Genomic DNA, 274,548 nt, shown 5'->3' on the forward strand with positions numbered 1-274,548 from the left:
GGAAGCCCCTTAATTTATTTTTTTTAATTTTTATTGAAGTATAGTTGTCTACAATGCTGTATTAGTTTCTGCTGTACAGCAAAGTGAGTCAGCTATACTTATACATATATCCCCTCTTTTTTGGATTTCCTTCCCATTTAGGTCACCACAGAGCACTGAGTAGAGTTGCTTGTGCTAGACAGTAGGTACTCATTAGTTATCTATTTTATACATTAAAGTAAGTTTTTATTACTTATCTTTTAACAACTTTGCCTCTTTCTTCTACTCTTCCAACATATAGATAAAAGCACGATCCCACCTACCGATCCAGCCCCCCTCTCAGGTGATGTCAGTGTCCCTGCTTCTTATTTCAGTGGGAGAATAGGAGTCATCAGAGGGGAACTTTCTTAGCTACCAGCATCTGCACTGCTCCCGCCCTGCTCCCGCTCTGCTCCCGCCCTGCTCCGGGCTGTGTCATCTCTTGCCTGGATGACTGCTGTAACCTCCTCACTGGTCTGCTGCATCCATTCTCATCTCCTACAGTAGCCAGAATGTCCTTCTAAGTTATAGCTCCGGTCCTGTAGTGCCCCAGCTCGAAACCATCCAAGGTTTCCCTTTAGCAGTTAGTGTAAAATCCAGAGACCCTCCCAAGGCCTACAAGGCCCTAAAACATTTTCCTGCCCCTGCCGCTTCTCCATTCTCTTTTCATTACAGTCTTTGTCAGCCGTCTCTCCCTCCCTCTCACCATAGCAGCTGTTCCAAACCTCCAGTTTGCAAGGTCCCACCCCATGAACCGGTTGTATTCACAGAGCTGACCTCACTTCCTGCTCTCCGCAAATTAGGTGGGAACCCCTTCAGCTTCTCCCCCGGTGCCCACCAGCCCCCATCCATTTGTCTGTATTCATACCCATCCTCATGTGGTCACATCTGCCTGGACCTCCTGAGAATCTATCTTGTGCCTGGCAGACAGCAGTGAGCTGCAGGCCTCTGTGAGAAGGGGACCAGGATCCCTCCTGCACTCCCACCACCCATTTTGCCATCACACGTAGACCCGTCACAGCCTCCTTAGGCTCATCACCTCCCACTGAGGGATCCGAGTCTCCCTAACTCAACCTTTCTGATTTTATCCATGTGTGCCTGGGTGGCTATGTTAGTCTGGGTCCTCTAAGAAGCAAATGCCAGTAGGACTAAATGTACAAGGATGGTATTAAGAGACACTCTTGAGAGAAAATAGGGAGCTGGGGAAAGCTGGAGGAGCCGGCAGATGCAATGCAGGGCTGACCCCAAGTGAAGAAAGGAAGGAGGGAAGATTGGGTGAAAGTATCTTGAGACTGCCATGTACCTGAGGAAGGCTCAGCACGGCCTTTGGGGAGTCCCTGTGTCCAGATAAACCATCCGAGCAGTCCCCCATCTCCCGGGAATGGGTTCCCTGGGAATCGTTTCCCTGCCATGCTCCATCTTGGCTGCAAGCAACCCATGGGAAGTGTGGCCGCTGTGCAAACGTGGCAGCGGATGTAGAGCATGATAGCTGGAGCAGTTGGCCAAATCTTAACCTTTCTAAAGCCCCTGGGTCCTGTTCAAGGTGCATTCAAACCTATAGTTTTCTCTAGACTCAAAAGAAGTGTTCATTTTCTTTTTGAAGACTGATGGCTCTCACCTCATCCCTCCAGCTGCCTCAAGGTTGTCGTTCTATCACTTTTCTCCTCTCCCATTCATTATCAAATTCGTCTTTCTAATGGTTCCGTCTCTCTAGCCTGTAACATTTGCAGATCTCTCTCATCTTAACGATTAAAAGAAAGAAAAAATAGCTCTCTGTCCCCCGCTCCCCCGATCCCTTCTGGTGACTCTTCTTTCCTCCTCCTTGTGCATCCAGTTTCCTTAGAATAGTAGATTTTGCCTCTGTCCTATGGCTGCACTCTTCTTGCTCCTGGATGGCCATATCCAAAGGACACATTTGGTTCTTTGGTGCACCCTGGTCCCTCCCTGGCCTTTTTCTCTCCTCATGCTCATGCTTTTGGTTGTCTTATTCATCCCTGTGACTTGCATCCCCAGCAGGATCCCTCCAGAGCTGCCCTCTTCACTGTTGGTTATCATGGAATAACCCACAGCATCTCCAGTTCAACTTGTCCTCAACTCAGTTTGTCATTTCCCCACCAATCAAACATTTTTCTCCTTCCGTTTCCTCGGATTGAGGGAGTGGCGCCATCACCTGGCCAACCCAAACTAAAACCCTGGGGCGGTACTGAGTATGGTTAAGAGCATAGCTCTTTAGGTCTGACTGTCCTTGGCTGTTCCACATACTAACCTGGTGACCTTGGCCAAGTAACAGCTTCCCTGGGTCTCAGTTTCCTCATCTGTATAATGAGTATAAAAATATACTCATGAGCTTCAATAGCTCATTATGAGACCCAAATGACATGGTGTATATGAAACACTTAGCATAGTGCCTGGCACGTACACCCTCAACAAACAGTAGCCGTAAGCATCGTCTTCGTCACCATCATCATCCCTATCCTAGACTTCTCCTTTCATCCCACTCCCAACAACAACACTCAGTCACCAAATCCAAACAACTCTACCTACGAAAACGCTCTCACATCCTTCCCCTCTTTCCTGCTCATCATCGATGTCAGTTCATCAAGGCAACCCTCCACTCCGTTCTCTGAGAGTATTTCAGCAGCCTCCTATTTTTATTTCTCTCTCAAATCCAACCTCCAGACAGCAGCCCAAGGTCTGACGGTGTCACCCCCTCCAGGGACTTCCGGTCCAGCCAGGCCTCAGCCAGGCTGACCCCCTGCAGTGGGCCCACAATCCTGGGGCTAGTCAGGCCCCGAAGGCCCTGCATATGCTGCTTGCTCTGCAGGAATCGCCTTTCCAGTCTCTGACCCACTAACCCTTGGTCCTCCTTTGAGACTCAGCTCAGGTGTCATCACTTCCTGAAAGCCCCTGGTGACCTCTCTGTCTCTCCCTCTCAGTGTTGAGTGAAGCGAGCCAGTTCTTGGCACCCATGTGCTGTCAGGTTTACCCACAGACTTGCCCTCCCCCACCCCAGCCCCTCCTTTGGCAGGTCTACTGTCAGCATTCACCCCTCACCAAGGGGCTTTACTTGTGACCTCTGGCTGTCAATCAACAGAGAACCCTCTACCGTGTGCCAAGCATGCTGAGCGCACAGTGGTAAATGTAATAGATGTGGTCCCTGCTCTTGTGGAATTTAAAGCCCAGCAAGGAAGACTGATAATAAACCAAAAAATTTAAAAATGATACAAGCTGAATTTCCAGAAGAGAGGTCTCTCTATCTTCAACCTCTCTCACTAGCATCCCTTCCTGCGAGGCCCACCTAACTGAGGGAATGGGGTCATGACTTCCCCGTGACCTCCCGTCCTCAAGGTTGGGCACTCTGTCTCCACGCCCAGGTGTGTGGCTGCATAAATGTAACTTAACTGTCAATTGCCTGCACGTCCCTAAACCTTCAGCCTTGTGGGTCATCCTTCTGTTTATATTCACATTAAATAACGCCCACACTTTAAGAAAATTCATCTCAGCAATCACTTTCTCCATCAGCCTTTGAACACTAAAAAAACACGAGCCTCCCAGATTCTGAGAGCAAACTTTCAAATCAATACAACTTCAACTGACAGATGAAAACTAGCTTCTTTGCCCTTTATCCTAGGGATCTGATAATATTCACTCCTCCAATCAAGCTTTCAAAAACCCTTTTCTCCCTCCTCTAGCAGAGGGTCAAAGACCATGGGGGCATAAATATGGCCGATCTTAAGGTTTATTCTGAATGAGCTAATCCACTCACATCCAGATTTTCCCTGATTTCTTAGACTCTATTAGGAAATTGTATAGGTCACTGTTTCTTTTTTTTTTTTCTTTTTTTAATTGAGATAAAATTCACATAACGTAAAATTTACCATTTTAGCTATTTTAAAGTATACAATTCAGCAGTATTTAGTACATTTACAGTGTTGTGCAACCATGACCTCTATCTAGTTCCAAAACATTTTCATAACCCCAAAATACAACCCTGTACCCATTAACAATCACTCTCCATTCCCCCTTCACACCGGCCCCTGGAAGCCACTGATCTACTTTCTACCTCTATGGATTTGCTTATTCTGGGTATATCATATAAATGGAATCATAAAATATATAGTCTTTTGTATCTGGCTTCTTTCACTTAATGTAATGTTTTCAAAGTTCATCCATGTTGTAACATATCGTTCCTTCCTATGGCTAAATAATATTCCATTGTATGGCTATACCACAACTATTTTAATTTGTTTTTCCACTTAGTGGACATTTGGATTGTTTCCACTTTTTGGCTATTTTGAATAATGCTGCTCTGAACATTCATGTACAAATTTTTGTGTAGACATACGTTTTCAATTCACTTGGGCATGTACCTAGGAGTGGAATTGTTGGGTCATATGGTAACTATATGTTTAACTTTCTGAGGAACTGCGGGACTGTTTTCTAAGGTCACTGATTCTTAAATGTAGTTGCACGTTGGAGTCACCTGGGCATCTTTTAAAATTACCGCTTCCTAGGTCCCATCCTCCGAGGTTCTGATGTAATCAACCTGCTTTGTGGCCTTTGCAGGGAGAGTTTCAAAGCTCCCCAGATGCTTCTCCTCAGCCCTGGTTGAGAACTTCCAGTATACAGACAAAGAGGACTCAGAGATGATGTCATTAATCAATAACTCCTGAATCTGCCGTCAGAAGTCAGTGTTTTCCCCTGCTTGATCATGAGAATTTTCTGAGGCGCTTCCTAAAAATACAGATTCATAGGCCCCTTCTCTGGAGATGGCTTAGAGAGTGGGCCTCAGGGGGATCCTGGGAATCTGAAGTTTCGACGCACATTTCAGGTCTACCTTATGATCTGGCAGGTTTTGGAAGCAATATCCTAGATCCTTGCTTCTCAAAGTGTAGGCCTCAGCCAGCCACATCAGCATCACCTGGAGCTTGTAAGAAATGCAAATTCTCATACAACTAAATCAGAATCTGCATTTTAGCAATTCCACGGTGATAATAAGCACATTCGTATCTTTCTTTTTTTTAAAGATTTTTTGATGTGGACCATTTTTAAAGTCTTTATTGAATTTGTTACACTATTGCTTCTGTTTTATGCTTTGGTTTTTTTGGCCACGAGGCATGTGGGATCTTAGCTCCCTGACCAAGGATCGAACCCTCACCCCCTGCATTGGAAGGTGAAGTCTCAACCACTGGACCACCAGGGAAGTCCCAAGCACATTCGTATCTTAAAAGCACCCTTAGACTCCTAAATCTCAAGCTGTATCGTCCCTGGGCAAGTGGTTCTCAAAGTGGACATGCATTACATCATCTTAAAGGCTCATTGAAGCACAGGTGGCTCTCGGAGCTTCTCATTTAGTAGGTCGAGGCATGGCCGGAGAATCTACACTTGTAACAGGTGATGCTGATGCACTTGGACTGGGGACCGCACTTTGAGAATCCCTGGTCTAAAGTCCAGACCAGGGTTTCTCAATCTCGGCACTGTTGACATTTGGGGCCAGATAATTCTTTATTATCTGTAGGGGGCTGCCCTGCGCATTGTAGGATGTTCAGCTGCTTCTCTGGCTTCTACCCACGAGATGCCAGTAGCACCCCCAAAATTGTGACAGCTAAAAATATCTCCAAGCATTGCCAAATATCCCCTAGTGGGGGTGGGTAACAAAATAGCCCCCAGTTGAGAACCACTGGTCAAGACCGTTCCTAAAAGGGAGGGTCTGTCACTCATCCCATTCCTGGAAGAGGAGAGTTGGCCCCTGGCTCAGGCAACCTCTCTCAGCCTCTTCTCCCACCCCCTCAGATCCTGGGGGGCATCTACAAAGGAGCCTGAGACGCCCTGGGGCAACATCTTTCACCCAGGATTTACTCACGGGGAAATGAGACCCTGGTCCCAGCTCCCTGGCAATTGTGGGGTACAAGAAAAACGTCTGAATCTCTGAACACCAGCTTTATAGTCCTGACAGGTAGCCCAGCCCCTGTCACCCTCCCTCCTCACCCATAACTCCTTCTGTGCAAGGTCTACTTTTGGCTACTCATTAAAACCATATTTTCCAATAAACTTTTTTTTTTCATTTTTTGGCCATGCCTTGCAGCACGCTGGATCTCAGTTCCCCGACCAGGGATCGAACCTGTGCCCCCTGCATTGGAAGCGCAGAGTCTTAACCACTGGACCACCAGGGAAGTCCCCTAAGAAACTTTAGAAGTGACTTCAGACAACTTGTATAAAGAACTGAATGCCAATTGGTCACCTGATGCTTTTAAAGCTACATCCTAGAAATCTGTGATTGATTCTTAATTCATCTGTATTGCTATATTTTCTTTATGTTCTTTGCAGAGGGCTGGGAATACTAAGGAAAAACAAATGATTTTTTAAAGGAGCTGCTTGGCTTTCCAATCTTCTTTGATGCTTGGCCACCTTTCAGATTGTTGGTGAATAGTGCCCTCTGCTGGAATGTCTTGGTTATTGCAATTGGCATTGTGTGCTGCTGGAATCCTGCCTGTCCAGAAATAATGTGTTTGGAAATTCCCCTCATGTCCTCCAATGTCAAGGCCAGGTGAAAAGAAGACATGTTTCCTGAATGTTCTTAAGCCCGCTTCGTGGAGTTGAGTGTCTCCACCTAGGGCAGTGGTTCAGGGTAAGTTCACACAGGCTCCTTCTGTCACTCCCCAGTTTGGCACTTGCCTTCCTAGAACAGAAGGTGAAACCAGAGCCCTTCCAGCTCTCCAACCTGCCTGCATGTGGAGGAGTGATGTGATGGGAAGGACACGTTTAGGGCCCCCAGGCTCCTGGCTTCACCTTCCACCTCTGCACATCCCTAGCTGTGGGGCCTTAAACATCTCTAACGCTTGGAGACCTCATTTCTCCATCTACCAAATGGTGGTTTCAGATTGTATTTCAAAGTGTTCTAGGAACCTCACAGGGACCTCACAGGCCAAAGGGGGTATGAGGAGTAGCCAGGAGGGCAATGACCAGCACCAGAGGAGTTCATTCCCCTTCTATCTGGTCTCATATGTTAGGTTTTAATATTTTGTGTTCTGCTAAAAAAAAAAAAAAAAAAGAACATATATAAAATATAATATATGTATATTATATATATATATGCCACATCTTCTTTTTTTAATATTTATTTATTTATTTGGCTGCGCCGGGTCTTAGTTGTGGCACGCGGGATCTTCAGTTGTGCATGTGGGACCTAGTTCCCTGACCAGCGATTGAACCCGGGCCCCCTGCTTTGGGAGCATGAAGTCTTAGCCACTGGACCACCAAGGAAGTCCCAATATGCCACATCTTCTTTATCCATTCATCTGTCAACAGACACTTAGGTTGTTTCCATGTCTTGGCTACTGTGAATAATTCAACAACAAACATGGGAGTGCAGATATCTCTTCGAGATAGTGACTTCATTTCTTTTGGACATACACCCAGAACAGGGATTGCTAGATCATATGGTAGTTCTATTTTTTATTTTTTGAAAAACCTTCATACTGTTTTCCATAGTGGCTGTACTAAGTTACATTTGCACCAACAGTGAACAAGGGTTCCCCTTTCTCCACATCCTCACCAACACGTTATCTTTTGGCTTTTTTTTTTTTTAACTTCTTTTTTTCACACACACACACACACACACACTGTATTTTATTTTTACAAGAGATAAATAAACTGACACCAAGCATTGTAAATGGATGACCACAACAAAAGCAACAATTGCAATTACCAAACACGAAACACACTCATACTATGTCATAATATTGACATTCAGTCCAGTAATCCTCCACTGTAACAGGTCCCTTACTTTGCAGTGAAAATTGATTTGTATATTTTTTGCCTCTAAGTCCTTGAGGGACTTATTTTATTTTATTTTATTTTTTATTCAAACAGAAAGTCACAAAAATTATAATCATCCTCATCAGTTCACTCAGTCCCATGTAATTAATTTTTTTTTCATCTTGATCTTTTGTTAGCACTTTTGTGAATTCATCAGTTTTCCATTAGAGTTCTGAAAATGCTTATTCATTCAGTTCAGCAGTATAGTCAGTTACCAGAAACCTGTACTTGTCAGAGTCTTTTCCATGAATTCCTTGAAGATGAAACCCTTTTATAGGAACATTTTGGCAAAAGCATCAGAGTACACCCAGAACTGTCTGTAAATGACAAAAGACTTAAAAATGACCATGGTTAAAGATTTGATGAAAGTTCATAATAATGCAATTGACAAGGAAATTTAGTTATTTCTGAGATACACATTTTAAAGTAATAACTAGAATTATGACTTATAACATTATACCAGAACATATAAGATTTTTAGAAATTTCATGTAATGTCTGAAACATTTATATTAACGTATTTCCATACAAATAACCCAAAGAAAGTTTAGTATTAGTTGTTTTTTTCTGTGTTTGTTTTTTTATACTGCAGGTTCTTATTAGTCATCAATTTTATAAACATCAGTGTATACATGTCAATCCCAATGGCCCAATTCAGCACACCACCATCCCCACCCCACCGCGGTTTTCCCCCCTTGGTGTCCATATGTTTGTTCTCTACATCTGTGTCTCAACTTCTGCCCTGCAAACCGGTTTATCTGTACCATTTTTCTAGGTTCCACATACATGTGTTAATATATGATATTTGTTTTTCTCTTTCTGACTTACTTCACTCTGTATGACAGTCTCTAGGTCCATCTACATCTCAACAAATGACTCAGTTTCGTTCCTTTTTATGGCTGAGTAATATTCCATTGTGTATATGTACCACAACTTCTTTATCCATTCGTCTGTCGATGGGCATTTAGGTTGCTTCCATGACCTGGCTATTGTAAACAGTGCTGCTATGAACATTGGGGTGCATGTGTCTTTTTGAATTATGGTTTTCTCTGGGTATATGCCCAGTAGTGGGATTGCTGGATCATATGGTAATTCTATTTTTAGTTTTTTAAGTGACCTCCATACTGTTCTCCATAGTGGCTGTATCAATTTACATTCCCACCAACAGTGCAAGAGGGTTCCCTTTTCTCCACACCCTCTCCAGCATTTGTTGTTTGTAGATTTTCTGATGATGCCCATTCTAACTGGTGTGGGGTGATACCTCATTGTAGTTTTGATTTGCATTTCTCTAATAATTTGTGATGTTGAGCAGCTTTTCATGTGCTTCGTGGCCATCTGTATGTCTTCTTTGGAGAAATGTCTATTTAGGTCTTCTACCCATTTTTGGATTGGGTTGTTTGTTTCTTTAATATTGAGCTACATGAGCTGTTTATATATTTTGGAGATAATCCTTTGTCCGTTGATTCGTTTGCAAATATTTTCTCCCATTCTGAGGGTTGTCTTTTCGTCTTGTTTATGGTTTCCTTTGCTGTGCAAAAGCTTTGAAGTTTCATTAGGTCCCATTTGTTTATTTTTGTTTTTATTTCCATTACTCTAGGAGGTGGATCAAAAAAGATCTTGCTGTGGTTCATGTCAAAGAGTGTTCTTCCTATGTTTTCCTCTAAGAGCTTTATAGTGTCCGGTCTTACATTTAGGTCTCTAATCCATTTTGAGTTTATTTTTGTGTATGGTGTTAGGGAGTGTTCTAATTTCATTCTTTTACATGTAGCTGTCCAGTTTTCCCAACACCACTTATTGAAGAGACTGTCTTTTCTCCATTGTATATCCTTGCCTCCTTTGTCATAGATCAGTTGACCATAGGTGCATGGGTTTATCTCTGGGCTTTCTATCTTGTTCCATTGATCTATGTTTCTGTTTTTGTGCCGGTACCATATTGTCTTGATTACTGTAGCTTTATAGTATAGTCTGAAGTCAGGGAGTCTGATTCCTCCAGCTCCGTTTTTTTCCCTCAAGACTGCTTTGGCTATTCGGGGTCTTTTGTGTCTCCATACAAATTTTAAGATGATTTGTTCTAGTTCCATGAAAAATGCCATTGGTAACTTGATAGGGGTTGCATTGAATCTGTAGATCGCTTTGGGTAGTAGAGTCATTTTCACAATGTTGATTCTCCCAGTCCAAGAACATGGTATATCTCTCCATCTGTTGGTATCATCTTTAATTTCTTTTATCAGTGTCTTATAGTTTTCTGCATACAGGTCTTTTGTCTCCCTAGGTAGGTTTATTCCTAGGTATTTTATTCTTTTTGTTGCAGTGGTAAATGGGAGTGTTTCCATAATTTTTCTTTCAGATTTTTCATCATTAGTGTATAGGAATGCAAGAGATTTCTGTGCATTAATTTTGTATCCTGCAACTTTACCCAATTCATTGATTAGCTCTAGTAGTATTCTGGTGGCATCTTTAGGACTCTTTATGTATAGTATCGTGTCATCTGCAAACAGTGACAGTTTTACTTCTTCTTTTCCAATTTGTATTCCTTTTATTTCTTTTTCTTCTCTGATTGCCGTGGCTAGGACTTCCAAAACTAGGTTGAATAATAGTGGCAAGAGTGGACATCCTTGTCTCATTCCTGATCTTAGAGGAAATGCTTTCAGTTTTTCACCATTGAGAATGATGTTTGCTCTGGGTTTGTCGTATATGGCCTTTATTATGTTGAGGTAGGTTCCCTCTATGCCCACTTTCTGGAGAGATTTTATCATAAATGGGTGTTGAATTTTGTCAAAAGCTTTTTCTGCATCTACTGAGATGATCATATGGTTTTTATTCTTCAGTTTGTTAATATGGTGTATCACATTGATTGATTTGCATATATTGAAGAATCCTTGCATCCCTGGGATAAATCCCACTTGATCATGGTGTATGATCCTTTGAATGTGTTGTTGCATTCTGTCTGCTAGTATTTTGTTGAGGATTTTTGCATCTATATTCATCAGTGATATTGGTCTGTAATTTTCTTTTTTTGTAGTGTCTTTGTCTGGTTTTGGTATCAGGGTGATGGTGGCCTCATAGAATGAGTTTGGGAGTGTTCCTTCCTCTGCAATTTTTTGGAAGAGTTGGAGAAGGATGGGTGTTAGCTCTTCTCTAAATGTTTGATAGAATTCACCTGTGAAGCCATCTGGTCCTGGACTTTTGTTTGTTGGAAGATTTTTAATCACAGTTTCAATTTCATTACTTGTGATTGGTCTGTTCATATTTTCTATTTCTTCCTGATTCAGTCTTGGAAGGTTATACCTTTCTAAGAATTTGTCCATTTCTTCCAGGTTGTCCATTTTATTGGCATAGAGTTGCTTGTAGTATTCTCTTAGAATGCTTTGTATTTCTGTGGTATCTGTTGTAACTTCTCCTTTTTCATTTCTAATTTTATTGATTTGAGTCCTCTCCCTCTTTTTCTTGATGAGTCTGGCTAATGGTTTATCAATTTTGTTTATCTTCTCAAAGAACCAGCTTTTAGTTTTATTGATCTTTGCTATTGTTTTCTTAGTTTCTATTTCATTTATTACTGCTCTGATCTTTATGATTTCTCTCCTTCTGCTAACTTTGGGTTTTGTTTCTTCTTCTTTCTCTAGTTCCTTTAGGTGTAAGGTTAGATTGTTTACTTGAGATTTTTCTTGTTTCTTGAGGTAGGCTTGTATAGCTATAAACTTCCCTCTTAGAACTGCTTTTGCTGCATCCCATAGGTTTTGGATCGTCGTGTTTTCATTGTCATTTGTCTCTAGGTATTTTTTGATTTCCTCTTTGACTCCGTCAGTGATCTCTTGGTTATTTAGTAACGTATTGTTTAGCCTCCATGTGTTTGTGTTTTTTACGTTTTTTCCCTGTAATTCATTTCTAATCTCATAGCGTTGTGGCCAGAAAAGATGCTTGATATGATTTCAATCTTCTTAAATTTACTGAGGCTTGATTTGTGACCCAAGATGTGATCTATCCTGGAGAATGTTCCATGCGCACTTGAGAAGAAAGTGTAATCTGCTGTTTTTGGATGGAGTGTCCTATAAATATCAATTAAATCTGTCTGGTCTATTGTGTCATTTAAAGCTTGTGTTTCCTTATTAATTTTCTGTTTGGATGATCTGTCCATTGGTGTAAGTGAGGTGTTAAAGTCCCCCACTATTATTGTGTTACTGTCGATTCCTCTTTTATAGCTGTTAGCAGTTGCCTTATGTATTGAGGTGCTCCTGTGTTGGGTGCATATATATTTATAATTGTTATATTTTCTTCTTGGATTGATCCCTTGATCATTATGTAGTGTCCTTCCTTGTCTCTTGTAACATTCTTTATTTTAAAGTCTATTTTATCTGATATGAGTATTGCTACTCCAGCTTTCTTTTGGTTTCCATTTGCATGGAATATCTTTTTCCTTCCCCTCACTTTCAGTCTGTATGTGTCCCTAGGTCTGAAGTGGGTCTCTTATAGACAGCATATATATGGGTCTTGTTTTTGTATCCATTCAGCAAGCCTGTGTCTTTTGGTTGGAGCATTTAATCCATTCACGTTTAAGGTAATTATCGATATGTATGTTCCTATGACCATTTTCTTAATTGTTTTGGGTTTGTTTTTGTAGATCCTTTTCTTCTCTTGTGTTTCCCACTTAGGGAAGTTCCTTTAGCATTTGTTGTAGAGCTGGTTTGGTGGTGCTGAATTCTCTTAGCTTTTGCTTGTCTGTAAAGCTTCTGATTTCTCCACGGAATCTGAATGAGATCCTTGCCGGGTAGAGTAATCTTGGTTGTAAGTTCTTCGCTTTCATCACTTTAAGTATATCATGCCACTCCCTTCTGGCTTGTAGAGTTTCTGCTGACAAATCAGCTGTTAACCTTATGGGAGTTCCCTTGTATGTTATTTTTCGTTTTTCCCTTCCTGCTTTCAATAATTTTTCTTTGTCTTTAATTTTTGCCAGTTTGATTACTATGTGTCTCAGTGTGTTTCTCCTTGGGTTTATCCTGTATGGAACTCTCTGCGCTTCCTGGACTTGGGTGGCTATTTCCTTTCCCATGTTAGGGAAGTTTTTGACTATAATCTATTCAAATATTTCCTCTGGTCCTTTCTCTCTCTCTTCTCCTTCTGGGACCCCTATAATGCGAATGTTGTTGCGTTTAATGTTGTCCCAGAGGTCTCTTAGGCTGTCTTCATTTCTTTTCATTCTTTTTTCTTTATTCTGTTCCGCAGAAGTGAATTCCACCATTCTGTCTTCCAGGTCACTTATCCGTTCTTCTACCCCAGTTATTCTGCTATTGATTCCTTCTAGTGTAGTTTTCATTTCAGTTATTGTATTGTTCATCTCTGTTTGTTTGTTCTTTAATTCTTCTAGGTCTTTGTTAAACATTTCTTGCATCTTCTCGATCTTTGCCTCCATTCTTTTTCCGCGGTCCTGGATCATCTTCACTATCATTATTCTGAATTCTTTTTCTGGAAGGTTGCCTATCTCCACTTCATTTAGTTGTTTTTCTGGGGTTTTTTCTTGTTCCTTCATCTGGTATATAGCCCTCTGCCTTTTCATCTTGTCTATCTTTCTGTGAATGTGGTTTTTGTTCCACAGGCTGCAGGATTGTAATTCTTCTTGTTTCTGCTGTCTGCCCTCTGGTGGATGAGGCTATCTAAGAGGCTTGTGTAAGTTTCCTGATGGGAGGGACTGGTGGTGGGTAGAGCTGACTGTTGCTCCGGTGGGCAGAGCTCAGTAAAACTTTAATCCGCTTGACTGTTGATGGGTGGGGCTGAGTTCCCTCTCTCTTGGTGGTTTTGCCTGAGGCAACCCAACACTAGAGCCTACCTGGGCTCTTTGGCGGGGCTAATGACAGACTCTGGGAGGGCTCATGCCAAGGAGTACTTCCCAGAACTTCTGCTGCCAGTGTCCTTGTCCCCACAGTGAGCCACAGCCCCCCCCCCCCGCCTCTGCAGGAGACCCTCCAACACAAGCAGGTAGGTCTGGTTCAGTCTCCCCTGGGGTCACTGCTCCTTCCCCTGGGTCCCGATGCCCACACTACTTCATGTGTGCCCTCCAAGAGTGGAGTCTCTGTTTCCCCCAGTCCTGTCGAAGTCCTGCAATCAATTCCCACTAGGCTTCAAAGTCTGATTCTCTAGGAATTCCTCCTCCCGTTGCCAGATCCCCAGGTTGGGAAGCCTGATGTGGGGCTCAGAACCTTCACTCCAGTGGGTGGACTTCTGTGGTATAAGTGTTCTCCGGTCTGTGAGTCACCCACCCAGCAGTTATGGGATTTGATTTTACTGTGATTGCACCCCTCCTACCGTCTCATTGTGGCTTCTCCTTTGTCTTTGGATGTGGGGTATCTTTTTTGGTGAGTTCCAGTGTCTTCCTGTCGATGATTGTCCAGCAGCTAGTTGTGATTCTGGTGTTCTCGCAAGAGGGAGTGAAAGCACGTCCTTATACTCCGCCATCTTGGTTCCTCCTCCTCTTTTGGCTTTTTGATAATAGTCATCCTAACATAATCAGAACAGCATGGCTTTTGTTAAAGAAAGGAGTCTCTCTGACCTAAAATCCAAGCCACCAGAGAAGAGACTTGAGGATATAGTAAAGTGGAATCTTTTCTTAAATATCGGGATTTTTCTGAATGCAAAAGTAATACAAACTCATGGGGGGCTGAGGGGAGGTGGATGAAAACACAGAAGACAAAAGTTTAAAAATCCCACCCTGCCATCATCCTTCCATCTTTTTCCTTTCTTTTGTTAAAAGAAAAGTCGTGTTTGTTTAATTATTTACTTTTCTTTTTATCTAAGTAATATTTATTTTGGCTATTATATTTATATTCTCTTAGATATTATATTTATATTTATATATTTCTAAGAGCTCCATATTCCAAAGGAGTAATTCTTCTTGGGATGTATGGTTTTCAACTGCCTACGTTCCTTTCCTCCTTTGCTTTTGCTGTTTCCATGCACAGAACTTATGCAAGTTTCTTTCTGATGATTTTTCACCTTTCAGTGGGGCTGGTTACTTGCTGAAGAATAGAGTGGGGATGAGTGAGGCTGAGCAGAGGGAGGGAGGAAATGGAGAGAAATGCTCTATCATTTTAGTCTATAAGGAGGTGTCTTGTAGCACTTAGGAATGCTTTGAAGCATACAACAGAAAATTCAAAAAATTAGTGTCAGACAGAATTTATTTCAAATAACAAGAAATCTAGGCATAAGTAACTGCTGGGATTTGCATAGTGGCCCAACCTGGCCAGGGCCACCATCTCTGCAATTCTCTTGACTTTTCCCTCATTGTCGAGGAACAATGAGGCTTCTCTGACTCCAGTCACCAACCTGAACTGAAGGTAGGAGGAAGGGATAGAGGAGTGGCACTAAATAGGTTTTTCTGTATTATCAAGAAAAGCAGAAGTTTTCCCAGAAGGCCCTAGCAGATTCTACTTCCGTATCATTGGCCAGAACCATGTCACATGGCCATATTTAGCAGCCAGGGAAGCAGGGAAAGCAAAGATTTAGTTTTCCTTTCCTCTGTAGTGGAGGTGGTAACAAAGAAAGAGTTTGGAACTGTCTACTGAGTTAGCCAAGTAACAGTGGTTTCAGAAACAGCCTCACAGACATAGAAAACAAACTAATGAATACCAAAGGGAAAATGGGTGGAGGAGGGATAAATTAGGAATTTGGGATTAACAAATTAACAGATACAATTAACAATTAACAATTAATTAACAATTAACAGATACACACTACTATATATAAAATAGATAAGTGAGGACCTACTGTATAGCACAGGGAACTATATTCAATATCTTGTAATAACCTATAATGGAAAAGAATCTGAAAAAGAATATATATATTATAAATAAATAGAATATATATATTCAGTTGTATATATATAACTGAATCACTTTGCTGTACACCTGAAACTAACACAACATTGTAAATCAACTATACTTCAATTTAAAGAAACCCAGTGGGGACTTCCCTGGCAGTCCAGTGGTTAAGACTCCACGCTTCCACTGCAGGGGGCGCAGGTTCAATCCCTGGTCGGGGAACTAAGATCTCATATGCTGCATGGCGCAGCCAAACAAACAAACAAACAGTGGTTTCCACACCTTTCCTTTGTCCTGGGACTAAGTCTCCTTTCATATTCCATTTTTCAACTGGGTGGTTGGCTCAGAGGTTGAGTCACTACTCCCTGTGCTATGGTCTGGAGATTACTGCCTCTTCTCAGAAGCTATACAAACTAGGTTACCAGCAACAAATTTGGCCTTCCAGTGTCACTTCTCCTTCAGCTCCATTTCCCCTGCCTTTCCAGTGTCCACCTGGCCTGTACAGGAAGTGTCCTGCTTCTTTCATGATTGACACCTGCTTCTGGATCTCACTGCTGCCATCCAGAGTCTCCCAGGTGGCCAAGTCACTCCCAAGGGGGTGCACAAGATGATCAAATGGGCTGAAGGAAGAAAATATGGAGCTTCAGTTGATCTTATTTTTATCTTGACAAAACAAAGAAGTTCATCTTTACTGACCTTGAATATACAGCCAAACAAGGGTACCCTTGTTTGGCTCGTGTGTCAGGTGGACATGTGGTACATATTCGGAAGACTGGAAGCTAAACACATAGAGAAGTTGACAGTGGCTCTCACACTCCTTCCTTCCCTCTCTGTGTTGCAGAGTAACGCAGTTTATGTGTGCCCAGTTTAGAGGATTAGCAACTATACTATCTAATTGTAAAACCTAGCCAACACAAAGTAAACAAGAAGTTTACAGAAATTCCTGCCAAAACAGAAACAAGACAAAACAAAACAAACAAACAAAAAACTATGGTGTTATGGAGTGGAAAACTGCACAACCTAAAAGTTGAGAATTATGTTTTATTCAGTGGACATGCTGAGGACTCAAGCCCAGGAGGCAGCCTTTCAGATCACTCTGAAGAGGTAAGGGAGGAGCCCAGGATATACAGGAGTTTTTACAACCAAAACCAGGTAGTCGGAACGTCAAAAGATTACTGTTAATTAAAGAAAAACCGGACATCTCAAGTTACTCAATTTAGCACTTTTCTATGTATGGGAAGATGCAAGAATCTGGGCTCATTGAAATCATTCCTTTGATATGCACCTCAGCTATCTGGGACCAGTATCCTGTTTTTCTCCATCCTGAATCCCCTCAGGGTGCACTGTTGGGGGTGGTTGCAGTGGCTGCATCCTTTGTTTGCTGATATGGCAGGAGACATTCGTTGTCCACAGCATAAAGACAATACTAAAGCAAGCACAAACAAAACACTAAGATCAAAATGGCAGACATAACACCTCTTTTACTATTAGAGATGAACTTTTCATCAGCCACGTTACAGAGTAAAAACTACAACAAGCTAATCAGATCTATGGAAAAAAAGCCAAATTTTATCCAAAAAAAAGTATTTGAGGCGTGGATTCTTATATGAGTAAAGATGTGCTGTTAATAAATAAAATTAAAATGATCTGGCTTTAAATATTCTTTAGTCCATTAAAATCTCATCAGTTTAAATTTTCTCCTTCAATCTGTTTTATCATTTATATAATTCATGAACATACCAATATTTGTATATAAATTACAGGGTTATGTGTTGGGGTGCATCTATTTTATTCTGATAGTGGTTTACAATCAAAAATGTTTGGAGAAGACTGCCCCTAGCAATGAACTTTCAGGTCTCTGACCTTCCTCAGATCGAGAGGGTTCTTGGTCATTAACTACACAACTCACTCAAGCTATTGTAACCAGAAAAGGAATTTATCAAAGGACATTAAGTGGCTCACAAAACCTTTAGGGGAGCCAGACAGCAAGTCAGGTTTGGAGGCTACACAGCCAGGAGCATTGCTTGTCTAGCCACACAGTGTGATTCACCCAGCAAAGACCTTTCTTCTTCTACAGTGAAGACCCTATGCCAGCTGGGACCTCAGTCACTGGGTCTGGATGCCCTGAAACTCCGCCACACCGCACCCAAGGCCAGACCCCTCCCCAGCCAACCTTCCAGAAAATGGAATCCACAAAGTGCCTGCCTCCTCCTGGCTCTCTTTCACATCAAAGAAAGTCTTATGCCCATTGCAGAGCCTAGATCACATTCTTTTTTGATGGTTGTTTTTGATGAGCTTTGAGGTGGGGAGTAGGAGGAGGAGGAAAAAAAAAATGCCTTTACTTTGCCAATTTTAAAAGTAATTTTCCAATTCGGGTAATTTAAACATGTAATTTAAAAGAAACATTTTCTTTCTCCTTTCTTGATCAATCTGTCTAGAAATCTGTGTTATTTTTTTTCCTTCAATTTGTTTATCAGTAACACTAGTTCATTTTTCTACTTACTAATATACTACTTTTATCCTTATTAATTCCTTACTTCTGCTTTTCTTGTGTATATTTTCTGTTTTCATAAGTTGAATGCTCAATTCATTTATTCTCACTCTAGTGTAAGAATTTGGTGCTAAGAATTTAACTCTTATGGAGGTTTTAAAATATAATGTTATTATTTTTTAAGTAGTATAATTTTAACTTTTATTTCTTCTTTGATCCAAGATATAATAAAATTGTTTTGTTTTCATTTCCAAGTTTTACAAGATTATTTCTTTGTTTAATCTTAGGTTATTACTTTCTGATTTTATTGCATCATGATAAGATGTAGTGTGACCTGTACATTTTCAGCTTTGAGGAATTAATTGAGGTTTTCTGTGTAGCCCAATATACAATTAATTTTTGTAGATGTTCCATAAACATTGGAAAAATTAGACCCAATAGGAGATTCTTTAATTTCTAGGTGGACCTTTAAAAATACTTTGCTATTAATTTCTAGTTTTATTCTATGTTATCAGAAAGTATTATTAGTAATTTTCTACTTTATGGAATTTAATATTTCCTTTATGACTTTATACATGATCCATTTTTGCTAATGATCTGTGTGTGCTTGAGAAGGTGTAATTCCTATAATCAGGGTGTGAAAGTTTTATATATGCATAAAGTCTACCTTATTGATTACATAGTTTGTCTTCATTATTCTTGCTTATTTTGACCATCTGACCTGTCTTGTACTTGTAGTGGTATGTTAAAGCCTCCTACTATTAGTGTTTTCCTATCTGTGTCTCCTTGCAACTACAGTATAGTTATAGGTGGTTGCTGCATTATTTGGTGCATACCTATCTATAATTGTTGTAGCTTAATTGTGAGTCATAGGTTTTAGCATCTTTATTTGTTATACTTAATGCTTTTTGACTTAAATACTGCTTTGACTGATATCAGGATTACAACTCCAGCTTTCTTTTCCTTTCCATTTACCTGGTATATTTTGCCTATTTCTTTATTTTTAACCGTTCTGAATGACTTTTCAGTGTCTCTTGTATACCTATCAGCTTTATGAGCCAACTTAAAAATCCTTTTCTTTTATTAGGTGAGTTCAGTCCACTCACTTTTATTGATATGACATATATGTTTGGCCTCAATTCTGCCTTATTATTTTATGTTATAATTACTATACATGTATATTTATTGTATTTCTTTCTCTATTGGATGTATTTTCTTTGTTCTAATTTTTAAATTTTCTTTTGATATTTAGAGAGGTTTACCAAGTCACAGAATATTTGTTTAGTTGTTACCCTTATATTTAGACCTTTTACAATAACCTTACTTTTTATTTTTAATATATGTTTTTACATTTTTTTAGTTTATAATAAATATATATTTTATTTTATATATTTTTATATATTGGGTTTGTCAGTTACGAAAAGTATCCAGTAACCCCCACCTGTTGCCCATACAACAATCCATGAACTTATTCTATCATCCCCAAGACATATTATTCTTCCACTCTTGCCCCCCCCCTTTTGTTTTAGTCTTACCGCTAAAGTTACATGTATTAAATGAATTTGAAGTGTGTAGTGTTCTCTGTCTTCTAGTATGCTAAAGGCACAGGTTAGTGGTGGTTTCACTTGTTTTTCTTGTCAATCTGTACAGTTTTTGGAGGAAGCATGGAAAGATATAAATTTAGGTGGCCACCATCATCCGGGGATACCTTGAAGTTCTCTTGAATTTTGAGAACCCAAAATAAAATTCCTCCTGTGAACACGTGCTCTTCTGACTCATGAGAACTTGACAAGCTTCCTTTCAAGTCACGGAATAGTTCTTCTTTATGTGCTCGTTCATTTAATCAGATTTGAATACTAAGAGTGTCATCCATGCCTTATGTTTGCCCCCAACATTCTTCTTAGATCACTCCATGCATGACTCAGGTGCTGATGGCATTCTGCCTTTATCTTAAGGTAAAGAACTTGTTACAGTTCAGTGATCAAGCCTCTCAAAGAGAAAAGGGAGGAAGCCAGGGCTGTGGGCCACGGTCTCTACATAGTTTTTTCTCTATGTCTGGTAAAGATTCTGTGCCATGAACCAGGCCCTCAAATGCCACTGATATTTATAGACAAGAAGATACTGAGTTGAGTGTTGCCTATCTGTCCTATTGCCCACTCTCAGTGTTCCCTCCCATCATAAAAAAACCCAAAAAACTAGGAATTCTTAGATTTAAAAATCCACAAGTTCAACTGCCTTCTTGGGAGGGGAATTATAAATTAATACTTGGCATTCTTCTTGATCATGTTCCAGCTCACTGTGACTTCCAGAAATTAATTTTCTGTCATGCGACTGTCCTCTTCTATAGAAAAGAAATAGGACATTTTTTAGTTTTTTTATTCCCTTGTTCATTTCCATTGGGATTGAGATAGAAGAAGTAGGTTGCCTTTACTCAAGTCACCATTTAACACTGAAATTTTATATAAAGATATTACACTTTTACAGTACCATGTAAATACAATGTTAAGAAAAAGTCCATAGTGTCATTCTTAATAGATGTTATCAGCTCATTAACTGCCCACGCTGTGTGCTGGACTCCAGAAATAAGACATGGGTCCTTGAGAAACTTGCAGTCTTGTGTGTCAGGAAAAGGATGGATACGTAAGATAAATAATAAATAAAATGCCTAGTACAGATACCAAATGCTATAGCCTTTGAGAGGAGTCTAAATCCTAGAGGGGAGTTTTGATGCAGGATATGAACAGAACTGGGCCCCAAAGGGAGGGAGCCCTTAACCAAAGGGAAGTTGGGAAAGGGGGGAAATGAACACAGATAGTACCTGGGGCATATGGTGTGGTCTGTGTGAGAGATAGTGATGCTTTCTTTTCATCGTTAGCTGATGCAAATTACCTTCTTTCTTTGATAGCCTGGAAGAAATTTTGGTCTTCCCAAAGCTGGGGGTACAGTTATTCATTCATCACCTCTAATTTTCTTTGCTTTCTCCTTGAATGAATGAAATACTGCATTCTGGTTTAGCCTTTATTAAAGAGGATAGTTATTTACCTCAGAAACTTTGGGCTTCTCTAAAGTATGGTTGGCTGATGAAATCTATTTTACATGTCTGAAGATAATTTCTCCATTTCTGTTTACCCATTTGTTTTCTTGACACCACCCATTCAGAAAATATTGGTATAGTACTGTCATGGTTAATTTTGTGTCAACTTGGCTGGGCCACAGTGTTCAAATATTTAGTCAAACATTATTCTGGATGTTTCCATGAAGGTGTATTTTGAATGAGATTAACATTTAAACTGGTGGACTTTGAGTAAAGCAGGTTACCACTCATAATGTGGATGGACCTCATTCAATCAGTTGAAAGCCTTATAGAACAAGGACTGACCACCCCTGAGAAAGAGGAAATTCTGCCAGCAGACTGCCTTTGGACTCAAATTGTAACTCTTCCCTGAGTCTCCAGCCTGCCAGCCTACCCCATCAGATACACACACACACACACACACACACACACACACTATTGGTTCTCTTTCTTTGGAGAACCCTAACTAAATACAAGTACCTAGGTAACTTCTTCATGAGAATGAATTTAAGAACAAGTATAATCACATCTAAGGCCTTTAGAAGGACATTCACAAAGAATAGACTGCAATACTCTGTAATGACCTATATGGGAATAGAATCTAAAAAAGTGGATATATGTATATGTATAACTGACTCACTTTGCTGTACAGCAGAAACTAACACAACATTGTAAATCAACTATACGCCAATAAAAAATTAATTAAAAAATAAAATAAAATATTATAAAATAAAATAGATAACCAACAAGGACCTACTGTATAGCACAGGGAACACTGCTCAATATTCTGTAGTAACCTAAATGGGAAAAGAATTTGAAAAAGAATGGATATATGTATATGTATAACTGAATCATTTTGCTGTACACCTGAAACTAACACAGCATTGTCAATCAACTATGCTCCAATATAAAATAAAATAAAATAAAAAAGAATAGACTGAAGCTACCAGATAAATGGTGGCAGATCTTTTAACCAGGGAAAAGTCCATTCTGTCAGTATGTGCACCCTAGAAAAAAGAAGGAAATACCAAGCAATAAATATTTCATGCCCTTAAATTTAGAGAACATGAAATGTATGAAAGAAAAGATTAAAAGATAATACAATAGACTAAGAAGAATAACAGGGAGATTTCAGAGAAAAGGAAAGAAATAGAGAACAAAAAGAAAAAAATGTCTGTATATAACTAGTTCATATATGAGAATAAAAATCAAGGAAGATAATGAATTACACAAAAAAATGTCTCACAGAAAGGGAAAAGGCAAAGAAATAAAACAATTAGAGGTAAAATGATGGATATGGAAGACATAGACAGGTAAATGATACTCCTAAATAAAGAATAAACAAATGTTAAAAAAAAAAAGTGTCCAAAATTAGAACAGATGAAAACACCCCTGAAATGAAGAAATAACTATATCTTCAAATTTAGTCAACTGAAGACAACAAAGTTGTGGAGGAAAATATGATACAGTATCATCAAAACTGAGACATAGCCTGGAGAAGTTTCTCAACTCTAAAGATAAAGAATACTATTAGCACACAGGCAAGTCACCTATATTGGGGAACAAACCCAGGCAGGGTTCTGATCATCTCTAGAAAGACAATGCCAGAAGACAGGAATGTAAGACAAGAATAAAAACTCCATGCTTCCACCTAACAGGATGCTACTATTTTTTGTACAACAAAGCTATCACACTCTTCCCAAAAAAGCAATACAGCCATCACTCTCTTCCCAAATAAGCAATATACAAAAACCTAACAGTTCCTATTTCCACCTCTGGGTGAGGCTAGTTTCTCTTCTAATTCAGTCAGAATCCCATGTGAACCATTTGGAACACAAAGACTAATATTAAGCCTTATATGAAATTGACCAGGGGAAAATGGGGAGGAAGAAATAATACATATACAGATATATATATATATGCATGTGTGTGTGTGTGTGTGTATATATATATATATATATATATATAGAGAGAGAGAGAGAGAGAGAGAGAGGGTGCAAGGAAAAATATACATGCTGATGCACCCCATTTCTGTAACTGGTACTCAAGCTGTAGTTGTTGTATCCAGCTTCTTGTCTCACTATACATTTTAGTCCCCTTTATCCTCAGCCAGTCTCTTGTCAGATCCAGATTCTTTGGGGTAACCCAAACCTTCATTCCTGAACCATCTGACCCCCAGTGGTCTTCATTTAGTTTACTATTAACTTTCTTTCTACTGGACGTGGGAGCACTAAGAGATGCCTTAAGAGAATCCACTGAGTTCCATTGTGTCTTAGCAACTCAATTCCCCAATATGATTGGGATCACCCCAGCCAATACAATGACCCCCTTCTTTGCCTGTTAATTGAGTGGCACATTAAAGTCCAAATTGGCCAATGGTAGTCTCAACTTATAACTCAAGGATGTTAATCAATTATGATCCCTAGTGGAAATATTCTTCTATTAGAAACTAAGACCTCTAAGCTAGCAGAAACCTATCATATTTGGAAGCAAAAATTTCGTGAGTGGGTTATTAGAAACATTCCCATTTCTACCCCTTGATTTCTAAACCTGAATATCCTGGCTATGGAAAAATTAGCACATATATTGATCACTGGTACAAGAAGAAAAGAAACATATTTTGTAGGATATACCCCAACCTTTCAGAGTTATTGTCTTCCACCTTACACGGTAGCTGTCTTCAGTAGGCCATGCTACTGTTCTCTCAGGCCAGCTGTTTCTGAGTGTTGGGGCACATGGTAAAGCCAGTGAATTACATGAGCATGAGCTTGTTGTGATTCTCATTTCACTGTGAAATGAGTTGTTTGGTCAGAAGTGATGTAAGAAACACTTTCCTGGTGAATAAAGCATTCCATAAGTCCAGGGAGGGTGGTACTATCAGAAGCACTGCAGATAGAAAAGGTAATCCATATCCATAAGTGATTATTCCAATGAGAACCAATTACTGCCTACTTCATATTATGGTATCATCATTGGCCTGTGCTGTTGGCAGGTTAGACATTCAGCTACATCATCCTGATGAGGAGGAGGTCTATGTGTTGGGCCCATTGCTGCCATCATGGCCACTTTGAATACGGAGCATTCAGCAAGCACTAAGGTAGCTGGGAAAAGAGGCTTGCTGACCTCCTCAGATCATGTCTTCTTATCTACTTAATTATTTTATGGTAGATGCCCTTTGGTGAGCACCCACATGGGACATAAATATCCTTACACTCTGTGCCCTTTCAAGGAGGTCCATCTTCATATCTCTTCCCTAGATCTCCTTTTCACTCCAATATTGTTCTTTCCAAGTCCCTGGCCAACTGGCCAACTCATAAACCTCTGCCAAGAGATAAGTATAGATTCTCACCTCTAGTTATTTCATGATGAATGAATTATCAGTGAAATGGACCACTTGAAGTTGTGGTAGGTGAGGGCATTTTTCTCCAATAATGTCTTTCAGGAATATTTCTAATTAAGGTTGGGCCTCGTTCCAATATGGTAACAATCAGCTGAAGCTTAGCATGACTGTCCCTTTTATAAGGGGCTCCCCAGTTTGCCACAGTCCTCACCACTTCTTATCTTGTACATAGTTTGTTTCAACCACTTACATTTCTTGCCTAGCCCAGTAGTCATTTGAGTATAGCCAGTCTATTGAGAAATCCACCTCTTATTTTTTTTAATTGAAGTATAGTTAATTTACAATGTTGTGTTAGTTTCAAGTGTACAGCAAAGTGATTCAGTTATATATATATATATATATTCTTTTTCAGATCCTTTTCCATTATAGTTTATTACAAGATATTGAGTATAGTTCTCTCTGCTATACAGTAGGTCCTTGTTGTTTACCTATTTTATGTATAGTAGTGTGTATATGTTAATCCCAAACTCTGAGATTTATCTCCCCCGCCCCACTATCCCCTTTGGTAGTCATAAATTTGTTTTCTATGTCTGTGAGTCTTTTTCTGTTTTGTTTATTTGTATCATTTTTTTTAGATTCCACATAGAAGTGATATGATAATTGTCTTTCTCTGTCTGACTTACTTCACTTGATATGATTATCTCTAGGTCCATCCATGCTGCTGCAAATGGCATTGTTTCATTCTTTTTTATGGCTGACTAGTATTCCATTGTGTGTGTGTGTGTGTGTGTGTGTGTGTGTGTGTGTGTGTTTATACCACGTCTTCTTTATCCATTCATCTGTTGATGGACATTTAGGTTGCTTCTGTATCTTGGCTATTGTAAATAGTACTGCTATGAAGGTTGGGGTGCATGTATCTTTTTGTATTAAGAGTTTTCTCCAGATATATGCCCAGGAGTGGGATTGCAGAATCATATGGTAACTCTATTTTTAATTTTTTAAGGAACCTCCATACTGTTCTCCATGGTGGCTGCACCAATTTACATTCCCACCAACAGTGTAGGAGGGTTCCTTTTTCTCCACACCCTCTCCAGCATTTATTATATGTAGAAGTTTTAATGATGGCCATTCTGACTGGTGTGAGGTGATATCTCACTGTAGTTTGATTTGCATTTCTTTAATAATTAGTGATATTGAGCATCTTTTCATGTGCCTGTTGGCCGCTGTATGTCTTCTTTGGAGACATGTTTATTTAGGTCTTCTGCCCATTTTTTGACTGGATTGTTTGTTTTTTTGATATTAGGCTGTATGAGCTATTTGTATATTTTAGAAATTAATCCCTAGTCAGTAGCATCATTTGCAAATATTTTCTCCCAGTCTGTAGGTTGTCTTTTCATTTTGTTTATGGTTTCCTTTGCTATGCAAAAGCTTTTCAGCTTAATTAGGTCCCATTTGTTTATTTTTGTGTTTATTTCCATTACTCTAAGAGACGGATCCAAAAAAATATTGCTGTGATTTATGTCAAAGAGTGTTCCGCCTATGTTTTCCTCTAGGAGTTTTAGAGTAGCCAGTCTTACCCTTAGATCTTTAATCCATTTTGAGTTTATTTTTGTGTATGGTGTTAGAGAATGTTCTAATTTCATTCTTTTACATGTGGCTGTCCAGTTTTCCTAACATCACTTATTGAAGAGACTGTCTCTTCTCCATTGTATATTCTTGCCTCCTTTGCCATAGATTAATTGATCATAAATGCGAGGGTTTATTTCTGGGCTTTCTACTCTGTTCCATTGATCTATATGTCAGTTTTTGTGCCAGTACCATACTGTTGTGATTACTGTAGCTTTGTAGTATAGTCTGAAGTCAGAGAGCATGATTCCTCCAGCTCCGTTCTTCTTTCTCAAGATTGTTGTGGCAATTCAGGGTCTTTTGTGTTTCCATACAAATTAAAAATTTTTTTTGTTCTAGTTCTGTGAAAAATGCTATTGGTAACTTGATAGGGATTGCATTGAATCTGTGGATTGCCTTGGGTAGTATGGTCATTTTTAACAATATTGATTCTTCCAATCCAAGAGCATGGTACATCTTTCCATCCATGTCTTCTTCAATTTCTTTCATCAGCATCTTATAGCTTTCAGAGCACAGGTCTTTTGCCTCCTTAGGTGGGTTTCTTCCTAGGTATTTAATTCTTTTTGATGTGATGGTAAATGGGGTTGTTTCCTTAATTTCTCTTTCTGATATTTCATTGTTAGTGTACAAATGCAACAGATTTCTGTATATTAATTTTGTATCCAGCAACTTTACTGATGAGCTCTAGTAGTTGTCTGGTAGTGTCTTTAGGATTTTTCTATGTATAGCATCATGTCATCTGCAAACAGTGACAGTTGTACTTCTTTTCCAATTTGGATTCCTTTTATTTTTTTTTCTTCTCTGATTGATGTGGCTAGGACTTCCAAAACTATGTTGAATAAAAGTGGCAAGAGTGGGCATCCTTGTCTTGTTCCTAATCTTAGAGGAAATGCTTTCAGCCTTTCACTATTGAGTATGATGGAAATCCAACTTATTTTATTCTTAACAACCATTTATAAAAAGTTTACTCTGTGCCATGTATGTTCCTAAGTGCTCTACGAATAGCAACTTGTTTAATCCTCAGAATAACCTTGTGAAATAGATACTCTCATCATCCCCATTTTACAGATGAGGTAACTGAGTCCCAGAGAAATTAAGTAACATGTCAAAGGTCATTCAGCTAATAAGAGGAACCAACAAGTCAGTGCAGGTAGTAGTCTGGCTCCAAAACCTGTTTTTAACCACCACTATGAAATAGTTTTATTTATTTTTTTCTTCTCTGGAGAAATCTTTTTCCTACTGCGGAGAGGGCTCTCTTAACCTCTCATACTAGTTCCCTAAATTCAGTTACCTTTTCTTTTTTTTTTTTTAAGATTCAGTCCAGTTGACTTTAAGGTATCAATTGCAAATGTGGTTTAAAGCTCCCTCTCCACTTCATCATCCTGACTAAAGTATAGAGTCATGTTGTAAAGTGTTGGTAGCAGGACAGATCTGTTCAACCCCCACCTCTTCCTGGTGACTTCTTCTCTCTCCAGGGCAGGAGGAGGATAGAAACCTGGGGTCCTCCATGTTACAAGCCTCTCTTAGCTCATTGTCTGTTGGTGTGGTGTGAACAATGGTGAGGGGTTAGCACTGGTGCCATTAGGAGACTTGGGCGCATCTTCTCCATGATTCCCCAGCTAGTGGTATCGTGTTGCATTCCTAGGATATCTGTACAATGTCATTCCCCCTTGTGGTGGCCCCTGAAAGACTAAGGCTCCCTATATCATCTGCTCTCCATGGCAACCTGTGTGACTATAAACAAAGAATATCATCTGCCATATCAGAAAACAAAGGATGTTGTGGCCATCAAGCCATCAGCCACTGCAGCCACCCACAACGGTGCACCCAGAGGGGATTCAGGATGGAGAAAAACAGGATCCTGGCCCTAGGTAGTTAAGGTGCATATCAAAGTAATGATTTCATTAAGCCCAGTCTCTTGCATCTTCCTGTACATAGAAAAGCGTTAAATTCATTAACTTGAGATATCTGGTTGTTCTTTAATTAGCAATAATCTTTTGATGCTTGATTACCTGATTTGTTTTGTTTTGTTTTGTTTTGTTTTTGCAAAAATTCCTATAGATCCTGGCTCCTCCCTTACCTCTTTGGAATAGTCCCTCAGAGCTGAGAGGCTGCATCCTGGTCTTAAATCCTCAGTAATGTCCCAGTATCCTGGTCTTAAATCCTCAGTAATGCCCCAAATAAAACATAATTCTCAACTTTTAGGTTGTGCTTTTTTTCAGTTGACAGGCCCTTGGAGTTCTGTGGGATCTCTCTTCCATATGTTTGGCTTCTGGGAAGTACGGGATGTGGTCCTGGCCCCTTGTCTGTCTTCTCCAGTGCTCTTTTCCCTTGCTCTGGTATCCCAGGGAAAGGTCAGCAAGTCAAGTGACTAAGCAAGAACACAGTCACAAATGGAAACCTCAGCCTCCCCATCTCACAGATTTTCCCAAATTCTACGAGTGATTCCCTTGGGGAATCCCTGACTTGGCTTTGAAGAGGTAAGTTGAGGAAAGAGTCTCTTCTCAAACACTGCACTGCCCTGCAGGGTGTTTTCCTCCCCTTCCCACCACTTTGTGGAGAGGAAATCTTGTGCACTGAGGTACAACAGCATCTCCCAACCTCTGCTCCCTGGAGCACCCATCCTATAAGATGTTCCAAGAATAAAGGATCCTGAGGGTGAATTCATTTGACATGAGCTACATACTTTGTCCCCTTTTGAAGATTAAAAATTTTGTTAGATTTGTCCCCCATTTATTAGATTCTCTAACGTATTAGAGGCTCTAAGAATCCCCACAGTAAAGATGGCTTAACTGTGCTTTAACTTAGCATTTGCCAAACTTATGTGACTATGTAATTCTTTTTGCCCTACACTTATTACTGTACCAGTCACAGATCCAGACAAGAGGAATCCTTGCCCTGGGCCCTGCATATCACAAACGTTGTTCAGGACCCAGAGAAAAGCTTCTCTGCATCACTTTCCCTGCATCCTCAAAACCAAAGATGACTGTGTCAAAACACAATGAAGGTTTGTGGGTGGCTCTGCTGCCAGTGTGAATGATCAACACCGGCTGGGATTCTGGAGAAGTTCTGAGTGGGAGAAGTGCTTAAGTAAGAGAAAGGAAAAATTAACATTAACATTAACATTCAGTGTAACATTGAATACATTTTTGCATAACAAAATATCTTCTCCAGGTAGGACTGAGTTTACTTGTTTTCCTTTCTTTGTATTCCAATTCATCATTCTGGTGTGAATTAGTAAGGTTTCAGCCAACAGTTGCACAGGGTGGAGAAGAATATGTTGCAATACTAAACAATTAAAACTAATTTTAGGGGACTTCCCTGGTGGTCCAGTGGTTAAGACTCCGAGCTTCCACTGCAGGTGGTGCAGGTTCAGTCCCTGGTTGGGGAACTAAGATCCCACATGCCACACGGCCAAAAAAAAAAAAAGACTAATTTTAAATGTGTATACATATATATATTCATATAGATATATCATATACTATACAATACTGATTCTTTACCTTGGCATAAAATGGACATTTTATGCTCAAATGGCAAATGCTTTTATTTCCATGAAAATATTTTATGAAGTTTAATTAAAGTTAAAATTAAAACATTTTGGTTTGGGGACTTCCCTGGTGGTACAGTGGTTAAGAATTCGCCTGCCAATGCAGGGGACATGGGTTGGATCCCTGGTCTGGGAAGATCCCACATGCTGTGGAGCAGCTAAGCCCTTGAGCCACAACTACTGATCCCACGTGCCACAACTACTGAAGGCCCAGTGTGCCTAGAGCCCGTGCTCCACAACAAGAGAAGCCAACGCAATGAGAAGCCCGCGCACCACAATGAAGAGTAGCCCCTCGCTCGCCGCAGCTAGAGAAAGCCTGCGCGCAGCAACGAAGACCCAACACAACCAAAGATAAATAAATAAAATAACATTTTGGTTTTATATAAATTATGTAAGTAATGTCAAAAATTGTTGAGGGCTATTTTTCCAAAGAATATATACAAATGGCCAACAGGTAGATGAAAAGGTGCTCAGTATCACTAATTATCAGGGAAATGTAAATCAAAACCACAGTGAGATATCACCTCACACCTGTGAGAATGGCTATTCTCAAAAAGACAAGAGACAACAAGTGTTGGCAAGGATGTGGGGAAAAGGGAAGCCTGTGCACTGTTGGTGGGAATGTAAATTGGTGCAGCCACTATGGAGAACAGTATGGAGGTTCCTCAAAAAAATTCAAAATAGAGTTACCATATGATCAGCAGTCCCATTTCTGGGTATTATATCTAAAGGAAATAAAGTCACTCTCTCATTTGTGAACTCATGTGTTCATTGCAGCATTATTCACTGTAGCCAAGATATGGAAACAACCTAAGTTCCCATCCATCAATGGATGAATGGATAAAGAAAATGTGGGGTGTGTGTGTGTGTGCGTGTGTGTGTGGTATCTTGTCGACTGAAAGAAAAATGCACAATGCAAGAGTTGTGAGTTAAACTTGCTGAGGACTAACTATAGCCTGGGAGATCTGAAGAGGGTTCTGAGAAACTGCTCTGAAGAGGTGGTAGAAGCCTAGTTTATATATGACTCTTTTTTTTTTTTTTTTTTTGCTGGGGGATACACGCAGTCAAGCATACATCTTTGTAAAAGCTTGCCACTAGTCACAAAGAACAGATATCACAAGTTAATGATTTTAGTGCTTTTCTATGTATGGGAAGATGCAAGAAGCTGGGTTCATTAAAATTCTTCCTGAGATACATCTTACTATCTAAGGGGCCTGCTTGTCCAAAACACAGAGCATCCTCTTATCGCCTTTAATTTCCTCTGTCTGAAGCACAGATTGCTTCATCCTGTCATCACCTTAATTTCTCTGTCTGAAGCACAGGGTGCACTGTCAGTCAGCGACTACAGTGGGTTAATCTTTGTAAAATTGGATGGTGGGCAAAACACTCAGCTCTTCTTTTTTGGGATCTTAGTTCCCCAACCAGGGATCAAACCCGTGGCCCCTGCAGTGGAAGCACAGAGTCCTAACCATTGGCCCGCCAGGGAATTCCCTGTTCTTCTTTTGTTTTATATATATATATATATATAAATGGAATATAATTCAGCCATAAAAAAGAAGGAAATTCTGCCATTTGCAACAACATGGATAAAACTTGAGGGTATTATACTAAGTGAAATGTCAGACAGAGAAAAACAAATACAGTTGACCCTTGAACAACATGGGTTTGAACGGCATGGGTCCACTTATAATCAGATTTTTTCCAATAGTAAATACTATGGTACTACACAATCAGAGGTTGGTTGAATCTGCAGATTTGGAACTGTGAATATGGAGGAACCACATATGCAGAGGGCCAGCTATGAGTTATATGCAGGTTTTCAACTGTGAGGAGAGTCAGCACCCCTAACTCCTATACTGTTCAAGGGTCAATTGTGCTGTCTGATCTCATATATGGAAACTAGAAAAACTGAACTTATGGAACAGAGAGTAGATTGGTGGTCACCAGGGTACCAGGAATGGATGATGGTGGTCAAAGGGTACAAACTTCCGGTTATAAGATGGGTAAGTTCTGGGGAATCTAATGCACAGCATGGTGACTATAATTAACAATACTGAATTATATACTTGAAAGTTGCCAAAAGAGTAAATCTTTTTTTGTTGTTACATTGGAGTATAGTTGCTTTACAATGTTGTGTTAGTTTCTGCTGTACAGCAAAGTCAATCAGTTATACATATACATATATTCCCTCTTTTTTGGATTTCCTTCCCATTTAGGTCACCACAGAGCATTGTGTAGAGTTCCCTGTGCTGTACAGTTGATTCTCATTAGTTATCTATTTTATACATAGTAGTGTATATATGTCAGTCCCAATCTCCCAATCCATCCCTCCCCCCTTGGTAACCATTCGTTTGTTCTCTATATGTGTCTCTATTTCTGCTTTGCAAATAAGTTCATCTATACCGTTTTTCTAGATTCCACATATATGCGTTAATAGAAATGGTAACTACATGAGGTGACGGTTGTGTTAACCAACATTATTGTGGTAAGCATTTTACTATATACATGTATATTAAATCATCACATTATGAACCTAAACGTACACAATGTTATCTCAGTAAAGCTGGAAAAAAACTGTCAAGGGTACTAACAGTTAAGAAGAGGGTGGATAGGGCTTCCCTGGTGGCGCAGTGGTTGAGAGTCTGCCTGCTAATGCAGGGGACACGGGTTCGAGCCCTGGTCTGGGAGGATCCCACATGCCGCGGAGCAACTAGGTCCGTGAGCCACAACTACGGAGCCTGCGCATCTGGAGCCTGTGCTCCGCAACAAGAGAGGCCACGATAGTGCGAGGCCCGCGCACCGCGATGAAGACTGGCCCCTGCTTGCCGCAACTAGAGAAAGCCCTAGCACAGAAACGAAGACCCAACATAGCAATCAATCAATCAATCAATTAAAAAAAAAAAGAAAGAAACGGGTGGATAAGCCAGAATTTTGGCCCTGGATATAGACGTATTCTTTGTGCCATATATGGCGTATTGTTCGAATTTAATATTAAAAGATGGGGCCTCATCTGTTCTGATAAGAGACATACTTGGGAACAGTTCAAAGGTTATGTATGATATTGTAGGAGATCAGAAGATCAGAATATGCCACCTCAAAATATGCCTCTTCGGCATAAGGATTATTTTGAGCTGAAGGCAATTAAGAAGGTGCAAATGAAAAAAAATGCTTTTTCCCTAAAAGCAGGTCATAAGTTTCCCTTCGTGAAGGTGTTCCCCCTCCCCTCTCCTATACCGGGAGGAAAACGATTCTTATTTCTGGAGACAGAAAGTCAGCACCAACATAGGTGCTGACAAACAAATCTTACTAAAATAACCATTATCTTCCATTAGTTTCCTCCCTTCCCATAATTCACCACCCATAGAAGCCCAAACCCCTTTTCCTTTGACTTGTCACGTCTCCACATTGATTGTTCTTTGTTAACATGGTATACAAGTTCCTGGGTCTAACTGCTTGTTCGGGGTCCTAACTGCTTTTCTATGAAGGCCTCCATGCATGTAAAGATTAAAATACTAACATCACATAAAATCTGTGTGCCTTTCCTTTTGTTAATCTGTCTTTGTCAGTTTAATTCTCAGGCCCCAGTGATAGAACTGAAAAAGATAGAGGAATAGTTTTTTTCCTCCCTTACAATTTTTCTAGGTCTGCCCAAAGATAGAACAATATTGATGAAAATATATATAAACTGTGACCTTACAACCATTCTAGGACACTAATTATATCCAGCTGAATGTTGTTAAGGCTATTAGACTTAATTTAGACAAGATATGAAATGCCCAAAAAGAGTTCAGTGAAATCACAAAAAATCCTCAAATGAAAAACAAATCATGGTATTTGTTGGAAAATTAAAATAATTTTGAATTTGCATTATCCAGTTATTTGGTATAAACTGTTGCTTGCTACTAAAAGTATTAGCAGAAGTTTATTTTTTAAAACTATTTCACTTTTAAAAGGATTAATTTTTTTAATTTTTGAGAACATGTTTTTCTAAATCAAAAGAAGCTACATATGAAATATGCAAAAAAAGTGATAGTCCAATAAAATAGTAGGATATCAGAACATGGAAACAGACAATTTGCTTGATTCTGAAGGAGAGGATTTACTTACAAATGATCCTAAAACTAATTCTGTGGAGACCCCTTTCTGGTCAAATTAAATCAAGAAGTAGTCTTCTTTTAAAGAGAAATTTGCACCAATCAAGCAAGATACTGCTATTTTGGTTTTCTATAGAATATTTCAACATTGAAAAATATTTGAAAATAACTGAATAAATACTGTATGTATACAGATATTCCTTTAGAAGATGATAAAAATCATAATAAATATTAACAGTATATGATGAAATTAAAATATTTTTATAATATATTCTGTAATAATCATTTTATATATGCAACCCCATTGTTGCATATCATGATATACATGATATATAAAATATGTAAAATTATTGTTTCTTTCCAAATGTAGGTATTGCTTTGAGAATATTGGCAATTATAGTTGTTACTGCCCCAGCAGAGCAACATTTCTCCAAATCGAAATAATTTAAAAAAAATTTTAAATCATCTAAGAACTACAGTGTTATATTACAGACATTAGTAATGTCTAATTTGACATCATTATCAATAAAATGCATATTATGGAAATCTTGATTTTGCTGAAATGAAGGCAGGAAAATAAATGTTATGGAGTAAATATAAAAACAATTGATTAACCATGTGTACCTTTAATTTATTACTCACCCAAACATCACTGGACCATCAACAGAACAGGCAGACATGCACGATAATAATTATATTCATCATCTTTGATTTTTGCCATGTTTCAATCACATAAAGATTATAGCTGCTTACACATTTTTCAGTTTTTATCATTTTGAAAGTATGCTTGCCAAAGTAAGAGGGCAGAACATATTTTATCTAACAGTATGTTAGCTTGACTTATAACTTCTAAATATTTTTGTATGATACATGGCCTCAATTTACACTATTGACCTGGGTCTCACAAATGTTAGGAAACCTGCTTGTGAATATCCTAAAAAAGCAGTATTTGTTTGGGAAAAGTTGATGTGTAGACACTGGAGGTCATAAGTACTATTTCTGATTTCCTTTCCATTTCACTTTGACTTACTGCCAACATCCTTTACTATTATTTTTCTTCCCATCAAAACTTACTTCCTCCACAGTAATTATTTCTACATATTGATTCATTGACTTTTCTCTGATATCATCCATTATTAGCTTAAAAGCCTTTGGTCCTATGGTGAATTCCTGGGCAAACAATTCTCTTAATTGAGTGCTCTGCATCATCAACCAAGATCCCATGGTTGTGGCATCTTTAAGCCACAAATGGCAGGTACGTGTTGTGTGTGCCATCATTTTTTATCTGGTACATATGGCAGACACTGCTAACTGAACACAGAATCTTTCCCACTGATCCTGGATGCAGTTTCAAAATACATTCTCCTACATGGTGTTCCAGGTAGCCATTATTAATAATTTGGAGTTGGCACAGTTAGTGAAATCTATTTGCCATCCCTGGCCTAAAGCTAGGTCAGACCTTGTGATAGGTGCTGGGCGTACAGAAGTAAATGAAATAGTCTCTCTCCTTGAGAAGTTCAAACTTTATTGGTAAGTGGTCCTTAATGATCTGGAAAGGATTCTGCATACTTTCTAAGAATTATCTCCCATTCCTGAAGTCACTTTGAAAGTCAGAAATCCCCTTCATCCTTTAGGGATTTGTCAAGGAAAGCAAACATCAGACATAAAAGCATGTACATGGAGTTGATTTCAGAATTTTTAAGCCATAGTCTACCAATATTCATTTTTAATTTGAAATAAACTTTATTCAAGTATAACAATTATAAAGATGTGAAAAAACATGCCTACCATGTGTACAGCGTGATTATCATAAAGTGAACACACCTGTGTAAACACCCCCCAGGTGGAAAAACAGAACATTACCAGCAAAAGTCCCCTGTGCCCATTCCCAATTATTATCTCCATCTTCCTTCCTAAAGATAACCACTATCCTGACTTCTAATACCATGGATAACTTTTGAACTTTTTGTGAATGGAATCTCATAGTACTTATTCTTTCATGTGCCTGGCTACTTTTGTTCAATATTATGTTTATAAGATTAATCCATATTATTACATGTGGTAGTATTTATGGTATTTATGGGTATTGCATCCCATAAATTATTCTATTATATGACTGTTCCATTATTTATCCATTCTAGTGTTGATGAACATCTGGATTTATTCCATGTTTTAACTATTATGAATAACACTTCTAAGAAAACCCTTGTACATGACTTTTGTTGTACTTATGTTCACATTTATATGCCTAAGGAGTGAATTGCTTTATATTAAACTTTAGTAAATATATTCAACTTCAGTAAAATAATGATAAATTATTTTCCAAATTGGTTATACCAACTTATACTTCTGCCAGCAGTGTTTGAGAGTTTCAATTACTTCACATTCTTGCCGACACATGGAATTGTTTGTGCTTTTAACTTTAGCCATTGTCTCAGGAAGATAGTGGTATTTCATTATTATTCTAATTTGCATTTCTCTGATACCTAATGATTTGAGAAGCTTTTCATTTTTTTTTTTTTCCATATGCCTGACATCTTTTGTGAAGTGCTTGTTCAAGTTTTTTAACCATCTTTCTTTTGGATTGTTGCTTTTTCTTATTGATCTGTAGGAGTTTTTTGTATTTTCTGAATATAAGCCCCTCGTTGATTATGTCTTGCAAATATTTTCTCACACTCTGTGTGGTTTGTCTTTTTACTCACTTCTTTAGTGTTGTCTTGGCTATTGTTACCTCCTTGCATTTTATACAAGTTTTAGAAGCAGCTTGTCAATTTTCACACACCCCCCACCCCCCCAAAAAATTGTTGGGATTTTAATTTGGTTTAATTAGGTTCCATACATCACCTTGGGAAGGAATAACACTTTTATGATATTGAGTCTTCCAATCTATGAAAATGGTATATCTCTTCATTTATTTAGTTCTTCTTTAAATTCCCTAAATAATATAGTTTCTGTGCAAAGTTCTAACAAATCTTTCATGAAATTTATTCCTAAGCAGTTGATGTTTTTGGTGCTATTGAAAATGATAGCATTTCTAAAATTTCATTTTCTAATTGTTTATTGCTGGTGTATAGAAATGCAATTGATCATTTTTCTATATTGACCTTTTGTTGGTGACATTGTTGAATTCACTTATTAATTCTAATAGTTTATCTATAGGTTCTTTTAGACTTAGTACATACATAATTATGTCATCTGCAAATAACAGTATATTTATTCTTTTCCAATCCTCATACTTTGTTTTTTTTTCTTTTTTTATAAATTTATTTTATTTATTTATTTTTGGCTGCATTGGGTCTTCGTTGCTGTGCGCAGGCTTTCTCTAGCTGCGGTGAGCAGGGGCTACTCTTCGTTGTGGTGTGCGGGCTTCTAATTGCGGTGGCTTCTCCTGTTGCGGAGCATGGGCTCTAGGCGCATGGGCTTCAGTAGTTGTGGCTTGCGGGCTCTAGAGCGCAGGATCAGTAGTTGTGGCTTGTGGGCTCTAGAGCGCAGGATCAGTAGTTGTGGCGCATGGGCTTAGTTGCTCCGCAGCATGTGGGATCTTCCCAGACCAGGGCTGGACCCTTGTCCCCTGCATTGGCAGGCGGATTCCTAGCCACTGCATCACCAGGGAAGTCCCTGTTTTTTCTCTTTACCTTAATTCATAAGCTAAAGAATCTAGTACAATCGTGAATAGAAGGTGTTATAGCAGATATCCTTGCCTTGTTCACAGTCATAGGGAAAATTTTCAATATTTCACCATTAAGTATGATGTTTGTTATAGATTTTTGTATATACCCTTTATTCTATTAAGAAAGTGCCTATCTATTCCTAGTTTGTTGTTGCTTAAAAAATATATGCTGAATTTTATCACTTTTCCTGAATTTCCTAAAAGGATCATGTGATTTTTCTCCTTTACTATATTAACGTTGTGAATGACATTGATTAATTTTCAATGTTAAACAACCTGCATTCTGGATTAGATTCAAATTTTTCATGATATATTATTCTTTTTATGTATACCAGGATTTGGTTTGCTGATATTTTGGTTGAGATTTTTTTATCTGTGTTGTGAGAGTGATTGGTATATAGTTTTCCTTTCTTGTGTTATATACTTGTCAGGTTTTGATATTAAGATTGTGCTGGACTCATAAAACAACTTTCCAGTCTTCTCTCTTTTTCTATTCTCTGAAAGACTTTCTGTGAATTGGCACCATTTCTTCCTAAAATGTTTGGTGTAATATACCAGTGAAGCCATCTGGGCCTGGAATTTTCTTTGGGGGCAGATTTCACTTACAGATGGAATTTCTTTCGGTAGTAGATTTAGGACTAGTCACATTTCTCTTTCTTCTTGTGTGAATTCTGGTAAGAAGTGTTTTCCTAGTATGTTGTCAGTTTCATCTAAATTTCCAAATGTAACAGCACGAAGTTGTCCGCAATGACTTTTTTATTATTTTAAATATCTGTAGAACTTGAAATGTCCCCCTTTTCATTTCTCATTTGTTATTTGTTCTTTCTCTATTTCTTTTGATCAGTCTTGACAGAGGCTTATCCATTTTATTAGTCCTTTAGAAAACCAGCTTTGTTTATCCTGTGATATATTTTTATGGTTTATTAATTTCTGCTTTTTGTTATTTCCTTCCTTCTCCTTTTTTGGGTTTACCTTTATGTTCTTTTCCTAAGTTGTTGAGACGAATGCTTGAGATCATTGCTTTTCATCCTTTTCCCCCTGATATATGCATTTAAGACTCTCTACACAGCTTTAACTTCATCTCACAAGTTTAGATACATTGTGTTTCCAATATTATTCACTTCAAAATATATTTTGATCTCCATTGTAATTTCTTGACTCATGGGTTATTGAAAATTAGACACTAAAAATATTGTTTCATCTCCAAATATTTTGGAATTTCCTAGTTTTCTTTTTGTTACTGACTTCACAGCTTAATTCCACTGTGGGCAGAGAACACACCATGCCTAATTTTATCCTTTGGAAGTTGTCGGGATTAACTCTAAGAACCAGCATATGGTAAGTTTTGGTAAATGTTCCATATATATTTGAAAATGTGTATTCTATAGATATTTGGTACTGTGTTCTAAATATATCAATAAGATTGTGTTTATTACTTACATTACTTAAATCACATACATTCTTTTTTTTTTAAACATCTTTATTGGAGTATAATTGCTTTACAATGGTGTGTTAGTTTCTGCTTTATAACATAGTGAATCAGCTATACATATACATATATCCCCATATCTCCTCCCTCTTGCATCTCCCTCCCACCCTCCGTATCCCACCCCTCTAGGTGGTCACAAAGCACCGAGCTGATCTCTCTGTGCTATGCGACTGCTTCCCACTAGCCATCTATTTTACATTTGGTAGTATATGTAAGTCCATGCCACTCTCTCACTTCATCCCAGCTTACCCTTCCCCCTCCCCATGTCCTCAAGTCCATTCTCTATGTCTGCATCTTTATTCCTGTCCTGCCCCTAGGTTCTTCAGAACTTTTTTTCTTTTTTCCATATATATGTGTTAGCATACGGTATTTGTTTTTCTCTTTCTGACTTACTTCACTTTGTATGACAGACTCTAGGTCCATCCACCTCACTACAAATAACTCAATTTCGTTTCTTTTTATGGCTGAGTAATATTCCATTGTATATATGTGCCACATCTTCTTTACCCATTCATCTGTCAATGGACACTTAAGTTGCTTCCATGCCCTGGCTATTGTAAATAGAGCTGCAATGAACATTGTGGTATATGACTCTTTTTGAATTATGGTTTTCTCAGGGTATATGCCCAGTAGTGGGATTGCTGGGTCATATGGTAGTTCTATTTTTAGCTTTTTAAGGAACCTCCATATTGTTCTCCATAGTGGCTGTATCAATTTACATTCCCACCAACAGTGCAAGAGGGTTCCCTTTTCTCCACACCCTCTCCAGCATTTATTGTTTGTAGATTTTTTGATAAATCACATACATTCTTATTCTTTTTTTTTTTTTTTTGTCCACTTCTTCTATCAGTTCCTAAGAGAACTTTGTTGAAATATCCTACCATAAATGTGGATTTGTCTCTTCTCCTTGTAGTTCTGTAAACTTTTTGCTTTATATATTTTGGGGCAATGTTATTAGTGTATACGTTAAGCTTTTGATTTTTTTCTGGTGAATTTACCATTTTATTTTTATGTAATGTCCCTTTATAGCAGCATTTCTCAACTGTGGTGCTATTGACATATTGGGCAGGAGAACTCTTTGTTGAGTGGGTATGGTGGTGCTGTCCTGTGCATGGTAGGATGTTTAGCAGTATCCTTGTTCTCTACCCACTAGATGCCAGTAGCATCCCGACCCTACCCATTACAATCAAAACTATATGAATAGGGACTTCCTTGGTGGTGCAGTGGTTAAGACTCCAAGCTCCCAATGCAGGGGGCCCAGGTTTAATCCCTGGTCAGGGAACTAGATCCCACATGCTGCAAGGAAGATCCTGCTCGCGGCAACGAAGATCCGGCGTGTAACAACTAAGACCCGGCACTGGGACTTCCCTGGTGGCTCAGTGGTTAAGAATCCACCTGCCAATGCAGGGGAAACAGGTTCGATCCCTGGTCCGGAAAGATCCCACATGCCACGGAGCAGCTAAGCCTGTGTGCCACAACTACTGAGCCCACACGCCACAACCAGTGAAGCCTGCCCGCTCTAGGGCCTGTGTGCCGCAACTACTGAGCCCGCGCACCTAGAGCCTGTGCTCCACAACAAGAGAAGCCACCCCGATGAGAAGCCCATTCACCAAAATGAAAAGTAGTCCCCACTTGCCACAACTAGAGAAAGCCCGCGGGCAGCAACAAAGACCCAATGCAGCCAAAAAAAAAAGACCCGGCACAGGCAAATAAATAAATATTTAAAAAAAAAAATGTCTAGACATTCCCAAATGTCCACTGGAGGGCAAAATCGCTCGTACTTGAGAGCCACTCATCTATAGTAATGCTTTGGGTTGTAAAGTCTATTTTGTCTGATGTTAGTAAAGCCATTTCTATTGATATTTGCAAGGGGTTTTTTGTTGTTGTTAAGCATTTTACTTTCAGTACTCTTACGGTACCTCTCTTGAAAGCATAACGCTGATGTCTTTTTAATCCAGTCTTACAATCTTTTAATTGTAATTGGAGTATTTGTTCCTTTTACCTTTAATGTGATCACTGATATTTTTGGGTTAAAATAATTATGAATATTTATCTCATATTTAATCCACTATTCTATGTCCTTTTTCTCTTCTTTCTTACCTTTTTGGGTTCTGTATTATTTTACTATTTTGTTATTGCACCCATTAGTTGAGAATTCTTTTATTATTCTTTTAGTTGTTATCCTACAGATCATGACATGAATCTTTAAATTATTAAAATTTAAAATGTTAGCGCTTTTCCCACTTTCTGTACTATCTTAGGATCTAGGGCCTTTTTATTCCATGCACCTCATCTCACTTTTTGTGAATTTTTATTTCTCCATATATATTACCCAAGTAATTCATCATGCAAAATACTTTTTAATCCATGGCTTGATAGCTTTAATCAGTTTTAGAAAATTCTTGGCCATCATGGCTTCAAATACTGCTTCTATCCCATTTTCTCTCTCTCTCCTCAACATCTGAGACTTCATATTAGACTTTCTCACCATATCTCATAGATAGAAAATACCTTAGAAATACTAACCAATAGAAAGCTGGTGTGGCTATACTACAGTCTTTTCTGTTTTTTCCTTCCTTTAGTCTCTCTGGGCTTAAGTCTGAATATCTTTCCTTTTGACCTATCTTCCAAATCACAAGCTCCCTTTAGCTGTATCTAATCTGCTAATTAAACCCTGTTTCAGTTATCTGTTGCTACATAACAACCCATCCCCAAATTGTGCAGCTTAAAACAATCATCACCATTTACTTGCACATAATTCTGCAATCTGAGCCAGGCTCAGTAAGGACTGCCTGTAGCTTAAGGGGGTTGGAGGACCCAAGATGGCTATACTCACATGTCTGGCACCTCAAGTAGGGGGATCAGAAGAGTTGGGGGTTGTCTAGGTGTCTCTCTCTCTCTCTATAGTCTTTCATTCTCCAGGGTCTGTCTCTCTCCACGTGCCCCTTCCCCTTCCATACCAGCAGGGTATTTGTAATTACAGTAACTCCCCTTCAAGTTCTGAAATTTCAAAGACGTTAACGTGCACCTGGTTCCAGCAAGGAACCAGAACCTGTGCCAGCAGCGTCAGGAGTGAGTGAAATTGCAGCTTGCCCTCTGTCTCCTATTGCTGATGATCCTTCAGCTCTACAATCTCCTACCTCCTCTACCTCCTCCAGTCAGTAACTCTTCTTGCCTGTTCACTCGATGCCAGCCCCTGGATGCCAGCTGTTGTACTGTACTACTGTACTTTTCAAGGTACTGTACTGTAAGAGTCAAAATGTTTTATTTTTTGTGCTTGTTTGTTTTTTATGTATTTTTTGTGTGAAAAGTATGATAAACCTATTCCAGTACAGTACTATAGAGCTGATTGTGTTAGCTGGGTACCTAGGCTAACTTTTTTGGACTTACGGACAGATTGGACTTCAAACGCGCTCTAGGAACAGAACTCGTTTGTATGTAGGGGACTTACTGTATTTACACGGTGGGCCAGGATTCCAAGAAGGCCTCACAATGGCTAGGACTAGAGCTAGCAATGCATCATTTCTCCCACATCCTTCACTCCACACAGCAGCCCTTCAGATGGTTGCCGTTAGATACACTGGCCTCTCGTAACTCCTGCAACACTACTTCATCTGACATGTTTTTGATTCCCTCACCATCCTCCTTGTTGTCCATGACTTCTAGTCCTAGAACAATGACTGACACACAGCAGTACTCGACAAATATTTGTTCAATAAGTCAATGAAGAAATGAATGCTAACTGTTGATCCAAGGCTCTCTTCAGCAGCATTTACACAAATATTGGAACAATACTAGCCAAAGTGGTAGCTAAATTTGCAAATTCTTCGTCTTTAATACTTTCTACATATTGAATCACCTCTTCTCCCAAATAGCTGATAACTCACTAAAATTCTCCAGTTTGTTTCTCAGCCTGAGACAGGACAGTGAAGGGAGAAGAATGAGAACAGTCTTAATAGAAACAGCCTTGGACTCTGAGTATCAGGGAGGAAAATTCCCAGGACCTAAACAATATCCCTTTCCTTCCCCAAAAAAGATCCAGGTGACTCAAGTATGTCTTCAGAGAACATTAACATGCATCTAGGGTCATTATTGGGGGGCTCTCTGTTTCTATACATTGTGGCCTGAGTACAGTTGCTGCTGTTACCCACCCTCCCTCCAGCAATGCTGACCCCAACCTTTGACCCCTACCCTGCCCCATCGTGGCCCATGCTGAGTTTATGATGCCTTTTGCCAACCTAGAACTTCCTGGTGCTCACACTGAGGTGGGAGTTCCCTCTCTCACCACAAGTAGTATATTACAGTTCTTCTATTTGACTGTCACAAAGGTGTCAATATCTTATGATCCTTTCTCTTTCAAAGAATATGAGACCAGTTCTTCTGGGACTGGGTCAAAGGACATTTGAGAGATAACCCTAGTGGCAAAAGTAATAGAAATGAACTCTGATGCAAAGTCCAGGGAGTGCCCTTCTGACATACCGAGTGTGTGTGTAACACCAAATTTTCCCAACTCCCTTTCCATAATTCTTTTCACCACACCATGTTAACAACAAAGACAACAATATAAACTAACATTTAATGAGTACTTAGTATGTGCCAGGCACTGTTCCGAGTGCTTTAGATATATCATCTCATATATAATTTTGGGTGGAGGAATAGATTGTAGGTAATTGAAGCATCGTGGAATGGGTGAATTGGGAGACAAGATTTGAAGGAACTGTTAAAAGAGTTTTATCAGGAAGCTGAGCCAAGATATGAAAGGGGAAGGTGAAAACAGAACAGGGTTGACAGCATGTGTGCACGTGTGAGTGAGGAGTGGCAAAAAATAGATCAGGTAGCCAAGGGCAGGGAGATGTAGTAGCCCATCTGGATTTGAGGATGCTGAAATCAGGTGATCAAAGGAAGTTGATATTATCACCATGTGTGAATGGAGATCCTTCCAATTTTCAAGTAAAATTAATGTATTCTATTTTGACATAGCAAATAGACCAGCTCTTGGGGCCACATTGATTAAAATAAAATACATCAGACTCTTTTAATGGTCTTAGTGGTATCTCTAAAGGGTTACTTATTATCTGTTAAATATTTGAATAGAGCATTGTTCTGGAATAGCCAGAGGAACAATCCTTTGCATAAAAGCGGAGGACCCAGTCTGAAAGCTCTGTCTGCAGTGAAAGCCACAGAGCAATGCTTCATCCCTGGCAAAACTGTGTTGACAAGGTGGTCTGCATCCAACCTGGCTGCAAAACAGATGGGCTCTTAGCCAAGCACATTAGGAGATTCCCGATGACCAGTCAGAGGGAGCCTGTAAGGGGATCCCATGTGCGTGTGTCATTAAGTGTGACTTGGTACGGCAGGAGAGGCAGGCAGAAAATGTGTGCTGAGCAGTCAGGCCGAGGCTCAATTAAAAACCTGAAACCAAAGCCTAGACTGGGAGAAATCTCCACATTATCGATATAACCAAACCCCCATCAAATGTCCCTTCTTTGGACTCTGTCTTCAACCACTCTGCTGGCTCCTTCTCCTAATAACAAACTCAAATTTCTCCAATCTTTAAAATCCAGCCAAATAATCACAACAGAACAACTCTCCCTGCATGCTTTTGGGCTATTCCTTCTCCATCGCTGGGAATGAGCTGTCTACACTTCCTGCCTCCACAGGTTCACCTTTCACTCCCATCTCAAGCCACTGCTCTCTGGTTTCTTCTCATCACCATTTCAGTGACACAGTTCCCAACAAGGACACCAAATACTTCTCAATCACCAGATTAAATGGAGCCATCGCCTCCTTTATCTTAACTTGACCTCCCTGTGGCATGTATCTGGACATCTCCCTCCTTCTGGAAATTCTTTAATTCTTTGGTTCCTACAGGACCACACTCCTCTTCTTCTTCTGCCTGACCCTTAAATGTTGGTGTTACCTGGCTCCATCCTCGCCACCGCTTTTTACGTTCTACACGGTCTCCTAGGAACCTCCCTCATGGTTTCAGCCACCACTTATCTACTGAAGTCACTCGAGTCTCTATGTTCTACCTTGACCACTTTCCCTACGCTGTGTATTCAGCTCTCCACTAAAGCATCTCTCTCTGGATACCCCAGGAAATCTCAACACACAAAACCACTCATGATCTCATCTCCAAATTGCCCATTCTTCATGGATTTCCTCATCTCAGTGAATGTCAAAACTAATCATCCCATTGCTTAAGCCAGAGACCAGGGAAGAGTTTTTGACTCCTCCTTCTTCCTTGCTACATACTGCCCAGTGAGTCAGCAAGGCCTGTCTCAGCCCTTGTCTTCTCTCTTCTGGAGAGAGCCCCCCACCTGCCAGCTGAGCTCCTGCCTCCAGACTCTCACCCTCAAATCCACCTCCACAGAGGCCCCCGGAGTAATCTGTCTAAACCCAAACTATGATCGTGCCCCTCCCCTATTTAAAGTCCTCCCATGGCTTCCAACTGACCAGCTTTCCCCTCTCATTTCTCTCTTCTCCTCTATCTCTAATCTGTGCCCAGAGGGAGGCGGGACCATGTGGGGAGAGCAGCCAACAGCTAGGGCTTTGGCAGCTGGTCAGAGGGATCTGGGTTTGGCATAAGAGGATATAGGAACCATTCACAGGTTCATGAGCAGGGCATGATGACATGATGACAGGTATGCATGGCAGTCCTAGAAGTGGGAGACACATTAGCAGGCTGCTATAGACTGAATGTTTGTATCCTCCCCAAATTCACGTTAAATCCTAATGACCAATGTATTTGGAAGTGGGACTTTTGGGAGGTGATTAGATCATGAGGATGGAGCCCTCATCAATGGGATTAGTGCTCTTATAAAAGAGATCCCAGAGAGCTGCCTCACTCTCCTCCCCTTTACCCCTTACCCCATGTAAGGACACAGAGAAAAGACTGTTTTCTGTGAACCAGGAAGCAGGCCCTCACCAGACAAATGAATTGCCTATGCCTTGATCTTGGACCTCCCGGTCTCAGAACTGTGAGAAATAAATTTCTGTTGTTTATAAGTCACCCAGTCTACAGTATTTACAGTATTTTGTTATAGCAGCCAGAAGAGACTACGATTTACACAGGCTCTTGCAACAGAGGCAAAAGGACCTAGACTAGTCTACAGTGAGAAAACAGGAAAAGGTGAACCTGTAGGACTGGTGAGGAAGGGTAAATATCTAAAAAGGAAAATCACCAGATGCAAGTAGTAAGGAAATGCATTAGTAGATAATGTTAAGCACTATTAAAGTAAACAATCCACAGGAAGTCTAGAGAATTTAAAGCCCCATTAAAGGAACACGAGCAGGGGTTAAAACACACGCACAATTCTACACAGCAAGTGAGGAAGGCAAATGCTGGGAGGAACTGTAGCTTCTATAAAAGGGGGAGAGGGCAAGAAAGCCTAGAAGAGGGAACAGACACAAACAAGGAGACAAGATGAGGACCACAGAAAGTCCGTTACGCTCAGGAACTGCGTCAGCTGACCTCTTAAAGATGAGCTTCAGGATGATGAGAGAGGCAGCATTCATTGGGCAGATTCAAAAAAACTTTGTCCAAAATGTTGCCAGGATTGGAAACGAGTGACCTGCCAGAATAAGTCCCTTTCACAAAACTACAGGCCTATAAGGCCCACGCATGGAAAAGCATAACCGCTTCCGGACTTTGGAGTTATGCAGATCCGTGTTCGAATCCCGACTGTCCCGCCTGGCAAATTAGATAACCTCCGGTGACTCCGGTTAGCTTGCCCTGGGTGGGTCACACCGCATTGTGAAGGGCAGGCCTAGGGTGAGACCCCAACAAGGTCGCTGACTCCAGAGCGGTGCTCTTTCCAGCAGCCTGATGCTCCGGGTAGCGGGTCCCCTCGCGCGGCCGGCCCCCGGCCTGGAGCGCCTTTGTGCCCCACTCACCCGAAAGCACTCGCAGAAGCGGCCCGCGGCGGGGAGCCGGGAGGGAGACCAGTCAGCGGGAGGTGGCCGTGGGACTGGGGGTGCCGGTGGGAGCGCCCCCGATGTGGCGCGGACGGGTGGGGAGGGGGCCGGCCAGGTGGTGATTGGCTGGGCTGCGGCTGGCAGCTCCGGGCCAAGAACAAAAGAGAGCGGGCGGCGGGCGGCCTCTGGAGTAGGCGCTCTCGTCCGCCCGGCGCGGGCTTCGGTGCTGGGGGAAGACGTACCCACCGCCCGCCCGCCGAGCCGCCGGGCTGGCGCGCTCGGTTTCTGCGCGAAAGCCGGCCGTGTACCTAGGAATTAACCGGCCGGCCCTGGAGGGGAGGGGTGGGGAGCGGGAAGTGGTGGTGGTGGGGGGGGGATGTTGAGCGCGCGCGAGAACAATAATAAGATCGTGTTTGCGGTCGCTGCCCGAGGAGGAATTCGGAGGAGGCGCGAGGCCCGGTGCTCGCGCCGCGCCCGGGAGCCCGGGAGCCCGGGAAAGAGGCCGCCGGCGGCGGCGGCGGCATGAGGCAGGCGACGCGGCGCCTGTGAGCAGCGCGCGGCGGCGGCGGGGAACCTCAGCGCGGGGAGAGCCGAGCGGCCGGGGGCTCCCCTCCCCCGCTGCCGGGCGGTGATTTGCCGGGCCTGCTGCGCCCCCCGCCCACCCCTCGCCCCAGCCGCCGCCTCGCCGCTTCCCTTCGTCGGAGCGGCCGCTCGTCCGCCCGCCCGCCCGGCTCGAGGCCCGCGGGGAGCGCGGCGCAGTCCGTTGGCCCGCGGGGGGGCGGCCTCCCGGCATCTTCGCGTCGCCCAAGGACGACCAGGAAGGGGAGCGGCCGGGATGGCGCGTCCGCGGCCCCGCGAGTACAAGGCGGGCGACCTGGTCTTCGCCAAGATGAAGGGCTACCCGCACTGGCCGGCCCGGGTGAGTACGGCGGCCGCGCGCGGGCCCGCCCGCCCACCATTTTCCCCTTCATGATGGCGCGCCCGCCCCCTTTCCCCATCGCCTCAGCCTGGAGCGCGGAGCCCGCCGCGAGCGGCCGACTGCGGCCGGGGCTGAGGGCGCGGGCGGCGCTGCGCCGGAGGCGAGGGTTCGGGGCCGCGCCCGCACCCCGCGAGGGCCGCCATCCTTCCGCCCACTTTCGAAGGCGGCTCCGGCCCCGGCAGGCCCGCCGCTGCCTTCCTCCCGGAAAGCCGGTAGTGACCGGGAGCCCGCGCCGCCGGGAAGCGGGCCTGGAGTGGAGCCATCGCTCCGGGCAGGGTCGTTGGTAGACACCGCGGTCCCGGGCGAACGTCGGGGCACGTAGGGGAGCGTAGTGCAAATGGCTGTCGGAGAGCCGGCGGGCGCCTGCGGCGCAAATCCTGGAAAGGGGTAGTGGTCATTCAGAGCTAGTAGGAGCCTCTTGGCAGTCATTCATCCGTCTCTCGTTGCATCCTTCGCCATCCAGACTTGTTGAGTTTTCCCTGAGCGCGATTCCGGGTGCCCCGCCTGCCCTATCCTTGTCCTGGGGTACGTGCATCCTTGGTGCCCATGGTTCTTTTAAACCGACACCAAATAGCCGGGAGCTTGCAGCTTGGCACTGGCTGGTGTGTCCTGTAAGCTCCTCGTGCCTTTTCACCTCCATGTTTGTTTTAGGTCAGATCCCAGACCTTATCCTCGGTCTCCCACAACAGTCCACAATAGCGCTCTCTTTCTGTGTAGCAGGGTTTTCGCTGGGCTCTTTCTCTAGAAAGCATCTGCGTGTAATACATAACATTAAATTTTATTAGGCCCTTTGCTAACATGTGTGCTTTGTGTCTTAAAATAAATCCCTTTTACTTTTATAACAGTTGGCAGTTAATTGCTTGAAATAAGAAACAGTGAAAAGGAGGGTCAAAGCATGTTGAAGATTATGTTAGTAAACTTGAGGAATAGAAGTAGACATGGGAAATAGTGGCATAAATATGAGCGCAGGCTCTAAAAATGTTGTATTATATGCAAGTGAAGGTACTGAGATTCCCCCCTCCCCCAAATACACCCATTCACAAAAGGAAGTGACATCATGGGTGGCCAGACTGAAATTTAGTGAAGTTGAAGTAATGGATGGACATAATCACTTTTTTTGTTTTTAGTTTGTCATGATTGTAAAATGGAAAGAACACTGGGTCAGGAATTGGGGGACCCTGGCATCTGGTCTGGGCTCTGTTATGGGCTAATCATATCGACTGTCTGAATATCCATTTCTGCAACTGTAAAATGATCATCTCTCGGATTCCTTCCAACACTAACAACCTCAGATTTCAAGGGGAAAAAACAGTCTTATTCAGATTCCGTGAGGCTGTGCAAATAACTTTTCTCCGCATCTGAACTGTAGGTTTTCCTTAAATAAGGCAAAGTTTTCATGGTGGAATAATGGGTTATTTTTCCTACTACAGTGCCATAATGCTTTGGGGCAAGATTTGGTACTTTAGGAGTCCTTTAGGGAACCCCTTGAATATATTCGTTAAGTAAGAAATAAACAGCTATAGGGCACATATGTTTATACATAGTCAAAAGTGAATTAAAAGTTATCATCACTAGTTGGTCATTTTCTTGTAACACAATGGCTTTCTTTAATCTTACCTTTGAAAAATATCTCCTGAGAGTCAAAAAGAAAATAGACTTAAAATTTCATTAACATGTTGCTTGCATATGTTGGCCACCTGTAGTAATTTTGAAACAAAAAAGTGCTGCAGAAGTAGTCATAGTTGTATATTTAATTGTACATAAAATTCCTAGGAGTTATAATTCCCAACCAAGGCAAAATGGAAAATAAAATGAGGAAATAAAATCAATTACATTGTTAGATAAGATACAGTAAATACAGGGGAAAAAATGTGTGTCTGTTCACATTTAACGTGAGCTCCTCAAGGGAAGGACCTAAGTCTCTAATTTTTTAAAAATATTTTATAGTGAGTGACATGTAATTTCCAAAGAAAGGTAAAGGTTAGAAAAAGAAGAAAGAGATATTTGAGTCCCTACTCTTTGTTACAGTTGAATGTGTCAGTGTTCTCATTTTATTTGCATCCCAATTCTGTGAGATAGTATCCCCACTTTACACCTAGCTATAGCTTTGTAGATGATGATATTATCAAGTATGGGGGGGAAAATCCTACTTATTTAAATTTCAAATATTATCCCTTGATATGAAGGCCAGCCATGTTGGGATTCTATCAATATATGGCCACAAGGAATGAAACATAGGAGGGAGAACATGGGGGAAACATTTCTTCAGGCTATGGGGAGGAGCTTTCTGATGGTCAGAGCTGGTCCACGTGGCGTGGAGAAGTGACTTCTCTGCTGTAAAGACATTTGTTTTGGTCCTAGGAATCCCCTTGTGAGGAATGTGAGCCTAGAGAATTCAGACATCTAGTAAATTTGATCAGGTTGGTTTCAGCTTTTGGCTGAGCTTCACACTCTGTGCCCAGGGTGTGTTCTGTAGTCTAAGTTTCAGTTTACTACTCTGTAAAATAGGGATAATTCTCACCTCACAGATTTAGTGTATGTAAAAGCACTAAGCAGCAGTACTTGAATGTTCCTATCTTTTTTGCTTTTTGAATTTCTAATTTTTCCCCTGTATCACTACACTATTTAAAATTTTCAGCTCTTAAGTAGATTTGTTATTTGTCTAACATTTTATCATGAAAAATTTCAAACATACAGAGAATTTTAAAAATTGTATCGTGAACAGCCATATATCTACCACCTAGATTCTGCACTTAACATTTTGCTATACTTGCTGTATCACCTATTTGTTCACATAGCCATCCCTCTATCCATACAGCAGTCCATCTTTTTTTAATGCATTTCAAAGTAAGTTGCAGATAATTTACTCCTAGACACTCCAGAATGTATTTCATTAACTAGAGGTCAATATTTTTAATAGATTCTTTTTTTTCCCTTTGAGGTAAAATTTACATAGACTGAAACACACTTACCTTAAATGTACCATTCAGTGAGTTGACAAATGTATACACTGGTGTAATGCAAGCCCCTACTGGGACAGAACAGTACCAGTACCCAAGAAAGTTCCCTTATGCCTCTTCCCAGTTGATTGTTGTCCTCCTCCCTTTTCAGATGTATTATTTTAACATTAAGTAGCAGCTGGCTGTTTCTAATGGAGTATACTTGCTGTATATGACTTTAAAAATTAGAAGTTCATTTATGCCTAAGGATTAACTAGCTTAATACTAAAAAATACTTATGCTAAAACGAGAGTCTCTGAAGCCTTTTTTTTTTTAATTTTTAAAAAATATTTTATTTATTTTTTATTTTTGTCCGCGTAGGGTCTTAGTTGGGGCATGCAGGATCTTTCACTGCGGCATGCGGGCTTCTCTCTAGTTCTTCTCTCCAGTTGAGGCGTGCAGGCCTAGTTGCCCCATGGCATGTGGGATCTTAGTTCCCTGACCAGGGATCGAACCCGAGTCCCCTACATTGGAAGGCGGATTCTTTACCACTGAACCACCAGGGAAGTCCCTCTGAAGGCTTTTGATTGTGTACCTTGTTGGTAAAAAAAAAAAAAAATAGAGCATGCATCTCTACTATGTGTAAATTTACTTTAAAATTACATGTACATGTACTTTGTACTATTATACATATTATAAGATACATACGAAAAAACAAATATGATGATATAGATGATATTTTATGTTTTAAAATTCTTATTGGCAAAATGTCATTAATAGTACTAGATTAAGTTTATATTTTAAAAAGTACTAATTTTTGGAATATTTTTGCCTCCTTGTGAGATCTGACTAGATTGTCACAGTTTTTATCTTCTAAAGAGATATTATAGAATAGAACTGTCAGCTTGGCCATTTCCTTGTTTGCTTGTGCTTACATTATTAGTGTCATCTTTGTAGGACTCCTTTAGCCACTTGTTCATTTAGCGAGAATTCTGTTAGAAGTAGATGTTCCATAATTCTACTCAACCAGGCACACGCAAATGGCAATAAGTCACAGTATGCCTAAAGTGAATAAATATAACTATCTAAATAAGCAAACTAGGGTTAATTGATGTATTGGATATTAGTAAAATTTACTTTTTAGGTGAAAGAATAAGAAACTAAGATAGAAGTTGTACTATTTTCTTCTCAGACCCCCTAAAATCATCTTGTGTATCCCCTGAGGTGTGAGCACTCTGCTTATGTTACCCCTGCTCTAAAAAATGGAAAAACAAAAAACAATACAAAAACCAGGAAGTCTTAAAGCTCTTGTGTTTCAATTAAAGGGCTTTTTAAAATTTAACTTTATATGAGAACTCTCAAACATCGTTAATAGGAGAGTAAGTTGATATAAGCACTTTAGAAAACTGGCCTGATCTACTGTAGTTAAACACACGCCTGCCTTGTGATTTGGCAGTCTGTTCTAGGCATATACCCAAGAGAAATGGGTGTTTATGTCCACCAAAAGACTTGTACAGTAATGCTTGTACATGGCAGCTTTATCCATAATAGCAGAAGACTGAAAACAACCCAGATGTCCATCAACACGAGAACGGATAAGCAAATTTGTAGTATGTTTGTATAGTGGAGTACTACCCAGCAATAAAAAGGGGCAGACTACTGATGCCCACAAAAATATGGATGAATCTCAGAAATATAAGGTTGAGTGAAAAAAGCCAGACGCAAGACAGTACCTTCTGTATGATCCCATGATGTTCAAAAACAGGCAAAGCTGATCAATGGTGATCAGTTTGTGGTAGGTGGAGGTGGTGGTGGGGTTACTGACTGGTAGGAGGCACTGGAAATGTTCTGTATCTTGATCTGGGTTTGTACGTATGTAAAAATTTATCAAGCTTGCACATGGGGATTTATGCACTATTATGTATATAATGCCTCAATTTGTGTATATAATGCCTCAATTTTAAAAACACACTTTGTATGAGGTGGGGAAAAAGAATCTAATACTCCAAGCTTCTTCATGGATTGAATTTCACCATTTTTAGCTTTCAGTGAGAAATTTTTTCCTTTAGGGCTTCAGTCCTACAAAGTTGCATCTTCCTATTCCCTTTGACTATTTTAGAAGCTTCATTTACTACTTCACAGCTTTCTCTTGAGGCTTCTTTGTAGTTCTGGATTCTGCCTCTGTCTTTTGCTTAACTCTGCTAGAGTCTTTCTGTTCCTTTCATGCTAAATCATTCATTGCTCATCATATTTTTGATCTAGCTCTCCACCTCTCACTTGTTAAAACTTAAGAATAAAGCATTTGACTTACCCCTCTATGACAGTTCAAAGAACTGAACTCTTATTGAACTTTTATTGAGTACCTACTGTATGTAAGGCACTGTACTAGGTATATTTTTTTGTTTTTCTACCAACAGATTAAACTTGCAGCAATTTAAAAACATTGTAATTGAATAATTAAAGTGTTTCCCTATCCTCTTATTAATGTAAATACTGGTTGGGAATCCTCAGTTTCTGATCCATAGCACTTTTCATTTTTTTTTTTGGCCTTGACAGTAAACTGCTAGACTGTGAACTTTTATTTCTAGAGACCAGGCTACATATTTTCAGAGAATCAGTTGACACTTAAATTCTTTTCAATCTCGACATAAAGTAAGATGTTTATAATCTTTATTACTTTTTCCTGAGTCCACAGAAGTCCATCGTTGGTTCATTCCTCAGGTAGAGTGGCACAGGCTCACTCAGCCTTTCCCCAAGAGACTATATTCACATTGCCAGTTTGAGACTGGCAAACTGTCTCATTTTCTTCAGCTTAACCCTGGGAGCAAACAGGCAACTTAAACTCTCAATAACAACATTTACATTTTCCGTCAGCCAGGTGAATCTGTATATCTGGCATATCCTCTTTGGAATGCCCTAATGACTACTTGTTGCCCCATGACTTGAAGAATATTAATTCTCTTAATTCCACTATATGAGATTGTGTTTGATTCTTTTGGAAAATGACTGATGGTTTAAAATGATATATGACTTTGTTGAAAATGTCTGTTAGCATTAGAAAAACATTATAGACTAATAAGTATAGTAGAGGAAGAGCCCAAATATTCCTGTTTATTAGAGAAATATCTTCTATTGCAGAAGAGTCTCCAGATGTCTGATCAAAATATAGTCCACTTAATACGGTTGTTAGCCCACTGCAAAAAGATTTCTTAATCATTTCAAGCAGTACTGAAAGCATGGTCTGTGGACTGTTTGTTACCTGTCAGTGACAAGATAGATACAGAAATTGAGAGCAAGAGTTTAGAAACTTTTTTAGCAATTTGATAGAGTAACTTTTTGTTTGTGAATCTGATTTAAAATTGAGGTTTGTATTTGTATGCCTTTTAATTTTAATTTTCTAGTAATCCATCTTTAATGTATTTTATTAAAATGTCTGTAACTGATTAGAATTTTTTTAAATTTCTCCTTCACCACAGAATAGAAGTACTGACTATAGAGGACCCTTAACAGTCAATAATGTTCCTTGCACTGAAAACAATTTACTCATACTGTTAACTATTTAAACTATCCTTATTTAAAAGAGAGAATGGACTGACCTTCATGTTATATATTAATTTCACCTGTGTAACAGAGTTACAGTTATTACACAAGTAATAATGTTCACTGTAGAAAGATTAACATCCCTAGACATACTTACAAGCATCATGAATATGTACCTATATGTGTAAGTACATAATTTTTGTAATATATACAGTTTTGCAACCTTTTTTCCCCACTAAACACTGTATCTTTAGAAGACTTTCAATGGCAATGAATATGTTTTTATAACATTATTTGTAATAGCCATCTGGTAATTTATAGCATGGACCTATTTTTATAAATTATAACTACTTGCTATTATAAGACACTTATTTTATTTCCAGTTTTATACTATAAAAGAATACTCTGAGAAACATTCTTTTGGCTTAATTGTTATTTCCTTAGGACAAGTCTCTGGAAATTATATTTCTGAGTCAAGGGGCATGTGCATGTTTTAAAGGTTTGTATTACAAAGATTTCACTATCTTACCCACTACCAGAATAAGAGAATACTTTTTTCACATATTCATTAAAAGTAGATGATTCAGAATTTTAAAAATCTTTCTCAATTTAATAAGCACAAATATTTAATTGAATTAATTTCTTTGGTTGCAAGTTAGGCAGAATATATGTATCATATATGACATTCTATCAATAATGTATATGTGTCTTGATTATCAAGTTAGAATGAGTATATATAATAACACTACTATGAGGTAGATATCCCCATAAGAGAACCAAGACTTAGCTTAAGAAATTCACCTAAAGACAACTTAATTAAGTGTCTTAATCCCAGACTATTAAGAATGCCACAAGAACATAAGAAATGTGATATCAGATTAGGTAAAGGACTAAAGAAGCATTTGGCGGTATGTAAAAAGACCATACATATATGTGTGTTTGTAGGGCTCACAAGTTTCTGTGAAGCTGGAAATCTTCAGTCAGAGAACATTTACTATTGTAACATTTATTATATTATCTTTAGTCTATATCTCTTTGAAAGCCCTTTGACACAAGGCAATATAAAAATAAATATTAGTTGTGCATTTAAAGAAAGCAGAGACCCATTAAAATCAATTCTGAATGAGTAGCATGATGTTGACTTAGTGTAAGTTCTAAAACCTTTATGTGTGAGAGAACACATCTACTTTGAACATCAGGTAGGGTAGTTATGAGAGTTACTGGTTCAGTAGAGCCTAGAAGCTAAATCATAAGAACTACTACTAATAGCCTGTGTAACTTCTTGCCAGTTTACTGCATTCCCAATCTCTGTAACAGCATTTTCCTATGTACAGTGTATCACTGCCATTTGTATATGTAATCTCCTTTCAGCTGATTAAAATGGAGGTAGTAATTGAATTTTTCTACTATATCTTCTTACTTGATAAGAATTTGCTGTAGTTAGGTAAGTACCATCTGTAGGGTTACAGAGAGCCACGTAGAGGTTAAAAAGAGTGAAATAATCTAATGATTGGTGAGCTCAGACATTTAGAGTGACATCCTCCAGATTTCTGAGCAAGACTTCCTGCCATGTCGGGAAAGACAACTAGACCAGGAGTTAAAAGATAAGCACCTCATTCTACCACTCTCTTGGTTTGTTAGGTTTGGGCATCTTTTTTTATTACCACCTCTTTGTAAAACAGGGAGAGTGATAATTCTTAGTCTCACCCTTTTTCCTAGTAATCAAATGTGAAAATACACATGAAGGAAGTGTTTGCTAATTAAGTACCTAATAATTACCTCCTAGAAACACCAGACCTAGTAAAGTCTCAGTAAATGTTTTTGTGGTTTGGCAAGTGTGTCTTTCAGCAGTTTCCTTGTGACTTTATAATAGTGAGTTGGCTTTAGGCTCTGCGAGTTGTGGGGACTTCCCATTAATATTACCCCTCCAGATTTCTGAGTGTGATGAGCCATCTCTAGAGGGTCCACATAGCTTCAGGATTTGGGGGCAAACTAAGCGGGACTTCGTTGGCAGATAAACGGTGCCTATGAATCAACTACTCCTCCCACTTGATCACTGAAACTCAAGCTCTGAGTGGATTCCCTAAGCCTGATTATAGAGTCTTGAAGGCTCCCCAAAAGTGGAGGTACCGTTTCAAAGTGGACTGGGTAATTCTTACTAACATACTAGTAACTTCTTAGTTTCTATCAAAATATGTTTTAAGATGAGAGTTGTTGTAAGTGATGGGTTCATTTAGGTTCAGTAGTGGTTAGCAAATATAAAAATGAGTTTCACAGAGATTGAAAAACTTTTATGTAGGGAAAAATGTCAAAAAATAAACCCATGCCTTTAGATCTCTTCTTCCTTTCTGTCACTGAAGTAGAACTCTTGTACTAATGACATCTTTAATTTTGGAGGAAATGCATATTTAGAGGGAGCAGTATTATGAATTCTCAGTTCATTTTTTTTTTTGGAGTTAGTATATGTTAAATGGATTGAAAATTAATTCCCTCAAGACTTCTGTTTGACTTTCAAAATGAGACCAGCTATTTTCAAACAAGGCATAACTGTTCTTATCTCCTTCGCTGGACTGCTACATGAGGATTAAGTCAATAATTTTGAAAAAGTATTTAGACCTTGGAAATGAGTCATTGTTGCTGATTGATTCTGTTGCAGTCTAGTCTAGTGGCTTTCAGACTGTTTTTGACTGTAACTGACAGTAAGAAATAAATATTAATTTCATACACACACACTAGAAAAAGATTTTCACCAAAACATACTATGTGATGCATCCTGATGTTTTTATATTTCATTTTGTATAAAATCAGGTTGTAACCCACAAAATCAATTTCACTACTTGTAGTTTGAAAAGCACTGGTCTGGTCTGTTAGGCCAAAGGGAGATTAATCTTATGTGAGTTATATATGTTTATATAGAACAGTAGTTGGATTTTTTTTTTTTTAGTAGTTGGATTTTTGAGATGAGTTAATAGTCCTGAGCTTTTTATTCTGCTGTAGCCATAGTCCTACATGGAGGTCACATGAACATAAGAAATGAAAGTTATGTTAGGTCACTTAACCACCCTGGCCAGTATTTTACTTGATCTCCGAAGGTATACAGATCAGATATTTCTACTCTCATTTTCCTTCTATTCTTTGAACTGCAAATATACCTACTACTTTCTTAGCTTTCTCTATGAAGCTAATTATAGTTTCATACATATGGCTTGTTGAGGGTAATAAGCTTCATACATTTGCTAACTAGTTAGTGATAAACACTGACTATCTAGTGTTCCCTGGCTGATAATATTGAGGTTCTGGGGTTTTCTTGGGTTTGTGAGACTAGACTGTGGAGGTATCAGGCTATCTATGACTGGGATTGATGGGCTTTTGTTAAGTCCAGAAAACCTATAGGTGGGGTAGGTTTGTGGTACCCTCTGAGGTGGATGTAAAGTCATGGGACTACCACATTTCTAATGGTTCTGTATTTTCTTTACAATCACTTTTGTCCAATCAAAAAGAGATTTCCTTGCTACTATTTAGATAACAGCAATCTCAGAAGAGACAATCTAATATTGATGATGGTAAGACACTCTTCAATTTCTGAAAAAGATATGTTTCTGAAAAGTTATAGGGGCTTCCCTGGTGGCGCGGTGGTTGAGAGTCTGCCTGCCAATGCAGGGGACACGGGTTCGAGCCCTGGTCTGGGAGGATCCCACATGCCGCGGAGCAACTGGGCCCATGAGCCACAGTTACTGAGCCTGCGTGTCTGGAGCCTGTGCTCCACAACAAGAGAGGCCGCGATAGTGAGAGGCCCGCGCACCGCGATGAAGAGTGGCCCGCGCTTGTCACAACTAGAGGAAAGCCCTCGCACAGAAACGAAGACCCAACACAACCATATAAATAAATAAATAAATAAAAATTAATATAGGTCTCTGTGTTTACGTGACTAAAAAAAAAAAAAAAAGTTATAATAAGCACAGTTTTATATCTCACATCTGGCTGACTGACTCACACAAAATAAGTACACTTCTATTGGAAAATAGCCCCACTATACTAAGTGGAAGTACCTGGAAACAAAAGGGTTAGGTTAATCTTTGTGTTAAGTCAGGTATTCAAGAACTCTGGTGGTTCTCCGCTCAGCTTTTTGTCACTGCTATTGTTCACTGGCCCTATCTTGTGCTAGGTGGGGTGGCGGGTGAAGGACAGAGCCTTTGTAGAGTTATGAAATTTGATGGTCTCCATTGTTCATTTTTAATAAGCTCCTTGTCTGGGGCAAATATTTATTTAACTGCAAGGGATCAGGTAACCCAGAACAAATGTGTCCCTTGTTTTTAATATTGTCATAAAAGCAAATTACAGAAGTAGGGCAGCTCAGCAAGAGGGGCGGTTAGAGAAGTTTGTTGAAGTGAAATAGAGATGATGGTGATTGAAGACCCCTTCTTTGCGCCGTTAAAATTGCTTCTCATTCAATATTGTAAACTCTAAAAAATAAGCCCTTGACCTCTCCGTTTTCTCTGGGTATCCCAGCTACCTCCTGGCTTCACTCCTTCCTTATCAAAATTAGATCTACATGATTACTTGAACTGCTCTCACCCCATGCACACTTTCATGCATTCACCCTACAAACTCCTGCTGAGACCAACTAGACATAATCACAAAGGCATGCAGACTGGGGCTGCTGCAGTATTAATTTCAGTTAGGTCCTCAACACTGCTCATCACTCCTTTTACTTGACCTGGGTCAGCTCCTTGTCCATCCTCCTCAGGTGTTAGTAGATACTTTTACTACCCTCTTCCAACTCAACTTCTTTCCCCTTATTTTCAGCAAATTATTTTACTTTCATATTTTATATGTTCATTTTCAAGGTGCAGTGGAAGAGCAGGAGCTTTATGTGCAGATAAAGCCATGACTGCTTACTGTCTCTATCCCTCAACAGGTGAATGACCTTGGGTACCTGATCTCTTTGCTTTGATGGACTGTAAAATGGAGACAATAATGCCTTCTTTTCAGGGTTATTTCAAGGATTTTGAACATAAAGAATCTGAAGTTTAACGGATGATCAAAAAAATGTTTTTTTCCCTCTCCATCACCTCTTCCCCGTCCTCCTTACTAAGACCCTCCCCTTCTTGCTTGACCCCACCCTTTTCCTTTCTTCATTCAACATTCAGCAAATATTGATATTTTTGAGTGTTTGCTATGTCCCAAACACTAACACCCTAATAGATGCTGGGGGTAGAGAGGTGACCTAAACAAAGTTTTGTTCTCAAAGACTTTAAGTCATCAGCCTCTTCCCCTCCACTGACTTTCTCTCTTCAGACTAGAAAGAATAATCTCTATCTTCCAGGCACTGCTCTCTCTGCTTTCCTTGGTAGCCAAGCTTCTTTAAATAACTGACCTTACTGTCTCTTTCTTACCCCTCTCCCAGAAGTCACCATCACCTGCCAATTAATAGAATTCATTTCAACCCTAATTGTTGCCTCTGTGGAAATTAACACTGCTGTTAAAAAATTCTCTTCCCTTGACTTCCCTCCTGTGTTTCTTTTGAAAGATTTTTCTGCTTCTCTAACCATAACTTTACAGGTTCTTCTTTGGCTTCAAGCCACCATTCTTCTAAATTTCTGTTTCAGGCCCAGACTTCAAATCCATACATCCGTTTACCTACTAGACAGCTCCATCTAGCTGTCCCTCAGGTACCACAAATTCATCATCAAAAGTAATCTAGCCACCCCTCCCAACCCAAGTATTCCTGTTTTACTTAAAGATTACTATTTAGCCAGTCACCCCCAAAAACAAAGACCTCAAATTATCTTAGATGCTCCTTATTCTTTGCCTCCAACATCTTATTGATCACCTAATGATGTCAAGATGGGCTGTGCAAATGGAGGCCTGGTGGTAGTTCTGATAGAGAAAAATAGTGTGAAATTTGATTCATTATACAGCCCAGGGCAGCGTAAGAATGCTAAACACAAAAGAACCTGAGGCGTATTCATGTTGTAAACAGGATGTAATTACAGCAAAACAGTATGACATTAAATTATTAATTTGGATTTTTTGGTGTCATTTTATTCCTACTTAATAATGTATAAATTTATCTTGGTTTTATAATGTATTGTTATAATAGTAGTACTGTTACATTTGTGCACATTTCAGAACATTATGATAAAATTTTATGACAGCTGGGGTCCACATCATGTTGATATGTTCTTTTTTTTAATTTATTTTATTGAAGTGTAGTTGATTTATAATGTGTTAATTTCTACTATACAGCAAAGTGATTCAGTTATACCTATATATACATACTTTTTCATATTCTTTTCCATTATGGTTTATCACAGGATATTGAATATAGTTCCCTGTGTAGGACCTTGTTGTTTATCCATTCTATGTGTAATAATTTGCATCTGCTAACCCCAAACTCCCAATCCATCCCTCCCTAGCCCCCCTCCCCCTTGGCAACCACAAGTCTGTTCTCTAGGACTGTGAGTCTGTTTCTGTGTCGTAGGTAAGTTCATATGTCATATTTTAAATTACACATATAAGTGATATCATATGGTATTTATCTTTCTCCTTCTGACTTACTTAGCATGATAATCTCTAGGTCCATCCATGTTGCTGCAAATGGCATTATTTCATTCTTTTTTATGGCTGAGTAATACTTCATTCTGTATATATACCACATCTTCTTTATCCATTCATCTGTCAATGGGCATTTAGGTTGTTTCTATGTTTTGGCTATTGTAAATAGTGCTGCAGTGAACATTGGGGTGCACGTATCTTTTTGAATTATAGTTTTCTCTAGATATAAGCCCAGGAATGGGATTGCAGGATCATGTGGCAACTCTTATTTTTAGTTTTTTAAGGAACCCCCATACTGTTTTCCATTGATGTATTCTTTTATTCTTATTTTTCTAAGAATTCTTATCAAGAATGGAAGTTAAATTTTGTCAAAGTTAAATTTTGTCAAATTGTAATAGTCTTGTAAGTTTTCTCTTTTGGCCTTTTTATTAATTATATATTTTAAATATTAAATTGTACTTGTATACCTGGAATACATCTTACTTTGTTTCAGTACAGTAATCCCCCCTTATCCATGGGGATACATTACAGTACCCCCAGTGGATGCCTGAAATTGCAGATAATACTGAGCCCTATGTATACGTTTTTTCCTATACCTGTGTACCCATGATAGAGTTTAATTTATAAATTAGGCATGGTAAAATATTAAATAACAAATAATAAAATAAAACAGTTATATCAATACACTGCAATAAAAGTTACGTGAATGTGGTCTCTCTCAAAATATCTTATTGTATAAATTTAATGCCTTTTCCATCTTAACTAAACACTTATAATGCACTATGGCCATAACTTTTGCAGTTTGGAGTGCAACAGCAAAACTAGCATGAATTTCTTTTTCCTTCACAATTTCATGGATAGAATATTCTTTCATACGGTAGATCTTAGCAACTTCAGCAAATGGTATTTTTTCTCTCCTTATTAAGTCGAGAACTTTCACCTTTTCACTTAATGAAAGCACTTCACAGCTTCTCTTTAGCATATCCAAATTGCCAGCATCGCTACTCTTGCGCTTTGGGGCCCTCATTAAGTAAAATCAAGGCTACTTGAACACAAGCACTGCAATACTGCAACAGTTGATCTGATAACTGAGACAGCTATTAAGTTATTAACAGGTAGGATATGCTGGACAAAGGGATAATTCATGTCCCACTCCAGGATGGCTTGAGATTTCATAACTACTGAGAATGGCGTGCAATTTAAAACTTATGAATTGTTTATTTCTGGATTTTTCCATTAAATATTTTTGGACCATGGTTGATCACAGGTAACTGAAACCACAGAAAATGAAACTGCAGATAATGGGGGACTATTGTACATACATTTCTTTTTTTGTTGAGATATAATTTAGGTAACATAAAATTCACCTGTTTAAGTTATACAGTTCAGTGGTTTTTATTATATTCACAATGCCGTACAACCATTGCTAATTCTAGAACATTTGTATCACCCCAAAAGGAAATGCATACCCATTAAGCAGTGTGTCATCATCCATCCTTATCCCCAATCCATGACAATCACTAATCTACTTTGTCTCTAAGAATTTGCTTATTCTGGGTATTTCATTTGAAGGTATCATAGACTATATGGCCAATTGGACTTCCCTGGTGGTGCAGTGGTTAAGAATCCACCTGCCAGTGCGGGGGATTCTTAACCACATGGGTTCGAGCCCTGGTCTGGGAAGATCCCACATGCTGCAGAGCAACTAAGCCCATGAGCCACAACTACTGAGCCTGCGCTCTAGAGCCCTCATGCCACAACTACTGAGCCCACGTGCCACAGTTACTGAAGCCCGCGCGCCTAGAGCCCATGCTCCACAACAAGAGAAGCCACCACAATGAGAAGCCCGCGCACTGCAATGAAGAGTAGCCCCTGCTCGCCACAACTAGAGAAAGCCCACGCACAGCAATGAAGACCCAACATAGCCATCCGTAAATAAATAAATTTATTTATTTTTTAAAAAAGAATATATGGCCAATTATGTCTGGCTTCTTTAACATAATATTTTCAAAGTTCATCCATGTTGTGTGTATCAGTAGTTTATTCCTTTTATTTATTGTTTATTTAATATTCATTTATTTATTTGGTTGCGCCGGGTCTTAGTTGCAGCAGGTGTGCCCCTTAGTTGCGGCTCGCTAGCTCGTTAGTTGTGGCATGCAAATTCTTAGTTGTGGCATGCATGTAGGATCCAGTTCCCCGACGAGAGATCAAACCCAGGCCCCCTGCATTGGGAGCACGGAGCCCCAACCACTGTGCTACCAGGGAAGTCCTAGTAGTTTATTCCTTTTAATGTCTGAATAACATTCCATAGGTACTCCACATTTTGTTTATCTGTTCATCAGTTGATGGGTATTTGGGTCACTTCCACTTTGGGCTGTTAAAGATAATGCTGCAATGAACATATGTGTACAATTTTTTATGTGGATTTAATGTTTTCAATCTCTTGGGTATATACTTAGGAATGGAATTGCTGGGTCATACGGTAACTCTTTGTTTAACCCTTTGAGAAATTCCCAGGCTCTTTTCCAAAGCTGTTATACCATTTTACATTCCATATAGCCTAATGACCTTGACTAGAACCTCCAGTACAATGTTGAATAGAAGTGGTCAAAGTGGACATCCTTGTCTTGTTCCTTATCTTATGCAGGAAATTTTAGACTTCCACAGTTAAGTATGACGTTAGCTGAGGGTTTTTCATAGATGCCCTTTATCAGGTTGAGGGTGTTTCCTTCTATTCCTAGTTTGTTGAATGTTTTTATCATGGAAGGATGTTGGATTTTGTCAGATGTTTTTCCCACATCTATTGAGATAACCATGTGATGTTTTGTCTTTTGTTCTGTTAATATGGTGTATTATATTGATTGATTTTTGTGTGTTAAACCAATCTCACATTCTTGGAATAAAACTTCTTGGTCATGGTGCATAATTCTTTTTATACATTGCTGGATTCTGTTTGCTAATAAGAAATAGAATCCCTGACACTTGACGGTTGAACTTATAATTTTTCGACTTCATGACGGTACAAAAGTGATACACATTCAGTAGAAACCACACTTCAAGTTTTGAATTTTGATCTTTTCCCAGGCTAGCGATATGCAGTAAGATACTTTTTCCTGATGCTGGGCAGTGGCAGTGAGCCGTAGGTCCCAGTCAGCCACACTGTCACTAGGGTAAACAGCCAATACACTTAGAACCATTCTATATCCATACAACCATTCTGTATTTCACTTTCAGAATGGTATTCCATAAATTACATGAGATGCTCAACATTTTATTATAAAATAGGCTTTGTGTTAGATTGTTTTGCCCAACTGTAGGTTAATATAAGTGTTCTGAGCACATTTAAGGTAGGCTAGGCTAGGCTAAGCTATGATATTCGGTATGTTAGGTGTATTAAATGCATTTCTGTCTTAATGATAATTTCAGTTTATGATGGGTTTATTGGGATGTAACTCCATCATAAGTTGAGGAAGATCTGTATTTTTGTCATAGATTTTTGCATCTATGGTCGTAAGTAATACTGATCTATAGTTCTGTTTTCTTGTGATGTCTATTTCTGGGATCCTGCTATCAGAGTAATATAGGCCTCAAAAAATGAGTTGGGGAGTGTTCCCTCCTCTTCTGTTTTTGAAAGAGTTTGTGAAGGATTGGTATTAATTCTTTAAATGTTTGGTAGGATTCACCAATGAAGCTATCTGGACCTGAGCTTTTCTTTGTGGGTGTTTTTTTAATTTTAAACAGCTTTATTGAGATTTAGCTGACATAAAATATTGTGTAAATTTAAGGTATACAACGTGTTGATTTGATACACTTACACATTATAAAGTGATTACCCTAGTAATTAGTTAGCACTTCAGTCACCTCACATAATTACCATTTTTTTTGTAGTGAGAACTTTTAAGATTTACTCTCAGCAACTTTCAAGTCTATACAGTATTGTTAACTATAATCACCATGCTGTATGTTAGATCCCCAAAACTTATTCATCTTATAACTGGAAGTTTGTATCCTTTGACCAACATCTCCCAATTTCCCCTACCCTCCAGTCCCTGGCAACCATCATTCTACTCTTGTTTCTATGAGTTGCCCTTTTTTAGATTCTTTGTGGTAGTTTTTTTTTTTATTACTTATGGTATTTTTTTATAATTCAATCTCTTATTATAGCTCTACTCACATTTTCTATTTCTTCTTCAGTGGGTTTCAATAGTTTGTGCCTTTCTAGGAATTTGTTCATTTTATCTAGGTTATCTAATTTGTTGCCATACAGTTATCCATACTATTCCCTGATAGTCATTTTTATTTCTGTAAGGTCAGTAGTAATGTTCTCTTTTCGTTCCTGATTTTAGTAATTTGAATCTTCTTTTTTCTTAGTCATTCTAGCCTAAGATTTGTCAATTTTATTGATCTTTTCAAAGAACTAACTTTTGGTTTCATTGATTTCCTGTATTTTTCTATTGTCTATTTTACTTATTTCCACTCTAATCTTTATTTTTTTCTTCCTTTTATTTGCTTTAAGTTGGTATGCTATTCTTTTTCCAGTTTCTGAAGGTAGAAGGTTAGGTTATTGATGTGTGATCTTCCTTTTTAATATAAGTGTACATAGCTATAAATTTCTCTCTAAGCATTGCTTTCACTGCATCCCATAAGTTTTGGTATATTATGTTTATGTTTTCATTCATCTACAAGTAATTTTAATTTTCCTTGTGATTTCTCCTTTGCCAATTGTTTATTTAGTAGCGTGCTAATTTCTATATATTTGTGAATTTCCCAAATTTCCTTTTATTAGTGATGTCTAATTTCATTACCTTGTGGTCAGAGAACATACTTTGTATGACTTCAGTCCTTTTAAATTCATTGAAGCATGTTTTATGACCTAACGTATGTTCTGTTCTGGAGAATATTCCATGTACACTTGAGAAGAATGTGTATTCTGCTGCTATTCAGTGAAGTGTTCTATAGATGTCTGTTAGGTCTAGTTAGTTTATAGTGTCTTCTGTTTCCTTTTTGATCTTCTGTCTAGTTTAGTTGTTCTATCTGTTATTTAGAGTGAGGTATTGAAGTCTCCATCTATTATTGTTGAATTGTCTATTCTCCTTTCAGTTCTGTCTGTTGTAGTAAGTCTTTTGTCTGATTTCTTTCACAACTTTGCTGATTTGGTAAAATGTGTGGTAAGCTTTCCAATTTTTAGATGCCCTAAAATAATTTCAATTTTTAAAAAAATTATTTTTGTTTATTTATTTTTGGCTGCATTGGGTCCTCATTGCTGCATGCGGGCTTTCTCTAGTTGCAGCGAGCGGGGGCTACTCTTTGTCGCAGTGTGCGGGCTTCTCATTGCAGTGGCTTCTCTTGTTGCAGAGCACGGGCTCTAGGCACACGGGCTTCAGTAGTTGCAGCATGGGCTTAGCTGTTCTGTGGCATGTGGGATCTTTCCGGACCAGGGTTCGAACCCGTGTCCCCTGCGTTGGCAGGCGGATTCTTAACCACTGCGCCACCAGGGAAGTCCCTAAAATAATTTCTATTTAGCAAGCAAGCAAGTCTATTTCCAAGACTTGAAAGACCTTAAAACCACTTCAGGCCTGGAAACTTTTTGAGGGTTTTTTCGGGCATCTTTTAAATCAATTTCATGGTTATTGGTTTATTCACATGTTCTACTCTTCTTGAGTCAATTCTACCATTTTTATTTTCCTAGAAAAGTGTCTATTTCATAGATATAGTAAACCTTCTAGTGTAGAGTTTTATATATATATATATCATTCTATTATAATTTTTAGTCTCAGTCACTATAGTTACATCTCATTACTAATTTTATATATTTAAAAAAAATTTTTGTATTTAGATTTGCCAAAGATGTGTCAGCTTTATTGTCATTTTTTTCACCAAAACTTTAGCTCTTGGTTTTTATTTCTCCCTTTTTTTTGGTTAATCAGTTCTCCTATTTTTTTCCCCCTACATCATGAATTTCTGATTTCATCTTCACTCCTTTCTTTTCTTCTATTTCAAAAGTCATGAAATTTCTTTGAAATTTTTTTTGAAAATGAAAATTTTTAAAGCTAGTTTTCTTAAGGTCAGATTTGGCTTCAACATGTAGATTTGGGTAATTGGTGTTTTATAATCATTTTCAACATAGATTTTAATTGTGATTTTCTTTTCTTTTTTGGCCTAAGAGATGTTTAGGAGATAATTTTAGAAATTATCATTGGTTAAATGTTTTTATACAATGTTTAAATTTGGTTTTTTAGCATGATTACCTTGTTATCAGAGTATGTAGTCTTTTAAACTATTTTTTAATTTGAGTTTTCTTTTAATATGTGATCAACTTTTTAAAAAATATTTATTTATTTACTTATTTGGCTGCACCGGGTCTTAGTTGCAGCATGCAGGATTTAGTTCCCTGACCAGGGATTGAACCCAGGCCCCCTGCATTGGGAATGCAGAGTCTTAACCGCTGGACCACAAGGGAAGTCCCTGTGATCAACTTTTTTAAAGTGTTCTTTGTATTCCTAAAAAGAAGGCTTCTGTAGCAGTCAATATTTAGAGATGCAGAAGTATAGCTACCATATCTATTATATTTCTACATATCTCTCATAATATTTTTGACTATTTCAGGGCTTCACTTGGCACATAAGTGTTTAGGACTTATAACTCCAAGGTAGTGTACCTTTTGTCAGAATATAATGATCCAAGTGGGCACCTCTATGCGCGCGGGAAGATGGCCATACGGGTGACCAAGTCAGTGCTGTTCGTGTGTCTGGGTAACATCTGTCGATCACCCATCGCAGAAACAGTTTTCAGGAAACTTGTAACTGATCAAAACATTTCAGATACTTGGAGGATAGACAGTGCGGCAGTGTCCACATATGAACTAGGAAACCCTCCTGATTATCGGGGGCAGGCTTGCATGAAGAAGCATGGTTATCCCCATGAGTCACATTGCCTGGCAGGTTACCAAAGAAGTCTTTGCCACTTTTGATTATATACTATGTATGGATGAAAGCAACCTGAGAGATGTGAATAGGAAAAGTAATCAAGTTAAAAACTGCAGAGCGAAAATTGAACACTTGGGAGCTAGGATCCACAGGAACAACTCATTATTGAAGATCCTTATTATGGTAATGACACTGACTTTGAGACCGTCTACCACCAGTGTGTGCGGTGCTGCAGAGCCTTGCTGGAGAAGGTTCACTGACCCGGGTCCAGTCCTGCTGCGGCCCAGGCTCGTCCCCATAGGCCCGCATTCTCAGTCGAGTGACACAGTGTCACCATTCCCTAGCCAAGGCCACAGCCCTTTCTTCAGTTGACTCACTGTTTCTTACTTTAAAAAATAATTGTAACAAGGCCCCTTTCTGTTTGTCCCCACTAGGTTTCCAGTATCAACTCTCATTTCTTTCCCAAACCCGGGGTTCCACTCGTGTACCTTAGCTTTGCCATATTTTCTTATATTTCTCAAACTTTGACACACTGCTCCCTCCTGCCACCCCAGGAGGTTCTACTATCCTTAGAAAGAATGGCACCTCCTCCAAGAAGCCTACCCTGAACTTTTCCTTTTAAGATTCTGTGCTCTGCAAAGGGGAAACGTGGGCGGGAGAGATAAATTAGGAGTTTGGGATTAACATATACACACGGCTATATATAAAATAGGTAATCAACAAGGACCTACTGCATAGCACAGGGAACTCTACTCCATATCCTGTAATAACCTGTACGGGAAAAGAATCTAAAAAAGAATGGATATATGTATAACTGAATAACTTTGCTGTACACCTGAAACTAACACAATATTGTAAATCAACTATACTCCAATATAAAATAAAAATTAAATTAAAAAAAATTGTAGATGGAAATCAGTTGTGTTTGGCGGAAGAATAAATAAAAATTTTGATTCAGACAGTTTATGGGGTAAATGTTCTTAGACTAGTTGAACCTCCCACTTCACCCCAGTTACAAAAATAGTGGAACAAACAAAATAGTAGAGCAACAAAATAGAACATAATGAAGTAAAACATCACTGTAAGGCCCATCAGCATCTGATCCCATCGGCACTTCCAAGAATCTGGACTACGTCTTCCCTCTGTGTGGATGGGGCCCCCTGCCTTGCACTACCTCTTGATGCCAGGGCCTGGTGTCCAGTGATGTTGGTGAGAAGTGTTCATACACGCTCACAGTGCACACTTGTGCATTTACAGGACAGGAAGGAGGAAGATTTGTGGGATTAATCTTTAGCACCTTCACTCCTTAGTTTGTGTCTGTTTAGTTTATTTCATAAGGAAGTTAGCTTATTTGTTCCCATTTGAACCACTTTGCCTCTGCAAATGTAATTATGTCCGGGAATAAGGACATTTGTGTGCTGGTTTACCTTAGGTTAGTTTGAGGACCGCGCCTGCTTTTACATGCATGTAATTAACCTGAATGTCAAATATAGATCAGCTTAGGTGGGAAAAAAATAATAAGTTGGGAAAAGTCCTTTTATATTGGAATGCTTAAATATTGATATGTTAAGTATTCTTTTATCAGTGCTTAGTTTATAGGCAAATATAGGTAATTTCTGTGCACTTGGAGATGACTGATCTAAAATTCCTATGAATATATGTCAGAAAAGATTGTTTTCAGATAAACTGGGGAAATTACAAAATATATATATATAACGATCCACTCTACCATTTCATACTTTTTTAGCTTGTAAGTTATGGTACTTGTAACTTGTAACCTGCTTTTATTTTTCTATACATTTGGCTGTTGTGTCTTTATCCAACCTTTTACTCATAACTTTTCTTTCCTGTTTTAAGATGTAAATTGTATAAACAGTATATATGTAGCTTAATGTTTTTTGACCACCCCTGGGAGATTTTCCCCTATTCCACTCTTTGTTAACAGACTTCCTCAAGATTTTATCTACTTTTTTGGTTAGCAGAAATGCTTCCTGGTTTTAAACAGTTTGTTGTGTAACATTCTTAATTTCTGTCATTGAAACTTTCATCTTTTTAATTTCCAGTTATTTCCTTGTGAAGGCGGGGCTGTGTGAATTGGGTAACACTAGTGTTCCATCATCATATTCCCATTAAGTGTTCATTGAGTATATACTCTGGGTTAGTCTCCATGATAGACTTGATAGACTTAGCATTACAAAAATGAATGAGACATGACCTTACCTTGAAAAAGCTTGAGATAGGTTAAGGAAGAGAACCATAGATGCATAAAGGAAAAGAATAAAAGTGAGATGTGTGCAGAAAGTGATGAGAAGATTTTCCTATCAACAAGGCAGCTAGACTAAATGAACAAGTAATAAAACTGACCAACCCAGAAGGAACATGAAAAAGAGAATAGAGACATTTTTTATTGGCATTTCCTTACAAAAAGGCTGGGTTTCAGCCCTTTTTTGGTTATAGGACATTGAAATGTAGTTTTTAGAACTATTTATTGTCCTATTATTTGTAATAGGACTTACACAATTTAACTGTTACAGAGAGAGAACACTGCATCTTGAATGGACCTTCCTTTACATTTTGTGCTATTGGTTCCTGCCTCCCTGCAGTCAGTTTTGAAGTCGTTAATGAAAAGTTTAGTGATAGTACCTTCTGAGACATAAGATTTAAGATGACTTCCAGTGTTGTTACTTTGAGGGGAGGGATGAGAAAACTAAAATGCATTAAACTTCTTGACCAAGTGACTTTCTCAGAGTTACAGAGCAAGTTAGTAGGAAGAACTGCAGTACAATCCATTGCCCTCTTTACTCACCTGCGTAGGATGAGAGTGAGAAGTGAAAGAAAATACGGAATTCACTCTAACCATTTTGACAGTTAGACAGAAACCCTTATTTAATTTAGAAAATGTAAGGCTCAGGTAAGAAAAGGGTTTAAAACCAGTCTTAGTATGAGCTACTTATGTGCTAATTGTAATTTTTTCTTTTTAATTGTGTTAAAATATATATAACATAAAATTTACTATTTTTAAGTGGACAATTCAGTGGTATTAAGTACATTCACATTGTTGTGTAACCATCACCATCATCCATCTTCAGAACTTTTTCATATTGCAAAACTGAAACTCTGTACCCATTAAACAATAACTCCCCATTCTCCTCTACCCCCAAACCTTGTCAGCCACCATTTTACTTTCTGTCTCTATGAATTTGACTTCTCTGTGTACCTCATATAAGTGGAATCATACAGTACATACTGTCTGTTTTGTGACCGGAGTATTTCACTTAGCATAATGTCCTCAAAGTTCATCCACGTGGTAGCATGTATTAGAATTTCTTCCTTCTTGAGGCTGAATAATATTTTACTGCATGCATATCCCACATTTTGTTTCTTCATTCATTTGTTGATGAAAACCTGGAATGCTTCCACCTTTTAGCTATTGTGAATAATGCTGCTATAAACGTGTGGGTATACATATCTCTTCGATACCCTGCCTTTAATTCTTTTGGGTATATACTCAGACGTAGAATTGCTGGGTCATATGATAATCCTATTTTTAATTTTTTTTAGGAAATACCGTACTGTTTTCCATAGGGACTGCACCATTTTACATTCCCACCAACAGCGCACAAGGGTTCCAGTTTCTCCGTATCTTTGCCAACACTTTATATTTTCTGGGGCTTTTGTTTTTTGTTTTTTGGGTTTTTTTTTTTTTTTGAAAGTAGCCATTTTAATGGGTATGAAGTGATATCTCATTGTGGTTTTGATTTGCGTTTCCTTAATGATTATCCATGTTGAGAATGTTTTCATGTGCTTTATTGGCCATTTGTATATCTTTGGAGAAGTATATCTTCAAGTCCTTTGCCCATTTTTTAATTGGGTTATTTGGGGGGTTTTGTTATTGAGTTGTAAGAGTTCTTTATATGTTCTAAATATTATTAACTCCTTATTAGATACATGATTTGCAAATATTTTTCCCACTATGTGGACTCCCTTTTCACTCTGTTGATCATTGTGCTTGTTGTTATTTGTTTATTTATTTATTTATTTTTAAGTCTTTATTGAATTTGTTGCAGTATTGCTTCTGTTCTGTGTTTTGGGTTTTTAGCCACGAGGCACGTGGGATCTTAGCTCCCAGACCAGGGATCGAACCCACACCCCCTGCATTGGAAGGCAAAGAAAGTCTTAATAAATGGACCGCCAGGGAAGTCCCTGTAATTTATTTTAAAATAAGCAAAGAACAGGACTCTGAACAGATATTCCTGGGACAGTGAGTTTTTATGGACATCCATATGCAGCATATGTGGGGAAAGCAAGAGCAGTGAAATATGAGGTCCTGGGGTCATTGTGATCTTATCAGAAAGATGAAAAGGTAAGAATGAAGACAAAGCACAAGTTTGCCCAGGCCTAGCCTTATATGAGGCAGTTGGGTATAATTGAGAACAAGGAAAATGAGATACAGTGTTCAGAAAATGCCTGTGAGTGATTATTTAAATGTTTAAATGAGCTTTTGCATAGATGAGGCAGTCAAAATGGTTTGGCTAAGCTACCACCTTTATTTGTCAAAAACAGGCATAGTTTAAGACTATTACATGCTTTAATTTTGTTTTATGTGTAGAATTATTCAAATTTACAAGTGATGAATTTCATCCCTGAGACATAAACTGAAGGAAAGAATCTCTGAGAAAATTATCCTGTGGAATTTTTGGTGTTTTCTTCCTACTGTCTACTTTCTATTATTAAATATTTGTTTAGCAACCCTGTCAGGAACACAGTCATTACATTTTTGGGGGGTTTGTTTTTTGCTTTTTTATTTTTATTTTTGGTAGATTGGTGCTTTTGGCAGAAAGACAAAACTAATTTCACATCTTTATCCTTAAAAAGAGATAAATTACAATTGGATACATTTAGCAGATGGTTCTAAATCCTTAGAATATTATTAATGCTGCTATAGGTTAAATTTCTGAGGCACTTCATGGATTATCATACTTGTACTTTGCTTCTGTGATTTTTGCCTTTTGTTTGATATCAGCAGTCTAGGGCATAGGTCCCTTGTTTTCAGAGCCATTCAGGATAATTGCTTCTATACTAAATTTGAAAGTATGCAAAGAGTATTTGCTTTTTCCAGCCTTTATGCTGTTTCTTCCCTTTCTCGCTGGCTTATTTAAAGTCCTTTTATGCTATGCCTTATGATTGTCCAAAGCCTTTCTTTATGGTACTGTAACACGTCTGTGTTCTTTAAATTTTTTTCTTTTCTGTAAAGAACATTAGGATGTGAACAATGACTCTATTAAATAAGAATAGCCAGAGTAAAGAGTATGTAAACACCTCAGGTAACAAGCAGAATCAATAAATTAGTCAAATAGAAGACAGACTTTGAAGAACATATCTAGAAAGCAAAAGAATTGTTTGGAGACAAATATAAGGGAAGAGATGATACACAACAAGTATATTTCAGAGAGAGTCAGCTTGCTAACAACATGAACTCTAGAAGACAGGACAGATATTTCAAAATTAATTATCTGAAGTATAATAAAGGAAAATTTCTAGACTTCGATTAAGAAAGACCTATCGTCGGAAATAGATAAGGCTGATCACATTTTAGATTCTAATACATATTTTGGTTAAAGTTTATATCTTATACTAAATTTATAATTCTGTATGCTTCCAATCAAGGAGTGAGGGTTAAACAGTATATTAGCTTGTCAAGATTCACAATAAACTATGTTGGGATTTTGATTGAATTTAAATTATATTTATGGATTAATATGGAAAAATTAACATCTTATTAAGGTTTCTAATACATGAATGTGGTCTATTTCTTCATGTATGTGGGCTTTCTTAAATGTTTTTAAATTGTTTTATAAGTCTCTGTACATTCTTAGGTATCTTATACTTTTTGTTGCTGTTGTAAATGAGTGTTTGTTTTTAAATTATGGTTTTGTTTTGTTGTCCTTTAAAATATACATGGAAGGGTAGATAACCAAGACAAGACATTTCTGAACAGTAAGAACAAGATGGTGGTCCTATCAGATATCAAAATGTAGAATTGTTCAAATAGTAGTTAATAGTAAATTAAGACAGTGTTTGGCTCAGGGAGAGTTGTACTGACCAGTAGAACAGAATGGTTACCCAGAAACTGGTCCACAGATATATGGAACCATGCTATGTGACAAGGGTGGCATTGCGGGTAGGGGACGGGGGATATGGAGAGAGTATTTTTAAACAATGCTAGCATGATTAGTTATCCATATGAGTTAATTATATAGCATCCATATGAAGATGGCTCCCTATTTCATACTATATACAAAGATCATTTCTACATAGATGAAAGTGTAAAAAGCTTTTAAAGCATATGGGGAGAATATATTATATCCCTGGAGTAGGGAAGAATTTTCTATGACAACACAGAAAAAAACTAGCCATGGAAGGAAAAATTGATAAATTTTAGTACGTTAAAATCAAGTGCTTCTGTTCAGTTAAAAAATCCTTTAATGAACTTGAAAATATAAGCCACAACCTGGAGGAAGTTGCTACACACAGAACCAGCAAAGCTTTAGTATACAGAATGAATCAATAAGAAAAAGACAAATAGCTGGATAGTAAAATAGGCAAAAAGACATGAACAGCCATTTCATAGAAGAATTACATAAGGCCTATACATATAGTTAAAGATGCTCAACCTTATTAGTAGTTAGGGAAATGCAAATTAAGATCATAATGAGATTGCCAAAAATTAAGAGATTTTCCAATATCATATGTTGGAGAGGATGTGGATCAACAGGAATTTTTTTTTGGCCATTATCTGTGTTTTATTAGACTCCGTGATTTTTTATTTGAGTATTTTTTTTTCTTTTTTTTAATTGAAGTATAGTTTACAACGCTGTGCCAATCTCTGCTGTGCAGCACAGTGACTCAGTTATACACATACAGACATTCTTCTTTAAAATTCTTTTCCATTATTGTTTATCCCAGGAGATGGGATATAGTTCCCTGTGCTATACAGGAGGACCTTGTTGTTTATCCCAATAGGAATTCTTTTATTAATTTTTTAAAAATTTTATTTATGTATTTTTGGCTGCGTTGGGTCTTTGTTGCTGCCCACGGGCTTTCTCTAGTTGTGGTGGCTTCTCTTGTTGCGGAGCAGGGGCTCTAGGCACGCAGGCTTCAGTAGTTGTGGCTTGCGGGCTTAGTTGCTCTGCAGCATATGGGATCTTCCCGGGCCAGGGCTTGAACCCGTGTCTCCTGCATTGGCAGGCGGATTCTTAACCACTGCACCACCAGGGAAGTCCAGCAAGAGGAATTCTTATACACCACTGAAGGAGTATAAATTGGTCAACCACTTTGGAAAACAAATTAGCTTTATGTTATGAAGTTGAATTTTGCATACTTTCTGACTCAACATCTGTAATCCTAGAGAAACTCACATGTGTGTACTAGAAGATGTGTACAAGAATATTCACACCAATGTGATTCATAATAGCAAAAAAACTTGGAAGTAACCCAAATGTCCTTGACAGAGAATGGAAAATTAAATGGTGGTATATTGATGTAAAAATATTAAACATTAAAAACGAATGAACTACAGCTATATATTGGTTCCTTTCAATGTAATTAGGCTAGCTTTGCAATGATCGGTGTCAAAAAATAATAAAGCAACATTTAGTCATTCTTGAAAAAAAAAATTACACTGAATTCCTGCTATGTGCCAGGCACTGTTTTGGGTGCTAGGGATTTAGTAGTGAACGAGAATGGACATGTTTTCTGTCCTCATAAAGCTTATGTTTTAGTTTAGAGTGGGACAGATGACTAAGCAAGCAAGCAAAGCAATCTGTAATTTAATGTAACCATAAGAGATATGGAAAAAGATGAAGCAAGCAAAGAGGATAGCATATGATGTGATGCTGTGTGGGTGTGTGTTTCTGCACAATCAAGGAAGGGTTTTCTGAAAATGTGACATTTGAGCAGAGTCAAATGTTCGAGAGGAAGGAGTTGTACAGCTCTGGGGTGAAAGTTGGAATGAGCTTGGCATATTCAAGGAAGAGCAAGAAGGCAAATGAGACTAATACAGAATGATCTAGGGCTAGGGGCAGAAGGGCAGGAGATGAGTTCAAGGAGGTAGGCAAAATTCCTATCATGGGTCTTACAGCTTTAGCAATGAGTTTAGAATTTTTAAAAATATGGCAAGTCACTGGAGTGTTTCGAGCAGAATGACATGATCTGACTTATGTTTAGGATCTGAAGAATTGATTGTTGGGGGCAGAGGTAGGGGCTAGGGAGGTGGATGCAAAGGGCCCAGTTAGGAGCCTTTTGTAGAAGTTTAGGCATTAGATGATGATAGAGTAGACCAGAGCGGACAGAAGTGGATGTAGAAAGAAATGGTTAGTTTGGTGATATATTTGAGGGGGTATAATTGAAAGGAATTAGTGTTATTGAGACATATCTGTATGGGAGAGAAGTAAATCAATAATGACTTCCAGGTTTCGAATAGGAGCAGCTGGTTGGACAGTGATGTCATTTACTCACATTAGAGAATACTGAAAGATAAACGGGTTAGGCCATAAGATTAAGAGTTGAAATGCCTATGAGACACTGAGGTAGGTGAGTCTGATGCTCAAAAGGGAGGTCTGGATTTTGGGGGTAGAAATATGAGACTCATCAGTGTATAGATGGCATTCAGAACCATGGAATTGGATGAAATCACCAGGGGAGTAAGTCTGTGTAGAGAAGAGGAGCTGTGAAAAGAAGACTGAAAAGAAGTGGATGGTGAGAAAGGAAAAAAAAAAAATCAGGAGAGTGTAGTATCCTGGAACTCAAGAGAAGAAAATGTTTCAATGGACATATTATATAATAGAGAAATATATTTGCAATGGAGAGTATAGATATCAGGTTAATATATTACAGATGAATAGTAAAAAGACAGAAGCCTATAGAGAAATGCAAAAATGATATGAATAGGCAATTCACTGAAGGGCAAATCCTAATAGCCAATAAACCTATGAAAAGATGCTTAACCTCACCATTAATCAGGGAAATGCAAATTTAAAAGAGCAGTAATGCCTAATGCTGTCAAAGATTGGAAGGGAGGTCATTTTCATATCTTGGTGGAAAAGTGAATTATTATAACCTTTTTTGAAAGCAGTCTGGCAATATCTATTAAAATGAAAAATACCTCTAATATTTGATCCAACAGTCTCACTCCTGGAAATCGTATCTCATGGAAATAGAAGCACCAGTGCATAAAAATCTAAGTATGTTTACTGTAGCCTTTTTTAAGGGCAAAAACACTAAAAATAAGGTAAATTCCTTATTTAACATTCTTCAGGAAAAAGTTGGGTAAATTATACGTTATCCAATCACTGGATTTTTATGCAGTCATTAAAAATAAATGAGTTAAATCTATGCCAGTTGACTTCAAGGACTTTTAATAATGCAGAGAATTTGATAAAATGTGATTCATTTTGTGTGCATGTGTGTGTGAGAAACACCGTAGTCGCCCCCCCACAAAAAAAACACTTCTGCCTGTGTATAAAATATTTGTATATGAACATGGAGAAAAGCATACTTTGCTGTGAATAATCATGTCTCGATATTCTCGGGGGGATTGTTTCCAGTACCTCTGCATATACCAAAATCTGCAGACAACCAAGTCCTTTATATGTAACCTACATACATCCTCCCATATACTTTATATCATCTCTAGCTTACTTATAATACCTAATACAATGTAAATGCTGTATAGTTACCAGCACTTGGCAAATTCAAGTTTTGCTTTTTGGGAATTTTCTGGAATTTTTTTTCTCAAATAATTTTCATTCCACGGTTGGTCGAATCAGCAGATGAGGAACCATGACTTTGAAGGTTCCAACTGTAATCATTACCTTGGGATAAGTAGGTCTGAGAGAGGTTGTAGAGGTAAACCTCCACTCACCTACCACTCAATACATACACGCACACACACACACACACACACACACACACACACGTCTCTATTTAAAAGAAAAAGGATCTCCATGATAAAACAGCTTCTGTAACATATCCCATTTATGTAAAATATATGTGCATGTATATAAAAAACATGAAAAGATAGTCACCAAAATGATAATCTAAAGTATAATTAATTTTTTTTAATAAAATGCTAAATTGGGATATACTTGTCATCATTTTTTTCTCCTTTCGATACTGGTTCAGATGGAGAATCTTGATATTGATCAGATAAATTCAATTTTCAGATAGAATAAAGATAATTTTGAAAAAATGTTACAAGATTATTATCATTTTGTGCTTTTCACTAACTTCTGTTTCAACATACATATTTCTTTTGCCGTCTTAACAAACAGTTTGTTTTGGATATAAGCTAAATAATATGAGACAAAGAATAAAAATTAGAACAGATTAATGGTCAAATCCAGAAGCAGCTAGCTGTGTTCAGTTGAGTGATAAACCTAACTGAATATTTCAGTCGTGAACACACTTACCTACTATTGCTACACATATTTGCTCAGTAGATATGAAGAGGCTCTCATACTGTTCAATTTTAGACAGAAAGTATTTAAATTATTGTATTTATTGATTTTTAAATTGAAATTGAAACAGATACCATGACTGTCATTAATAATGCAAACTTCTCAGAGCACTGTGAAGACCTCTGGGTTTGGAAACTACCATTTACAAAATGTTGGATTCTAGCCTAGCTGATTTTCTCTTGCCTTGTCTTCATGCATTACTTAGTATTCATCTTGACCTACCCCCACCTTTGCTGTTTCTCTCTATGATTTAGCTGCTGTGACTTCTTTCTTTCCTCATTTTGCTTTTTTGAAGCTTTGTTTTGCCTCTACTCTGTTCAGACCCATTTTGTGATGCTAACATTGCTCCAGTCCCTTTGGATGAAGTCCTATAACTTTTCTGATCACTCTCTGCTAATGAGAAGTCCTCAAAGCAGTTCTAGTACAAAAGCAGACTAAGTTCAATAATTAATATGGTCAATTCTGTATAATTATTTAAAACTTCAAACTTTATTTAAAGCCAAAATTTCTCCCTACCAAAGGTTGGCCTACTGTATTAAGAGGGGGGGTCAACTAATTTTTTTGACCTTACTTAATGTATTGACTGCTCATCCAACATTCTTCAGCCCTCTAGGGTTGAAATGGGTAGAAGGTAGCAGGAAAGTTCTTATTAGACTAATAGCTGTTGTGAGCTGTTGTTGATGCTGTCTGGACTGGGCAGCTGTTTAGAGCTGATTCTTTTGCTCATGAATTCTTTTGTACTTTCTTTAGAGCTACCCTGTTTTACCTTTTGCTACATAACAGATTACTCCAAAATTTACTGGCTTAAAACAGTAAACATTTATTATTTCACAATTTCTGTGGATCAGGAATCTAGGCATGGCTTACCTGGACCTTCTGCCTCTGTGTCTGTCATAGTCATCTTACGGCTTGACTAGGGAATGGATTTGCTTCCAAGCTCACTCCAGGAGTTGTTGGCAGGATTCAGTTCCTCATGAGTTATTGACTTTAAAGGCCTTATTTCTTCATGAGCTGTTGGCCAGAGCCATCCCTGGGTTCCTTGCCACATGGGCTTCTCCACAGAGCAACTCATGATATGGCAGCAAGTTTCCTCAGAGCAAGCAATCAAGAGGGCAAGAGTCTGCAAGCTGGAAGTGACAGCCTTTTTTAACGCAGTCTTGGAAGTGACATCCCATCACTTTTGCCATATTCCATTCATTAGAAGTAGATAACTAGATCTAGCCCACACTCAAGAAGAGGGGATTACACAAGGCCATGAATACCAGGAAATGAGGATTATTGGGAACCATTTTAGAAGCACCCTACCCCCCCCCCACCAGTAATCCTGGGATTATCTCATCTTCACTTCTCTTTTTTTTTTTTTTCTTTTTTTTTATAAGAAAGGAATGGGTTGGATTTGAGGCTGATGCTTTTTTTTTTTTAATTAATTTATTTTATTTTTATTTTTGGCTGTGTTGGGTCTTCGTTTCTGTGCGAGGGCTTTCTCTAGTTGTGGCAAGCGGGGGGCCACTCTTCATCGCGGTGCGTGGGCCTCTCACTATCGCGGCCTCTCTTGTTGCGGAGCATAGGCTCCAGACGCGCAGGCTCAGTAGTTGTGGCTCACGGGCCTAGCTGCTCCGTGGCACGTGGGATCTTCCCAGACCAGGGCTCGAACCCGTGTCCCCTGCATTAGCAGGCAGATTCTCAACCACTGCGCCACCAGGGAAGCCCTTCACTTCTCTTGATACAGGCAAATGTATCTCCTATGAGTAGTCACTTAGTCCAGTCCCTCCTCCCTAGACATGTCACGGTACATTTCTGCCTTTTTTCTGCTGTGGTCCCCTCACCTCCACATGGCCCTCTTGGATAGGATTTAAGACAACTTTCATACTACAGTAAGTCCCCTACATACGTATAACAAGTTCCGTTCCAAGAGCGCGTTCATATGTCTAGTTTGTTCGTTAAGTCCAACAAAGTTAGCCTAGGTCCCCAACTGACACAATCGGCTATATAGTACTGTACTGGAACAGGTTTATAATACTTTTCACACAAACAATACATAAAAAACAAACACAAGAAAGAAAACATTTTGACCCTTACAGTACAGTACCTTGAAAAGTACAGTAGTACAGTACAAGAGCTGGCATCCAGGGGCTGGCATCAAGTGAACAGGCAAGAAGAGTTACTGACTGGAGGAGGGAGAGGAGGTAGGAGATGGTAGAGCTGAAGGATTGTCAGCAATAGGAGATGGAGGGCAAGCTGCAACATCACTCACACCTGACGTCGATGGCACAGATTCTGGTTCCTTGCTGGATTCAATTCTATCTACCCTCTTGAAAAGACAACCCAGTGATGTCTGGGTACTAGCTCTTTTTTTCTCATCATAGATGACACAGTAGCCAGGATTGCATTCTGAATGGCTGCTGCAAGCTTCGTGTACCGTTCTACGTTCGGGTCCTGTGCCTCAAAAACTAACAGTGCCTCCTCAAATAACAGAAAATCCCCTTGCCATTTCCTGCATCGTGAATCTTCGGTTCTTCAGTTAATTCTTCCTCTTGTCTCTCTTTGTCCTTTCTCTGGGCCTCCAGTTCCATCAGGTCCTCATTAGTAAGCTCCTCATGTTGCACAGCAAGGAGTTCAGTGAAGTCATCCTCTTGGAGATCTAGCTCCAACTTCTCGCTGAGGGCCACTAAGTTGCTGAAGACTTCTTTGGACTCCTCATCCACCTTCTCACATCCACAAAAATCGTGAACAAACTGTGTGAACAAAGGTTCTTCCAAACCCCATTCATGGTGATGGCTGTAACCTCACGCCAAACAAAGTCAGTGTTTTTTCTGGCCTTGTAGATGTTACAGTCCTTCCAAAATTGTCGCAAGGTTGTTCCTGATTTGTCACTCGTCTTTACTGCCTGATGAAAAGTGTGATGCAAATAATATTTTGAAAGTCGCTATAACTCCCTGGTCCATAGGTTGGATAAGTGACGTAGTATTCGGTGGCAGATAACACTACTTTGACGTTGGGATGAAAGTCATCCATGAATGGGGGATGGCCTGGAGCACTGTCAAGCAGCAATAGAATGTTGAATGGGACGTCCTTCTCCAAGCAATATTTCTCTACCTCTGGGATAAAGTGGTGGAAAAACCAGTCCTGGAAAATGGCCTGTGTAACCCAGGCTTTGGGGTTACTCTTCCACACAACAGGAAGAGCCCTTGGCTATATTTTTAAAGGGCTCTTGGGTTCTCTGAATGATAAACTAAGAGAGGCTTCAGCTTCATATCACTGGAAGCATTGCCACCAAACAACAAGAGTTAGCCTGTCCTTTGCTGCTTTATAGCCTGGCATCAACTTTTCCTCCTTACTGATGTAACTTCGGTCTGGCATCTTTTTCCAGTACAGTCCTGTCTGATCCACATTAAAAACCTGCTTGGGTAAATATGTGCCTTCATCAATAATTTCTTGAAGCATTTCAGGAAATTCCTGGGCAGCTACCATATCTGGACTCGCTGCCTCAACACTTAACTTTTACATTGTGAAGGTTGGCTGTAACCTTGAACCAATGAAACCAGCCATGGCTGGCATTAAAAGATGCACCCTCTGATTCTTCGCGGTGTTTCTTCTTCAAGTCTTCATAAAGGCTTTTAGTTTTCTCTTGAATCCGCATTAAACTGAGCAGGACTCAACGCTGATGCTGATCCTGCATCCACACACTGAGAAGTTTCTCCATGTCCTCCATCACTTTTCCACGCTTCTTCAATATTATTGTCAACATCATCAGCACAGCAGACTTCACATTTTTCATGATCGCGCTTGTTCTTTAGGATCACGCTGATGGTTGAACGAGTCGTAAGAACGAGCAACACCTACCATCTTTTCGCCTCGTTCTACTCTCAATTATTTTCACTTTTGTTTACATCATTACTGCTTGGCGTTTCTTAGCAGTACCAGCTACATCACTGCTGCTTTTACGCTTGCTTCCAGACATCCTGACTTGAAATAAAGATACTGTACTACCGTACTCTCTACAGTGCTATACGGTAAAGTACACGAAAGCACAACCACTTGTAGAGGATGCATGCATGTGACAATGTATACCAGACATGTGAACTACCTTACGTGGTTGGACGTGCGGACACATGTTTGCATCTTTAAAAGTTCACAACTTGAAGGTTCGTATGTAGAGGACTTACTGTATCTCTAGCTAATGGTCCATGGAAGACTTGCATTCTTACCACAAGAAACTCTTGAAGTGCAAGCCAATCTCAGTGCATTCATCACCCATTTCACTCTGCCATCAGAGGAACTGACCAGGAAGTCCTGTACTCTTTCTCAGGATTTCTCAGACCTGAGTCAAACACCAGTCTCCTGTGACTCCCAAGCTCTAGAAGATATATCTTAAGCTCTCCAAGTAGTCTTGTTGAAACTTCTTTCCCTAGGTCAAGGTACTTGGGGAAAAGAAACTTTTTCCAAAAATCCTCTCCTAATCTCTATCTCTTTTCTTGCCTTCTCCAACCTTTCTTTGTTTTGTTTTCTTATTGTGCTAGAGCTAAAGTTTACAAAGTTTTTTGCCCACATTCTTTGCAAGTTTGGCATGGTGGTTACTCACCTCATTTTGGAATGTATTATCTATTGTCTTAGATCTTCAGCTGAAACTGACACTCAGGTAGTTCCATATCAACATCCTGTTTTACATGCTGTTTGCCTTCTTCCTCCTCCTTCTTTGAAGGCGTCTCCCTTGGATAGTTGCCTACAGTCACTATAACAAGAAAAGTGATTAGTAACTAATTTATTAAACCAAACAGTAAAACATAATAGAGAAAAGATGGAGGGAAGATTAATAAAGATTGGGAAAGGGAAGAAGAGAGGGGAAAGCACTAAATATTTTGTTTCAGATTAGAATAAATAGGTAAATATTATCTTAATATTATTGTGTAAATATTATTTTAATAGTGTTCTTGAAATATAGGAAGTACTTAGTGAATTAAAAATGAGGTATTTGAGTTATAATTCATGTAATAAAAATAAACATGAAGAGAAAAAACAGAGGCATAAAAAGCCAGACATTATGTTACAAACATAAATGGTTCTCCATTTGGATTGATAAATAAAACCCAGCAATGCAGTGTTTAAAAGAGACCGATCTAACACAAAATAGTAGAAGACAAAAATTCGCCCCAATTGGAAAGATCTATTTATCAGATTTGAATAAAACAAGAAATGGCAGTAATTTATATCATATAAAATAGAATTTAAGGGGGAAAAAAACAGATATTGTATATCGTTTTTTGTTGACAACATAAAGCTTGATGAGTTGACACCAAAAATAAAAGATGTTCCCAAATTGGTACAAATACTGTGAATTAGATTCACAAGTGTCTGAATTTAGTTTAGCATGATTGTTTTTCTTTACATTTTTTTGATGGGGGAAGCAGGGTTTGGAGGATATGAGTAAAGCAGTGAATTCTCTCCCCATTAAAATGTGCTATATAAAATCTTGCATATAATTAAGGAAATTTTGCTGGAGGAAGACCAGCTAAGACTCCTTACTAGGGAAATGGAAAAGGGAAGGCTAAATTCTGCAAATATAGTGTCCTTAGAAATTCAAACCAAGTATATAACTGGAGACTCATTCCAAACCCCCCTTGTAGTGGGAAAAGGTGCCTTTATATCTGATCAGATGAGGTTCTCATTGGTTCAGAGGGGCCGAACCATAGAGGGGCTGACGGTTTAAAGGAAAAGTCATCCAGCACACATAGACAGTAGAGTCTGGAAGTTTAATTGTCCATTTGCTCTTTACCTAATAAAAATTCCATTCTGCAATTATTTTTTTAATCAGACTTGCCAGGGCAAGCCCTAAACATCAATGTTTTTATTGGGTTACTCTGACAAAATAATATTTTTATTTATTTTTAATTTCAGAAGAAGTGTTTTATAGCACTACCATTCCTACTCCATTGAGATAACTAGCATTGATAGTTTGGCGTGTACCCTTCCTAATGTTTTCCTCCACTTACATAAGCATTCACATGCACGCATGGTTTTATGTAGTTAACATTTTTTATCCTGCAGCTTGCTCTTTTCACTTGTCCTACCATTTTTTATCCTGCAGCTTGCTCTTTTCACTTGTCCTTGATATATTGCTAGCTTTCCAAGTCAATGCACATAGATCTTGGCTATGGATGTGCCATACTATGACTGCACCATAATTTAGTTAACCATTCCTACACTGATGGCCCGTTAGTTGTTTCTTTGGCAGGAGAGCCTCAGTGAACATATTGGTTTGTTTATGTTTACATACTCACTCATGTTCTTATTTCTGTAGGATAGATTGGTTCCTAGAAGTGGAATTGTTAGGCCATGTGGTATGTATGTTTTAATTTTATAATATATGCAATCATATCAATTTCTTAAATGTTTGTAGCAGTTTATAGTCCTAGTAATTATTTATGTGGGTGCTCATTTCCCTACACTTACTATTAGGCACATTTCTAGCTTAAGAAAATAATTCATAGAATTATTTTGTGACTTGTGAAATCACAAAAGTAATACAAGAGAAAATATAGGATAATTTTTGGGTAATCTTAAAGTAGGAAAGGCCTTTTAAGCAAGATACAAACCCATAAGCCACAAAGGAAATGATTAATAGCTGTTACTATATAAAAATTAAGAAATTTCTGCTAGCAAAAAAAATTTTGCAAATGAAGTCAAGACAAATGATAAATGGGTAAAAAATATAACAAATGGTAGGAAAAGGGCTGACATAGATAGGTTGACAGACAGACAGGCATACAAACAAAATGAGCTTTTACTGATCAGTAACAAAACTAGACAACAACCCAGTAGAAAAATGGGCACGGGATGTGAAAAAGCAGTTTATAGAAAACATAATACAAATAACTTTTTAACATATGAAAAGATGTTCAACATCATCTATAATTAAGAAAGTACAAATCAAAACAAAACAGCATTTTTCACATAGCAAATTTAGATAAGATAAAAAGATAATAAATTATTCATTATTAGTGAAGATGTAGGGATTTAGGGACTCACATGATTGGTGGAAGTGCAATCACTAATTGACAATTTTGTGGTTTTAAAAACTTTAAAAAATTTTTTAAATTGAAGTATAGTTGATTTACAATGTTGCGTTAGTTTCAGGTGTACAGCAAAGTGATTCAGTTTTATATATATATTCTTTTTCAGATTCTTTTCCATTATAGGGTATTATAAGATATTGCATATAGTTCCCTGTGCTGTACAGGAGGTCCTCCTTGTTTATCCATTTTATATATAATAATGTGTATCTGTTAATCCTAAACTCCTAATTTATCCCTCCCCTGCCTTTCCCCTTTGGTAACCATAAATTTGTTTTCAATGTCTCTGAGTCTGTTTCTGTTTTGTAAACAAGCTCATTTTGTTTTGTTTTGTTTTGTTTTTAAGATTCCATATATAGTGATATCATGAGATATTTGTCTTTGTCTGACTTCACTTAGTATGATAATCTGCAGGTCCATGCATGTTGCTGCAAATGGCATTGCTTCATTAAAAATTCTTTTTTGAATTCAGTTGTTTTTAGCTTAAGTATTGTACGTACACAGTTTTAAAAACCAACTCGGCTTATAAGAAAGCACAACAGTTTCCTGTCTCTCTTTTTTTTTTTTTGGCTTCATTGGGTCTTCGTTGCTGCGCACAGGCTTTCTCTAGTTGCAGCGAGTGAGGGCTGCTGTTCATTGCGGTGCGTGGGCTTCTCGTTGTGGTGGCTTCTCTTGTTGTGGAGCCTGGGCTCTAGGCAGGAGGGCTTCAGTAGTTGTGGCACACAGGCTCAGTAGTTGTGGTGCACAGGCTTAGTTGCTCCGCAGCATGTGGGATCTTCCTGGACCAAGGCTCGAACCCATGTCCCCTGCATTGGCAGGCGGATTCTTAACCACTGCACCACCAGGGAAGCCCCTCCTGTCTCATACTGATTTATTGACTAAACAATGTCAGTTGACTCCATTTTAAGAACAAGGTTATAACCAACTTGTTATACTACCCTCATCCTCTCTCCCCTCTTCTCCTATTTTTACCAAAATATTATTATGAAATTTTTGAAACGTATCAGAAGTTGATACAAAAAGTGAACACCATAACCCACCACCTAGAGTCTACAATTAGCATTTTGCTAGGTTTGTTTTATGACATTTGTATCCATCTAACAATTTCTATCCATCCATCAATTTATCTTATTTTTATGTATTTTAAGTGAATTTGCATACATTATTGTATTTCATTCCTAAACACTTTAGCATGCATGTAATTAACTAGAATTTAATGTTTATTTACATTTTTGAGGTAAAAGTTACATACAGTGAATGTTCCATTTGATGAGTTATGACAGATTTATACACCCATATAACCCAAACCCCTATCAAGATATGAAATATACCATCACCCCAGAAAATTCTCTTATGCCTCTTCCCAGTCAGTTACTACTCCCACCTTCCCCCAGAGGTAATCACTGTTTAGAGTTTTTTTTCATCACAAATTAGCTTTTTCTTTTCTGGAACTTCATATAAATGGAATCATGCAATATTCCATTTATGCAATATACCAGTATTACTCTTTTATGCAGACTTCTGTCATTTACCATAATGCTTTTGAGATTCATCCATGTTATCGTATGATTAGTACTTTGTTCTTTTTACTACAGAATAGTATTCCCTTGTGTGAATACACCACAGTTTGTTTAGCCATTCTCATGTTGATGGACATCTAGACTGTTTCCAGATTTTCACAATTATGAGTAAAGCTGTCATATACATCCTTGTACAGATCTTTGTATGGACATAAGCTTTCATTTCTCTTGGGTAAATATGTAGAGCACTGTGACAGTTTGGTATGTTAAAAGATACCCACAATAGATACCACTTCACACCTATTAGAATGGCTAAAATTAAAAAGACTGGCCACACCAAGTGTTGGTTAGGATGTAGAGCAACTGGAACTCATGTATTGTTCAAGGGGGTTTAAAATGGTATAACTGGGCTTCCCTGGTGGCGCAGTGGTTAAGAATCTGCCTACCAATGCAGGGGACACGGGTTCAAGCCCTGGTCTGGGAAGATCCCACATGCTGCGGAGCAGCTAAGCCTGTGCGCTGAAGCTACTGAGCCTGCGCTCTTGAGCCCACGTGCCACAACTACTGAGCCCACGTGCCACAACTACTGGAGCCCATGTGCCTAGAGCCTGTGCTTTGCAACAAGAGAAGCCACTGCAATGAGAAGCCCGCGCGCAGCAACGAAGACCCAACGCAGCCAAAAATAAATAAGTAAAATAAATTAAAAAAAAAAAATGGTATAACCACTTTGGAACACAGTGTGGAAGTTTCTTACAAAGTTAAACATACCCCTACACTATTACTCACTAATCCTTTTCCTAGGTATTTATCCAAGAAAGATGAAAGCATATATTCCCTCCAAAAAAGGTACAAGAATAATTTTAGCAGTTTCATTCACAATAGTCAAAACTAGAAACAATAACAAATGTCCATCATCACATAAAGAGAATGGATGCAGTAGAATACTACTTGGCAATATAAAAGAATGATATTAGAATTATATTACTAATATAATATGAATTCATCTCAAAAAGACATTGAGCAAAAAAAGCCAATGACCAAAAACTTGTTGCTTTTTTTTTTTTTTAAGTTCAGGAACAGGCAAAACCAATCTGTGATGATGGAAATCAGGAAGGTGGTTGCCTGTGGTGGATGAGAAATAACCAGTAGGGAGTACGAGGAAATGTTCTGAGATAACAAGTTCTGTACCTGATTAGGGGTTGGTTAAATGGGTATATGCATGTATCAAATTCTTGTTAAATATATTCAATACATTTAAGATCAGTATATTTCACTATAAATTTTACTTCAATAAAAATGCAGATAGAGGGCTTCCCTGGTGGCGCAGTGGTTAAGAATCCGCCTGCCAGTGCAGGGGACCACGGGTTTGAGCCCTGGTCCGGGAAGATCCCACATGCCATGGAGCAACTAAGCCTGTGCGCTCAACTACTGAGCCTGTGCTCTAGAGCCTGCGAGCTACAACTACTGAGCCCACGTGCTGCAACTACTGAAGCCTGCGTGCCTAGAACCCGTGCTCCACAACAAGAGAAGCCACTGCAATGAGAAGCCCGCACACCGCGATGAAGAGTAGCGCCCACTCGCCACAACTAGAGAAAGCTCGCACAGCAACGAAGACCCAACGCAGCCAAAAATAAATAAATTAAATAAATAAAATTTTTTAAAAATGCAGATAAACCCTAAAAACGAGTGTATTTATACCTGTTCAAGATTGAACCTGTGTGGACAATTGCTTAAGACTGAGGGAAAGTTGGGGGAATAGGCCAGATTTTTTATACATTTCAATTTAAAATGTGCCTGCTATAATTTTTTTTTTTTTTTTAAATAGAGGGATCTGGCGATATAAATGAAGATCATACACCAAATCCCTCACTTTTTACTATTCAGCCTGAGTTTCTCCATTTGTCAGATTGGCTCTCCCCAGGTATACTGTGAGGATGTGTTAATGCCCCATATATGCTCCTCCTCCAGAATCAGCAATGTAACATACGAATGAGGGACCTTAGTCAGTCATCTGGCCTATCCTCTACATAAAGCCTACAATAAGTTAAAAGCACTGTGTTCTAAGTGTATTGTGACCTCTCAAAATTATTTATAATTTTCTAAAGATGAAAATGGCGAGGTTTTTCAAAGTTTTATTGAGTGAAAAACAAAATGTCTTTCAATGTGAAATTGCTCTGTCAACTAACAAGTGATGGTTTTTATATTCTTGAAGATAATTAGGGACTGGTTTTCAACAGATTTTTTGAACTGTTATTTTGGAAGTTATCTCCTTATGTTTGGGATCCTTCTAACAAAGTGTTATTTTCAGATATTAAGTTGATCAATTACCTGTTTGTTAATCCAGATATACTCAAATTTTAAAAATTCTTTCCCCTTCCTCTTGTGCACATTTCCTTTTTCCATAGTGTGCTTTCCCTTTCTTCCCCTACAGTAAATTTGTTGACTCATTTATAGACTTCTCTTTATCTAAAGCCATTTTATAATACCACAAGCTTTTTTCCCCTCTGTAATTTAACCTCACCTCATAAACTTTAATAGGTAAAATGGTCTTTTTTTCCTCCGCATTCTTAGTCAGCTAGCCCCCAAAATTCTTCTTATTGGCATATTCAAAGAGACAAGTTTGTTCTTCTTATTTCCTTTTCTTAAGCATAGAGACTCCTTTATACTATAACCCCATAATAGTTTTTCTTAGTAATCTCTGATTGAAAGTGGCCTGTGGTGTACCTTTCTCTTCTTCACAGCCAGGGTCACTGATTCTCTCCATGTAAGTATAGGCTTCTTCAGATCCTGAGTCAGTAAGGAAACCTTGGTCCTCGAGGAATATTTATTATGCACCAATCATGTATCAGGTGCTGCTTTAGGCAGTAGAGCTATTGTGGAGAACAAAACAAGTTTCCCTCTCACAAAGATTATATTCTAATGTGAAGAAACAAACAAATACTCAAGGGCAGGGAAATTCTTACAATAAAAATAAAGCAGAATAAAAGAATAGAGAATGACAGGGTAAGAGGTGTTATTTTAAGTTGGGTTGTAGGGGGAAAGCCCTCTGATGCAGTGCTATTTGAGCAGAGATTTGAACAAAGTAAGGGAATGAATGGGCCATGAGCATTTCTGAGAGAAGAGACACTGCCAAGGGAGGGACCTTGGTATCTCTGCCTAGCCCTCTGGCCCTCAGGACTTCTCTTCCTCCACTCAACCCCACCCGCAACTACCATCTGGACTCGGTGCATGAAACCTCTAAGCTAGCACACATAATAAATTTGAGCCACTGTGTGGAACCTCTTACCCCAGCATTCTGATAAGATTCCCCTGATGTTGGTGCCTATCTGTATTTTAATCACTTCCTATTCACCCTATTGGTGAGAGAGAGGATTCCCACCATATGTTTTTGGGAATGGCTCAACACACAACACTGGACAGATAAGATAGGCAACAATTTATTAGTTACATAAACTCACATCCCAGAGGAGGAGGACACTGCGTGCCGTACAGGGCGACCTGGAGGCTGCACTCAGAAACAGTGAACAACTCAGGCAATGGGAAGAAGACTTTGTAGTATCAGGAGAGTGCGGTTCACACAGGAGGATGTGATTGGCTTGTCTGAATAATTCCGAGGCTAGCAGGGAACCAAAACCGGGGATAAAGGCTAGCAGGGATTAAAAAGAAACTTTGCTTGGTCCCTTTGAAGAGGATTTTTTGACTAGGAGACCTTATCCACAGGAGCAGAGCGAGGAAGAGAACTTGCAGGTAGACCACTCAAGACCATCCCAATTTTACAAAATGTTGAGGCAGCACGTAATACTGCACTTTGGTCTTACACCACAATCTGAACCAAATCATTTGTTTCACAGTGAGTTCTCTGAACTCAGCAGCATCACAAGAATTATCAGACTTCATTGCTTGATTAAGATAGTAGCTTAGATATCTGAGGATAATGAATAATGACTTAGTCAAAGTAACAATATAATGTTTTAAATTAACATAGAAGGTGGTGACCCAGTTTTTTTAAAGAACTTTAACTCTTTAGCAAGGAACTTTCGTTGTTTGTTTAAAAACAAATTTAATGATATGACAGAGTCAGCACAAACTCCAAGAAGTTATTCCAGTGAGATATGGCTATCTATGCAGATTATTCAGGAGGTAAAGAATAACCTTTTACCGGGGCTTCCCTGGTGGCGCAGTGGTTGAGAGTCTGCCTGCCAATGCAGGGAACATGGGTTCGAGCCCTGGTCTGGGAGGATCCCACGTGCCGCGGAGCGACTGGGCCCGTGAGCCACAGCTGCTGAGCCTGCGCGTCTGGAGCCCGTGCTCCGCAACAGGGGAGGCCGCGATGGTGAGAGGCCCGCGCACCGCGATGAGGGGTGGCCCCCGCTTGCCGCAGCTGGGGAGGGCCCTCGCACGGAAACGAAGACCCAACACAGCTAAAAATAAATAAATAAATAAATAAATTTATTTAAAAAAAAAAAAGAATAACCTTTTACCATATTTTGTTAAGAACAGATAGAATACTCCAAGACCAATTTTTTATTTTAACAGAGAAAACCAAATTCTGGTTTTATATTAATAAATATTTGACATTAATGGATTTAGAAGCTTTCTCTTTTTAATCTTATGAATAAATCCATCAAAACTGAGCCAGCTTTGGAAAAATTTTAATATTTCATTGCATATTTTAGACTATTATTTGCAGTTATTATAGTCCAAGGCAAATAAATTTCCCTTTCCACAAATGTTCTACAGCTTTCAATATCCAGGTTTGTCCTTCATTATCCTCTTTCACATTTTGGAACAACCTAGATACTTTACTTCAAGTACAAGACTAATCTTTTCCCATTAATAAACAAGAACACATGCCATTCATTACCTTTGCATACATGGTTGTATTTCTGTGTCACTATTGTTCTTAGTATAGTCTCAATCTCCATATCAATTATAACTTAACCAAGGTAACTAACTTCTGTTTCACAGAGAAACTGAGAAATTTCTGTTATATACAAGTGTTTTAACAAACCATCAAAGCTCATGGATACACATAATACACGTATCCTTTCCACTACATAACATATAAAAATTAAAATCATATATATGTTAAAACTACACTTGCTGACCAATGTTTCAGTATTCTGTCTTACTTAGGAATTATTCAAAGATGCAAAGATGATCCTTTAATTAACTCAATTTAATATTAGTCCAAGGTCTTAAAGTTAACTATTGGAAATTATGGGGTTTTTTTAAAAAGAATTTTATTTATTTATGGCTGTGTTGGGTCTTCTTCGTTTCTGTGCAAGGGCTTTCTCTAGTTGCGGCAAGTGGGGGCCACTCTTCATCGCGGTGCACGGGCCTCTCACTATCGCGGTCTCTCTTGCTGCGGAGCACAGGCCCCAGACGCGCAGGCTCAGCAGTTGTGGCTCACGGGCCTAGTCGCTCCACGGCATGTGGGATCTTCCCAGACCAGGGCTCGAACCCATGTCCCCTGCATTGGCAGGCAGATTCTCAACCACTGCGCCACCAGGGAAGCCCGGAAATTATGTTTAATCTTAACATACCACATAACATAATTACTGTTGATATAGAAAAGTTTGTCAGAATTATAATTTAAGTTTACGTTTTCCTTCATCTTAAACATTATATGGAAGTAATATTAGCTTATCAGTAGACCCTTTTTTCCTTTTTTTTATGTCCATTTTATTCTTTTTTAAATTATTTCCTTATTTGTTTTTATCTATATGATGATGCCTTTATTTTTTTTTATTATTATTTATTTTTGGCTGCGTTGGGTCTTCGTTGCTGTGTGTGGGCTTTCTCTAGTTGCGGCGAGCAGGGGCTACTCTTCCTTGAGGTTCGCGGGCTTCTCATTGTGGTGGTTCTCTTGTTGCGGAGCTCAGGCTCTAGGTGCATGGGCTTCAGTAGTTTGTGGCGTGAGGCCTCAGTAGTTGTGGCTCGCAGGCTCTAGAGCGCAGGCTCAGTAGTTGTGGCGCACGGGCTTCATTGCTCTGCGGCATGTGGGATCTTCCCAGACCAGGGATCAAACCTGTGTCCCTGCATTGGCAGGCTGATTCTTAACCACTGCACCACCAGGGAAGTCTACCGAGGGAGGTTAGGTAAGAACTTCAGAACTTAAGAAATTCAGATGTAAATTAGTATCTTCATGAGAAACCCCAATTTTATTTTCTTAAATTTACTTATATTACACTCTACAATGATTAAATCCAGATAAAGACAAATAGTTTTTTGTTTTTTTGTTTTTTAAATTTATTTATTTATTTATTTTTGGCTGTGTTGGGTCTTCATTTCTGTGCAAGGGTTTTCTCTAGTTGCGGCAAGTGGGGGCCACTCTTCATCACGGTGCGCAGGCCTCTCACTATCGCGGCCTCTCTTGTTGCGGAGCACAAGTTCCAGATGCGCAGGCTCAGTAATTGTGGCTCACGGGCCTAGTTGCTCCGTGGCATGTGGGATCTTCCCAGACCAGGGCTCGAACCCGTGTCCCCTGCATTGGCAGGCAGACTCTCAACCACTGTGCCACCAGGGAAGCCCCCAAATAGTTATTTTTAAACCAAAATTGTAAACCAGTCTGATTTGTTCAAAGATTCACTTTGATTACTTAAATTTGGATTCTTATATAAGAATACTTACGAGCTAACAGTTCCTGTGAGAAGGGTTTTTTCCTTAAAAAGCCACCACATTTAATATAGTGTAGCACTCCTTTAATTAAAAAATAGAAAATTGGACATGTTTTACATTTTTTAAAATATTAGGAAAATAAATGTGCACTGATGCAATTTTGTGGTCTCAGGGCAAAAATCCCGCAGACTTAATGTTTGTTGTTGTTGTTGTTGTTGTTTTAACATCTTTATTGGAGTGTAATTGCTTTACAATGGTGTGTTAGTTCCTGCTTTATAACAAAGTGAATCAGCTCTCCATATACATATATCCCCATATCTCCTCCCTAAGCAGACTTAATGTTAATCAGAAGAAACAAAGGCAACTCATCCACAGAAACCACAGCAGGAGTATGGAATGTTTTATAATGTATATCAAAAACAGCTGGAGGCTTCTTAAAACACTGATTCTTGGGCCTAACCCTCATTAGGGTTCTGGACTGAGAACTAGCATTTCTAATGAGTCCGCAGGTGACACTGATGGTGAAGGCCCAGGGATGAAACTCTGAGAACAAGTTTTCTAGGAAATGTGAGGCTGCCTGCCTCCAGGCCCCAAGTCCATGGGGCTTGTTAGAGTTGTAGACTCCAAGGGACAGAGCCTCAGTTCTAACTGACATTCCCTGTGTCTCTGTAGTGAACAAAGCAGACAGATAAACAATGAACAATAACAAAAAGGCCACCGTATTTGAAGTATTCTACATTCACTTTTTAATTTCTTGAGGATTCTTACGTTCCTTTATATTAGATTTTTGTAATCTTATTAGTATCTGTAAATCAGTAAAAACAGAGCTCTTTCATTTTAAGAAATTTATATCTAATTTGTTAATACCCTTCCCAGAAATAGGAAAATGTTTCAAACTCACACAAGGAAGGGTAAAGACTCTCAAGTATGATAGGCACACAGAGAGCCTACGGCTTCAGGTCTACAACTTCAGTTACAGGTTAAAGGAAACACAAAATACATACACTCACTGATCTAGATCTCAAAGGGCTTTTCTTCTTTCCAGTAAAAGCAAGACTTATTCTTCTACAAACCAAAAGACTATTGTACCAGATTATTTGCCCTGTCATACCCAAAAGAGAATAGGTCCCCATCCTCCTATTAATGGGGAATAACACATTGGCTGTGTGCAAACCAGAATCAGAACCAAACATAGCCAAGAACCAGAAATAAAAGTGAAAATAAAAGTCAGGAAAATAGAAACAGTAGAAAAACAGAAACTCTGAAGATAAAGTTCTATTGCCACTTGGTATTCACTCTAGAAGCCAAAACAAACAAACCAGTGCCTAGGAGGTGCACTCTTTAATTGGTTCAAGAAGGTATATCCACTTGAACAATTTGGTATAATTCCAAAACTGTCAGTGTAATTTTCAAAACAAGACTCAGTAAAATATAGTTAGTGCATGTCAACATTTAACACCTTTATGAGGGAACCAGCGTGATGGTAAGGCCACTATTTTGGCATTATTTATTACAGGGGCATGAACTCAGATATTCAGAGGGGCCAGGCAAGCAATGTAAGTAAGGGAAGCAGGCATTTACAACATTACCTAGAGAGTGGTGGGGAATGCAGCAAACTTGCGAGAACATACCTTGTCTGAAGGCAGCTGTTGATCATCTTCAGCTAATTGTTGCCTCCTGGGAATGCAAGCTTAGTGTTGCTTATCCCTATCTTCCATATTTTTTCACAGAGGCTATTCTGGATTTTAAGATGAATCTTCCAGTTTTAAAGTGTTGATACCTAATTCAGTTTTTCAAAAACACTGTATGAGCCAAACAAAACATTTCTTCAGGCCAGACATGGCCTAAGGGCCGTCAGTTTGCAACTTCTACAGTAGATGTTAGTTATATAACACAGCAAAGGGAAAGTTTAACCAAAAGTTGTGTTTTATTTGAAAGAAAAGTTTTAAAAGTTTTTTTAAAAAGATTCACTTTCAGTTTTCTCACAAGAGTGAAAAAAAAACATGATGTGATAGTGTTTTGTCAGCTAGCAATTCAGTGCCTCCCACATACATAAACATATAGATTTCCATATTAAGTTCTATTTTTTGTCCATTTAAAATATAGTTATTCATTTTCTGGAGATCTGTATCATAGTGTGAATATTCTTAACATTACTGAACTGTAAATTTTAAAATGGGTAAGATAGAAAATTTTATGTTATGTATTTTTTACCACAATAATATATGTATGAGAGAGAGAGAGAGAGTGTGTGTGTATATATATATATATATATAATTGAATATATATTGAATTTTATTCAAAATGAAATTACTCATTTTAAGTTGTCTTTGTAGGGTAGTGTATTGAATGTAAAACATACAGGGTTTACCCAGAAGTTGTATGGTCAGTAACGGGAAAGCCCAGAGGCAAGGAGATACTTTGACAGGCTGCTGTGGCCTTGTCAAAAGATCATGAGAACTTTTTTAGGGAACTAAATTTAGTAATGGGAATGGTGTTCAATTTGGAGACATTTCAGGAGCCAAATTGGGGAATTTGGTGAAAAACTGAATGTGGAGCTTGAGGAAATAATAAAAACATTAAGGTTTCTTTCTTGGTACTGAGTGTACCAATACTTAAGATAGGAAACAAAAACAGATTCAGAGAAAATTAGTTCAGTTTTAGGCAAGGCATGGAATTTCAGGACTTGAAGGAAACCTAGAGGTTACCTAGTGCAACCATCTCATTTTACAGATGTGAAAGTCATTAAGTGATATCTTCGATATCACAATTGAAGTCAGAAGCAGGACTAAAGTTTCTAGACTGAAAGGCCATCTTTTCTCAGTACGCCAGAGCATCTGTTCTGTGACACATGGTTCATTCAGTTCAGAGATGAATGTTGTGATGCTGTAGTAATCCTCAGGCTGTCGCCATATGTTAGTTAAGAAGGCCTGCAGATATCTTCAGGACACAGGATACCAGACCCTTTTCCTTGCTCTATAAACTCCAAGTATGCCTCTTCTGAAGAACTCCAGGCCTTTTCTTCATTTTAAGCTGTTTGTAGGACCTGTAAATGGAAATGGTTTGTAGATGTTTGTAATTTCATGCCTGGAGTTCAAAGGAAAGATTGGGACTACAGATGGAGATTTAGGAGTCAAGGACCATTTCCTGAAACATTCTAGGGAATAATGTATATATAACTATGTTGCATTCTAAGGAATTTAGACTTTATTATCCTATGAGAAGTTCTCAACCTCAGCTGTACATAAAAATTGCTGGGTCTGGGGAAGGATTGATGATCTTTATTTTTTAAAAGCCCCAGAGGTTTCAGATGCACAGCTATGAGAAGCTGTTGAAGGATTTGACACAATCAAATATGCATTTAAAAAGGTAATGTGAGCTTCAGTGGATGGGGAGAGACTTGCACTAGTCCAAGCAAGAGATGATATCTTTCAATGACTACATAGTATTTTGAGTTAATTTTCCATAATTCTCCTATCTTGTAGGGTGGGGTGTAAAAATTTGTTACTATTCCCCAAAAGTGCATCTTCTGTTTCTTTTTTGTTATTCTTTTGAATTATTTCACTAGGACAGATTCCCAAGAGTAATTCTATTGAGTTGAAGGAAATGAGTAGTTTGGGCTCCTGATTATGTATTACCATAATAGTTATAATCAATTTACAGTGTTACTCTCCATATGGTGTGCCAAATACGACCTTTAGAATAATTTTATAAGGTTCAAGAAAAGAAAAACTGTTGGGATTTTTATTAGAGTGATTTTATTTTGAAATAGCAATAAATTATCGGAACAATGTTTATATCATGTTTATGCTATTTTACATGATTTTATCTTTAATAGATTGATGAACTCCCAGAGGGAGCTGTGAAGCCTCCAGCAAATAAGTATCCTATCTTCTTTTTTGGCACCCATGAAACGTAAGTCAACAAAACAACTTAAATTTTCAACAGTTCTAATTTGATTCTGGTAGACTACATTGTTTTATATGTTGTTAGAATCACTTCATATTATTTTATATGTTGTTAAAATCATTATAATCAATTATATAAAATTGCAAAGATAATATATTTTTTTCTTAATGTAAAGATTTTTCATTTATTTTGCTTTTGAATATCATTTCTGTTTCTGCTTAAATGTTGGGCATGACCCGGAAGTTTCCTTTAGGACACTTTTAAGACCTAGAGAGATGTCTTCCATTCATATTTCACAGAACAAAGTTATGTTCTCTCAGGCTCCTTCAATTTGTCAGACCCTGAAGGAAACATACTACCTTTCTAAGTTTTTGTAATTGTGTTGGTCAGAGTACAGATTAAGCTATTGAATAAAGGAAACTGAAAATACAGTGTCTCAAATAATATAGGAATTTACTTCTTTTTTTGGAAACAGTCCAGGGATGGGGGATCTATCTAGATAAATAGATAGATCTGTCTGTCAAGGTAGATAGATCAAGGTGGATGTTCAGCTCTGCTCTAGGGACCCAGGTTTCTTCTGTTGTGTTGTCCTGCCATTCCCTAGGGCATTGCCCTTGTCTGCTTATTTAAAAAAAAAAAAAAAAAGCAAAAACTGGCTCAGCAGTACCTGTGCATCTTCCAGGTAGAGGGAAGGGGGAGAGGGAAGAGGTAAGGAAATGACACAGCAGTTGAATACGTGGCTTACAGTTGCATTTATTCCAGTGGCAAGAACTTGGACATATGGTCACATCTAGCTGTAAGGAAGCTGGAAGCATAGTCTCTAGCTAGGCAACTTTGTTGGGGAAGCAAATTGGGAGGAGTATCCATTAAAAGAAAGACAATGATAATGGATGCTAGGGAACCATAGGCAGTCTTGACACACAGAACCTGACACACTGAGAATGTATATGGTTATTTACAACAAGGACACAAATGGAATAGGAACTGCAAATGGGGGGGGAAGCTAAAAACTAAGATGAAATCTTATATTCAGGGTCACCCCCTATGTTCATGTGAATGTTAGTAGAGCCAGGCATGAACTTTTTCTTTGCTTGCTGTCTCTACCACTCTGACATCTTCCTCATTCTCGTATTGAAAGAGAGCTAGCTGGGAGAGGGCCCTTTAAGGCATATTTCTTTCTTGTCTTCATGTGAGAAATTTATGTTTTTTTCAAGAGGTTTTATTTTCTTTGTTTTATTTTTATCTAATAGACACTTGTGGACTATGCAACTTAACATGTTTTTCTCCTTGAAGAGGTTGCTCGAAGCTTAGAAATAAATGTTTTACCTATAGTAATAAGTGCGTAGGGCTTTGTGATACCTATTTTTGTATTTCCCTCATTCCTCCTTCCCTTTTATGTCTATACCATTATTTTGCTTTTTCTTTAGGACCTAATTCCAAGTGATCTGATTGTATATCTAGAACAAGGCAGTATTTGATAAACAAGATTATCACATTTCCATTGCATACACCAAAATCAACCATTTACTAATATTATGTGGTAACTTTCGTTCACTTAGTAAACATTTTCTAGATATTCTTTAAGGCACTGAAAATAAAAGTTGCCCTTAAAGAATTTGCCACCTGGTATATTGCTAGTAAAAGTAACAGAATCATTCCAGTAAACAGTGTGAAGGATTTTATGGAGTTATTTCTTATAGCATCCTTAATATAAGTCAGTGGCATAATTCCAAGTCTCAATTCAGTAAAAGCAATTCTACCAAGGAGCAGTGTGACACAGTCCGTATGTGAGTTTTTTGCTGGTTTGATCATCCAGAGGTAGATTTTAAGACATCTGGAGGAGAATGAACTTTAGAAAACCTGTTATAACATTGTTTCAGCTGATCATTTACTAAGTATTGGTTGTCCTTAAACCTGAGATTATATGCCCTGGCAAGTACCTAACATTCAGTCTCTCTGTGAAAGCAGAGATTGTGTGGATGTTGCTAAGCCCTATATACACAGTGCTTTACACAGTGCCTGGCCCATGGTAGGTGTTTTTTTGTTGTTTTTGAATTTTTGAATTTTATTTTATTTATTTTTTTATACAGCAGGTTCTTATTAGTCGTCAATTTTATACACATCAGTGTATAGATGTCAATCCCAATTGCCCAATTCATACCACCCCCACCCCCACCCCCTGCCGCTTTCCCCCCTTGGTGTCTATACGTTTGTTCTCTACATCTGTGTCTCAATTTCTGCCCTGCAAACCGATTCATGTGTACCATTTTTCTAGGTTCCACATATATGCGTTAATATACGATATTTGTTTTTCTCTTTCTGACTTACTTCACTCTGCATGACAGTCTCTAGATCCATCCACATCTCAACAAATGACCCAATTTCGTTCCTTTTTATGGCTGAGTAATATTCCATTGTATATATGTACCACATCTTCTTTATCCATTTGTCTGTCGATGGGCATTTAGGTTGCTTCCATGACCTGGCTATTGTAAATAGTGCTGCAGTGAACATTGGGGTGCATGTGTCTTTTTGAATTATGGTTTTCTCTGGGTGTATGCCCAGTAGTGGGATTGCTGGATCATAAGGTAATTCTATTTTTAGTTTTTTAAGGAACCTCCATACTGTTCTCCATAGTGGCTGTATCAATTTACATTCCCACCAACAGTGCAAGAGGGTTCCCTTTTCTCCACACCCTCTCCAGCATTTGTTGTCTGTAGACTTTCCGATGATGCCCATTCTAACTGGTGTGAGGTGATACCTCATTGCAGTTTTGATTTGCATTTCTCTAATAATTAGTGACGTTGAGCAGCTTTTCATGTGCTTCTTGGCCATCTGTATGTCTCCTTTGGAGAAATGTCTGTTTAGGTCTTCTACCCATTTTTGGATTGGGTTGTTTGTTTTTTTAGTATTGAGCTGCATGAGCTGTTTATATATTTTGGAGATTAATCCCTTGTCCATTGATTTGTTTGCAAATATTTTCTCCCATTCTGAGGGTTGTCTTTTCATCTTGTTTATGATTTCCTTTGCTTTGCAAAAGCTTTGAAGTTTCATTAGGTCCCATTTGTTTATTTTTGTTTTTATTTCCATTACTCTAGGAGGTGGATCAAAAAAGATCTTGCTGTGATTTATGTCAAAGAGTGTTCTTCCTATGTTTTCCTCTTAAGAGTTTTACCGTGTCCAGTCTTACATTTAGGTCTCTAATCCATTTTGAGTGTATTTTTGTGTATGGTGTTAGGGAGTGTTCTAATTTCATTCTTTTACATGTAGCTGTCCAGTTTTCCCAGCACCACTTACTGAAGAGACTGTCTTTTCTCCATTGCATATCCTTGCCTCCTTTGTCATAGATTAGTTGACCATAGGTGTGTGGGTTTATCTCTGGGCTTTCTATATTGTTCCATTGATCTGTGTTTCTGTTTTTGTGCCAGTACCATATTGTCTTGATTACTGTAGCTTTGTAGTTTAGTCTGAAGTCAGGGAGTCTGATTCCTCCAGCTCCGTTTTTTTCCCTCAGGACTGCTTTGGCTATTCGGGGTCTTTTGTGTCTCCATACAAATTTTAAGATTTTTTGTTCTAGTTCCGTAAAAAATGCCATTGGTAATTTGATAGGGGTTGCATTGAATCTGTAGATTGCTTTGGGTAGTATAGTCATTTTCACAATATTGATTCCTCCAATCTAAGAACATGGTATATCTCTCCATTTGTTGGTATCATCTTTAATTTCTTTCATCAGTGTCTTATCTTATAGTGTTCTGCATACAGGTCTTTTGTCTCCCTAGGTAGGTTTATTCCTAGGTATTTTATTCTTTTTGTTGCAATGGTAAATGGGAGTGTTTCCTTAATTTCTCTTTCAGATTTTTCATCATTAGTGTATCGGAATGCAAGAGATTTCTGTGCATTAATTTTGTATCCTGCAACTTTACCCAATTCATTGATTAGCTCTAGTAGTATTCTGGTGGCATCTTTAGGACTCTCTATGTATAGTATCATGTCATCTGCACAGTGACAGTTTTACTTCTTCTTTTCCAATTTGTATTCCTTTTATTTCTTTTTCTTCTCTGATTGCCGTGGCTAGGACTTCCAAAACTAGGTTGAATAATAGTGGCAAGAGTGGACATCCTTGTCTCGTTCCTGATCTTAGAGGAAATGCTTTCAGTTTTTCACCGTTGAGAATGATGTTTGCTCTGGGTTTGTCATATATGGCCTTTATTATGTTGAGGTAGGTTCCCTCTGTGCCCACTTTCTGGAGAGTTTTTATCATAAATGGGTGTTGAATTTTGTCAAAAGCTTTTCCTGCATCTGTTGAGATGATCATATGGTTTTTCTTCTTCAATTTGTTAATATGGTGTATCACATTGATTGATTTGTGTATATTGAAGAATCCTTGCATCCCAGGGATAAATCCCACTTGATCATGGTGTATGATCCTTTTAATGTGTTGTTGCATTCTGTTTGCTAGTATTTTGTTGAGGATTTTTGCATCTATATTCATCAGTGATATTGGTCTGTAATTTTCTTTTTTTGTAGTATCTTTGTCTGGTTTTGGTATCAGGGTGATGGTGGCCTCGTAGAATGACTTCAGGAGTGTCTAAAACTAGCTGTTGAATGAATTAAAATTGATTAAATGAAATAAATGAAAGGGGGGGAAGTATGTGGAAGGTGAGGAACTTAACAAGAAAACTGTGTCAGCAGGAGCACCCCAAGGCAGGACCAGAATTTTCCTCAGAACATGGCTTTGAATCTGTTGCTCACACAGATAGGTGATTGGAGCCCCAGTTTCTTTGAGTGTGTTGCTCAGACAGGTAGGTTATTGGAGCCCCAATTTCTTCTGCTCCATATAACTTTACCCCAGTAGTTTTAGTCTGGACAATTTTCAAGGCAGCCTTTGTCAGGAAAAAAAATAACATCCTGAGAGCATGTAACTTTGAACAATTCTATTTTCTGGCCTACCCTTTAAAATTTATAAAACGTACAGCAAAGTTAACCAGTGGAGAGGGGATTTGATTTGTGGAATTATCTATAATCCAGGAAAAAGATTGTCTATGAAAAACAAGAACTTGTTTTAGAATAGCTCATTCAGTGTTCCTTTTTCTGGCAACAGCTAACATGGCCAGTTGAATCATTAACCTTGACTCCTGTGGCATAATTAAAGTACAGACAAGCTCTGGTTAGCATCTGTAGCTGACGTGAACCTCAGGCAGCTTAGCCCACAATTAATTCCTATACATAGAGTCAAGGACTGGAGAAAGGTCAAAAGCCACAGTCTAATAATTCATGTCAAATTGCTCTAAAAGTGAGATCACCGTACCCAAAGTCACATTTCCTTCTCATGCTCAGTTTGTCAGGCATTTGGTTAGAATGTCCAGTATCCTGATAAACTATCTCTGGATTCAGTGAAATGCAGTCATGCTGAACGATTAAAGGTGAACCGTCAAGGAAAGTTTGGTGATTGGGGTCAGAAAGCTTCCTCAGGTGATTTTATCAACTTGAATTCTTGACCAGCTGGGCAGTGTAAGGAAGGGATCAGTACTAAGATCCAGTCAGAAAATGGAATTTATAAAAATCAGCAGTAAACTGTTAACCTATGGTCTCAAAGCTTTCAACATCATCTCTGCTGATAAGTTCCAAATATATATCTCCAGCACAGACCTTTCCCCTGAATTCCAGAATCACCTGCCCAGTTGCCTACTTGACATCTTCACTGGGATATCTAACCAAGTTTTCAAATTCAACATCCAAAACTAAGCTTTTCACCTTCAAATCTTGTTCTCTCAAAAATCTTTCCATTTCAGTAAATATCAACTGCATTCTTCTAATTGCTCAATCTAAAACCTTGGAGATATCCTCAGTTCCACCCTCTCTCTGACGTGCCATATCTAGCCCATTAACAAATACCTTGGCTCTTTTCTTGAGAGTGAATTCAGAATCCAGCCACCTCTCACCAACTGCACTGCTTACAACTGGTCCAAGTCACCACTGTTACTTCAGTAGCCTAATTAGTCTCTCTGCTTCTACCCTAGTACCCAGCTCTTCAGTGTGTTTTCAACACAGCAGCCAAAGTGACGCTGTTAAAACACAAATTGTCACTTCTCAAAACCTTTAATGGCTTCCCATGTGACTCAAAGCCTTTGTAGTGGCCTCCAAGGCCTGACATAATCTGTGCTCCCACCCTGTTACCTCTCTGACCTCATCTCACACAGCTCTCTCTTCACTCATTTCAGTCTAGCCACACTGGCTTCTTAATTTTTCAGACACACTAGGCATTCTCCCACCTCAGGGTTTGTTGTACTTGCTCTTCCTTCAGTCTGCTCTACTCTTCCCCAGATAACTGCATGGGTTCTTCCTTCACCCCCTTCAGTTCTTAGATGTTCCCTTTTCAGTGAGGCCTTCCTTCTTGATCTGTATTTCTAAAACTGTAAAATCCACCCCAGTCCTTAACCATCCCCCTCCTCTGCTTCATCTATATATTTATTGATTTATTTTCAGCACACAGTACTATGTATTTCATTTATTTATCTTCTTTATTGTCTAGACCCCTACCCTTGCTACTAGAATGTATGCTCCATGAAGGCAGAGACATTCATCTCTTTGTTCCCTGAAGAATCCCCAGCACCTCTGGAATAGTGCCTGACACATTAGAGATGTTCGATAAAATTTGTTGAATAAATGAATCTTAGTTTGAAATGAGTCTCAGCCAGCATGTGGGCCTCCACCATCTCATTCACCAGGTTAATATCATAGATAATAATGCTGAAGACTCTAGTTTAAATACTCAGATCTATTAGCCAGCCCCAGGATTTATTCTAACTCATTTTCTTTTCATAATTATGACTAATTTAGGATAAGGTTTAAATTGGATAAGATTCTATCTACTTTGCCACTTCTAATTTTTTTCTTGTGTAGTGCCTCATTAAACACTAATGCTTTTTTAATTTATAGAAATAATAGTGAATAAATACACTAATGTGGCATATAGAGTTAAAATCATTTTTTAATCCAGTGTTTATGTTTTTACTGTGAGTCTTATAAAACCCTTACCTATGAAAGATTAGCATAGGTAAGTCTTAGTTTAAGATGATGATTTAAGTGGTCAAAGTAGACATTTTTAAAACTACTTTTAAAGTAGTTTAACTAAAAATCAATTTCAAAACAAAAAAGAAATTAGTAATTTAAAAGTAAAATCAAAGTAGCACCATCCAGGGTTGCTGGCTTGTATACCTAGCTGTCTGTTTTTTCTACCTTGAAATCTATTTGCAAAACATCTTGTGATATGTGTCTAACTGAGAGGGTTTATATATACTTTTAATGTATTTACTAAAATATGCTCTGACACTTGAGTTGATATTAAAAATATCTTACATTTGAAGGTCAAAGTATCAAATCTCTTTCTAATATATCTCTGCAGTGCATTTCTAGGTCCCAAAGACCTTTTCCCTTATAAGGAATACAAAGACAAGTTTGGAAAGTCAAACAAACGGAAAGGATTTAATGAAGGATTGTGGGAAATAGAAAATAACCCAGGAGTAAAGTTTACTGGATACCAGGTGATGGTTTACTTCATTATCACTTGCTACATCTCATTTTTTATTTTAATTCTTTTTTGGATCTTTCTTATATGTCCTTTGTACTAATGATTACCCACCACCCATTTGAAGTCAGAATTCTTTCTGGCTCCAGTAGCACTTTGGATTAAATGTACAGGCATACCTTGCTCTGTTGCAGTTCACAGATACTGCATTTTTTACAAATCAAAGGTTTGTGGCAAACCTGCATTGAGCAAGCCTGTTGGCCCCATTTTTCCAACAGCATTTGCTCACCTCATGTCTTGGCATCACATTTTGGTAATTCTCTCAATATTTCAAACTTTTTCATTATTCTTATATTTGTTATAGTGACTTGTGATCAGTGCTCTTTGATGTTACTATTATAATTGTTTTGGGGCACCACAAACTACACCCATATGAGACAGTGAACTTAATTGATAATGTTGTGTGTGTTCTGACTGCGCCACTGATCAGCCGTTCCCCTTTCTCCCTCTCCTTGAGCCTCCCTATCCCCTGAGACACAACAGTATTGAAGCTGGGCCAGTTAATAACCCTGCAATGGCATCTTAAGTATTCAGGTGAAAGGAAAAATCACACATCTCTTACTTTAAATCAAAAGCTTAGAAATGATTAAGCTTAGTGAGAAAGGCATGTTGAAAACTGGAATAGGCCGAAAGCTAGGCCTCTTGGAGCCAAGCAGTTAGCCAAGTTGTGAATGCAAGGGAAAAGTTCTTGAAAGAATTTAAAAGTACTACTCTGGTGAACACATGAATAATAAGAAAGCAAAACAGCCTTATTGCTGCTGTGGAGAAGGTTTGAGTAGTCTGGATAGAAGATCAAACCGGCCACAACATTCCCTTAAGCTAAAGCCTAATCTAGAGAAGGCCCTAACTCTCTTCGATTCTCTGAACACTAAGAGAGGTGAGGAAGTGCAGAAGAAAAGTTTGAAGCTAGCCAAGGTTGATGCCAGAGATTTAAGGAAAGAAGCCATTTCTATAACATAAAAGTGCAAGGTGAAGCAGCAAGTGCTGATGTAGAAGCTGCAGCAAGTTATCCAGAAGATCTAGCTAAGATAATTAATGAAGGTGGCTACATTAAACAACAGATTTTCAATGTAGATGAAACGGCCTTCTATTGGAAGATGCCATCTAGGACTTTCATAGCTAGAGAGGAGAAGTCTGTGCCTGACTTCAAAGCCTCAGGGGACAAGCTGACTCTTGTTAGGAGCTAATGCAACTGGTGACTTTCAGTTGAAGCCAGTGCTCATTGACCATTCTAGAAATCCTAGGGCCCTTAAGAATTATGCTGAATCTCCTCTGCCTGTGTTTTATAAATGGAACACCAAAGCCTGGATGACAGCACAGTCTATTGACAACATGGTATACTAAATATTTTAAGCCCACCGTTGAGACCTACTGCTCAGAAAAAAAGATTCCTTTGAAAATCTTGATATTACTGCTCGTTGACAATGCACCTGGTCACCCAGAAGCTCTAATGGAGATGTACAATGAGATCAGTGTTGTTTTCATGCCTCCTAACACAACATCCATTCTGCAGCCATGGATCAAAGAGTAATTTAGACTTTCAAGTTTATTATTTAAGAAATATATTTTGTAAGGCTATAGCTGCCGTAGATGATGATTCCTCTGATGGATCTGGGCAAAAGTCAGTTGAAAACCTTCTGGAAAGTATTCACCATTCTAGATGCCATTAAGAACATTCGTGATTAATAGGAAGAGGTCAGAATATCAACATTAACAGGAGTTTGGAAGAAGTGGATTCCAAACCTCATGGATGACTTGGAGGGTTTCAAGACTTCAGTGGAGGAAGGAACTGCAGATGTGGTGGAAATGGCAAGAGAATTAGAATTAGAAGCAGAGCCTGGAGATGTAAGAGCCTTGAATCGATAAGGAATTGCTTCTTATGGATGAGCAGAGTGTAGTTTCTTGAGATGAAAGCTACTCCTGGTGAAGATGCTGTGAAGATTGTTGACATGACCACAAAGGATTCAGAATATTATATAAACTTAGTTGATAAAGTGGTGACAGGGTTTAAGAGGACTGACTCCAATTTTGAAAGAAATTCTATGGTGGGTAAAATGCTATCCAGCTGCATTGCCTGCTACAGAGAAATCATTTGTCAATTCATACTGCAAACTTCACTGTTGTCTTATTTTAAGAAGTTGCCACAGCCTCCCAGCCTTCAGCAGCCACCACCCTGACCAGTCAGCAACCATCAGCATGGCTGACCCTCCACCAGCAAAAATGATGAGGACTCGCTGAAGGCTCAGATGATGGTTAGCATTTTTTAGCAATAAAATATTTTTAAATTAAGGTATACACATTGTTTTTATAGACATAATGCTACTGCAAACTTAATAGACTACAGTTTAGTATAAACATAACTTTTATATGCACTGGGGAACCAAAAAATTCATGTGACTTGCTTTATTGTGATATTTGCTTTATTGCGGTGGTCTGGAACTGAACCTGCAGTATCTCCGAGGTATGCCTGTAATTCTTTTACCTTAAGAGGGTTCGTGTCAATTGGTCACTGGAAAATTGAAGTTGACAGCCGTTTATTTTGAAAATCTTGAGTAAGCTGAACTTCTTCTAATTAGAATAGAATGATTCTTTTCATAGTCTGTAGTCTTTGCTATTTTTCAAAAATGTAATTAGCTAATATTTTATCTCTTAGGCAATTCAGCAACAGAGCTCTTCAGAAACCGAGGGAGAAGGCGGGAATACTGCAGATGCAAGCAGTGAGGAAGAAGGTGATAGAGTAGAAGAAGATGGAAAAGGCAAAAGAAAGAATGAAAAAGCAGGCTCAAAACGGAAAAAGTCATACACTTCAAAGGTTACTGAGAAACCTTTCCCATTGTTGTTAATGCTGTATGCATATTCATTAAAGTTTTTAGATTACTTTTAATTCATTCACTGGGCACATAGAAATATATTAGCTCTGTGGAGCCTCTGCCTTTAGAGACAGTAATATATCTGAGGGGAATAAGACAGGTGATCTTAGATGTGAGGGTAACTGGTATTGACTCATAAGGGCTATAGACCCTGAAAATAGCACCTTCTCCGTTGGAGGAGGACTGTTCTTTAATCAAGGATGTAAGAATAGGTATTCCTCTTATAACAACCCCCAGGTGAGCCCTGAAGAATTTAGGAATATAAGAGACTCAGTACAATTTAGGACTATGTCTAGTATTATAGATGTAAATATAAAGATAGACTCTTTCTTGTCTCTCTGCTTTAAAGAATGTGCTTTGGCTCTTTATTTGTTCAGTTCTCATATTTCCAGGTCACCTATTCTATGTCAGACACTTGTACTAGGTAGATAGTGGTGAGCAAATCCAACGCCATTCCTACCCTCATGTAACTTACAATACAGTGGGTTGGGGGGGTGGAAACACAGAGTTAAAAAACAAATAATAAATAACTGTAAATTCTGAAAGGGCTATGAAGGAAATGAATGGGAGCAGGGAACAACAGAATAAGTGTATCTATTTAGATAGAGTGGCCGGGCCTTTCCAAAAAGATGAAATTTATGCTGAGACCTGAAAGAAGAGCATGGGACGAGGAGCACATGTGGCAGAGCAGCAAAGCTGTGAGGGAGGGAAGAGTTTGACATGCCCTGGATTGAAAGAAGGCAGAGACAGGCAAGGGCTAAATAATGGAGACTGGCATGCCATGTTAAGGAGTTTGAATTTTATTTCAGATGTAACAGTAATTTATTGGAGGCGTGACATGAGCCTTGATTTACAAATTGAAGGTTTAGGTTTTTCATACAGTAATTCAGAAATACAATTGAAAAAACTATGATATTGTGGAAATTGTTCACCTTTTAGAAACTTAAAGCAAGGTAGATGGATCTTTGAAGATAAAGATGGGTACAAGTTTTGCTGCAATTGGTCTGTCACACAGTTGAATACTTGGACAAATTACTTCCATTTAGACTCTGGTATTTAGTGGCTGGATATACTTAGGAAATTCCTTAAAAACAAGTATCAAGGGTTTCTTAGACTATCAACATTTTATTTTACAGTCTATAAAATCCACCCAACTGGCATACGGGTAAAATTGTATGAATGCATGTTACTTCCTGTACACCTAATGAAAAACATGGTCTCTGCCTTAAATGGGGGTAAAGTTTGCAAATGGCAACAAAATAATTAGAATTTTCCCTAACAGACTGTATGTTCCATAGGGGTTATTTTTTAAGCTGAATTTCTTTTAACATTTTGGACTTCATTTAAACACCTAATTGAATTTAATTTAGTTTATGATTGCCTGCTGAGCTTCTATGTAATGTGTTGCACCACCCTAAATTATCTAAGCTCTCTAAGGTACCTGAGGTATTTAATAGTGTGGATATGTGGCTTTTAAATGTCATTATTTCATCACTCTTGTGAAAGCCAGAAGTAATAGGGCTCATACCTGGGGTGGATTTATAATTTAAAGTAGTGAAGAGGTAAAGACATACTTTACTTACTAAGGCTTATCGATTTTAAATTAAAGAATCATTTCCTTTGCTTTCCTTCAAGATCACAACTTTCATGATCACTTAAGAACCATGATTTTTAATTTTCAATATCAACTGAGTAACCTAGCACAGTAGTTCTCAAACTTTTGCATGCATCAGAATCACCTGGAGGGCTTGTTAAAACACTTATTGCTGAGTGTCGGCACCCCCCACCATTTTCTATCTTAGTAGGTCTAGGGCGGGGTCCAGGGTGGGGAATTAAATATCCAGTGAGCTGATGTTGCTGATCTGGGAACCACATTTAGAGAACCACTTACCTCGTATAACCTCACTGCTCTCTTTGGCTTCCCAAATGCTTCCTTTTTGTTGAATATGGTGATTTTTTTTACATCTGTTTCTTAAAGTTGAATAATCTTCCTTTACCACTAAACTTTCGGTTCACAAACTTTTTTGACTGCATCCAAGTTAGGTTGAGGGAGAAGTCCCACTTTCCCTCTACCTCACCTAATTCTGTTTTTCTGTGGAAAAAAAAGTTCATAATGAAGAGCCATAATATAAGCACATTTGAGGGAGGTTATGTATATATCATTTTAGCAGTAAGTGTATGTGTGATTCATATTTGAGCCATAACAGATACTAGAAAATTATAAGCAAAAAATATTTTGCATGCAAGTTATTTACTGTATAAAGTAGGGCTAATCAGAGAGCCTCACAACAAACTAAACTGATGATGATAGTAAACCGTTAGTAATCTTAGTTAAAAACCAAAGATAGCAACAGTTGGACACACAACCAATTCAAAACCATATTGATGAAACTGATGAAGGGTCCTTCCCCAAAATTACAGGAATTGCGACGATCTGCATAAGCACAGTAAGAGCTTTCTAAGGTTACCAAATATAGCTTGGCAGCCAGATTTCTTAGTAGAATACCGAATGTGACTCATTAGCAAAACATAGTAATGCCCTAATTCTAGTCTATGTATATCAAATTATAAAGCTTAAAAACTCACTTGTAGGATTACTCGTATCCTTTGTAAGCACTATAAATTTTAGGGAGTTCTGCCTTATCTGTAAGAACTGCAAGTCAAGGACTATTACTTGAGAATTACTATATAAAGCAACTACTGCATTTCAATAATTATACTGTATTTACTAGGAGAACAAAAGTATTTCACTTTTTATATCATCATACTTGATCTAAACTTTAACTCCAGGCACTCCATGTTTGGATTATTAAATCCCTGCTTTCCCTCCTTGTAAAAAGTAAAAATGGAGTCATTTTAAACTGACATTTGGGGCTTGGTTGGTAGTTTCAGTTAAGTAAAATAGAAGCAATGTAATTACATATTCTGTCACATAGCTAGAAGATATTTTCTCTTTGAAAGTTGCATTTTAAAATATTGATTGTCTCAGGAAGCTCAGATTTGCTAATTCATTTCTGTAAGACCAAAAGTGACTTGCCTTAATGAGTTTTGCCTTAGCTGTTATTTGCCATGTGCTTAAAGATTCATAAAATTTCTCAAAAGGAAATGTAAGTGAAATGCTACATTTTATTTTCTTAAAGGTGCACAGTGGGGCCAGCTTTTGATCTTTTTAATGCTGTTCTGCAAAGCAGCTCTGGCTGCGAACTATAATTGTATTTTCATCTTCACTGTAGAGTTCATCTTGGTTTCAAATGCAAGTTGATAAGAAAAAAAGGGCTAGTTTACCAGTGTGGCCTTGAGTTCTTAAATAACTATCCATAATTTAAAAGATTAAAGTTAATTCATATCATATAGTGATAGAAAAGTTTTGTCAAGATCATTCCATGTATACCATTAACCAAACAGCTTCCATAAGTGTTCCAACATGAATATCCATATAGTATCCTAGATAGTTTACCTTGCTTCTCTGGACCTAACATTCTACTGTGAAATGATGGAGAGGGACAAGGAGACCTTTAGGGTGCCTTCTAGCTCTGTAGCCTTCCTAGAGTGGTGTCCATCAGCTATATTTATTCATTGACAGTGTTCCAGGTATGTGAATCTCTATTTTCTGCTTTTAATATCACACTGCTGGAAAGAACTAGAAGGTTATCTAGTCCACCTCTACTTCCTTTCCAGCTGGTTAAACTGAGGCCCCGTGAGGTGAAATGACTTGTCCAAGGTCACCTAGCTCAGTCCTGGCACACTGCCATGTTGTATTGGTATATCCTGTATCAAGCCACAAAGACTGGATATAGGTCAGCTACTTCTACATTTCTTACTTACATTTGTGCATTTGGGTTTCTACTTTTGACTATACTTTTTAACTTGTCTAAATATTTAGAAATCCTCTAAACAGTCCCGGAAATCTCCAGGAGATGAAGATGACAAGGACTGCAAAGAAGAAGAAAATAAAAGCAGCTCTGAGGGTGGAGATGCCGGCAATGACACAAGAAACACAACTTCAGACTTGCAAAAAACCAGTGAAGGGGTAAGAATATACCTGTAATTTATCTTATCTTCCTATTAACTTAGAAGACATTTTGCCTCAGAACAGGTTTCATATCTCAGCATTAGTAAACGTTGACTTAGTAAATGGAGAAACATTCTCAGCTTGACATATACATTCACTCACAGCTCCTGAATAAGTGATCGGATGCTTAGAGTCTGAGAACAAAAGAGAGCTGGGTGGGAATTAACACCTATCTATCAGTTTGGAACTCTGACAGGTTTATTCTTTTTTAAACTAACTTCAGCACCTTGAGAGTTTTTTAGAAGTCAGGCATGAAGTATTGAAATTATGAAATGCCACCTCAGAATTTGACAGTTTTATTTCTTATAAAATGAATGGCATGTTCAAAATAGGGTATTTTATACTGCTCCTTCTTTCTTAGAAGCAGTATGTAATTTAATATACCCATGGGGATTATAAACATTTAAATATTCAAGCTATATGTGAATATTAATGTTTAAAGTAACCAAGGGGAAAACTTGTACACTTTGAATCTTGTTAACTTTTGTTAACCTCTGTTAACTTCAAAGTCACAGGCAAGTCCACCTTTGTAAAAGTTTTAGTGAAGGCAGATTTTGCCCCTGGTCATTTTCCATGAGTCTTTATGAAGACTAATTGGACAGCGGCAAATCATTTTAAAACAATACTGATAAAATAAATTATTATTACTCTTTAGTTAAATTCTGGTTTCAGCTGAGTTCTTGCTTACTCTTGTCATTACTGTTTACCTCTCAACTGTCTCCTCCTGCTTCCAGTTACCCATAATTTTTCCCAAGTTATGATTCTGTTTATTCCCTTGTTTCTCTCACCCAGCTCAGTTTACTCCATCCTCTGCCTGTCTTCCTTCTCTTGACCTCTCTCCAATAAATAGTCCTCTATCATTACCTTTGCCTGCAGCCCTCCCAGGGACACAGAGCTGCTAACAGTCACTAAAGGCTTGAGTACCTGACTTGGATTTGATTTTCTTTTTATCTCACCTGCTATCTTCCTTCATCCTAGGTAACTTCAATATGTATATAGCAAAAACGCCCTCAACTTGTCTCCCCTTTACTGCCAATCCCATTTCTAGCTGTACTTCCTGTGACAGAGGAAGAGGTAGTTTACACCCGTACTACTCAGTGTGTGGTCTGCAGACAGGTAGCATCAACATCACCTGGGGGCTTGTTAGAAATGCAGAATCCAGGCTCAACCCCAGAGCTATGGAATCAGAATCTGCATTTTAACTAACCGCCCAAGTCATTCATATGCACATTAAAGAGAAGCACTAATCTGCACCTTCCTATCACCAGAGTCCAGAATATCATCTCCTGCTTTCTCCAAGGCTACACCCTGTCAGTGGTCCCCTTTCTCTCCTATACTTTTACTTTCTTTTCTGCTGGCTCCTTACTCTCTGCCTATAAACAGTATCAGGTCTCCCTTAACCTTAAAGATACCTCCCTTCCACCATGTATCCTACTCTTTTCACCTTTCTCTTCATCTCTAATTTCTTAAAAGAGTTCTTTTTTCTCCCAGGGTCCACTTTCTCACCTACTCATGCCTTAACCCAGGGGTCCCCAACCCCCAGGCCATGGACCGCTACCTGTCAGTCAGAGACCTGTTAGGAACTGGGCTGCGCAGCAGGAGGTGAGCGGCGGGCGAGCAAGGAAGCTTCATCTGCCGCTCCCCATTGCTCACTTTACCGCCTGAACCATCTCCCCCCCGCCCCCCCACACCCCAGTCCGTGGAAAAATTGTCTTCCATGAAACCCAGTCCCTGGTGCCAAATAGGTTGGGGACCGCTACCTTAACCCATGGCACTCTTGTTTCTTCTTTGACCGGTTCATGGAAACTGCTCTTGTAAAGGTTCCTAGTGATCCTCTCATTGCCAAATCCAGTGTCTCCTTTAGTCTTTATTTTACTCTGCAGCATTTAATACCATTAGCCACTTTCTTCTCCTGACTTTGCCTCCAGGTCACCAGTCTCTTCTGCTTTCTCTCCCAGTGTCTCCTCAGTCTCCTTCTAGAGCACTTTTCTCTAGGCTGTCTTGGCACACTTCCAGTCTGAAAGCTTCCCCTGTTTCCATCTTATGCACTTATGTGGTTTCAGCTGTTATGTATTACTGATGACTTCTCACTCTGTAGCTCTTGCATTGTAGATTCATTTTTCTAAATAAAACCATTTCTACTTTAATAACTTGAAAGCACCTCAGAAGATAGTTGCTACTAGAAGTAACAACAGCAGCAGAGTCAGAGTAGTAGTGGCTAACATTTTTACCATGTGCCACATACTGTGCTAAATGCTGTACATGCATTTGATCCTCATACAAATCCCAGGAGGTAGGTGCAGGTGTTATCTTCATTTTGTAGCTGGGGAAACTGAAGCTGAAAGGATTGGCCCAGGGTCACACAGCTAGTCAGAGCCTGAATTTGAAGCAAGAGCCTGAGATCTTTTTATTTTTAACCTGTTTCTAATAATATAATTTTATACACAAAAGGATATATATATATAATATAAAAATAAAGTAGTAAGCATGGTAATTTAATGAATACCAGAGACCCTACCACTCAGCCAAAACTAGAACATAACAATAACTTGTATCTATATACATGTTCTTCCCCATCCTATCTTCTTCCTACCCAGAGATAACCACTAGCGTTGTATTTATTATTTCTTTTCATTTTCAGAATTTTAGCCCATACCTAACATATACGTATATACTTAAATAATAATTTAATTTTGCTCATTTTTGAGCTAATGCACATATGCAAGAGTTTCTTTAGGGTATGTAAACTCACACTGGACATGCTGAGTCATGAGTTTAAGGTTTTTAACTTTACAAAGTAATGCCAAATTATTTTCCTAAGTTGTTGGACCCGTGTATACTCCCACCATCAGTGTATGAGTTCCCTGTGATTAACTGGGCATTGTCAGACTTTAAAATTTTTGCCAATATAGTGGATGTAAATTATAGTCTAAATTTGTGATTCTTTGATCAATAATGAAGTTGAGCCTCTTTTCACATGATTATTGACCACCTTTGTTTCCTCTTCTGTGCAGTGCTTGATTTTTTGCCCATTTTCCTGTTGGACTTCTTTTCTTACTGACTTGTAGGACTCCTTTACATATTCTGGATTCTAACTACTATGGGTGGTCATATGCATTGCAGATATCTTCTCTAAGCTGTTAGTGAACAGACTTTCTTAATTTTATTGTAGTCAAATGTATCAAGCTTTTCTTGTTATGGTTATCGTTTTTCTGTCTTGTTTAAGAAGTCTTTTCCTATCTCAAAGTCAGAAAGGTATTCTCCTATATTTCCTTTTAAAATTGTAAAGTTCTTAACATTTCAGTGTTTAATCCATCTGGAATTGATTTTTGTGTATGGTATGAGATAGGCTCCCACTGCATTTTCCCCATAGCATAACCATTTAACCAGCACCATTTATTAAATAGTCTCTCCTTTCCTCTCTGATCTGCAGTGTCATCTGTCATATAGCCATGGGTCTCTCTCTGGGTTCTCTATTCTATTCCTTTGGTCAGTACTAAACTTTCTTAAATTTTAGTAGCTTTATAATGTGTCCTGATATCTTGTAGGGCAAATAGCCTAATTTTTTTTTCAAATATTTAATAGACATGGTCCAGGATAGAAGGTCAGAGGGGCTTTTTTTTCTTGATGGGAGAATATACAGCACATATGCTGATCAGAATGATCCAAATATGGAATGATCACAAAATAATAATGTAAGAAAAAATTGCCACAGTAGTACTCTTCAGAAGGCAAGCAGGCATAAAATCTAGTGCACATCCGGAAGGGTTAGTTACCTTACTCCATCCACTGAAGCAGGAGGAAATGCAGAGTGATTGGGCACAGGGGCAGGTAAATGAGTACTTGGGGTGAGAGCATGCAAAAGTTCTCATCTGATTGCTTTTATCTTCTTAGGAAGCAAGGTTAACATTTGAGAGTGAGAACAGGAAGAAGTGTTGAAAGTTTAAAGAGAGAGGAAAAGGGATAAAGTAGTTACTTAGAAGAACAGAAGAGTGATTGGACTTGGGAAATGAAGTTGAATTGCCAGACAGCAGTAAGGGCCCACATGAGGTTAGTGGTCATGAATTTAAAGTGAGAACGGTCAGATGGCTGTGTGTTTTTCTCCAGGCATATTCAATTGTGCAATCACGGAGTGGCAGAGAATTGCATTTAACTAGAATTGGCGCTTGCCCAGAGAATAAAGGAGGTTCAAGACAAGGGAGTTGCGGGTGTATGCAAGGAAGGGATTAATTATAATGATGGACCCATGGAATCCAAAATATGTTCAGAGGGAAATAAGGATGTGATAGGATCAACAGATTTTGTGTATCCAAGAATTCTTGGAGTTGGAGTACTGGATAAAGGAAGCGAGCTGGAAAGATTGGTGGAGATAGAATAGGAAGATGTTTAGATCAAACTGCGGAAGGGTGGCAGTAGGTGCTGATGACAGTGCAGGTGAGTTTGGTATTTTGAGTGGGACAGTTTTTCATTGTGTGAGCACTGTTCACATCGCAGGACATTTAGTACCCTTGGCCCCTGCCCATTAAATGCCACAGGACCTCCAAGTTCTTATAATAACCTAAAATGTTCCCATAATTCCCCCCAAAAAAACAATGACTTAAAACAGTATTTGCAAATACTCTCAGTGGTTGAGAATCACTTGTCTACGAAATAACCATGCAAATGAGTGACTGAGGTAAGGTGGAAGACGAGATCTTTGGAGAAGAGGAAGTCTAGGAACTTAAGAGGCCAGAGTATTGGAAAGACGATCTCTCTGCATGTCGACATCCAGCAGTTATGGTATTGAATGACAGTGGGCCAGAGCTAAATTCTTCAAGGAGAAAGGGGGAGTGACCCGGGGTGTCTGGAGGTGACTGCAGTTAGGGAGGGGTGGTGGTTCACAATATTGAGACTAAAAGCTAGAAGGATTGTTCTTCCTGGGGATGGAAGCACAAGGGAGAGGAAGAATAGCTTAGAAATAGTCATTAAGATCAAGGACACCTTCCCTACCTCGGGGGCCTGTAGTATAAGAGCTGTGGCAAAGGAAATAGTTACCATCTGGGGGTTGCAGGAAAAGAAGCAGCACTATCTTCAGTGGAAACCAGGTTTCAGTTAGAACAAGTTGATGAGTAAAATATCTCGTGAATTTAGGAAATTTGCTGATGGCTATGACTTCCAAGGGGCCCAGTGGAAGAGATTGAGGAATCTGGTTTGGGGGCCATAAACGAACATGTATAAAGTGACTGAGGATGAGAGTCCAGGAAGTGATAGATGCTCTGGAGCCCATCTTGTGGCAACCGAAGTAAGCAAGAATAAAGGGCATAAGGAAAAAGGATTATTGATGGCTCAAGGCAGATAGTGGTGTTGAAGTTATGAATATTGGTAAAGAAAGGAAAGAAGAGGTTCTTACAAGGAACCCACAGACTTCTGAGACCCCCTTTATTTCCAGAGGCCCTCTGCCTTCATCCTTCCCCCTGCAAGTGGAAGCATGAGGCAGAAAGGGGTAGGCTCCAGGACACTTAGAGCTCCCCTTCTTGATTCATGTGGCTTTAAAGTGGAGGGGACTGATCTTTGTGGCCAGGAAGCCATGCAGATAATATACCTGCTGTATTGTCTCTTGCCATGTAACAAATTATCCCAAAACTCAGTGGCCTAAAATAGCATTTTCTATGAGTCAGGAATCCAAATAGATGTAACTTGTTGATACCTCTATCTCGATCTCTCCAAAGCTGCAGTTAAAAGTATTAGCAGGGGCTCAGATCATTTGGAGGCTCAACTGGGGGGGTGGTCCTCTTCCAAGCTCACTCAGAAAGTTGTTGGCAGGATTCGGTTACACACAGCTTACTGGGCTGAGGGCTTCAGTTCTTCATTGACTATTGGCCAAAGGCCTCCCGTGGTTGCTTGCCACATGAGTCTCTCCATAAGGCAACTCCAACATGGCAGCTGGCTTCATTAGCAAGAGAGAGAATGCTAGCAACACAGAAGTCAGTCTTTTGTTATCCCATCACTTTTGCCTCATTCTGTTTATTAGAAGCAAGTCACAAGGTCCAGCCCACACTCAAAGGGAGGGTATTACACAAGGGTATGAATACCAGGGGGCAGCCATCATTGAGATCCATGTCAGAAAGCTGCCCATCCCTGAACCAACCACTGATAACAAGGGGATTAGAACTGGCTCAGACCAGTCAGGTTCTCCCCATCCCTGGAGCTGGAGTCAAGTCCCCAAATCACAAGGCTATCACATAATTGTGGGGAGGAGCAGAGGATAGAATAAATGTTGGGAGGACAGCCAGAGAGTTCACTGTAACCACTAACCAATATTCACACCTTTATTCTTCTGACTCTGGACCTATTGTTCTTCCTGCCATATAGTGCTGCCTCCTCATGTCTTGCCATTGCCCTCTAGATCAAGCCCAGACTCCTTATTTCAGCATATAATGGCCTTCACACTCCAACCCCAATTTATCTTTTCAGTCTCATTTCTCACCGTACATTCTCATTTATTCTAAGCCAGTGGTTCATCAAGCTGGCTCAGGACCCCTTTCATACTCTTAAAAGTTATTGAGCGCCCCGAAGAGTTTTTGATATAGCTATTGATATTTACTTAATTAGAAATAAAAACAAAATTTTAAGATATTAATTTCCTTTAAAATAATAATAAACCCATTACTTAGTATAAATAACACGTTTTTGTGAAAAATAAATGCATTTTCCCCAAAATTTTTTGAGAAAAATGGTACGGTTTTACATTTTTTAAAATCTCTTTAATGTCTGCTTTAATAGAAGACATCAGGCAGGATTCTCATATCTGCTTCTGGATTCATTCTGTTGTGATATGTTATTCTGGTTGAAGTATAGGAAGAAAATGTGGTCTTATATGGACATGTAGTTCTAATTTTCACTTAAAAGCTCAGATTTTATCATTGGCGACAAATACTGCCATTTTCCTTGAAATAATAGGCTCATTTCATTTATTTTTGACAAAGTGCCAAATACCCAAGTCTGAATAACCATAGTTTATCTGTCATCATTTTTTGCAGTAAAACTGGTGCTCCATAAATGATCCTATGACTTCACCTGCCTCATAACTTCTGCTTACTATGTTCTGGGTGTCCTTCAGCTTCACTGCCACCCTACAGCCTTTCAATGTGCCTCATATTCAAATACCTCAAGAGAGAATCTGATTGGATTAGCCAGCCATTATCCAGTATAGAAGTGGTGTGGCGCTGAGCATGGCAAGCAGCGCGTTAAGGAACAACTTCTGGCTGCTTACGTGGAGGAGACGTCCAGTCTAGCAAATACTCAGAACAGTGTGTCCAGAACATTCACCATTATGAATTAGCAAGATATATTTTCACACACAGGTGCACAGAGAGTGATTATGGTATGAGAAGTTAAAAAAATTAGATTTATAATTTGGTTTTATAAGTACTCATTTGATAGCACCTTGTTTAAAGACCCCGCCCCCAAAAAAGCATGTCCTTAAAGTTATAGTCACATTTTGCTACCACTTGTACTTTGTTTGGAGCACTAGTAATATTCTGAGGCTGCCATCAGACCCTCTGTTCCAAACATACTCTTCAACATGGATTGAGTAGTTGTTACTATGAATTTTCTACCAATGTAAACATAGAATGTATTGCCTTTCACATTAATATTAATAAAAAGACATTGTTATAAAGAATTTTCTTTGGTTGATTAACAATTTTTCATTGTTTTAATGGGTGTCTTCCTCCTTCACAAGGGAGGAAAATCCTCCAAAGTCTGTGAGTATAATCTTATTTCTAGTGTTTTTCTTTGTTAGGAGTCACCAGGCACTGAATCTTCCAAGTTCACAGATTTTAAATGTAATTTTTATTTGATTGGCTTTCTCATTTTGGTAGGAACAAAGAAGGCTAAGAAATGTACTTCTGCCATCTTGAGTGGATGGTAGGTTTAGTAACGTTTCCTATTTGAAGGTTCTGGAATTATTTGTATATTGTATTATGTACGGTACAGGATAGATTTTGGCTGCATAAGTGAAAACATACCCATGAGTGAGCACGTGTATGCTTACAAACAAGTTCATTCACTCAGTGAAGTAAAGAGCTGAAGCAGGCTGTTTTTAGAAAAAATATTGGGGGCCCGAGTTCCCTCTTTCATTCATCTCATGAGAACATTACTAAGGGGTTTAATGTATTTGGGATAATGATGAAGAAAACAAAAGTAGCATCCCTGTGGGGAAATGTAACCTGATACAATTTAAAGTGGGACCCAGATTGAAACATAATTCTTTTAGGAAACGGAAATATTTTATCTTTGTCACATGGATGTAATCTAAATTTTAACAGAAATCTAGGCTTCCGTTCTTTTTGTACATCTTGATTTTATTAACTTTTGTATTTCTTTGAGCCATATGTCACAAGTAATTAAGTTGTAAATATTATACAGAATAATCTGCATACTCTTCAAATACTTTTAAAATTTTCAGGAATTTACCTTTCCTTCTGACACCAAAGTCCTCACAAAGATGGATTATCTTGATTTTTCCATGGACTGTATGTATCCCAGCAATACATAGTACTGGAGTTGTACAGAGTGCATGCTACTGCACTCTGTTCCCTGCCAGACAGTAGACAAAGTTTATTGGTTTTTTCCTTTTTTTTTTTTTTTTTTAATATTAGCTGTATTGTCAGTGCCCTTTCCAATTAGACTTTTTTTTTTTTTTTTTTAATAATTTATTTTTGGCTGTGTTGGGTCTTCGTTTCTGTGCGAGGGCTTTCTCTAGTTGTGGCAAGCGGGGGGCCACTCTTCATCGCAGTGCGCGGGCCTCTCACTATCGTGGCCTCTCTTGTTGCGGAGCACAGGCTCCAGACGCGCAGGCTCAGTAGTTGTGGCTCACGGGCCTAGCTGCTCCGCGGCATGTGGGATCCTCCCAGACCAGGGCTCGAACCCGTGTCCCCTGCATTGGCAGGCAGATTCTCAACCACTGCGCCACCAGGGAAGCCCTCCTTTTTTTTTTTTTCTTAATGGAACACTAAAAATGCCCTAGTCGTTCCTTTAGGTTTTTGCATTGATAGGTATAAAGCAGAGCCTCAGGGGCTGTTCTTGCTAAGTATTGTTAATGCTGCAGTGCAGGCTGGAATCTCAGAAAACCCAGTTATATACTATAAAGGTGTGGATAGCTTTTATTCTAATATCCAAAATCATCTAAAGGTTTGTTTTCTTTCTTTTTTTTCAGACCTAACTACCATAATGAATGCTGCATATTAAGAAAACCACAAGAAGGTTATACGTTTGGTTGTCTAATATTCTTGGATTTGATATGAACCAACACATAGTCCTTGTTGTCATTGACAGAACCCCAGTTTGTATGTACATTATTCACATTCCTCTCTGTTGTGTTTGGGGGAAAAAAGACATTTTAGCCTTTTTTAAGGTTATTGATTTAATTTCATGTTATTTGGTTGCATGAAGTTGCCCTTAACCACTAAGGATTATCCAGATTTTTGCACAAGCTTATACAAGTCTAGGATCCTTTATCAAGGCAGTTATGTTCATCAGTCTCCTGCCTTTACTCCACCATCACCAAACACTCAGTTAAATATAAATTAGCATTTTTTAAAATGACCACTCAACATAATGCTTAAGGGATTTCCTCTCTGTGACAGAACCCAGGAACCAATTCCTAGATACACAATGTTGGCATATTGAAGATAAACTTAAAATTGTTCTTCAGTTTTGAGGCCATGTGTAAAGTTTAATCATATTGTAAAATATCTATTCCGTATTAGAAATAGCTAGTTGACAGCTTATACTTCTCAAAACTCATGTTGTTAACGTACACAAACTCAGTTTCTATATGTGAAGTTAGTGAGTCTTTTGTGTTACTCCAAAATAAAGGCAATGATTTATTTTTTCCCAGTCTCAATACAATTTGAGCTAATCACTCAAGCTGGATACTTTACATTTTAAAGCTGGAATCAGCAGTAGCCCTATGGGAAGTAAGACAAAGCATTGACTTTTAAATATAGACTTTTAAAATGATCTGTTGTTTTCTTTTGGAACTAGAATTAGAATAGTTAATACTCATCCACAAACCATTATTATGTGTACATTATTGTTGCAATTGTGATAATAGAAAATTTTATTTATTTTTATGCCAGCTTATATTGTGAGAACACATTTAGTCAGTTTGGGTTTTATCAATCCTGTTATGCTTGTCCTTGGAACATCTTTCGCGTATTCGAGGTTTGTAGTTGAAAAGTTTACTGTAAAAAAAAAATCAAAAACAAAAAAATGTATTGTTTTTACAGAATAAATTTATTGGAATGTGTACTGGGAGTAAGGTTTGAGGTTGTAAACAACTAAGTTAGTGTAATTTGGCTTCATATATGTAATGTGAGGTATTAATGTAATTCATATATTAAAGCAAAAATTGTTAACAGCAAGTTGACAATAGAATCAAGTGCAGGTGAGGGTTTTCTTTTAACACTCTATGGGTTTTAGGGTTTTTTTAAACACTGTGGGGAGGGAGAGGAACTGGCTACATGATTGCTTGCACGTCTAAGATACTTACCAGTTCAGTGGACCCTAAATTCACACACTTGACATTATCCATGCATTGATTTGGACCCCATTTTCTTTTGGTTTTCTTATTTTGGTGAAGAGCTAGTAAATAACATGAAGGAAAAACATGAGTGGCTCTAAAAGCTTAGGGCCACTGATAATGATGATGGTAGGGGTGGTGGTGGTGATGATGGCAGCTGAGGGCATGAAAGCGCCAGTCCACTTACCACTCCCGGGCTCTGAGGAGGCGGCTGGAATTTTGGTTTGTTTCTCTTACTTATTAGCAAATATTGATTTTCCTCTGTTATACTCACTCACATTTCCAAATATGAAAAGTTCATTAAAAGATAGTAGGAATGCCAGTCCAGTTCTTTTTCCTTAAAAGGTAATTTTTAATTTTGAATATTTTAATTTAAAAGTAATGAAATTTAATTCATGAAAAGTCCTCTTCATTGCTCACACTAAAACATGAGAATGTAGATGACATTTTGAACTGGAACATATAACTGACAGATTTTTAAAACAAAAAGCGTAAAGACTACAGAACTTTTTCTGAAAAAAAATATACAAAATGTTTCAAATTTAATAAGATTTGTCTTCATAAAAGACCAAAAATAATTTATTAAAAATATACACAGAAATACAATAGAAACATTTCCAGTCACCAATAAAATAAGGGTAATGATAAAGTTATAGATCCCTCCTTAGCTATTTACACTCACAAAAAAATTTCAGTAAAAGCAATTTTTGAAACAGCAGTAAATAATATACTTTCCTTGGGAAAACATTTTTCAAACAACATTTTTAAATATTATGATAATTTGTCTTTTATACTGAGGTTGATAATGAAACATATAGATCTTATATGCAAAAATATTTCTCCATCTGTATTTGCTACTTTGAAATTTTTAATATGCATAGACCATTTTCACTTTTGAACAGTTTCCTTTTCATGCTCACTATTATAGGAGCTAAATTGTAATTTTTCACTTATATTTAAAGTGTGCAAACAGAATATTGAGATAGGTGGTCAAGTTTATTCACAAATAACTTGAAATATATTATTTCTTTAAACAAGCTTTCTGAATAACTTCAATTTTCCTTCAGAAAAAGAAAATTTATCCACATAATTCCTATGATAGCTCACATATACAGTACGGAGCAAGAATTTATGTATTCTTAAATGTTCCTGTATGGGAAGAGAGTGGAATGGGACCAAATATTGGTACCAAAATAACAAAAGTCAGTAATTTAGAGAGAAAAAACATAAAATAATGCTTTTATTCAACTTTTTCATCTGCCTTTGTTTTTATGAAGAACTCTGGTTTGTAGATACAGCGATAGGCCAAGAGCTGAGGAAGAACTCCATATGCTATGTTTAATGCTAAAAAAAGGATTTTCGCTTCTTCAGGGACTCTGTAGATATAAGCAGTTCTAGCATGAAGAGAAGCACCGATGTGAGAAAACTGAGCCTGTTGCATTAAAAAAAGGGGGGGGGGTAAGCATGAATTTTGTGTTTAGTTGGATGCACGATGAGTTCTGAATGATTCATTCAGACCATGCTCCTGTGCCCTCAAAACCAGGACTTTCAAACAATCCATAGTCTTCAATATTTCATTGAATTTAGGGCCAGTCTTGACTTAACTGTTCAAATAAAGTAAACCTTCTTTAGCACGTCTTTATCAGGCTAGCTGTTTTTTAACGCATCTAGTGCCCCCATACCAAACAGTAGTGGCTCAATTTAACAAAAAATCTGAATAAAATCTGCTTTTTCCTGATTTACATTCTGGAGATATCCTATATAGGAACTCAGTTGTGGCTCACAAAATGTGTTCCAATAAAAATGAAGCAAGTACAGAGTTTAGACAGCTTAAAATATTTTTAGCCTAACTATTTAAAGAGAAGCACTGAGGGAGGGCCTCAGCTTCATTTATCAGTTCTTTCACCTACTCCTTGGAGCAAGAGCTCAAAGCCCTTCATTATGCATTTGTTTGTTTATTTATTCACGTATTTGGTTTTTTATGCAACTTAAAAAATACTAAGGGTTGTTTTGTAAGATAAGGTGGGGGTAGGGATTTGGTTGCTCTTTAAACAATGGCAAATATACATGCAGGCAACCTTTTCAAATCAAATTATTTAGAAGTATGGCTTGTCAGCATAATCTGAGTTTACAAAACAGAAAGGCAAGAGCTTCCCATTTGTACTTAGATTACTTGTTGAGAACATGCATTCAGAATGTGCCAGTTGGTCTTTTTTGATACTTTTCATAAGCACAGGGGAAACTATTAGAAAAGGCTTCTGTGAAAGTATTTCCTCAGGATCCTTGTATCATTACAGAATGCAATCCTGGAGTCTGCATTTCATATCTTACTGAAATTCAAGATACACACAAATAAAGGATTGGGAATCTAAATGTAATAAGTGGTGACTTAGTTCATCAGGATCAAAGTGAAGAGACAGAAGATACTATAAAGAAGGCACAGAAGTAACAAGAATGAAAACTAAATAATTTGCTTTAAATACATATGAGTTATCTTACATTTCCTTCCATATGAAATCAGTTTATTCTGCTAAGTGGTTAATAAATCAGTTTATTCTGCTAAGTGGTTAACAGAGATAAAAGTGTTACTTAGCACTTGACTTTACTATGATGAGCAAAGGACAAGTTTTCATAAGCAGTATGTATACAGATTATATCAGTGACAGATTTTAACAGGTTACATTTTTGCAAGTTACTGATACATTCTGGGGGCCTCTGGTAGTTTTGCTGCTTTCTGGAGATAGAAATTAAATTAGCGTGGTGTGTTGCCAAGGACCCAGGGACCAACGCCAATGCCAATGCAGGAATTGTCTGCATTGTGATCTGTGAGGCACTGAGAGGGCTCTGCCCTCAAACACACCTCCCCCGGGGCACATGCCCAAACAGAACCCAGCAAACGCTAAGCATTTCATCTCTGGGCTAAAAAGACCTTGAGAGTAAAGGGCATTTGAGAGGCTGCCCTGAGGAGCTGCTCTTGTGGACATTCTAGGAACACTGAACAGGAACTTGGCCCCCGTCACTATTTTCTTCTAGGGCCTATTTTGAATAACAGTATTTTTCTGAATATGTAACTAAATTTTTTCTTCTGGACTAGAGGCCAGATTTGAACCATGGTTTTAAGAAATGTGCATTTGGTGTCTATCTTTATAGACACTTATACACATCTCAAAAATCACCAAATTTGGGGAAATGCGAACCATAGTTTGAGAGAATAATATGAGCAATCATGCCTACTTGCATAGGGAACCTGCTAAAAAGTCTGATTTCGTAGGCTTTTTTGCTGCATTAACCGGTGCAGTTAATACCTCATTTTCACAAACAGCAAACTCATGGCAACATTAAAAAATGATCGTGTCCTTAGATTAGATTGTAAGCCCACCGGGCAGGTACTGTGTCTGATGTTTTGTGTGGCACCTATCACATTGTTAGAGCTCAATAAACGTTCAACAGTAATGGTCTTGTGACTGTCAAAATGCAAAAAAGCTTCTACAAAGCATTTCTCTATTTTTTATACCTATTTTAGTAGGCCTTTTGCTTCAGAATGTTTTAACAAGGGGCAAAGATGATTGCATTTCTAATCAAAAGAAGTATGTAATTGAGAGAAAAAGCCTGAGGCCAGTTTTCTGCAGTTTCCGGTACTGCTCATAGTTCTAACGGGTGTATTTATAGTGGCCTCACCTCTAGCTGAGTGAGCAACCCGACCATAGCTTCCTCCCAAGGCATATGGCGTCCAGTTTCCAGGGTGCTGAAGTTTCAGAAAACCCTCAGTCTCACTTGAGGAGGGTTCCCTTCCCAAGCACATAGCTGCTAAGGGGCTGCACCGTGTCTCCTGGGTGATTTTCCCAGCAGCACATGAGACCTCCTTATGACAGGGCCGAAGAGCTCAGCCTGAGCACTGTGCTAGTAGGATCTGGTGGCTTGGTGACCTCAGTGCTGCTGAACTGACACATGGCCAAGATGACAGGTTCAAGTCATGGGTCCCAGAAATTTCTCCAAAGTTCAGTGATGTGAGGTTGAGCCCCTAATAATTTTTCTTCTACTTCATTCTAAATCATTTTTCACCTTAAATTTAGTTAAGAGATTTACTTTGATTTTTTTTTTTTTTTTTTAAAGAATGGATGGTTGGGATGGAAAACGAGGCAATAAAGGCAAAGAAAAAGGTTAAATTTTAATAGCTCTGTTTTCCTATAGAGACAACCTGGAAAGAATTTGACTAAAAATCACAATCTTGGTTCCAGAAAGGAGAATTGGAAGAGTTTTGTGTGTCCACATAAATATTATAGGCAAAAACTAATGTGAACATTGGGACAGTAGCCAGGCTGTTTGGCTGATATGGTATAAATAGCTAATCTAGAACCGTGTTACCGTTTCTTAGGGTTTTCTGAGCGCCATAGTCTTGTGGTTAAGAACACTGAATCTGGAACCAGATTGACAGCGTCAAATCCCAGCTTCACCGAAAACCAGCAATATGACCTTGTGTTAGGTATGTAACTACCTCTGGCTCCTCACCTGAAAAGCAGAATAATAATGGAGTCCACCTCATAGGACTGTTATACAGGTTCAATGAGTTGATCTTTGTCAAGTGCTTAGGACAGTGCCAAGCACATGGAGCTCTTCCACAGACAGATACAAAACCCAAGTGAAATACTTGTTCATGATCTGGCACTCTACTTGCTTGAAAACCTGGGCCCTTTGTTTTTAGATTCCCTTGCTGATCTTTTGACAATTTCAAGACTGTCTGTCTCCACCAAAGGATAACAAGCACGTAAAAAGACATTAAACCCAAGCTCTAGTTTTAATACTAAAAAAGATGTTTAGTGATGAATCACATCAGAAGCAAATGATTAAAATGAGATTTGCATTAGTATCCCAATTATCCATGTTCTTCCTAAACCTTTACTTTCAGGTTTTCTTAAAGGCTTCCATAAAGGAAAAAACTTAATAAAACTTGTCCCCCAGTAGAGTCAACTCTTGACAACCAGATTATCCACAGATGAGCCTCCAGACCCTTTTGTGAGAAAGTACATGGCACCTGCATAGCCAGGGGGTGGGAGAGTCTGAGGCAGCAGGTGGGAAGGGGCCCTGGCATTGCCTGACTGAAGTGGAACTGCTCCTGCTTCCATGGCTGCGAGCTGTTAATTGGATGGCATGGCAGGCTCCCTGCCAAACCCACTGTGAATCTGTCCCAGAGCTTTCTTCCAGTTTCTCTGATTTTTAGGTAATTACACGCAATACACACAGCTACAGATTAATGTATCTTCTGAGCAACATAAGGCATTTCTCCTCCGAACTCTTACTGGGAAGCTTCTAACAACAACAATATTAACAAAAGCAACAAAGAGGCCCACAGCTTATAATGTGCCAGGCACTGCTCTACACCCTTTACACATATTACCTCATCAAATCCTTAACAGCAGCTCTATGAGAAAGGTACTATTATTATTCTTACTTTATAGAAGAGGAAACAGGATCAAAGAGGTGAGTGACCAAGGTCACTGAAGTGATCAGTGAATGAGATTCGAACCAGTCTGCCTCCAGAGCGCATGGTCTTAACCATATTAACTATATCTTTTCTTTTAATTTTCAGTGATATTTTAGCAGAGAAAAATTCTTCAGTTGATTAAAAAAATGCTAATAAGTAGATCTAAACAGCCTGTAATACTTTTCAAATTAGACTTGAAACTTTAATTTTATATGAAAAGATACTTGGGTTAAAGTCCCCAATGGAACTCTTCGGTGTAAAATGTGTCCTGGTTTTATTGCATTTTAGTTTACCTTTTGATTTATCTTTTGATTTCTGAAGGCAGCAGGTTTGGCAGATTCCTGAATGGTCTGAAATGAGGGACCTAATAACTACTAACCATGTTTTCCATTGACTTGTACTGATCTAGAAGTTTTTCAAGGATTTTTTTCTTATTATTAAGTCACAGGTTCTTGGGAGTTCACTAGATCTTACAATAAAAGCAGATTTTGATAAAGTTAGTGGGATCATGAATACATAAAGCTTCTAAATTAGGAATGGCAGTTTTAGCAAGCTCGGGGTGCTAATCAAGGTAATGGAGAGCTTCTATGATGAATGTGTCCGATATCCTCTCAAGATGAGAATTCATTTCGTGAGCAAGTATTCGCTAAGCAGAAAACAAATCACACAACTGGAATTCAGCATTCTCATCATATGCACTGTTTTGTTGCAGTATGATTTGTAACTTTTCCTTAGGCTAAACACTCTGAATAGGTAGATATTAAAGCCCAGCTAAGAGTTATGGGAATGTCAGACACATAATTCTCAGATTACACCATTCTTCTGTTGGGTTGGGAGAAACATCCTTCTGACATTGACAGAATCTAGTCGACAGCCTCAGGCTACCTTTGCAAATTGGGCAGTGATGGATAAGACCAGAGATTTCTTCAAGGCCTGGCTTATGGCTGAAACTGCCACTGCTGCTGCCAGCCACTCTGCTATCCACACTGCCTTTCCCAGAACCTCCTGGCTGGAGTCACAGGTGCCTGTCTGCAAGCTTAGCCTCACTAGCAGGTACAGTGTAGGGTTCATCTTACTGTTACAGATTTAAGTACCCATTTGCCCCCAAGCTCTGACCATCCTAAGCCTCCTGACTCTGCTGACCCTGTGCACATGGCTAGGCCCTGGCCTAGGTCTTCCTGCCTAGTTCTCAAGCTGTCTCCTGAGACTTGACCAGGTCCAACACTTGGCCTCACTCTTGCCAGCCTCCTAGCTGATGACACTCAGTGTTCCTGCATCAGGGCGTGGTGCAGGGCAGACCAAGGTACATGGCATGCAGAGGAAGCTGGATTGTGCAGGCAAAGCACACGGGTAATGAGTAGATGTTGAACCCTGAACAATCTAATCAAGGGGCTGCTAAGAGTGGGGTGAGTGGGAGGCCCTCTGTACCCTCTAACCGGGGCACACTCCAACATCTAAACGCTTCCGCAGTCTTTTCAAGTCTATTCAGCCAGTAAAGCCCACAGCTCAGGTGTCATTGCCTCCCACTCCCAGAAGGTCCTCTAACTCCTACACGCCACGTACAAAGTCTTACTCTGCTGTAGGATTCTGAAGCATAGTTAATTGTTTGCATGAGGAGAGGGATAACACAACGGAGAAGAATATGGGCTTTGGAGTCAGATGGGATTTTATATCCCTCTTCTAGTAACTTTGTGACCTTAGGCAAGTAACAACTACCCTGGGTCTTGGCCTGCTTATCTTTAAGTGAGGCTTTTGAAAAACTTGCAGAGATGATGCTGTGTGTTCATCACACAGTTTCTTCTGAGGCACACAGGAAGACCACATGTATCAGCCTCCTCTGCAGTTGGGTCGGTGCCAGGCCTGACTCTTGAAAATATCCCACATGATCTTTGCACAAGCAATAAATAAAACTTTATTTTTAACCACTGGGTATTTGCTACTCCAGCAGAGCACACAGCCTGTCTTTACACAAATAGGTAAGTAAAACACTTAGCATGGATTGCCTTGCATGAAGTAAGGTAATGAGAGCTCAGCCTATCATAGTGGCAGTGGAGTTGTAAAAAAGTGGCGGATTTGCAAATTACTCTGGCGAGAGAACTAACCAGACCTAGTGATGGGCTACACGTAGACGGTAAGGGAATGGGAAGTGTAAAGAACTACTCCACATTTTTGACTTGAGCTGCTGATGCCAGGAAGGGCTATTTTCAGAGATGGGGAAATGAAAGAGAAGTTGTGGGGAGGATCAGGAGTCCTATTTTAGACATTAAATCTGAGATGTCAGTAAGACACCCAAGTGAAAAGAAGGAGTTCGGAATTAAATATAAGAGTCTGGGAACAGTTTGAGCTAAAGATGGGAAATTAAAAGTCATCACCTTATAGTTGGTATTGAAAGATATGGAAATAAAGACCCACACCAAGGCCTGAGAAATAAGGTATTCAGAGGTCTGCAAAGAGGGTAAATACTAGTTCTCTTTCCTTATGTCCTTCAAGGAAAGGACAGGAAACATTACTTCTGAATACTGCATCAACTTTTTTGATATTTATATTCTAATTCTATAGTTAAGAAGAAGTACCTCAGACTGGAAAGATTGAGCCCAATGTATTAACCCATAAGTGCTGTTACTGGTTTTAAACCCTGTAAATTTTAGTGTGTCTTTTTGCCATCATAATTACTATACCATGAGTATAATTAACTGTATATGCCTAGAGTTCCTGGATGAACCTCATTTTTATGCCTGCTTGAAAAGAGCGAGACAAAGATAATGATTTTAAAAGATGAGTTCATTTGGGTTTTCTAATTTACAGTAAGAAAAGAACAAAATAATTTTCCTTGTTCATAAGATCAATTTGTTTTGATAGGTTGTTATAAAAATATGCTTTGAATGATAATTCCATAGATAATTTCATTCCCAGTTCAATGAAGTAAGCATTCACTGAACATCTACTGTAGGCCAGAGGCTTGGCTAAGTACCAGAGGGGAGGAATGGAATGACAGGCCCAGCTTCCCAGGAGCAGAACTTTTTTAAAACCAGTTTCCCTGGTCCTGTGTAGCATAATATAGTCAACTTCTGAAATCTTAAATTCAGATAGACATCTTAATGATAACAGCTCTCAATTCTCTTTTAGTAGCTGTGGTGTTCAGAGACTGGGAAACAGCAGTGCCGCTTGCTGGGTATGTGACCTTGAACAAATCATTTAATCTTGCTGGGCCTCAGTTCCCTCATCTGTATAACTGAATGGCGCACCTACCAGATTATGAGATTTAAATAATGCAGAAATGTCTTCCAAAGAACTGTAAAGCAAAGGGCACAACATATCTAATAACTGTTTCCTACCCTAAAACACAGAGCAGAGATATTTTTTAGACACTCAACAATGACAGCCAAATCCCCAATAAACTTTCTTAACAGCATATTCTTAGTACCTGAGCTAGACCTCCAGCATGTATCAGTGTTATGTCAGGCATCCAGGAGCATCCAGGAACCACTAAGCCATAAAGCGCCATCACAAAGTAAGGGACAGAATAGAACAGATATGCCAGCATCTGCATTGAACAGAGAAATAACGTCATCAGTAAATTAATAGTTAATCTGGCCTTACGAAAAGCACATTTTCATCAATTAACATTTTCGCCTTAGAAAACGTTAACTCCTATTTCCTACATGGTATCACATTTTCCCATTCTTAAAAAAAAGAGAGAGAAAATTAATTTTAGAAAAATCTTAGGCTTCATAACTACTTGACCTGGATTTTAGCATAAGCAGCAGGATCCTTTAGGTAGGGCTCTTGAAATTGCGTATATAATCGGCAGAGCTCAGCTGGGCAATCCAAAGCAATCTACGAACAAAAATGAATGCATTATAAAGATACAGTCACATCTGGTTCTTATGTTTGCTGATAAGGCTAAACGTGCCAGGTTTAGTCACAAGCTGCTTTCTATTTAACAAAAGCTATTTTAGAAGCTCATCAGTAGAAAAAGGAAAGAAAATAAATATTCTACAGATTTACTCTGAAGAGATTAAGTAGAGGTTAATAGTGGAGAAGGAAATGGAAACTAATGCTCTGTTCTTGGGGATCTTTCGAGTATTCAGTTTAAATGTCTAGGTTTGGCTAACCAAAGCACAGCTTGCTTTAGATTATCAGTTTCACTTTTCCTGGGAATAACTCACCAACTATTCCCTGCAGGAAGAAAAGTACATTTCTATACCAAATTCATCTTAACTGTGCTTTGCAAGATTCAAAAATAGCATCCTCCTATCTCCAGTGCCTCACAGAGTAAATGGCCTTTGGGGGCAGTAAAGGATAATGATTTGAAAGTGAGGTCCTCTCTGAAGCCACCTCCTATATCCACTTTGAAAGAGGGCAGAGCAGATTTAGTCACGGCAGAGTAGACTTTAGGCCACAGAACAGACAAAGTGTCTCTGGCACATTACTGGGTCCCCTCTGAGTCACCTCCCTCAGGTACCATTCCTTGTGTCCTTAGCCATAAATGTTGTCCCACCTAAATAACATGAACACGTCAGTGGCAGAGTTGGTAAAAATGGGCCCCAACCTAAAAGCCCCACCTACCAAGGGTACACACTCACCCATGCACACGTTTTTCTCATGTGTACAGGCGAGTGGAGATGGCTATGCAAGAAAACAGTTGGGGCTCATTTTTATTGTTCCTGTTTTTGTTCTTTTGACTTTAGGAATTACAGCAAACTAAACAAAGAATGGTTTCAGTGCTCTGTGGTCTGAGCAAAGCCTATGGCCCTGCCTTCTCCTTTACTTCCCTTCCATGCCACTCCTATTAGCCAACTCTGCTCCAGGAAGTTTCTGATGATCCACAGAGGGAGACAGCTCTTAAGACTACTCACCCTGACCCAGCTAGCCGCCCCAAAACAATGAATCGGCTGCATCAGTTTACACTTGCCACTCTGCCCCGCAACTGCTGTGTAATGCCAGCAGCCTTAGAACAGTAATTGTCATTAAAGCTGAATATAATTACCTGTATAATTCTGGCTGCTCAAATTTATTGCTACTGAGAATAAACCATGAAACTGGGATATTGTGAAGGATCCTTGATCAATAAAAATAGTAAGAGCAATCACTTACTGAGCGCTTATTAGGTATAAGGCCCTCTGCAAGTGTTCGATGTGCCTTATCATTTAATCTTCAAACAGTACTATAAGGTAGGTACTGTTATTTTACAGAGGAAGAAACTGAGGATCAAAGAGGTTAAGTGATTTTTCCAAGGCCACACAGCTAGTAAATGGCCAGGAGTCTAACACTTTACTCTGGTACCCCTTCCTCAATCCCATCTCCCTACTCCTGAGAACACATGGATGCTCTGTGCCACAGTTTGACTAGTCTTAAGTTACCACCCTTACCAAAGATACTTAAATCAGAAACATCAAAGGAACCAAACGAATGAGACTAATGGCTAATTTTTCAGGTACAGAGCTTGATCTAAGGACCTGAAGGAGGTGGTATGGAGCAGCCCAGAAGGGACTACCCCTTTGGGAGGAGAGGTCTGGGGTGAGGGTAGGAGAGTGTCAGGAAGCAGGTCCAGGCCTCCAGGCTCTAATGGGAGGTATGTTTTGTTAGTGCACTAGGAAATCTGATTAAAAATATACTTTATGTTCTTATGATCTCTTATGCTTACCAAGCCTCTAAACAGGCAAAATCCAGTTGCCAGAAGGAGACACACAACCAACATTAAATCAAATGGTCTTCTCAGCAGGTCTTTCGCTTGGATTTCTTGAATGACCTAAAGTAGAGTTGGTAACTAATGAGCAGGCCCAAGGTGCCGAAGAATAATCTGAGATCTACTGAAACATAGATACCATGATGATGGGTGATAAGAGAATGTTGAAGAATCAAAACCACTAACCATGTAACAGGAAAATAAGTTCTCCCCTCAAGTCTCAGTTCCTCATCTGTGAAATGAGACTGGGCCAGGTGATCTCAAAGGGCCCTTCTGGCTCTATGAGGCCATATTTTTTTTGAAAAAGCATTTTTATGATTATAAATGTAAAATACACTCATTTTTAAAAAATAAACCATTAACCCATCATACTACTACTAACAGTTGTTATATTTTCCAGTCACATATATATACTTATATATATATATACACACACACATTGTACTACATAGGTATGTATAATATATAATCTACATTTATTTTTTCACAAAATTAGGACTTAATGTATAAACAATTTTGCATTTGTTCTCTTGCCTCTCACTATCTACCTATCAGTACTTTACCACATTATTAAAAATTCTTCTAAAACTTAACATCACATGGAAGTGCCATATCTCTGATTATTGGACATTTAGGCATTTTCACTGTTACACTTAATGTGATGATGAGCAACTTTGTACATAAATCTTTGACAGCATCTCTGATGATTTTCTTAGGATAGTGCCCTAGAAGTAGAATTAATAGATTAAAAAGTTAAATTTGTTAAGGTTGATAACACTGCCAGGTGGTTTTGCAGAGCGATTCTGAATTTATGTTCCTACCAGCACTGTATGACAATACCTATTTCTCCCTGGCCATCACTGTGTTTTAACAGTTTTTTTAAATGAACAGTCTATGTGTCTTACAACATGAACGGAACGGTATTGATACACTGACGTGGAGCCAAGCGAGGACCAAGGCTATGGTTACTGTTTGCTTATTTTTTAACAACCACCTCATTCCTCAGAAGGGTGTAAGGGAGTACCAGTTGTCAGTGTGCCAAGCTGAGTTTACAGAGCATGTGTCTAAATGTTTACAAATGAAGTGTTTGTAAATTAAAATGTATTTTAATGAATTCTATTGTAAGTCTTTTTGTAAAATGAAGAATCGTGTTCTGATTATCTCTAGTAACTCATATTTTCATATATCAATTTTGCTTAAAGGATCTTGCTTAAGGATCTAATACCTATGAAAGGAAGAGAAACTTAGAAAAATGTCACTAGCTTAGAAATGAAGACCTTAACAGAGTACCTGCCCGGCCAGTATTGTTTCACCTTGACCACCTCGGCTGTGAATGGAAGGGAGGTGTCTCAGAAGACGTCCTGTAGCCAGTCTCCATGTGCCTGGATCTCTTGGTAATCAGACCCTATGGCTGTGTGTGCTACCTGGAACAGCAGTATCTCTCCAGCCTCCCTTTGGGGCAGTAGTGCATAGATGTCTCTGAAAGAGGTGCCCAGGTGCTCAGACTCCAGGCTGTTAACAGCCCCAGACAAACCTCACGCTCCGCACACTAATGCGGAATCTGATGGGAAGAGCCAGTGTAACCTCTGGCACAGGAAGTTCCAAAAAGCATGGCCTGGCCAATCAAAGCAGATCTATTCATGCAGGAACAGACCATTCTGGCCACCATAACTAAGGTGTGAACCAATGCTGCAGAATCAGCACAGTCACACTGATTGAATGCCCCAAAGGCTCCATCCCTGGAGGCATGGTTCAATCCAGTAGCCAGTGGACATGAGTGAGCCCTGTGAGTCTGAGAACAGGTTACATTTAACTTAATAAAATCACCTTTGAGGGATAATTATAATTTTCTGATGGCTGATTATAGATTCTGAAACCAGCCCAGACAGGAAGACAAGTATATGGTATGCTTAAGAAAAAAGCAGGGCAAATGCGTGTTCCATACTTCCCTATTTAAAAGAGAGGAAAAAAAGAGAAAGTCAAAAGTATATCCAAACACAACATGTAGAACACCTCCCCATCTCAAGTCATCTAAAATTTTGATATGGGCCAGACAGTATTTTTAATAAAACCCAAAACAGGTCAATTGAAAATTATTAGGTGTTTATTATTAACAGGCATGCCCTATCTACAGTACTTTAAAAATAGACAATATAATATCCTGATTTCTTGCATGCATAAATAACTCTTCTACATTAGCTTTCAAGAATCTTAATTTTCAAGTACATTTATCAAGTTCCCATAGTGTGTCAAGAGTTATATATAATACAAAGAGTTGTAGGAAATATTTTCACACTGAATGTAGCCACAAACACAATACTTACCCCACTAGATCCTTCTAAAAGTCAGGAAACACTGATATTAGATAGTCTAATTGTTCAGTGTACACTTCTGAAAATTGCTCAAAAGCATTTCTTAAAAGGTGAGATGGAAGGGAAAAGGAGTAATTCTGCAAAACAGCTTTTTTGGTATACTTGGACTTTCTTGGTTCTATTACAACCAAAATAGCTTCCCTATTTAAAAACAATTCCTATTGTTTCAGAAAAGGAAAGTGAACTTTAAGATAAAGTTTCTTACCTACAATGTTTCCTGGCACAAAAACAACAATGCTCATAATAATAGATCCGACCCAATATAGGCCAATGGTTCTATAACTTTCCCTGTAATGAAAAAAATCCTGACTTAACACATTTGTCTTAGAATACTATTAGTATAAGATGCTCCACAATATTATCTTTGTTCTAACTAGTAAAGTACATGAATCAAAATGTACTGAATCAAGAGTAATAAATCAAATACAAGGAACCCTGGTGATCAAACTGCATTTCCATATGTGATATGCTATAGAACCCTCTTTGTGTCCTTTTGAATAGGAAATTAGGCTTGCTACACTGATCTATTAAACCATACCATGGTCATCACTATCAAAGGAGTCGTGCATTTCACTATTATTTATGAAACTCACAGCATGAAAGTAAAAAGAAGGTTCAAAGAAAATTGGATCCATATTTTAAATCATTATGAGTAGTAGGATGTTAAGTGGACTTTCCCTGGTGTCACAGGATTTTAGCCAAAGCCCCAGAGATAAGTGTAATAAGTGATACCTACCCCATGTTCTGAAGGAGCTGCTAGACACATACCCCTAATCTTAATAGGCGATGTTGACAAAAAGTGTTTGCAACTGATAACTGACAGTCACCTCCATAAAGGGCCATGAGAAATTCAAAAAGAGATTCTCTGACGGGAAAGAGAAGTGGAGAATACTGTGTGCTTCCTGCCCTGCCCCACCCCCCAAGCCAAATGCATCAGATCCCAAGAGGCCCGTTCACGATGACTGGGATTGTCAGCAGGGGGACAGACCAGAATCTTCCTCCCCAGCTGGATGCTAACCGAACCATAGAAACACTGGCCCACTCCTGGCAGCAAGCAGAGCCTGAGCATTCTCAGAAATACCTGATGTGTTCCCTGGAGCTTGGGAACGTTCATGAAGAGATGGGCGGGGGGCCTAGAAAAGTCCAGAAATTAGTTGGAACTGTCCTTGAGTGGATGACTGAGGGCATGGGAGGGGCACAGGACAGTTGGTCAAGCTGAATTTCAACCTGGTGTGGGGCAAAATGCACGACTTTCTCTAACCTGGAGCCAAGGGGAGGCCTGGGAAGGTAGCTGGGCTTGAGCCATCTTCAACGGATCCCCACCCCAAAGGGCGTGCCTTCTGGGTTACAGAGGCCCCAGCAGAAAGAAGCTGGGGGCGTACCACCATGGGCAGGAGAGTCACACAAATTCAATCTGAGAGAGCATTGCTCATTTCAGGGATCAGTGTAATGCAGAGGTTCCTTCCTGTGGTAGGGGTCTCCAAGAACCCACACATGTGCCCCACAAGACAGAGCCAGCATATCATAACAGAGGCTACCAATTCCCAGAAAACAGCAATTGTCGTGTAAGACTCTGCCCCTCTTCCTTTAACCCCTTATGCATACACACATGCTCCCAGAGAAGCCAGCCGCAGAGCAAGCTGAGAAGGAATAAAGGGACAGACCACGCACCCCAGCCTCAAAGCAGGCCGCTAAGCTTCAGGGGTAAGCCTGAACTGGAGGGAAAGAGAGCTCTGAACTGAAAGGAGTTTGAAGTTTTGAATTAGTATGTGCTGGGCTTTAATTTCTGAAAATGAGACTACTCTTACAAGAGAACGTAATCAGAAAGTTAAGGGGTCTGCCCGAGCTGTCCATCATGGCAGAGGAGAAATCCAAAGGCATATGTTCAAAAGGCAGTGACACAAGGAAAATTAAAGCCATGTCCAACTTGTCTCCATAGACCCTAGATTCATGTCCATGTGTACCTGCCTGTGTATGTGCCTCTATACATCCATTTTCCTTACCTACCCGCCTATCGATTGCTAAGGTAATAAAGGCACACCCACCAGGCGAACTGACTTACTCCCAGGCTATGGCTGCCACCATCACCAGATACATCAGATAATGAGCAGAGCCATCCCAGTAGCAGATCATGTGCCCATAGGCCGTGTTCAGATACGGTTCACCCTAAGGAAAGCATTAAACAGAAGTCCACTTTAAATATGACTCAGACACTTCAACACAGAACACCAGACCGTACTGAAAGTAAAATAAAGCAGCAGAACATCTTCGTCTGCTAAAATGAAACTATTCTTAATCCCATACAATTACACAATTGGTAGAAACATGAAAATATACATTTACCCTGGAGCCGCCAGAACTAGGGTCTGCCACAGAGGGTGGAATTAGAGAATGCCTGGCCTATGCTAGGTCAACACAGGTGTGCACAGTGATGCAAAACTGATGGCATTACAGGCAGTCCTGGCCACATGACGAACTCACTGAGGCCAAGTCTAATCTGTGACTAAAGGTGTTTGGCTCTGGGCAGAGGGGGTGGCCAGGGAAGACCCTGCTGACCAGAGCCACTGGCTGACCTTCAAAATTCATACTGACCCAGAGGCTTGCTGGGATGAGTGTGAGGAAGGTAAGCCTTTCCCCCGCCTTTGTCCCCATGCAGGCACAGACCGGCAGGCACTACACTCAGAGCTTCATACCCAACCCCTCGTTCAACCTTCCCAACAACACTATGGGATAGACACGATTGACTCCATTTTACAGATGAGGAAACAGAGGTTCGAAGAGGTTTGAAGAGGTTACCTGACCTGCCTAAGGTCACACAGCTAATTCCTAGCAGAAACTATACTACCAAGAAGAGCTATACTTCTGAGAAATTTTTAATTTTATAAACACAGATTATATGATGAACGACATTTCCCTTTCCCAGGTGCTTATGTTTCCAGGTGGCTACTGTAAAATCACTGTCAAACTTGCCTGGGTTTTTAGTGTCATTCTGGCTCCACCTCACTTTCCTTTCTTGTTTCTCCATTTGTGCTCTCCTGCCTTGTTTCAGATGTTTTCCTAAGATGCCTTAAGTCCTTTCTACAACAAGGAACAGTGCAGATCAACCAGCCCATCAGTCAACCAATCAAGCAGGGGATTCTCTGAAGCTTTGCACTCCCCTGGGGCAAAGACTGCTCTCTGTCATCTTGCCTCAAAAATCAAATCAAGTGAAAATCACAGAGGTGGAGGAAACAACGTGAGTCATACTTCAGTACCCGTGCCTGGCCCACATCTTTTCTCTCTGACATGCTTTGATTGGATAATACTATCTAAGTTCATGGTTTTAATCATTGATGCCTACACACCTGGCTCTCGGGGCCAGTGCTGACCTCTCCTGGTGGCTTGATGGGCATCTTCAACTGTCTGGTCCGTGGGCCCTTCAAACTCACCTTACCTCCTTTAACTCATTGGCTTCCCCCTTCAACCAAGCCCCACCTGGCCTCTCTATTTTCATGGTGACACCATTCAACTTACCCAGGTCAAAACCACAGGGTCGTTGTTCATTCCTTGTTCCCTTATGCAGTCTGTTGCCAAGTCCTATCAATTTTACCTCTATAACGTCACCCCAGGCAACCCTCCCTCTCGTCATGGCCTAGTTCAAGCCCTCAGTGCCCCTCACTGGACCTTTCCCACATGGTCTTCCTACCTCTCTCCTCTCCTTCCAATTCACCACACTGCTGCCCTGGCTCTTGACATGTCACTCTTCTGCTCAAAAACCTGCCAAAGCTGCTGGCGGCTGCAAGACCAAGCCCCACCTCCTCTTATCTGGCAGTCGGGTCCCTGAGCCTGGCCCTGCAGACCCTCCCACAGTTACACCCCAGCCCCCCATCTCATACCCTGTCTTACCACCCTCACCAGCTCAACCTCCAGGCCCTCTTGGCAGCCGCCTCCTTCCTGAAACCTCCCCGCTCTGGACTCTGGCCCTGCGCTCTCCAGGCTTTCCTTCTGCCTCTTCGCCTGTCCCCTCACAGTCCACTTCGGAGGCTCCTGATCTTCTGGCCATGGTCTCCAAAGTTCCACCCTCGGCCCTCTCCTCTCTACCCTCTCCTTTCCTCTCAGACCTTCAGGTTCCAACTATACCCTGATGGTCCTTGTATCTCTTCCCCGAGCTCAACAGCTGCGAAGCCCTGCCAGCTGGGACACCTGCCAGGATGTTCCTCACCCACCTGAAACTCCACATGTCCCCAGATGAACTCAGCATCATCCCTGCACACGTGCGCCCCAGGCTGGCAGTGGGGAGACATATGCTGTTTCTCCTCTCTAAGCCTCTTTTTTTTTCTTTTTCTTTTTTGGCCGCTCCGTGCAGCTTGTGGGATCTTAGCTCCCCGACCAGGGCTGGAACCTGCGCCCCCTGCAGTGGAAGCGCAGAGTCCTAACCACTGGACCGCCAGGGAAGTCCCTTCTCTCTAAGCCTTTGCCCACACAGTCTCTTCTCCTTGGCATGCCCTCCACCCCCTAGTCTATCTGGAAAACGTTTATCATCCACTGCCACTGCCATTTTTAAAGAAGCCGAGGGCAGCATCACCAACTCGCTGAGGCTCCCCCGAGTGCTCCCAGAGTCAGTTCTTCCTCAGTGCGCGCTGCGCCCGGCGTGAGCCTCCGTCTCTGCGCCTAGGACCATGCTATCTCACTGCCACATTAGCTCCTGGAGGGAGAAAGCAGGTCTTGTGACCCCCACAGTCTGCTCACCGAACATCTGTGGAACTGCATTTCCCCTTTTGTCCCTCTCTGGTTGAATAACACCAGCGTTCTTCCAAAAGCAGGACTCAGGATGGCACCTCAACCCTTACTCTCCCCATTGCCCCCCAACTCATCCCCAAGACCTACTCATTCCAGCCGCCCAAGTTCTCTGAAGTCCGTCCTTCTTCTCTACTGTCCATGCTTGGCCTCCGTCTGGGCCATCTTCATGCCCTTGCTGGCCCTGCAAAAGCCTCCTGACTGGTGTCCCAGCTCATGACATCGACCCTTCCCGTCAAGCCCATCCTTCTCAGAGCTGACTGCACTGTTCGCTGACTTAAAATCTTCCCTCACATGCGGGACAAAATCCAAACTCCCTTAGCTTGCACACAAAGCTCCCCATTATTTGAAACACAGATGAAGACTACACTTCCAGCTCTGCTCCTTATTTCCTGTGTGACCTTAAGTACGTTACTTAACCTCTCTGGGGCTGGCTTCATCACACCATAAAATACGGAAAAAGGACTAGCTCTGTCAGGTGCCAGGTAGGTCTGTCATGCTGTGATGGGGGGAGAAGTGCGTGTTCATCCTCGCAATCAAATCGCTTTATTAACTGCCTCAGTGTTTGGGGCTTTATACATTTAAGACTGACCTCGGCTTTCTTAGAGAGTAGTGTATTAATAACAGTAGATACACAGATACTGGACTCATTTAAAGTAACCTCATTTATATTAAATACAAGTAAAGGGGAAAGGGGGTGGGTTGGGTGTGAGGAAGGAGCTGTAAGACCGAACGCCGAGGAGAACTGCCTCCCATGATCCAATCCTAACTTTCTGCTTCACCTTCCACGTGACTAAGTGTCCTGGGTCTATGGCAGCAAATGAAATACCGTGTGTCATCCCTGCTTACACTAAACGAAAGGATTTCCATCTCGAGCAATGCTGTTGGGGTCGCAGACCCTTTAGTTCAAGGCTCGTACTCGCTACCGACCCCGTACCTCTCTCAAGTAGTATGTCATGAAGCCATCAATGATCCCGTCCTGTTCCAGTCCTATGATGAGGTTCACCACGCTGGTAAATCCAAAAACTGCGTACACTAGAGCAAAGAAAGCAGGAGTTCAAAAAGCCGTAGCTCAGGGGACGTTGCCTAAGAGCCTGGCATTCGCCAGTAATGATTTCTTTTCATGTTTTCCAGAAGACACTGCGGACGTTGTCAATACGGACTAAAAGAACGTACCTCCTGTGCACGCAGCTGGATCTCTGCCCGTGTCGTGGAGCTGGGAGAGGACACCCCCCCATCCCCCGCCCAGGGAGTAGCGAGTGACAAAGTCACCCACTGACTGTCCCAGAGGATTCTACCAGCCTGCCCCACCCATCCTCCACTTCCTACACGTGGCTGCCAGGGCCACATCTGCATCCCACCTGGGTAGCGGGAACAAAACCATTAACCAGTGGCCAAGGAAGCACAGAGGTTACCCCCAGGTTTAAAACATGGACTCAAAAGAGATCATTCATCCCAATGGTTACCAAGCAGTCCGCCTCACGGTGTGTCCAACGCACTTGCTTTATCCCACACTGGAGATCCGAAAGACAGACAGTGGCTGACGTGCAAGTGACAGTGGCTTTAAGAAGAAAGGCCAGTGATTTTTTTAAAAAATGGATACGAGATGGAACCGTTGAATGTTAAAGAAGGAAAGCCGTAGCATCTTAGAGAATCTCACTAAGGTTGTGAGAATCTCCTCAATGGGCTGAAAACTACCAGCAACAAACAGCTTAGGAATAATACTTTTTAAACAGTGAGTGATCAAATTTAGTGTGTGGCAGTTTGTCAGTAAAGCTGCATGTTCAAGTTGTAACAAATCGGTGTCAAACTATGTGATGGGCATGGATGGTAGAAAAATCTGATGGTGAATATCAAAACAGCTGTGAAAAAAGAAATGGAGAGGAGAGCGGGGAAGGTTAACTCACAGAGAAGGGAAGCTGGCCTTGCCCTGAGTCTGCGTTTACATCTTCCCCAGAAGGAGCAGAAGGGCCACGCGTGCCCGGCCCTGTAGACCCTGCCTTCCTCGGGCCTCTGTGCAGGCCTCTGGTCCAGATCCCGCTGACAGCGATGAGCCATCAGGTGATCAGCCACTGCGTGGCGTGTCCCCCAGGAGAGGAAGCCTTCAGCACATGCTCATTCGACTATTCTACCAACAATCACCAGTGCCAACAGGAGTGTCAGACGCTGGGTCAGAGAAGACAAGGACATTCTCTGCCCTCCAGTCTGGCCCTGTGGCTGCAGTGACAGACATGAGGACGGAGGGCTGAGGGGGTAGGAGCAAGGGTCCTCCACCCTGAGGAGTTGGGAGAGACATGAGCGCAGCTAAGCGTGGGCTCCACGGAGTGTGGAGGGAGTTGGGGGAAGACTGCAGCAGGAGACCAGTCTGCAGAGGGGGGCAGAGGCCAGATCAAAGGCAGGTGGAGTGGGGCCTTGAACTCAGACAGGCCCAGCTCATCTCCTGACTGGCTGTCAGGTCTTAGGTAAGTTACATCATTTCTCTAAGCTTCAGCATTTTTTACATGCAAGTTGGGAGAAATTGTGCGGCTCAGTGCTGTCTCACTAACTGTGACCTTGACCACGTTTCTTAGCACCTCTTCATCTGTGCAGGGAGGACATTAGTTGTGAGGATTAAATAAAATGATACTGCTAAGGTGCTCAGAGTCACACCAGGCACAGCACAGGTGCTCAATCAGTGGTGTTTCTATTCCTTTAACATACAAGTGTACTTGCCAGGCAATGGCCTGAGTACTTTACAACTAGTATCTTATTTAATGTTTGTACCAACCCTCCATGGTAAGTACTGATACTATTATTTTCCTCATTACACAAATGTGCAAACTGAGGCTCCATACAGCTACGTTCCATGCCAGGTGGAGGGCGCTGCAAACAGCAGGCTGAAGGCAGGAAGCCAGGAAGGAGCTGGTAAAAGAGCCGAGGTCAGAGGTCAGAGCATGGCTGGGGACAGGGAAGAGGAACGGAGGGGTGTCCTGCCTGGCCCTGGCAGCAACCTTCCCTCCACCAGGATCCCAGCTGCGACAGGGTGGGGTCCACAGCCTGGGAGAGACTTTAGCTTACAGGAGAACAAAAATACTCCCACCCTTCCCGCCGCTTTACCAGTGGGCTCAGAGTATTCACAACCACAGAGGGAAAGAGACTGAGGCCCGAGTGTTGTGCTCTTAAGTGGACACAAAGGGCTTCCCGCCCATGGAGACGTACCATAGAACAGTGGGTCCCGGGGTGGTTTCCTTTTGACCAGGACACGAGCCAACAGGGCTACCAGGAACAGGATGAGGGCAGCCACCCCTACAATTGTCCAGGAACTGCAACGACCAGAACAGGGAGGTGGTCACTTATCAAAATAAACACACTGGTGCATGGAATTTCCTGGCTATTGAATGCATTCTCTCGCAGCTCTGCCTCTGCCTATCCCTCAAGCACTGTGGAGTTCATGAAGTTTATCCGCAGCACTTGGGCCCCTCTGGGCTGCCCCTGTGACTTTCAGGGACCAGAGGTACTAGGTCCTCACTCTCCTGTCATCCTGCCCACCTGGGTGAACCATGTGTCCGAGCGCCCTCTGCTGCTGTCCTGCTGCCTCTGTCCGCCTGCTCCTCCAAGCCCTGTTCCCAGTGTCTGAGAGGTCTAACCACTGAATCTGCCTCCTCTCTCAGGGCCAGCTGGAAACCCTCAGACTGAGCTCCAGGGAACACACAGGAGTCACAACTACATACACCTTCTCGGTGGACAAGCCCACAGGCTGTGTGTATAATCAAAGGAGCCAGAGGACGAGGCCAATCCAAGGAGGGAAGAGCCTAGGCCGAGCCTAAGGCCAGAATGATGCCAGCCCCCCAACACCCAGGAAGCCAAGCCAACATCCAACCCCACACCCAGGAAGCCAGGGTGAGGCTAGGTTGGGCACAGCCCCTGGTCTTTCTCCTGGGAAAGGGCATGGCACCAAGGAGACTGGGGACCAAAGCCCCTCCTCAGCAGGACAGCACTAGGGCACGAGGCTTGGTGGAATTAGCAGTCAAGGGACCTGGAGTCTAGTACCTACTCTGCCACTCCCTGTGTGACCTTAGGAACATCATGTCATTTCATCATGTTTTTTAATTCATTAAAAAACATATTGAGGAAAAATGCATTGTACACCCCTATGTGCCAGGCACTGCGGATGAAAAAGAGATCCCTGTCTACATGGGGGGAACCTATCTCAGTAGGCTCTGAGCTCTCTCACCCAGAAGGCTACCTCCAGTCCTAAGAGATGTTCTCTCTCTCACTCCTCCACACCAACAAGGCATCCAGTTCTAGACAAAGCACCACCTGGCCCACTCCCATGGCCTGCTACACTCCTCAGTAGCCCTTGAGAGCTGCTGCAAGCACCACTCCTTAGCCAAGAGCCCTCCACACCATCACAGAGGACTTTTGGAAAACCTTTGCCACATGCCCCGGGACTTCTGGAAAGTATCCTTCACAGCCCACCAATACCTACTAATATCTGAGGGACGAACTTATGCTGAAGTTCACTCCACACACCTACAGCTGGAATGGGTGCTAGGCACCAGTCAGAAATCTGCCCCTAATGTCAGAGAGGTCAGTCAGGAAGTGATCCAACTACTTGCAGGTAGATGGACCCCAAGGAGACTGGCCCCAAATCCAGGAAAGCTGTATCCCCAGCACCTGGCCCCAGGACCCACTTAAGAGTAAAGGAGTGGGCTCTGGGCATCAGCAGCGCCCAGATTTCCAAATGCCACCCTAGACCTACAGAATCAGAATATTTCAGGGGTGGGGTATGGGAACGTGCAACCTTTTTCAAGAAACCTGGATGAGTATGCACAGAAAGTCTGCCTCGGGACCTCTTTTAAGGTGTTCAGGAATTGATGGATGAATGAGGGAGGGAAGGAAAGGGAGAGGAAGAAAGGAAGGAGAAATGGATGGATGGATGGGTGGATGGATGGTAGATGGATGGGTGGATGGATGTTAGATGGATGGACAGATGGATGGTAGATGGATGGATAGTTGGATGGATGACAGATGATGGATGGTGGGTGGAGGGATGGATGATGGATGGTGAATGGATGAATGGATGGATGGATGGATGGACGATGGATGGTGGATGGATGGGTGGATGGACGGATGGTGAATGGATGACATAGTTCTATGATAAGAATGAGGATGACCATGTCAGTGACCAGGTAAGAGAATGAAATAGGAGGTTTCTAGCAGTGCACATCAGTGGATGCTCCAGGCTCCTCCTGTAGGGATGAGACAAAGGAGGAGAGGATGGAAGAGGAAGCTAATGTGGGTCAGGAACATGATGCTGGGCTGAAGCATCCGGTGAAGAGGGAAGAGGACAGGTGTGCGATGTAAGCTGACAGACATTTTAATCACAGCCTGAGACAGGTAGTGACCAGGAGACAACTCCCATCCCTGCTCCTACCAAGGACCTAGGCTCGCAGCCAGCACCGTCACACAGCTGGTGCTCTTCTGGACTATGAGAGAGCAGTGTGAACTGGTTCACGGTGTCCTCTCACACTCTCCACCTCTGGGGGAGGAGCAAAAAATGAAGAGAAACTGGGGCAACAGATCACCTGTGTCTCCCAGTGACAGTCAAGTGCAGGACCTGCTCAAAACAAGGAGACATGGACCCAGCAGGGACTCGGGGTGTGGGGGGAGGGGTAAGGGCTGCCACTAACCCAAGGGTGGAAATGTTGTTAGTCTTGGAATGTGTGTGTGTTTTGGGATGGGGGGCGGGGAGTTACTGATGCCCTTCCATGAACAGACAGCTACTGAGAGGGGTCATGTATGGGTGAGTATGAGCAGAGTGTGTGTGTGTGTGTGTATTTGTGTGTGTGTGTGCATTTGTGTGTGTGTGTGTGTGTGTGACAGAGAGATCCCACCCTTTTCTGACTCCTTGACTTAATTTGATTTTTCTGTTTTTCAGGCTTTCGTAAAAGGTCTGGTGGGAAGGAAGCTTCAACTAAGTCAACTAATGCAAACTTAATGGGATGCCCACTAGGCATGAGGCCCTGTGCTGGGCAGGACAATACTAAGGGGAGCTATGGCCTGAGAAGGTAAGTTCTGACCACAGGAAAGTAACTCTTGTGGGAAGAGCACAACCCAGCGGGGCTCAGAGGAGGGAGAGATCACATCTGCTTGGAGGGACCTGGAAGAGGCAGAGGTGGCATTTTCCTCTGGGCCATAAAGTCCAGGTGTGGCTTCAACAGTCAGCTACAGGGAGGAAGGCATCCCCATCAGAGGGAACAGTGTGAGCAATGGCAAGGAGGCGGGAAAGTTAAGGAGTGTCCTAGGAGCACAGAACAGTCCAGTGTGGCTGAAGCACCAGCACCGTGGGCTGGGCTGGTGGGCTGAGGCAGAAATGCACAGGGCACTGGGGCGGGAAGGGGACCTCCCGTGGGAGGCTTTGCCATGGGCTGGGCCAGAGAGGGCCAGTGCCAGGGGAACAGGAAGGAGGAAACAGATGCTAGCCCAGCCCGGGGAATTAAGGGGAAGGAGACAGTGGGAGGGCTGGAGGGAAGGACTGGAGAAAGAAGAGGGAGGAAGCAAAGGCTACTGGGATTTTAACCTGCAGGAGGACAGGAAGAATGGTTGGAACCAATTATTCCAAACTCCGCAGGGCTTAGCAATGTGCTCAACAAAACACAGCAATACATAATTCACCATGTGTTCAGTAAATGCCATCATCATCCTCCCACTGGCTGAGGCCAAAATCTCAGTCATCCTCAAATCCTCTCCATGCCATGTGATCCTTCAACAAGCTGCGCTGCCCTCCCTCCCAAATGTCCTCGCACCCAGCCACATCCCTCTCCCTGCACTGCTCCCTGTTCCCCTGCCTGGAAAGCTCTGTCCCCAGATCTTCCTGTGGCCACCTCCTGCAGCTCAAGTCACCTCCTCCAAGAAGCCTTCCCTGACCACCAGTCCCCCCATCACTCTCATGTCGCCCCATTTTCTGTGCTGATGTCTATCTCAACACATGCCTCCCCAATCTCTTGTGGTTTGTTCATAGCTATTTCCCCAGCACCTGGAACAGTGCCAAGCATACAATATGTACTCAATAAATATTTGCTGAACTGCCCATAATGCCATTTTAGGAGGGCAGGGTCCTTGATGCACTATATTCACAGACATGTGACATTCACTGCCCAGAGATGCTTCTTCCAGGAGTTGTGCCCCAAGACTGGGTCAGACCAAGAGCTGTCACCACCCATGCCTAGGGAGCACTCAGTATGGATGGGTGCCACCTGGATAAGGCTGTCAGCAAGTGGTGGCCCCAGGAACGAGAGAGGAGCAAGTCACTGCCCTGTGGGCAGACACTTCTCTACAGCCTGAAGGTCTGGAGGGGGTTTGCAGCGTACAGACTGATGCAATTCCCTTAGCACCAACTGCTGTGGGAAACATAACAGGTTTACTTCCTCTTCCCCGCAGACAGCAAGAAACATCAGCAGGCCCGGAGGTCTGGCACCTTTCCCACTGCTGGAGCAGGCCGGCTGCTGCCTGGTGCCCGTTGCTTGGCCAGGGGTCCCTCACAGAGGAGAGGCAGGGCTTTGATCAAAATCCATGTGCGGCCTCCTTCAGCCCCACCCATTTCCTTAGCATGGGACTGCCCTGCCTCTCTGCCTCGCCGCCCATCCTACACAACACTGCGCCCTTACGGCTTTTTGGATCCCGACAATAGGATGCAAATATAGGCCATTTGACAGGAGAACTGAGGCCGGGCCACACGGTTAGTGCCAAAGCCAGGCCTAGAACCCAGGTCTTTACCTGTTCGTTCTGGGCTATTTCTGCTAGTCATTCACAACAGTTTCTAAAATTAATACGAAATGACAAGTATGCGTGTGTCCATACATGGAAACCTTCCTGAGAAATGCGAAACGAACAAGGCACAGCCCGAGATAAGACCAAGCTCCAAGCTGTCGGTGTGTGTACCGCCCCACCCCTGCCCCTGGGCACTTCAAGGACAGGGGCATTGCCTTATTGACCTCTGTAACCCCGGATACCTGGCACGGGGCGGGCACAGAGCGGACGCCCAGCACTTGCCCCCAGAATTGCGCCGAATGTCAGGGATGCCAGCCTAAGCGAGGACCCCGGCCCGCACGACTCCGGGCGCCTCCCCTCCTCTGGCCGCCCGCGGGGAGCCCTGGAGGCCGCCGAACCTCTGCCCTGCAGTTTGCGGCTCGGGCCCCTCTGAAAAGTTGCTGGGGCTCCTGACGCGCCGACCCCCGCCGCGCGCACCCACTCACTCGTGCTGGGCCGCCAGGTGGTTGAAGACGTAGGTGACCGGGATGGCCGAGAGGGACAGCACGAAGACCCCTGTGGCCGCCGAGGCACTCATCGCCGCCGCCGCGCCGCTATGCCCTTCACCGCATCCCGCGCGGGCGCCCCGCCCCAGCTTCCGGCTGCGCCCGCGCCCCTCGGCCGCGCCCTTCAAGGCGCCCCGCCCAGCGCGCCCACCGCGCTGCGCCCTCAGCAGCGCCCCCTCGGCGCGCCCGCCCGCAGCCGCCTGGTAAGCAGGGCCGCTGCACAGGCCCGAGAGGCCCCCTGCCGTCCTCCCGCCCAGGGCTGCTGGGGCTCCACCGCGAGCGCCGGGCGGCGCCGAGGAGCGGCAACAGCCCCCTGCCCGGGGACAGGTGTCCCCAGAGGCGCGCGCTCTGCGGGAAGGCGGCGGACCGGGAGGTGGGCGCGGGGCCCCGGCCCTGGGCGCAGCCGGGAGCTTGTCATCGACGAGAGAGGCTCTGGAGAGTGTCTGGGCCGAACTGCGGGCAGGCAGAGGGTGGAGCCAGACCCGGGGGTGTCAGAGCGGGAAGAGCCCGCGAGATCATCCACGTGGGGAACCCTCGGGCCGGGGATAGGAAGGGATAAATGATCCCGAAACCTTGGAACCTCTCCACCGGAGCAGCCAACAGCCGGCGGCGAGCAGTGCTCCTACGCCGGGTCCGAATTCCGGTTTAAACCCCGTCTGCTCACTCACCAGATGTTGACCTTGGTCAAGTACTTAACCTCTCTGTGTCTTTTCCCTTCTCTACCAGATGGGAATAACCCACGTCAGTGTGATTGTGGGATTCACTGAGTTAATAGGCATGAAGTGCGTGCCCAGTACTGCTCAGTACACTGCTATCACCTGCAATTCCCATTTTTACTTGGAGCTGACACTCCGAGGAATACGATGATTTAAGAGACTAGAACGCTATTCATTTCTATTACGGGTAACGTTCCTGGAAGCCAGCTTACCACCAGCCAGCCTGCCCTAGGCCATACAGAGTACAAGGAAGCCAAGGGCTCTGCCCTCACACTGCTGTCAGACAGACAGACGCCCACTCGTTACAGAGAATAATGCGGGCCAAGTCTGTCCTGGCTGCTTGACCATGCTGTGGGGCGGCCCCTGGGACAGAGCCTGGAGTCCTCTACTGGCTGGGAAAGGGAAGGGAAGTGAGTTTCAGACAGAGGACAGCTCAAGCAACCAAGGGAAGCACATGTACTTAGTGACCTTACACCTGCTAACGAGCTGAAGACACCAGCAGCTCGTTTTAGAGATGAGAGAAAAGAGTGGCAAAGAGGCTCTGAGCTGCCCCAGGGCCACTCAACTTTCAAAAGCCAGCTTTCCCAATCCCCTATCCCAGCGCTTCTTGGAGGCTTCTCAAACTCTGAGGACATAATGATAAAGCCTTGGCCCAAACTGTGACACATCCAAAGCTTCCCCAAGTGATGTCCTTACCTGTGACCTGGACATCATCCTCTTCCACAACTACTCCTAACCTTTACCAGCTCCTTAAACTCTTTCCTCCTCCCCAAGGACAAATACCTCGTCCGAGACCCCTTCTCTCCTCCCAGCCAGTCTCCCAGGCCAGCCCAACCCCTCCATCACCAGCCAAACCTTGCCGAATCAATCTTGCCTTCTCTCTTATACCGTGAACCCCTCTAGCCACCTTGGGTCCTTCCCCTCAACCTAGACACATGCTCGTGTATGATCCAGTTTAGAAAAGTGCTCCCTGGACCTGTGTGTCCTCTCCATTTGCCATCTTCTCTCTTTCCTTTCCCATCCATGCTGGGTTGTTGTTGTTATTGTTGTTGTTTTTATCCCTTTTAAAACTTTTTTTTTTAACATCTTTATTGGAGTATAATTGCTTTACAATGGTGTGTTAGTTTCTGCTTTATAACAAAGTGAATCATACATATACATATATCCCCACATCTCCCTCCCTCTTGTGTCTCCCTCCCACCCTCCCTATCCCACCCCTCTAGGTGGTCACAAAGCACCGAGCTGATCTCCTTGTGCTATGTGGCTGCTTCCCACCAGCTATCCATTTTACATTTGGTAGTGTAAATATGTCCATGCCACTCTATCACTTCATCCCATCCATGCTGGGTTTTAATGACCGTGTCTGTGCTAATAGATCCCATTTTATCATTCCTAGCACTGATGTCTCCCCTCAGCACTGCTCCCTGGCATTCCACAGGCACCTCACCCTCAACATGGCCAAAATGGAATTCCTTGTCTGCCGCAAGACCACTCCAGCTTTATCTCATCTGGTGGCACCACCATTCACCTGGTGATCCAGAAAACTGGCAGTCCGCATCGGTTCTGGCCAATCCCGAACTCCTGTGATTACCACAGTCCTCCTGTTACTTCCCAAATATCTCTCAAGTCTGTCTCCCTATCTGTACCATTGCTGTCTCAGTTCAGGTCTCTACTATCTTCCATGTGCCAGCCTCCTCCCCTGTCTCCCTGCCTCTGACCTCACCTGCTCTAGAAGACCTTACCTGGCCGCCCTCCTGTGCCTCCCCCACCCTCTCTATCAAGTACCCTGCTTTGCTTTCTTCATAGTACTTTACTTATACTGTCCAAAATTATCTTGTTTACACATCTGCTTCCTGTTCTGTGTCCCTCTCTCCATTATGATATAAGCTTCCTGAGGTCAGGAACATTATCTATCTTGTTTACGGTTCTATTTCCATCACCTAGACTAACACCTGTATGGAGCAGGTACTCAAGAAATATTTGTTCACAGAATGAACGCTCTAGATCATCATTGTCTGACGGAAATATAATGCAAGCCACAAATGTGAACCGCATGTGTAGTTTTAAATTTTCTAGTAACCACATTAGAAAAGTAAAAAGACAGAGGTGAAATTAATTTTAATAATATATTTTATTTAACACGATATGTCCAAAAGATGATCATTTCAATGGTCATCAATGTCAAAGGTGTTAATGGGAAACTTTACATTCTTTTTTTTTTAATACTAAGGCTTTGCAATTTTGTGTGTATTTTACAGTATATCTCATTTCAGGCTAGTCACATTTCAAGTGCTTAATAGCTACCTGTGGCCAGTGGCTTCTGTACTGGACTTTACAGTTCTATATGTATTCCTCCTATCTTATCAAGCTGGCTTCGGTTATGCTCTCTGCTACTTTAGGAATGGGTGTGACAATTAAATCACTAACAAGAGGACTCAAACATCCTCAGAGAGTCTACCATGTTTCCAGCATTGTTCTAAGAAGTGGTCACACAAAGATGAATTACAAACACATTTCGCCCAAAAAGACCACAGTCTAGTGTGAGAAAAACACATGTAAACAGTTAGCATGCAAGGTGATAAAAGATTTGTGCACAAATTGCTGTAGGAATCACCAATCTGTCTGAAGGGGCCAAGAAAAGCTTCAGAGAGGAGTTGAGGCTTTAGACCAGCCTTGCAGAACAAGTAGAAGCTGGACAAGCAGGCAGGGACTAGTGGGGTTTTCCAGGAAATGGAAACAACACATGTGAAAGGCAGAAATGTATGAGAGAGCATGTCAGTCAATGAACTTCAAGCTGTTTGCTCTGGTTGGAAACACTCATGCATGAGGCGGGCTGGTGGGAAGTGGCAATGGAGAGGTGATCGGGGACTCAGTCTCAGAAAACCTCAAGGGCAGGGAGCATTTAAGATTTATGAGTAGGAGGAGAGGCTGACTTAATCAGAGTCACTTTTTGGGGGGGGGGCATGCCACGAGGCTTGTGGGATCTTAGTTCCCCGACCAGAGATTGAACCCTGGGCTGCGGTAGTGAAAGCACAGAGTCTGAACCACTGGCCTGCAGGGGAATTCCCCAGAGTAGCATCTTCAAAGATCTGCCTGGCAGCTGATGTGGACCATGGTTTAGAAAGAGGAGAGGTAGGAGGCAGGAAGTCCAGTTAGGAGGCTTATCCTAGCAAGAGATGCTGAGGACCTGAACCAAAGTGATGGCAATGAGAGGGAAGAGGAAGGGGCAGATGTGAAAGATCTGGATAGGAATTGTAAGAGGAGAGAGCTGGGAGAAGGGGGCTTGAGGATGAGTTTGGTTTTGGATATGTTGGGTTTCCAGTACCCATGGGGCTCCCAGGAGGAGCCGTCCCATAGGCAGTTGGGGATACTGGTCTTTGGCACCAAGAGAAGCACAGGCTGCAGATACAGATTTGAGGGTCACCAGCCTAGAGGTGTGGCTTAAAAATCAAGGAAATGAATTCAATGTCCAGGAAGAGGGTAGAGTCAAAGAGAATGGTAACAGAAGCCACCTGAGAGGGGCTGGTGAGCATTTCCATCAGCAGAGCAGCCCAAGGGCATCTGAACTCAATGGCAGAAGCATCCAACATCCCACACCTGTGAGCTGCTCCCTAGGAGTCTGCAAGGGACCCAAGGGCCATGGCAAAGCTTTGGGGTACTTTGGTATACATGTTGGAGATTATATTATTTTGTTGACAACAATTTGTCTTAATGCTGAAAATATGAGTGGTCAGAACACTTGTAGTGGTGAAGACTATTTGATAGGAACCCTCCCCAGGTTTCCGGGGAGGGCACAAACCCAGTGAATATAATCTCATTCTCCAGCACTGCAGTACTCTGTAAATTATAAAGGAATTCCATCAACATTATCCTATAATCTTCACAGCAGTTCTCTGAAGAATATGGAGCCATTTATGGATGAAGAAACTGGGGCTCAAAGAGGTGAGGCAACTTGCCCAAGGTCAAAGGGCTAAGAGAGGGTGCACTTAAATTCAGATTTGCTGACTTTAAGTCACTATACCCATGATGCCACAGCTGACCAGCAGCAAAGCACCACATCGGGCACCTTAGAAATGGTGGGTGGACACCCTACAGATTTGGCCAGTTGACTCATTGCTTTAGGAGGCTGAGTTCTGGAGTTCTGCTCTATGCAAATCAGTAATTATTAAGTTCCCCCTTCTCTTGAAAAAGGGTTGGGTATGACTTAAAATAAAAGGCATTCAGACAATAAATTTGTTTTTTGATTTTCGGTTTTTGCTTTTTTAGGACCATCCATCTTGCAAGCCATGAAGGCTAATATTGTAGCTGTGAAATTTGACTCCAAGCTTCCTGGAAGCAAAAATAGACACACGGAGGTCTGTACTCTGCCCATTCCCTGATGAGAAAGACAGTTTTGGGTGTATTGGTTCAAAAGAATTGACGAATCTGGAATTACACGGAAGGGCCCCTGACCATGTCTGCTTCTGCCATGGAGGGGAAGTGAAAGCAAAACATCAGAGAACCTGGTCACATAGGAAGTAGGAACTAAGGAAGAATACTGCTGGGCAGGAACTGAGGGAGCACAGTGAGGCTGTTCTGGAAGAGTGAAGAAGTCAGCCCTGTGTTCACTCGTTAGCACCCAGCCTCAGTGCCGTCTTCCCCTTTCACATGCTTCAGTTTTCCACTATTTTCTTTCTTCCTTCCTTTTTTCTTTCTTTATTTTTCTTATTGAAGTATAGTTGATTTACAATATTGTGTTACTTTCAGGTGTACAGCATAGTGATTCAGTAATTTTTGCAGATTCTTTTCCATTACACGTTATTACAAGATACCGGGTACAGTTCCCTGTGCTATACAGTAGGCCCTTGTTGCTTATCTATTTTATATATAGTAGTTTGTATCTGTTAATGCCATACCTCTAATTTGTCCCTCCCCTCTTCCCTCTCCCCATTTTTTCCCATTTTTTGTCCTTCTGATAAAAGTTGTGATCGTGTTCTTTGGAAAGGCTGAACACTCTAGACAAACGTGAAAGGGACAAACAGATTGCTCTGTGGGGTGTATAGAGACAGAAAAAAAATGACCTGAGAGTGACCAGGGCAAGGGTGGTGTATCTTAGTGGGTACATTACTAGGGTCTTGTCCCGAGAAGGGACCAGAGAGTGACCAGTCCACTCAAAGAAACATTAAGTTATCCTAAACACTAAGTCACATTAAATACTGGGTTTGTCTTTGGCCACGAGTGCCCTGACTGTCTTAATATGCTACAATGATTAACATGGATATTTCTGGGTAGTGCCAGGCATAGAGCAGATGCTCAATAAATGCTAACTGAAGGGAGAGGTAAAGTTAGTATGTAAAATGTTTGTCAAAAAGTCTTGTGCAGTTGCTAGATGAGATTTGCACCATTGCCCTGGGTTTCCTAGCAATCAAAGCAAAGAGGGAAACAATGTTATAACAGTCACAGTGTCCGTAAGATAAAAACAGATCATAGGCTCAGAAGAACTCTCTCATGGCTCCTCTTAAAGGGAACACCATGTCATATAGTATGTCCTCAGCAACATTCCTACAATAAATATAGAAATCTAATTCTGAACAGTTGTCTCTCAGTATGTCTTCAGTGCAGGTGGCTAGCATATTGCCAAGAGTCACTCAGTGCAAAGGAACCAAAATAATTCCTCACAGATAAGCAACTCTCAGAGGGTTTGGTTTGGTTCAGTGATAAATTTTACGATATCTGGGGGCAGAGGCGGAAATACCTTCCCGGCAAGCACACCACCACGTCCAGTCCAAGTCCAGAGCACCAATGGGTTTCATTGATCATTCACCAATGATCAATGAAACCTTCTCCCATGGAGATTGGACATCACCAATAGGCTTCTTCTCACTTGCCAACTTAAATCAATCTGCCAGCTCTGATCGAAGGGTATTCATGAATATCCTTCAGGCAATGTTCTGTGAATATTATTTCATATAGTAACATTTTAATACAAATGAAGCAACAGAGAGTTTGAAATTACAGTGGCTGGCAAGAGAGAAGAAACATTCTGAGTGGATAAGTAAGGACAGAGCATTATGGTTTGACAGGCAAACAAATGGAGGGTAATTTGACACTCTTGCATGAAAAGGATGAGCATGGGACAAACAAACCCGAGGTTGCTGCATTGTTCAGACGCTCCTGAGGTATAACAAAAAAGACCTCACATGTCAGGGTTTGGGTTAGACAGAACCCATTGGAGGGGAGGTTGAGGGACTTCCTTGACATTTACTTTTCCCCTCTAGATACCTTTTCAACCTCTGATTCAAGAGTTAACGTAAAAGTAGTTAACATAAGAATAGTTAACATAATTAACTGGCCAATAAATACATTTTAAAAAAAGACTAAGCAATACAGTGCTTGAAATAGGAAAGAATACTCCTAGTAGACCTGAAATCTGAAGGATACATAGAAGATTGTGGTAGCTGTTACTTTGCTGGTGTCCTGAACCACACTTCTCAGTATTTGTGCCCTTTGTAGTTCCCTACCACACTGACTCTGGACTTGGCAGGTGGCTAGCTTGCTCTGGCCAATGGGACATTAGGAAGCATAATTTAAACAAAAGCTTATAAGAGCTTGCCCATTAGAGTCTGTCTTCTTATGGTGCTCTTTCTTGGAACCCAGCCACCATGCTGTAAGGAGGCCCAAGCAGCCATGTGGAAAGGCCAACACGGAGAAAAACCAAGGCCCCTGGCTGACAGCCCAAGCTGAGATCCCAGCCAGCAGCCAGCACCAAACATGGAAGAAGGTTAGTTTTGACCTCCCAGCCATCCCAACATCAACACCACATAAAGCAAAAGAACTGCATGGTCAACCCACAGAATCATGAAAAGTGAGACATTTTTGATGCTTTAAGCCACTAAAGTTTGAGGTGGTTTGTTATGCAGTCATGGATAACAGAAAAATAGGAAACAGTAGTGGAGAAAGAACAGAGGCAATTTAAACCTGAGACACCAAAATTCTTCCCAAGGGAGATAAGAAGCAGGTCCAAGTTCAGAGTCAATAAATGCAGAGTAGGGGGGGTTTGGACGAGCATTGAGGAACAGTATTGTGGACAGCTCAGATAGTCAGCCCTTCCTTCTCTCCTGGCACGAAAATGTAATAGCTGAAAGCAATGGCATTCTCCCTCATCATTAATCAAGAAACCTGCTCTCTAAAGAAAGGGGGAAATCTGTTTAGAAGATGTCTGAGGGGACCAGTAGGAGGGCCTGAGAATTAAGCAGAACCCAGTTAGAAATTCTAAAGGGCTCTGCCCCCAGAATAAAACCCACTTGGACAACCGTGAGGGTCTCTAACTTGACTACTTCCCTCTTATCCTGGTACCCTAAAAAGGTGTCTATCTTCTGAAACCCCACATGCATAGAACTCTCAGACAATTCTGTCAGCCAGGGGAGAGGCCTGACAGGGACCGACAAATCTGCCAAGATGTTCAGGAAAGCTACCCACACTGCTTAACTTAGTCCTTTATTCATAACTATAAGCAGAAAACCAAGGTTGCTAGATATATTAGGAACATCAGCAGCATGAAAGAGAAGGCCCAGGTTGAACCAATAGAAAAACTGACCTTGGCGGAAACAGAGACAATTTAAGAAAGAAGAGAGAACTTTATAAAAATTGCAATTAACTTCCTCAGAGAAACGTGAGAAGGCATTGCAGTTGAGAAATGGTCAGAAGTGGCTAACAGAAAGGAACAAAGAACAAGAAAAAGTTCTAGGAAATTAAAAATGGGATTGCAGTAGGGAAAATTCAATTCATGGGCTGAAATGATAATTTGGACACAGTTAAAGACCAAGCAGTTAATCTACAATCAAGGAATCTCACATAATATAGAGCAAGAAAAATAAAGAGGCAGAAAATATAAGAGCGTGGAGCAGGGACCCAGGAGGTCCTGCACCTATCTTATTAGGAAAGAATGGAGAAAATAGTGGAGAGAAAATAGCAAAGAAGTAACAGAACAATATCTTCTTAAGCTCAAGAAATACACAAGTCTTCAAGACTGAAAAAGCCCACTGAACAAAATTAAAGAAAAAAGACTAAGCTCTCCCCACCAGCATTCCCAGAACCCTTTACACTGATCTACTCATTCCTTTTTCCCATAGCATATTTCACCTGCTGGCATACTATGTAATTTTCTTATCCATGCATAGAAATATGCATATTATTTTCAGCCTGTCTCCCTTGCTAAATTGTCAGCTCCAGGAGGGTGGGAATCTTTGCCTGATTTGTTCATTGTCCAGTGAAACCTAGCACCTTGAACAGTGCCTGACCTTTAGCGGGCATCAGTAAATATTTGTTGAATTGAATTAAAATCTAGATAGACACATCCTGGTAAAATTTTATAATTGTACATGTAAACAGGAAATCCTAAAATCTTTGGGATTTCCTACTAAAGAACAAGACACAGAACTGTCATCTAACATTAACAACATTGAATCCTGGAAAACAGAGTAGTATCTTCACAGTTAGCAAGGAAACCAGTCTCGGACCTAGAATTCTAAACCCTGCCACACTGCCAGTAATTTGTGAAGGCAGTAATAAGGCATTTTCAGATATGCAAGAACATTTACTATCCATGCATCCTAGATGACAGATTATGCCAGTATATTTTCCAGCAAATTTTTTTTAAAAGTTCAAGAAAAGACAGCATGGAATACAAGAAACTGAAACCCCAAGGAAGTGAAAAAAGCCAGCAACAAATCAAGAGAATTGATCACGTTGGGATGCTTGAATGGATCTCCCTGGACCAACAATGTTTAAATGACATGAGGATTTACATTTATTAATATTCTCTGTCTCCAATCACACGAATTGTTTCTTTAGTGACTAATATTTACATGTCACAGAACTATGCTATTTAAAAGTTTTCTAGGGACTTCCCTGGCAGTGCAGTGGTTGAGACTCCACGCTTCCACTACAGAGAGCGTGGGTTCGATCCTTGGTCGGGGAACTGAGATCTCTGCTGCAGCCAAAAAAAAAAAGTGTTCTATTTTTGAAATAACTGGAAAACAGAGTTACAAAACAACATGTAAATATTGTAAACCTTTACCCTGTAAGAATCACAGCTACAAAAATTGAGAGGGGCTGACAGAGAAGAAGGTGTTTCAAAGCCTTTTTTTTTTTTTAATAAAATTGAAATTGAAATCCCCTTCCCAGTCCCATTCCTCTCCCACCATCTCTAGAAGTAATCACTACCCTGTAACTGGGGCATATCCAGTCTTTATTTATATATGTCTCTATACATGTAAACAATATATAGTTATTTTATAAAATTTACATAAATGATAATATTCTTACATTTTTTTTCACTTAACATTGAGTTTTTGAAATCCACTGATTTCTGTACACTTGTTCATTCATTTTCACTGCTAGAGCATTCTACTGTATGACCATACCACGATTTGTTTTTCATTCCTCCGCTAATAGATCTCAGAATTGTTTTTAATTTTTCACTTCTATAAACAATGCTGTAATGAACATCTTGTAATTCTCTCCTGTGCACACATCAAGAGTTTCTCCAGGTGGCAATACTTAAACACAAAACGGCCAGGTCAAGGTGTGCATGTTGTTTGGAGCTTCTTTACACTTGTTCAGTCCAGGGTCAGTTTCCTGCAAGTTTCTTCACTGACCTAATGAGCTTTGAAAGCAAAGGTCCTTCCCAAGAGTCAGTGAGCTTGGCTATAATCTAGAAGTTCTCAAAGTTGTCTCCAGTCTACCCTCTGAGAAACACTGTCCTAATCCACGGCTGGAGACAGATAATATCTTCAAACCCAAATCAGATGTCAGGAAAAGATGCAATTGATCATAAGAAGAATCAGAGAGGAAAGGTCAATAATTTCCCCCAGAATATGCTGGTAGAAGAAATTCAGATCTCAAACAATGGTATAGAATGGCTACAGTTTTACAAGGGAGAGCTTCCCCCACTACTCTGAGCTCAGGACATGACCTATGATCTTTGTCTTTAGCCCCTTTTGTGGTGGGACATTTTTTGCTAGTTCACTCTTTCATCACAGGTTATGCCTCCTTTAAAGGTCCCAGCTCTCTGCAGGATGTCAGTTTCAATGTTCCGCATCCAGTGAACTCAAAGCCAGGTCTCCTAGACTAGTGTAGACATAAAAACCAAGTTTCCAGGTTGTTGAAATGACAACCTCCCTGGAGCTGTAGGCACTGCATTTCTCACTGACTCCAGGCCCCAGACTTTAGTTTTAGCCTCTGGGAATTTCACTTACTTTCTTGCAGTCTAGGCTACATGTTTAAGTGCTCCTGTTATATTTACATTAAATAAAACATTTAGATGTTTTTATTTTATTTTTATTTATTTATTTATTTATTTGGCTGTGCTGGGTCTTTAGTTGCGGCTTGCAGGATCTTCATTGCCACATGAGGGATATTTAGTTGTGGCATGCGGGATCTAGTTCCTTGACCAGGGATCGAACTCGGGCCCCCTGCATTGGGAGCGTAGTCTTAACTGCTGGACCACCAGGGAAGTCCTCCCATTTAGGTGTTTTTAAGCGGGAAAGTTTTCAGATTATCTAGTCCAGATAGCTCAGGACTTTAACTCAAAAAAATTAAACTATCAAGCAAGAGGTGAAAATAAAAAGGCATTTTCAGAAATGCAAGGTCTCAAAAAATCTACCTCCCTTGAGCCTTTTCTCAGAAAGCTACTGGAAAACGTGTTCCACTGATACAAGGGAGTATACAATGTAGAAGAAGATGTGGGATTCAGGAAACAGGAGCTCCAGCCCATGAACGGGGCTGAGGGATCCCCCAGGAAGATGGGGTGACAGCTGTGCTGGAGCAGGCCTGGAGAACAAGCAGTCCAGTTTAGGGCAGAAGGGAGGCAACTCCAGGAGAACTGTCTCTAGAAAAAGATGTAACTATTAGGTTACCTAGTATGTTTGAAGGTATTAAGATATGAACAACTCCAGAGACTTTGAAGTAGTGAGAGGAAATAGAAAACTAAGCAAACGGCCTCATCTTCTATAGTAGAAAGTCAATAGATAACATCCAAACCTGAAAAAAATCAAGAAATTCCAGTGTAAACATGTTATTTAGAAATATGGGGCAAAAGCAGGCATTAGAAGATGTTGCCTTCAGGGGAAGAATTCAGGGATGGGGAAAAGAAGGGAAAGGGATTCTGGTTTTCGTTTCAAGCCACATACATCTATTTTTATTAAACAGATGTATAACTTTGATAAAAATAAATAAGTAAATAAAATAAGTATGATGGCATAATGCACAACATTAATATCATTTTTGAGTTTTGCATCAAGATCCAAAACAGGTGTCTTTGCATAAGTATTCAAGAGATTAGTCAGTTTTCCAAAGGCAGTTCTTTTTTTTAAGGCCACACTGCAAAGCATGTGGGATCTTAGTTCCCTGATCAGGGATTGAACCCTTGCCCCCTGCAGTGAAAGCGTGGAGTCCCAACCACTGGACTGCCAGGGAATTCCTCCAAAGGCAGTTCTTAGTCCTTTGATATTCAAATCACCTTCTTTGAAGAACTTATCACATTTTAATCCTTGTCACTTATTTGCTTCATTTGTTAACTGGTTTTATAATCAAATTTTCATTTGTGAATAAACCATTCTCCAACATCCCTTTAATCAACTTCATGAAATTCTGCAACCCCACAATCCTGGAAAGGATGACTGACTACTAAAAAAAGCCATTGACTCAATGGCAGAGGTAAACTCTGGCTAGTCCAATGGGGACTGATTTCGTTATTGACTGGTTTGTTAGTGAATATGTTGGAAGGCTGTTGACTTCTGCTACTTTACATAAACTCAAACGGTGGGATCTTGACTAATGAATACTCAGACAATAAGAATTCTGTTTACGGTAAAACTGACTGTCCCAACTGTCATATTCACTCCTCACTCATTGGTTCACCACCTGCTTGATGTCTAGTGTAGAAAGGAAATGACATAAAGGCAGGAAGCAGAAAGGAGAAGTGGGAAGGAGATACAGAATGAGGACTAAAGAAGCTGTATATTTTATAATCAGCCTCCAAGTACTGGAGAGCTCACTGAATTCCCTATCCAAACAATCACATTTAAAACATTCATTCAATACACATTTATTTATTGAATAAAGATGATGTACCACATATTCTACTAGGCACTGTGGTTATAAAAAAGGGAAGTGTAAATAAGTGACCAACCCATTCACAATCTACAGAGGACTCAGACCTATAAAAAAATGATCACAGTCACAGCTGTATTTGAGAAGGACAATAATAATAAAGATGAAAGGTGCCTCAGGGAAGGAATCATTAATTCAACCAAGGCGTCTCAGAGGAAGTAATCCCTGAAGGACCAAGGCAGAGAGGGCATTTCAGAAAGAAGTTATCTACCACATATGGAATGGAACGGAGGCTAAAATACCATAGCACGATCCAGGAAGTGCCAGCCTCCCTGGGGTACCCCCGGGGTAGAAGAACGAGTGAAACTTTTAAGATGGAGAGGGACATGTTCAGGTTGGCCATTTTAGAAGATTATTCTAGTAGATGTGCAGGGTTTGAGGTGAAGGGGAATGTAACAGGAAGCAAAGGGATAAGAGGAGCAGTAATCCAAGCAAGAAAAGCGAAGTCATCAGGCTTCCCTGGTGGCGCAGTGGTTAAGAATCCGCCTGCCAATGCAGGGGACACGGGTTCGAGCCCTGGTCCGGGAAGATCCCACATGCCGCAGAGCAACAAAGCCTGTGCGCCACAACTACTGAGCCCCTGTGCCACAACTACTGAAGCCCGCGCGCCTAGAGCCTGTGCTCCCCAGCAAGAGAAGCCACCGCAATGAGAAGCCTGTGCACTGCAACAAAGAGTAGCCCCCTCTTGCCGCAACTAGAGAAAGCCTGTGCGCAACAACGAAGACCCAACACAGCCCAAAACAAAAACAAACAAACAAACAAACAAATAAATAAATAACAACAAAAAAAGGCGTCTTGAACCAGGGTAGCTACAATGAGAGTAGAAAGGAGAGACTAATTAGGAATAGAATCTACAGAGCTTGGAGATTAACAGGATGTGAGAGGCACGAAGCAGAGAAGAATTTAGGAGTGGCAGCTAGCTGGGGAGAAGGAAAGGGACAGGGAACTCAGGGGATGAAGGTACACTGAGATATACGGAAACCTATCGTGGTTTTTCTCAGAGGCCTGGAGACAGGGTCCTCTTTCCTTGTGCTTGTTGCTGCCCAAATAAAATCAAATTTTATAAACTAAGAAAGAAAGAACACAACTGTGTTGCATTCTGTATGTTGTGATCTGTTGAAACCAGAGGCTAAAATCAGACAGCCAGACATTCTTTCCACTTGAGTGCCAGGATTTCATCTGGATTTTTTAAGTTAGCAGCAATTTACTTCATAAGGAGCTGAAGGAGCTTCCGGCAAAGGAGATGTCAGCTCAGTTTGATGCATTTGTGGGACTCCAGGAGGAGATTTCTAGTAGACGTTTGGATATCTAAAACAAGTATTATGCTTATAAGAATGATCAGAGATGAAGATATAGATTTGAGAATCACCGGCATTAGCTGAAATCATGGGAACAGAAGAGATCATGCAGAAAATGTGGGTGGAGGGGAAAAAAAAGGGAGCCAAGAATGGTATCCTGAGTAAACCAACGGTTAAGGGTGGAGACAGAGGAGGAGCTCGTCATGCAGGAAAATGAAAAGGAAAAGTTAGAGAGGTGAAAAATTATAAAAATATATCACAGACCCAGGCAAGGAGAGTGTCAAAGAGTTAGGAGTCAACCATCACACCCAGTGAAAATGGCAGTCCAGCGGTTAGGACTTCGCCTTCCAATGCAGGGGGTGCGGGTTCAACCCCTGGCCAGGGAGATAACATCCCACATGCCTTGTGGCCAAAAAAGCAAAACATAAAACAGAAGCAATATTGTAACAAATTCAATAAAGACTTTAAAAACTGGTCCACATCAAAAAAAAAATCTTAAAAAAAAAATGAAATGACAAAGATTTAGCAGTTAGGAGATCTCCAGCGGCCTTAGAGGTGCTCAGAGGAGTGGCGGCCAAAGCCATCCTATTGTTGCTTGAGGAGAAAGCAGAGTGAATACTGTGATAGGAAGGAAGAAGAAAGGGGGACACTCTGAGGCTGACACGGGGTTGAGGACCTTTTTCCTGTTAAGGGAAATATTTACATATTTGTGGGTACCGGGAAAAGGTGCTGGTGGAAGAGGAGAGTTTGAAGTCACCAGAAAGAAAAGCAAGAGACAGAAGAGCAGGATAGTAAGGGAATGAACTGAAGAGCAAAGGTGGAAAACTTAGCCTTGGGAAGAACGGAAATGTCTGAGGCGGATAGGAAAAGAATAAGCAGACCTACTTATAACTGGGTTGATCCAGTTTCTGTTGAAACTGAATTGGGAAATCAATAGAGATGGGCAAAGTTAAATGAAATGTGTTCATATAATAAGCCTGGTCTATATTTACTTCGCTGTAACCAGAGAGGCAGCCTATTCTAATGATGTAGACTCTGAAAACCAGCCTGCTGCTTTGAATTTCACTTCTGGCCATGACATGCTTTTTCGTGGAAGGTCATATTTATATCGCTGCAGCAGAATCACAGCAACTGTGCTCAGTCTCCATGGCTTATTTCGAAGATTCAAAATATGTGGGACAGATAATTCCAGCTCTTCAATGTCCTTGGAGCCCTAATATTATTTTTATGGACACGACAACAGCCTTGATAATGTGGTGTAAACTGGACTAATTTTAGTTATTTGTCTTATACTTGACTGCATCAAACTAATGTGTGAGACAGCTAATAATAAAGTATAACTGGAGATTTAAAATAGATTAAAAAGGGGAAAATCACAACTGTGATAAAAATTTGAAAACTCTTCAGCCTCTACAGTAGTTACAGAAATGTAAATTTGAAAAATGAAGCACAATCTATTAAATAATCAAAAGCAAAGTCAAATTATTAAATCTGTGTGGCGTAGACTTTAGCGGAATAGAAATTGCCAGGGAACATTTAAATTGGTTCAGTTCTTTGAATAATTGCCAATATGTATTGATCATTTACTCCACCTCAGGCACTGTTTTAGTGTGTAGTCATGTAATCCTCACTTACCACTCTGAGGTAGATCATGTCACTGTTATAAATAAATCTCCATTTTCCAAATAAGGAAACTGGAGCGCACCGTTAAATAAATTGTCCAAGCAGTTCATGAAGCAAGTAAGCAGCCAAGCTGTGATTGAAATGACCTAGACTGATTACAAAGCTCTTGCTCTTATCTAATATTCTATAACAGCAGGACCCCTTTACATTCCTTTTTTTTTTTTTTTTTTTGCTATGCCGCATGGCTTGCGGGATCCTAGTTCCCTGACCAGGGATTGAACCTGGGCCCTCGGCAGTGAAAGGCAGAGTCCTAGCCACTGGACCGCCAGGGAATTCCCAACATTCTTAAAAATTATTGGGCCCTTCATGATAAGAACACTCAACAAACCCACAGCTAACATACTCAATAATAAAAGACTAAAAACTTTCCCCTAAGATCAGGAACAAGACAAGGATGTCTACTTTCACCACTGCTGGTCAACAACACTATACAGGAAGTCCTAGCCAGAGCCATTAGTCAAGAAAAAGAAGTAAAGGAGTCCAAATTGGAAAGGAAGAAGTAAAATTAACAGATAATATGATCCTGTATATAGAATATCTCAAAAAATGCACACACCAAAAAACTGAGTTAATTAATGAATTCAGCAAAGTTGGAGGATCTAAGATCAACACTCAGAAACCAGCTATATTTCTATATATTAGGAACAAGCAATCTGAAAATAAAAAATTTTTAAACAATTCCATTTGTAATAGCATCAAAAATAATAAAAACACTTAGGAATAAATTTAGCCAAGTTGGTGCAAGACTTGTGTACTGAAAACTACAAAACATTGCTGAAAAAAAATAAAGATCTAAATAAATGGAAAGACATTCTGGGATCATGGATTAAAAGACTTAATACCTTTAAAATGGCAATACTACCCATTACAATCTACACAGTCAATGCAATCCCTACAAAGATTCAAATGACCTTTTTTTTGTGCAGAAATTGACAAGCTGATTATAAAATTGATAAGGAATTGCAAGGGGCTCAGAATAGCCAAAACAACCTTGAAAAAGAAAAACAAAGTTGGAGGACTCACATTTCCCAATTTTAAAACTTACTATAAAGCTACAGGAATCAAGACAGTGTGGTACTGGCATAGGGATAGATATATAAATAATTAGAATAGAATAGAAAGTCCAGAAATAAGTCAAAAATCTATGATTAATTGATTTTCAACAAAAGTGCCAAGACCATTCAATGGTGGAAAGAATAGTCATTTCAACAAATGGTGCTGGGACAACTGGATATCCACATGTAAAAGAATGAAGTCAGAACTCTACCTCATACCATATATAATAATTAATCAAAATGGATCATAGACCTAAATGTAAGAGCTAAAATTATAAAACTCTTTTTTTAATTGAAGTATATTTGATTTACAATGATATGTAAAATTATAAAACTCTTATAAAAAACCATAGGGGTAAATCTTCATGCTTTGGATTTGGCAAGAAATTCTTAGACATGACACCAAAAACATAAACAACAAAAGAAAAACTAGGCAAATTGATTTAATCAAAATTAAAAGCTTTTCTCACAGATATAAAAAACAAACTAGTGGTTACCAGAGGAGAGAGGGAAAGGGGAGGGGCAAGTTAGGGGTAGGGGACTAAAAGATACAAACTACTATGTATAAAGTAGATAAGCAAAAAACATATATTGTATAATACAGGGAATTATAGCTATTATCTTGTAATAACATTTAATGAAGTATAATCTGTAAAAATACTGAATCACTATGCTGTATACCTGAAACTAACATAATATTGTAAATCAACTATACTTCAATAATAAATAAATAAATAAACAAAATTTTTAACTTTTGTACATCAAAAGACACTACTAAGAAATCAACTATATTCCAATAAAAATTCATTTAAAACAATGCACTAACAAGAAAGTAAGAAGACAACTTACAAAATGGGAGAAAATATTTATAAAACATATATCTGATAAAGGTCTAGTATCCAGATATATAAAGAACTCTTAGAACCCTACAACAAAAAGACAACCCAATTTAAAACGAGCAAAGGGTTTGAATAGACATTTCTCCAAAGAAGATATACAAATGGCCAGTAAGCATATGAAAAGATGCTCATCATTAATCATTATGGAAATGCAAATCAATACTACAAATGAGATACCACTTCACACCCACTAGGATAGCTACAATTAAAAAAAAAAAAGGAAAATAACAAGTGTTGAGGATGTGGAGAAATTGGAACCCTCGTACATTGCTGACGGGAATATAAAATGATGCAGCTGCTGTGAAAAACACTTTGTCAAAAAAACAAACAAAAAAATCACCACTTTGTCACTTCCTCAAAAAATTAAACATAAAATTATCATTTGACCCAGAAATTCTACTCTTAGGTATCATACCCCAAGAAATTAAAAACAAGTATTCCAAGAAATACTTGTACATGAATGTTCACAGTAGCTAAAGGGTGGAAACAACCCAAATATCCATCAAATGATGAATGAATAAACAAAATATGGCATATCATACAATGGAACATTATTCAATCATAAAAAGGAATGAAGTACTGATACATGCTATCGTGTGGGTGAACCTCAAAAACATTATGATAAGTGAAAGGAAGGTCACAGATTGGATAATTCCGTTTATATGAAACGTCCAAAATAGGCAAATCCATAGAGACAGAAGCAGACTAGCAGTTACCAGGGCCTGAGGGGAGGGAAGAATGGGGAGTGACTGTTTAATGAGTACAGAGTTTCCATTTGGGGTGATGAAAGAAAATGTCTTAGAACTAAATAGAGGTCATGGTCGCACAATACAGTGGACTAAATGCCACCAAATTATGCACTTTAAAATGGTTAATTTTAGGGCTTCCCTGGTGGCGCAGTGGTTAAGAATCCGCCTGCCAATGCAGGGGACACGGGTTCGTGCCCCGGTCCGGGAAGATCCCACATGCCACGGAGCGGCTAGGCCCGTGAGCCACAACTACTGAGCCTGCGCGTCTGGAGCCTGTGCTCTGCAACAAGAGGGGCCGCGATAGTGAGAGGCCTGCGCACCGCGATGAAGAGTGGCCCCCGCTCGCCGCAACTGGAGAAAGCCCTCGCACAGAAACGAAGACCCAACACAGCCAAAAATAAATAATAAATAAATAAATTTATAAACCTATCAAGATATTTGGCCAAAAAAAGTGAAAATTAAAAAAAAAAAAAAGGTTAATTTTATGTCATGAATTTTACTTCAATTTTTAAAATTTATTCATTAAAAAAAGTATTGAGGACCCCAACAGCTTTTGTTTATTTGGGTCTATCTATCGATATTTGTTGTGTTGGAAATTTAAACTGGAAAATTTAAAATATCTTCATTCACCTAAAAATAACAACAAAAAGGACTATATAGAAATAAATATCAAAAATTTAAAATAATGACAGATAATATATTTTTACTTAAAATAACTATTTTCTACAATAGAAATTAGTGAGAAGAATAGTATTGTTTTACATTTTTGAAAATCTCTTTAATGTCTGGCTTAATAGAAGACAGCTGAATTCTCTGCTTCTGAATTCAATCTGTTACAGTATCACACTGTCAGGCAGCCTTTGGAAAACCTCACTGTACACTCCTGAGAGAATGAGAGTGAAAAAGGCAAATATTGTCCTCCTGTTATTATGAAAATAGTTTTGACCTCACAGATCCCCTGAAAGGGTCTCCAAGAACCCCAGGGGCCCCAGGCATATTTATAAAATTGCTGCTGAAACAGGGAGGGACCACTTCATGGACACAGGACCAGAGGAGGCACACAGAGCCCTGTGCTCTGAAGAGCCCCACATTTGGGGTTTAATGCTCTGTAGTCACCATCATGAAATTCTTAAGTATTTAATCTTTGAATTTGTGTTTCGTAAGTGAAGTCCAGTGGGACAATGGGGCATGCACCAGAGGCTTGGAGCCTTGGCTCATGCACTGTCCCCCACTTCTGATGACTCCCTGCCTCCCAGGGACCAGCTTGAGCCACCCACTCCCCCCACCTTGGTGCCTTGGGCCTTACCTGGCCTGCCTTCCTGCCCAGCAACCACTGGCACCCTCGTTCCTGGTGGAAGCCTTGGCTAGGGCATGGGAAGGATCAGAGTTGGGCACAGTGCCCTCGGTGGTGGCTCAGGCAGCTGACCTCACCCCAGAGTAGAAACACCCTGGCCTCGGGGCAAACCTCTCACCCATCCCCAAATCTAGATACCTACCACGTCCTGGCACGAAGGTTGCAATACCTTTGAGGTTCTCCCATTCCTGTGGGTGAGGGCAACTGGCCTATGGGAAGGGGACATTTCTGGTCTTGCCAGGGAAGGGAACCTGGCAGCTGCTGTGCCCCATGCATGCCTGCTGCCAAAGGAACTGCCCCCTAGGGAGCCTATGAGGTCTGCACTCAGCCTGCCAGTAGCCCTGGGCCCAGGGGAACCTGACATTAAATAGCAAATTAGAAACACCAGGACAGGTGGAGGGAGGGTGGGGGAGGGAGAGACAGTGAAAAAAAGAGAAAAGCTTTTTATTTTAGTACCTTTGTGGAACTTATTTACTGCTGTTTGAACCAGGGCCCCCATTTTCATTTTATATGGGATGGCAAATTACATAGCTGGTCCTGTATATAGACTCAGGAAATAATTAAGCAAGACACTTGAGTGTTCCTGCCCTCGGTCCTAATAAACCTACAAGAGTAAATTATCCTAAGTGAATGAATTCAAAGGGGAATAAAAACTATAAATAAAGGTACTTAGAACAGATGTATGTATTTATAGTCAAAAATAATAATCTATGATTGATAATAGAAAAATGACTGAGAAAAATTAGTTCTCCTTTACCCTCTAAAATCTGTTCCTCCCCTAATATTCTTCATCTCATCTCTGTCCACTGAAAAGAACTAGAAATAATGACCAACCCTGAAGAAATGAGCTTCCTTAGAGGCCAGATTCTGGTTTCTAAATATATTTCCTATTAAAGGGAAACGAGGCTCCTTAGAGAAATGGCTGATTCCAGGTCTAGGGCAGCAGATGTACATCTTGACATACTATAAAGCAAGGAAGCTCTTAAAGATGATTGCCAACGGGTCATAAGACTCAGAAACCCAGTACTTTCAACAATTCCTGGCAATTAATATGCCTAGACACCAAAAGTGAAAACAAGCCTGTGTGGATGTGTGGAAGGGTGAAATTGGAACAGTGTTGGCTATCTGCTTATCCTCTGTATTCGACACCTGATAGCAAAGGACTGTCATTCATCTTCTAGCTCAATACCTGGAACATGGCTCCAAAAAATGGTTACTGTTTGGGTGGGTAGATAGATGGTTGGATGATGAATAGAATGGAAAGGTAAGAGAAACTATAAAATTGTTTTACTAATAAATAAAGGGATGATTGTGGAGAGTAGCAATGCCAGGAGCTTTCTCTTCACATTCTATTCAAATAGCTAGAAAAATTCCTAAAATGAACTATTTCCAGCAACAAAAGTTTACAAGTTGGTAAAATCAAGAAAAAATAAAAGGGAGAAAGAGGGCTGCAAATTTCATTGCACTATACTCAGAAGTGCCAAAGAAATGTAGCTCTTTTATTTATCTTTAAGCAATCTGACCTTACCGGGTCCCACTGATTAGGTGACACGGAAACATGTATTTTAGTCCGTTCTAGTACAATTAGTCCCAGTCAGGAATGGGACCAATCCCTTTTAGTAAGGCTGCTTCAGAGTCAAAACGACTCAGTCTGTCAGATTCCACCCTTCTTCTCCAGCTTATCTCTAAGGTAGCATTTTGGTACAGGGAAGGGGCCCTGGTGACCTCAAGATATCGTGGCCTCATTCTGGCCCTTTGCTCTGTGGGGGCTGGTGACCACTGAGGCGCAACTGGCCTTGGCCCTGGCTTCTGGTGTCCACAGCTGACCCCTGCAGTTGCTCTAACCTGTAACCCAGTTTTATTTATCTTGCTCAGAGCCTGAGGGCTGCTCTCCAGCTGGCTTGACCTCACCGTAGCTTTCACTGAGCCATGGGCTTCACTGAATCGCTACCACATTGTCCATTTGGCCCCTTACCAGGAAGTCCAGGCAGTGGGGTCACCTCACCACCACCGCCCCCCAGCAGATCCATGGCAGGGCTGCTGGCTCTCAATTCTACATTCCGAGGGGGCTAAAAGAGGCTCAGGAATGAACACTGCATCTTTTCTCTGGCCACCCTAATTTTAGACCAATCACTTTGATAAGGAGGCCAAATAGTCACTCTTTCCTGCTCTGGGAAGATAAGCCTCCTATCTTAGGGAAGGCTGCGCAGGAACATTATTTAAGAGGGAAATAAAATACATCCATTTATTGTGTGCAAAAATATCATTACCAATATGTAAACAAGCAAAAAGTAATCTAAGGATGATGACAGTAAAAAGTAGTAAGAGCCTAAGGAAAACTTCTTGACTAAATCATCCAGAAGAAATGTAAGAATTTGGAGAAAAAATCTTCAACATTTTTCTGGCAACTCAAAGTCTAACACACGCACCAAAAAGGGTGCACAAATCCTAAGAGTATAGTTCAGTGAATTTTCAAAAGTGGGTCTACACTTCTGCAATACCCAGATCTGGAAATAGAACATCAACAGCACCCAGAAGACTGCCTCACATCATTTTCATACCTTGACTTATAACACCACAGATTAGTTTCTTGTTTTTGAACTTTACATATGCAGGATTACACAGTATGTACTCTTTGGGGTCTGGCTCCTTTTATTCAATATTATGTTTGTAGGATTCATCTATGCTCTTGTATCAGTTCATTCTGTGTAGATTTCCATTGTGATAATATGTCACAATTTACATTTCTGTCCGTTGAAAATGAACACTTGGGTGCTCTCTAGTTTTCATTTATTACAAATTGTACTCCTATGAACATTCTTGGGCATGTCTTTTGGTGAACATACGTACATATTTCTGTTGGGAATATCCCTAAGAGTGGAATCTCTGGGTCATAGATTATATGTATGTTCATCTTTAGGAGATAATGCCAAATAATATTTCAAAATGGTTGTATCAAGTTACACTCCCATCAGGATACTATGAACACTCTGATTGTTCTACATCCTTATCAGCACTTGTTATTGTCAGCCATTTAATTTTTAGCCATTGAGGTCCTGGTATAGCTGTATCTCATTATGGTGTTAGTTTGCATTTCCTTGATGATGACGATGTTGAACAACTTTTTGTGTGTTTCTTGGCCTTTTGAGTAACCTCATTAATGAAGTGCCTATTCAAGTCTCTTGCCCTTTTTAAAAATTTATTTATTTATTTATTTATTTTTGGCTGCGTTGGGTCCTTGTTGCTGCACGCGAGCTTTCTCTAGTTGTGGCAAGAGGAGGCTACTCTTCGTTGCGGTGCACGGGCTTCTCATTGCGGTGGCTTCTCTTGTTGTGGAGCACGGGCTCTACACACGTGGGCTTCAGTAGTTGTGGCACGCAGGCTCAGTAGTTGTGGCTCGCAGGCTCTAGAGCGCAGGCTCAGTAGCTGTGGCTCACGGGCTTAGTTGCTTTGCAGCATGTGGGATCTTCCCGGACCAGGGCTCGAACCTGTGTCCCCTGAACTGGCAGGCAGATTCTTAACCACTGCGCCACCACGGAAGCCCTCTTGCCCATTTTTTATTCAACTGGCTTCCTTTCTTTTATCAATTTACACATTTTGGATGACAGTCCTTTGTCAGATATATGTATTGCAAATATCTTTTCCAAATCTATAGCTTGCTTTTTCATTCTCTTAATTTGTATCTTTTGATGAACAAAAATTCTTAATTTTAATATAGGCCAATTCATTAATCTTATTTGATGGGTAAAGTGCTTTATATTTCCTTTTTAATAAATTTTTGCCTGCTCCAATATCTTCTCCTTTGTTTTCTGCTATAAGAATTTTTTTTTTGGTCCTTTTACATTTAGATCTGGAATGGATTTTTTTTTATATCATGTGAGGTTCATGAGCTGTGAAAGAGATAAAAGAGGACATATATCCAAGAACAACAGGCAAGTTTTTAAATTATTATAAAAAATTAATACCAGACTACTTAAAGTCACTATTAGAAGCAGTGGAAGTAAAAATTGACACAGTAGAAAATCAGTCAGAACGTAAAAGAACTCCAAAAGAAAAATGTACAGTAAAACAAAACAAAACAAAACTGGAGAAAATCACTGAACTTCTATTGTAAGCAGAAAGGTTTACATATACTGTATTTAATCAATTCTAAATGTATATATTTCTTCCCAGTTTACATATACTGTATTTAATCAATTCTAAATGTATATATTTCTTCCCATTTTAACAGCTCTAAAATCAGAATGCATCTTATAACTGATATGTGTCATTCAACTGAGAAAAAAATAAAACTATAGGTTGAATTAAATAGAAAATACTAATGAAATCCTATCAAAGTGGTAAATGATAATATATATTTCTAAATAAGTCTGAAAGAATTCTTTCAATGAGTATAAAACAAGACTCTTAGGTGATAAAAAAATTCATTGTGTATTAGTTTAATTGGAAGCCTTGTTTGTTTCTTAGTGGTATATAAAATATGTTCTTATAATTACTGGTGTCCTGGATTTGCTGAGACACAGTATTAACTAATTTATCCCATACAATAATCTAAAGACGTGAACATTGCTTGAAAAATGAAGAAATGTGTAGAGAAAATTAATAAAGCCATAATTAGTAACTGATCTAGCCAGAATTTAGATCCAGGCTTTCCACAGCATTTATCACAGAACTCCTAGACAACAGAAAATAGCATCTGGACTCCAGACCTCGGGAAACTCCAGGAAGATTTTCCAACCCTCAACAGTCAATAACTAAAGATATAAAGGTAATTTGAGAGGGAAAAGATGAGTTTATACATAAACAGAGTCCTTATTAAAATTGTCAGGAATCCTCTCATTTTTATGTAGATTTGAAATCTTCCACAATAAAAAGTAAAAACAAAAATTTATTTAAGTCAGAGACTGCGACATGGTTGTTTCAATTGCAAATAGTTTGCAGGTTTTCCCAGCAGGGATGGCTTTCATGAATCCAAGTCAGATTGCCTTTACTTCTTCTGAGGACCCGGTCAAGCCCAGATGCAATGGAACCGCATCTACAGGGCTTGGTGGTAGGGGACGGGGCAAGGGTGAGGTTTATTCCAAAGGATTGTTTTCTCAGCAAGGCTGTCATTCATAGAACAAGGCAACACCAAGACATTCTCAGGTCTGCAAAGTCTCAGAAAACTTACTAATCAAATGGTTATTCTCCCTAATTTGCTCAAAGACATATATTTGTTTTAAAACACTTAAAGAGAGCTCTCACCATGTGTCAGGCAGTATTTTAAGTGCTTTATTACATTATCTTCATAGCAACTCTGTAAAGTAGATGTCATAATCCCCATTTTATAGGTAAGGAGACTGAGGCATACAGAGGTTAAGCAACTTGCCCAAGGTCACACAATCATTAAGGGGCAGAGCCGGAATTCAAACCCAGGCCATGTGGCTCCAGAGTGTGTGCTCTACACTTCGTGCTATCCCACTTCAAATTGTTGGCTGCTTCTTTTTTGTTTTTTAAATTTTATTGGAGTATAGTTGCTTTACAACGTTGTGTTAGTTTCTGCTGTACAGCAAAGTGAATCAGCTCTGAGTTTACATGTATCCCCTCTTTTTTGGATTTCCTTCCCATTTGGATTTCCTTCCCATTTCCGTCACCACAGAGCACTGAGTAGAGTTCCCTGTGCTATACAGTAGGTCCTCATTAGTTATCTATTTTATACATAGTATCAATAGTGTATATAAATCAATCCCAATCTCCCAATTCATCCCACACACCCCTTCCCTGTTGGTATCCCTATGTTTGTTCTCTACTGCTGTGTCTCTATTTCTTTTCTTTTGTGTGTGTGTGTGTGTCAATTTTTTTTTAATAGATCTTTATTGGAGTATAATTGCTTCACAATACTGTGTTAGTTCCTGTTGCACAACAAAGTGAATCAGCCATATGCATACACATGTCCCCATATCCCCTCCCTCTTGAGCCTCCCTTCCATCCTCCCTATCCCACCCCTCTAGTTTATCACAAAGCACTAAGCCGACCTCCCTGTGCTATGCTGCTGCTGCTTTGTAAATAAGATCGTCTATACCAATTTTTTCAGATTCCGCATATATGCGTTAATATACAATATTTGTTTTTCTCTTTCTGACTTGCTTCACTCTGTATGACAGTCTCTAGGTCCATCCACGTCTCTGCAAATGACCCAATTTCATTCCTTTTTATGGCTGAGTAATATTCCGTTGAATATATGTACCACATCTTCTTTATCCGTTCCTCTGTTTGTGGACATTTAGGTTGTTTCCGTGACCTGGCTATTGTAAATAGTGCTGCAATGAACATTGGGGTACATGTCTCTTTCTGAATTATGGTTTTCTCAGGGTATATGCCCAGTAGTGGGATTGCTGGGTCACATGGTAGTTCTATTTTTAGTTTTTTAAGGAACCTCTATACTACTCTCCATAGTGGCTATGCAACCAGGGTGAATTAAAAATGGAATTTTTGAACAAGAAAGTTGTTAAAAATAAGTGATGAGGTAGTGTCAGAACAAGGAAGGGGAGGGGGAGGAGGAGAAAAGTGATTACCAAAAACAATAACCTCAGTGCTTGTGTGTATATGCTTATTGGTATTGTTGTGGCATCTAAATAAACTCTCCTCAGAGTTCCCTGACTTCTACTTGATTGACAAACCTAGTTTCCCTACACTCCTCTCTATGTCACATTAGTTAATTAAAAATCTAACGTTTATTTCAGTTGTACTGGCCCAAAATAATGCATACTCTCATGGGATCACAGAAAGGAGGTGAAATTTTGACAGAAGATGACAGATTCTGGGAGTCCATGAGAATTCTGTGAGATCTGGGATTTGGAAGAAAAATAGTGGGAAGGCAATAAAGATAAATCATGCCTAGGACCCCCCAGGGCCGGCCAATGGACAAATGTTTGGGTTAAGAAACCAGGGCTATTTGGAGTTACAAATCTCAGCTTTCCCCTCCTCATCTCCCAGAAAGCTGGATCAGAAGGAATGTTATTGCCTGAGGGAACCTAAGAAATAGGACCCAAAAGATAAAGGAAACAGACAGTACCTCCTGTTCCCACCCACGAGTCCAGTTCCTTAGTGAAAAGGTACCAAGAATCTGTTTGGGATGGGTAGATATGTCCCCCTATCCCTCAGATGGGTCACAGACTAAAACTGTGTATCAGCCATTACATTCTCATTCAAGTCGGCAAGGGTGGCTCCTAGGTGAAAGCAGAAGAGAGATATTCCACATGGAGAGGTGTGTCCATCTCTCTAAGAGCTGTGGACTTGAGTTGACTTGGTAAACTAAAAGGCAGTTCTCTCCCCTGTCCTTGAAGAGCCTCTAGTGATGAGAGTCAAGTGCAGAGTCCCTCAGAGAAGGACAAAGAAGAGGCAGCAGATCCGCTGAGCATCCAGGTAACCCACCACCACTTAGTGGAGACCCTGGCAACCATGCACAGTGGGGCGTAGTGGTGGAGCACGTGGTGAATGAGTCTGGCCCAGGGAAGCTGGGACAGGAGCCCAAGAGAAGACAGAGGGGACAGTCAAGGCGGGGAGGGTGGGGAAGTGCTCAGGGAAACATGCCCTGCTAAAGCCTGAGGGGACATGAAAGCTGACAGGACAGTGGAGAAGGATGAAAGCTGAATTGCTCTGTCCTGAGCAGGAAAGCAGAACATGGGAATTCTAGGCTAGAGGAGGTCAGTAGGGGGATGGAAAGATGGTGGGAAATCAAGCTACTTCGGACTAGAGGTGACCCTCTACCTGTTTGCTTTTTATTTTTTTATTTTTAATTTTTTAATATATTTATTTATTTATTTATTTTTGGCTGCGTTGGGTCTTTGTTGCTGCGCGCGGGCTTTCTCTAGTTGCGGTGAGCGGGGGCTACTCTTCGTTGCGGTGCGGTGCGCAGGCTTCTTATTGCGGTGGCTTCTCTTGTTGCAGAGCAGGGGCTCTAGGCATGCTAGCTTCAGTAGTTGTGGCACACAGGCTCAGTAGCTGTGGCTCACGGGCTCTAGAGCGCAGGCTCAGTAGTTGTGGCGCACGGGCTTAGTTGCTCCGCGGCATGTGGGATCTTTCCTGACCAGGGCTCAAACCTGTGTCCCCTGCACTGGCAGGCGGATTCTTAACCACTGCGCCATCAGGGAAGCCCCTGTCTGCTTTTTAATTCCTGGGGCCATGCCTCTGGGAAAGCTTTCTCAGAAACTCTTGACCCTAAATGGGGAGGAGATGGTGGTTTTTAGGGCTTAGGTCAACCACATCTTTCTGAAAAGTGTTAATGCTCAGTTGGAAACAGGTGAAGTGTAGGGAGAAAATTACCCTATGGGCTCAGAGGTCTTAGAAACAAGTCTCTGCTGTTAATGCTATCATAGTGAAGTCTGGTGAAGTCTTGGACTGGTTTAAGGTTTATAAGAAGGGCGATCTTGGACCCTTCTGACTTTTTCCCCTCCCCTCTTCCCTGGAGCTCAAACTCTGGTCACAGGCATAATTGCAGCCTTATGAGTAAAAGATTTTATTTCACATGCTTATCAGTCTCTGCTGAACACGTGACTCTTTTTCTGCCTTTAGTTTCTTGACCTTAGCTTCTACTTATACGCACAATACTCATCCTTTCAAATACAGGGTAATCCAATAGCAGCTACTTTTTCACGCACTCCTGAAACATAAAAATCCTAAGGACATAATAATTGCCTTTTATATTTTTTAAAAGTCTTCTCTTTCTTTAGCATTAAATTAATTTCCAAAATAGAATTCTTCCTCCTTCTTTCTCCTGACTGCCTTTTCTAGAGTTTTACTAAATGTTTTTTAGCCAATAGCTCTTTTTCTTATAAATCCTCACATTTGTTCTAATTATAAACTAGCACACATGGTGACATATGTTAGTTTCTAGGCTGAATTCCAGAAAGCGATGAAAGCAAAGAAAGAAGAACTCCATAAATAAGCTGAATTTAGTCTACAGGATGGCAAATTGCCCTTACTGTTGCTTTTTTTTTTTAATCCAAAAAGAAATTTTATTTCTAGCTGAAGCAGGTCCCAGTGGGTTTCCCCCGCCTAATAAATTATTAACTTCTTTGAGGAAAGTAATATGTTCTAGTCATCTTTGTAATGTCACCTCCAGTGACTTTCACTAGGAGTATGCAATGAGTGTTGAACTGAATTAAATTGCATTTAGTCAAATGAGAGGTGATACCTAACAGCATTTCAGAGGAAGACAAAGAAATAAACTGCATCTTATGACATAGACATGCTGGTGTCCTTGCTATAACTTACCAGTTAACCGATTCAATAATTGTATGCAGTCAAACCTCACAATATTTTTACCTCTTTCTTAATCTCAAATAAGAAAAGTAATATAAAGTGTGTGGAACCACTCACAGTCCCATCACCCTGCAATATATCAAATTAACAACAGTGGTAATAAACTTTGTCTTTGTTATACATATAATACAGATATTTAAAACAAAATGGTATACTCTGAGCCCATAGGACAAAATGGTATGCTCTACATCTTGTTCTGTAGCCTGCTCTTTCACTCAGCGTTATGGGTTGAGAAGACGTTCTCATACCAATAAACATTCCTTAATAGATATTTATTGTTCTGTCATATGATTGTACCACAATTTACCTAACCAATCATCTGTCTAGGGTGTTTCCATTTTAAAAATTTATTATAATGCTTTGATATCCTTGTTGTTGTTGTTGTTTTTAGTTCTATACTCTGCTCTTATTTCCTCAGGATAAATTACCATAGGTAGAATTGCTGGGACGAAAGATACATAGATTTTAAACTGGAACACACATTTCTGAGTCGCTGTTCAGAAAGGTTATACTTCTATGCATTCCCTATTCATGTCCTTTGTCCATTTAAAAAAGGGGATGAGGGACTTCCCTGGTGGCACAGTGGTTAAGAATCTGCCTGCCAAAGCAGGGGACATGGGTTCGATCCCTGGTCCGGGAAGGTCCCACATGCCGCGGAGCAACTAAGCCCGTGCACCACAACTACTAAGCCTGCGCTCTAGAGCCCGCAAGCCACAACAACTGAGCCCACGAGCCACAACTACTGAAGCCCACGCGCCTAGAGCCCATGTTTCGCGGCAAGAGAAGGCATCGAATGAGAAGCCCGCGCACCACAACGAAGAGTAGCCCCCGCTCACTGAAGCTAGAGAAAGCCCGCATGCAGCAACGAAGACCCAACACAGCCAAAAATAAAAATAAATAAAATAAATATATATTTTTTTAATTTCTAAAAATAAAAAAGAAATTCCCCACCTCAAAACCAGATCATTTCACTTGCACTTTATTTTGGTTCCTTTTGTCTTGTTGTTGTTGTTCTTCTTCTTCTTTTCTTCTCTGTTATCAGTCTTCTTTAATATATAGATTTATTCTTTCAGGTGTATATTTTGGAATAGAGAGTGAAATATAATCTACCTCCAATAAATGAATATATATATGTAATCGAGTCTCTTTCTGGACTTGCTAGTCTGCTGTATTTATCTATCTATTTCTATATCAGTAATGTATAATAAATAGTATTTACTGAGCACTTACTCGGGCTGTTCTAAATGCTTTCCATATATTAATTCAGTTAAGCCTTACATCAACTCTATGCAGAGGCAGATTTATCATGAAACTAATGAAGCTTAAGCTTCAGGGCCCTTCACTTGCACAAACCTCATCCAAGAGTCTGGGAGGGGCCCTAGCAATATATTCACACAATGTTATGTCTTTGTAAAATTTGCAAAATAAGATATGTTAATGACTGTTGGTTAAGACTGGTGGTTCTGATAAATCTTCCATCGCAATTTCTCTATGTCACCGGGAGGCATTGGAATGGCCTCTGGCCTTAAGGAGAACCTGAGTCAGGGATAGATTTAGTTAGGTTTAGTAGGATATCCTTATGTGGTTATCAGTCACTTTTGCTAGATGGCCACTGTAGGAATAGCTTCCAGGAATACTTCTACTGCCTTTTGTGCCAACTTACCCAGCATCATGACACAAAGGTACAAGCCAAAACTCTTATTACAATTTAAATGGATCTTCTGGGACTCAGCCCCAGAGGTATGTGGGCAGTGGAAAAAAACAAGGTTAAAAATAAATAACAACAGATTTCTGTGGGAAATTTTTCCAATCTATCAAAATGTAAAATTGCAAATGGAAGATTTGGTTTTTATTAATATCTGGTCAAGAAGGAAGTCCTCTCTTTTTGGGAATATTCTTGATTATTCGTTGGTTACAATGATAGCTAATCATAGCCTTTTGTGACAGGAATCACACAAAATATAATTTATCAGAATTCCTGGGTTTGTTGGACACAAACGTCTAGCAGTACTGTAAATGTCTGTTACAGCTCAGGCAGAGAAGAAACGACAGAGAGAGGTTCCCAAGTTTCATAATAATGCTTAGAATGTGCATATTATCAGTAACAAGTTCTGAACATGAAAAAACTTCTCTAAACAACCAATAATAAATTTTTTGATCCTGTTAGAGGAAAAGCATAAATAATTTTTCTGTTCTCTCTCTAGAAAATGATGTTCCAAAATCATTTTCATGTCAAGAGATAAAGAGTATAAAGACAAAACTACAGAGAGAAAGTATTATAGAAGTTTTTCAGGCAGTTACTTAATTTAAAAGATTATGTTATTTTCTGGATTTGTGCTGTTTGTGATATTGGTCAGCTTTTTGAAAATGTGTGATTTCTTACGATTTTTTTCTCATTATAAATAAATACTTTTCTAACTAATTTTTCAATAATTTCAAACATATAGAAAAGTTTGAAAGACTTGTGCAATTAAGACCCATATACCCCAATTTTCTATCTGATTTTGCATTCTTTTTCTTAAAAAGTACTCCCCCCAACACATACACACACACACACACACACACACACACACACACTATTGTATTAGCTTCAGACCCGTAAAACCTGGGTCCACTCCTGACTCTGTGATATGACTTTTATTGATATAATAATAAATTTACAGATGAGGAAACCGAGGTAGAGAGAGGTCAAGGCCAACAGTTGGATAATACATCGTCACATAGGATTTTTGCTATACACTATAATGCCTACTAAATTTTGTATTATTTCAGCTGTATAACTCATTTTAATTTATTCTTGTAATCTTCCTTTTTCACTGGACAATATAACTTGAATTGCTGCCATATTAGTACATATAATACTGCCTCATTCTTTCTAATGACTTCATAGTGTTCCATTATACGAATATATCACAATTTAACCAGTTCTCTCTTAATGGAAATTCAAATCTTTTATTACACAAATAAAACTGTCATGATATCCAGGTACTTCTGTCATTTCACAAATAAGTGAGTATATTTGAATCAGATAAATATCCAAGAGGAAAACTATTGTGTCAAAGGGTATTTGGAGATGTCTTTTTGATACTTGGGTCAAGATGTCCATATTTGAAGAGATACTTGCCAGTACCATTTCTTTATATTGAACTACCTTCGAATTACTACGTGAATAAATTTTACTTAGTTGTGGTTAATTATGCTTTTAATTAGTGCTAAATTTGATTTGCTGTTACTTTGAGATTTTGATATTATAGTCATATATGAGACTGGCTGATAGTTTTCCTTTCTGTGAGTTCTCTTGGTCAGGTTTTGGTAACAAAGTTAAGCTAACTTCACAATATGAATTTGGAAATCTATCATCTAAGCTCTCATTTATTTAGCACCTATTCTTTGAACATTTGAAGGCATTCCACTCCCAAACTGCCTGGCATGGAAGGATTTCCACAATGTACTAAGTGAAAAAAAGCAAATTTCAAAACAATATGTGTAATGTGATACCATTTTTATTATTTAAAAAATTGTATTTAGGAGTATACGTGTCTATATAGATGGATGGATGGATGGATAGATAGATTTAGATAGATAGATAGGCAATGTTTTCAAGTATACAGGATAAAGTTTAAAAGTGTACATATAAAAAAAAAGTATACATGTCAAACAGATAATGGTGGTGACTCCCACAGAATGGTTGTACAGGAAAGAAGGGCAAGAATTGTCAGTCTTTGTAAGTTTATATATTCTTTCACAAGTTTTTCACATTTTATTTGCTTTTCTATTGAGATACAACTTATATATAGTGAAGGACACAAGTCTCAAGTATAAAGTTAACAAATGTTTACGTGTGTAAACTCCTATAACCGATTGTATTTTCTAAAGACTTAACAATGTCTATAATCCCATGTGACTTTCCCACAGTGTGACTTGCCACTCCCCCATCAAGTGCAGAGTCTGTCTCCTCCTTTTGCACTTGGGCAGGCCTTTGTGACCACCTCAACAAACTAAGTGTGGAGGTAATATGCTGTGTGACTGTCAGGGCTAGGTCATAAAAGGAGATAGAGCCTTTTCCTGGCTCTCTCTTTCTCTTTCAGGCCACTTGCCCTTGGAACCACCATGCTATGAGGAGGCCCAGTCACATGGAGAGGCTCATGTGGAGAGAAACCAAGGTCCTGGGCCCTCAACTCCAACTGAGCTCCCAGCCAACAGCCTGCACCAACTTGCCAGCCACGTGAGTGAGGCTTTTTGGAAGTGGATCTTCTAGCCCTCAGTAAAGCCACCCTAGATGACTCTGGGCGGAGAGACAAGAGCCTTCCCTGCCAAGCCCTGCCCGCAATGCAGATTCACGAAAAAAAAAAATTGTTGTTTTAAGCCGCTAGGTTTTGGACAGGTTTGTTACACAGTAATAAATAACCGGAACAACAGCCCTATAACTACCACTAAATACAGAACATTTCTGTTACCCCAGAAATTCCCTCATGTACCCTCCCAGTCAACAACCCCCCAAAAGCTAACTGCTATTCTATACCTATAGCCCTGCATATTAGTTTTGCCTATGGTGAAGACTGATACAAATGAAATCATAATATATTCTTTATGTCTGGCTTCTTCTGCTCAACATGTTTTTGAAATTAATTCATATTATTTCAATATTAGGGTTTGCTCTTTTTCATCCATTGTATGAATATACCACCATTTATCCATTCTACTATTGGTAATTATTTGGTCATTTATTATGAATAAAGCTGCTATGCACATTCATGTACTTCTTTTGGTGGGCATAAGTACCCTGTTGCATATATACCCAGGAGTGGAATGGCTGGGTCATAGGATAGAGGTATGTGTAGTTTTAGTAAGGTGGTGGTTTTAAAGAACGTCCATGAATTCTTAGATATTACTCCATCAAGAGGTGGGGGTCTGTGTCCCCCCTCTTTGAATCTGGACTGGTCTTAGTGACTCGTTTGTAACCAATAGAATGCAATGGATATGACCTTGCATCCTTGCATGACGTCTGAGGCTAGATCCAAAAAATTATGCAGCTCTACCTGGTTTTCTTGGGGCACTTGCTCTGGGAAATTTCCAGCCAGTATTTCTTCAAATACTGTTCTGCCTCATTCTCTGTTCTCCTTCTAGTACTCCATTTTTCATTCTGTCTCATATGATAAATAGACACATTCCCTTCTGTATTTTCTGTCCTTTTTTCTCTCTGTATTTCAATTTGGACATCTACTGACTTGTCTTCTAGTTATACTAGTCGTCTGTTCTGCTGTGTCTAATTTGCTATTAAACACAAAGTGTTCAGGTATTAATTTGTTATAGTGCTTTTCAGGTCAAGAATCTCCACCTGACTCTTTTTTCATGGATTCTAACTCTCTGGTGAAATTCTCCATCTTTCGTCTATTTTCCTCATCATATTAATCATAGTTATTTTACAGTCCTCATCTGATAAATCCAATATCTGAATCATCCATAGAACTGATTCTGTTGTCTATTCTTTCTCCTTCTCTATCTCTCTCTCTGTCTCTCTTTTTTTTAGCACGCCTCATAATTTTTATTTTTTTCCCAACAACACTGTAGAAGAAAAAATGTTGAGTTTCCAGATGATATATCTTTCTTCGAACAGGATTAAATTTCCTCACAGCAGCTCGTACAGATCACCTTGAACCTGTCAAAGACAGGTTTTAACCTAGTTAATTTTTCTCTTACTACTAGTGCGTAACCCTTACTTCTAGGGCATGTCCTTACGGGATCTCAGCCAAAGTCCCTTGTAATCACTAAGGCTCCTCCATCTTGGTGGACCTTGAACTACAACCTCTGTCTCCCCAACACTGCAGCACATGTGAAGTCTCTCCTTGTCTCTGTTCTCTCGGCTGCTATTGTTTCTCCTTGCCCATGCGGAACTTAGAAGTTATCCAATAGCATAAAGTTAATTTGTATGAAGATTTTGGGGTTCACTTCTTTGTAGTTCCCTCCTTTCCAGGACTTTGCCCCAACTACTCTGGCAGTTTCATAGTCTGTCTCTTGAGTTCTTTCTGCTTGAGAAATAAGCAACAAATTAGAAAATGCCCTCAGGGAAAAAGCAAGAGTAAATCTCATGTACTTCCCTTCTCTTAAAGACCCTAGTCCCTCAAGTCTTATCTGCATTATTTATTCTTTAATTCTGGCAAAGACTCTACTTGACCAAACTTTAGTCAGGCTCCTCTGAGCCTTCTTCTCAGATGTGCCTCAACCTTGGCTCCAGGCCTGTCTTTGGCCTGCCTAACTCAGTCTTAGCAAGAATCCTCTAAGTTAGTTTAGGAAGAAGGCCCTCACCCTTTATCTGATTACCCTCAATACCTGATCAAGTTTCTCACTCCCTACCCTTGATATCTGATTACTCTGGCTTGCCTTCAGCAAAAATCCTAAATTAGTTTAGCAAGAATCTCCCTACCCTTGATGTTTCCTCTTAGTAATTTTCCATTATTGACCCCTTCATTTTGCTTATTGGCTATAAATCCTCAGCTCTCATTGCTGTATTTGGAGTTGAGCCTGATCACTCTCCCCTACTGCAATGCCCCCATTGCAATGGACTTGAATAAAGTCTTCCTTACCATTTAAAAAAGTGTTTTGCAAATGAACAAAGAAAACAAAACTAAAGAATAGTAAGAAACAGACTTATAGATACATGGAGCAAACTGGTGTTTGCCAGAGGAGAAGGAGGCAGGGGGTTGAGTGAAATAGGTGCAGAGGTTTAAGAGATACAAACTTCAAGTTATAAAATGAGTAATTTACAGGGGTGTAGAGTTAGAGTTAATACTGTAAGGTTAACTAAATTTTAATTAAGAGTTAATAATGTAATGATTTTGTATGGTGACAGATAATTACTGGACTTGCAGTGATCATTTCATAATGCATTTAATTGTTGGATCACCATGTTGTACACCTGAAACTAACACAATATTTTACAGTCAACTATATTTCAGTCTAAAGAAAAAGAAGAAAAAAAAAGCAGGGCCTTAGAAATTTTGGTTCTTTTTTCCTTCCCTGTTTCAAATTCATGTTATGGTTTTGGTTGGGTAATGGATAAGAAGTGTCATCAGTGGGCGTGTTGCCCAAGGTGGGCTGACTGGTGGGATTCTGTCCAAAGGTGACCATGTTTAGATTCTGACACAGAATGATGAATAGGTCACAGTGGCTTTTTTTGTATTGTATTGTATTGTATTTGTTCATTTTCTTTTATTTATTTATTTTTTAAATAAATGTATTTATTTAAAATAAATAAATAAATAAATAACTGGGTTTTTTTTTTAAGACATTTATTTAGGCTGCGCTGGGTCTTAGTTGTGGCACTCAGGATCTTTGTTGCGGCCTGTGGGATCTGTGTTTTTTAGTTTAGTTGCAGTGTGTGGACTTAGTTGCGGCATGAAGGATCTAGTTCCTGACCAGGGATCGAACTCAGGCCCCCTGCGTTGGGAGCACAGAGTCTTACCCACTGGACCACCAGGGAAGTCCCTTTAAAAAGTGTTTTAAAAGGTTTCTGTTGTTGTTGTTTTGAGTTTCTAGGAATTTGTCCATTTCATCTAGGATATCCAATTTTTTGGCAAACAATTGTTCACAGTACTCTCTTATAACCCTTTTTATTTCTGTAGCATGTAGTAGTGTCCCCACTTTCATTTCTGATCTTAGTAATTTGAATCTTCTCTCTTTTTTCCTTAGTCTACCTAGCCAAAGGTTTATCAATTTTGTTGATCTTTTCAAAGAATCAACTTTTGGTTTCATTGATTTCCTGTACTGTTTTTCTGTTCTCTATGTTATTTATCAATGCTCTAATATTTATTATTTCCTTCTTTCTGCTAGCTTTGAGTTTAGTTTGTTCTTCCTTTTCTAGTTCCTTAACTTGTAAAGTTAGGTTGTTGATTTGAGATATTGCATGTTTTTTAACATAAGCATTTATAGCTGTAAATTTCCCCCTTAGCACTGTTTTTATTGCATCTCCTAAGTTTTGGTATATATATATATTTTAAATTAATGTATAGTTGATTTACAATGTTGTGTGGTATATTGTGGGGTTTTTTTAAGATTTTTTTTTTTTTGATGTGGACCATTTTTAAAGTCTTTATTGAATTTGTTACAATATTGCTTCTGCTTTATGTTTTGGTTTTTTGGCCACGAGGCATGTGGGATCTTAGCCCCCTGACCAGGGATTGAACCCACACCCCCTGCATTGGAAGGCGAAGTCCTAACTACTGGACCGCCAGGAAGTCCCTGGTATTTTGCATTTTCATTTTCATTTGTCTCTAAGTATTTTCTAATTTCTCTTGTGATTTCTTCTTTGGTCTATTGGTTGTTTAAAAGTATATTGTTTAGTTTCCAAAATTTTGTGAATTTCCCCATTTTCCCTTTGTTATTGATTTCTAACTTCATCTCTTTGTGATCAGAGAAGACATGTCCCATGTTCACTTGGGAAGAATGTGCATGCTGCTGTTGTTGAGTGGAGTGTTCTGCATATGTCTGTTAGATCTAGTTGGCTTATCAGGTTGTTAAAGTCCTCTGTTTCCTTACTCATCTTCTGTCTGGTTGTTCTATCCATTACTGTGAGTGGGATATTGATGTCTCCAACTATTACCGTAGAACCATCTATTTCTCCCTTCAATTCTGTCAGTTTTTGCTTCATAAGTTTTCAGCCATTATTTCTTCAAGTGTTCTCTCTGCCCCTTTGGCTCTCTCTTCTCCTTCTAGAAATCCCACAGTGTTGTCTCTTTTATGAGGGCCTATAGTTCTCTTAGGCTCTGTTTGCTTTTCTTCAATCTTTTTTCTTTCTGTTCTTTGCCTTGATGATTTCTATTATCTTATCTTTAAGTTTGCTGATTCTTTTTTTCTGCTTGCTCAAGTGTGCCCTTGAATTCTTCTAGCAAATTTTTCATTTCAGTTATTGTACTTTTCAGCTCTGGAATTTCTTTTTGGTTTCTTTTCAAGCTTCCTATCTCTTTATTGATACTTCTGTTTTGTTCACACATCATTTTCTTGATTTTCTCCACATTTTCTTAAGTTATCTGAGCATCTTTAAGATAGTTGTTTTAAAGTCTGTCTAGTATATCTGCCATTAGGTCTTTTTCAGGAACGGTTTCTGCTGATTTATTTTTTTCCTTTGAATGGGTCAAACTTTCCTATTTCTTTGTATGCCTTGTGATTTTTTTGTTGAACACTGGACATTTGAATCTAGTAATGTGGTAATTTTGCAAATCAGATTCTCCCTTTTCCCCAGCATTTGCTATTTTTTGCTATTTTTGTTGTTTTGATTACTGTAAAATCTGTCTATTTGCCAAGGATCAGCCTGAGATATAAACTTAAGGTCTTCTCAGGTCTTTTCTCAGCCTTTTGGGCATGTATGGTTACTTTCTAATTTTCCCCATGAATACGGTTGCTTTTTAATATACTAGTCTTTAATACCTGGCTCCCCAAAAGGTAAAAAGTGAAAATGAAGGATGGGGGTGGGGGGGGTGGGGGAGGGAAGGTGCTGGTCCTTTAAATCCCCAGGAAGTCACTTCAGCTAAAGCATCTTGCAACAATGGAGAGAGGTACTACAACAACAATAGCTGCCCCCTCTTTGTCTGTACATTTGTGTTCAGAAGCAGAAATCAGAGCACAGATCCCCAATGTTTGGAGGATAGGTGACTTTTTGCCCTCCCTGGCTCCTACAAGCTGTTGACTGAAAAAAAAATGCACAACGTGAGAGTTGTGAGTTAAGTTTTATTTGGGGCAAAATGAGGACTATAGCCTGGGAGACAGCATTTCAGATAGCTCTGAGAAACTGCTCCAAAGAGTGGGGAGGTCAGTATATATGTGATTTTGGTGAAGGGGGAGTACATGCAATCAAGCACATATTTTTTGCAGTTTTCTGCTAGTCTTGTGAAGGTTACTGCTAGTCACAAGGAGCAGACATCACCGTAAAGGATTTTAGTGCTTTTCTAGATATGAGGAGATACAAGAATTGCAAGAATTGGACTCCTGAAAATATCTAACTATCCGAAGACCTGTTCTGCCAGTTTTTCCCAGAGCACAGAGTGCCTCATTCCTGATCTCCACCCTGAACTCCTTTCAGGGGGTGTTGAAGGTCAGCAGCTGCAGTGGCTCATAATTTGATCCTTATAGAGGTAGATGGCAAGTGCCAATTTGTAGGTGACAAAGCTGTGTGCAAGCTGCTCCAGGAACACGTGTACTGCCATGCAGCTGGTGGTGAAGGATGGGTAGCTGCTACTGTGCAAAGAGCTGAAGTTGACCAAAATTAACAGCGATTTACTGTCCAAGTCTTCCCCTAGAAGTTACCAGCCTTCAACAGAGTCCAGAGTTCCAAAATAAGTACATCAGACAGATTCAGCTAGTGGAATTGTTATTTAGGTGGGGAGTCAGATTCCTGGTGCCTCCTACTCTGCCATCTTCCCAGATCCTCTATTTCACTTATTTTCATTGTTTTCATTTTGGTAAACAACTGCTTTTGGCTATGCTCTAGCCTTGAGCTCAACTTTTGTGTTCCACAAGTTTTGATAACACAGTGTCTTCATTTTTTTTGCTATTAAATTATGACTTTATTGTCCCGTACCAGATAATGCAGCCTATACTACTTGTATTATTTTTGCTTTGGTACCTTTGAGGGTTTTTTTGAGATTTAAAATACGGTTAATTTTTGGTAATGGGTTAAAATACATTTAAAAAAATGCCTGAGTCCACACAGATACCACAATTAGAGACAGAACAGGAAGAAGGAGGAAAGGGAAGGCTGTTAGATGCAGAGGGTCTCCAAGCTGTGCTCCAGGGATTACCACAGGAGCACCGGCCCTCTGGAGCGGGGAGGGGAGGGGTCTACGTGGAATCAGGTCCAGTGACTTCCTGGGGATTTAAAGGACCAGCACCTTCCCTCCCCCACTGGGGGAGGGAGCTACGTGGAATCAGGTCGTCCCCTCCCACATGCTTTGCCGGCCATGCCCTCGGGCCCCCTCCACTTCCAGGCGTGCGACTCCTAGAAGGAGAGCCTAGGGACCTGTCCTAGATACACGTTGGGGGCGCTGCAGCTGGTGACGAGGGGCCTGAGGGAAGGGAGGGGCGAGAGCTTCGGGGCCCGCAGGTCTGAGGAGGCGCCCGCGCCGGGCCGCATGCAGCCCACCGAAGTCCCACCACCCGGAGCGCGGGGCTCGGGTGATCTCGGTGCGCCCAGGGCGGCCCAGACGCCGCAGGGGGGACCGTCCCCTCCAGGTCCGGCCTGGGCGGCCACGCGCGCCTCCGCCTCCCGGCCCAGCGGGGACGCGCGCAGGGCAGCTCGGGGCGGGGTCGGCCGAGGCGCGCGGCCTCCGGAAGCGCCTTTCCCGGAAGGTAGGGAGGCGGTGCCGGCCTCGGGGGGCGGCCTCGGCGATGGCGGGTGGGCGGCGGGAGCGCTGTTTCTAGCCCGCAGAGCCGCGCCGCTGGAGGATGGCCTCGCTCGGACCGGCAGCTACCGGCGAGCAGGTCCCGGGGGCTGAGGCGGAGCCCGGCGCCGCGGGGCCGCCGCCGCCACCGCCACCGCCGCCGCCGTCCTCTCTGGGGCCCCTGCTCCCCCTGCAGCGGGAGCCGCTGTACAACTGGCAGGCGACCAAGGCGTCGCTGAAGGAGCGCTTCGCGTTCCTCTTCAACTCGGAGCTGCTGAGCGATGTGCGCTTCGTGCTGGGCAAGGGCCGCGGCGGCGCCGCCGCCGCTGGGGGTCCGCAGCGCATCCCCGCCCACCGCTTCGTGCTGGCTGCCGGCAGCGCCGTCTTCGACGCCATGTTCAACGGCGGCATGGCCACCACGTCGGCCGAGATCGAGCTGCCCGACGTGGAGCCCGCCGCCTTCCTGGCGCTGCTGAGGTGAGCGGCGGGCGCCGAGCCGGCCTCCCCAACCCCGCGGTGTCCTTGGGCAAGGCTCTCCTTACCCTCCCGGCCTCAGCTTCCTCCCGAGTCTGTGATGCTCGGGAAGGGCGAAACCGAAATCTGTCGGCCGGGACGGCTGCCCGCCGGCTGTGAGAGTAAATATTAGTGTCTAGGGCCAATTAGCGTGCGTTTTCACGTTCCAGTAGCGGGTTGTTGCCCACGCTTGGGAATTAGAGAAGTGGTGAGGACAGAGTATGGGTCAGGTTGTTCTGATTGCCCACTTGCGACGTTTTAGGTTTTTGTTGGGGGAGAGGGATACTTGGGAAGTCTTGTAGACGAGATGACCTTTAAAATTTTTTTAAATTTATTTTTACTTTTATTTTATTTTATTTTTATGCTCTTACGCCTTTTTCATTCGTGTTAGTTGTCATGATCCAGGACAGTGAATATCAAAACAAGTAAGTTTGGCTTTAGCTACCTTTTGTTCCTGCAGACAAGGTTATGTTTGCTTAAAAACGGATCTCCCTTTCGATGTTGAGTTTGCTTTTTGATTATTTGAGGATAGAAGATTGACTTCTGATTAATTTTATTTAATGGAAGAGAGCTAATAGTTTGGCATTATTAGTTGTTATTCACGAAAGGCCATTTAGGAAGGTATAGGTATTGTTTTCTACAATTTTACAAATGGGACTGCGGCCCAGAGAAGTCAAGTAACTTGAAGAGGTAACAGAGCCAAGTCATACCAGAGGCCATGTGTGTTTCAATATACCAAGATGGTTTTAGCTGCTTGAGTAGAATGTATCATTAAAATAGCAGTCTTGGGTGGTACTGAGACAAAAACAGGTAGGTCAGTGGAACAGATAAATACTCCACAAAGGCTCACAGCTCTCAGGAAGATCAAGGAAATTGAATACAAAGTTAACACAACACAGGTAGAAAAGAAATACTAAAATCCCATTAATAAGTGGATAAAGACAGGATAGATAACTTAGGGAAAGAAAAAATAATAATTAAAAATGAATATTTAACTTCGATAGTAATTAAAGAAGTGCAAATTAGAAAGTGTAGTACTTTTCCTCTTCTATTAAACCCTCCAGTTTTTTTTTTAAGATAACATCTGGGGAGACCTCTTTGACAGAGGTGGTGGTAAAACAGTCTGGCACTGTAGATTGTTTTCCCCACAGGTAGGAAGTATTCAAGTACTGAAAATGTTCCCCACAAAAATATTTAAGGCAGGATTATTTATAGTAGTGAGGAGGTAGTCAAGCAGAGAGAATGGTTAGATAAACAGTGATAGGTGCATTTGATGGAATGTAGTGCAGCAAGTAAGTATGATGTTCATGAAGACTAGGTAATAATATTAATGTGGAAAATGTATATAATTAGCATTTGAAACTGTGCTCACTATGATTAAAAACTGGGAAAAGAAACAGCAAATGTATACTTAGAGAAAAGGAGAGAAGGAAATATACCAAAATGCTAACCAAAGTTGTGTTGGAATGGTAAGATGATGTTGACTTTCTTTTTCTCTTTGTTTCTCATATTTTTTGTAATTTAGTTCAATTACATTTATAAAGGGGGAAAAAACAACTCAAAAGCTAGGATCTAGATCATTTTGGTTTTTGGTTTGAAGTCAGCCAGGAGGATTGGTTATAGCTCATTTAGATTTTCTAAACTGGAAGTATTCTTTAATGAGCTGTTGGTCCACCTGCATTGTAATCACCTGGAGTACTTGTTAAATTTGTAGGTCTCTTCCTCCCTCCTTACAATATTGTAATGTTTGGAGGTGGGACCTTGAGAGCATATTTAATACTCTCCCTAAATACTGATACCTGAGAGCCACTGATCTAAAAATATTGTTGGGTAGCTTTTTCCTTTAAAAAATATTGAGATTGCTAGGATAAGAAAGTAGAGGGAAAATGCTGATTTCATATTTTCACTGAAGCTGTTGATTAGTCAATCCTTTCCCATCAATAGAAAATAAGTGAATTAATCTGAGTCCTTGAAATTTTCCTGTTTTCAGCATAGTCATGGTATTTGTCCTTCAGGTTCTAGTCATTGTTCTATTCTGAAAGTGATTTTTAAACTTAGGTTATTGGCTGGTTGTGAAGCATAGGTGCTGTACTTACCTATTATTGTGTGACAAAAAGATGTCTCAGAGTACTTGCTGAGGTGGAAAAGCAGGTTAGCTTGGGCATACTTTTATGTTTACAACTTGAATTAGTTAATATTACTTAAAGGCTTTTGAACTTGAGTTTGAAGCACTTTAAGAAACTGCTCATTTTGATCTGCCAGACCTTTAAGTGATGTTCTTTAGTTGCTCATTTGAGAAATACTGCCTCCCTTGTTATGGACTTCGTCTTCTTTCTCTATTATATCCACATATCCAGTCCTGTTCATTCCACCTATTTAGCAATCTCTTGAATCTTCTCTTTATCCCAAGCACCTTTACCATAGCTGAGCCACCTGCTGTAAAAATCTCCTCTTTTATTTCCCCACATGTACCCCTAATCCCTTCCGATCATTCTTTGTACAATAGCCGAGGTAACTTTATAATAATACAGACCTTATTATATTCTTTTCCTAGTTTAAACCCTCCCAATGACTCCTGATTGTTCTTAAAATAAATCCGAATCCTTAATGTGGTCTCTAAGGCCCTATCTGGTCTGAGACGTGTCTAAAAAAAAAAAAGAAAAAAGAAATACTGCCTCCCTGTGCCAGTCACTGTTTTAGATATTGGATACAGCAGTGAACGAGAAAAAGTCCCTGCCCTCGTGGAGCTTATAATCCAGTAGGGAGAAACAAAGATATAATGTCAAGTACTGGTAAGTACTTTAAGGAAAAATGATCAAGTCGTGAGGGAAGGAGCATTCTAAGCAAGGAAAAACATGTTTAAGGCCCCAGATTTCTCCTATTAGAGGAATTGCAAGAGTAAACCAGTGTGATTTGAGCAGATAGAATACAGGGGAAAGTGGTAGAAGATGAGGTCAAAAAGATAGGCTGGCCAGGATCATGCAGGGCTGTAGAGCCTGTGGAAGGACTTGGATTCCCTCTGGTGTATGGTGGGAAGCATTTGAACAGGGGAGCGATATGATCTGGTTTACATTTTTAAAAAACTCATTCTGGCAGTTGTTTGGAGATTAGACTGTGGAAGGAGTAAAATGAGTAGCAGGGAATTGAATAAAAGAGGCTTTTGCAGTAGTTCAGGCAAGAGCTGATGGTGGGTTATATATACCAGGGTGGTAGTGATGGACATGATGAGAAGTAGTCAAAATCTGGATATATTTTGAAGGTAGAACCAAGAAGATTTACCAGACATCCAAGGAGGGATATAAGAGCAGCCAGTTAGAAATATGAACCTGGAGTTTAGGGAAGAGCTTCTTGCTGAATGTAAATTTGAAAGTTAAGAGTAAATGGTATTTAAACCATGAGGCCAGATGAGATTACCTAGGGAAGGAATGTGTAATAGACTGTGAAGAGAAGGAGGTACAGGGATGAGCTCTGGGACCCTCCAGCAGGTAGAGATGTAGCAGAGGAGGAGGAGCATAGGATGAGACTGAGACACAGCTGTTAGTGGAATTAGAAGGGAAAGCAAGGAGCCCACTTGGTGTCCTGAAAGTCATGTTAAAAAAAGTGCTCCAATAAAGAGGGAATTGTTGACTATGTTAAATGCTGCTGAGAGTTGGGTAAAATGAGAACATTGAATTGATTATTGGTTTTGACAAAATGGAGGCTATTGATAGCCCTGGCAAGAATGATTTCAACAAAAGGATTAGAGTAGATTGGGGAGAAAATATGAAATGAGGAGCTGGAGACCACTAGTATAAATAATCCTCTCAGGGAGTTTTGTTGCCAAGAGGAACAGAGAAATGGAGCGGTGGCTGGAAGGAGACATGGGTTCCTCAGGTGACAACTATTCCTCAGGTTCTGTCTTCAGCTGTCTTCTTCCTTTCTCCCATTAACCCCTGGCACTACATACTCCCCCAGCTATATTGCCAAACTTGTACTCAGCCCGAACCCAATTTCCAGCTGGACAATCACAAACGAATGTCTAGTACCCGTACAGATGGACATGTCAACCGTAAAAATATCTAACACCTAATGAGTGCTTGCCACGTTCCGCTTACCGTTTGTTCCTAAGCACCTTGTGGAAACTCAAATTCCAGAACAGTCTTTGAGGCAGGCACGCTTATTAGGCCCTGTCTCAGTCAGCTTTTGCCACAATAATGCTATAAAGCACCCCAAAACTCAGGGGCTTAAAAAGAACAATCATTTATTCTTCCTTTGAATATTCTTGTTCTGTAGGTCAGTTGGGGATTGACTCAGGTGGGCTTGGCTCCAAGCTGTAGTTTGGTTCCAGTCTGTTCCATGTGTTTCTTATCCTGTTTGGACCAGTCTTGAAGATTCAGCCCCCTTCTCTTAATTTTTTCCAGCATTGCTTCAGACAGACCACTGCCTTTAGACTTAGCTCTCTCCATTCTTCACACTGTTAACAAAGTTATTTCTCTCACATGCAGACATTATCACGATTCCCCTGAATCTCTTAATGTCTTCTTTTTGCATACAGGATGCAGTTTAAACATTTCAGCAGGTATACAAGACCTTTATGATTTGATATCTATTCCCCTTCCTCTCCATCTGCTCAGTGCCCCGACTCTACTGATGGCCTTTCCCTTATTTTAATACTTGCCTTCTAAAGCCTCCTTGCCTTTGTACTTAGTCTTTCTGCCTAGAAGATTTCCACACTTAATTACCACCCTTCAGATATACTTCAGGCTTTATCTCCTCTATAAAACATCATTAATTTTGCACTCTGCCTCATCTAATCTCTTGTAGCAAGTTTTGTATCTATTGCTGTACAACAAACCGCTCCAACACTTAGCAGCTTAAACATGGTTTTATTATCTTTCAGGGTTGTGTGGGAGGTTCTTATAGCATATTCTTCAGGTCTCCCATGCAGTCATAGTCTGATAGCAGTTGGGGCTGGAGTCATCTGGAGGTTTGATTCAGACTGAGTTGGCTGAACCTTTTTCTCTCTTTCTCCATGTCTTCTCCAGCTGATCTTTCCAGCAGGGTAGCTTGACTTCTTGGATAACAGCAGCCCATGGCTCCAGAAAGCACAAAAGTAGGAGCTGTCAGGCATCCTCAAAGTTTAGGTCCCAGACTGGCATAGTGTTAACTTCTGCCACATTCTGTTAGTTAACGAGAGGCAAACAGGATTAGCCCAGATTCCTTATGGGACAGATCTATATAAGGGTATGGATAGTAGGAGGTGTGATTTATTGGTGCCATCTTTAGAGATTAGTTATCAAACCATGGCTAATGCATAATTGTGTTATAATTATGACATTACTTTTTAATCATTTTATTACCATACCATAAGCTTTCTATGGGCAGAGCTATCTCTCCCGTATTTGTATTTCTAGGACCTGTCTTAGTGTCTTGTTATTATATAGTCCCTCAATAAATGTTTTTGAGCAAAATGAAAGAATCAGTAGTGATACGCAGTTTCTTGTACATGATCTTGTGATTTTTCTAATTTAAAATGAAGTTTTTACCTTAGTCTTTTAATTTTTAAATTAGATTAAATGTAACCTAAGTTTTATCTTTTGGAAAGCCATTCATCTTCGGGGAGAAATCAGAAATAGTTTGATGACCTGTAATTATTTCTCTGTGCTCTTGTCCTTAGAGGTAGTGTATCAGAGCTGAAATGTTCACTTTAAAATACAAAGTATTGTGCTAATATTATGTTTAATTTTTAATTATATTTTGTAAACACTGGCTTACATAGTTTTTTTATTATAGCAGTTTTAGTAATTAAATAGAATGTAGAGAAAACATGTATGTATTGATAAAATATGAATCAAGATGATTCTTAGATTTTCAAGTAGCCTTTTTTCTTATTAGAAATGAAAATGGTTTCCCTATCAATGTTAGCTAGAAACCTGTACTGAATTGTCTAGTCAGCTAACATGTATTCATTAAAGCTTAGCCAGGTGCCCACGCTGTGTCCGATGCTGTAGGGAAGATATAGGGAAAAAATATAAGAAACACAGAGTTCCCTTTCTTATTGTTTATAGTCTAGTATTTATTTATAACTTGCATTGCTCCAAAAAGAATTTAAAATGTCTTACAAGAAACACAAGGATAAGAAATAAAACAGCCAAGATGAAGCCAATACAAAAATGCATGCTATAGGTACTCTACAAACTTAATTTTGATAATTTTAGCAACTATTACAAAAAGAGAAACCTGGCTAGTCAGTTACAATTCATAGTGTTTGTAGATTAAAAACAAACCAGCTGCTTAGGAGATGCACAACTCTGTCAGACGATAAGATCAGTTAAAAAAAAAAATTCCTGATGCAGTCCCCTCATAAAGAAGGCATTACTGGGACTTCCCTGGTGGTGCAGTGGTTAAGAATCCGCCTGCCAATGCAGGGGACACGGGTTCGAGCCCTGGTACAGGAAGATCGCACATGCCGTGGAGCAACTAAGCCCGTGTGCCACAACTACTGAGCCTGCGCTCTGGAGCCCGCGAGCAACAACTACGGAGCCCGTGCGCCCTAGAGCCCATGCTCTGCAATGAGAAGCCCACGCACCACAACGAAGAGTAGCCCCCGCTCGACGCAACTAGAGAAAAGCCTGCGCGCAGCAACGAAGACCCAACGCAGCCCAAAAACATAAATAAATGAAGGCATTACTGACATGAGTAGTATCCTCAATCTATGTCTTTAGATATAAATGTAGATGTTTCTTAAATATATTCGAGCCAAAGGTATATTACTGAGGTATAATTTCATAAAAGCAATTTGAATGGGGTTTTGGACCATATAGAATAGTCCAAAAACACAATTCTTTGGTTCCTGGAATGTTCTTCCTACCCTCTTTTCATCTTTTAGATCTCAGGTAGAAATTCTTGTAGGAAGCTTTTCCAGATCTCCCTGTCAGGGGCCCCACTTACAGATTCTTAAAGAACCATGTACTTCAACTTTGTGGAGCTGGTTTCCTTAAGTTTGAATCTACTCAAACAAATGGTAATAAAGGCCCCACATTTCAGCTCTATATTTTATAACTCTAGTAATTTTTGCTTGAAAAAAAATTAAGACAGATGTAAAGACTTCTTCCTATCTTGCCCTTAAAACAAAAACTTCCTAGGTGTCTAGTTTAAGAAGGGAACTGAGCATGATGTTAGCCTTCTCTCTGCCCCAGTTAAACTGTAAAGAAATACAAAAGAAAATAAATCCATTACAGTGAAGACAAAAAAAGGAGAGAGATTGGAAGCCAATGTAGAAAAGGAACAAGGCAGTTGGAAGTGTGTTGATGATGAAATGGAGTGGCCAAGTCTGGAGCCCAGAATCCAGAGCACGAGGAATTACAGTGGTGGTGGGAGCTGCCTTTCCTGGCTGAGCCCCAGCACGGCTCTAGGTGGAGAGTTGGTAGTGCAGAGGGTGAAAATGAGAAGGTAGGGTTAAAACATGGGCATTAATTTAAAGCCTGTTTATAGGCCATCCCCTCAAACCCCCTCTTGTATGCTAACTCCCGGTGACATCTGACAGGCTCCTCTTTAAATAAACTAGACAAACCACCTGGGGAGAACTAGGGTGCCGATTTGGTTTAGGGACTCCAGGGTAATGGCAAGGGGGGGGGTTGGTCTCTCTAACCTAAAGGCTGCTTTCCCACTCTAATGCAAGGTGCCAGTCAGCAAGCCTCCCACATGCACAGCTCCCAGCCACCCTTTCCATTTTGGAGAAGGTTTTAGCTGGAAAGCACTCCTATACTTACATAGCAGCAAAGAAAACTTACCAGCTACCAGGATATTCAACTGGAGATAATCATTAATCTTTTGACATATAAGGAAAATCAATATGAATGATAAAGACCAATAACAGCTGATCCTCAAGGAAATAGGTAATTCAGGGAACAGAAAGGAACTTTTAAAACTTGGAGACTTGAGAACATTTTTGCATCCATAAAAAGGAGACATAGTGCTGTGGAGTAAAAAAAAAAAAGGAACACTCAAGAAAGAAGCAAGAATTCTTAGAAATTTAAACATGTGATTGCTGGGGAGAAAAATAGAAGGGCTAGAAGACTGGCAAGGAAACCTTCTGAAATGCAGAGGAAAAGAGCAGAGAGAAACGAAGCAATATAAAAATAAACAGCTAACATTTACTGAGGCTAAGTATTTGTCAGGCATTATTCAAAACACTTTGTGTATTTTAACTGATATTAATCCTCACCAGAACATTATGAAGTAGATACTGTTATCCACATCTCTTTTCAGAGAGGAACACAATGATAACTCATTTAAAGTCACATAGCTATCAGGTGATGGAATAGGCTCAAACCCAAGCCATCTCTCCCTGAGTCCAGGCAAATTAAAACAGCCCTCACCTGACGGGCCTGATAGTCTAGCACTGAGAGCAACCAGAGGCCCAGAAATGGCGTGTTATGGTAGACAGCTCTTGCATTTCCTCAGCCTCTGTTTCCCCGTCTTTAAAATGCAGGTAGCAGCACCTACCTTCCTTGTGGGAGGATTAAATGAATTGGCATCTGTCAGATGGTAGCGACGCAACAAATGTTCATTTTCTCTCTCTCCTTTTTATTCATTCCCCTACCCCTGACTATAAGGGACTAAGTGGTATTTTCATTCCTTGTACTCATCACCAAGTGGCACATGACATTAAATGAGTATTATGAGGGTGATACAGATGGCTGACTTGAAAGGTTTTTGAAAAAATGTTTGAAAACAATGTAATCTTGAAAACCAGCAATCTTGACTTTTGAACCTGAGACATAGGGAAGTATGAGAATGCACAGCCTCCACTGGAGGTAGTTGTAAAGATAATGATATTATTAGAGGAATGCCAGCATTTGGTTAGGGTGGGATGTTAGAGGGATGTAACAGGCTAGAATTTCATCTTGGGTGGTGAGTCTGCCCACCAGAATAAAAGAAGAAATTGAAAAGCAGTGGATAGGGACATGAAATAGAACTTCCTTTCCTCACTTTACTGTATAGAGTGTTCTGAAAGATGTTAATGGGTTTTCTTTTTTTTTTTTTTTAATATATTTATTTATTTTTGGCTGCGTTGGATCTTCGTTGATGCGTGCGGGCTTTTTCTAGTTGCGGCAAGCAGGGGCTACTCTTCGTTGCAGTGTACAGGCTTCTCATTGCAGTGGCTTCTCTTGTTGCGGAGCACAGGCTCTAGGCTCGCAGGCTTCAGTAGTTGTGGCACGCAGGCTCAGTAGTTGTGGCGCACGGGCTTAGTTGCTACGTGGCATGTGGGAATCTCCTGGACCAGGGCTCGAACCTGTGTCCCCTGCATTGGCAGGTGGATTCTTAACCACTGCTCCACCAGGGAAGCCCCCTAATGGGTTTTCTTAAACTCTTATTTTACTACTTGGGTCCTGGGAATATAAGTGTAATAAGTGTTCTTTTTAAGTCTTTAGTATTGCTAAAATGAAATACTTGTTCTTAATGCCTTATTTCTCCAGCACCCTCAGCTATCCTGAGTGTAGCTGAGAACTGGGCAGTAAGCACAAAGGTCTCTGAGGAACCACAAAGGAGCCCTGAAGTGGATATGCAGAAGCTTCAGTACAGTTCAGCAAGAACTGCCCAGGCCTTCTCTGAGAATCTTATGCTTTATCTGCACTTCTAGGAATCTGATTTATCTAGTGACCTAGCAGTTAGAAGCAGCCAGCCGGGGTGGGGGGAGTGTGGGGGAGGAGGTATTGGTTTGATAGTATTTTGAAAGAAAGTTGGATCTAAATACTCAAAAGCACATAGCAATATGGGGTCATTTAATATACTATTAAACTGTTTTATTCCTCCAAAGCCCCAGTACTCTAGTCTTTGGTCATAATGCTAATTCTGGGATAACAAAGAAAGGTTAAAAGATGCCCAGAATAAGAAGACACCATTATCAGGAAATAAATGGATGTTTGACATTTAGAGATGTGAACTTAAGCCATCTGTAGATTTGCTTACATGAACATCCTTTGATGAAGGAGAGATAAATGAACCACTCATCCTAAGCTACTATAGGTGCTAAAAGACGTCTAAAAATTTGACTTGGAGACATGAAGATCCCATGATCTTCACTTAACTTTAGTCTCCTCTATAAATGGACACTGCCTACCTCTCAGGATTGAGTCAGAATAAAATGAGGTGATGTGTGTGCAAATGCCCTGTAGCCCTGGAAAGTTTGATGTACTTTTCAAGTTATTTTTCACTTTGCTCATTATCTTTTAAAATATTCCTCAGAGGTTTAACTCTGATGGATTGCTTATCTAAAACCCTACTGACCATCTCTGCAATTTCCACTTGTTTCCCAGATTTCTGTATTCAGATGAAGTTCAAATTGGCCCAGAAACAGTTATGACCACTCTTTATACTGCTAAGAAATATGCAGTCCCAGCCTTGGAAGCACATTGTGTGGAATTTCTCACCAAACATCTGAGGGCAGATAATGCCTTTATGTTACTTACTCAGGTAAGTAAATGTAGCTAAGGTATGTATCATTTAGCTTTAAAAATTGGGTACAACTATATATGAATATTTACTGTTTCCTGGAGAATTAGTCCTAGATTATTATTTTAAAGCATATAAAATCTTCTGGTATCATTCAGGGAAATACATCAGAGTCATATAATTTTAGAATAGAAAAGCAAATTAGAGTTAATATATTATATAATAGGTAAAGAAACTGAAGCCTTATATAAATAGGGCATTATGACTCAAAGTTATATAACTGTTTAGGATTGGAATTGAGGTTAGTATCCAGCATTGTTCCTGCTATGATTGAGAGTATGATAGCATGAAGCTTTCTGGACATCTTTGTTCTTGATTTGCGTTGCGTCTGAAATTAAGATTGAATATTTCAAGTCCAGAAAAGTTGTAAGATTTACTGTCTTCTATCTTTAAGCTTGCTGACCCACTTCTGGAGGAGTTAGAATTTAAGAATATCCTTACTTTGACATTTAAAAAAGTTTTCACTGAGTATACTATACATGCAGAAAAGTACACATATCATAAGTGTACAGTCTGATGAATGTTTACAAACTGAACACATCTATGGAACCATTAACCAGTCTTTAACTTATACTATTTAGCATCTGTTAAATGCCTGTAATCTGAGCTCCATACTTGAGATATAAATAAATTGTTGTTGTTCTTTTTAAACAGTGTTATGATACCCTTTTACAAATTTGTTTTCAAAATCCTAAACTAGTCTATATAACCCTGTGCTAGGGGTTGAATTGTGTCCCCCAGAATTCATGTGTTGAAATTTTAATCCCCAGTACCTCAGAATAAGACCTTTTGGGGAGATAGGGTCTTTACAGAGTTAAACAAGTTAAAATGAGGGGGGGAAAAGTCTAAGCTGATAATATAATCCTACTGAATATTAGTAATGGAAATAATCATGGCTGTTCCTTAGCTTAACCCTCTCATTTTCCAAATGAAAAATCTAAAACCTGGCTAGTTAACTACCTGCCCAAAGTCTCACAACAGGCTAGGTGGGGCCAGAGCCCAGAGCTCAAGTTTCCCAGTTCTACATCCATTTTGTCGTACCAAAAATGACTGATGGCATTTTTTTTTTAATCTTTGGCCATTAAGTATTTATAGTTATAGAAGAAAGAACATGCTGGTGTCACCTCTTCTTAGACATAATCACAGAACTCCATGTCTGTATATATTGTATGCCAGACACTAAGCTAGTCCCTTTGTATATATTATCACATTTACTCCTCATTACAGCTGTGCTGTTGTTTATTATTATTATCCCCATTTCAAAGATGAAGAAATGGAAGCGTAAAGAGGTAAATATCTTATATAACATGAGACAGCAAGTGGTAAAAGTGAGGTCTCAACCTTAAACCAGTAAGGTACGGTGATATCGATGATAATAATAGCAAAATGTATTGAGTGAGTATTGTGTGCCAGGTACCATTCTGAATACTTCATATGCATTAATTCATTTAATCTTCACAATAACTTTAGGAGATGTAGCTATTCTAGGTGAAGATTTTCTTATCATCCCCATTTTATAGACAAGGAAATTGAAGCACAGGGAGGTGAAATAACTTGACCAAGATTATATAACTAATAAGTGATGTCTCCCTGCATTTTTTTCCTCTTTTGAATTTGTGATGAAAATCTAATAAAGAAGTTGATAGTCATAAGATTCTTTATTGTGTAAAGAATTTTGTTGTGTGTAGAGAGGGTCACTTAACTACTCTTCTTTTTTAAATTCAGTCATAAAATTTAGAAACCAATAGGACTTCCCTAGCGGTCCAATGGTTAAGACTCTGCGCTTCCACTCCAGGGGGCACGGGTTCATACCTGGTCGGGGAACAAAGATCCCGTATTCTGCGCGGTATGGCCAAAAGAAAAAAAAAATTTAGAAACCAGTAAATTAAACTTTGACAATTAAAATACGCTTTCTAGTTCAGGAGGCCGAGGTGGGGCCTGAGAGTCTGCATTTCTAACAGACTTTCAGATGATGTTGGTGCTTCTGGACTACACTTTGAGTAGCAAGGGTTAACAGATGTCATTGAGAAAAAGAAACTTTTCAGTGTCTTATTGGTCTTAGAACTCAGCATTACTCCAAAGTTTTCATGGTGGGGTCATGTGAATTAGCCCACAAATTGTCATGTGAACGTCTTGTTCCTGCCAAGTGAGTCATTTGAACTGAGCATGTTCATTTACTTGAGAGGACCTATGCTAGCTTCCCTCTAAAACAAAGAGCCAGTATACTGTACCAGCATAGATTACAGAGGGGAAAACACCCTCTGTGAAGTGATACAATCATTAAAAATAGTGCTATTTTATCAGGTAATGCCAGACTCAAACTAAATTTAGAGAAAATTTATTTTACTCTTAAGTAGCAGCAGTAGATTCTAAAGGAAACTTGATACTGTATCTGGGTGACTGAAATATTGCTACTCTGAATTAAATAATTTTTACCAAAAATTGTTTTTCCTAGAGTAAAATATCAATTTTTGCGTGAACACTAACTCACCTGTAAAAACTGAGTTGGCCAGTTAAAATATCTGCTGACATTAGAATTTTTAAAATGTACTATTTTTCATATTTTAAAAATACAAAAACTATGATCCTAGACTGGATCCCATGCTAGAAGGAACAGTGTTATAAAAAGCATTATTGGGTCAATTGAAAAAACTGAAATACAGACAGTAGACTTCTGTTTTGTCCATGCTATTAAATGTAAACAGAGCTGACCCTAGGCCAAAAGGAAAATTGGTCATTGGCACACCTATCATCATATCTCGTTTTTCAGTGTTATGGTTTTTTAAAAATTTCATTTCTCCTTTTTCAGTGTTACAGTTTTTAAAAAATTTCATTTGAGTTTGAACGCCCCCATTTTTAAACTTGTTTTTTTGAATTATAATATGCATCCTGATAAAGCACATATTGTAAGTTTGACTTCTGACTTCTTAAAACCTAGCTTAGCTTTGCTAAAATCATACAGTATACAGCTGATCCTTGAACAACACGGGTTTGAACGTTGTGGGTCCACTTATATGTGTAATTTTTTCAATAGTAAATACTATAGCACTGCATGATTAGTGGTTGGTTGAATCCAAGGATATGGAGGAACCTCGGATACAAAGGGCCAACTATAAGTTATATGTGGATTTTGACTGCACAGAGGGTCAGTACCCCTAACCCCCAAGTTGTTCAAGGGTCAGCTGTATACTCTTTTGCTCAATATATACAGTACCTTCTTTTGTTTACCATTAAGATTGTGGGATTCCTTCATATTGTTGTGTGTAGTTGTAGATCGTTCATTCTCATTATTGTGTAATATTCCATCACGTGAATTTACTTATTTACTCCTCTGTTGTCACGCCTAGTTTTTGCTTAGGTTCCCAGAACTTTCATGCTCTAAAATTCTTGTACTTTATTCTCTTCCCCCAATCAAAATAGGAAATGGAAAAAAAAAATCTAATCTGTTGGTACTGGTATGCTTGACAATTGATATTACCGTTCAGTGAAAAGATCTTAAGACTTGGACTTAAGTACTGGCTTTGGAGCATAACTAGCTAGATGTTACTAGGCAAGTCAGTATACCTCTCTGAGCCTCTGTTTCCTCATCTGGATAATGGGATAATGTCTGCCTTATCTAACCTAGAGTGTTTCATTAAGGATAAAATAAGTGATGTATAAGAAACAACGCAATGCATATATAGGCATATGAAAATAAAAATAACAGGGTTGTTAGTGGTAATATGAATTAATTGTTATCTCAGCAGGGCATTTGTGCTTTTAGCTTTTCTGATTGTGGAATGAAAAGTTTTAAGCACATATGGACATTATAATTGTATTTTAAGTATGTGTTTTTATATAATTAGCAATTATAATTGTTTACAGTATTAGCTTTGAATATATACAGCCTGAAAGTAAAATAACTATGAAAATAAAATAACTAGCTTTTTATATGTTTAGGCTCGATTATTTGATGAACCTCAGCTTGCTAGTCTTTGTCTAGACACAATAGACAAAAGCACGATGGATGCAATAAGTGCAGAAGGGTTTACTGATATTGATATAGGTAAGTTCACTGTGAATTAAAATGTTACCTTTTAAGTACAGTAATGCCTTACTAGTCAGCCTTGTTGGCAGACAAGCTGTTTTTAAATTAGTGGTTTTTCCAAGTGATTTAAGTCTACCTCTTTAAGAGTTTTGCTTTCTTTATTTTGCTAAAGTATTCCTAAAAGTCCTAACTACTTCATTGCCTTTTAAAAGATGTCAAATCAAACAAATATTCATTGAATGCTCACCATATGCACGGCATTATACTGGGGTCCTATAAGAAATACAAAGAAGGGTAAGATGTGAATTTTCTTAAGGAAACTATCATCTAATTGGAGAATCAGGGAACGAATATGTGAAAATTAAGATTTAAGACATTAAATAGAAGGGATGACATACGGCAAAATGTGACTTTCGCCTTTTCTGAACTAGCTACATAGAAAATAATTACTATGCAAATCCAGAACGTGAAGAGAGCACCTCACATTGGAGTGTTAGGAAAATCTTGACCCAGAAGGTTCTGACATGGGCCTTAGAGAATGGATAGCATTTGCATAATGAAGAGGGGAGGGCATTAGAGGCAAGTGGAACCGCACAAAGAAGTGTGTGTAGAGGAAAGGCAGTGCAAGGCAGGTGAAAGCCAGCTTGTGGAGGACAGTGCAGTGACAGGCTGAGGAGTTTGAATTTTGTCCTGTAGGAGAGCAGAGAGAGCTGATCCAGGCTTATGACTTAAAATATTATCACCATCATGAACCCATAATATCTATCTTTAATCTTGTCTTCTTCTGGGCTCCAAATTTATATACCCAACTATTTACTTGACATCTTCATTTGGAGATTTTATAGGCATTTCCAACAACACAGCTAAAAGAGAGCCATTGATTTCCCCCCAACTCCCTGTTAAATCTTTTCTGTTCCTTTCCAATTTTTTCTCATTCTTCCCTAATGGCACCACCATGCACAACTAAAAACCTAGAAGTTATTCTTGATTACTCTCTTTCTTTCATACCCCACATGCAGTTTATCAGCACATGCTCTCTGCTCTCCACTCAAAATGTATCCTGGGGGAATTCCCTGGCAGTCCAGTTGTTAGGACTCGGTGCTTTCACTGCCGGGGCCCAGGTTCAATCCCTGGTCGGGGAACTAAGATCCTGCAAGCAGCGCAGCACAGCCAAAAAAAAAAACAAAGGTATCCTGAATCTGACCATTTCTTACCATATCCATTGCTCCCACCTAGTCGAAGCCACTGTTCTCTCACCTGGATAACCTCTGTGGTCTCCTATTGTCTCCCTGCTTCCACTCACCCTTGCTTTCATACTGTCCATTCTCTACACAGCAGCAGATTGTATCACATCCTTGCTTCCAGTGTCTTCCCACTGCAGTTAGAATAAAATTCTAACTCCTTACAAAACTTACAAGATCCTATGTGGTCAAGCCTTGTATTAGTCAGGGTAGGCTAGGCTTGGCTGTGGTAACAAATAGACCCCAAAATGCAAGCTCAACACATTTGCACAAATAAACCCCCAAAATGCACACTGGCTCCAACACAATAGAAATTTTTTTCACACTCACGCAGCAGTCCAGGGCAGTGTTCCTGGCCAGTGAGTGGCTCTCTTCCATCTTGTGGCTCTGCCATTTCCTACAGCCTGCTTATTATCTGTATCTTGGTAGCACATGGGAAAATGCCTTGGCAAGGAAAATACCCACATCTTAAAAGCTTTGACCTTGAAATGGCACCCTCATTTTGCCTCTTATTTCATTGGACAGAATTCAGTCACCAGATCCCACCTAACTTAAGGGGAGGCTAGAAGATGCAGACTACTCACATCCCAGGAAGAAGAGAAAACAGAATTTTTATAAAGAGCTGGCAGTTAACTACCTGCCTCTGTCTGTAGCTGACCTTGTCTCCTACCATTCTGCTTCTCATTCACTATGTTCCATATCCACTGGCGACAGTTATTTCAGTGTTTTTGAGCCTTTGTATTTTCTATTCCTTCTGATAGGAATCCTTTTCCCCATGAATCTTTGTATGGCTACCTCCTTTTAATGATTCAGGTCTCAGGTTAAACAAGACCTGAGACGGGCCATCTCACGCCTACGTAAAGTACCACATTCCCCTAAACAATCCCTGTTTTGTTACTCTGATTTATTTTTCTCATAATATGTATCACTCTCTGAAAATCTTATCTTGGTCTTTGTCTGAATATGTATATATTGATTGTCTACCTCCTCCTTCTAGATTGTACACTCCTTAAAGGCAGAGACTTTGTCTTGTTTACCACTGTATCTCCAGCACTGAAAGTAGTAGAACATAGTATGTGTTCAGTTAATATTTGTTGACCAACTGGGCTGACTGGCTATGTCTAGAATGTTGCCTTTGCTTCACACCTTGGCTAGTTCTCACTCAGTCTTAATGTCTTGGCTCAAATTATAACTCTTTCTTAAGAACTGCTACTCTCCCCTCTTCCATGAAATTTAATATATTCCTGTTTCGATAACATCCCTTTCTTAGTTTGCCTGTCTGCTGCACATTACCTTGGGAAGGATTTGTGCTCTTCTTGCATTATCCTGAAGGGCAGGGACTAGATTTGGTTCCCCCCCCCAGCACCTGCACGTTGTGTGCTGTTGAATTTTTGTTGAGTTACTGGATGTTTGAGAGCCCTAAGCACTGCCCACGTTGGTAATGAAACATTGCTTAATCCTAGTTTCCTTCCCTTTAAGGAGCTATCAAGTGCTCCACTTCACTCTACTCTCATTTGAAATAATACTGCCTGCATCTGGATGACTCACTCCGAGAAGTTGTTTTGTAAATAGCTCCTCCATTAGGCATGCCATTGGATCCTGGGAATCTTGAAGTAGGTACCTTGCACAGGATGAAAACCCTATAAATATTTGTTGATTTGATTTGCAGTGGTTTGTATTAAAACCCAGTATTGTATGATGTTTGTAAATATCCTGTGTGTTTTTATGATCTTTATTAGGCTCTCAGCTGTCATTTCTTATTATAACACATCTGTCAATAGAGGACCTATGTGTTTTCACCTCATAGTCTAGTTTGTCGCAAATGTTAAAAATTGGGAATGAAAGAGAATTCTAGGATCTGAAAGAAAGACCTGGCTTCAGGAGCTTTTTTTTAATAGCTATTTTAGATTCTGGGGATGCTTTTTCTCCTCTGGCATTTGAATATGTGCTCCAGAGGGATATGCTTACCTTTTTCCAAGTAGAGAGATACTGTCTCTCTCTTGTAGGTTTTTGCCAAAGGAAAAAGATAATATGTCACATTGATAGAACAGAATTAATTTACATTATGCCAGGGGCAGTATAATGTGCTTGTTTTTTAGCCTTTAAGTTTCTATGTTTACCTTTACTGAAGTTTTTAGCGTACAAGGTAGAGAAATGTAGGTTCAAGGTTGTCTGTTTTTCTATTGAATGATTAAATATTATGGTCATGGTATATTCCTAATCCTGCAAGTATTGAGGTATGTTGACTTACATTCATTTATCTTTGAAAAGGTTTCCTGGGACCTTAGTTTATACTCATCTGCTCAGCTACAGGAGAAGGAAAAAGCTTGATTTTTTAAAAAATTATGTTTAACCTCTTCATTTTTAACATATTGTTGGGCCCCTTCTATGTTCCGGGGACTGTGATATCTTTGCTGTAATGATACCTATGTTTGTTATTAAACAAATATTTGGTTCTGGTATGAATGTGTAGACCATTGCATAGTAGAATTTTGTTTTTAATAAATTTTTCTTAGGTGTGTGTTTCTGGGCAATTTAATTATATTTTAATGTTTTCATTGATTTCTGGTCTACTGTCGTTTAAAAATAACTCAGCCTATTTTAATTTTGCCTATGATAAGAGGGAAAAGGATTCTGAGTGAGGGCCTGAGTTACGGTCATGACATTTATACTTGGATGTCAGATAGGGCTTTCAAACTTAATATGTCCAAAATTAAGCTTCAGATCTGCCCTCTCACCACCCCCCACCCTGCTTCCACGTAGTAGTCTTTCTCATCTCGGTTGATGCCACTGTCATCCCTCCATTGCTTAGACTATACACCTAGGAATTATCCTTTACTCAAGCTCTCTATCACCCCCTATATCCAATCTGTTAGGAAATCTCCAGTCTCCTTTCAGAGTATACCCTGAATCTGATCATTTTTCACCACTTCCGCCTGGTCCAGGCCACCATCACCTCTGACCTGGATCAGCGCAAGAGCCTCCTAATTGATCTTGTTTCCACTCTTGCCTCCATTACTGTCTCTTCTCATCACGGCTGCCAGGGTGGTCATTTTAGAACATAAAATGTCACAGCTCAGAACCCTCCAGGGGTTCCCTTTTTCACTCAAAGTAAAAGCCAGATGATCTACAGGGTGCTGCATGATTGCACCCCGCTTCCCACCATGTTTCTGGCCTCGTCACCTACTACTTTTCCCTCTTGCTCACTCTCCTCCAGCCACACTGACCTCCTGGCTATTCCTCAGGTATGCCAGGCACACTCTTATAAGAGAGCCTTTGCACTGGCCAGTCCTGGAGTGCTCTTTCTCTCGAGGTGTGTTTGGCCTACTGACCCCACCCCCCTCGACCTCCTTCAGGTCTTAACTCAAGTGAGGCCTATCCAAACTACCCTATTTTAAGCTGCATTTCTGATTCCCCTTACCCTGCTATCTTTTCCTACATTTATTATGTAACAGTATAATTTACTTATGTTTATTGAATGTTTCCCCCATTAGAATGTAAGCTCCATGAAGGCAAGGAATTTTTAACTTTTTGTTTAATGATGTATCCTCGGTGTCTAGAATAGTGCCTGGCACATTGTGAGTGGTTAATAAGAAATATTTGCTGAATGAATTGTAATCTGTAGACTTTATGAATTTGTTCATTACTGATTGGGAGCCTTTTTCTCTGACTTACTTATTATTCTTGTTCTGAATATTTGAGTTTGCTTGCTGAATGGCATGAATATATAAGGAGATACTGTATCTAAGCTTCCATGTATGGTAAGTAGTAAGTTGAATGTTAACCTTATAGTAATTTTTTAAAGAAAACTTTGCTGTTTAATTCCTTTAATTCTTTAATATTTTTAAGTGTAGAGTCTATAGTTTTAAGTATCCTATTTTTATTGAGATTTGAAAATTTTATATAAGCATGTTTGTCAGTATTTTGTTAAAGAGCAGAATATTCCTAATTTGACATATTTTTTATTTTACCTGTAGACACACTCTGTGCAGTTCTAGAAAGAGACACTCTTAGTATTAGAGAAAGTCGACTTTTTGGAGCTGTTGTACGGTGGGCAGAAGCAGAATGTCAAAGACAACAATTGCCTGTGACTTTTGGAAACAAACAGAAAGTTCTAGGGAAAGCACTGTCCTTGATCCGGTTCCCGCTGATGACCATTGAGGAGTTTGCAGCCGGTAAGGCTGTAACTTGTCTAAAATCTACTTGAAACTATCTTAATGGGCAGTCAGTCTCCCTGTGTGAGAGAGGAAAAGAAGCTGTTTATGTATGTGCATTTGTGTTTATAATTTCATTCAATTCTCCTAATAGCCCTTCAAGATAATATTGTAGGTTATATATTTATGTATTGTAAAATTATATATTTTTTATATCTTTTAAAATATTTTGTATATTATAAATATATAAAAATTATATGGTATTTTATAGGTTTAAAAACTGAACCTGAGAGAGGTTAAGTGCCTTACCTAAAGTTACAATGACAGATCTTTCTGACCCTTAGGGTTGATGCTTCTTAGTTCTATGACCAGGTCTTGTTTCCCATATCAACATTGAGTATCATCTGCTTTTAAGTCATGGCCAGATTGATTTAAAAGAAAAAAAAATCTCATAATGGTTTAAAATTATATTTCTTTATGTTAATTGGCCATTTGTATTTTTTCTTTTTTCTTTTTTTTTGAATTTTTAAATTTAATTTTATTTATTTTTTTATACAGCAGGTTCTTATTAGTCATCCACTTTATACACATCGGTGTATACATGTCAATCCCAATCGCCCAATTCACCGCACCACCACCACCACCCCCCCTGCCGCTTTCCACCCTTGGTGTCCATACGTTTGTTCTCTACATCTGTGTCTCTATTTCTGCCCTGCAAACCGGTTCATCTGTACCATTTTTCTAGGTTCCACATATATGTGTTACAAATACACGATATTTGTTTTCTCTTTCTGACTTACTCCACTCTGTATGACAGTCTCGAGATCCATCCACATCTCAACAAATGACCCAACTTACGGCTGAGTAATATTCCATTGTATATATGCACCACATCTTCTTTATCCATTCATCTGTCGATGGGCATTTAGGTTGCTTCCATGACCTGGCTATTGTAAAGAGTGCTGCAATGAACATTGGGGTGCATGTGTCTTTTTGAATTATGGTTTTCTCTGGGTATTCATGACTTTTATTCTTTTGGGGTATTCACATTTTTCTTTTTCATTTATTATATATATTCCAGTATTCTCACAAGTTGTTTTTGTTTTTGCTGGTCAGAATCAATGTTTGTTTTTTCTTTTTGCAAACTTTTTAAATTAAAATATAACATGTACATAATAAAGTGAACAAATAGAGTAAACACACCTATTTAACCACACATATCAATTTACAGTACATTACCATACCCCACTAGTCTCCATCATGCCCCTCCTAGTCCTTAATCTCCCTTCCGAAGGTGACTACTTTCTGGCTTCTGTAAATGAGTTTTGTCTGTTTCTAAACTTAATATAAAGGAAGTCCTACATTCAGCATGTGTTCTTTTGTGTGTGGCTTCTTTCTCTTAGCATTATGTCTGTTAGATTCATCTGTGTGGTTGTGTGTGGCAGTAGCTCATTCTTTTTCATTGCTGTGTAATCTGTTGTATGGATGTGCCATGATTTCTTTATCCATTTTACTGTTGGACATTTGGGTTGTTTGGGGCCATTAAGAACATTCTTATACCTCTCACTTGGTGTACATATGTGAACATTTCTGTTGAGCAGGTGGCAGTGCAATTGCAAAGTCATAGAGTGTACATATGTTCAGCGTTGGTAGATCCTACCAAATAGTTGCCCAGCGTAGTTGTAATAGTTCACACTCAACTGCCAAACTAAGAGAGTTGAGTTCATTTCAGTTGCCTCACATCCTCTCCATTATATGCATATAATCTGACAAAAGACTTGTATCCAGAATATATTATAGATACATATAATGTATATACTTATAGCTAATATCCCAGTCTGTGGATTGTCTTTTCATTATCTTAATGCTGTCTTGATAAATAGAAGGTCTTAATTTTAATGAATTAACTTATCAGTCTTTTCCTTTAAGGTGAAGGCTTTTTATGTCTTAAGAAATTTTGCCTGCCTCAGGGTCATGAAGATATTCTCTTAGGTTTTCTTCTAGGAACTTTATTGTTTTACATTTAACTTTTTGGTCTGTAATCCAGTTGGGTTTTTATTTTTTGTGGTGTTTTTTCCACACATGTGTATGGTGTGAGGTAGAGGTCAAGGTTGAATTTTTTTCCCCACGTGACTATGTATTAAAAACTATCCTTGCCCCCATACACAGCAGTGCTAACTTCGTTGTAAATCAGGTGACTGTATATGAATGAATCTATTTCTGGAATGTTTAGTCTGCTCTACTGTTATATTTGTGTATCCTTGAACCAATTCTGTGGAGTTTTCATTTCTGTAGTTTTAAACTGAATCTTGAAATCTGGTAGTGAAAATCCTCTAGCTTTGTTCTTCTGGATTACCTTGGCTATTCTTGGTCTTTTGTATTGATAGTTTCATATACATAAATGTTTTAATCAGCTTGTCAGTTTCCACCAAAAAAAGTCATGGGATTCTGATTGGAATTGCATTGAATCCATAGATTGGTGTGGAGATAATTGACATTTTTATAATATTGAGTCTTCCAATCAATGAACATTGATTTAAGTCCTTTTAAAATTTCTCTTAGTAATACTTTGAGTTTTCTGGTAGAGGTCTTGCATATTTTTTGGTAGGTTTATTCCTTATGTATTTTATTTCTTAAATGTTATTGCAATGATCAGTTTTTTAATTTCCATGTCCTAACTGATTGATTGCCAGTATATAGAAATACAGTTGATTTTTCCTGTATTGACCTTGTATCTAGTGATCTTGCTAAATTTATAAATTCTAATAATTATTTGTAGATCATTGTGCATAGTCTACATGTACAATCATGTGATCTGCAAACAATAATAATTCTATTTCTTCCTTTCTAATCCTTAGACATTTCTTTTTCTTGCCTTATTGTATGACCTAGGACCTTGAGCGTATTAAGAAGTATGGATAGTGAACATCCTTGCATTATTCTAGTCTTAGAAAGCTTTCAGTATTTCCCCCCAGAGTATGCTTGCTGTAAATTTTTTGTAGATACTCTTTATTGGATTAAGGAAGTTTCCTTCTATTACTAGTCTTCTAAGAGTTTTATCATGAATTTTACCAAATGTTTCTCTTCTTTTGAGATAATGATACAGTTTTCCCCTTTATTCTCTTAGTATAGCTTAATATAGCATTGATTGATTTTCCAAGTTAAAACTTTGGATTCCTTACATAAACCAGACTTGGTTGTCATGCATTATTCTTTTTATATATTACTAGATCCAATTTGCCAGATTTAAAAAATATTTTTAGGACTACTTCATGAGAGAAATTAGGCTATAATTTTTCCTTTCTTGTAATGAAATTGTCAGATTTTGATTATCAAGGTTATGCTGGTCTCATACAAAAGTTAAGAATATTTCTTTTTTCTGTATTCAAGAGTTTATGTAAAATTGGTGCTATTTTTCCTTAAATGTTTAGGGGAATTCACCAGTGAAGCTGTCTGGATCTAGTGTTTTCTTTGTGGAAGGTTTTTAATTAGAGATTCAATTTCTTGAGTAGAGTAGGACTTTTCAGATTTTCTCTTTCGTTTTGTAACAGTTTCATCTAGACCTTTAATTTGTTAACATGAATTTCATAACATCCTTTTATTATCTCTGTGTTTGTGAAATCTAAATTATGTCCCCTGTTTCATTTCTGATATTGGTATCTTGTGCCTTTAATCAGCCTTGCCTAGGAGTTTATGCATTTTATTAATTTTTTTCCAAGAACTAACTTCTGGCTTTATTAATTTTCTCTATTGTGTATGTGTTTTCCATTTCATTGATTTCTGCTTTTTTCTTTATTATTTCCTTCCTCTAATTTTAATTTTCTGGGGGTTATTTGCTTAGTCATTATGATTTTTTGAGATAAATACTCAAAACAGCGACTTTCAACTTTATTTTTTTGTGTGTATACATTTAAGTCTATAGTTTTCCCTCTAAGCATCTTTTTTTTCCCCCACAAGTTTTGATATGTTGTATTTTCATTGTCATTCAATAAAAAATATTTTCTAATTTTCATGGTAATTTTTTTCTTGACCCACGGGCTTATAAGTATATAGCTTAATTTTCAAATATTTGGGAATTTTTCTCCCTAGCTTTAAGACAGAAATTTCTGTTTAACTCTTTAGTCTCTTAGCAGCTCCTTTCTGCTTGGTTTTTTGGTCTCATAGTTTTCTCTTGCTTGTGCATAGCTTAGGAATTGACAAATACTTTTTTTTAATTTTATTTTTGGCTGCGTCGGGCCTTTGTTGGGTCTTTGTTGCTGTGCGCAGGCTTTTCTCTGGTTGCGGCCAGCGGGGGCTACTCTTCGTCGCGGTGCGTGGGCTTCTCATTGTGGTGGCTTCTCTTGTTGCAGAGCACAGGCTCTAGGCGCGTGGGCTTCAGTAGTTGCAGCACACGGGCTCAGTAGTTGTGGCACACAGGCTTAGTTGCTCCACGGCATGTGGGATCTTCCCGGACCAGGGATCGAACCTGTGTCCCCTGTATTGGCAGGCGGATTCTTAACCACTGCGCCACCAGGGAAGCCCAGGAATTGACAAATACTTCAAGGAGAAATTATGCACAGAATGTTGGTCTTGTTTGTCTATTAAGTATTCTCTTCCGGATCATTGTCTGGCTGCCTTGGTAGCTTTGAATTACAGTTTTTGTCTCTTCAGTCAGTTGAGGACTACCACAGTTTCTAGGTTGCCAGTTTCTGCGTGGCATTTATGTCCTGTGAAGCAAATCTGCAAATATCCCAAGGGGAAAAGTGGTGACAAATATAGGGCTTCATCTCAATACATTTCCCTTCTCAAGCACTGACTGCCTCAACTGTTCTCTGTTAACATGAAATAGCTATTTTATGTACTGTTTCATCTATAGTTGTTCTCTGACGTAGGCTATTCCATCCTACAGACTTCTTAATATTTTTATGTAGTCAAATAATGTTTCTTTTTTTGCTGTTATGTATGTTCTTTTCTGTTACGCATATTATTTCTGTATTAATATTTTTCAAAAATGTTTTAGGGAGAGCTCCCCTTATGTTCTCTATATTGCTGTTGAGTGTGTGTGTGTGTGTGTGTGTGTGTTTTCTGTCTAGAGATTGGGAAATAATAAATTCTGCATTTACTTTTTCCCCTCCAATTTTCTTAATTCATTTCATAATAAAACGATATTTATTGACCTTCCCTATTTAAGATAAGAATGTTAGCATGGTGTTCCGTCCTTTCAACCTTTCCAGCCCACTTTATGGTAACTGATTATACACCCACATAACATACTACAAAAACACAACTATATTAGACTTAATTATAGGTTGTATTGGATTTAGTGTTTATCACCAGTTCTTTTATTATACACCTTCTTGAATTCTTTATTTTGATTCACTCATTTGTTGACTTTATTCTTGATTACTTTCTTTAAATAGATATATGGTATATATCTGAGAACGTTTTTCATGATCTGAAGACTTCTTTTTTCCACTAAGGAAATTTTATTATACAGGCGTACCTTGGCGATATTGTGTGTTCCAGACCACAACAATAAATTGAATATCGCAATAAAGTGAGCCATACAAATTTTTTGGTTTCCCAATGCATATAAAAGTTATGTTTACACTATATTATAGTCTGTTAAGTACAATAGCATTATGTCTAAAAAAAACAAAGTACGTACCTTAATTTAAAAAGACTGTATTGCTAAAGAATGCTAACTAACATCTGAGCCTTCAGCGAGTCCTAATCTTTTTGCTGGTGGAGGGTCTTGCCTCGATGTTGACGGCTGCTGACTGGTCAGGGTGGTGGTTGCTGAAGGTTAATGTGACTGTGGCAACTTCTTTCTTTTTTTTTATTTTTTATTTTCATTTTTTAAAATTTTTGGCTGCGTTGGGTCTTCGCTGCTATGCGCAGGCTTTCTCTAGTTGCGGTGAGCAGGGGCTACTCTTTGTTGCGGTGCACAGGCTTCTCATTGCGGTGGCTTCTCTTGTTGCGGAGTATGGGCCCTAGGCGCGCGGGCTTCAGTAGTTGTGGCACGCGGGCTCAGTAGTTGTGGCGCACGGGCTTAGTTGCTCCGCGGCATGTGGGATCTTCCCGGACCAGGGCTCAAACCTGTGTCCCCTGCATTGGTAGGCGGATTCTTAACCACTGCGCCACCAGGGAAGTCCTGTGGCAATTTCTTAAAATAAGATAATAATGAAGTTTGCCACAGTGATTGACTCTTTCAGGAACCATTTCTCTATAGCAGGCAATGCTGTTTGATAGCATTTTACCCACAGTAAAACTTCTTTCAAAATTGGAGTTAGTCCTCTCTCACCCTGCCACTGCTTTATCAATTAAGTTTATGTAATATTGTAAATCCTTTGTTGTCATGTCAACAGTCTTCACAGCATCTTCAACAGGAGGAGGTTCTGTCTCAAGAAACCACTTTCTTTGCTCATCTGTAGAAGCACCTCCTCATCTGTTCAAGTTTTATCATGAGATTGCAGCAATTCAGTCACATCTTCAGGCTCCACTTCTAATTTTAGTTCGCTTGCTATTTCCACCACATCTGCAGTTACTTCCTCCACTGAAGTCTTTGAACCCCTCAAAGTCATGCATGAGGGTTACAGTTTACTTCCTCCAAACTCTCTTTCATATTGATATTTTGAACTCGTTCATGAATCATGGATGTTTTTAATGGCATCTAGAATGGTGACTCCTTTCCAGGTTTTCAGTTTACTTTGCCCAGATGCAAATCGCTATGCAAATAGTGATTCAGAGGAATCGCTACTGTCTATGGTAGCTATAGCCTTACAAAATGTTCTTCTTAAATAATAAGGCTTGAAAGTCTAAATTACTCTTTGATCCATGGGCTGTGGAATGGATGTCCTGTTAGCAGTCATGAAAACAACTGTACATCTTCATGAGTGCTCTTGGATGACCAGGTACATTGTCAAGGAACAATATTTTGAAAAGAATCTTTTTTTCTGAGCAGTAGGTCTCAACAGTGGGCTTAAAATATTCAGTATACCATATTGTCAGCAAATGTGCTGTCATCCAGGCTTTTTTGTTCCATTTATAACACAGAGTAGATTTAGCATAATTCTAAAGGGCCCTAGGATTTTCAGAATGGTGAATGAGCATTGGCTTCAACTTAAAGTCACCAGCTACATTAGCCCCTAACAAGAGTGTCAGGCTGACCTTTGAGGCTTTAAAGCCGGGCATTGACTTCTCCTCTCTAACTATCAAAGTCCTAAATGGCATCTTCTTCCAGTAGAAGGCTATTTGTCGACACCTGTCTACATTGAATATCTGTTGTTTCATGTAGCCACCTTCATTAATTATCTTAGCCAGATCTTCTGGATAACTTGTTGTAGCGTCTACATCAGCACTTGTTGCTTCACCTTGTCCTTTTATGTCACAGAGGTAGCTTCTTTCCTTAAACCTCCTGAACCACCTTCTGCTAGCTTCAGACTTTTCTTCTGTAGCTCCTCATCTCTTTCAGCCTTCATAGAATTGAAGAGAGTTAGGGCCTTGCTCTGGATTAGTCTTTGTGTTAAGGGAATGTTGTGGCTGGTTTGATCTTCTATCCAAACCACTCAGACTTTCTCCATATCAGCATTAAGGCTGTTTCGCTTTCTTATTATTTGTGTGTTCACTGGAGTAGCACTTTTAATTTCCTTCAGGAACTCTTCCTTTGCATTCACAACTTGGCTACTGTTTGGTGCAAGAGACCTAGCTTTTGACATGCCTTCTTACTCAGCATAATCATTTCTGCTTTTGATTTAAAGGGAGAGATGTTTGACTGTTCTTTCACTTGAACACTTAAGAGGCCACTATAGGGCTGTTGTTTTCATTTTTTTTAGTAAATTTATTTATTTTATTTTTGGCTGCATTGGGTCTTCGTTACTGCGCGCGGGCTTTCTCTAGTTGCCGCGAGCGGGGGCTACTCTTCGTTGCGCTGCACGGGCTTCTCATTGTGGTGGCTTCTCTTGTTGAGAAGCATGGGCTCTAGGCGCGCGGGCTTCAGTAGTTGTGGCACGCAGGCTCAGTAGTTGTAGCTTGCGGGCTTTAGAGTGCAGGCTCAGTAGTTGTGGCGCACGGGCTTAGTTGCTCTGTGGTATGTGGTATGTGGGATCTTCCCGGACTAGGGCTCAAACCTGTGTCCCCTGCATTGGCAGGCAGATTCTTAACCACTGTGCCACCAGGGAAGCCCAACTATAGGGTTGTTAATTGGCCTAATTTCAATACTGTTGTGTCTCAGGAGGAGACAGAGAGAGATGGGGAATGGCTGATCAGTGGAGCAGTCAGAACACACACAACATTTATCAATTAAGTTCGCTGTCTTATGGGTGTGGTTCATGGGGCTCAAAACTATTACAGTAGTAACATCAGAGGTCACTGATCACAGATCATCATAACAACTGTAGTAATAATGAAAAAGTTTAAACTATTGAGAGAATTACCAAAATGTGACACAGAGACACAAAGTGAGCAAATGCAGTTGAAAAATGACAGCAGCAGACTTGTTGATGCAGGGTTGCCACAAACCTTCAATTTGTAAAAAATGTATCTGCGAAGCATAATAAAGCGAGGTATACCTGTAGTCTTGAATTATTGCATCATCCTATTTCTTATTGTTAGTTCTTCAGGAACACTAGTTACCTGTATGTTGGTCTCTGCTTTTTATCATCCATTTTAATCACCTTAAACATTTTAATTCTTTTGTCTTATTTGTCATTCTGAGAAAGATACATGAGTTTTCACCCCCATCTCTCTTCTGATCTTATGCAGTTCCAGTTATGTTCTTTTCTTTTTTTTTTCTCTAAAATGCATGTTTTAAGTTTGTAATTGTATTTTTTCTTCTTTACAATCTTTACTTATCCAGAGATTGCAAATGAACCACGGGGCCAGGTCTGGCAGGTTGATATATTTTGTGTGTGATATTCTAAAAATTTATATTAAAAATTAGGGCGTTTTACGTTAAAATCTGATTTATAGCTTCCTAAACCAAATTTCTAGTGTTTTGCAGTCTCTTATTTAGATTGTTTTTACCAGCCTTGGAAGGAATCTCCTGGCATCTTTTATGAGGAATAGCATTTATTCCTGGTTAAATTTAAGCTGTTTGGAATTTTCTCTTCCCAGAAACAGTGAATGAGAAAACTATAGCATGTGATATGCTGCTTCCACAGCTCTTCCAATCTTAGCTCCTGACCTCTGCTAATTTCAAAATCCCACAATGAAAGCACTGTGCCATCTATTTCTACCTCTAAATATTCCATTGTTTGATTACAACCTCAGACAGATGGGGAATGGAGAGGTAACGATAGCTCTGGCTGCCACTGTAAGCACTTCTCCAACTCTCCTCTCTCTGGGAAACAGAATACTCAGGGCGAATGGATAGAAAAATCCAGGGATCTTTCTGTGATCTCAGGGTTTCATCTAAGCTTTGATTTATTAATGATTTTAACACTTACATATTAGGTTAACCTTGGATGAATTTAGTAAAACTTTTTTTTTTTATAAATTTATTTATTTATTTATATTTATTTTTTGGCTGTGTTGGGTCTTCGTTTCTGTGCGAGGGCTTTCTCTAGTTGCGGCGAGCAGGGGCCACTCTTCATCGCGGTGCGCGGGCCCTCACTGTCCCAGCCTCTCTTGTTGCGGAGCACAGGCTCCAGACACGCAGACTCAGTGGTTGTGGCTCATGGGCTTAGTCGCTCCGCGGCATGTGAGATCTTCCCAGACCAGGGCTCGAACCCGTGTCCCCTGCATTGGCAGGCAGACTCTCAACCACTGCGCCACCAGGGAAGCCCAAATTTAGTAAAACTTTTAAATTAAATATATGCTAAAATTATATATGCTGAGATTTTTCTACCTCATTGTTACTTTACATCTTTCACATTTGAATTCACATTATTATGGGGAGAATTACAAAGTTAGGAATTGCAGTGAAGTTACTTTTATTGAGGTTTGTGTTTTTATTTCTACAGGTCCTGCTCAGTCTGGAATTCTGTCAGATCGTGAAGTGGTAAACCTCTTTCTTCATTTTACTGTCAATCCTAAGCCCCGAGTTGAATACATTGATCGACCAAGATGCTGCCTCAGAGGAAAGGAATGCTGCATCAATAGATTCCAGCAAGTAGAGAGCCGGTGGGGTTACAGTGGAACGAGTGATCGAATCAGGTATCTGCATATTGTAGATTTGGGGGTGGGGTGGGGCAGGGCAGCGGCTCGCATTTGGCTTTTATGTTCATATTGTGGGAGATAATTAACCACATTTTATTTTATACTTTGTTTAATGCATTTCTAACTTGATACAACAGTCAAGAAGTCAGTGAGGCTTACTGGTCTCTCCACTGAATTATGAGTGAGGGAATCTCTTAGGAAACAAGTAGAATAAGAAAGGATTGACTTGGGCCTTCTATTTTGTGAGTTTTGTTTGGATTGCCACTGCTGGTGAGCTGAAGTCGAGACCTTAATTGATCAAACACTATTTTTACAGTCTTAGGGCTATAATTTAATACATTTACTCTTACTTGGTTTATTGTGAGATTTTTATTTGCATAGATGTTGCATGGAAAATATCTCAGTATACATTTATAACAACTTTGAATGGGAAATTTTTTTTTTAATTTTAAAAGATGCATGCATATAATCCTTTTGGAATTTATATTTGCTCTACCGTGTTTCTTTAGGTTAAATGTCAAAATAGAATATGTACCTGTTTTCATAAAACATGCCTTTTGGATTTTCATTTATTTAATATTAATAGCACTTTGGTATAAAACTAGAAACTAACAAGAAGTTTGTTAAAAACTAGAACTCCAAGAGGGAGAGGACTCTTACAAATATTGGGTTAAAATGGAAATAAAAATGCATTTGTAGACTATTTAGTAATAATTCACAATGAGAATACTATATGTGAGAACTTACGGGATGAGGCCAAAGTGTCACACAGGGAATTAGCAATAATTAACTACTTTTATTAAATAAATTAGAGTAGAAATAAATGATTTCAGCATTAACCCAAGAAGCTAGAAAATGAATAGCAAAAGAACCATATGAAAAGAGAAAGGAAATAGGTAAATGTAGAAATTAATGAATTAAAAATAGTAGAATTGTTAAATATAAGCTGGTTCCTGAAAAAGACCAATAAAATAAGCAAACCTCTGGCAAAGGTAGTAAAGAAAACATACTTACATCTACAGATAATAATGGGAATATAATAATATTCTGAGGAAATTTTAATTCTGGGTTTACTCTGTGCTAATAAATTGAACATCTTGATGGAATGGATCATTTTATAGGCAAATATAAATTATCAAAATTGACTGAAGAAGAAAGCCTGAATAGACCAATTACCATGGAAGAAATTAAAAGTTATCAAAGAACTGTCCCTTCACAAGGTGGTTTTGACAGGTGAGTTTTATCAAACATTCAGGGAACAGTTTGTTTCGTTGAACATTCAAAGAAGAAAATACTTTTTGGTTAATTATTGAAAGAAGCATAATCCTTATACAGGAATCTGACAAGGCAAAAAATTTTCTAGGTCAATCTCACTTATATAGAAAAGAAATAAAATAGCGTATTGAATCTAGCAGTACCTTAAAAGAATAATACTATAACAGCAAATAGATGTAAATCAACTATAGTCCAATTTTTTTAAAAAAGTGATAAATCAGGGTCGGGAAAATACATCCAGTGGAGATAAATATGCAAGATCCATGTTCTGACATCTTAAGTTTGGTTCTAAAGCTATAAAGTTACAGAAACTGAAGAGTATATCACATGAAAAGTACACATATTGCTCAGGAGAAGGGTGGCTATTTCAGATACAGAGACTTAAGAGAAGTTTCTCCTGTGGTTTCTTAGAAAGGGGACACTGAGCAGTGCAATGACATCATTTAAAATAACATCCATCCGACTGAGTTTTGTAAGGCTATTCCTAATAACGTCCATCAATGCAAAAGGAGTGCAAAAAAAAAAAAGGCAGATGAGAGTTCATTTGGAAATTGAAAGAATGGCGCAATACTAGGAAATATATTACTATAATTCACCACGGTAGCAGATCAAAGAAAAAAAATTTATTTTGATAGATGTCAAAAAGACTTTTGATAAAATTTTACCCTCGATCCAGATATAACCATTAATAGGCTAGGTCTAGAAGAATACTTCTTTAACATGATAGACTATTGAAACCTCAAGATAGGGATGCCTGGTAACCTTGCTATTTTTCAGTAGTGTTCTTAAAACTCTGATTGATGTAGGTATAAAGATAAAGAAATATAGGTAATTAATACAACGTTGTAAATCAACTATACTTCAATATAAACAAACAAAAAGAAATATTGGAGAGGAAGAGGTGTTTTTCATTTTTTGCAGATAACGTCTATATTAGTAGTTCTTCACTCCATCAGACCTAGTTCTCCCTTTTTTGTAATAAATATTTTGTATTCCCCCTTTATTAACCTGAAATGAAATTCATAGATAATGTGTTTCATTTTTTTAAAATGATATAATGGCCTAGTTGTAATGTGAAGGACAGTAAATGTAACTGATAGTAAAATCAAATGTGTACTTCAATATGTAGACACTTGGGCAGCACCGGAAGACAAGCAATCAGAGATAGTACCTGTACGCACCAGCACACTGAGACAGCTGTAGGTGCAGGGAACAGGTGTATTATACTCATGTCCCAAATACCATGAGCAGCACTGCTGCCAATTTTGTCATTTTCTTTAAAAGTTTCAAATAAAGCGAAGTACGGTCCATCCTGTTTATCCAGTTTCCATATTTGAGAACTCATCTACTCGCTAGAATTTAATTATAACCCCCAAATCAATACCAGCAGCGCTTTCTTAGTCATTCACAGGAAAGATTTTAGTTGCCTGGGAGCATGCTTCTGTGTGAGATCAAACAAGGAGGATGCTCTACCTTCTTATTTCAGCGCTCATACAGAGATGGAGATGGTAGGGGTCAGTGCAGTGCAGGACACTACAGCTCTGTGGCCATTGGACAGTTTGAATCCCAGCTCTGGCATCTGTTAGTGGGGTGGCCTCAGGCAAGTCACTTAACACTCCTTAATTCCATTTCTCTTTTGTGAAACACAGAAAATGGAATATACTAGAATGAGTCGTTCTTAGGATTTAAGATTAGAATCCACATGAGTGGTGTGTGTGTGTGTGTACACATTCCCCCTAAGAGCAGTGGTTTAGTATTTGCTAATTCTGTGTTTGCGCCAACTATAAAATATAACTACCACAAATAATGAGAAATGACTGTATGGTATTTCCTCGATTTGTATAGTAGTCACCTCTTGTAAAAGTCAGTGAATATTAAAATTGCTGTGAAAATCTTGGTTTATTAATAAAAAGGGATTAAGTTCAAGTCTCATAGTTAAAAACAAGTTTTTGATCTACATGAATTCTGACAGGACACTTGAAAGTTGGTTGGGACTCTTTGTTTTGGGAGACTTTCCTAAGTACTGCAGTAAATCTGGTGTCCCTGGCTCCCTGTCAGCGGTGCTTCATATCCTTTGTGAAAACAGAGCCTGCCTCCTTGGGCATAGAACTCCTTTTGAGAACAACTAGTCCACCCAGACAGCCTCAGGATCAGTAAAAATCTATTAGAACCAATAAAAAAAGAGTAGTGGCAACTTATAAAACGTATGTGCAAAAACCAGTGATGTTCCTGTGTCATTAAAATTCAGTTACAGAGATGGGTGGTGTTGATGGTTAACAACAGTGTGAATTACTTAATGCCACTGAATTGTGCACTTTAAAATGCTTAAGATGGTACATTTTGTTATATATTTTGCCACAATAAAAAAATTTTAGGGAATTCCCTGGCGGTCCAGTGGTTAGGACTTGGCGCTTTCAGGGCGGTGGCCCGGGTTCAATGCCTGATTGGGGAACTAAGATCCCGCAAGCCGCGCGATGCAGCAAAAAAAAAAAAAAAAAAAAAAAAAAAAAATTAATGTTTGAATTTTCAGTTAAAATGGTGAGTAAAAACAGACCCCACTTGCAATAGTAACAAATAACATAAAGTAGCAGCGGTAAATCCTATAGGAAATGTACAGTATGGTATCTTTATAAAGAATTGGAGAACTTCGACTGGAATCAGACAGTGTCTTTCCAAACTAACCTTTCTGAGTTAGGCAGTTCCTTGTAGAAGTCACATGTTTTTGGTAGGGAGGAGTGGGTTGGCAAAATTATTCTCTAATTAATCTGCAAAAGTAAAGGTTTCTGGGGCTTCCCTGGTGGCGCAGTGGTTGAGAATCTGCCTGCTAATGCAGAGGACACGGGTTCGGGCCCTGGTCTGGGAAGATCCCACGTGCCGCGGAGCAGCTAGGCCCGTGAGCCACAGCTACTGAGCCTGTGCTCTAGAGCCCGCGTGCCACCACTGCTGAGCCCACGTGCCACAGCTGCTGAGGCCCGCGCGCCTAGAGCCCGCGCTCCACAACGGGAGAGGCCACCGCAATGGGAGGCCTGCGCACCGCAGCGAAGAGTAGCCCCCACTCAACACAAGTAGAGGGAGCCCGTGCACAGCAACGAAGACCCAACGCAGCCAAAAATTAAAATTAAAAAAAAAAAAAAAGTAAAGGTTTCTTTTTTAAAAGAGTGGTATTAATCAAATATGAAAAATATTGTAAAGCTATAAGAGAATGTTATACAGAACATACTACAGAGTTCAGAAACCAACCTAATGTAAATGAACATTTAGAATGTGAGGAAGGATTAACCACTGGGAAAATAAAGTTAGATCTTTACTGATGCCATCTTCCAATATTTGTATAAATTATAATTTTAACGTTAAAAAAAAGGAAACCGTGAAAGTGCCGGAACAGAATGTTTATTTATTATGAGGATGAGATAGGCCTCTCTGAACTTGGCATAGACCATAATTTGACTACAAATAATTCAAAATGTTACATCCAAAACCACCATAAAGTTAAAAGATAAATGACAAATAGGAAAGTTTTTGTAATGGATGTTACTGACAAAGCATATAATAACTATATAACATGGTCTTTCGAATCCACATGAAAAAGACACTCATCAGCAGAGAAAAATGGGAAAAGAACGTGAGTGGGTTTTTCATTAAAGAGAAAATCCAGTAGATAGTAAGCATATGAGCAAATGTGTTAACTCAGTAATCAAATATAAATAGAATTTGTCAATTATCAGTTTCTCAACAGCAAAAAGAAATGAAGATACTTGTGGTTGTTGAGAGTGAGATAGAAATGATCTTCATTCCTTGTTGGGTGTAAAGTTTTATAATCTTCCCAGAAAGCAATTTGATAAAGTTCATCTAAGGCCTTAAGAATATGCCTTTCATTTTCCCCAGAAAATCTACTTCCAGGAATTTATTCTAGGAAATAATGAAGGCACTGTGAAATGATTTAGCTATAAGATTGTTCATCATGGCATTGTTATATAGTAACAAAAACTGCAAATAACCTAGATTATTTAACAAGTAGGAATTGTTTAAATATAATGAATCAGTAGTAGTTTTTTACCTTTCTACATGACGTTACAAAAATATATATATTCTGACATGGTTTTTAAAATAATACATATATGTTCATAGAAAAAAGTCTGTTTTTCTATTGTTTAAAAACAGAACTAAAAGTCTGAAAAGGAAGTGCACCAAATTGAAAATGAAGTTATCTCTAGATGGTAGATTTAGAGATGCTTTAAGTTTTTCCTCTTGTTTGCTTAGCCACATTTTCTAACTTTTTTAAACAGAGAATATATTGCTTTTTTATAATTAAAAATTATATTATAAATAATATATTTAAACAATTTTAAGGTGATCCTCATACTGGGAGTTTAACATAGTGATTAAGAGTGTGACCTTTTGATCCATGCAGACCTGGGGTTGTGTCCCAGCTCTGCTACACATTTTGATCCAGGCAAGTTAATTTCTCTAAACCTCAGTTTCTTCAGCTATAAAAACAGGATGATAAAAATCATACTGTGTTACTTAGTTTATAGAGCTGTTATGATGACTAAAGGAAATAATTCATGTAAAGAACTGAAGCTCGGTGCCTGGCACAGGAAGTGCTCATAAAGTGGTAATGGTATGGTAGTAATAGTAATAAAACTTGAACTTGTTACTTCAGTTCTTAAAGTATGAAATGTTGAGGATAACTGCTTTATATTATAGATTATCTCTTATTATACAGTCATTTAGTGCCATTTGTGCTTGATGCTAGTTTTTATACATTTATAAAATGGAGTAAGGTGGGTCTGTTTCTTAACTATGGTGACTAGACTGGATCTGCTAATTGTTCTAGTGTGAAATCTCATTCTGATCCACCTGTGTAACTTAGGTCCTGTCCCCAGACCTCCACCACCAATTCTGTTACAGCAGCCTGCTTCCTTCACAACTCTTATCACAATTTATAATTAATGATTTATCCCTTTGTTTACTTATTTATTATCAGTGTCCTCCATTAGGCTGTAAGTGCAGTAGGGGCAGAGACTGTCTTGTTGACCATTATTTCCCCAGTGCCAGGCCCAGTAAGTATTCATCGAGCTGAAGAATTGTCAGAGTTTGGGACGCTGCACATCAGGTCTGATGGCTGACACATCTCTGTTCATGAAGGAGATGTGCAGACAGATTTGGACTAAAATTATCATTACAACAAAAGTGGGTATTTAGGTTAAATAAATTGCTTGGCTCAAAAATGTACAGTACAGAAAACAGATTCTACTTAAGTTCCCAATAAGTTACTCTAGCAAGAGTTTTTTGGTAAGCAGATGACATTTCCAAGGATGTTTAATTTTTGATAGTTTTCTTTATTATGAGCAAAATTAGATGTTCTGAGTAACACTTAAAAAATGTATAAGCCTTTGGAGTATGAATGCTTACTGAATTATGTATGTTATTTTATATTTGGCCTCATTCTCTCAGGTTCACAGTTAATAGAAGAATCTCTATAGTCGGATTTGGTTTATATGGATCTATTCATGGTCCCACGGATTATCAAGTGAATATACAGGTACACTTTTTTTTGCCCACTGTATACCATCTGAAATATATAACAGGTGTCATTTTACGGTAAGATATTGTTTCGGCAAAATCCAAATTTCAGTATAACTATCACAGGCATCAGAAAGCCTATTAGTATTTTAAGCCTAGAGGGTTCCATTTTACAATTGATCTAAAAAGTGTAGTTTCAGAAAATTGAGGTCCTGGGGTCCTTAACAGAAGCATTGACATACAAGGAGCTCTCCTTTGTCCAGGAAACCCTTCTATTAGTTCTTCCTGCTGTGTACTGACTGTCTCAAAACACCCACCTGCTTTTTTCATGGTACTTTGAACTCTAGGGCTTGAAACTGTCTAATTTCCTATAACTACTGGTAACACCTCTGATTTCTGATTGTCTGACCATACCCTGCCCCATTCTTAGATCTGCTCCACCTCAGTTCTTTCAGATATGGCACGATTACTTAATCTCGAAGAAAGTGAAGCACCTCTCTCCATCCCTTTCAGTCAGCCAGTGTTCTCCACACTTTTGATTGCACATCCCAGTTAGTAAAATTATTTTTGAAACACATCTACATTGTACTTTTATTTACTATACACATATACCTATGCAATACTATACTTATTTTATATTATACATAAATTAAAACACAAAAAATAGAAATGAAAAAAGGAAGTAAACAATGTTTCAGACTTCTTTCAGCTGAAAAAACTGCTCTCTCTAAAATGTTAATTAATATACTATTTTTAATAGTAAAAACATTGGTGAACTTTGTGATCAAAATGCGTCATTGACTTTCAAGATACACAACAATTCAAAGATCTGGTCTGGTCTGGGGACTTACCTGGTGGCGCAGTGGTTCAGAATCTGCCTGCCAGTGCAGGGAACACGGGTTCAAGCCCTGGTCCAGGAAGATCCCACATGCCGTGGAGCAACTAAGCCCATGCGCCACAACTACTGAGCCTGCATGCCACAACTACTGAAGCCCTCGTGCTTAGAGCCCGTGTTCCGCAACAAAGACAAGCCACCGCAATGAGCAGCCCGCGTACCGCAATGAAGAGTAGCCCCTGCTCACCGCAACTAGAGAAAGCCCGTGTGCAGCAAGGAGGACCCTACACAGACAAAAATAAACAAAGATCTGGTCTGATGACAGCCAAAAAAGATACTTCACTACCTCACAAAGACACCTTGTTCCAAATGGAAGAATTGCTTTATTGGCTGTGCTAATGAAATCATGCTCATTTTTAAATTCTATCCACTAACGTTTATAGTGAAATTCAGCTATAAATTAAATCATTCATGTCAATTCGTTGCTCGTATAAACCAATTAGAAAGTTCGTTTTAATATTTTTAATAAATAGGGTCAAAAGCCACTGAAATTGTTTATTTGAAAGATTTTAAAGGTTAGGAAATTTTGTTTCTATAATTTTTAATGCCAAAAAACCACAGCAGACCTCTCGGGTATAAAAGATTTTCATGATCACTCCCCATTTTACTTTATATATTGTTAAGATCCTATCCATAGGCTCCATAAGCCCACTTAAGCAGGCTGTATAATCTGCAGGCCTGGGAAGGAGTGAGGGCCCCACAGTCATTCTCGTCAATTGTGGAACCCCTGTCTTCCTTCAGCGCCCCTCACGTATTACATGAGACACCAGATTCCTTGTGTACAGTCTGAGGGAGGGCATCGGGGTTATAGGTATATTAAAATGATAAAATATAAAATGAATAGAAGTAGGACTTCTCTTTATTTTCTTCCGCCCAGTGGCTAGTCTCATGCACCCTCTAGATAACACTACCAGATAGACCTGCCTGGGTTTGAATCTCAGCTCTACCATCTCCAGAGTGTGACTGTGGGCAAATTAGGTAACCTCTGTGAGCCACAGTGTCCTTGTTTACTTTGACAGTAGTGGTACCTCCATTATGTTTTTGTGAGGACCGGTTGAGATGATGCATGTAAAGTGTTTGGAACATAGTCTGTTGCTGTCGTTGTTGCTGTAGTTTTATAATTTGAGTCTCACAGTAGCCTTAGGAAGAAGGCAAACAAGATTTTTTCCCAAATTAAAAGATAAAACTGAGGCTCGGAGAAGTGAAGTGGTTTACTCTAGATTACACTGCCACAACGAAATCCTATGTCCTACTACTTTATTCCAGGGCACCATCATGTCTTTTTTTTTTTTTAATTGAACTGTGATATACTGTAGTCCCTCAGTATCTGCAGGGGATTGGTTCTAGGACCCCCTGTGGATACCAAAATCCACAGATGCTCAAAGCCCCTTATATAAAATGACGTAGTACAGTCAGTCCTCCACATCCACAGGTTCTGCATCCGCATATACAGGGGGCTGACTGTACATACAGAAAAGTAGACATAAGTGGTACGTATGGCTCCCTTTTCATAAACTGTGAACACACTTGTGTAACCAGCAGCCTGATCAAGGAACAGGGTATTACAGCACTCCAGACATCCCCTTGTGATCTTTTCTGGTCAGTATCCCACCTGAGGTGGCCACTGTCCTGATCTCTCGCTGCATGTACTGGTTTAGCCTGTTTTACTCTTACCGTTTTTACCTGATGTATGCAAAAAGATGGCTTTGTGAGCCTTGGCCTCCACACATACTGTTACCTTGCATGAAGACTTTTCTCTTATAACCTGGTAACCTCTAAGTTGAGCTTTTAAAACTCTCTTCTGTGGAGCCTCCCCACTTCGTGACAAAATCTGTTTTTCCTCTCCTCCTCCACTTCATCTTATGCATAGCTCTCTACTGCAGGTGCTGTACTGAATTGTCATTGTTTACTTGTCTTCTCTAATGACTAGAAGCTCCTTGAGGGTGTCCCTCAGTGCCTGGCACAGATTATGGAACTAAATCGAAAAGACGGAATTTTCATATTTTGAATATCCACATAGGAAATGCTACAGGAATTTCCCAGCAACAAGACATAGGCTAGCAAGGAGTAAAGGCTCATTTCCCTCAGGTATCTAAAATCCACACAGTCTAAAACACCAGTTCCCAAGCCATGTGTCTTTTTTAGAAGCTCCTCTCCCCTGCAGCCAAGGCCCAGTTATCTAACATCCTCCATCCTTACTGCGGTAAATGCATTTTCTGACAGCGTGTTTAAAGCCATCTTTGGTGGTTAGAGACAGTAGAGAAAAATTACAGCAGAGAGATGTAGTAGTCTATTCTGTGCTGAAGGGCTTCATACTCTCTTCTACGAAACTTTGTTTTAACTTTAATTTCTCTTTTAAAAATTACAGATCATTGAATATGAAAAAAAACAAACCCTGGGACAAAATGATACTGGATTTAGTTGTGATGGGACTGCTAACACATTCAGGGTCATGTTCAAAGAACCCATAGAGATCCTACCCAACGTTTGCTACACAGCATGCGCAACACTCAAAGTAAGAGTCTTCCTGAATGTTCCAGGTGGTGAGCTGGCGGGGCCTGCGGTTTCCTCTTGCATGTTACAGAGAGCATGTTTCAGTAGAAGCTGAGAGTCACTAACAGTACAGCCTTGCCGGAAGCAGGGAAGGTAGGAAGGTGGGAGCTAAAATATTCCACTGCTTTGAGAAGAGCAGTGCCTCAGCAGAGCTCTGCTCTGAAAGAAATAGTTCTTCATAAGAAATAGCCCTGTGTTTGAGTAGGAGATTGGAAGTTTGACAGAAGATAAAATAAAACAATTATCTCCTTAAAACCATTTCACTGTCCTCTGATAGCTGAGCTCTACATTCAGTATTTTTAGTCATTAATTAGCTTGTAGCAAAAACTACATTTTTCCTTAAATGACTTGGCATAAATTTTTATACAAGAGCTATAACGAAATACAGTAGATCGGTAATATAATTAAAATACCACATTAAATTGAGCGCTTATTAAATGAAAATTACTAATGAACCTTTTGTTCTCATTTAGGGTCCAGATTCCCACTATGGCACAAAAGGACTGAAGAAAGTAGTGCATGAAACACCTACTGCTAGCAAGACTGTTTTTTTCTTTTTTAGTTCCCCTGGCAATAATAATGGCACTTCAATAGAAGATGGACAAATACCAGAAATAATATTTTATACATAAATCAGCATTATAATACATCCTGGCTAAATAGTACCATACAGTCTAGTCTCAAAGGCATAAAAAACTGGCCACAGAAAAGAGTTTGCGTGTTATGAATATTTATAACTGTAAGATAAGAGACATTTTAGTTTCTTAGAAAAGATAGGTAAGTGTTGACTTAAATCTCTGCATGATTTAAAGGGAGATTTTCCATTTTCTTATAACCTTAGGGGAAAAAAGAACCGGTTTAATTGTTTAAAAAAAAAACAGCTATTTCAGCTTTATCTTGCATAATTTCATAGATTAGCTGACTCATGATCTTTCAGCAGTTTTATAACTGAAAGATTCTTGTTTTATATAGCTGGGTTTTTTTTTTTCTGTTTTAACTGTTTTGAAGGTTACATAAGATGAGGTGGGTCAGTATTCCTACAGAATTCCTATTAACTCAAATAACTAATTTCAGAAAATGAAGAAAACTGACCTCATCTTTGGAGTTTCTGACTATCTGGTGGTTAGCATTTGCAATATTGCTAGAAATAGGCTTAACAAATGCCAAAGAAAATCTTCAGTGCATTTACAGAAAAGGATATTTTATAATAGTATAATATGTTACATAGTACAGTTTTAAACGATAAATGGAATTTGTACGAATTCACAATAATGTGATATAAACAAAGGGTCTAAAGGTGTACTCCGAGACTGGCTTCTTTATCACTAAGCTGCACCACTGTACGTGTCTCTCTCTGGGGGGATGCGGTTGAGAATTCCCAAGATTGAGGTGATGGTGGTGGTGCTGATGGTGGCTGAGTAAACAGACATCAGTTCAGCTCTGTGGCGATAATCTTACACAGCAAGAACTGGAATGAAATACTAACATCTCTAACAGCTGCTTTGAAACTTTAAAGATATCCAACAGAATCACTCCTGAAAAGTATACTTTCTGTCACCTACACAGTTCTATCCAAGAAATAAAATATGTTTAACATTCATGACCTCACTGTCAACAGGTACAGCTGCCTAAGGAGGGGATAGGAAGTATATTGGCAGAATGACATTTATACACTTTTATAAAGCAAAATTTTTATATAAATAACATTCTTTTTCTTTCCCTTCAAAATGATTATCTCATTAAAAATGTATGTGTGATTAAGTTTAAGCTACATCAAATAGTTGTGGAAGATGTGTAGAAATCACAATTCTTTTAAGTATCAACTTAAAAAGAATTTTTTCTAAATGGTAATTAGGATAAAAAATTTTCCATCTAAAGTAGTATTCTATTTGCTATTTTCAAGAAGGTAGTGAGGTGTGGTGGTGGCAGAGGTCTCATGTAACTGAAGGTAGTCATACAAGGGTCAAGAAATGGAACCGTTTACTGACATGGGACATCCCCTGGAATTTTTAAAAAATAAATATCTATTGTACTTTTATTTTTTTTTTTTTGTCATTTGTCTTTTCTAAAAGTTGAGTGTAAGACACCATTTTGGAACAAAGCTTCTAATTAATTGAGGTTGAACCTTATTTTTAATTTATGGAAGTAATGCAACCCATAGTAAGAATGCCTCACTGTTGCCTTAAAGCAACTATAGCAGCAACAACTGTTGCCGTCTGCTGCTTCATCAGTTTTTTTCAGTCTCAGGTTTTTCTCCCCTGTTCTACTCTCAGTAGGTGAGAGAAAGGAAACTGTTCTTGTTACTTACTCTGATATAGTGTAAGGGCCATCTCGCCATCGTTTAGTATTAATAGAGCTACCTGAGTGACTCCTGGGTACCAGGCTCTGCACTGAGTACTTTACACACGTTCTCATTTGCTTCTCACAACATCAGTATGAGGGAAGTACTATTGTAATACCCATTTCACAGGCCAAGAAATTCATGATTTAAAAGGTCAGTAAGTGGTGGGAAGCAGAATTTAAACCCAGATCTATCTCCCAAGATACAAAGTTGGGAAAATATTATTTTGCTGGGTCCCAAAATGCCACCATTCTCAAACTTTACAATGAGACCCAAAAAGATGCTTGGCTAATCTGTATTTACTGTAGAATATAAGCAATTTCTATTTTTTAAAAGAGTGATTACTCCAGTATCTACCCAACAAATTGTGATTATTTGTTTGCATTATAAAAGTGTTCTTTCTTTAAGGCCCACATAAGTAGTACTTTTAATTTGCAAGAAAAAAATTTACCGGGAAACATAACCTTATAGGACTTTAGAGAGAGCCAGGTCTTCAAATGCAGTATGTTAAATGCAATACGTTTTAGACAAAACATTGTTCCCTTTCGAGTCCTGTCTCCTTCAAACAGTCTCCTCCTTTTTGCTTCCCGGTTCTAGTTATCCAGATTCAAAACCTGAAAATTGTCCCTTGAATTAGACAATGCATCATTCATAAGAGAGGACAGTGCTATAGTAATCCCAGCCCCAAGAGCTACACGGCTCATTTAGTCTTTTGCCGAGTTTGCACACATTAAAAAATCCATCTTCTCCATTGGCAAAGGCTAAGATAAGATTGAGTTTTTAAACTGAACTTTACTAAAACCTGAAAGAAACGTAAAAGAAAATAGGAACCAGTATAAACATTTATAATGGGTTTTCTGCCATTTGGATCATAGCCCCTATTTTTTTTTTTTTTTTTTTACCATTGGGCAGTATTTTTTCCAACTCACTCTCCTTTCCAGAGGCAAAGATTCGGGGCAGAAGCAACAACAGATGTACAGTTTGGGTGGCAAATGGAGCTGATGGCTTTTCCCCTCCCCCTTCTCCACTCCCCACTCCTGAGTGACCTTTGGGAAAGTCTGAATGGTCCTTGCAGGGCACCTCTTCCCTCTCTGCCTTCGCTCATCTAGTCAACTGCCAGGTAACGTAATAGTCCACGATTGCAAGTGCCCCCTTTATTTCCATCTTAACTGTCAAAGCTTTAACTGAGGCTGTCATGACTTCACCCCAAACTAATTCTATATTATGCTGATTCAGCTTTTGTGCCCCAATTCTTAACTGATTTCAAACAAAGAAAATATGGCTTTGGTTTAACACCTGGTTCACTTTCTTCTACCAAAGCCTTCACACTGAGTGGCCTCAGTGTCCAAGTGGGTGGACAACCCAGCCAAACCTAGCTTTCCATTTTCTTGCTAACCTCCAGTAACCTTCACCATTTCATGTCAGTCACTCCTGCTCATGACCACACCATGTACCTTGTCATACGGACTCGCACTACCTCTGAAATGGTAAATTCAGACATTACACTCTGACCACAACCTTCGATGCCTCTTCAGCTCTCACACATACTCCCATACATGTGTCCTTGAACCTCAAGACTGCCATTCCCTTGACCTCTCCGTCCTTTCTGTCAACCCTCTTCCTTCCCTACCCTAGTAGACTCCACCTTCGATCTTTTGGTTTTTTTCCTTCTCCACTTTTGATCTTTGATCACCATTAACCATTTCAGTAACCCTCAACCCCCTCATCCCCACCTGGATGAAACCAGTTGTCTGCCTTACCTTCAACTTCCTGGCTGCTGGGTCCAGGCATTTAAAAATGATATAACTGTACAAGACTGGGGTCATGATGATTTCATGGTCTCCAAGTTCAGCTAGACCATCAGTGTTGCAGAGTGAGAGTTTCAACAGTTAGCTCTTTGACATTCTCCAGAGTATTTAAATCTGTTCCACTCTCCTCACATCTTCAACACCTCCTCTCCTTCAGCTAATGAAAGAACTCCAGCTCCTCGCATCAAACCTATACACACAGCTACATGTGCACCTAAACTTTTCCTTCTCTTGTGAAGGAAGGGGTGTCTGAGTAAGGCTTCTTGTAGACAGGTCAGTCTCCACCTGTGCTCAGAACCCCACCACCTCCCTCTGTTGTAACTTCTCCTCTCTTGGCTTATTCCTATGAATATTCAAATGTGGTTAATTCTCATCCAGTTTAAAAAAGAAAAAACATCTTAACGTCATGTGCTCATCCAATACCAGTTACTCCTTCACAGTGAAATTGAATTATTTTCTACACACATTCTCTCTTTCCTCTTCTGCACTGAAACTGCTAGCACCTAGGTCGCTAACACCGCTCATTTCTGTTTTACATGCCCTCTCTGTGGCACTACTCCCTGTTGACTACTCCCTCTTGAAGTACCCTTTCTTGGCTGCTACGTACTCCTACATCTGGCCAATGTCGTTTGGTGCCTTCGTTTCTTTACATTTTCTTAGGGTTCTGTCCTGGGCCCTCATGCTCTGCACTCTCTGAGTCTTTATCTCATCCACGTGCATGGCTTCAATTACCATCTATTTTCAGAGGGCTCCAGAATCCATCATCAGTCCACATCTCTCAAGCTTCAGTTACAGACATTCAGTTACCCCCTTAATATTTCTACTTAGTGTCCCACAGCTATCTCAAACTCATTATGTCCCGGACTGAACAATTCACCTCGGACTCCCAAACCTGCTCCTCGGGCCCCAAACCTGGGCATCTTCCCTGACTCTTCACTCTCATTCCCACATCCAGTCATTCCCCAAGCTCCGATCATTCTAGGTCTTGAGTATGCTTGAAATGATCAGCTCTCAGTTCTCCATTCCCACTGCTACTACTCTGGTTCAGGCAACCATCTTCCATTTAAGACGGAGGTCTCCCTACCTCTATTCCTCTATTGGCCACATTGCAGCCAGTGATCTTTCTAATCACAACAAATGTGACTCTACCAATCCTTTGCTTCAAACCCTTCAATGACTCTGATCTTGCCTCCGCCTTCTTGAGTTTCATCTTTTGCCACTTCGCACATCAGAATATATTTCCTCTCCTTTTACGTTGTGGCATCCTCTGCGCCTGGCACAAGGTAGAGGCTCCATCAGTACACGGAAGGTACCCAAAGGCTAAAGCAGCAGGAGACTCTACATCCACTTAAGGGCCATAGGAAGCAGCGTGGGGCTCTGCACCTGCTGGTTGGCTGCAGCAGCGAGAAGACAGACACCTGGCCCTGTGCGTTCTTTGTCGCTCACTCCAATCCTTTCTTCCCATGAGGAAACAAGACCAGAGGGGGTTGGGGGGTGGTCACGACTCGACCAGAGCCCAGCTCCCCATCTCTCGGCCTCCTGAGCCGCTTCTCTAGGTGGCGAGGTTCCCGCGCAGGTCCGGGAAGAACGAGGGGTCTTGCTCCCGCCGGCCGGAAGATGTCGCCCTCGTGCCAGAGCAGAGGCGCAGGCCAGAGAAGCCGCTCCTGCCCGCTGCGTGCGCAGGTGCAGAGGGCTCTTCCGGCGTCGGGCCGCCTTCCCCGCCGCCTCCTTGGCCTGGATGCTGCGGCTCGGCTCCGGGGTGAGGGAGCTGGGGACAGGACTCGGTGCTCGGGCTGCTGCCCGGCTCCCTCTGGGCACCGAGATGCCTAAGAAAGCTGGTGCAATGAACAAGGCCAGTGGCAAGTCCCTTGGCAGTGGGAGGGTGGGCTGCAGGAATGCTGGTTGAGGAGCGCGGGAGAGAAGCGGGACCCGCGGGTGGGTAGAAGCTCCGCCAACTGCATGTTATCTCTGAGTTCCGGGCCTCCCGCTCCCCGTCTCTCTCGGATGCGCCGCCGCCCACCGTGGAAGTCGGAGGGCCCGGGCCGGCGGCGCGCGAGGCTGTCCCTGAGTTGTGGCTGCCGACCCCGCCGGCCTCGCTCCCACACTCCCAGGCTCGCGCTTCGTGTTCCGGCAGTGCCGTGCGGCCTGTGCTTCCCTGGGAGGCTCTAGTTAGCGTTCTGTCTCCTTCCCTTGGCTGGTCTTCGCACCCCTCCGTCAGTAATGCACCACTCCCACTTCCCTTCCACCGTCTCTGCAGGGCTGACTCCAGTCGGTTCCTAAGACCCGGCTCTAAGACTGCCTCCTGCCGGGAGCTTCCCCAGTGTCCCGAGACGGGACTGCCTTCCCCTTCTCTGCGCCGTGATGTCCCGTGCGTGTGTGGTCGGCGCTCCTAGCACAGTGTATTGAGTGATTATTTGTTATTTTTCTCTCGCTGCAGTCCGAGCTCCTTGAGCTCCATGTGTCCTTATTCATCTTTACATCTCCTTTGCCTACATACTGTCTTGGTGCGCAGTTCATGTTTGTTCAATGGAAAGTTCCTAGTACAGCTTCTGGCACACAGTAGTCCTTTAAATACCACTGTTGTTCCTTCCTCCTCCCCTTCCCCCCAGAACACACGGATATACACCGTCCAGCCATAGTTGTTTACAAACCTTTGTTAACTTGTGCTGCTTGAGATACAAAGATGAAAAATGAATAATCGCTGCTCCCTGAGGAATGGGAAATACAAAGCCGACAGTAGGAACCAGTTCTAAGTCAGGTCTTCCAAGGCAGGAAAAAAGCACTTTGTGGGGTTGATGGGAAGGCTTCATGGAAGAATTGATTTGAGCCATGAAGGATGATGGAAAACCATTCTGGGTGGCCAGAAATCCCTGGACGTGACCGATTAGCCTAGTTTGTCTTGGTTAAGGGTGAAGAGGAATCATGGAAAGATCAGATGTGTGGGAAAGTATTTTGTAACCATAAAGTTGTAGTGTGATTGTTGTTGTCGTTTTAGGGTAAAAGCCAGAGCAAGGAAGCAGAGAGACCAGTTCCTCCTCCCTCAGGTCCTGTGGCAGTTGATTCCAAAGGTTGCGTCACCATAGCCATCCATGCCAAACCTGGTTCCAAACAAAATGCTGTGACAGGTATACCTGGCCACTGGGGTGGGAATCTTGTATGAACCACTTGTCTCCTCTCCATCCTCTCTTTGCCTTGGCTTGCTGAAAGTTCATCCTGTATGGTCAAGTATATTTTTCACACCTGCAGTTAGAGGCTTCTCCATTTTTAAATTCTGAATTCTAATGTAAAGGTGTAATCTAGTGTTTAAAAGCAAATATACCATATTTAAAGCATACCAAGTTAGATGAAAAAACCATTTTGTATTGTCCTTTTTAATATGGTATTTTATGAACCAGGATTTACTGTGGTGATCAATTCAAAATACAAACTGCGAATCGTTATGTTGTACACCTGTTATGTGTCAATTATACCTCAAAATTTAAAAAGGTATTTTAGAAAGAACATATATAGAAATGTGTAGCCTAGATGATTCTTAGTTTGTCCTATTCCAAAAGTGGAAACATTGGCCAGAGAAAGAAAGATGTTTTGGTTGATTTTTTTTTAATGACCATTGGTCCAAGGAGGGAGAGAAAACCGCAGATCTGTGAACATGATCGTCAACACCTGTGTGAGCTTATTTCAAATCAAAACTCTACAAGGTATTTCTGGGCCCAGTTCTTTCATCTGTCAGATGAGACAGAAGCTTTTAAGCTATTCCCTGGAGTCCAAAAGGTGCCTCAGGAATCTCTGCGGTGGGCAAGGGGGAGGTTGGCAGACAGGACTCCTGAGTAGCTGTTTACATTTGTTTTAAATGTTGGGGCTTCAGGGGAGATTGGGTGGGGTGGGGAGGCTTCTGATTGGGAAAAAAGTTTGATCTGAGTTATCTTGACGGTCTTTTTCACCCACTAAAGCTAAAGCTCTGTATTCCAATTTTTTAAATATTTTGAAAACAAGACCTCAAAATTGGGGTGCTAGGCCTGGTTTGTGTTGATGGCCATGTTAGCTTGGCTATTTGTTGGCTGTACCCTCCTTGGCCAGCATTTTCTAAGTAGTCACTGTGGACACTATCTGCTGTTGGAATACCATGTTTCATCAGATCTAGCTGGCCATCATCTATAAGGTGCAAAAGTACTTTGTGTACCAGTAAGACAAAATCCACCATCAACTAAACACTTTCTTTTCCATTTATTATAAGATACATCAGGATTTCAAAGATATTAAAATGTGAAAAACTGTGCATCATAGAATCAGTGACAGTATAGGAGGGTTGTTCTACCATTTCATTCTTGTGGATTCTGTAGCTGTGTTTACACAGGCAAGATGTAAGTGTGTGGAAATGCCCAAGTAACCCCAGATGCAGGACCAGCTCAAGCTCATTTGCAAACTGCTTTGAGTGTATACTTCTCTCTCAGAAATAACAGTGGAGGATTGCAGGCAGGTTGCTCTTTATAAAGGCTGTATTGATGAGGGAGTCTGGACCACTCTTCAAAAAGCAGTGTTCATTGTCCCTGGATTTCAAAGCATGAATTCAAATTTATTTGTGAATCACAATGCCACTTTCTAGCCATGTGACCTTGGACACATTACTTCTCGGTTCCAATTTCCTCGTTTGTAAAATGGAGATAATAAAGGTATTAGTATCTTCATAAAATTATAGGAATAAACAAGTTAATATTTGTAAAGCCCTTAAAACATGTTTGTGTGCCCTTAAAATTAGTGTATGTAAGCGCTGTGTAGATGCTAAATACTACATTTTAAAAACATCAAAGAGACATTTCACATAAGAGGTGAATCTAATCCAGTGCTCCCACTTTCCTGATGAGGAGACCCCGAACAACCCTCTACAGTTTCGTGAGCTGCCTGGTTCATCCACTTCTCAGTGACATTGCGGGGCTAACACCCAGCTCCTCTGACTCCCTGCCTGGGCTCTTCCTGTTAGACCAAGTGCAGTTTCCAGCTCCTAAATCCAGGTTATTGCCCAGGACTCTTGTAGGCCCATTTTGGTCAGCAGGGTGGGGTGGGGTACATATCAGTTTTCTTCTCTGGATTTCTGTAATGGTAGAGGCATATTTATGTTCCCTTAACTGTGATTAATCATTCTTCATTCAGCAGTTATTAATTGAAAACCTACAATATGCCAGACAAATGCAAACACTTTTACAAAATATGCTCACTGCGTGAAGAAAAAGAACTCCACGAGGATCAAGTCCACACTGTTTTCATTCCAGATTTGACAGCCGAGGCTGTGAGTGTAGCTATTGCAGCACCTCCGACAGAAGGAGAGGCTAACGCTGAGCTTTGTTGGTATCTTTCCAAAGTCTTAGAACTCAGGAAGAGTGATGTGGTTTTGGATAAGGTAGGTCTCTTTCTCTCTCAACATCTTTGAGTACTACATCAGTCATGACTTTTAAAATACCAATTTTTTTCTTTTCCAAATAATTGAAAAACCAGTTATTTTTAATGCTCATAATCATTTAATCACTAAAATCTGTGAATTCTTCCTAATCTCCTTCACTCCTAATGCCTCACTCCTTCAGACTGTGCACACGCTATACTTGTATTCCTTAATTGCCATCATTTCCAGCATTTTCTCCTAAGTTCATTCCTGTACCTGCTCTGTCAGATTAATCTTGCTTGTCTTTTCCCTCAAGTCATCACCATACTAGAAAAATCTAAAATGGTTCCTGTTGTCATCTCCATTAGTGAGTTCATCAAGCATACCTGGTCCCCCGTGTTATCCTTGCTCACTAGGAGCAGCTTATTAGGAAGAGAGATGACTCATGTGAACTCATTAATACCATGGGTTTGCACTAGGGGTGGATATCAAAATCACCTGGAAATTATTTCTAGAACACAGGTTCCTGGGCATCACCCCAGACTTAACTGAAATAGAATCTGCAGGAGTAAGATCCACTCGTGTTTATATTTCTTAAAGCTCTACTTGTTTTCCAGTGCTATACTCTGTAGCTCCTACCCAGGATCCAGTGGGCACTCAGAGTCATTGGTTAGTAGGCGGTACCTAAACGTCCATCTGATCAGGCCACTCTCTCACTGTCGCCCCTGCGGCAGGTCATTTCAGATTTTCTCCAGTGCACGTGCTCTGGCATTTGCCTGAGATGCCCCACTCTTCCACCTGTGCAGCTGCTACCCGTCTAGATAAATACCTGCTCAAAATTTACCTTCTTTAAAGGGTGTTTACCTTTTTATAGTTGTCTTAAGCAGTTGTGGAATCATAGCACTTGGATATGTGGTTGCTTTTTGTTTGGAATTTTCAGAAATGTGTAACAGTATAGAGAATACCAATTTGTTTTACATTTGGAATTATTTTTATACAAAGTTTATATAAAATTGCAATATTTGTTTTGGTAATTTAAAAAATAATTTAAACAAAAGTATTACTTGAAACCAGAATATTGTACATCTGGATTCCATATTCATTTTGAAAATTTAATGCCTAGCTTTTATTATTACAGAAATTGATGTATGAAGGTTAAAAACTCTGGAGAGTTGTAAAAATATTGTAGTAAGGTGGAATCCAAGAGACAGCCTTTGGTTAGACCAGAAATGGCTAGGAGAAAGTGGGCACTAAGCTGTCAGGAAAACACCAGCCCACCTGTAACAACCCCTCAGCAACTGAGGTCTGCTGTCTCTAATAGCATTAGAAAGTTTAGTGTGTTATCCTGACACTGTTGTTTTTTCCTTTTGGTCCAGGGTGGTAAATCTCGTGAAAAAGTGGTGAAGCTTTTGGCCTCCACAACTCCGGAAGAGATCTTGGAGAAACTGAAAAAGCAAGTTGAAAAAAAATAAAAGCAAGAAATGAAAAGTACACCCTTGAGAAACTTTTTTATTGCTAATGATGAAAAGCCTGTTAAAAAGGAAAATATATTTAAAGACACAGAATGTGGAAATACACATATATTTAATAAGAACAGGACACAAAAAAGAAGTATGAAGATTGAAAGTACTGTATGTTGAATTTAGGTTCTAAAATCCCTGATCCCAAACAGCTTGGGACATGTTACTCTGATTTCATGGTGTTACAAAATAACAGAGCTGGAAAGGATATTTAAGATGACCTGATTCAGCCCCTTTCATTTTGTCATGGGGCTTCTGATGTCCAGAATTTGAGTGTATTCAGGATCACATGGTGCAAGATGGCAACTAGAACCTAGATCCCTTGGCTCCCAGTTGAATGCAGTTTATCCCAATTGTAAATTAAAATATTTCCACAGCACTACTGGAATTCTGGGGATGGCCTTCTAATCCAGTTTACAAGCGACAGAGGAAGACCTGTCACTGCTTCGTAGTGTCACTTTGTATTTTAAAATGCTTATGTATTTTATGTAAAATGCAAAATTTTTTTTCTGTTTTTTTAAAATTCTTTTGACCATTTTGTTAAAAAGTAAATAAGAATAATCAAGACTTGTAATTTAGGGAATTCCCTGGCAGTCCAGTGGTTAGGACTCGGCGCTTTCATTGCCAGGGCCCTGGTTCAATCCCTGGTTGGGGAACTAAGATTCCGCAAGCCATGCAAGACACAGCCAAAAAAAAAAAACGACTTGTAATTTAATGTTAATTTTCATTTTTGAGAAGTCAGTCACTGAATTTTCTTCCTCCTTGGATGGTAACTGCAGTCATCAAATCTGGTAGTTCTTAAGAATCTCCTAGGGGCTTCCCTGGTGGCGCAGTGGTTGAGAGTCTGCCTGCCAATGCAGGGGACACGGGTTCGAGCCCTGGTCTGGGAAGATCCCACATGCCGCGGAGCAACTAGGCCCATGAGCCACAACTACTGAGCCTGCGCGTCTGGAGCCTGTGCCCGGCAACAAGAGAGGCCGTGACAGTGAAAGGCCCGCGCACCACGATGAAGAGTGGCCCCCGCTTGCCGCAACTAGAAAAAGCCCTCTCACAGAAACGAAGACCCAATACAGCCAAAATAAATAAATTAATTAATTAAAAAAAAAAAAAGCATCTCCTAAGATCCTCAAAAGAAGACAGAAGATCTGGAAGCTATTCAGTATTTGTAAAAACCTATCAATCAGAAGTCATATCTATATTGAACTTCAAAAGCTAATAAAATATCTTGTTTTTAAATGTTCAATAAAATTATAGTAATTTGTTAAGGTGAATAACTTAACCTGATTACCTTTGCTGATAGAAGAGCCGATCTGCAGTTGTGTACTTTGTCTAAGTACATGAGAAAAATCTATGGACAGACAAAAATCTTTAAAAATATAAAATCCACAAAAAGGACCAATAATAAAAATAACGGACAGTAAAAGAACTGGGAGCCACTCATCTAGTACAGCTTACTCTGTTGAGAGGAACCAAGGACAACCAAAGTTAGGTGGCTCATCCAAGATAGAGTAAACATTAAGGGCAGAGCATGGGTTACGCTCATCTGCCTTCTCTTCTAAGCCATTTTGCCACATTGCCTCCAAATGTGCTTCTGTTTTATGTGGTCTTGGCTTCAGAACCTTTTCTGTTCTTTTTCAGCATTGTTCTGCTGTGTGCTCTACAGGCATTTTACTTGTGGTTTTTACATGAATCACTGTTTGTTAGGATGCTTTCCTTGACAAGTAACAGAAACCTAACTCATCTGGCTCAAACAATAAAGGGATTTATTAGCTCACATACCTGGAAAGTCCAGAGGCAGGGTTTACTTAGAGGTTATTGACTCAGCAGCTCAGTGATGTCATAAAGGACCCACTTTCTTTCCTTCCCCTGACTTCAGCAGTGCCAGCTTCATCCTCAGGCCTGTTTCCCCCATGGAGGCAAAAAGGCAGCAGTTCCAGGCTTCTTGTCCACCTGTCACCCCCTCCAGTAGAAAAAAAGGCCTCTAAGAGCTGTGGTATTTCTTTTCCAAAAGCTCTCAATCAGCTCCTCCTTGTATCTCAGCCCAGATTAGGTCACACACAGTTTCTAAACCAGCCCCTACTGTCAGGGAATGCCATGTTATAACACAGGTTACCTAAACCAGTGACTAGAGAAAAGAGGAGAGTTACTCTAATTGTTTTAGACTAATCAAGGCCCATCCTAGAGCTGGGGATGGGCTCAGCCTACTTGGAAGCAAAGGAGTGAGCAGAGAGAGGTAGATACTTGAATACAAATTGGGAAAAGTTAGAGAAAGAGAAATGGATGCTGGATAGGAGTCAACAAATACCCGTCACAATCATCTGTTTACTTCATTTAAAATGGCCATTATTTTAACAGGGACTTTTTTGCCTAATCATCACTTTTTTTGAGAAACACACAGTATCTTTTTAAAAAGAACATCCTTACTTTGTCATCAAAAAACTGTTGGCAGAGGTAGGAACTAGTTCAGCAGCTGTGTTTGAGGACATGTTTCCCTTTCTTCCTTAGCAAATGAGGTTGCCTTTAGCAGTCTGATGCTCTCTTGACCCACATAGGGCTGTTCTCCATTAATAACAATCACAGCTAAGGCCTGGGCACCTTGAGCTGCTGTGGAAGTTTAGTTAATGCAGCTTTCTTCAGCTGGGCCCTGTTCTTCCCCCAAGGATATTAAGACAGGCCCAGTGACCTAGGACAAGGACACAAAATCCCCAACCCCCATAACGGTTGTCTAATAACATGACTATAGCCCTGCCTACCCCCGTTAACTGTAAGTGAATACTTACACGGTCTACAGAGTGACCTGATTACACTGCCTTTCTCATCCTGTGCTGTCATGAGGGTCCAGCCTTTCAGGCAGCCCATGAACAAGGTTTGAATGATACTTTCCAACTCTGATGACTAGTGTCATGGTGATGTTCTAGCACTGCATCTGTAATCTATCATTCCCCACCTTAATACATAATTACTCCTGCAAAAATGATTTAAGAATAATTTCTTAATAACTTGGGTGCCTACTACTTGCCAGACACTGCTTTGCCTACACTATATGTTGACAATTGGAGGCAGAAACAGGGAACTTGAACTCCTGATTCCTGTGAGCCATTCCTCACTTGTTTGCCAGCTAGGTATGGAGAGAGAACCAGAGCATGCAGGTGGCACCTTTGCACTGTTTAAAATTCCAAACAGCTAAAAACTCACTTGAGGCAGTTCTTTTCTGGGCTGCAGGCTACCAGCATCCCCCCCTCTTACAGATTCTAGGGATTTGGTTAAGTAGTTCCTTAACTGTAAAGCAGAATATAAATTTTAGAACCCATCATGGCCTCCCACTTCAGACTTTTTTAATGCATGTGACTGGAGACTAAAAAATTTTAAAGCTAGATTTTCAATTTATATCCAAGAGGTGGCACCATAATGCAGTAGCAGAAAACCACACATAGTTTAAAGAAGGGAACGGACGCTTAATTCCTTTTAAAGTGAGCAGTACTATTAGGAAATCCCTTCTGTAGTGCCTGACTACCAATGTCAACAATCTCTTATCCTTCTTGTCTAGTCTTCTCAGAGACATTCCTTAGACTTAGTCCCCTCATACCTTGAGTTTAGCATAGGCCAGAGTGTGGCATTAACCAGGGCCGGCTGAGTACTCAGGAGTCTCGGGTCAGTACTTTGGTGGCGCCAGCGAGGTCCTGAGAGCCTTAATTCTGCAGCTTTCAGAAATCCCATGTAGTCAGTGTTTTTGAAAATGGAATTGGGCTGGAAAATTGACAAGGAATTAATTTCTAAAAGGATGCCAATTTATTAATTTGAGTGAAGAACGTACCTGCCAAACAGACTGTGTAGTGGGATCCTCAGCACTTTCTGTCCCTTTGGGAAGTCTCTTCAAGAAGCCAGTCATCATTTGAAGCTTGGAGAGCGTGGGGTCAGAGCCAGGGAACTTAGGGGCCAGGAGCAGGGAGCTATGACTGTCTAGAGCTCCCATTTCTGCTGCAGGGATAGACATATTCATCTTACCAGCCCCTCTCCTGGGACAACACTGAACACTGATGCTTCATGGCAGAGGAGCTCCCTTTTCCCAGGCTCCAGAAGACCACCTAATTCTGCTCACATAGGCTTTTTTCAGATAATCCTTATAATTCAACTGATGATACAAGTTTTCAGCATTTTATAATCCTATTCTAGCTGTGTGCCACAGGGTCCATCTAGTCCCCTTATTAGAGTTTGGCAGGGGTGAATCCCCAAACTTTGCAGCACAAGGTACAGAGTCTGTGGGCATTTCTACATGCAACTCATCTCATCCATGATGTGGTTTTACTATCACAGTGTCTTTGGAATTGTTTCAGAGTCTTAGGTTTCCCCAGAGATACCTGGGGGATTGGAGCACTGTGGAAAATAAGGGAGCAAGTCAAGTCAACAGAACTCCAAGCCTTTAGTCTGCTTCTAGAACTGTGCTGCCAATACAGTTGCTGCTGGCCACATGTGGCTCCTGAGCACTTGAAATGTGGCTAATCAAATTTAAAAATAAAAAAATAAAAGCATCATAGAAATAAAGGCCCTGCTGGAAACAACACAACAGAGAAGAGGCTGAATATATGACATGGAGTTTAGAGGGCAGGCTAGAGAAAGGTGAGCAAAGACAGGAAAATGACAGATACAGAAGTCAGACAAAGGAAAACCAACACATGCATAACTGGAGAAGAGACCCAAAGAAATGGAACAGAAGAACAAAGATTTAAAGATATAATCAAGAAAATATTGGAGGACTTCCCCGGTGATCCGTTAAGATGCCACACTTCCACTGCAGGGGGCATGGGTCCGATCCCTGGTCAGGGAAGTTTCGCATGCAGCGCATTGCGGCCCCCCCCCCCAAAAAAAGAAAGAAAACATTGGAGAAATAGAAGATAAACTTACATAATGAAAGGTGCAGTGTCCTAGGTGAAATACTGACAGTAATCAACAATGAAACACAACCTAGTAAAGCTCTCCTAAAGTAAAAAAGCCTGTGGCCATCTAGACAAAACGAAGTCATAGGGAGAGAGGAGACACATACATGAATACTCGTATGTTGCTGATGGGAATGTAAATTGCTACAATGCTTTAGAAAATGTGGCAGCATTTATTAAAATGAAATAATACAGGATTTTTTAACCCAACAATTCTACTTTTGAGACTCCCCCACAGAACACATAAAATAAAAGCATTCAAAAGATATATGGGGCTTCCCTGGTGGCGCAGCGGTTGAGAATCTGCCTGCCAATGCAGGGGACACGGGTTCGATCCCTGGTCCGGGAAGATCCCACATGCCGCGGAGCAACTAGGCCCGTGAGCCACAACTGCTGAGCCTGCGCGTCTGGAGCTTGTGCTCCGCAACAAGAGAGGCCGCGACGGTGAGAGGCCCGCGCACCGCGATGAAGAGTGGTCCCCGCTTGCCGCAACTAGAGACAGCCCTTGCACAGAAACGAAGACCCAACACAGCCAAAAAATAAATAAATAAAATAAATAAATATAAATAAATAAAATTAAAAAAAAAAAGATATATGGACAAAAGCAATATGGCATTGTTAAGTAGGGGCAAAAAAGGAAACAACCTAAGTGTCTACCTATAGGAGAATGATCATATAATCAATGGTATATCCATACTATACAATATCATGTTATTAAAATTAAGTCATTAATTTTTAATCTATAGCTAGTGACCTGGAGTGATGTCTATTATAATCTGTTGTGTGAACAAAGAATAATATACACATAGGTGTGTGGGTTTATATATGTAACCTCACTTTAGTAAGAAAGGAAAAACATGCATATACCAAATTTATATATATATATTTGTGTGGGCATGGTGAAAGAGACAGAAGCATTCACAACAGGCCAAAGTCACTGGTTGGATGCAGATTATTCATATTTGTCTAGTTTTACTTTTTACAGTATTATTTTGTATACACACAAAACATATAGTGAAGGAAACTTTAAAATGAGAAACACACACACAGGAGAAAGCTCTGGCCTTTAGCAATTACAGCAGCTTTATTTACCTGATTCAGACAAAGAGGCTGGTGATCCTTTAGGGAGTTGAAGGCACTGGCAGTGGAAAAAAACCATGAGATCATCATCACATCGTCCCCTGAAGCTGTCTCAGGAGAAGTCACTGAAACCCGGAGAAAATCTAACCGGTAATTAATACGTGGGGCTCTCTGTATCCCTTAGGGACAGGAATGAAAACAACTGAATTAGCCCATCAGCACATGGAGACTGGTGAAAGATCTGAGCTGCACTTTTTGCACCCAAGTCAGCCCAGAGGTACCCCACTCTGCTTCGGGAGGCACAAACCTGACACTGAATGCGCACTGAGTATGTGCCCAGCCCAGTGATGTGTACTTTATGCAAATGCTTTCACTTAATCCTTCAAGGGGGCAGTCAAATCACATGTTAGCAATTTTGATGAGGATGACTTGTCCTCATTAACCTCCTCCCATGCCATCCTGTAACTCTTAAAATCTGAGGGGTTTATCCACAGCTCATCCCGTTTTCCAGTCTGACAGCACTGATAACAAGCTACTCAGATACAAATGTATCTCTGGCACATGCGGGCCTCAGCTGTGTCACACCAGCTTAAGTCACTTCCTCTTAAACCCTGGCATATCCTAATACAGCAGCCCTACTGACTGAGACCCAGGGAGCCGGCCTGGCCCTCTCTCCCTCCATCTCCACAGGTCATGGGATCTCTGCTCCCATCCCTCTTTCTCCCAAAAGCTGGTCCCAGTAGAGGTCAGTCAGACCTCTAGAAAGGAGGAAATATTTGCTCTCAAGGCTACCTTAGAGTCCAATGGTATAATCTACTACTTGAATCTAGTTGTTGATTTGGCTCTAAAATAATATGATGTAGCAGGACCCAGGAAAATATCCATTTAGATATAATAGAATGTCACATCTGAATATATCTGAATTCTTAAGTATTAATCTAAAAATTAACATCATTAATTTCTACAAATGTCAAGAATATTTACTGCTGTTGGTCTTAATTCATTCTAAATTAAAAACTGGAGAATTTTAAAAGCATACCTAAGCTTATAAATAGAGGAAACGTTCTCTGAGTGACCTATATAATTAGGTTTTTCACACAGAATTAGCCAAAGCCTAATGTATTTCAAAGTTCCCATTTATATATATATATCAAATATGCTTCTTTGGTTAAAACACAAGACATTGAAAGACAAAGCCCAAACAAGCTTTTCAGTGAATAGTTTATATATAATACCTCAATTTGTCTAACATTACCAGAGTAAGCGCTTTCACAAGTAACATTTCCAGCTAATTGAAGTTATCCAACAAGCCACCTCAAGCTGGGAATATTTATTTCCTACATTTCTTAACAAGAATAAAAATTCCCAGGCTTCCGTGGTGGCGCGGTGGTTAGAAATCCGCCTGCCAGTGCAGGGGACATGGGTTCGAGCCCCGGTCCGGGAAGATCCCACGTGCCGCGGAGCAACTAAGCCCGTGTGCCACAACTACTGAGCCTGCGCTCTAGAAACTGCAAGCCACAAATACTGAGCCTGCACACCACAACTACTGAAGCCCGCGCGCCTAGAGCCCGTGCTCTGCAACAAGATAAGCCACTGCAACGAGAAGCCCGCGCACCACAAGGAAGAGTAGCCTCCGCTCACCGCAACTAGGGAAAGCCCGTGCGCAGCAACGAAGACCCAACGCAGCCAAAAAAATAAATAAAATAAATTTAAAAAAAGAATTACAGCCTTTAAAAAAAAAAAAGAAAAAAAATTCCCTTTCACTATAAACAATAGTGCTAATTAAAAGAAGTCAAAGGCCCAGAGCATAGATTTCCATACACAGCCAAATCTCTGTTTAGGTTGAGTGAATCAAACAGAATACAAAGTCTAGGAAAATTTTTAAGGTGTTAAAAAACTGTGAAACAGGAATCTAGAAAAATGGTACAGATGAACCGGTTTGCAAGGCAGAAATAGAGACACGGATGTAGAGAACAAACGTATGGACACCAAGGGGGGAAAGCGGGGCAGGGGGTGGGGGGGAATGAATTGGGGAGATTGGGATTGACATGTATACACTAATATGTATAAAATAGATAACTAATAAGAACCTGCTGTATAAAAAACTAAAATTAAATTTAAAAAAACTGAAACAAAGTGTAGTGCTTTCATTAGAGTTCAAAATCAGTGATATCAGTAATCTTCAGGGTCAAAGATCATTCTTTCCTTTTTGGCATTCTAAACTTAAAACTGACATTTCATTACCCTTAATTCTGTCATAAAGTTCTATATTTTCCTTTAGGAGAATAAAATACAAAGGGAAAATTACATCCTTGTCTGTTGAGCATTATGTTGTAAGGAATGCAGCTTTGGAAACCAAAACCATGCTGGAGATCTTACCAGCTGTCTTTCTCCTGTATGGTTTCAAGAACCTAAAAACTATTCTTAGAGCAGTGATACAAGGTTACTACACTCTGGATAACCTCAAATCCTTCTAGCACTCAAGGAAAAAAAAAAAAAGTTCTCTATCTAAGTCTCTAGCAATCTGTCTCAAATGGATATTAATTTGATGTGTTCCATAATGAACATTCACCATTCTCAAGTCAGTGCCAATTTCCAAACAGCAAATGCCAGTAATTTTGGCTCAACTTTTATATAAACTTTCTTTCTTCCATATTTGTTTTTTTCTTTTTCTTTTTGGCCACACCACAGGATCTTAGCCTCCCAGTCAGGGATTGAACCCAGGCCATAGCAGTGAAATTGCCGAGTCCTAATCACTTGGAACGCCAGGGAATTCCCCTCTTTCTTCCATGTTTGAAGTGTTTGTTATTTTCTAGGATATGTCTTATTCTTTTGCTAATTCATATAATAATTCACATAAGGAAACAATCGCAAATCTTTAATTCTCAAGCTGCCTACCTCATTTTCTATGTTATCTACATACTTTATATCAACATTATGCTTTACAATTTATCAAATCCTTCCCTCCCATTGATTAAACAAATGTTTATGCAGCACCAATTATGTACCACTGGGGTTTTAATGGTCACGAGCTTTAGTTTCTATTCTCAAGCTCTCGTATGTTTGGTCACTTATTTTTATGATAACCCTGTGAGAGTGAAAAGGGAAGGTGTTGTCCCCATTTTTGCAGGTGAGCAAATAAGCTCAAAGTTTAAGTGATTTTCTCAAGGTCAGATATCTTGGAGCCAGGATTCCTTATGCTCAATCTATATGCTATTACAACAGACTACCTATTTGAGATTAACTCCATTTGACACTTCTAATTCTTTCTTCTCCACTTTTAAATGATCCTGAAGTTGGTTTGATGTTCTTTTCTGTCTCTCCCACATGAAGCAGAAACCATGCCTTTACTTCTTCCTGGTTTTAAGCACACAGGGAGCAGTCTGATAATGACTGTTGCTTAAAAAAAGGAAAAACCACCACCACATAGATTACTCATGCAGAATGCAGAAATAACTCATGTTAAAAGGAGGACTCTTCTCATATTTTCAAGTAGAGTTGATACTCAGACCATATGTACCCTACTGTTACAGTGTTAAAATATTTAAATACTGTTAGAAAATACTCTTCTTCTGAGCTTCCTGAGAGGCATCCCTCACTCCAACCCTGTCCCTTGGATCCAGATATCTCTCTAATTAGTGTCAACAGCTGGCACAGCAGAGGGCCTCCAGGATCCTGCTCTAAAGTTGTGGTCAGCTATTGTCCCAACTGGTCAGTGGCTGTGCTTTATCAGTTGACAGATATTTTTAATAACCCATCTGCTTTCAGAGAAGATCTTAGGGTATAGTCAAACCATTCTTAACTCTCTGGGCTAAATATTCTGTAGTATCAAGACCTATCTTAATGTACCAGCACTGGCTTGTTGCCTATTGATGTAATTACAAGGGTACATGGAAAACCCTTATCTTATTGTTAAAATTTTATTTACACCTGAGTGTGAGTACTTGGTTTATCAAATCCTTTCTAATAAAATAGTTACCTGAAAGAATGGCTCTTCAGGAAGCGGGGCTGGAGGGGAGAGTTGGATCCAGAGCATGTAGAAGTAGTACCTGGAGATGTCAACCTCAAGGGCCTAGAGTGGAGGGCTAAGAGAGAAGGCAGCAGAAGGCAGATTCAGGAAGTTGCCTTTTAATACCTTTGACCTATGACGAAACTTGTACTCTTTCTTAATATTATTCTTACACTAAATAAACCTTTTTCAACAGATAGGAGAACAGAGTAATAAAAAATCAAAAAGCTCATCTCTAATGAATGGGCTAACTGCCAAAATTTGAGAGAGAATACTTACTTACAAGTATTTTATTTGAATAAAACCATTATAATGGCCATTAAAATGATGTGAAATACAATGATCACTCTGAAAGGAAGTTACAACATCACTGGATTTACAGAAGAGCAAGCAGCAAAGGTGCATATTTGGAGGTGAACATAACGTTGTAAAATCAACCCACATTAAATACCATAAAAGTAAATACAAAATGCAGCATTATTTACCTATGATTGAAAAGGAGGGGAACATTGCAGAGTTAAACTTTTGTATAATGCGTAAATTTTGACCTGGTATGTTTAAGTTAGCAAAAAACCTTAGAGTTTGTATAAAATTACTGTGTGCCTTAATCCCACCTACCACTAGATCAAGACATTGAAACTGAGATTCCTTCCTGATTTTACAGCTTTATTCTTGATATCCCTCTAAAAAGAGACCAAAATGATTGTGAAGATGATTCATACCTATAGAGTAATTACAAAGTACCACAGTCACATAATAACAAAAGCCAAATGAAATATACTATAACTGTTTTCCTTTCAACTACTACTATGTACAATATATCATAAGTAAGCATAGTTGTGCATTTAGGAGCTGATTGTACTACTTCTGTAAAATATTAGGAATGAACACATCTGAGTACAAGGATACTTCCTTACCTTACAAAGTAAAAGCAAGCATTTTCTATGTAAAATTTTTATTTCTGTGTAAAACAAAGAACTCCTGAAAGTCAAACAAGGAAAAAATTCACAACATTCAAAGCACTATTAAGTCATGAAATAAAGAAGAATCTGAGGTAGAAGTCAAGCAATATAAGCCACAACCTTTTTAGGGGAGTATTTATTGATATTTCCAGCAGCCATCATATCTCTCCAGTAAGATGTAATTTAAAAAAAGTCTCAAGTTCCAAAAAATCAATCCACTCTCTACAATCAGATGTAAAACTATGACCAACAGAAAATACAACATAAACTTTTGTCATGTTAACAGAGTAAATGGTTTTACTAAAAGCTGCTGACATTTCTATCAGTAGTAGCCATAGGGAGGCCGTTGGTTGTAACCATAGTGTCCATATTGATGGGGGTAGTAAGATTCTTGTCTGTGCTGCGGGTAATTGTTACCCCAGGATCGTCCATGCCACTGATTGGATCGATTGTCACTTGGCCACCCCCGTCTGCTATCCCTACCCCTAAACTGTCTGTTATCTTGCAACCTACAACAACAAAACAAAAAGATTTTTATACTTCCCTTAAAAAAAAAAAAAAAAAACACATGACAAATCTATCCTGGTGCATTTCATTTCTCAATCTAATACTCAGTATACAAAAGAGTAAAAAACATTTTTCTCTACAGAATGTTACAGCACTAGTTATTCAAAACTTTCCTAAGATTCAGATCCAGTATTATACTGGATATATTCAATACTTTGCAGAGAAGAGTTAGACTACAACACCAAACCCCAAACAACAGGATGGTTCTGAAACCTATTCAATTGTTCAAAAGCAGTATGGTAATATTCCTTTGATCTATTTTGAGGTACCAAATAGAAGTAATTTACATTGTATAAACTTCTTTCTAAAGTAAAACCAAAAACAATATCTTCTTTATGGAATTTAATGCAAAAGTTTTGTAAAAGACTCTAGGTTTTTAAAGCATATTTGCAGAGAAAATAAAGTATTAGTCCAGAGAAAGAATATTTTTTTAAAAACCATTATAACACACACACACACACACAATTGCATAGCAAGGGGAAAAAAATATGGTGCTGACAAAATATTAAAAGCAAATATTTACCAGGCACTTACTGTGTGCCAAGCAGTTACTAGGCACTCGGTATACCACACTGCACAAAAACACTGATTCCTGCCCTCACTGGCCTTGTGGGCCAGCAGATTCAAGCTATCCTCTCCCAGATCAGCCATTGGCATTTACTGTTCTGAAGTAATACATACCGATTGCCTCTATTTCTTTGGTTCCCACCAGCTCTGCTATTCCATTCCTCAACAATTGGAGGGGATTCAGGAGGGCGTTTCAGGTATTCCTGGTACTCTTTGTCATCTTCGGTGAATCTACTGGCAAACATCTCTTCAAAATTTGGAACAGCTTCAGAAGTGTCAGTCATTCTGAAATTCTGTACAGTTTTTAATATGTTTCTATTAGAATTTTTTTTTTAAGTAACACTATCTTCACCAGATAGTGGAAAAACAAGAAGTAAATACTTTTAGGCAGGGTATTCATAAAAGTCCTTGTGTACTTTTAAATCTAAGATAGACTAGATTCAATTCAGTACTTCTTGATTACTATAGAACAGGCATTGTGCTAACTAGGAGCCTGGGATACAAAGATGAACAATATATCATGAACCCTGCCCACAAAGAGCTCTCAGTCTAGTAGAAAAGACAGACATGGTGTAAATATAAAGGGAGGAGCAGCAAATGTCAAGAAATGAAGCTGTAAAAGTGCACAGGGGTCAAACTGTGAATAACTTTGTATTCAATGCAAGTAACTTTGCCCTTTTTCTGGTAGGCAATGGGGAGTCATAGGTGGTTTAAGCAGGAAAGTCTCAAGAGCAAATTTACTATTTAGAAGGATCACTTTTCTAACAGGTAGAGAACAGATTAGTGAGTTTAAAGGCAGATCACTGCAATAATATAGGTGACATGCTGAGGGTTTAATCTGAGGCACTGACTGTGGGAATAGTTTTAAAAGAATTCCAGGAGAAATCAGTCACTGAGTAGATGCTGTGAGGAGAGAAGGGAATAAAGGATAACTCCTAGGTTTCTGGCCAAATAATTGGACAGGTTATGGTGTCACGGGAACTACAGAAGGGTGGGCGAAGATCCACACTGAGTTGAACTTAGCTATGGTATGTACATCCACGTGGAGGGTCTGGGATTGAGAACTGGGTGGAAGATGAATATGGGAGACATTGATTTTGTTGGTGGATAATGCGGTGAGAATGAATGAGACTCCTCAGGAAGGCAATGGGATAAGAAAGAGTATCAAGAAACAGAATTCTGGAGAACATCAACATATAAAGAAGTTAAAGAAGGGATAAGAGGAGAACACACACAGATGAGAGAAGAACCAAAAGAGATTATCATAGAAAGCAAGAGAATAAAGAGTGAAAGGTCATCAGTGTTGAATCGTAAAGTAATAGGAAGAACCAAGAAGAGAAAATTAATTGGATTTAGCCATTAGGAGGTGATTAGAGTAGCAGGGATTAAAACAGGACTACAATTAATTAAGAAATAACTGGAAGGTAAGGAAGTAGAAATCTACACTGATTAAAGACCAAGCTTTCAAGAGGCTTGGCTGGAAACAAGAGACAAAACACAAAGGGCAGTAGCTAAGGGGTTACTGGAAGGTTATCTCTTTTTTTCCCCAGGCTACAACACCTGAAGTTGTCTGTAGGAAAATAAAAGAGCCAATAAAGAGAAAGACTGTAAATACAGTAAAGACATGAAAACAGAAAAGCAAATAAAAAGGCCTTTAAACACACAGCTACTAAAGTCTAGGGTAACTACTTTATAAAGGTATTCAATATATTCTTATTCCAGGTTCTGTGACATATGAAAAAAACTACTATAAATATTATCTAATGGCTATGAAAACTGAAATTTGTATCAGCTGGGTTTTCCAGGGCAATTATGGATTCACTTTTGAAGCAGTATTTCTTCACCCAAATTTTCAGAGAGCCCTCTACCTCTGAGAAAAGATTTGACTTAGGCTGCAGCAGCCTAATCCTTGAGAAACCAGGGGAGAAAGAGTTCACTTCTTTTCATCTTCACCCAAGACCTGGAAGCCAGCCCTAGCAGTATTTTGAAGGTAGCCCCCAATTCCCAGTCCTTCCTTGATGTAGTCCCATCCCCTACCTTTCCTCACCTAAACCCCATCTTTCTGTTCTCTGCCTCAAGACCACTATAATCTGTTCTATGATTTGGGGCATATGTGACATCATGCTAAAACTTTAAAACCAAATCTCCCTTATCTGATGTCCTAAAATTATTTTTCTTCCTGTATTACTTCAGTTTATAATGAAAAGTTTTTGTCAAAGAGATGTGATACTGAAAGACAGCTTTTCCATTAGTTTTTCTTTCCTCCAAATCCCTCAAAACATATACAAATATTTATAATACTACTTTTGTCCCAACAAAATTAAAGATTATTATTTGGATGCAAGAAACAATATCTTAACATCTTAACATCTCAACAACATGTCTTACCTTCCAGGCCTCTGCTCTCTTACAGTATGTCTTATTAAATACCAATGTGTCTGGGATTGGCAAACAGATGTCAAATTCTCAAATCCAGGGTATGGTTTAAAATAAATTCAGCAAATTAAAGGCGTGCCTTGATTTCTATAGGAATCACAGAAATCACCAGAAAGATGACCCATACCTAACCAGAGGGGCAATAAAAATCATAAGCCAAGGCAAATGTGCTATTCTATTCTTATGTTCTTCCAGGATCCCCCTCCCACACATAAACGAATGTGTATCATCTTTATAATTACTGGTGAGAATGAAATTTAAATAGAATTTTAACTGATCCAAGCTTTACTTACCCCAGGGATTTGAGGCAGCTGTACTGTTTAATGTTTAGATTGTTTAGATCTATGGGAAGAAAAACAAAACAAAACTTGACTCCCTTGAAAGAAACCCTCAAAAGGTGTGTGTCGTGGGGGCAGGAACCATAAAGGTTAATGAAGTGGCAGGATTAAAAGTGCTCTAAAGACTTGCAACGCTAATTCCAAAGAGGGAACTGGAGCTTAAAGTGCCACCGAAGAGCTAGAAGATGCTACTCACAACCAATGAGCTAGTTCGAGCATGAATAACAACTTCACAAAGTATGTTCTTTTCTGTTGGAAAACACAGGGTACAGCCTTTCAGATATGTACTCGAAGACTACTAGTTTCTTGACTCTAAATAAAACCACACAGAACTTTCGCTGCGGGCCACTAACCTTGGAAATGACTACCCAGAATGGGGTTTCGCTGCCCTGGGAGATGAACCCAGAGAACGAGCCGACGAAGACACGGACTGAGAACCACTGCTTTTTTCAGTCCTCTCTCACAGCACACCAGCGCCTGTCTATCGAGGCTTTGACTGATGCGCTCCTTCTGAAGCACCTCGGCCCCAGGTGCGAGGGAAACTGGAGGCCGCGAGGAGTAAGCGGCTTCCGGTCTCGCCAGAGTCTAGTCTCGGAACGGCAGAGCCGGAGGACACCTCGCCGGCCACTCAGCTCGGCCCGCCCGGCTCCCTCCTCCCCGCGGCCCCGAATGAGCGACCCCCACCCCCACCCCGCCCCGCCCAGGGCTGTATCTATCCCGCTCGGGCCGGACTCCGCCAGCCGGACGCTCACGGAAACCTACCTCTGGCCCAGAACACCGTCACAGGACCTCCGGACCCCTTCAGCTCTCCAACGTAACAGGACCACTTTAGCCAGACTCCGACCACCGCCTGATTTCCGCTTCCGGCGCGCTAAGGCCGAGGCGGGCCTGTGAAGTCTCGCGGTATCTTCGGCGCACCGTGTGGATTTTTCCCAATTCTTCCAACTCTGGTGGCTCGCCTGGAGCTCCACGAGGGTGGTGGGTTGGCGGGTTGAAGGTGATGGTGCCCACCGTGCGCTTTCAGTCTGCCTGGTGGCTGTGCCCCAAGGGATTAAAAAGACTTCTCCAAGAGACTTTAACAAGGTCACAAAATTGATCAGTGGCAGAGCTAGAACTATAACCTTCAGGCATTCTTCATTTATTTTGAATTAAATTAATTCATTAATTTTTTGAATATCTTTTAGATGCCAGGTACTGTTCTAGGCCATGAAAACATCAATGAATAAGAATAAAAGCCCTGCCCTCACGGAGCTTATATTCTAGTGGAGGAGATAGACAATTTAAAAAAGTGAATAGGTATGTGCTATGAAGAGTAATTAAGCAGAGTAAGAGCACAGCGGGTAACAGGCTGCTGCTTTGGAAAGCATGGTCAGGGAATGTGGGCATCATAGTTTTCATCTCAGCCCATTTCCTTATATGGTGGAGTCCCTCACTCTTCCCTCCTGTCAGGAATGTAAAAATTGAATACTTTGTTTATTTTTAACATCCATACCCTTCATAAGGGAGTAAAAGAATATCTCTCATTTCTGGGACAAGGCAGATTTGCTGAGTTTATAGTTTCCTAGACTGTGCCCAGTGGCACAATTGAACTTCTGTGCCTATAGCTCGAGTTGGAATTACAGACTCCCAAATGTTCTTTTGTCTTTATATTGTTATTCAAACCATCTCCCCCTTTTCACCCCACCCATCCCACTCCATTCACAAACACACCATCTTTCACAAGCAAAGCACGTGAACTCAATAAGTAAGTTCCTAAACGAGAATTGAAAAGTGACAACCTTCCACTCACTTTTTCTGATCCGGGAAAATCTCAGCATGTTTCCCTGTCCTGATTTTATCTTCTGCAAAATGGGAATAATAATCCGTGCTACTTCTCTGCTTCATAAGGTTATTGTAAGAATTAATTATTGCATATATAAAACACTTTAGGCTCAAGTGAAGAAAGATGCTATGTAAATTCTAACAATAATTAGAGTTGTTATATGTTACATAAATGTTTAATCTCCAAGAAGAAAAAATTTCAAGTTCTATGAGGCATTGGTTTAGATTCACATCTGTACTCTTGTGGCTTTAATTACATGAAATTGTTTTGATCAGAGATTACAAAACCTTAATCTAGTCCTCCACCTCAGTGTCATCCTCCCACGTAAGGAGTCTTCGTGTAGGGGCCTTTTTTCAGGAGACCGCAGAAAGCAAGCCAGTGCTCGTTGCAAGTTTGTTTACTACCTGAGTATTTCTATTTACCGTAGAAGCCAGTTGATATTGTTAAAGAAATCACAGAAGAAGGAAAGATAAGCAATCTTGGGGATGAAAAAACTATGAATTGGTTTTAATAGGTTGGACTAAAGTCTTTTCCAATTCTAAAATGTGTGATTGTGATATGAAGGTGTTTTCTCACCTTTTTCCTAATGTTATATAAATAAGAGCACAAACAATGTTTTCTAACTGGACTTAATTTGGACTCGAGTTGCAAAATATCTGCCTATTTCTATTCCATTTGACAGGCCCATCAAGGGCTAAATGATGGCTCTAATCTTTATTATCCTTCCTTTGCTTTTTTGGTGACTGTTTTCTCTGTATGCTCCATTGGCTCCCTCTAGTCATCTACTTTAGTGTCTTGGTCCTATCCACCTCTTCCTCAAATATGTGTGTTACCCTCAGAAGGGACCTTGGAAATGTGTGGAGAGGCCAAGAGACTTGTCCAGAGATTACTCTCAACCACTCCTTCCCCCATTAACACCATACTGTCTCCTCCAGGGGCTTTTCCAGAATACTTTTCAGTGAAGTGATAACCACAGTTTGAGTGTTAGACGCATTTTCTAAGCACTGGAAAGTGGCATGAGTAAGTCAGGATCCCTGTCCGAGGGTGAACTTCTGCTCTCTTACCCATTTTAAGAGGATGAGTCTTCTCCCAGGCCCCAATCCTGGGTTTTGGCAGGCTTACTGTCCTTGGTGACAGGTAGCTTATTCTGCCCTTTTGGAAGCCGGCCTTGCCTAGTAATCTTTCAAAAGAAAGGTACAAAAAGCCCCATTTTAAAACAGATGTTCAAGTGATGCAGGTATCTTCAAAACAAATGAGTAAAATCTAGGGAGTAGGAAGAGCACCAGGCAAGGAGTCAAGAAACTGGAATTAAAATCTTACTCCCTGTGGGTTATCCTGCAGGTCACCACCTCTCTGGACCTTAGTTTTCTCACTTTCTTATTTTGCAGATGAAATTGGAGCTTCAGCATCGGTTCCCTTGATTTCCCAATCTCACACCTACAGTGTGACCTCCTTCTGCCCCCTTGACCTTTTGTCTTCCAGTCTCTTGCCGCTGTGTCTCTGGTCAGTGCACCCTCTGCTCTTCTGGACATCGCCCGTGCAGTTATTCCTTCTCTCTTCGCTGTTTTCAACTCTCCCTCTTTGATGGCTCCTCCCACCCCCACACCCACCACACTGTGTAAACTTGCTCAAGTTTCTCCAGTCTCAAAACAAAACTGACACCCTGCCCTCAGTCCTGTGTCCGCCTCTGAATATCTCAGATCTCCTTTCCCCTCCTGGGGAGTGTCTTACAAAGAGTGCCCACAGCTGCGGTATTCTACCTCCCCCTCTTTTCTATTCACCGCAGTCAGGTTTCTGCCCACAGACACGCCACTGAAACCACTCTGACAAAGTTCCCTAGGACAGAGTTGACCTAGGGCCAAATTCAACTACTGTCCATCTAAAATCTTCAGTTTATTTAGTATCTGTGCAGTATTTGACACTTTTATCTCCTCCCTCCCTTAAACCTTCTTCTCACTTTGTTTCCAGATTTCTCATGATTCTTTTCTGCCCTGGACTGCTGTTTGTTCTCTATCTCCCTGGCTGACTTCTCATTCCCCTGCCCATGGCCCTGTCCCTACTCTCCTTGTGTTGCCTATGCAGACTCAGTCTTTTTATGGCTTCAGCTTCCTGCTCTGTGCTGATGACTCAACAGTAGATACCTCTAGCCATCCATCATATCTGAGCTCCTGCATGCTAGATATTTGTATCTGGATGTCCAACAGGCATCTCCAGCACATATCTAAATGTGAGTTCATCTTTCTTCCTGAACCTGTCCATCTGCCTCTATCTCTATTTTTGGAGAATGATTCTTCCCAGTTACCCACATCGGAAACCTGGCAGTCATGCTGGACTCCTCCCTCTCTCTCATCCTACCCACCCAGCCCCTCCCCAAGTCCTGTGGACTTCAGCTCCTGACCGCCTCTTCTGTTTGTTCACTCTTCCTTTCTTCCACCACTCTCTTAGTTCTGACCCTCATCACTTCTCATACAGACCATGGTGATAGCCTCTAACTGGTCCCTGTATGCAGCTCTGCTCCCCTCCAGACCCTTCTCCACCCTGTTAGTAGGGTGCTCCATTACTATCCTGAAACGTACAGGAAAGAACTGATGATAATAATGTAGCCGATTCTTGTGTATCTACCAACCAGCCCAGGGAAGGCTCTTTCTAAAACACAAACTGATTCCATTTATCCCTTGATCTGTCCACTTTTCAGTGGTTCCTAGGATGCACTCTAAGCTCCTTGGCATGGAATACAGCCTGTTAAGATTTAGTTCTGTACTATCTGTTCAACCGCATCTCCTGCCACTCCCCCTAAGTGAACTAAATGCACAGCCATATCAAACTGTTTACTTAAAGTTTCTGGAATACTTCATGCTGTGTTGTACACGTGTTGTTCCTTCTGTTTGAAGTGCCCTCCCCACTCTGGACTACCTGGTAAACCTTAGCCTATTACATCATCTTCAGGTGGTCGTCCATATACACCCCCCACCTCTAAGTGGACCTCATTATTTCTTCCTTTATATCTTTAACATATGTAGTCAATGCATTTATCACCATGTATTGTAATTTGTTTACATGCACTTAAATTATAAACTCCTTGAGAGTAAGGCTGTATCTTTCACATCTTTAGCAATTAGTGTAGAGTCTGGCAACGCGATACATAATTGGTGTTCAGTAAATGTATATTGATCTGGCTCCTACCTTCCTCTCCAGTTCTATATTTGACTAATCTTTTCCCACTTCCTCCCCTCTCAGTACACACTCTACCTAGATAAAGACTCAGCTCACCTCCTGTGCATAGCACGTGTTCCCCGGACACCCCTTTATCATGGCACCTGCATCACTTTATTGAGTCTATCTGTTTTCATGTCCATCTTCCCTACTAGAGTATAAGTGCCAGGAGTCTGCTTCGCCAACACCTAGCACTGAGGCTGTCACACACGAGGCAGTGGAGAAGCATTGTGAACATATGAATGAAGGAGTTAGACTTGCTGATTTTTAAGTTCTCCTTCAACTCCAAACCTATATGATTTGAGGTTTCAAAAACTGTGACATAATCTCAGAGCTTTCTCCCAGCAGATGGTCAGAACAGTTGAAACACCAATTCAAACAGTTGGCAAATATAAAGGTAAACATTTAAGAAAGTGAGCCGGAATGAAGGTGAATCCTCCAAAAGGAACAGGAACATTGGCAAAACAGTGCATCCATGTAGTAACAGACACCCCCTTTGCATCTGATGGTGCGTTCCATATGGTCCCCTCAAGGCATATGACACATATGCCTTGAGAGCTTCTCAGGAGGGTGGTTGACAACCTCCCTATGACTAAACCCCCACTACTAGAAAGGAGCTGAAAGCACATTATTTCTCTGCAGCAAAAATTATTTTTTTTCTTCAGCATGTTCTTTTAATTTGCTCATTTTTGTAAACTAAACACCAAGTTTAGTCATTTATTTACTATTTTGTTTCTGTTCAGATAGAATTCTAGGAAAAAACCCTAATCTAAAGACTCTTAGGATTTCTGACTTATTTTTTCACTCCACAAGCATTTATCAATATCCAATATATTTCTAGGCTCAGTGTTGTGGGGAGTGGAGAGATTTCAAAAAATGTGGAACACAAATCTTAAGATCTCATTGAAGAGTCAAGCAGAAGATAGTTATGATGTAGCATATGCATAATATAAAATAGTGCATGGTAACCTAATGGAGTGCAGGAAAAAGTAATTCAGACTGGATACCTAAGTACAGAGAGGCTTCAGAGTGAGGAAAATATCAGCTCAAAGTGAAATTAACCAGGAGAAATTTACTGAAGGAGGTGAATCTCCAATAACACATATCCACACACAAAATATATGGATTGCCAGCAGTAGGACCTGTGGGTAATCTGGATTTGGGGGTATAGAGGATGGAGACTGGCCATTCTTCTGTTGAATGCTCTTCAGAGAAAGACTCGGAAGATGCTGCATTTCCCTTCAGGCCACCTCGCAGGGCTCTTTACTACTGCTCTCTCCCAAGTCCCCTCAGGGACCCCCTGTGTAATATCTTCCCTGTCATATTTGGACTATGAGTTGAGATCCCAGCTCACTTGGGGAAATGCATGTCTCTCTTCGGGTTTCTGCATATTCCAGTTAGACACTGTTGAAGATTGACTCTCCTTTCCCCATGGCAGGTAGGAGTCAGGCCCCCTCCCACAGGTGGGTGAGATCTCTACAGAAATCTTCAGCATTTTCAGGTGCGAAGGGTATTGGCTGTAGATGCAGGCCAACCCGAGTGATTTTAGCCTAGATAGAGGTTCAGTTTCCTAATTTCTAAAATGAGATTATAATGATTGCTTCTACCACCGCAATATAAGAATTAACAAATGTTAGTTCCCCCTCTCGTTCCTCACTGTTTTCCAGACCAAAGTAGAACACTCTTGATTTGGCTGTTTTGAACAGTAAGGAGGGGTTCTGATGCAAACATTTCACAATAGTCCTGTGAAAACAGCAATGTCAAAATGTGGACATTACTACTATTACTATTTATTGAGCATTACTACATGCCAGGCACTGGGCAATGCTTTATATTACCTCATTTTTTCCTCACAATAACACACCTAGGTAGGTATTATCTCTTTTTAAAACAAACCTTAGAGATGACAGGTACTTTATCCAAGGTTACACAAGCAAGCAGGAGAAATGAGATTTGAACTGACTCTCTCCTTTCTATAGAAGGGACACCAAAGAACCTGAAGAACAACATTATTTGAGCTGGAGTTTTGAGAAAAACCTGTATGACAGGCTAGTCAAGATTACCCTCTGTGGTGAGAGAGTCGAATGCAAATGTTCTGTGGCATTGATTGAAGCAAGATCCATTTGCTTTCATATTAGACACTGCTGGAACCAGAACTTGGAGTCTATCAGGGTTGAAGTGACAGCTGAGACTCAGCTCACAGTTACTTTTACTTTGGCTTATTCCTGAAGCAGAGAAACAGTGCAAGCAATATAAATGAGGCAGCAGGCTCCCTGATGCCTGCCTCTTTTGTATCCAGTGGAGGTGTACCCAAAGTCTGGTGTATCTTGAGAGCCCACACAAAGTGAGATGTCCACAGGTCCAAAACATAAAAAACTATGGGTGTAGCGCTTAGCACCCAGAAACAACTGTGCCTCCATCTAAAGCAATCATTCTGCTACTCAAGAGAAGGCGACATCATCATAGGCCTTGAAATTCCTGTTGTGTGTGCCAGAATTTGGAGCAGTCACCCTTTCCCTACACCTATACTGCAAGGCCTAAGAATTTTCCATTTATGTCCACTTGGGTACTTTCCATAGGCATGCCTGGCTATGGCCTACTACAGACACACAGCACAAAATTATATTCTATTGTAAAAACTGAAGAATGCAATTTGTATCCTTACCCGGAGGGCCACCCTGCTTTCAAGTAGAGGTGTAAGAGTTCATGGATGGTTATGGCCAAAATTTTGTTCGGAAAAGAAGCTGAAATAGAGACAGAAAACAGATAAGTGATTACCTGAGGTTTGGAGTGGGAAAGGGATTGACAACAAATGAGCATGAAGGATCATTTGAGGGTTATGGAAATACTGTAAAATTGGATTGTGGTGATGGTTACTCGATAAATTTGCTAAAAATCATGAATTGCACACTCACAATAGGTGAATTTTATGGTATGTAAATTATGTGAGAGAGGGAGGGAAAAAAAAAAAAAGCAGCTCTGAACCTGCTTGAATATATGGCTAGAACTTCCATGAAGCCCCAGGGTAACTGGCCATGGAGCACAGAAGAGAAGATTTTGGCCTAGAAAATGTTAAAGGCAGTAGTTAATAGTTAAAATCTCTGTGTCCAAAAATCTAACTTTGAGTATCTGCCTTCCTGATGTACCCCTTGGAAAGGTGACCATCGTAATATTAATAATGGCTGTGCAGAAACAGCTGGTTCTCTCTCACCGTCATATCTGTTCTCTTTTTCTTCCACAGTAGAGAGAGGGTTTTGAGGCACTGGTCCAGAGCGGGACTGACTTTAGCAGAGTTACAGTTTAATAGCAAGAGCCATCATTTTTTTGCTTCCAGGAATTCTTTAAAATCTATTTGAATTTTAAAATAAATTCCCCACAGTAAGTTGTTGCATTTAAAATGTCAGGTTAAGGCTGGCTAGCCACCCAGCCACTGGCTAGGGGCTCTCAGTGCCAGAATTAGTAAAATTTATTTGAAAATGGTGTCAAAGTAAGAAAATGGTACCCTTAGTGGTCTGCCTTCCCAACAACCTCTATCCATTTCTGTGTGTGTGTGTGTGTGTGTGTGTGTGTGTGTGTCTGTCTGTCTGTCTGTCTGCCACTTTCTCTCCACCACCACCACCCCCTCCCTTTCCCTCCTGCCTTTGACCACCACTTCTTCCCTCACCTGGTTCAGAATTCTTAAGAGAGGAGGGACAGGAGTCACTAGCTTTAGAAACAAGAACCGTGCCCTAGTGCCCTGTGGGGAGTTGGAACAGCAGGAAGGAGCACGTAAGCTTCCTCTACCCTCCCAGAATGATTTTAATTACCTGCAGCTGCGGCATGATCCGGCGCCCAGGCCTCAGCTGAAAAATCCAGAAATCAGCGTTGCTCATTATCAAGGATTGGCTATGCTAACCAAGCTTATTTAACTAAGCTACCATACTGGTTTCTCATTAAATCAGATACCAGTTTATTCATTTACAATGAGAAATACACCTTCCCTTTGAATGGGCTACTTCCTTCCCATCAGTGATTCAGGGTGCCCCTTTCCTGGTGTCTGGGTATCTGGGTGCTACTTGGGGCCATGGACTATGGCTTTCCGCCCCTGCATCCCTGGAACACAGTTGGTGCTTGATAAATATTTGCCAAACTGAATTGAATTTTGCCAGGGATAAGATGTGTGTATCTTCAGCCATTTTTAGTCAAACAAAACCTAAAGATATTTTTACCCCACATATTAACTTAGTCAAATGCTGTTTCTGAGCCACAAGGATCCATGCAAACACTGCATGGCAAGATTTATGAAGTAGCCATTTGTTCGATTTTTTGTTTTCCCCACAGAGCGGACTTCATCATAAAGAAAATTCATCTCAGGGGATTTACCTAGCAAGATATCACTCTACTTCATTTTGTGTTTTCTCTTTTCCTTTACATTTGAAATGAATGCTATAAAAGATCCCACTGTGCCACCGGTAATAATAGCACACACAACTATAGACTGTCCACTGTGTGTCCCTGAAATAGATTCTTCAGTAGAAAGAACAACAGTGCTGTCATTTACCAAGTTCTATGGGAAGCAAGCATCAGAGCTGAAGACATAAAAAGACTTATGAGTCGGTGGAGTCCAATTTAGCCTTGATGGTAGCGTGAGGCACATTATTAGGTCCATTTTCAGGGAAAATTATATAGTTAGGGAAGGAAGAGTCCTGTCCACTTGTCAGAACCCTGGTACTATGGTCCCTGGTGAGAGAGACCTCTTCTCAGGCCCCCAAACAGGCTTCCCCTTCTCTTGGGCCCTCTCAAATCCTCTGCTGATGTAGATTCTCCTGAAAGTTCCCAGACCCTCCGGACAGCACTGTTTTCCCCTTGCCTCAGGCAGGAAGAGTTTCTGGTTTGAGATTGAGGAGGTCTTGCTCAAAACTCTTGGCTGCCACGACATTGCTCTCTCTGAGGTCCGTGTGCCCAGGACTCAACCCTTGACCTCTTCTCATTCTCCATGCTTTTCATGTGAATTATATTTATTCCTATGACTTCCACTGCCACTTATGTGCTGGAGCCTTTGACCCTCAGTTATGGTGTATGGCCCTGACTGTGTTTAGGCATCAGTGTATTCTGTGCATGAGTCCTCTTGCATCCCCCATTGGACTTCCCAGATCCCTTTTCATCAGGCTGCCTGTTCAGTTCAATTCAACAAATATTCATTGCATATGTTTGGCACGGATCTTCTGTAGTTGTCGAGGATACTGAGGTTCCATTCTATTTAAGTGAAAAGTTCCTCTATTTAATTTGCAGTGTTCTTTTTTAAAATTATTTTTAAAATTTCATTTATTTTTTGGCTGTGTTGGGTCTTCACTGCTGAGCACGGGCTTTCTCTAGTTGCAGCAAGTGGGGGCTACTCTTTGTTGCAGACTGCATGCTTCTCATTGCGGTGGCTTCTCTTGTTGCAGAGCACGGGCTCTAGGCGCGCGGGCTTCAGTAGTTGTGGCTCGCGGGCTCCAGAGCACAGGCTCAGTAGTTGTGGCGCATGGGCTTAGTTGCTCTGCAGCATGTGGGATCTTCCCGGACCAGGGATCGAACCCATGTCCCCTGCATTGGCAGGCGGATTCTTAACCACTGCGCCAACAGGGAAGTCCTGCAGTGTTCTTTATTTTTATTTTACTATCCAGTAATTGTAGGAATCTCTGAAGTCTGAACTATCAGCTGCTGTTCTTCTCTTTCTCTCCCTGCATCCTCCCTAAGATTATTCATTAGTACAGTTTCAATTTCACAGAGATAATTTTCAAATATGCATATCTGATTCCAAATATCTTACCTGTCTCATTTAGTGCATGCACTTAGATGTCCTTTTGTTTCCTTAAAATAAACATCTGTTGTGGCTTTGGTTCCTGGATATCTAAAATGCAGAAGTGAATGGAGAGATAATTTAGTAAGTTATGGTGTATCAATGCAAGGCAGCTTTAAGCAGCTATTAAAAATGCTTACAAATAACTATGGATAATTTCTGCTTCTCTATGCACTTTCTAAATTCCCCCAATGAGAATCCCTTTCTTTTCTAATCAGGAAAGAAGTAAGAGAGGAAACAAGTGAGATGATCAATTATGTCTTACAGGGGAAGGTGGAAGAGAGACAGCAATTTGCTGTCACCTTTGCAGCCACACCTAGCTAATCCCCAAAGATTTCTCAGAACCCTTCAGTTTGGGTCTCTCCTTTCCCTTCCAAGTGCCTGGCTGTGAAAATAGCTGAGATGATCATCAGCCTTGAACCTCAGCCCTTAGTTTGCCTTTCCCCACTTCTGAAAACAAAGTACTTTTTAGACTGAGCTGCCTGAGAAAAGGACCATATTTTATTCATATCTGTAACTCCAAAGCACTTACCACAGTGTATGAAGCAGTTTGAAATAGTGGAATACTATACAGCTGTAGAAAGAAGAAGGGACATCTTTTTATTATGTTATAGGACAAAAAAAAGGCCAACTGCAAATCAGCGTGTATAGAATACTGTCATTTGGGTAGAGAAGGGGGAAAGGAAGTTTTACTCTCTAGAAGGATGTATAAGAAACTGAATGCCTCCGAAAAGGCAACTGTGTGCTGAGGGAAGAAAGGTGGAAGGGAAACTTTTCGCTGCAAACCCTTTTGTACCTTTTGAATTTTAACCCTGTTGAATGTTTTAGTGATAAAAATAAATAAATAAAATTTAAATGAAAAAAATATGTTGAATTTATTTGAAATATCCAGAATAGGCAAATCTGCAGAGACTGAAAGCAGATTAGTGGCAGCCAGGGGCTAGGAGGAAGAGGGAATGGGGAGTGACTGCTTAGTTGGGTATGGGCTTTCCTTTTGGAATAATAAAAAATACTCTGGAAGTGAATAGTGGTCATGGTTGCACAACATTATGAATGTACAAAATGCCCCTGAACTGTACACTTGAAATGGTTAAAATGGTGAATTTTATGTTACAGGAATTTTACCATAATTATATTTATATATATATATATATTTTTTTAATGAGTGAATGAATGAATAAAATGCCTATTATATTTACAGATTTATATTAGATGGCCCCTCTGTGCAATGAGATATCTCTGCTTTGTGAAGTTTTTAATGGAAAATTCCAAACTTATACAAAAGTAGAACAGTGTAATGAACCCCACTTACCTACCACTCAGCTTCAACAATTAGCAACTCATGGCAAATCTAACTCCATTTATACCTGAGCACTTGCCCTCTACACCTACTGGATTATTTTGAAGCAATTTGTAGATATTTCAGTATGCATCTCTAAAAGCTAATGATTCTTTTTTTTTCAACTTACTTACAATGCATTATCAACCTAAAAAATTAAGTTATTCCTTAATATCATCAAAGAGCAGTGTTCACATTTCCCAGATTGCCTCACAAATGTCCTCTTTAGAGCTGACTTGTTGCTTTGTTGTTTTAAAGAGACCAATCTCCTTTTCCCAGAACTGACCTGGTAAGTTCATTCTTAGCCATAATGAGATCTGGAAGAAGTTAGTTTCTTATCTGAAGATGACTGAAGTTGGACTAGATGCTATTAAAGTTCCATTCATAATCAAACATTTTCCAAAGAGTTTCTGACGAAGTCCTTTGCCTGCTGTGGCCCACAGTGCTGTGTGGCAGTAGACGTCAGTCATGAAATGCCAGTGAGATGACTGAAATTCTAATTTGAGAGGCCCCAGTTTAGCACTGGAACTCACCGGCAAGAACCTTTTCATTCTCCCTCTTGGTTATTAGTATCTTAACAATTCCCATCTTTATTTACTAGAGTTCTGCATGACCCTCCTCCCTCTGGAGACTCCTTAGTAAATTTAACTTTTCCACATTGTCCAAACTAGGATCAGAGAGTCAGGGAGTGATGGGGTATACTCTAGGGTATCATAGGTTACAGCTAACACTGTCTTAAAATAAACTGTGAGGTCTGACTCTTTTCTTTCTCCTCCTCCACTTTCTTCTCTTTTTTTGTGTTTATAATGCATTGATTGACCCACATAAGTACATATTTCTATATAACCTGTTTCAAGGTTGATTTGATTTTTTTAAAAATTTTTGTTGCAGTATGGTTGATTTACAATGTTGTGTTAGTTTCAGGTGTACAGCAAAGTGAATCAGTTATACATATACATATATCCACTCTTTTTTAGAATTTTTTCCGATATAGGCCACTATAGAGTATTGAGTAGAGTTCCCTGTGCTATACAGTAGGTCCTTATTAGTTATCTATTTTATATATAGTGCTGTGTATATGTCAATTGCAATCTCCCAATTTATCCCTCCCTCCCCTTACCCCTTGGTAACCGTAAGTTTGTTTTCTACGTCTGTAACTCTATTTCTGTTTTGTAGATAAGTGATAAGTGATTTGATTTTTTAATTTTTTAATTTTAATTAAATTTAATTTAATTTAATTTAATTTAATAATTTTAATTTTTTAATTTTCCTTTTCCCCTACATTTTAGTGAACCCTCCCATTCATCCTGGGCCCATCACCCTGGCCTGTTCCTTAATATTGCCTCCCAGTTGCTCTGAGTTTTAACATAACATCTCTCTTCAGTTTATTCTTATCCGTTCATTCGCCCCTCAATTCTCCTGTACTCCTAATGCCATGTGTGCCGTACCCTCTAAAGTGACCACTAGTTTACCTGCTGGAAAATCGAGCCCAGAAGTGGGTCGGAGGACACACCCTCCTTTAGGAGACAATGCCTCTATCGTTTAACAAAGCAGCTCAATGTGTGTCTTTATCTAATCCTCACCAATACCTTCAAAAGGAGGTACCGATATCACCCATTTTACAGATGGGGAAACTTGAGGCACAGAGAAGTTAGATAACATGCCTCAGGTTAATAAGTGGGGGAGCCCAGGTAAAACTCCAGACAGCCTGCTCACTTAACTGCTATGCTCTACCACTTAACATAACACTAAGAAGTGATTTTTGTGGTTACATAGACCAGTACCTCAGAGGGAGGAGAGATTCACCTGAGATCAAGCAAAGTAGCAACTGCTTATTTCTTTTTTTAAATTAATTTATTCTTTGGCTGTGTTGGGTCTTCACTGCTGTGCGCGGGCTTTAGTTGCGGCGAGTGGGGGCTACTCTTCGTTGCAGTGCGTGGGCTTCTCATTGCGGTGGCTTCTCTTGTTGCGGAGCATGGGCGGTAGGGGCGCGGGCTTCAGTAGTTGTGGCGCACGGGGTCTAGAGCGCAGACTCAGTAGTTGTGGCGCACAGGCTCAGTTGCTCCATGGCATGTGGGATCTTTCCGGACCAGGGCTCAAACCCATGTTCCCTGCATTGGCAGGAGGATTCTTAACCACTGCACCACCAGGGAAGTCCCAACTGCTTATTTCTTATAGGTCAAGTTGGCTCTGGGTAACAGTATCCTTTATTATTTTTTCTTAAAAAAATTTTTTTTCTAAATTTTTTTTATTGAAGTATAGTTGTGTTAATTTCAGGTGTATAGCACAGTGATTCAGTTATACATATACATATATATATTTTTCAGATTATTTTCCCTACAGCTTATTACAAAATATTGAGTGTAGTTCCCTCTGCTATACAGTAGGTCCTTGTCGCTTATCTATTTTATATATAGTAGTGTGTATATGTTACTCCCAAACTCCTAATTTATCCCTCCCCACCTCTTTTCCCCTTTAGTAACCATTTCTAAATCTGTGGGTCTATTTCTAACAATATCCTTTACTCTAGCATTTCTCAAAAATGTGTCCTTTGGAAAACTACTTAAGGTTTCATTGTTAAAGTCATTTAATTTAGGAAATACAGTGCACTGTATTCACTTATTAGAGTTTCCTGAATCTACATTGACATATTAAAAGTTCTTTAAAAAAAAAAAAAACCCACACTCCACAACTAAGGAGTCTGCATGCTGCAACTCAAAATCCCGCATGCTGCAATGAAGATCCCGCGTGCTGCAACTAAGAGCCGGCGCAGCCAAATAAATAAATAAATGAATAAATAAATATTTTTTTAAAAAACCCAAAACAGTAAAGAAACCTATTTCAATTTGTTTAGCCCAGTATTTCCCAAACCTGTGAAATATGGAACCTTTCCCTGCTGCATAACACCTGTTGATATTCCATGGAAACACTGCTTTATGTAACTTTCTGGAGTGACGATAACAAGGAGCTGTTTCAGAAATTGCGTTTTAATTCAAGCCTTACCAGCTTTATTAAGAGGAAGACACTTCTGAGTTTCTAGCCTGTTTTGCCGTAACCCTCTCTGACTCATTGTACGGTGGGGTAGTTGTTGAGAGTGGGGAGGATGTCATATTACAGTTGCACTGTATGTAGGGGGGGCCCACTGGAGCAACCAGAACGTGAATGAGACTCCCAGGCTTGTATCAGAAGGGCCTCAAGGTGAAATTTCAGCTCAGACAGTGTAGCTGGTATCCAGTGTCTCCGTCTGTAAAAACTGACCTTGGGTTTGGTAGATATAAGCTTCCCGACTTATTTCCATACAATGACCCAGCTGGGTCTAAAGGTAGGATATGATGTCACCAGCTATCTATAGTCACTCCCTAATTAATACGTGGCCAATGAATACCTGACTCTTTGTTCTAAATTGGGACTACATCTCATTGTCATCCCTCAACTGTGGGGAACCAAGCCAGGGGACAGGGACAGGGCTGCCAGAACTTGGGATCAGCCGAGGTCTTCAGCAATAGTGATAGAAGTAAGAGGCAGCATGTGGGCCTTGCTTGGAGGATGTCGGGGGAGGAAGGGCCAAGTCTGCAGGGGCAGCAGGCCCACGGGAGTCTTGGGGCCCACTGGACCTGCAAGAGTTTGGGAGAGTAGTCTGAGTAGCTTTCAGAAGTATGAAGTAAGGCTGGCTGGGAGCCTTTACCTAAACAGCCTCAGGCAGCTAGGTTGGACCCCCTTTGCTGATGGAACACTCTAGTTCATTCTTTCCCAAATTTGCCTTTCATAAGAATCACTCCAGGGCTTCCCTGGTGGCGCAGTGGTTAAGAATCCGCTTGCCAATGCAGGAGTCACGGGTTCGAGCCCTGGTCCGGGAAGATCCCACATGCTGCAGAGCAACTAAGTCCGTGCGCCACAACTACTGAGCCCGCGTGCTGCAACTACTGAAGCCCACGCGCCTAGAGCCCGTGCTCCGCAACAAGAGAAGCCACCGCAAGAGAAGCCCGCGCACCGCAACAAAGAGTAGCCCCCGCTCGCCACAACTAGAGAAAGCCTGCACACAGCAACAAAGACCCAACACAGCCAAAAATAAATAAATAAGTAAATAAAATTTATTAAAAAAAAAAAAAGAATCACTCCAGGCACTTATTAAATATGCAGATTTCCATACCCCACCCCAGAAATACTAAATTGGTCTGTTTAATAAATGCTCTGAGTGATCTATGTGAGGAGTTTGGGAAACACTGCTGTAATTGTTCAAGGGATCTTGCTCAGTAGTAATGGACTCAGTCCATTCCTCAAAGTGCTTTTTTTTTTCCTGTTGAGGAGGAACAGAATATGCCACCCCAAAATATGCCACTTTGGCATAAGAATTATTATTTTTTTTTTTTAATAAACTTACTTATTTATTTATTTTTGGCTGTGTTGGGTCTTCGTTTCTGTGCGAGGGCTTTCTCTAGTTGTGGCAAGCGGGGGCCACTCTTCATCGCTGTGCGCGGGCCTCTCACTATCGCGGCCTCTCTTGTTGCGGAGCACAGGCTCCAGATGCGCAGGCTCAGTAGTTGTGGCTCACGGGCCCAGCTGCTCTGCGGCATGTGGGATCTTCCCAGACCAGGGCTCGAACCCGTGTCCCCTGCATTGGCAGGCAGATTCTCAACCACTGCGCCACCAGGGAAGCCCCTTATTTTGAACTGAAGACAATCAAGACCCAACAGACTCAGAAAAAGCTGTTTACCTTCCCTTACCTGACTAAAAGAATTTAAATAGAGGGCATGTACCAGGAAGACAGCTAATACCAAAGATAACTTTTTAAAAGAATTTAAATAGAGGGCATGTACCAGGAAGACAGCTAATACCAAAGATAACTTTTTATATCAGGAAGACTTATCTGCATGGCACGGCAAACATTTGTTTACTGAACATCTGCCCCTCTCATCTTCCTGTGATTTGTCTTCCCTTTGAAGCCCCTGACCCCCACCTGCTTCTCCTTAGCTCAGGATGGCATGGAAGCCTCAACTGCCTGACTGTCTTTGGGTCTCATATCTTTGGGGCTCCCATACATATGAAAATTGTTTTTCTCCTGTTCATCTGTTTTATGTCAATTTAAATATTAGACCAGCCAAAGAACCTAGAAGGGAAGAAGGGAAAAGCTTTCTGCCCCTACACTGTCAATTAATTTTTTGGGCTGACTTGGGATTCCACAGGGTCTTGTGTTCTCTCAGAAGAGATGACAAGGATCTTATCCTTCTCATTCTCATCTTCTTCAGGGACTTTGGACTTCTAGCCCCTCTGGCTGAGGCCAGGTCATAGCCTGTTGTTGGGCCCCAGGTAGAATAAGTTTATATGTTTTCTCCCTTTTCTTGGGTTATCATTCCCCCTCTTGTTTTAATAAGAATTAATTTTAGAAGAGGTGGTTTGGTGGGCTATTGGTGCCCATTTGGTGCCTTTTATATTAAACCTCCTCTTTTATATTATCTCTAATTAGCCAAGAGTATTTTTGGAACACATACTACGTGCAGAACTAGGAATAAAAAGTAAATTAAACATGTCTCTACTTTCTGGGACATGTTTGGATTTGGGATAAAGAAAAAGTGCTGGAGATGGATGGTGGTGATATTTGCACAACAATGTGAATGTACATAATTCCACTGAACTGTACACTTAAAAATTATGAAAATGCTACAATGAGGTATCACCTAACACTGGTCAGAATGGCTATCATCAAAAAGTCTACAAATAATAAATTCTGGAAAGTGTGTGGAGAAAAGGGGACCCTCCTACACTGGTGGTGGGAATGTAAATTGGTGTAGCCACTATGGAAAACAGTATGCACATTCCTTAAAAAACTATAAA

The 274,548-nt window shown here is 40.0% G+C and overlaps 5 protein-coding genes and 1 pseudogene across 14 annotated transcripts; 4 read left to right on the plus strand and 2 right to left on the minus strand.

Moving 5' to 3' along the window:
• Positions 1-47,304: 47,304 nt before the first annotated feature.
• On the plus strand, positions 47,305-116,120 carry HDGFL3 (HDGF like 3). Its single transcript, XM_061179867.1, has 6 exons — positions 47,305-47,812; positions 97,402-97,478; positions 104,878-105,016; positions 107,714-107,872; positions 111,814-111,960; positions 115,897-116,120. The coding sequence occupies exons 1-6, from the start codon at positions 47,729-47,731 to the stop codon at positions 115,939-115,941; spliced, it is 651 nt and encodes a 216-aa protein (XP_061035850.1). The 5' UTR covers positions 47,305-47,728; the 3' UTR covers positions 115,942-116,120.
• On the plus strand, positions 67,613-68,095 carry LOC133084922 (low molecular weight phosphotyrosine protein phosphatase-like; annotated as a pseudogene).
• On the minus strand, positions 109,988-149,282 carry TM6SF1 (transmembrane 6 superfamily member 1). 6 transcript variants are annotated; one of them, XM_061179864.1, is made up of 10 exons: positions 149,126-149,282; positions 144,087-144,190; positions 141,826-141,923; positions 138,175-138,278; positions 136,318-136,400; positions 135,568-135,689; positions 133,699-133,803; positions 131,796-131,888; positions 131,476-131,595; positions 109,988-110,022 (listed from the first exon to the last, which is right to left on the minus strand). In XM_061179864.1, the coding sequence occupies exons 1-10, from the start codon at positions 149,215-149,217 to the stop codon at positions 110,005-110,007; spliced, it is 939 nt and encodes a 312-aa protein (XP_061035847.1). In that variant the 5' UTR covers positions 149,218-149,282; the 3' UTR covers positions 109,988-110,004. The 6 variants fall into 6 exon arrangements, with proteins under 6 accessions (XP_061035847.1, XP_061035848.1, XP_061035846.1 ...); XM_061179865.1 differs by lacking the exon at positions 109,988-110,022 and adding an exon at positions 122,127-122,231; XM_061179863.1 differs by lacking the exon at positions 109,988-110,022 and adding an exon at positions 122,831-122,906.
• Positions 149,283-189,734: 40,452 nt separating this feature from the next.
• On the plus strand, positions 189,735-231,459 carry BTBD1 (BTB domain containing 1). 2 transcript variants are annotated; one of them, XM_061181737.1, is made up of 8 exons: positions 189,735-190,244; positions 200,582-200,738; positions 204,717-204,822; positions 210,023-210,220; positions 220,141-220,333; positions 227,069-227,156; positions 230,401-230,547; positions 231,059-231,459. In XM_061181737.1, the coding sequence occupies exons 1-8, from the start codon at positions 189,832-189,834 to the stop codon at positions 231,215-231,217; spliced, it is 1,461 nt and encodes a 486-aa protein (XP_061037720.1). In that variant the 5' UTR covers positions 189,735-189,831; the 3' UTR covers positions 231,218-231,459. The 2 variants fall into 2 exon arrangements, with proteins under 2 accessions (XP_061037720.1, XP_061037721.1); XM_061181738.1 differs by lacking the exons at positions 227,069-227,156; positions 231,059-231,459 and having other exon boundaries at positions 230,401-230,503.
• Positions 231,460-236,429: 4,970 nt separating this feature from the next.
• On the plus strand, positions 236,430-242,007 carry C2H15orf40 (chromosome 2 C15orf40 homolog). 2 transcript variants are annotated; one of them, XM_061179870.1, is made up of 4 exons: positions 236,430-236,493; positions 237,730-237,859; positions 240,002-240,129; positions 241,485-242,007. In XM_061179870.1, the coding sequence occupies exons 1-4, from the start codon at positions 236,473-236,475 to the stop codon at positions 241,578-241,580; spliced, it is 375 nt and encodes a 124-aa protein (XP_061035853.1). In that variant the 5' UTR covers positions 236,430-236,472; the 3' UTR covers positions 241,581-242,007. The 2 variants fall into 2 exon arrangements, with proteins under 2 accessions (XP_061035853.1, XP_061035852.1); XM_061179869.1 differs by having other exon boundaries at positions 236,431-236,586.
• A 3,080-nt stretch (positions 242,008-245,087) lies between these two features.
• On the minus strand, positions 245,088-257,384 carry RAMAC (RNA guanine-7 methyltransferase activating subunit). 3 transcript variants are annotated; one of them, XM_061179873.1, is made up of 5 exons: positions 253,862-253,949; positions 251,622-251,727; positions 247,655-247,700; positions 245,443-245,606; positions 245,088-245,329 (listed from the first exon to the last, which is right to left on the minus strand). In XM_061179873.1, exons 2-5 carry the CDS (start codon positions 251,676-251,678, stop codon positions 245,318-245,320), a joined length of 279 nt encoding a protein of 92 aa, XP_061035856.1. In that variant the 5' UTR covers positions 251,679-251,727; positions 253,862-253,949; the 3' UTR covers positions 245,088-245,317. The 3 variants fall into 3 exon arrangements, with proteins under 3 accessions (XP_061035856.1, XP_061035855.1, XP_061035854.1); XM_061179872.1 differs by lacking the exons at positions 245,088-245,329; positions 245,443-245,606; positions 247,655-247,700; positions 251,622-251,727 and adding exons at positions 252,734-253,122; positions 256,136-256,310; positions 256,477-256,525; positions 257,284-257,384 and having other exon boundaries at positions 253,862-254,040; XM_061179871.1 differs by lacking the exons at positions 245,088-245,329; positions 245,443-245,606; positions 247,655-247,700; positions 251,622-251,727 and adding exons at positions 252,734-253,122; positions 256,477-256,525; positions 257,284-257,384 and having other exon boundaries at positions 253,862-254,040.
• Between the last annotated feature and the right edge of the window lie 17,164 nt (positions 257,385-274,548).

Source organism: Eubalaena glacialis, chromosome 2 (genome assembly GCF_028564815.1).
Source record: "Eubalaena glacialis isolate mEubGla1 chromosome 2, mEubGla1.1.hap2.+ XY, whole genome shotgun sequence".
NCBI lineage: Eukaryota > Metazoa > Chordata > Mammalia > Artiodactyla > Balaenidae > Eubalaena > Eubalaena glacialis.

Excerpts from the sequence above, each read along its gene's own strand:
- TM6SF1 (XM_061179861.1), bottom strand. The coding sequence starts at position 149,217 with ATGAGTGCCTCGGCGGCCACAGGGGTCTTCGTGCTGTCCCTCTCGGCC. Across the intron at positions 135,690-136,317 it reads TGTGCCAGGAAACATTGTAG|GGAAGTATGGAACACGCATT; the intron begins GTAAGAAACTTT and ends TCTTTTAAATAG. Across the intron at positions 124,002-131,475 it reads ATGCTGGAGGTCTAGCTCAG|GCTCAGTTTTCTCACATCGG; the intron begins GTACTAAGAATA and ends TTAATGCAACAG.
- RAMAC (XM_061179871.1), bottom strand. The coding sequence starts at position 254,031 with ATGACTGACACTTCTGAAGCTGTTCCAAATTTTGAAGAGATGTTTGCC. Across the intron at positions 253,123-253,861 it reads CAAAGAAATAGAGGCAATCG|GTTGCAAGATAACAGACAGT; the intron begins GTATGTATTACT and ends TTGTTGTTGTAG.
- BTBD1 (XM_061181737.1), top strand. The coding sequence starts at position 189,832 with ATGGCCTCGCTCGGACCGGCAGCTACCGGCGAGCAGGTCCCGGGGGCT. Across the intron at positions 200,739-204,716 it reads CCTTTATGTTACTTACTCAG|GCTCGATTATTTGATGAACC; the intron begins GTAAGTAAATGT and ends TTATATGTTTAG. Across the intron at positions 227,157-230,400 it reads ATTATCAAGTGAATATACAG|ATCATTGAATATGAAAAAAA; the intron begins GTACACTTTTTT and ends TAAAAATTACAG.
- HDGFL3 (XM_061179867.1), top strand. The coding sequence starts at position 47,729 with ATGGCGCGTCCGCGGCCCCGCGAGTACAAGGCGGGCGACCTGGTCTTC. Across the intron at positions 105,017-107,713 it reads TAAAGTTTACTGGATACCAG|GCAATTCAGCAACAGAGCTC; the intron begins GTGATGGTTTAC and ends TTTATCTCTTAG. Across the intron at positions 107,873-111,813 it reads AAAAGTCATACACTTCAAAG|AAATCCTCTAAACAGTCCCG; the intron begins GTTACTGAGAAA and ends CTAAATATTTAG.
- C2H15orf40 (XM_061179869.1), top strand. The coding sequence starts at position 236,473 with ATGCTGCGGCTCGGCTCCGGGGTGAGGGAGCTGGGGACAGGACTCGGT. Across the intron at positions 236,587-237,729 it reads AAGCTGGTGCAATGAACAAG|GGTAAAAGCCAGAGCAAGGA; the intron begins GCCAGTGGCAAG and ends TTGTCGTTTTAG. Across the intron at positions 240,130-241,484 it reads GTGATGTGGTTTTGGATAAG|GGTGGTAAATCTCGTGAAAA; the intron begins GTAGGTCTCTTT and ends CTTTTGGTCCAG.